The sequence below is a fragment of the Bufo gargarizans genome, chromosome 1 (assembly GCF_014858855.1).
Source record: "Bufo gargarizans isolate SCDJY-AF-19 chromosome 1, ASM1485885v1, whole genome shotgun sequence".
Taxonomy (NCBI): Eukaryota; Metazoa; Chordata; class Amphibia; order Anura; family Bufonidae; genus Bufo; species Bufo gargarizans.
In genome coordinates this window covers 685192461-685480818 of record NC_058080.1, presented here as the reverse complement: position 1 = coordinate 685480818, position 288358 = coordinate 685192461, and the positions used below count along the sequence as shown (strand labels likewise).

The 288358-nt window shown below is 44.6% G+C and overlaps 1 protein-coding gene across 1 annotated transcript; it reads left to right on the top strand.

The window, feature by feature from the left end:
* Positions 1-72600: 72600 nt before the first annotated feature.
* Positions 72601-219991, top strand: RAB3C (RAB3C, member RAS oncogene family). Its single transcript, XM_044292463.1, has 4 exons — positions 72601-72828; positions 190562-190680; positions 212825-212949; positions 219609-219991. The coding sequence occupies exons 1-4, from the start codon at positions 72601-72603 to the stop codon at positions 219794-219796; spliced, it is 660 nt and encodes a 219-aa protein (XP_044148398.1). The 3' UTR covers positions 219797-219991.
* The last annotated feature ends 68367 nt before the right edge of the window (positions 219992-288358 follow it).

Genomic DNA, 288358 nt, shown 5'->3' with positions numbered 1-288358 from the left:
TCATGATTTTGAGTATTCCTTATTTTATTTTTGTATTTTACTCAGCCCTTTCTAATAAATTTTCCCTGCATACATCCGAAGTCGATTCACATAATACTTTGTTTGAATACTGTACGGAGTGAGCGCTCCTATAAGCCGAAGTTATTAGTTTGCGAAGTCCCGCAAGACTTTGCATAATAACTTCATAAATCAATTTCTACTGTAAAAATATATTTCCTGAACTCGGGTTTGGTTCCAAGTGGTACATTCTAATGCTGTATGGAGCGCTCACTCAGTACAGTATTCAGACAAAGTATTATGCTAATCGACTTCAGATGTTTCATCCAAAGTCGATTTCCTCAACCCTAATTTGGAACATATCTCTTCCCCTCTGGTCGCCACTGCTTAATAGAATTCTATGGGGCTGTGGGAAATAGCTGAGCCAGCGCATGTTTGGTGCGCCCTCCTTCACTACTTCACTTTGCGGGCTCCGTTCTAAAGATAGGTGTGGGTCCGCCCCACCTATAAGACATTGGGGCATACCATAGCGATACAACCCTTTTAACCACTTCAACCCCCCTAGCTAAAACACCCTTAATGACCAGGCCACTTTTTACACTTCTGCACTACACTACTTTCACCGTTTATTGCTCAGTCATGCAACTTACCACCCAAATGAATTTTACCTCCTTTTCTTCTCACTAATAGAGCTTTCATTTGGTGGTATTTATTTGCTGCTGACATTTTTACTTTTTTTGTTATTAATCGAAATATAACGATTTTTTTGCAAAAAAATGACATTTTTCACTTTCAGTTGTCAAATTTTGCAAAAAAAAAACGACATCCATATATACATTTTTTGCTAAATTTATTGTTCTACATGTCTTTGATAAAAAAAAATGTTTGGGCAAAAAAAAAAAAATTGTTTGGGTAAAAGTTATAGCGTTTACAAACTATTGTACAAAAATGTGAATTTCCGCTTTTTGAAGCAGCTCTGACTTTCTGAACACCTGTCATGTTTCCTGAGGTTCTACAATGCCCAGACAGTAGAAAACCCCCACAAATGACCCCATTTCGGAAAGTAGACACCCTAAGGTATTCGCTGATGGGCATTGTGAGTTCATAGAACTTTTTATTTTTTGTCACAAGTTAGCGGAAAATGATGATTTTTTTTTTTCTTACAGTCTCATATTCCACTAACTTGTGACAAAAAATAAAAACTTCCATGAACTCACTATGCCCATCACAAAATACCTTGGGGTGTCTTCTTTCCAAAATGGGGTCACTTGTGGGGTAGTTATACTGCCCTGGCATTTTAGGGGCCCATATGCGTGAGAAGTAGTTTGCAATCAAAATCTGTAAAAAATGATCGGTGAAATCCGAAAGGTGCACTTTGGAATGTGGGTTCCTTTGCCCACCTAGGCTGCAAAAAAGTGTCACACATCTGGTATCGCCGTACTCAGGAGAAGTTGGGGAATGTGTTTTGGGGTGTCATTTTACATATACCCATGCTGGGTGAGAGAAATATCTTGGCAAAAGACAACTTTTCCCATTTTTTTATACAAAGTTGACATTTGACCGAGATATTTATCTCACCCAGCATGGGTATATGTAAAATGACACCCCAAAACACATTCCCCAACTTCTCCTGAGTACGGCGATACCACATGTGTGACACTTTTTTGCAGCCAAGGTGGGCAAAGGGGCACACATTCCAAAGAGCACCTTTTGGATTTCACAGGCCATTTTTTACACATTTTGATTGCAAACTACTTCTCACACATATAGGCCCCTAAAATGCCAGGGCAGTATAACTACCCCACAAGTGACCCCATTTTGGAAAGAAGACACCCCAAGGTATTCCGTGAGGGGCATGACGAGTTCCTAGAGTTTTTTTATTTTTTGTCACAAGTTAGCGGAAAATGATGATTTTTTTTTTTTTTTTTTCCTTACAAAGTCTCATATTCCTCTAACTTGCGACAAAAATAAATAAATTCGAGGAACTCGCCATGCCCCTCACGGAATACCTTGGGGTGTCTTCTTTCCAAAATGGGGTCACTTGTGGGGTAGTTATACTGCCCTGGCATTTTAGGGGCCCATATGCGTGAGAAGTAGTTTGCAACCAAAATCTGTAAAAAATGACCGGTGAAATCCAAAAGGTGCTCTTTGGAATGTGTGCCCCTTTGCCCACCTAGGCTGCAATAAAGTGTCACACATCTGGTATCGCCATACTCAGGAGAAGTTGGGGAATGTGTTTTGGGGTGTCATTTTACATATACCCATGCTGGGTGAGAGAAATATCTTGGCAAAAGACAACTTTTCCCATTTTTTTATACAAAGTTGACATTTGACCGAGATATTTATCTCACCCAGCATGGGTATATGTAAAATGACACCCCAAAACACATTCCCCAACTTCTCCTGAGTACGGCGATACCACATGTGTGACACTTTTTTGCAGCCTAGATGCGCAAAGGTGCCCAAATTCCTTTTAGGAGGGCATTTTTAGACATTTGAATCCCAGACTTCTTCTCACGCTTTAGGGCCCCTAAAAAGCCAGGGCAGTATAAATACCCCACATGTGACCCCACTTTGGAAAGAAGACACCCCAAGGTATTCAATGAGGGGCCTGGCAAGTTCATTGGCATAAGTTAGCAGAATTTTTTTATTTTATTTTTTCTCACAAAGTCTCACTTTCCGCTAACTTGGGACAAAAATTTCAATCTTTCATGGACTCAATAAGCCCATCGGCGAATACCTTGGGGTGTTTTCTTTCCAAAATATGGTCATTTGTGGGGTGTTTGTACTGCCCTGGCATTTGAGGGTCTCCGCAATCATTACATGTATGGCCAGCATTAGGAGTTTCTGCTATTCTCCTTATATTGAGCATACGGGTAATGAGATTATTTTTTTCCGTTCAGCCTCTAGGCTGAAAGAAAAAAATGAACGGCACAGATTTCTTTATTCGCATCGATCAATGTGGATGAAAAAATCTATGCCAAAAAAAAAAAAGGAGGGGAAAGGCGTCTGCCAGGACATAGGAGCTCCGCCCAACATCCATACCCACTTAGCTCGTATGCCCTGGCAAACCAGATTTCTCCATTCACATCAATCGATGTGGATGAATAAATCATTGCCGGGATTTTTTATTTTTTTTTTATATACAAAGTGTTTGCCAAAGCATAGGAACACCGCCACCTCCTCAGCTCATATGCCTCGGCAAACGTATCTTTTACTGCAGAGGAGAAATCTCATCTTGCAGCGCCGCATACACCGACTTGTGTGTAATCTCACAGCAGCGCAATGCTTCTGTCAGAATGCACATCAGTGCTGCAGCTAGTCGATCGGTTGGTCCACCTGGAAGGTAAAAAAGAAAAAACCAGGCCGCAACGCAATAATTTTATTAACTTTTAACAGAACATATAAACTTTAACTTTTTGAACTGAACATTAACCTTTTTGCTTACTGGTGATTTTTTTTTTTTTTTTATAGGACAAACCTCTCCTTCCCCATGGGACAATGTGCAAAGCGCAAATCGCCCAAAGATGTGGCGAAGTACATTATGCACTTTGTCCCAGGTGAAAGTTGAGGTTTGCAGCAGCTGTATGTGTCACGGACGGTGTACAGGAAACAAGACAAAGCAACATGCATATATGACTGAGTGGATCCAAAGCTAAGGAACCGAAAGGGAGACCCCTGCACAAGACCTGAGACTTTCCCTGGCTGCTCAGCCTATGCAAAGATCCCAGAGGTGGATGGTTGCATATCCACGTACCTCGACTATATAACCCCTGAACACCCTACAATAGTGAGGGGACACGACCACCGGCTCCCTACACCAGACACGGAGGGAGTCAGGGTCACCTGGGATCCAGCAAACAGAAAATAACAGATAAATGTTCAGCACTTAACTTTGTAGCAGACTGCAAAACAAGATCAGCATGCACACACACTCCAGGAAGTAGTATAAGCCGCCCAGTAATGCACCATGGGGAGGAATTTAAAGGGAAGCAATCAGTCCAACTACATGACAGCTGAGAGAGGCTAACGAGATGAGGAACTGAACAGCACAACAAAGAGAACTCAAGGAGGAGGTTCTGAAAGGCTTCTGTCAGAGCTTCTCAGCTGTCTGGTTGTGACAGTACCCCTCCCTCTACGAGTGGACTCCGGACACTCAGAGCCCACCTTCTCAGGATGGGACCTATGGAAAGCCCTGATGAGACGAGAGGCCTTAATGTCCGTCACTGGGACCCACATCCTCTCCTCAGGACCATAACCCTCCCAATGAATAAGGTACTGAAGAGAACCGCGGACAAGACGAGAATCCACAATCCTAGAGACCTGAAATTCAAGATTCCCATCAACCATAATCGGAGGAGGAGGCAAAGGTGAGGGTACAATGGGTTGAACATAAGGTTTCAATAAGGACTTATGAAAAACATTATGGATCTTCCAAGTCTGAGGAAGATCAAGACGGTAGGCAACAGGATTGATGACAGACAGGATTTTGTAAGGCCCAATAAACCTAGGACCCAACTTCCAGGAGGGAACCTTCAATTTGATATTCTTGGTAGACAACCAAACCAGATCACCAACATTCAGGTCCGGACCAAGCACACGTCTCTTATCTGCCACATGCTTATATCTCTCACTCATGCTCTTTAGATTATCCTGAATCTTTTGCCAAATAGATGACAAAGACGAGGAGAATCTGTCCTCATCAGGTAAACCAGAAGACCCCTCTCCCGAGAAAGTCCCAAACTGCGGATGAAACCCATATGCACCAAAAAATGGTGACTTATCAGAGGACTCCTGACGACGGTTATTTAAAGCAAACTCAGCAAGGGACAAAAAAGAACACCAATCCTCTTGATTCTCCGCCACAAAACAGCGCAGATATGTCTCCTGGTTCTGATTGACGCGCTCTGTCTGGCCATTCGACTGCGAGTGGAAAACAGAAGAGAATGACAACCGAACCCCCAAGCGAGAACAGAAAGCCTTCCAGAATCTGGAAACAGACTGCGTGCCCCTATCAGAGACTATGTCTGAAGGAATACCGTGCAATTTGACAATGTGATCAATAAATCGCCAGCGTCTTAGCATTGGGCAAACCAGGAAAAGGGATGAAATGCACCATTTTGCTAAAACGGTCCACCACCACCAGAATCACAGTCTTCCCCGAGGAACGAGGCAGGTCCGTTATGAAGTCCATGGACAGATGTGTCCAAGGACGGGAAGGAATTGGTAAGGGAAGGAGAGGACCTGATGGCCGTGAATGAGGGACTTTGGCACGAGTGCAAGTCTCGCAGGCTGCCACAAAACCCTCAACCGACTTACGAAGCGCAGGCCACCAGAATCTCCGAGCGATGAGATCCACTGTGGCTCTTGCCCCCGGGTGCCCAGCAAGGACCGTATCGTGATGTTCCTTAAAAATCTTGTGTCTTAAAGCGAGAGGCACAAACAACCTCCCAGGAGGACAAAGATCAGGAGCCTCTGACTGGGCTGCCTGCACCTCTGCCTCCAATTCAGAAAAAAGAGCAGAGACCACCACACCTTCAGCCAAAATGGGACCCGGGTCTTCAAAATTCCCGCCTCCCGGAAAACAACGTGACAGGGCATCTGCCTTCACATTCTTAACTCCAGGGCGGAACGTGACAACAAAATTAAACCTAGAAAAGAACAAAGACCATCTGGCCTGTCTCGGGTTCAGACGCTTGGCTGACTCCAAGTAGGCCAGATTTTTATGGTCAGTAAATACGGTAATAGGGTGTCTGGCTCCCTCTAGCCAATGGCTCCTTTCCTCAAAAGCCAACTTGATGGCCAACAATTCCCTATCTCCCACATCGTAATTTCTCTCTGCGGAGGAGAGTTTTTTCGAGAAAAAGGCACACGGTCGCCATTTGGCAGGAGAGGAACCCTGAGACAAGACCGCCCCCACACCCACCTCAGAAGCATCAACCTCAACTATGAAGGGTAAAGAAATATCAGGTTGCACCAAGATGGGAGCGGAAGCAAAACTCTCCTTGATATTAGAAAAAGCCTTACGCGCCTCTACTGACCAAGAAGAAAAATCTACCCCCTTTCTGGTCATATCAGTGAGTGGTTTAACAATAGAGGAATAATTCAAAATAAACTTCCTGTAATAATTGGCAAAGCCCAAAAAACGCATCAGCGCCTTCTGATTCTCAGGAAGCTCCCACTCAAGCACAGGCGCGGACCTTCTCGGGGTCCATGCTGAAAACCAGAAGCGGAGAGAAGAAACCCCAGAAATTGAATTTCTGGAACCGCAAACACACATTTTTCCAGTTTCACATATAATTTATTCTCCCGCAGGATGAGCAAGACCTGACGTAAATGTTCCTTATGAGTTTTGAAATCAGGAGAAAAAATCAAAATGTCATCCAAATACACTAATACAAATTTTCCCATCAAATGATAAAAAATGCTGTTCACGAAATGCTGAAAAACGGCTGGGGCATTCATCAAACCAAAAGGCATAACCAAATTCTCAAAATGGCCCTCAGGGGTATTGAAGGCCGTCTTCCATTCGTCTCCTTCTCTGACCCTGACCAGGTTGTATGCCCCTCTTAGATCTAATTTGGAAAAGACTTTAGCCCCAACAACCTGGTTAAACAGGTCCGGGATCAGAGGAAGCGGATAAGGGTCACGAATAGTGATACTGTTCAGCTCCCTGAAATCCAGACAAGGTCTTAAAGAACCATCTTTTTTCTTAACAAAGAAAAAACCAGCGGCAACAGGTGACTTCGAGGGTCGTATGTGTCCTTTTCTCAGACTCTCAGAGATATAAGCACGCATAGCGATCCTCTCAGGTTGGGAAAGATTGTATAAACGAGATTTAGGCAGTTTGGCGCCTGGGATGAGATTAATAGGGCAATCGTACTCCCTGTGCGGGGGCAAATCCTGAACTCCACTCTCAGAGAAGACATCCGAAAATTCAGAGAGAAAAGATGGTACAGTCTTAGTAGCAACCTCAGAAACAGATGTCGTGAGGCAATTCTCTCTGCAAAAGTCACTCCAACCATTTATTTGCCTCGCTTGCCAATCAATGGTGGGGTTATGTTTAGTGAGCCAGGGTAGCCCCAACACTAGAGGAGTAGGCAATCCGCTAAGGACGAAACATGACACATCCTCAACATGAGCATCACTCACAATTAAACGGATATTGTGAACTATGCCCTTTAATGATTTCTGAGAAAGTGGAGCGGAATCAATAGCAAAAACAGGAATATCCTTTCCCAAAGTGCGCACCTGGAAACCATGAGTTATTGCAAATTGATTATCAATGAGATTGACCGCTGCTCCACTATCCACAAAAATCTCACAAAAGTTTTTCTTGCTCTCTAGCGCCACAAAACGGGAACTTGCTCTCTAGCGGCAGGACAAAACGGGAACTACAAGCAAACGGAAAACCTTCAATTTCCGCCTCAACCCTGCCAATAGTAACAGACGGAAAATTTTTAAAAGATTTTTTCCTGTTTGTTTCTTTATTACTCCCAGAAAACTGCCTGAATCTCCTAGAGGGACAAATATTTGCCAAATGATTTATACCTCCACAACAAAAACAAACCCTCCCATGCGAGCTGAATCTTCTATTGTCAGAAGCAATCAACCCCAGCTGCATGGGCTCCTGCTCAGAAGGGGCTGACAGCGACTGGGACCCCTGCACACAGAATGGGACGGCTGCACTGTCCTGGGACTGAGTATGACAGGAAGGGGACATCTCTCCTCTCTCTCTAAGACGCCTGTCAATACGAACAGCCTGAGACATAGCAGAGTCCAAAGAAATAGGCCTCTCATGAAAGGCAAATGCGTCTTTCAATCCCTCTGAAAGACCATGGCAAAATTGACTTCGGAGTGCAGCATCATTCCAACCAGTATCAGCTGCCCATTTCCGAAATTCTGAGCAGTATATTTCTGCGGATTGTTTACCCTGGCACAATAGACGTAGTCTAGACTCAGCCAGAGCAATACGATCCAGATCATCATATATCTGACCCAGGGTTAAAAGAATTCATCCACTGAACGGAGAGGCCGTGCCCCCTCCGGCAGCGAAAAGGCCCAGGACTGAGCGTTACCCCTGAGCAGCGATATAATGATCCCCACCCTCCGTTCCTCATCACCAGAGGAATGGGGAAGAAGGCGAAAATGGAGTTTGCAAGCCTCTCTAAAACGCACAAAATTCTCACTACCCCCGGAAAACGTATCCGGGAGCGAGATCTTAGGCTCAGAACAAACTCCATGAACGCCAGCTGAACCGGTCACTTGAAGCTGAGAAAAAGTCCTGCGGAGATCAGCTACCTCCAATGAAAGACCCTGAAGGCGTTCAGCCAAAAGTGAAACCGGATCCATGCTTGAGACGGTTTTGGCGGCTTATAATGTCACGGACGGTGTACAGGAAACAAGACAAAGCAACATGCATATATGACTGAGTGGATCCAAAGCTAAGGAACCAAAAGGGAGACCCCTGCACAAGACCTGAGACTTTCCCTGGCTGCTCAGCCTATGCAAAGATCCCAGAGGTGGATGGTTGCATATCCACGTACCTCGACTATATAACCCCTGAACACCCTACAATAGTGAGGGGACACGACCACCGGCTCCCTACACCAGACACGGAGGGAGTCAGGGTCACCTGGGATCCAGCAAACAGAAAATAACAGATAAATGTTCAGCACTTAACTTTGTAGCAGACTGCAAAACAAGATCAGCATGCACACACACTCCAGGAAGTAGTATAAGCCGCCCAGTAATGCACCATGGGGAGGAATTTAAAGGGAAGCAATCAGTCCAACTACATGACAGCTGAGAGAGGCTAACGAGATGAGGAACTGAGCAGCACAACAAAGAGAACTCAAGGAGGAGGTTCTGAAAGGCTTCTGTCAGAGCTTCTCAGCTGTCTGGTTGTGACAGTATGTGAATGGGCCCTAATAGCCCTGTGTGCCTGTCCTGGTGAGATGTGATCCCTATGCTAGGTGTAACTGTGTGTGGTACTTCCGGAAACACTCCCCTAAGCATAGGGCAGGGTGGTCAGGGCAGTCAGGACAGAAATAGCGGGTGTCACGCCTTATTCCACTCCTGCTACAGACATAACATCTTTTTCGGGGTGACGGTTGGGTTGAGGTACCGGCAACGACATTGGGGAAATGTCGCTCGTGTAGACGGCTAACTACACTGGTGGATGGGGCCACGGAACCTCCTGGGTACAGGAGGTTCTCGATGATCTCTTCCTGAAATTTAAGGAAGGCTCGTGTTCTCCCAGGCTTACTGTAGAGAACAAAACTATTATACAGAGCCAATTGAATTAGGTATACAGACACCTTCTTATACCAGCGTCTGGTTCTGCGGGACACTAAATACGGAGACAAGAGGGGCGTGGCTAGCTAGGCATGTGAGCGGTCGCACGCAGAGAGAGCTCCCGCATCTGCCCGGCTATTTATCCTGCGATTACCCTGAAATTTGCAAAAATCTACAGCCTAAACAGTTGGGGAGCAGTGTGGTGACAGAGCCAAAGGCGCTGGAGTGCGGAGACAGCTACCATGTCAAGGAAAAGAGAAGGCAGAGGCACGGACAAGGAGTCCCAAGATGGCGCCAGGGATCGGCACGCCGAAGCGGCGGGAACGCGCTGCAGAGATACAGAAAGAAGCGGCAGTAAAGCTGAGCCAATTTGTAAGGTCCTCGCAAGCTAATAACAGGCAGGCAGTGCAGAGAGATCCAGGATAATGGGTCAGTGGACCAAGGAGATGAATCGGAACCTGAAGGTCCGGTGACTGGCATAAGCGCACATCAGAGCGCCAACAGGTACGAGGCCCTGAGAGGGAATGGTGAGGAGCTGGAGCATGAGACATGTGAATCAGACTCCGGGGAACCCACTCTTAAGGATGTACTACATGCCATTTCCAAATGTGGCAAGTCCTTGAGTGCACTAACGGTCCAGGTAGGCGCTATTAAAGAGGACATTTCTATTATTAGACATGACTTTAGAAAACTGGCGGAGCGCACTACTGCACTGGAGGATAGAGTGGGGGAGTTGGAGGACGAGGTACAACCTTAGAAAAGAGATACCGCAGAGCATACTAGAATGTTGAGTGTTTTGGCGGCAAAACAGGACGATATGGAAAACCGCTTACGCCGCAACAACGTGCGGATTGTTGGAGTGCCTGAGAAAGTAGAGGGAAGAAATCCCACTGAATATTTTGAGACATGGCTGAAAGAGCATGTGGGACAGGATACTCTAGCTCCGCTGTTCGCTGTGGAACGCGCCCATAGGGTGCCGACTAGGCCTCTACCTCCTGGAGCACCCCCGAGAACGGTCCTGGCTAAATTGCTGCATTATAGAGACCGTGACATTCTTCTACGCAAGGCTAGGGAGCTGAAGGAACTATCCATTGACGGTCATAGAATCTCGCTATTCCCGGACTATTCTATGGAAGTCCAGAAAAGGAGGGTTCGTTTTTTTAGAAATCAAGAAGAGGCTGAGAAGCCTGGAGGTTCCCTATTCTATGCTATATCCAGCTAGGTTGCGTGTTGTGGCCTTAAATACCACCAGCTTCTTTGAGGATCCAAGAGAGGCGACAAGATGGCTGGACAGAAACGAACGTCAAATTAGGATGGATCTTCAGCCTCCTGCTTGAAGAGACTCTGCCTCTGTCATATAGATGTCGGCACAAATGCCTTATTTGCATACTGTTTTGTTTTTGCAGGATATATATCTGTTTATGATTGAGTATTAAGTATCCCAGTTATGGGGGTTGCAAATGTGGGGGAATAACTGTGCTAGGTCATAGGTACTGTATAGCGCATTGAATGTACATGAATATGTATCTGTCACAGGCGTGGAAAAGGATGTTTTCAACTGTTTACAACTTGGATATAGTTCAGGATAATAAGGGTGAATTACTGGACTATCTTGAATCTCACTGAGGGTGATATATGCCTGTTATAAACATAATATATGCGCCCGGATGAGATGCGGGAAGCTAAATGGAGACTAGCTATTTCTAATAGTGTGATTGACAGTTTCCAGATTCTCTCTGAAAAGTTAGGTAGTTAGTTTAGGCTACGTCCCTCCTGCTAACATTATCTGTTAGCTGGGGAATACTGCTGTACTTACCGATTGGTGCAGTATACTCCCACAGGCCTAGTAGTTGGGCATGGTGTGGGGCCAATCGGTTAGCCCAGTGAACTGTAGTTTACTATAGAGTTTCGGCCACCTAATGGCAGGTTTACAGTTTGGGGAAGTTTTGGGACTGGGTAGGGGGCAAAGCAAGCTGTGGTATGAGTGGACATATGATGAGATGAGTGTGGAATGGATGTGGGAGTGCCGTCCTCCAGAGCATAATGTCAGAATTATCAGTGTAAGGGTTGAGGTCCTTATTTTAGGCAGGAGATTGTGCTATATTACTAATGGCTAATTGTATTAAAATCCTTAGCTGGAATGTGCGTGGGATCAAAGAAAAGACTAAAAGGAAGGCGATTCTGGAAAGCATTCGTCCGCTACATCCTCTCATATGCTGCCTTCAGGAGACACACCTGTTGCCAGAACAGGTACATTTGCTGGGATTGGCGTGGGTGGGGGCGGGATTTCACTCCACGTATTCTACATACGCTAGAGGGGTCAGTATCTTGATACATAAAAATATACAGTTTTGTTGCCTTGCCAGCAAGGTAGATGCTGACGGGTGCTATGTGTGTGTATATGGCACCCTGTATAACCAGCCCTGTGTGATATGTGGAGTGTATATTCTGCCCCCATACTCCCCGCTTGTAATTAGGAAAGTTCTAGCTTTTATGACAGACTACCCAGGAGTGCCAACAATCGTGCTGGGAGATTTTAATAATGTGATAAGTCCTGAAATTGATAGGATGAGGATGCAAATGAGGGAATCGGGAGAATGTACTGCATTTGGGAGACTCTTGAGGGAGGTTTCTTTAGTGGATATCTGAAGAGAACGGAATCCACAGGTAAGGCAATATTCATGCTGTTCTAGTACATTTAACTCACTGTCTAGAATTGATCTGGCATTAGTAAATGCAGAAATGGGAAAAGTAATACAAGAAATTGCATACCTTCCTCGGCAGCTGACGGATCACTCTCCTCTTTTAGTATCTGCTGCCTTTCGGCCAGCTAGAATAGGTAAAGGTACGTTATGGCCATTTAACCCTTTCTGGTTGTCTATTTTGCCGGAGATTGGTGATATCAAAGGACAATTGGAGGAGTTTTTTAGGATTAATTTGCCTACAACTACAAGATTAATAGTCTGGGACACCATGAAGGCCTTCTTGCGAGGGTTGCTAATAGCACAGGTGGTAGGCATAGAGAATTATGGAAGGGGGCACAGAAAGAGTTGAATGATAGGCTATTACTTAATGCTAGGAACAAACAGTTCTTGCAAAAACAAATGTATTATGAGGAAGGAGAAAGCACATGAAGGATGCTTGCTTTGATCTCAAGGGCTCAGCGTCCATCTAATTATATAGCAACTCTCAGGGATTCAGCTGGAGATCTATGTACTGCTCAGGAGCGAATACTGGAGATTATGAGGGGATTCTACTCCGATCTGTATGTGTCTCGTTTATCCGCTTCTGATGAAGACATGGACTCATTCCTTGAGGGATTGCATATGCCTACACTCACTTCAGATCAGCGTGTTAAGTTAGACTCCCCTATAACGATCACTGAGATGGAATTGGCACTGTCCAGTATGTCTAATAATAAAGCCCCGGGTGGAGATGGCTTGCCAGTGGAGATTTACAGACGTTTTGCCTCAGTGATGCTACCCCAATTATTGGAGGTTTTTAAGGAGGCAATGGCACAGAAAAGACTACCTTCTAGTATGACTGAGGCAACAATTGTGGTTCTCCCGAAGCCGGGTAAAAGTATTTTGGAGGCTGAATCATATAGGCCAATCTCATTACTTCAGGTAGACATTAAAATACTGGCAAAAGTTCTAGCGAACCGTTTGATCTCGGTTATAGCTTCTCTTATTCACCCTGATCAGGCTGGCTTTATGCCAAATATGTCTACGGCGGTCAATATCAGGCGCTTATACCTAAATATCCAAAGCCAGAGACAGGCTTCGGAGGCGGCGGTCGCATCTCTAGATGCGGCCAAAGCTTTTGATAGCGTAGAATGGAGATACTTGTGGAAGATATTAAAGAAGTTAGGGTTTGGCCAGTCATTTATAGGGTGGATCCAGCTCTTATATAATAAACCATCAGCTAGGATTAGGGTAAATGGCAATTTGTCAGATAGCTTCACACTCCATAGGGGAACGAGGCAGGGGTGTCCTCTGTCACCTCTGCTATTTGCGATCGCCATTGAGCCTCTAGCGGAAGCTATTAGATCGTCGGTGGGGATAAAAGGCTTCACATATGGTTCATTAGAGGAGAAAGTGGCACTATATGCCGATGATTTGTTATTATTTATGGATAATTGGAGGGAGTCTCTCCCGGCGGCAATGGAAGTGATCAATGGGTTTGGGAAAATGTCAGGCCTCTGCATCAACTGGACTAAGTCAGTGCTGATGCCATTGAAGGTAGATGTCACTAACACCAGTTCATGTGTGGAGGGTTTACAGGTTGTCCACTCTTTCAAATATCTGGGTATTCAGGTTTCACGCAGTGAGCTAGATTTTGAGAAATTGAACATTACCCCTCTGCTTCAGAAATTTAGACAGAAGGTTAATGCTTGGACAAAACTAACACTATCAATCATAGGCAGGACGAATCTGATAAAAATGATACTGATGCCACAACTTCTCTATGTGATACATAATGCCCCTGTATGGCTTCCTCTTAGGATCTTCTATGTAGTTAATGCAATATTCAGGGACCTTATCTGGAAGAAAGGTACCCCCCGCATTAAATTGGAAACTCTGTGCAGGCCAAAGACAGGGGGAGGTTTGGGGGTTCCTGATCCAAGGATGTATTATCTGGCGGCACAATTGCAGCATATGAGAGGATGGGAGTCGACGGATGGCTTGAGTACAGCCAGCAAAATTATTCAGTCTCTCGTGGGCTGTCAAAACCTGAAGTCTGCTCTGGAGGAGGGTACTTTTCATGCGAAGGGTAATGCATTCAAGACACTTCATTCCATTCACAACACATGGTGGAAGGCCAGAGAAATCATAGGTATTCAAGGCTACTCAGATGTCACTCCTATATGGCCAAATTTTATGTATACGGAGGTAAACAAGGTTAGTGGGGTAAAGGTGTGGAATGCTTTAGGACTGAAATATATGGGTCAATTGTTTGAAAATAATGTACTTAAAGAATTCTCTAGCCTGCAGCAGGAGTTTGGGCTGCAGAAGTCCCAATTCTATTTATATCTGCAACTTAGACACGCGTTACGTGCTCAAGACCAGGTGATAGCGGTTTGCCCTGCGCAGAAAAATTTGGTAATAGACCTGGTGAAATCTAGTGGAGGTACAAAAGGAGTGATATCTTTAAATTACTTGTGTCTTATGGAAGCGCAATTTAAGAAGCAACAATTCCAGCTGTATGATAAATGGAAGAGGGATGCCCCTGACTTAACAGAAGAACAATGGGATACTGTCCTAGAGGATTTTACTCAAGTTGCGGTTAGTGAGGCTCAAAGGGTATCTCAACTCTTGTTACTACACAGAGTATACAAAACTCCGGTCCTGATGAAAAAAAATGGGGTACAGAAGTGACGATTGCTGCCCGAGGTGCGATGTGGAATTGCCCTAGGCTGAGGAGATACTGGGTGGGGGTAGGTAAATTGGTGAAAACTGTTTTTGATGTTGAACTCAGTATGAAAGTGACGGAATGTATGTTAGGATGTGTGAATATACCAAATTCACTGCCTGAGAAAAGATTGGCTGTCATTAGGGTATTGTATCAGGCTAGGAAAGTAATAGCATTTCACTGGTTAAGTAGACAACCGCCATCAATGGAAGAATTTGAAAAAAGAATACATGTGCTGATTAGTTTGGAGAACTATGTATACCAGAAAAGGAACTGTTCAAAAAAGTTTGAGAAGATATGGTCGCTATGGATTCAACACTACAATCTACAGATGTAAAGGAATGAGAGAGGGAGTGAGTGAATGAGGGAGTGAATGGGAATGAATAGGAATAAGTGGAAAGGGGGGGGGGGCGGAGAGAATACTTTTAAGTGCGTAGGATAACTAACTTTAAGGGTCTCAGGAAAAAAGGAGGATCTTTTGTATACTTTTGTATGTCCACATACTCATCCAGAACGTAACATATTGTTCACAACTGCACGATTCTGAGTTACAGTACTGTGATATGTAAAACGAAGGCAATGATTTGTCGGATATTATGATGCAATGATGTACACTTGCTCTTGTCCCATGGGATATGTTGGGGGGAGGGGGGGGACAGTGTTCTGTCTGTTGTTAAATTGGAAAATCTTTAATAAAAAGAATCTGATAAAAAAAAAAAATACGGAGACAACATCTGGTCATTGAAGTCCACCCCTCCCATGTGAAGGTTATAGTCGTGGACTGAGAGGGGCTTTTCAATGACACGGGTTTCTCGCTCAATTTGGATTGTCGTGTCTGCGTTAATGGAGGAGAGCATGTAAACGTCACGCTTGTCTCTCTATTTCACCGCGCGCAGTTCTTGGTTACACAAGGCAGCCCTCTCCGCCGTTGAAAGACGGGTGGTAACGAGCCATTGGGGGAAGCCTGCGCGACTAGTTTGCGCGGTGCCACAGGCGCCAATCTGTTCTAGAAACAAATGCCTAAAGAGGGCCACACTTGTGTAGAAATAGTCCACATAAAGATGGTACCCCTTGCCGAATAAGGGTGACACCAAGTCCCAAACTGTCTTCCCACTGCTCCCCAGGTAGTCAGGTCAATCGACCGGCTCCAGGGTCTGATCTTTTCCCTCATAGACACAAAATTTGTGGGTATAGCCTGTGGCCCTTTCACAGAGCTTATACAATTTGACCCCATACCGGGCGCGCTTGCTTGGGATGTATTGTTTGAAGCCAAGGCGCCCGGTAAAATGTATCAGGGACTCGTCTACGCAGATGTTTTGCTCTGGGGTATACAAATCTACAATTTTCTGGTTGAAATGGTCTATGAGGGGCCGAATTTTGTGGAGCCTGTCAAAAGCTGGGTGGCCTCTGTGACGGGAGGTGGTGTTGTCGCTAAAGTGCAGGAAATGCAGGATGGTCTCAAATCGTGTCCTGGACATAGCAGCAGAGAACATGGGCATGTGATGAATTGTGTTCGTGGACCAATATGACCGCAATTCATGCTTTTTAGTTAGACCCATGCTGAGGAGAAGGCCCAGAAAAATTTTAATTTCGGAAACTTGGACTGGTTTCCACCGAAAAGGCTGGGCATAATAGCTTCCCGGGTTGGCGGATATAAATTGAGTGGCATACCGATTTGTTTCTGCCACAACTAAGTCTAAGAGCTCCGCAGTCAAGAACAGCTCAAAAAATCCCAGGGCCGAACCGATCTGAGCTGTCTCAACCCGAACTCCAGACTGGGCGGTGAAAGGGGGAACTACAGGTGCGGCTGAAGTTGGGGACTGCCAATCAGGGTTTGCCAGCACCTCAGGGATTCTAGGGGGTCTACGGGCCCGTCTTTGCGGTGGCTGCGACGGGGTAACTACTGCACGTGCCATCGTACCAGCTTCAACTGCCCTTCTGGGGCTCGCCACTTCACCAGGTTGTACGGCAGTGCTGGTACTAGGTCCAGGATGGGCTGCGCTGCTGGTGTATGCCTCACCACGTAATCTGACAGCGCCAGCCCCACTCTGCTGCCCTTGAAGCGGATCCTGCACAACCTGTGGTCTAGCGACACGGGGCTGGGTACACCTGGTGCTATCAGGGACCTCAGCCTCCTCGTCCGAACTTTGAGTCAGACTGCCACTGCTTTCTACAGGTTCATATTCTGACCCGCTAGATTCATCAGATGAGGGTTCCCATTCCTCATCCGACTGGGTCAGAAGCCTGTAGGCCTCTTCAGAAGAATACCCCCTGTTTGACATTTGGGCAACTAACTTTAGGGGTATTCCCTGAGACTACCCAAGAAAAAAAGCAAGCCTGTCTTACAAATGGGAGGCTAGCGAAGTACCGGAGGCCGCTGCGGTTGATAAAAAATATCAAAACTGATTTTGTTATTGCCGCAGCGCATGTAAAGTGAATGTGCAGTGATGAAAAAAATAAAAAATTTTGTCACTGCGGCGGGGCGGGCGTGGGTGAACGCACGTGTGGGCGACCGATCAGGCCTGATCGGGCAAACACTGCGTTTTGGGTGGAGGGCGAACTAAGGTGACACTAATACTATTATAGATCTGACTGTGATCAGTTTTGATCACTTACAGATACTATAAAAGTACAAATGCTGATTAGCGATACGCTAATCAGCGAATCAGTGACTGTGGTGCGGTGGGCGCTAACCGATCCCTAAACTACCTAACCAAGGGGCCTAAACTATCCTAAAACCTAACGGTCAATACCAGTGGAAAAAAAAATGACAGTTTACACTGATCACTTTTTTCCTTTCACTAGTGATTGACAGGGGCAATCAAAGGGGTGATCAAAGGGTTAATTGGGGTGCAGGGGGTGATCTGGGGCTAAAGTGTAGTGTTTTGGTGTACTCACTGTGAAGCCTGCTCCTCTGCTGAGACCAACCGACGAAAAGGACCAGCAGAGGAGCAGGGAAGCCATATAACACATCATATTTACTAATATGATCTGCTATGTGGCTTCTGATTGGATTTTTTAAAAATTGCCAGCCTGCCAGCCACGATCATTGGCTGGCAGGCTGGTGACGAAATGGTGCTTGTAATTTTGCCGGGCCCGGCTCAGTCCGAAATCTCGCGTCTTGCGAGATGACGCACGGATGCGTCCAGGAGGAATAAATCAACCGCCTCCCGGACGCATCCGTGCGTTACATGGTTGGGAGGCGGTTAAAGCGATATCCAGGATTTTGATGATGATTGCCTATCCTCAGGATACTGTAGGGCATTAATATCTGATTGGTGGTGTTCGACACTGGAGATCCCTGCCAATCAGCTGTTTGAAGAGGATGTGGCACTACGTTTTATGATGTCCTATCTGAGAGCTTAAACTGGTGATAAAGACCCTCATTAAAGCACTGGTTCACTTACTTGTACTGAACCAACTGCTTTCTTAAAGGAAATGTGTCACCAAAAATTGTATCTGCTAGTTAAAATGAGACAAATCTCCTTTATTTACTAATCTGTTTTTTTATTTTCCGATTGTAGATTTTTTTATTCTATATTCTTAACATGTTTAGGGGGGGCGGCCATCTTGCCTTTATAATGATCAGGAGGGAACCTCAGTGACTTCTATGGGAGAGTTTTCTCGGCATGCTCTGTGACCTGTGCGGAGGTCATTGTACAAGGAAAGAATAGATAAGGTCTGACAATCACCTATTGTGAATGGTGGATCCTGTCTTATCTGTACACAGAGGTGATATCATTACAGGCAGGATTAGAATGACTTAACTACAGTAAAGTGATCTGTACAATCCAAGAAGTGACGCCAATTATAAGACATAGTGGTCAGTGCAAAAACTGCAGGATTTTATATTTTTTGTTTAAATATAAAAAGTGACATGGAAAGTTAAAAAGAATATCATCAAAAATATTGTATGACATGTATGACTTGAACTTGTGCAACTCTTAATGCTAAACAGTAATGTACTTAATTGAGCCCATAAGCAGGCCTGCGTGCCTCTATCCTGGTACCTTGTTACCCCCTGTTTTTTGTTGAAAAAACAATAAAAACATAATTTAAAAAAAAAAATTATAAAAAATATGTTAAACATGAAAAAGTGAAACAGCAGGTCTTTTTCTGATGACACATTCCCTTTAAAGGGGATATACAGTACCCGCATGTGCCCCCTTTACAGTAGTTATCCCCAGATATTCCCCCTTCACAATAGTTATGCCCTGAGAGCGAGACATACTAGGACTGCAGGACAGCCACTGAAATCTTGGACTGTCCCCCAGATCCGGGAAGGTTGGTAGGTATGCTTAAACAGCTGATCAGCAAGGGTGCTAGGTGTCACACCTGCACCAATCAGATATTGATGACTTAACCTTTAAGTCAAAATATTTGCTAAGTACTTCATATTAATTTTCTATAGTGAATGTAGCATTAGTTCATACATTTTATGCTGTGCTGTTGCATTGGTTTTGCTATCCTTTAAGTCGGCCACCTCAGTGGTCAATCATTATATACAACACAGCTGGTTTTGTTTCCTTGCTCTGCTTTTTATATCTGATTTACATTGTGTTTAATAAAATACATAGAACGGACGCTGCCTCCCATAGTTCTTATTATTACTCCCCTGCATGTTGTAACTGCAAACAGGAATGATGCAAAGCAATGGGCTTATTATAAGAACTAGGATAAACAACCAGAAAATATGAGCACTAGGGTAGAATACCTATTCAGAGAGCCAGAAGACTTTAAGAAAAAGTAATGGTGAAATTAGTGGAAAGGCCAGAGTGACCCAGCAAATCAAATGCGTATGGAAAAGTTTTTATATGGTTGTAGCATACCAAACCACAGGGGAAAACAAGTGAGGCTCACGGTGGGCCGATGGGTGCAATATTTCATGTACTCACGGTTAGCAGATGCCTTCCTGGGCTGGCATACAGTGGATGGGAAGACAGGACGAAATCCTTCGGGGCACTCTCGGTTGAAAGGAACACCAGCCAGATGTTGGTTGAGGTGCCCTTGATGGTAATTGGTGTTAGGTGCTTTTGTGGCTGGGCCCCTGGTTTGTGACGCCAGCACCGTTAGGTGCAAATGTTGAGAGTAGTGGTAGTAAGAATGAGGATTCGGTAGTTTTAAACCAGTTGAACATTTACTGACAATCAATAGTCTCTGGACAGTTTGTACAGTTAGTTCATCAATGGAAAGCTTTCGTAATCATGAAAAATTCAATGGTAATCCTATTGTCAGGTAATGGCAGATGTCTATGGAGGAGTTGTCCTTTTAGAGTACACTCTTTACAGGCAAGGATCCTGGTGGTACAGCACATTGGCACTAAGGATGCTAATAACTATCTAGAAGTTATCCTTTAAGGGCGTTCCCCTCACGGCAGGCAAAACACGTCTGCTTCATTCTTTGGCAGGAAACTTCTAGAAAAGGTTTAGGTTTTTCACTAATACCCAGAAGGTTTGATTAGTGATAAAGACAATTCTAGGCCTTAATTGTCTAGTTGTGTCCAGGCACTCAGAAAGCTACTCCTGGTCACTTGTGCTGATGAGGTCCATAAGCCATAGTTAGCTGTTACCCTCACTAGTCTCTCTGCATCTTGGTGTATAGACTCTCACTGTTTGGTGCTTGTCTTCTGTAGATATCTTCTCTAGGCTTGATCAGGGCCCAGAGGAAAGTGAAGCAGCTACATGGTGACTTTGGCCTGTCTCCTTCCTCCATGGACTTGCTTCTTCCTCCTCCAGCTTCCTTCTCTACATTCTCTACACTACTACGCTCTAAGCTAAAAACAAATAAAATCAGAAAGGGAAAGCGAATGGAAAGTTCTGTTCCATATTTCCACTGCAAGGTCCGGTGTTCATCAGTGCTTACTGGTTTAACGATGTCCTATTCCAAAGCAGTATAAACTGGTGATAGAGACCCTGATTAAAGTACTGGTAATAACTTACTTGTATTGAACCAATTGTTCTCTTGAAGGGTTTATCCCTCGAATTAAAAACTAAATTCTACAGTATTGCAAACCATTATTTTATCTGTAATGCATAATGCAAAAAAAAACTTTTCTCTAGACTCTATGGTAACTTTTACCCTTTTTAGCTTCTTTGCTCATCCCTCTGCAGCTCTGTTTCCTTCACTTTCTGTGGCCGGACAGCAGCTCATTCCATGTGACCATCAGATAGCTGCATTTCCCAGGAGTGCATTGCAGTCTGCTCTGTTAACCCTGTCCGCACCATTGCTAAAGCTCTGTTCACTTGTCTATCATAAATATAGAGTTGGGAGCTTATGAATATCAGGTGTCCCTAGCTTGTGCACTGTATTAAGCGGACTCTAGATAGGGCAGCATAAAACGGGTGAAGGGTTACTTTCAAGTTTAGAAAATCCACTTTTAAAATATCCTGAATTATTAAAAGACGGTGGACCCTCAGCTATTAGTTCAAGTGAAGAGTATATAGAGAGTGAAGAATATATTGGACTCTACATTTTCACATATTACATAGACAGGCTCAATAGAAGGTGTGTAATGCTTCAGTTCCCCTACGGAGGCAGTGCAGGGAAAATGAACACTTCCTGCCAGATCACAGCTGGTAGTGGACAAAACAGCAGAGCAACCTGTAATCAGACTTTGGTCACTATACCCTTTCACTAAAATGGGATTGTTCAAAATGAACTAAAATGCTAATTCTAGACCTTAGGACAGTTTTTTCATAGCTTCACTGCTCACAAATGTGATGTTTTGTGTCCTTAAGCTCAGTGATAATAACTGGGGAAGTGTCATAAAATCAGGAGGAAGTGCCATAAAATCCCAAGAGAACCATTACTCAACTGTTAAATCCACCACTGCTCTGCTGCTGCCAGTCTAGTGATCCCTGCAAGTCTTTGTTGATTTTCCTGCTGTAGTGATGTGCCGTATATCTACGTGTCCACTTCAGCCACTCACTGGCCTCAGTGATCTTGTGCTGTACATGCCAGTATCAGCACAAAATAATGGTTCTTTTGCTATTCTATGGAATTTCTTCCCTTCAGACAATTTTTTTCCAATCTTGGGATACCCCTTAAAGAGGCTATGCCATAATTGATGTAGAAACATAGAGACATCACATAGCACATGTCAATACCTTTCTAAAAATGTTAGAACCAGCCCAGTACCACACATGGATGCAGAGCGCCCTCCATTCATTGCTCCAATTGATCTGCTACATTTATATCAAGCCAGCAGCTCAGGGGGTTTGTCCTTTCTGCTAAAGCTGTCTCCCGGTAACTATAGATCTGACTGATGGCAGCTGGAGGATGAACTGAGCATGTGTGACCACCTCAGTAGGTGGACACGCCCATTACTACACAGATCAAGCACCGGGCGGTGCTATCATAATGAAGTAAAGAGAATATCTCACCACTAGGGATGAGCGAACTTGTGTTTTACAAGTTTGAGTCTGAGGTTCAGGTTTCGGTTTTATTACAGTTCCGATATGGATTCCGTTACCACGGGCCATAACGGAATTCTATGACGGAATGCATAACGGAAACTAGACGGATTTGTTATGCGGCCCATAGACTTCTATTATGACAGAATTCAAAACAGAATGGCTCTTAAAGGCTTCCGTAATGCATTCCGTCATAGAATTCAGTTATGGCCCGTGGTAACGGAATCCATATCGGAATTGTACTAGAACCCTAACTCAAACTTGTAAAGCACAAGTTCGCTCATCCGTACTCACCACTAAATTATTTTTGTAACAAAAAGTAAATTACAAAAGGAACTGGTTTTTCATGCTGAATTGTATTATTATATTAAAATAGTATTTTTAGCATTTTTGAACACATTTTGTTTAGCTCTGTGCCCCCCCCCCCCCCCCCCTCCCGTCACCTAAGAGGAACCTAACAGGAGTTCATATCTTCCTCATTCAGATCATAGAGCATGAAGTTTGGATTTCAGTGTATTTAATGCATTTCTTCAGTGGAACAGAAGCCGTAACACAATTACAAAAACACAATTTAGTTCTTGAGGACACTTAACAAAATCAGCATTTTCAGAGAGCCATTACACGATGTACTAGGCCAATTCCAGACTACTTATCAAAGAAATCCTATTAATCCTCTCTTCCATCCAAGCATTACTGTTTGTTTAATACATGATGGTGAACTAAGTACCATTACAGTGTATACTTCAAACTCCTGCTCATCACTGGTAATACCCGGCACCATTGTTAAAGGGATTGTACAACACTACAAAAACATGGCTCCCTTCTTCCAGAAGCACCATTCTGTGGTGTGTTATTGCAGCTCAGGCTCCATTGAAGTGAATGGATTTGAGCTGCAATACCACACATAACCTGTTGACATGTGTGGCACTGTTTTCATTTTTTTGGGGGGGGATGTTAGTGACCTTATGTTTTGCACATGTTTCCTCAAATATGGGGCAATAAGACTCAGACACAGAACTATTTTGGACTGATAGGTGCTTTGCTTGGGCTCGAACATGGACCCTGAATTCTACGTTTTTCACTCTCTGGCAACTGGCTGGGACCCCCAAGATCACAAAAACAGGTTTCTAAGTACCCGGGATGGCATGCTGTTCATTAATTTATTCTCTATAGGACTGCTGAGTACAGAACTTGCCTGTCTCTGCCAGTCTGTCACGGCTGCGGATGGGGAACACCCTCAGCCGTACGGTGCCAGGTGATGGTAAGGTTGCTACTTGGCCAGAGCCACAGAATTAGGGAGCAGGTCACCTCCTAGCGCTTCCCTAATCTGACCCTGACTCCTAGCTGCATGAGCCGCCCTTAAAGGTAGGAGGGCCCATGCTCAGGAACCTCGGGTCCCTACTGACCCTCCGTCGTTCCCTGAACTAGGAGCTGGGTAGACATCCCGTTCCTCCTGGACACGGAGAAACAGGAGTCTAAAGTGGCCAAGCTACAAGGGGAACAGAAACAACTTATAGCAGTGACAGGCAAATGCAACCAACAAAACGCTCACCTGCCACAGACAACAAAACCTGGAACCCATGTGCAAGTGCTGCTGTTCAGAACACAAACGAACACAGCACACACCAGACATCACACAGGAACCCAGGACCATAAGCTGCAATAATAAGGAAACCCCACACACACCTTCATAACACCGTGTAACATAATTTTATGACCAGAAGGGTGGCTCCCACTGGCAGATGGTGATTACCCAGGAGGATGTCTCCAGCACTGCATGGCTGAAGAACCCCCTCTGACTACTGCTTTAAGCAGAGGCTGTATAGCCCAAAGTAGCCACACCCATACTTAGACACACCCAGTGTTCACACAGAAAGAAGGGAGTTAACCCTTCCTACGCCAGGCAGGGTAGTGAAGCCACACAAAGGGAAAAGCACACAAACACACTCACCTGTTACTGCCGGCAACGGCATGCGTGGCAACCATGTCCTGTAAAACAGCCAGCAGGCCGAGACACTGCCACCACATGCAACTGCATGCGGCTCCCAAGTGCATACATACACACACACAACAGGTGAAACCGCATGGACTTGACAGTAAGCTGTCTAGCAACAGCTCAGCCTGCTATACTGCCAAGTACCCAATCAAGTTGCCAGCGGCAACCACACGTGAGGCAACCTACAAGCAGCCCTCACCATGTCGTTGACAATAGAACCGAACCTCAGGCAACCGCATGCGGATCCAGAGTTACGACCATGACCATGGGTCGTGACACAGTCTCATAGAAAATGAATGTAACCCTCTATTTATTCAGGGAACTCGGGACCCCCATTTTCACGATCGGAATTGGTTCCAGTGGTCTGACCCCCACCAATCACATAACTCCTTTCATTTATAAAATTCTATTAACTTAAATTATATCTATCCAAAGATTTTAAATGGTTTGTAGCTAGGCTTGTCTGTCTTGAAATAAGACTATAGGGTGGATCTTGTAGACTGTGGCTGAGACCTCCAGGCAGAGAATAAATGGAGAAGTACCATTCCTGTACATACGCTGTAGATGGGAACACCCCTCTAGGATGAGGTTAAATTCACACCTTTGTCAGAGATCCACTCGGGTCCTCTGTAGAGATTCCATCCAAGATATCAACGTAAAATGTCCTGCATACTAGACCATTTTGTCCAGTAAAAATGACTAACTCCCTAATGGAAACCCAATGGATCCCATTTTAGTCAATGTTGCAACAAATCCACAAGAAAATCCTCTTCACGCTTGTCAGCTGTGCATTTATACAGACCCCAGATTAGATGCCAAACTTACACAGACCCCAGAGCAAACCCAAAATGTATACAGACCCCAGATCAGATGCTAAATTTACACAGACCCCAGATTAGACCCCCAAACTCAATAGACCTCAGATCAGACGCCAACTCTACACAGACCCCAGATCACACCCTAAATTTATACAGACCCCCAAGTTAGGCTGCTGCCACCTATAACCCCCACCCAACCTCTCCATCCCCTAAATTTAGACCTTAGAGCAGCCAAAAAATAATCACCTCCTCAGGGGACTGCCACAACTCTGGTTCTTCAGCATGCGGTGTTGGGGCTGCATGTAGCCCACGTGTTTGAGACCCCTGGCTAGGGGCAGATTAGCCATAGACCTTACAGGGAAATTTCCCGGGGGGCTGATGCCCAGGGGGCCGCCTGAGTTCCCCTCACAGCCTCCCAGTGGAAGTTTTTGGGGATGTATTTTGTGCTGCTGGCAGTATTTTGTGATAGAGTGTGGTATTTGGCTCTGTTGGGGCAGTATAATGTGCCACGATATGGTATTGCTGGCCCTGCCTTCCATCAATTTGGACCCGAGTACAAAACAGGGCCACTTTTAGTATTTTTTCCAGGGCCACTTTAAGTTTCCAGTCCACCCCTGCCCCTGGCCTAGGCCATGTGACCAATGAACTTGATGTCACATGGCCTAGGAAAAAGCAGTGATGCTCCTGGTCCACTGCAGCTTCTCAAAACAGCTGATATCCTGAGGATAGGCCATCGATATCAAAATCCCAGAGAAACCCCCTTATGTCCCATTCTGGCCCTGGGCCTAAGGCCTATGGTGGGTCAGGTCTGTCTACATAATTTTATTGTGCCTGGAAATCAGGTGGACCTTTAATGGGCAGGGCCTACCTCAGCTAGCTGCATGCATAATGCTTGCTGCATTCAGTGGCGTAGCGTGGGGGCTGTTGCCGCAGGTGCAAAATTTCAGGGGGCGCCAGGCAACAGGCAACTCAATGAGGGCCATGGGAGCCTATGACCATTCCGTTCTTCCTCATAGGCTTCATGCTAGTGGCCTGAAGCCTACGAGGCAGTAGAGCGACGCAGGAGATCGCGATTACCTCACCGTGTCCTCCTGTGCAAGGTCTCGTAAGATGATGTGATGACGCGGCCCAGGAGGGCAAGGTAATGTGTTCTTGACTGCATGCGCCGGAACGCCTTAACACAGGCTACAAGAGGCGAAGAAGAGAAGTAACAGGTAAGTATTTTATTTTATTTTTTAATAGGCAGGACATAACGGGGGCACTATGGGGGTGGGGGAATTATACAAAGGCGGCAATGATTATTACAATACTACAGAGGAGGCTATATTTATTACTATAATACAGAGGGGGGCATAATTATTATCTCCAAATGAAGACACTGAGGAAATAGTCTACATCACAGGAAAGGTCACTGGATGTAAGAGGTATGTGCTGCTGTATTACACGCTAACTTTCTCCTAATACAGCGGCTGTGAACAAGGTCCGGGAGGCAGGGCCGGCTCCAGGTTCATGTGGGCCCTTGGTCGATAAATCTCAGTGGGCCCCCTTGTGGCATTTATTAAATGTAACCAAGCATCTGAGAGTGTTAAAAAATGGACACGCCTTCCCCCAGCGGAGATCAGGAAAAGCACTCTGTTCTAAAAATGAGCAGCAACCTGTACTAGGCTTCCAGGCTCATTGTTAGTATATCCTAGTTCAGGACACTAGGTGGCAGCACTAAACTGTGATATAGTGATTTCTATAGAGAATAATGGAGCAATTTCCATTATTCTGTATAAGTTGCAATCTAAAGAAAAGTAATTAAAAAAAAAGTTTAAAAAAAGTTTTGAAAATATAAAAACAATCTTAAAACGGAAAATCACCCTACTTTCCCCAAAAATGAACAAAAAAAGAATAAAATGATGGGCCTTGTCGCGTGCGAAAACACCTATACTATTAAAATATAAAAAAAAGTTAGCCCATATGGTGAAGGATGTAGCATAAAAAAATAAAAAAGGCTGATTTGCCTTTTTTCATCACTTTATCTCCCAAGAAAATTTAATAAAAAGTGATCAAGTCATACACACCCCAAAATCTTATTGTGAAAAAAGACTAGATTTTCCTCAAATGAGCCCCCACACATCTCTGTAGACATAACTATAAAAAAGTTATGGGGGTCACCGGGGAGCAGGGGTTGTTTTAGGGTTGTCACCTTTCCCAACAAAAAATAATAGTTACACAAATTAAAAAGTTAGGTGTGTCTATTTAAGTTTTATTTAGCCTCTATTTTCAAAATGATTATGCTGGGATTCAAACTCACAGCCTTCTACATTAAAGTCAAGAACCTTAACCACTGGGCAATAAAGCTTCATGTTAACCTGCTGTACATATATTGTTGCTAAAAATCTCAGTAGTAGTTTCCCACATATTATGCATTCATATATATCAGAAGTATGATTTTATATATATATATATACAGTACAGACCAAAAGTTTGGACACACCTTCTCATTCAAAGAGTTTTCTTTATTTTCATGACTATGGAAATTGTAGATTCACACTGAAGGCATCAAAACTATGAATTAACACATGTGGAATTATATACATAACAAAAAAGTGTGAAACAACTGAAAATATGTCATATTCTAGGTTCTTCAAAGTAGACACATTTTGCTTTGATTACTGCTTTGCACACTCTTGGCATTCTCTTGATGAGCTTCAAGAGGTAGTCACCTGAAATGGTCTTCCAACAGTCTTGAAGGAGATCCCAGAGATGCTTAGCACTTGTTGGCCACTTTGCCTTCACTCTGCTGTCCAGCTCACCCCAAACCATCTCGATTGGTTTCAGGTCCGGTGACTGTGGAGGCCAGGTCAGCTGGCGCAGCACCCCATCACTCTCCTTCATGGTCAAATAGCCCTTACACAGCCTGGATGTGTGTTTGGGGTCATTGTCCTGTTCTAAAATAAATGATGGTCCAACTAAACGCAAACCAGATGGAATAGCATGCCGCTGCAAGATGCTGTGGTAGTTATGCTGGTTCAGTATGCCTTCAAATTTGAATAAATCCCCAACAGTGTCACCAGCAAAGCACCCCCACACCATCACACCTCCTCCTCCATGCTTCACGCTGGGAACCAGGCATGTAGAGTCCATCCGTTCACCTTTTCTGCGTCGCACAAAGACACGGTGGTTGGAACCAAAGATCTCAAATTTGGACTCATCAGACCAAAGCACAGATTTCCACTAGTCTAATGTCCATTCCTTGTGTTCTTTAGCCCAAACAAGTCTCTTCTGCTTGTTGGCTGTCCTTAGCAGTGGTTTCCTAGCAGATATTCTACCATGAAGGCCTGATTCACACAGTCTCCTCTTAACAGTTGTTCTAGAGATGTGTCTGCTGCTAGAACTCTGTGTGGCATTGACCTGGTCTCTAATCTGAGCTGCTGTTAACCTGCGATTTCTGAGGCTGGTGACTCGGATGAACTTATCCTCCACAGCAGAGGTGACTCTTTGTCTTCCTTTCCTGGGGCTGTCCGCATGTGAGCAAGTTTCTTTGTAGCGCTTGATGGTTTTTGTGACTGCACTTGGGGACATTTTCAAAGTTTTCCCAATTTTTCGGACTGACTGACCTTCATTTCTTAAAGTAATGATGGCCACTCATTTTTCTTTATTTAGCTGCTTTTTTCTTGCCATAATACAAATTCTAACAGTCTATTCAGTAGGACTATCAGCAGTGTATCCACCTGACTTCTCCACAACGCAACTGATGGTCCCAACCCCATTTATAAGGCAAGAAATCCCACTTATTAAACCTGACAGGGCACACCTGTGAAGTGAAAACCATTTCAGGTGACTACCTCTTGAAGCTCATCAAGAGAATGCCAAGAGTGTGCAAAGCAGTAATCAAAGCAAAAGGTGGCTACTTTGAAGAACCTAGAATATGACATATTTTCAGTTGTTTCACACTTTTTTGTTATGTATATAATATCACATGTGTTAATTCATAGTTTTGATGCCTTCAGTGTGAATCTACAATTTTTATAGTCATGAAAATAAAGAAAACTCTTTGAATGAGAAGGTGTGTCCAGACTTTTGGTCTGTACTGTATATATATATATTTTTATATATATATATATATATATATATATATATAATTTAGTAATTATACATTTATTTTGTGCCATACATTTTATAAAATTATGCTTCTGCTGTATAGGAATGCTGACGCCGGCCCTGCCAGGAGGGACTGGAGAGTTGGCCACTAATAACATATGTGTATCTAAAGGATGGAATAAAACAATTTTGTATTTTGCAAAGATAATTCTATTGAGTGCCATGATCCCTGGCATCTTGATCTGGCATTCTCCTGAAAGCTATAAGAGAATACACAAGTGCAGTGACCTGGTGGTTCACTGCTAAAGGATTAAAATTTATGGCTCATTACAAAACTTGTTAGAATGTTTAATGTGATGCTAACCGTGATCTATGCACTATGTGATCCAAAAAACCTAAGTATGGGAAGGAACTAGTTAACTGGCAGTTATCATTTTCCCTGGTTATTCAGTCTGCTATCAAAGACGCAAGAGTGTCTAGTGTGTGCTGCTGCTAAGCAGGCCAAGAAAGAATCCATATCCAGGGAAGACACCATCTCTGTGTAATTTAAAACTGCCATTGGCCACTGTGTTTGCCTGTGCACTGTACATTTTGATACTGTATTGCAATATTTATCTGTGTAAGGTTACTTTCACATCTGCGTTTTTTCAATTGGAACAAAACTGAACTGAACAGAACAGAGGGCACCAGAATGCATTCCGTTCCGTTTGGTTGCATCCCCATCGCGGACAGAATAATGCTGCAAGCAGCGTTTTTTCTTTTTCGACATGGGATGCAGAGAAAGACGGATCTGGCATTACACACAATGTAAGTCAATGGTGCCGGATCAGTTTTCTCAGACACAATAGAAAACGGATCCGGAACCAATTGAATGGTTTAGTGCCAGATCCGTTATTGCTATTTTAAAGATAATACAACCGGATACGTTCATAATAGATGCAGCCAGATGTATTATTAAAAACGGAAGTATTTTTGCTGATCCCTGCCGGATCAGGCAAAAACGCATATGTGAAAGTAGCCTACGGAGCCACTATGCCAGTGTGTGTGCAATTTATCTTGGCACTGAGTGCAATGAAATTTTTTGTTTGCTCACTATATACACTATTTATGTAGACATTGTATGTCACTTTTAACGCAGCATTGTGGGCACTGTTTCTTTGAGCTATGCGATTTCTGGGCATTGTAGAGTGATATTATTTGCACACTATATGGAGGTGTTATTTAGGTACTGTCTGACTTTTTTTTTCAGTGTTTTATAACCGCATTATTGATACACTGGCATTATCACTTCAGCAATATGTTGCGGTACTAATTGGACTAGTTCTCATTTCTTAAAAATCAACATCTCCGATAGACGACAAGTTAAGCTGAAGCTGCTTGTTATGGCGCTTAGGCTTCTTTATTCTATTGATTGCAAGGGACCACAGCTCACAGACCCCACCGCTGTTCAATAACATGTCATAAAAGGGAACATTCACCTCATTGAAGGGGATGAACTTGAAAAAAGAGAAGCCATAAATGTCAATGACTTCCCAATTAAGGCCTCTATCACACATCAGTCAAATCACGATTCATTGACTTGGTGCTCCATGGGGACACCACAGGAACATGCCCTATTTCGCCTGCGACTGCAGATCCCTCACACACATTATAGTCTCTGGGTCCGTAAAAATCACAGACGCAACACTGATAGGATCCGCATTTGGTGTCCATGGTTTTCACAGACCATTAGTAGGAGATACTCTGGAAACAAATTTTCAGCCTAACTGGAGGGCAAAAAACAGATGCGTTGACCAAACACAGATTCTTCACGGACATCTAAAGAGATGAACCATTGACTATCTTGTAACAGACGTCATCATGGAAATGGGTGCGTGAATGAGTGCTAAAAAATTTGTTAAACTTATGAGGGGGTTCCATAAATTCACCAAATGACCCCATATTCCAGGCATTTGTGAAAGTCATAGTTGAGAGCAACACCATCAAGGTAGTAAGGATCACAACCTTCTTTTTAAGACCTGTACGTTTCTCCTTACATGTCTATTTTTGTAATACTTGTTCACTTCACGTTGTTAATAGGGTGTGTCCCTACTCTATTCTAGCACTGACAGTTAGGGTGTGTTAGGACACGCCTCTTTGATAAGGTGGGTCTAAGATTCTCCCGCATTGTTATATAACTGGGGCCCCATTCTAAGTTCAATTGTGGGGCCCTATAGTTACATTCCTGGTCTGAATTAAAGGAACTCACCAGATATTTTCCTCTGATATGTGTCAGTGACAACTAATGATACAACTGTAATTCCTCTTCGACATCATATTTCCATGTTGTTGTTGCTTAGTAACATCATATCTCGTAAACCATTGACATCTCGTATTAGGCATTTGTCAGAATGAAAAGAGGCGCATCTCCTCGGATATAGCCGACAAAGTAATTAAAATAAATTAACCTATAGTTAGACTTGATGCAGCGAGGCAAGCTGAGGATTTATGGCAGACAGCTGATTTATTGAGATGGGTAATCAGCCCTCACAATGTCTACCCCTTGATTAATACTCACAATGACGACTGAATTTCAGAAGATCATTGATGGATAATAAATCTTAAATGGATGGGATCACTAATACTGCATGTCTACTGCTGACGTATGCTGTTTTCTTCTGTGGCAAGATGATTAGATGCCATGAGAGTCAAGTCATAGAAGGTTCAATATCAGATAGTATTGCATCAACTGGTATATTATTGTTATCATTATATCTATATGTATATCTATATCTATCGTCAATGCAGATTAGACCAAACTATTCCCACTATATCTGATTCACTGAAAGGGATATTCTGGTTATAACAAGATATCACCTATCCACGAGGACAAGGGTCCCATGTCTCCCAGTTCAAAGCCGCGACAGTTGTGCCTGCGCAGTGCCACTCCATTCAGAAACTATGAGACTGCTGGAGATAGCCAAGAGATGTACTCAGCTACCGTATCTCCAGCAATCCAGTAGATATGAATGGAGCAGCATGTGCAGTGGCCGGGTTTGGATTGGCCCAAAAACTATTCTGCGTCCCCTGGACACCGTCAAGATGTCACCACATGTTGCTGCTCCCCAGAAGGGATGGAAAGGTGTGGTTGCGCCCCAAAGGGAAATAATACAGATAAGGCACTGAGCCTGGGCAGGAGAATGTTTCTTGTTGAGGAAAGGCTTTAGCTAGCTCTCTTTCAGAAGGCTGGTATCCTGGCCAATGGCTGGTGGCCCAGGGTCTGTGGCTCAGTTGTCCGGCTGGAGGCCTGGTCAACTGGCTGGTAACCCAGGTCTGTGGCTCAGCATCCTCATATCCACATCTTCTCCTTGTCACTGATGCAGTCTGGCAGAGTTGCTCTTACTTAACACTGGTCCCTATCTGCAAATAATTAGAGTCTCTGACTGCTCTCCTTATATACATTTTCTAGCTGAACTAGAGCCTTCTAGTCAGAGGGGTGGAGTGGAAAAGCACAGCCTAAACAGAAACATTGTTACAATTTCTGTCTATCATGGCCCTATCATGGGAATGAATGAGCAGTATTTTGTAGACATATCAAGTCTTCAGAAATAAACAAGTAAGTTAAACGAGATAGTCATAAGGTCTGAACTCACTCAGCCAGTCACTCACAAATAGAGGTCATCTGTGCAAGAACGATTTGTGATACCCCTTTGCTGCAGCAGAATCCTAGTGTCATAGCCCCCATAACAGTAAAGGATTGGTGGCATTGTAGTCAGGAACTGTGCCAAGGGTTCATCACCAGGAGGATGTCAGGATGCAATAGATTAGAAGATAAAATAGAAGTGTCATCAGGAGACAACCAGGGGTCAGAACCAGAAGTAGAACAACTGCAGCCAAATGAGCAAGGACAAGGCAACAGTGATTTCCAGGAACAAGGCCAAAGTCAGTTTTAGGGTCAATCAGGAGTCAGAAACAGAAGCAATAGAACAAAATACAAGAGGTTGGACTGGGTGTGAAACTCAATTATTAGGCACGGCATGGCAGGAGACTCTCTTTTAAATAGGCCATCAGGCTACTTCGGGGCAGTGGATGTATTAAAAATGAACACTGATGTGCAACCAGAGAAGGAAGACCTGGCCTGATCCAGCAGACCCAGGTAAAAGACAAGGGCCAGAGCAGTGGATGAAGCGTCTAGCTGGTTGAGCTGAGCAACATCAGCAAATGGCTGAAGAGGATGATAACCTCAGAGACCCAAGACGACTGTGAGCTGGGGGTATAGTATGGAAAATGAAGGGCCCCTGTTTTGAGACCATCCATGGCCAGAGGTGACCTCTTATGGCCCTGAGTAACTTAAAGGGGTTGTCCAAGTTATATTCATTGATGACCTATCCTTTAGGTCAAGTATGGTGGACGAAGGGGGATTGGTAACGTGTTATGCCAACTGCTAAGTGAAGCACAGTAACTAAGAGCAAACAGTAGGCATTATCTTTACTGCTTTAAAAGGATGAAAATATACATTTACAAATCTTTATTACATAAGTCAATGACACTTATGTGTACATAGATAAAGTCTAGCACATGGGTTATAACCTGTTATTAGACTAGATTTCACCTAGAAGAGATAACATTCAGTCCATAGTATCCCTCCTGCCTTCATCTTCCGTGCTGCAGTTACTTCTGCAAACATGAGATATATCATACTTACAATCAGGTTGCACGATTTGATCTTTCAGACTTAAAGGGGTTGTCCTCTTTTTTTATATTGATGACCTATCCTTGGGACAGGTCATCAATATCAGCCCTAAAGGGTTTGTTTGAACTTGAAAAATAACATGGCTGTTCTGTTATTAAACAGCACCACTCTTGTCCATGGGTTGTGTCTGGTATTGCAGCTCAGATCCATTCAATGAACAGATGTGGCTGATTTAATCTCGAAACATTGCCACCAATGTCATCAGGTTGTTTGTGGTATTGCAGCTCATCGTCATTCACTTTCAATTTTTATAAATTTTTTTACACCCCTCATCTTTCAAGAAGCGTAGCCTTTTTAGTTTTCCATTTACACCGCCAGATAAGGGCTTGTATTTTGTGGGGCAAGTTGCATTTTTTATTGGCACCATTTAATTTACCATATCATCATGTATTAAAAAAAGGGGAAAAAAATAATTGTAGGATGGAAAAAAAATACAATTCTATCATTTTTGGGGGATTTTGTTTTTACGGTGTACACTGTGCACTAAAGCTGACATGTTACCTGTTCTGATGGTCGGTTCAATTATGGCAATACCAAATTTATATTTATGCTTCGCAAAAAATGTCTAACTTTGTGCCACCATGTTCTGACACCCATGACTTTTTTATATTTTGATCTAGAAGGAGCTATATGAGGGCTTTTGTTTTGCTAGTGAGCTGTAGTTTTATTGTTACTGTTTTGAGGTATATAAATTGAGGGGGCGCAGATAACTTTTTTTTCAATTACTGCAGACTAAGGGCTCATGCACACGATTGTATGTATTTTGCGGCCCGCAATAAACGGATCCGCAAAAAATACGGATGACATCCGCGTGCATTCCGTATTTTGCGTAACGAAACAGCTGACTCTTCATGGAACAGTGCTATCCTTGTATGTAATGCGGACAATAATAGGACATGTTCTATTTTTTTGCAGAACGGAAATAGGGACATACAGAAACGGAATGCACACGGAGTACCTTCGCAAAAAAAAGGAACAGACACGGAAAGAAAATACGTTTGTGTGCATGAGCCCTAAGGCCTCTTGCCCGCAAGCATTTTTCTCCGTTTACGATCCTTTTTTTGCGTTCCGTATACGGACCATATACGGAACCATTCATTTCAATAGATCCGAAAAAAAAAGGAAGGGACTCCGTATGCCTTTCGTTTCCGTTTTCCGTTCAAAGATAGAAAATTTCCTATTTTTATCCGCATAATGGACAAGGATAGTACTGTTCTATGAGGGGCCAGCTGTTCTGTTCCGCAAAAAACAGAATGCACACGGACGTCATCCGTATTTTTTGCGGACCGCAAAATACTGAAAAAGCCATACGGTCGTGTGCAAGAGGCCTAAGGCCTCTTGCACACGAACCTATTTCCTTTCCATGTCCGTTCCATTTTTTTTTTGCGGACCGTATACGGAACCATTAATTTCAATGGGTTTGCAAAACAAAGGAAGGTACTCCATGTGCATTCAGTTTCCGTATGTCTGTATTTCCGTTCCGCAAAAAAATAGAACATGTCCTATTATTGTCCGCATTACGGACAAGGATAGGACTGTTCTATCAGGGGCCAGCTGTTTTGTTTGGAATGCACATGGACGTCATCCATATTTTTTGTGGATCCATTTTTTGCGGACCGCAAAATACATACGGTCGTATGCAAGACGCCTAAGGCCTTATTCACACATCAGTGTTTAATCAGTGATTTCCATCAGTGATTGTGAGCCAAGACCAGGTGTAGGTCAAAAACAAAAAAGAGGAGCAAATCTTCCCATTATACCTTATCTCTATGTAGGCGCCACACCTGGTTTAGGCTCACAATCATTGATGAAAATCACTGACCAATACTGACTGTGTGATTAAGGCCTAAATACTTTTAGATTTTAATAGTTTGGACATTTTCAGATGCAGATATACTAGTTATGTTTATTTTTTTATTGTTTATAAGAAAGGATTAAAATTTTTACAACTTTCTTTAATAAAAATATTTTACTTTTTTTAGTCCCCCTAGTGGACTTGAACATGCGATCATTGGATCACTTATACTGTACACTGAAATACTTTATTATTGCAGTCCGTGGTGATTGTGATGTCTTCCCATTAAATTCCCTAATAGGGCTGCCACAACAACCTCAGCAATTATGCCAGGTGGGGGAGGGGGGCTGAATGGGCATTAGAGGGAGCCCTCTTCCATGCAGATGCTGAGGTATTTATTGTCCATAGCATCTGTGGGGTTATTGTGTATGTGTTTGGAGTTATCTTTGATCACAGACACTGCAGGTGTCAGATATGTAACACAGGTGTCATCAACTGGCTATGACGAGGTATTGGCTCCTGAGCCAGTGTCACATTTAAACTTATGTACATGTACAGCGGATGTCAATATCAGGTTAAAGAAAATGTCCCACAAAAAATATTCAGCTGTTTTTAAACCAGCACCAAGATCTGAATACTTTTATAATTGCATGTAATAAAAATTTAGTATAGCCACTGAGCTATTCAATAAAATGTATCTGTATAACGCCACCTGCAGTTTTTTTTTCTTATTTCTTTGACCTGCTCACTGAGATGGCCGCACATGCTCAGTTTCTTCCTTCAACTGCCTCCTGAGCTGTGATAGGGAGAGCATGGGCACGCCCACCTGAGCTGTGATAGGGAGAGCATGGACACGCCTCCTGAGCTGTGATAGGGAGAGCATGGGCACGCCCCCTGAGCTGCAGCAGAAAAGACACTCCCCTTGAGCTGTCAGCTTGATATACTGTAAATCTAGCAGAGCAATGAATGGGGAGATCTCTGGATCCATGTGAGGTGCAGGGCTGGTTCTAGCTTTGTTAGAAAGAGATTGTTGTGTCATGGGATAACCTCTTTAATGGATCAGAGCTGCAATACAAGACCCAACCTGTGGACCGGTGTGGCTTTGTGTATAGAAGAAAGTGTGGCCTGCTGGACTATTCCAGCATGATGGTGCCTTTTTATTTTACAATGGAAATAAATGAGCAGATGAAACCAAACACGTTGCAAACGTTTACCCATGTTTTACAGTGTACGTCTGGATCTGTCTTAAAAAAGGGATCAAATTGATCTGTTAGACGTGTTGTCTAAAGTATGTGGAAGAATTCATATGCTTGCATCCTGTTTACCGCTGAGTTATAAAAAAAAAAAATCTATCTGTATAGCACCACCTGCTGTGTGTTTTCTTCTGCTTATGTTCTGTCCACCTCACTATGGTTGTTGCACATATTCAGTTCCATTCTTCAACTGCCCCCCTTTAAAGGCTATGACAGTTATAGAGAGAGAGAGCTACAGAAGAAAAGACACACCCCTTGAACTGCAGCAGAAAGAAAACATCCCCTGAGCTGCAGCAGAAAGGACATGCCCCGTGAGATGCAACTGATAATATCTGCAGCTTCCTTGCCCTGTTGTGATATAATACTCTAGTACTATATTATCAATGTAGTCTGTAGCATTGGGAAATAATTTCATGATTCCTTCCCAACCTTTGCTCTACATATGTTTTTTAAAGAGGTTTTTGGCAGGGGGTTCAGAAGGTTGGGGGGTGGATGTAAAAAAATAAAAGAATATATAGTCACCACCTCTATCCCCTGCCACTCCTGTTCAACATTGCCCGAGTCTTTGCTGGTCTCTACTTTTTGGTCCCCCTGATAATGCCATCTCAGCCAATCACTGGCCGCAGCAGTGACCCGCCTCAGCTAGTGATTGGCTGAGCTGGCATTTGTCAGGACCCGGCAGTAGCCACCAGCAGTGACCCAGGTGGTGTAGGAATGGGATCAGGGGGGTTTATTGGTTCTTTGAGTTTTTGGAGCCCACTGCTACCAATTTTTTTCTCACTGACTTTTTTTCTAGACTGGCTATGAGCTGTGCACTGCGATTGGCCAGCGCTGCAGCAAGGGACACGCCTCCTACAAAAAATCAGTCCAATTCAACAGACGGAGCTGAGACATCGGAGCCTATACCGGGCGAACGGAGCGGCGCCCAGGCATACTAGTAAGTGCAGGGGGACCCCTGGGCGCCGCTCTGCCCACAGATAGAGTTAGTTTTTAGTTTGTATACGAGTGAAAGGTCCTCTTTAAGTCTTCAAATGGGTGTTCCCGTGATAAGAAGTGATGACATATCAGTAGGATGTGTTATCTCCTCATGATCAGCGAGGCCCTGACATTTGGATCAGTGAATGGAGCTGTGGTGGACTTGTAAGAGGCAGCCCTGATCATCCAGCAACATTTCCAACACATATATATATATAGCAGACTGTCATGTTTCCCTCCAGCCACCAGAGGCCACTGTGGCTGAGTAGGACAGTGTGAGGAGTTGTTTCCAGAGGGCAAGGAGTTAAGTGTTTTTCCCGGGCTGAGCAGAGAGCCTGGGCTGCAGGTGTCTGAGGACACAGGAAGAAGGACGCTGTGCACTGAGAGGGAGATCCACAGGGAAGATTAGAGTGATTTCTCCCTGCCAACCTGCTGTGACACAGTATCTGAGACATTGGAGTGTGTTTGCTCCCTGACTGAGCTGATGTTTCCTGGTGCAGAAGAGAGACTGCTGTAGTGTGAGGCACTTACCAGAGGAACTGTGAGTGAATTCCAGGCCCTGCCTGATTACACATCCAGAGCTGCTGATTATCTCTAACCAGAGTTACAGAGACCACAAAGAGAGGCCAGAGCTGAGCCACGCTGAAGCAAGCAAGCAACCAGATCGGGACCCAGACTGTACCTGCCTGCATGTGCGGACACCGAACTGTGAGTGCACTGATGCTAACCGGAGCTAGGACATAGTGGAATAGGATTTAGTTTAGTGCACCGTAGAGGTGCACCCCGGGTAGCGGGGTCAGATAGGACTACCTAGAAGAGAGTAGCCTGCTATTGTCTGTACTTGTGTTTGTGATTCATTTGTTTTCTTTATGCAAATTTCCATTATCTTTGTTGTGAATTCTCAAGCTGTTCATATTGTAAATCTGCTTCTCCGGCAGTTAGAGTTCTCCTTTAATAAAGCCGGTTTCTACTTCAGCCTCCTTGTCTGCTGCACTGTACTTGAGTCCTGCTCTACGGTCTCTTCCTCTGCTGGCCGTTACAAGTGGCGCTGCGAGCAGGGTACAGTCACAGAGATGGAGGCGGCTGAAGGCAATGTGCATGATGTTAATGTGAGTACCTCAGGCAATGGTGGAACCCTTGCAAGGGCCCTTCCTATTGGCACGTTGTTCAACTTGCTACCCAAATTTGATGGCCAGAACATGACATTGTCAGACTGGGTGACAAGGTTACAGAGTGCTGTTAGGATTTACAATGTCAGCCCAGAACTACAAGTAGAAATTGCTTTGGCCGCTCTCGAGGGTGAGGCCCGAAGAAATGTTCTCCTACAACCAGAAGCCACGCGCAATACATTGCAAGAGATGGTGAGATTCCTGGAAGAAATATATGGGGAAACAGCCAGTGCAGGGCACCTCCGGGCGAAGTTTTTTTACCGGATTCAACGGGAAGACGAAGGTGTCTCTCAGTACGCTACAGCCCTACAGGAAGTGTTGGCCGAGGTACAAAAAAAAGAGGCAGATGGGGTTACTGGCATGGGACCCATAGACCGGATACTGCGGGAACAATTTATTCTGGGGCTCTACAGCAATCCCCTGAAACAGGCTCTGCGGGAACGAGTCAGAGTAGACCCTACCCTAACCTTTCGACAAATTTTGGCAGAGGCCGTGACGCGAAACAAAGAAGACGGCTATGCTTCTGGAGTAATACGGACCCAGACCGTTACACCCCCCGGGCTTACAAGAAATGAGGAAGCCCTGGTCAGAGTGGTACAAGACTTGCAGAGCTCCCTGAGTGCCATGCACGAAAAGTTGACACACCTGGAGAAACGGATAGAGTCGCGCCATACTACTGAGGCTGCCTATCCAGCCCGACAACAAACCTATCAGGCGACTCCGTGGGTTCCTACACCCGAATGCCCTTATGCTAGTTTACCATACCATCAAGCCCCTCATTACCCTTCAGTGGGGCCATCCAGCCAAGCTCTGAGGGCACCTCCCACTCGCAGGCAAAAAGTGGGCCGTCAAGGGGCACAGTGTTGGCGGTGTGGAGATCTAGGACATTTCGCCAGAGAGTGTCGGAATAATCCAGCTGGACGCCAAGAGCCGCCGTTAAACTACCGACCCCTGCAGTAGTGGGGCGTACTGCAGGGGAGGTGGAGAGCCAAGTTACCCAGCAAAGCTCCGAACACCTGGTCGCAGGGTGCCCCACTATACGAGCTGAGTTCGAAGGTGTTCCTGTCGACTGCTTAGTGGATACTGGGTCTCAAGTGACAACTATGCCCGAGTCATTCTTCTACCGTTACTTTCAAGCGCTGGCCAAGCCAGAACGAGAGACACTGGTCCGGGTTACAGCGGCTAACCAACAACAGATTCCTGTCACAGGGGTCGTGTGGATGAATGTACGGCTATGTGGACAGGAAGTGGGGCGGAAAGGTATCTTGTTGGTCCCCGAAACGTTCAAAGAAGATGTGCCGGTGATAATGGGCATGAATATCCTGCGAGAATTGGATCAGATCATGTTCACCAAACGGGGGCCGGGTTACTGGAAACAAGCCACCCCGCACAAACCTACCCAGAAAGCATTTCAACGGCTAATCCGTTTTTGTGGAACACAGAAAAGTGTACCAGCACACCAGGCGGTGGGAACGATCCGAGCGCCAGGAAAGGCTACCTTCACCCTTCCCCCTGGTCGGGAGACCGTGCTGACGTTACCCGTGGGAACTTTCCGTAATCTTGAAGGCATGGAGGTGTTCGTTGAACCAACAGGCCTAGGAGAGCTGGGTCAGGACGTCCTGGTGGCCCGGACACTGGGAGTGGTCCAGAATGGACGAGTACCCATAAGAGCTGTGAATGTGGGATATCTAGAAGTTCCCTTGACGCCAGGGGTGGAACTGGCTCGTGTGTACCTACATCAGGGAGAAATCCTGAGTCAGAGAGAAGTGACTCTAGCTCCGGTAGGGGATGCTGGTTGGACCCTGGCAGTTACTGCCAGTGCAGAAGAGGCGCCGACCCCAGAATGGAATGGGGGAACCATCTTGGATCAAATGGAGATAGATGTTAAGGCTCTCAGTTTAGACCAACAGCGAGCAGTTGAAACCATGCTGTGGGAGAATCAGGCTGCGTTTGCCCGCCACGCCGATGACTTTGGCTGCACGAATGCTATCACACATGATATACCGACGGGGGACACTCCACCAATTCGGGAGAGATATCGACAGATTCCGCCCAAGTTGTACCAGGAAGTGAAGACGCTATTGAAACAGATGATAGATTCCGGAGTGGTGCGGGGAAGCCAGAGCCCTTGGGCAGCCCCAGTGGTGCTTGTCAAGAAGAAGGACGGCACTATTCGATTTTGTGTGGATTACCGGCGGTTGAATGCTTGCACTGCGCGAGACTCATATCCTCTGCCACGCATCGAGGAGTCTCTGACGGCTCTAGGACGAGCCAAATACTTCTCCACCCTGGATCTAGCAAGTGGGTACTGGCAAGTACCAGTGGCTGAGCAGGACAAGGCAAAGACAGCATTCATACTCCCCATGGGGTTATTTGAATTCAACAGGATGCCATTCGGACTGACTAATGCCCCTGGAACCTTCCAGCGGCTGATGGAGAGATGCCTGGGAGACCTGAATTTTGAAGCCACTCTGATATACCTAGACGATATCATCGTATACTCTGCTACTTTTCAAGAACACTTGAATCGGCTAGGGCAGGTACTCGAGCGACTGCGATCCCATGGCCTGAAGGTAAAGCCAAAGAAGTGTCATCTCTTCAAGAGGGAGATTGAGTACCTGGGCCATAGGGTGTCCCAAGACGGAGTGCTACCGTCCCAAGACAAAGTGGCTGCAATACGACAATGGATAGTGCCGAGAACACTGCGTGAGTTGAAGGCCTTCCTGGGACTGACTGGGTACTACCGGCGGTTCATCAAAGACTACGCAAAAATAGCGGGCCCTCTGAATGAGTTGTTGAGAGGAACGGCTGGGCAACCCAAGGGCCAAAGTATTCCCTGGGGACAGAAACAGGAAGAGGCCTTCCAGGCCCTGAAAGAAGCCCTGACATCGGCCCCCATCTTGGCTTATGCCGATTTTGATAAACCATTCATCTTAGCTACTGATGGCAGCCTCTACGGACTTGGGGCAGTCCTGTCGCAGGTACAAGATGGACATGAGAGAGTGATCGCTTATGCCAGTAGATCCTTGCGAGATACGGAGCGAAACCCCCATAACTACAGTTCCTTCCGGCTGGAACTCCTTGCCCTGGTGTGGGCTATGACGGAGAAATTTGCAGGATATCTGACAGGAGCTAAGATCTTCGTACGGACGGATAACAATCCCCTGGCCCATCTGGGTACTGCCAAGTTGGGAGCCCTGGAGCAACGCTGGGCGGCTCGCCTCGCAAAGTATGACTTCTCAATTCGCTACCGCTCCGCTACAGAGAACACTAATGCTGATGGTCTCTCAAGGGTTACTTTTGAAACTCCAGTAGGGGATATGGATGAACAAAAGGAAGAAGATGAAACTCCTGACTTCCGCAAGTTCGCTCCCCCAACAGTCGCGGCCCAGACAAGTGGGGAGGCCCGTAAGCTACCCAAAGCATTGGGGAGAACTAATGAAGAATGGGGCAGATTGCAAGATGAAGACATTGGACTGCAGCAAATGAAAAGCTGGGTAACCCAGTGCAGGAAACCCAACAAAGAAGAAAGGACTGATCTGGATGCCGAGATGAAGTCCGTTCTACATCAATGGGACAGACTGGAAGTGCATGGAGCTGTTTTGTTCCGTAAGTGGCAACAGCCTGCCGACCTAGAGGCGAGGTGGCAGGTAGTGATACCCAGAAGAATGGCACGGGAGATAGCCAAAGAGGCTCATGAGTTTGGAGCTCACTTCGGGCCAGTCAAGACATACCAGTGGCTGCAGCGTTATGTGTATTGTCCGCGACTGGAGGCCACAGTTGAAGAAGTTTGCCGACAGTGTCGAGTGTGTGAACTCACGAAGAGTACAGAACAGAGAGCACCCCTACAGTCCATCCAGACCACAGAACCGCTGGAAGTGTTGATGATAGACTATCTTCTTGTGGGACAATCGTCAAGAGGTCCACAGTATTGCCTGGTCATGATCGACCACTTCTCCAAGTTTGCAGTAGTCACCCCAACTCGGGACCAGACGGCCGAGTCCGCGGCACGAGCCATTTGTCAAGACTTCATTCGGGTCTATGGGTGTCCAAAGCGGATCCATTCAGATCAAGGGGCGTGCTTTCAAGGAAAAGTGATGGAAGAGCTACATCGACTGTACGGCATTGAAAAATCCAGGACAACTCCTTATCATCCCCAAGGAAACGGAGCCTGTGAGCGCTTTAACCGCACATTGCTGCAAATGCTGAGGACACTAGAGGAAGACAAGAGGGCACACTGGCCTGACTACCTGCCAGAATTAGTCTGGGCTTACAATAATCGTGTCCACACCACCACCGGTTACACCCCATACATGTTACTGTTCGGTAGGGCTGGTCGAGAGATCGTGGAATTAAACCTAGAACAGCCAGAAGACCTAATAGAGCGATCAACCACCTCATGGGTGAAAGAACACCGTCGGCGTCTCCAGACCATTCGCCGGTTGGCAGGTCAGCGGTTACAGGAGAGAGCTCATACAGACCGTCCTCCAGTTCAGGAGGTTCCATTGCAGCCTGGGGATCGGGTACTGGTACGAGAGAAACGTCCCAGAGGCAAGTTGAGTGAGCGTTGGGAAGTACAGCCGTATAAAGTGATCAAGAGAGTGTACCCTAATGGTCCGGTCTACGAAGTGCAGGTTGAGAATGAGGAATTTGCTTCACGGACTCTACATAGGAATATGTTACGGCCATGCCGGTCCAAAGATCCCGCACCTGTTCAGAGGACACCTCCTCCTGCCCCATACTCAGAACTTGTTATCTCTGATGGAGATTATGGTGAAGACTGGTGGACTGCTCCCAACACTGAAGGAGCCTCCCAGGTTACAGGTGATGAAGGCACTGTCACAGAACCATTGCCGGCCCGTAATAGAGAGGGGCCCTCGGACACACCCGAACCTCCTATTGTGGTGGATGAATCCAGACTGGCAGTTCCTAGTGGAGAGAGTCAGGTCGTAACAGATAGCCAGGACCTCCGGAGATCCAGTAGGCTTACTGCAGGGGTTCCACCAAACAGGTACGCTGCTGATGAGTTCATTTGGTCCACCTGTATGTATTGTGGACAATGTTGTACTGCTGTATAAAAAGTTACATTAACCATTATTTCTATGGACTATATAGCAAGGCCGAGGACGGCCACCTTTAAGTGGGGAGGCATGTAAGAGGCAGCCCTGATCATCCAGCAACATTTCCAACACATATATATATATAGCAGACTGTCATGTTTCCCTCCAGCCACCAGAGGCCACTGTGGCTGAGTAGGACAGTGTGAGGAGTTGTTTCCAGAGGGCAAGGAGTTAAGTGTTTTTCCCGGGCTGAGCAGAGAGCCTGGGCTGCAGGTGTCTGAGGACACAGGAAGAAGGACGCTGTGCACTGAGAGGGAGATCCACAGGGAAGATTAGAGTGATTTCTCCCTGCCAACCTGCTGTGACACAGTATCTGAGACATTGGAGTGTGTTTGCTCCCTGACTGAGCTGATGTTTCCTGGTGCAGAAGAGAGACTGCTGTAGTGTGAGGCACTTACCAGAGGAACTGTGAGTGAATTCCAGGCCCTGCCTGATTACACATCCAGAGCTGCTGATTATCTCTAACCAGAGTTACAGAGACCACAAAGAGAGGCCAGAGCTGAGCCACGCTGAAGCAAGCAAGCAACCAGATCGGGACCCAGACTGTACCTGCCTGCATGTGCGGACACCGAACTGTGAGTGCACTGATGCTAACCGGAGCTAGGACATAGTGGAATAGGATTTAGTTTAGTGCACCGTAGAGGTGCACCCCGGGTAGCGGGGTCAGATAGGACTACCTAGAAGAGAGTAGCCTGCTATTGTCTGTACTTGTGTTTGTGATTCATTTGTTTTCTTTATGCAAATTTCCATTATCTTTGTTGTGAATTCTCAAGCTGTTCATATTGTAAATCTGCTTCTCCGGCAGTTAGAGTTCTCCTTTAATAAAGCCGGTTTCTACTTCAGCCTCCTTGTCTGCTGCACTGTACTTGAGTCCTGCTCTACGGTCTCTTCCTCTGCTGGCCGTTACAGACTCACAATGCTTAAAGAAGCACTCTGGGATTTTTTTTTTCTTTGCTATACAGTGCAGTCCATGTTTTCCTATGTGATGTAGCTTGAACCTGTCTGCCCTCTCTGCCCTGTCATCTCTCTCTCCGCTGTCTCCACTTTCACACGAACGTACTTTTCTGTACACATATGTTCTGCAATTTTGCAGATCGGATGTGAACCCGTTCATTTCAACGAGGCCGCACTTCCGTTCCACGGCCCACCAAGCAAGATAGATTTGCGGACAAGAATAGGCATTTCTATCATTGGGCAGGATTGCTAACCTGCAAAATGCAGAATGCACGCGGCCTGTATGCGTTTTTTGCGGTCCACAAAAACGGATACGGTCATGTAAATGGACCCTTAACATGCAGGAGGCAAAGAGACTGGTGTGAAGCTACATCTCACAGAACTTCACTGGAGAGTCAGCACACACAGATAGTACAGGCAATGGGAGTCTTGAGGTTTATATGATTACATGGGAGACATTATATAAGAAGTAGCAGAGATATACAGAGGAACATGGAGTGAGGGGAGGGGCCTGAGAGCTGCCAGGAGAGATTTGATTGGTGGTGATGATGTCATCCTGTATTTTGTAGGAAGTCAGCCACAGCGAGAGAGTTCTGCTGGCCAGATTTGTGGTCACATGACTTGGTTCTTATAATGAAAAGGTTTAAAATGTATTGATGCAACCGTCCATGATCCGGCGGAACAGTCCCAGATTTTGGTGGTCCCGGAATGCCTGAGGTATGCCCTGCTCTCAGCTGTCTCTGCCTCCAAAGGACACAGAGACAGCTGATTGTAATGATGAAGCAGGGAGCTCAGCTATCGGCGCTCCCCAGCAGCAGTGGAGACAGGATGCGGTCAAACATCCCACTGCTGGACTGTGAAGAAGGAGCAGTGCAGGTCGGGAATCAGCCTCTGCTGTGACAGTATCCTGCCTGCAGCTGCTGGGGAGCGCAGGGTGAGCTGTGATCATCGGAGGAATTAGGTGAGTATTTACAGTTTTTCTTTTGTACTTCCTGTGAAGAGGGAACATATCTGGGCATAACTATTGTGAGGGGGCATATCTGGGCATAACTACTGTGAGAGGGCATATTTGGGCATAACTATTGTGAGGGGGCACATATCTGGGCATAACTACTGTGAAAGGGGCATTGCTACTATGAAGTGGGCACATCTGGGCATAGCAACTGTGAAGGGGCACATCTGGGCATAACTACTGTGAAGGGGGCACATATCTGGGCATAGCTACTATGAAGAGGGCACATGTGGTCATTACTACTGTGTGTTGGCACAAAGGGGGAATAATTACTATGCGGGGCATTAAGGGGACTGGGTGTGTATAGTTATTCTTTGGGCAGAGTTAGTATGAAAAAAATTGCACATATTGTCCTTATTTGCAGTTTTCATTTCATGTCAAATAAATAAATAAATAAATAAAAAATGGAGTGTTTCTTTAACTAGGACTAGAATCCCTTCGCCGTGAGGATCAATGGGAGTCTATCAGGCCCCCTCCAATCAGGAAGCCATGACCTCTCCTATCCTGAAATGTTTATGATAGCGGTCACCCTGCTTACAGCCTGCACCCCACAGCACGGCTCATCTGCCATTACAGACCTGAGCCTGTCACCTGAACCTGTTCTTTTACAATCGCTTGATTAACACTGTCAAACAGGGACGGCCACTGCGAAGTGTCAAGCGGGGGCTGGAAGATGGCTATTTCTCTTCTTCATCCTCCTCCATGATCCCAACCAGAGCTGAGAAGAGTCACATGAATCCTCTCAGCCATGACTCCTTGGAAACAGGGAAGAGACCTGTCAGGGTGAAGGACGAGGGGCGTCGGGGCTAATTTTTTTAGCCCGTTCAGTCCTTTTTAGTCATTAATAGTTCAATTATGTAGAGATGCCCTAAATCTAAGTGAAGAATAGTCTGATGGCAGCTCCCCTTTAAATGGATGTCTCCAGCATTGCGAATGGATAGGCCATTAAGACTTTCCGTCTGTAGAGTCTACAATCGGAAACATATGGACTGTGGGATTTGACAATTGCCTAGATTTGTACGCGGCCCCTTATAATGTCACCGGTTGCTCATGATATGGCCGGGGCGGGCAGTGCTGCTGAGGATGCACAGAGGCAATGTTTGCCTTGTAACCAGACACTTCCTGCGGATGATGAGAGCTGTGCTGCTGCCTTTGTCCTCCCTGCCCTCATCTGCACAGCCCTCTCCAGCTGCTTGATGAACTGCTGAGCAGACGCCACCTTCCCATTCATAGCCTGCAAATACTCCAGATCCTGAGCAGACTGCAGCCAGCCACACAGAGGCACAATTACATGGAGTTGTATGGCAAGGTAGGTACCATCGTCTACCCATTGCATTGCTAAGGGAGAGACGGCGTTGACAAATATGACCCCCATCCTCCTCACCGTCCCTGCACCTCTAGATCTTGACAGGAACAATCGCATCTTTCACTTTTCCAGGACTATTGTAGAAAGGCTGCCAGATGGAAGCTGTGCCCTGCTGCATTGTGGGAGGTGTAGTTTCCAGCCTTGACGTCCTAGGGAAGGGAGCTAGCTCCAGGACTACAATAACCAGAAGAGGCGCTGGCAGGCAGAGAGTACATGAAGCTAGTGGACAGCTCCTGGTGCTGATCTTCCAGCCGGTCAGGAGGCAGAGCAGACAGTGTGCAGGGGTGGCTGGATCTGGCTGTAAGGGACATTTCTCCAGTTGGGTCAGACCTTTTTAAGAAGGCAAAGGGAGAGCCTCGGACACCATGAGACACGAAGCTCCTATGCAGGTCAGTAGGCAATGCCATCCCCAGAGTCCTCAGTAATATATGCTGGGCTGATAATACTCTTTTGGATTAACACTTTATGTGCTGCAAATTCAACTGCCCAGATTGCAATCCTGTAGCATGCGTATACTCTTGACGGAGCACAGCGAGGTATGATCAGAGATTTTGCACATTTAGAAGAGCTATGAAATATTGCAAAGGAGGAAAGCCAGCTACAATGGTGCTCCTACTATACAGATAACTTACTTTACAGCAGGCACCTCCGTAAGGCTTGTCAATTGTTCTGTAGATCTATAGAGAACATCATGATCTCTATGAGAGATGTAGCAGAGCTGAGTTTGTGAATTTGCATAAGGCATTGTCCTATGATGATATATATGACTTTCCATGACACTGCTGGAGGTAGACCTTGCCGCACAGAAAACCAGTGGAAAAAACAGTTAGGCTCTGCTACATCTGTACTGTGTCTGTATAAGTGTTTTTTGCACTATTCCATGTAGTTAGAAAATAATTGAGCAATGAGCATTCAAAGTTAGACATTTTACATGCCAGTCACATGAATAGATGTCCTAATAGCTGTATAATGACTACATCTGATGTAGAAGGGATGGGTTCGGGATCCACAAGAAGGGTTTGTTAGTGGAGGTCATATGAGTGGAGTAGTGATCTCGTCTGGAGTGATATTACTAGTATTATTTTCTTATTGTCGGTTAGATTTGAGCAATTTGTTTTGCAGTCCATATGCCCTATTAGGGTTTATAGACATCATATAGGAGGGTCCAGCACTTGGGAAGCGCCTCTGAACCAGCGTCTCCTGCTTAGACTTGCATTGTCCATGTATGAAATGAATGATCAATCAACTGAATGTAAGACTAGAGTTCCCTGAAATATTTCACTGACCATGGCAAAATCAGAGGTTTATTGGGGTGCCAGCCGTGGGACTCTATCTATCTATCTATCTATCTATCTATCTATCTAATATCTATCTATATATCTATCTATCTATTATGTATCTAATATTAATCTATCTAGATATCTATCTATCTAATATCTATCTAATATCTATCTATCTAATATCATCTATCTAATATCTATCTAATATCTATCTATCAATCTATCTGATATCTATCCATCTATCATCTATCTAATATCTATCTATCTATTATGTATCTATCTATTATGTATCTATCTATCTATCTAAAAATAAAGCTCCTGGGCAGCACCACCAAATCGAGGTAAAGTTGGAGTGCCAGCGGTTAAGGCGGCGGCCCTACCACCCGTACATACAGCAAAAATAAAGGATACCGCGACACCTTCAATAAAGTGACATGTGCTTTATTCACCAATTAGGCGCGACATTTCTTTTTACTCCGTGGAACCTTTTTCAAGCAGGTTACCACTGCTTGAAAAAGGTTCCATGGAGTGAACCGAAACGTTGCACCTAATTGGGGAATAAAGCACATGTCACTTTATTGGAGGTGCCGCGGTATCCTTTATTTTTGCTATCTATCTGATATCTATCTATCTATTATCTATCTACCTATCTCTCTATTATCTATCTATCTCTCTATCTATATATCTGCCTATATATTTATCTATTTAATATCTATTATCTATCTATTATTTATCTATCTATTTATCTATCTATTATCTATCTATCTGATATATATCTATTGTCTATCTATTTAATATATATTGTGAGACAGTGACAGGTAGAGTGATTGATGGCAGGTACTTTTCCCCCAGAATCCTGTCAGTGTAAAGTGTAGTTCCCAGGTTAGAACAGTGCATCTGCCAGGACCTGTGATGACATCATCTTTGGCATCATAGGTTCTGCAGGATCTAGCAAAGAAACTGCACCAAAAATGGTGTAGTTCCTAGGTTTGAAAGGTACATATGCCAGGACCTGTGATGACATCATCACAGGTCCTTCAACCACTAACAGCAAGTATTAGAAGTTCACAATCAGCTCTGCATTGATTAATACAGACTGGAATGGAATGGTAAGAGGAGGTCCTCCACTTCTCATCATTTACCCCCCCCCCTCCCCCATGCCCTGTTTTTACTCATTGCTCACTCATGTATAATACTTCAGACAGATACAGTGACCACTACCTCATGTACCTCACACACACAGTGACCATAATGTATAACTGACCACATATTTCTATAAACACTGCATCTACAGTATTATACCTTGTATGTCTCACATCAATACACTGCTCTGTGTGTGTATATATACACATACATACACACACACCGCATATATTACACAGTATTATAGATGCAATATGTACAGATATATAGTATATCCAGCAGTGTACTGATATGTGAGATACGAGGTATAATATATGCAGTGTGTACAGGTATATAGTATATACAGCAGTGTACTGATATGTGAGGTACGGGGTATAATATATGCAGTGTGTACAGGTATATAGTATATACAGTAGTGTAATATGTGAGGTTCGGAGTATTGTATATCCACTGTCCTCAGATATATTGTATATACAGCAGTGTACTGAGATGTGAGGTATGAGGTATAATAGATGCAGTGTGTACAGGTATATAGTAAATACAGCAGTGTATTGATGTGAGGTATGAGGTATAAATTACAGCTCGTACCTCACATATCAGTCCATTGCTGTATATACTATATACCTGTACACACTGCATATATTATACCTCGTACCTCACATAACAGTACACTGCTATATATACTATATATCTGTACACACTGCATCTATTATACCTATTTTGTGTGCCAGGGCTGTTTTGTAATCCCAATCCGGCCCTGATGGCATAAATTATAAAACGCAGCAGCAAGCATAGTTCATGGAACATAGAGAGATGCCTGGAATGGGTAGTGGGAGGGGCTATAAATGGGCAATGGGGGCCCAATTTCGATTCTTGCTATGGGGCCCAGTGATTTCTTTGTACGCCCCTGCCCAGTATGTAGTGGAAAGCCAAGCTTTCCTGAAGTAGGCTTTGTAGAAAAGCCGGCATAGGGCCTGGAGTTTTGGATTGGCGAAGAGTTGGGCGGGTTCCCCAATCCGCATTCCACTTCTGGGAAGAGTTCTAGCCTGCTGTCTCTGATGAGCTGCACCTGCACCAGTTGCATAAAGAGAACCCAGGCAGAGAGTCTGGGCCTAAGACCTGGGTCTGATATGCTGGTGTGTGCGAGGAGCTCCCTGTGATGAACTGCAAGGCGGACAGTACCATGTTTCGGACAGTGAGTAAAATACTGTTTAACTAGTGCTCAGACAAGCAGGTTTTTATTTTGTGTTTTGCAGGGGCGTAGCTAAAGGCTCATGGGCCCTGGTCCAAGGGTTCAGCTTGGGCCCCCCCTTCCCTCAGTGTTTTGTGGCTAGGGAAGCACATAGCCTTCATGCTGCCTGAGGCAAAAAATTGAAACAGTAGACCCCCCCAACCCCCCCATGCCAAATTCTTGACCTAACCCCTTCCCTCCAGCCAGAGCTATAACTTGACCTGCATGCACTTTCTATAATACTGGTATCTTCTTATGTGGCACAAGGGTCTTTGGGCCCCCTCAGGCTCCTGGGCCCGGTAGCGACTGCTACCTCTGTACCCCCTATAGCTACGCCCCTGGTGTTTTGCTTAAAATGTAAAGGCCTTTTGTTTTTGTTATTTGAAACCACAATAAAGTAGGACTTTCTTTGGACTTCAACTCGAGAGTCACTGTCTCTGACTGTTCGCAAGCCGGTCAATCTTGCCTCTACCAGAGCTCATTCCCACACATGGTGGAGGATGCGGGCACAGTCTTAAAGAGATATACACTGAATAAAGGGACTTTAACAGCTCCAAGCTGAAAACTGTTACTAGGGGCAACCACACTAATAAAACTTCCTGAGTGCTCCAAAGTGGATGTCCTGGTTAAAAGCCGTAACAGGACTACCGAAACAGACTGTTAACATGGAGGAACTACTGAAACAGTTGCTTCAGGCGAATGTTAGCCGTTAGCAGGCCGCTGCCAACCAAATACTGGTAAGCACATCCCTGCAAGAAGCCAGCGCCACTTAGCGATGGGTGCATGAGGAAGCCATGCGTGCCCAGGCAGAAACCAATTCATTGCTAGTGGAATCCAACAGGCTGGCCTTAAAGGAACAGCAGCAGATTAACCGGCAGCTGCAAGATCAGATGCAGACTTTGGCGGAGAGAGTCTGGAGGCCTCAAGAGCCTCTTTTAAATTTTTGTGCTGCAGTACAGACCTCTTTGCAGAAGATGACCCCCCACTGATGACATCGAGGCCTACCTCATGGTATTTGAGCGAGTGGCAGAGCGTGAAAAGTTACCTGCAGACCAGTGGGCTGATGTGGTGGCTTCTTTCCTAACTGGAGAACCGCAAAAGGCGTACTTTTACCTGAGCGACCAGGATGCTAAGGACTGTGCTAAGTTAAAGGGTGAAGTCCTTGCCCGTCTGGGGGTCAACATGAATGTCTATGCACAATGGGTGCACAATTGGACTTATGCAGAGCACCTAACTGCTCGGTCGCAGATGTATGACCTTATTCATCTGGTGCGAAAGTGGCTGCAACCAGAGAGGAGTCAACCCCTGCACAGATCGTGGAGAGAGTGGTGCTAGACAAGTAAATCCGTTCCTTACCTCCTAAGATCCAGCTCTGAGTCGGTCAAGGACACCCAACAGACGCCAATCAGCTGGTCAACCTACTTGAAAGATATAGAGCGACTGAAAAAAAGTGAGAGTGTATTTTCCAGAGATTTTTCTGGCCTGGTGTGTATACTGAGGTACAAAGGTACTGTGAGTTCTGCCCTGAGTGCCAGCTGACCGCGCCTATGCCAAATTTCAGGAGTCCACTGGTTCCTCTACCTATCATAGAGGTTCCTTTTGACAGGATCACCATGGTTGGCCCTTTAGTAAAGTCTGCTAGGGGGCATCAGTATATCCTGGTGGTGTTGGATTACGCCACCCGCTATCCTGAGGCATTCCCGCTAAGAAACACCTCGTCCAAGACCATAGCACGAGAATTGTTTAACATGTTTACCCGTACTGGTATACCGAAAGAGATACTTACCGACCAGGGCACCCCCTTTATGTCCAGAGTCATGAAGGAGTTGTATAAACTGTTAAAAATTAAACCCATACGTATATCTGTGTATCACCCACAAACTGACGGTCTTGTAGAAAGATTTAATAAGACACTAAAGAGTATGTTACGGAAGGTGATCAGTAAGGATGGGAGGGATTGGGACTGTCTTTTACCATATCTTATGTTTGCCATCCATGAAGTTCCTCAATCATCCACAGGCTTTTCTCCCTTTGAACGTGTGTATGGCAGACATCCACGTGGTCTCCTTGATATAGCAAAGGAAACTTGGGAACAAGAGCCCACCCCCTACAGGAGTGCAATAGAACATATCTCCCTGATGCAAGACAGAATCGCCGCTGTCATACCAATGGTTAAGGAGCATTTAGAACAGGCTCAAGAAGCCCAAAGCAGGGTATATAACAGGTCCTCTAGAATAAGAACCTTTGACCCAGGGGACCGAGGTAGACAGTAAATTTCTTGCTAGATGACAGGGGAATTATTAGATAATTGAGCGAGTGGGTGAGGTAAACTATAGGGTGTACCACCCTGGTAAGAGAAAGCCAGAACAATTGTACCATGTGAACCTCATCAAGCCCTGGAAAGACAGAGACTCTGTCAGCCGTGAGTGTCTCGTGCAGTGGAACTCCTGAAGTGCGTGTGTCAGACTCCTTGTCAAAGTCGCAGAGAAAGGAAGCAAAGGAGTTCATGCAGAGGAACACTGTCGTCTTTTCAAAGTTGCCAGGGCGGACAAACATCATTAAAGGGAGTCTTTCACCTAAAATGACCATTATACACCACAAACATGATGATATCCATTACATTCCCCATATTATAATCTTACCTTTCATATTGCTGTCCATCGCCTATTCTCTCTTAAAAACACTTTTATTCCATATGCTAATCAGGTTCTGAAGGTGCCCAGGGGCGGCGTTTATGCGGCCGGTGCCCAGGCTCCACGGCGCTGTTCAAATCAAACCCCTCCCCTTTCACCCCTCTGGCCCGCCCTCGGTTCTTCAGATACCATCCTCCAGTCAATGACAAATCCGGCGCCTGCGCCTGCGCACTCCATTACCCACTAGGGCAGAGGCAGCAGAGCATTTAATGCGCATGCGCCGGCCCGTACATCCCGATATTTTGGCAGTTTACTTCCGCCGGCTAGATCGGGATGTATGGGCCGGCGCATGCGGATTAAACGCTCTGCTGCCTCTGCCCTAGTGAGTAATGGAGTGCGCAGGCGCAGGCGCCGGATTTGTCATTGACTGGAGGGTGGTATCTGAAGAACCGAGGGCGGGCCAGAGGGGTGAAAGGGGAGGGGTTTGATTTGAACAGCGCCGTGGAGCCTGGGCACCGGCCGCATAAACGCCGCCCCTGGGCACCTTCAGAACCTGATTAGCATATGGAATAAAAGTGTTTTTAAGAGAGAATAGGCGACGGACAGCAATATAAAAGGTAAGATTATAATATGGGGAATGTAATGGATATCATCATGTTTGTGGTATATAATGGTCATTTTAGGTGAAAGACTCTCTTTAAGCATGACATTGTCACCGATCCACATGTACAGGTCCATTTACAACCTTACAGGGTCCCTGAAGCCCGCTGACAGGCCATATCTGAAGAGGTCAAGAAAACGTTAGCCCTGGGTGTGATTGAAGAATCAAAAAGTGAGTGGTCCAGTCCCATAGTGTTAATTCCTAAACCTGATGGCACATTATTACACGGTGTCAACGTTTGATGCATATCCTATGCCACGAGTTGATGAACTCATTGAGAGACTCGGTCAGGCAAGATATTTCTCCACTCTTGACCTAACCAAAGGCTACTGACAAGTTCCTCTCACTGATAGTGCCAATGAGAAAACTGCATTTGTTACCCTAGATCGGCTCTACCATTATGTCTGCTTACCCTTTGCATTACATGGGGCTCCAGCGACCTTTCAAAGATTAATGGACATAGTCCTTAAACCCCATCGTCGGTATGCTTCAGCCTATTTGGACGACATAATTATCTTTAGTGATGATTGGGAAAGCCACTTACCGAAAGTACAAGTGGTAGTAGATTCTCTCAGAGCGGCAGGGTTAACAGCCAACCCTAAAAAGTGTACTTTGGGCCTGGAGGAAGCACGTTACCTGGGGTACATAATTGGCAGAGGAGTAGTAAAGCCTCAGATAAATAAAGTTGAGGCTATCCAGCAGTGGCCGTATCCTGTAACCAAAAAGCAGGTGAAAGCTTTTTTAGGAATTGTGGGATACTACTGCATGTTTATTCCTCACTTTGCTAGTACAGCAGCCCCGTTAACAGACCTTACTAAGGCCGTGTTCACACATAAGCGTACCCAATAAGCACTGTTTACAAGTTGGTCATCGCCCACTCTCCATTTACGTGGATGTGCCAGCAAAAAAAGAGAAATGCACGAGTGACTAGGTGGTTTTTCACTTTACAAAATTTTTACTTTTCTGTTGAGCACAAAGCAGGGAAGTTACAAGAAAATGCAGACGCTCCGTCCAGAACACATTTACTGATAGCTAAAAGTGTTCAACCCCACAGGTTCGAACAGAGGGGGAGGGTATGTGAGACAGTGACAGGTAGAGTGATTGATGGCAGGTACTTTTCCCCCAGAATCCTGTCAAATGTAGGTTAAGCTCCAGGGAATGCCCAGTATGTAGTGGAAAGCCAGGCTTTCCTGAAGTGGCTTTGTAGAAAAGCCGCTTTAGGGCCTGGAGTTTTGGATTAGGGAAGAGTTGGGCGGGTTCCCCAATCCGCAGTCCACTTCTGGGAAGAGTTCTAGCCTGCTGTCTCTGATGAGCTGCACCTGCACCAGTTGCATAAAGAGAACCCAGGCAGAGAGTCTGGGCCTAAGACCTGGGTCTGATATGCTGGTGTGTGCGAGGAGTTCCCTGTGATGAAATGCAAGGCGGACAGTACCATGATTAGGACAGTGAGTAAAATACTATTTAGTTAGTGCTCAGATGAGCAGGTTTTTATTTTGTGTTTTATAAAGGCCTTTTATTTCTGTTATTTGAAACCACAATAAAGTGGGATTTTCTTTGAACTTCAAATCGAGTGTCACTGTCTCTGAATGTTCGCAAGCCGGACAATCCTGCCTCTACCAGGGCTGATTCCCACACATGTGCTGCTGGGCTGATTTACAGCCAGGTGAGGTCAAATACTGGACCAGATTTTAAATGCCGGCCCGGGTTTTGGCAGCACCTGGCTGTCCTTAAATAGGCAGCTGGGCTCAAAAGCCAGGTCTCTGTGTTGGGATCTGGGAGCCTTGTGTCTAGATGAACCTACCTGTTTGGCATAAAAACAGGTTGGTGCTGCTATCAGCAAGGACTCTTTGAGGCAGAATTGCCGCATGGTGTGAATTACCACCAACACTGCAAAGTGACTTTTAGTTTGAATATGACTGTTTGTTTTGTCACTTGCGTAAAGTGTGAATAAAACACTGAACGGTTTGATTCAAATAACTTGTTGTTGCCTCTATACTGCGTCCGCTAATCCTGTCTACCTGAGCGTGTCCCCATAATTAGTGGAGGATGTGGGCCGGTGCAGTATGGCTGGTGTGAAGGCCAAAATATTTTTGTTTTTCCAGGCACGGTTGTATGTCTTACATCAAACCAGCAATATTACAACCCGTGTCTCTCAACAAAATGGAAGCTGTCGTAAAAGCCCTCGTGGAGGCTAACTTGCAACAGCGGGAGGCTAATAAGCAGCAGCAGGAAACCAACCACCTGCTATTGCAACATGTGATGGCTTTACAAGTGGCAGGAGCATCCCAGAGCGTCCACGATGCCAGAAAAGTGATCCGTGCGGCGATCCCTAAGATGACCCTCTCAGACGATGTTGAGACCTATCTGGCGGTGTTCGAGAAGGTGGCAATGAGGAAGAGACTACCCCGAGATCAGTTGGATGAGGTCGTCGCTCCGTTCCTGGCTTCCGGACCCCAGCAGGTGTATTTTTTTCGACTTACCAGTTGATCAGGTGGCCGATTACACGACAGGGTGAGATTCTGGCCAGACTGGGTGTGAATGTGTTGGTCCGGGCCCAGCGGGTGCATCAGTGGGAGTTTAACCCGACTGAACCCGCGAGACCTCAGTATTATGGTCTGTTACACCGGTTGCAAAAATGGCTGCAGCCTGACGTGCTGAGTTCCACTGCTATGCTGGACCATCTGTTGGCTGATTTCTGTATTCTGGAGGGCTTTGCCGTACCCTCTCCAGCACTGGATCGGCCAGGTGTCTCCTGGTAATGCCCTTGAGATGGTTGACCTGGTGGAGCGCTATGAGGCTACCAGGACTCTACAGGGGGGTTCTTTTGGGAGGGGGCGTTCAAACCCCAGAAATCTCGACACCCCTAACCCCACGACTGGTGCCAGCAAAACCCGCCAGGGATATTACCCTTACAGACCTAGCTCTGTTAGTCTGCTGGCAGTGTCAGGAGCCTGGCCATATAAGGGCCGACTGTCCCCATCGAGGCGATCCCATGGATACTAAGTATGGCTACCGCCACGCCAGGAAGCTGTGTGCAACAGGTACCCCAGAGACTATAGACAATAGCCATCTATGCCAGGTAGGAGTGGAAGACACTCTGGCGGTAGCTCTGCTGGACTCAGGGAGTCTGGTGTCCCTGGTAAGAGCTTCTCTGGTGCAGCCCGCCAAGTATACTGGCAGAAAAGGCGGGGTCGTGTGCATCCATGGAGACTTAAAGGACTATCCCACTGCCCTGGTGTTTCTGTCCACGGTGGCCGGTGGGTGGACCCATCAGGTGGGCTTCGTCACCAATTTACATTATGAACTAATAATAGGGAGAGACTTCCCGACACTGTGGCCTGCTATGAGAGCGACTGATACCCATGAGACAGTGGTAATCCTAGCAGAGTGGGCCGGCTCAGGGGGGAGACCAGAACCCTGGGAATCTGAGACCGAAGGGCCAGCATTAGGGGTGACCGTCACTTTGGTGGAAGAGGGGGAGACAACCCCACTAAGTGTGATGGTGGTAGATGTGGAGGACTTGCCGCCGGGTCCTGAATTGGCAGACCTCAGTGTCTCCGGGGATAATTTTAGTACCGCCCAACGTCAAGACCCAACCCTATCCCGCACCTGTGAAAATGTGTTAATAGTAGATGGTGAACCACAACAACCTGGGGCAGTCATTGTTTCCCCGTTTTTTGGTTCATCAAGATATGTTGTATCAGGTAAACCAACTACGAGGTGAACCTATTGAACAGTTGGTGGTCACCAAGGCTTATCGCAAGGTTGTGTTAGATCTAGCCCACCAACACATTCTCGGGGGTCACCTGGGGCTGCAGAAAACTCAGGATCGTATTCTACAGTGTTTTTACTGGCCCAGCATATTCAAAGAAATGGAAGAGTGTTCTAAGTCTTGCCCGACCTGTCAGATAACTAGCCCCAGCCACATTTCCGTAGTCCCCTAGTACCTCTAAGGATTATCGAAGTACCGTTTGACCGAATAGCTATGGACCTCATTAACCCAGTATCGAAGTGCGCCAGAGGACATCAACACATCTTAGTCATTCTAGACTATGCCACTAGGTACCCAGAGGCGGTGCCACTGCGTCATACCTCGGCCAAACTCATAGCTAAGGAGTTAATGGAGATGTTTTCCCGAGTAGGACTACCTAAAGAGGTTCTGACCGACCAAGGGTCCCCTTTTTTTGTCCAAGGTGATGAGGGAACTCTGTAAGTTGCTGCACAGAAAACAACTATGGACGTCCGTTTACCATACGCAAACGGACGGTCTGGTAGAACGGTTTAACCAAACATTAAAAAATGTTGAAAAAGGTAGTGTCTAAAGATGGGAAGGACTGGGACCTCCTTCTGCTATATTTCATGATCGCAGTGCGAGAGGTACCCCAGGCCTCTACTGGGTTCTCGCCCTTCAAACTGCTATATGGCAGACACCCTTTCGGTCTCTTGGACGTGGCCAAAGAGGCGTGGGATCAACAACCCACTCCACATAAAAGTGTCATTGAGTACGTTACCCAGATGCAAGATCAGATAGAGACAGTGTTGCCTCTTGTTAGGGAGCATATGGAGCCAGCTCAGGAAGCCCCGAGTCGGGTCTATAATCAGCAGGTTTGGGTCCGGATCTTTAACCCGGGTGATTGGGCTTTGGTTCTGGTGCCGACCGTGGACAGTAAGTTCCTGGCTAGGTATGAGGTACTCGAGAAATTGGAGATGTAAACTACCAGGTACACCAGCCAGGGCGGTGAAAGCCGGAGTAGGTTTACCATGTGAATTTACTCAAACTGTGGAAAGATAGGGAAACCTGTACAGAAGACAACCCACGGCCGAGTTTTCTAGGATAAGAGGTACTGTCTGATGCAAGAGAGGCAGCTGCCACAGTAAAAATTGCTGACAGCCTCTCCTCTAAACAGACTCAGGAGGCCAGGGAGTTCATTAGTCGGAACACGGATGTGTTCTCGGATCTCCCTAGATGCACTTCCATAATCCAGCATGACATTGTAACTGAGCCTCAGGCAAAAGTCTGATTAAAACGATACCGGGTGCCCAAGGCTCGGCAACAAGCCATATCGGAGGAGGTGCAGATAATGTTGCAGCTTGACTTCATTGAGAAGTCAAAAAGTGAGTGGGCCAGTCCTATAGTATTGGTACCCAAGCCGGACGGGACGTTGCAGTTTTGTAACGACTTTCGAATACTTAATGAGGTTTCCAAATTCGATGTGCATCCCATGCCCCGGTTGGATGAGCTCATCGAGAGGTTAGGACAAGCCCGGTATTTTTCTGTTTTGGACCTCACGAAAGGGTACTGGTCTTTGGTCTGCATGGCGCACCGCCACTTTTCAGCGACTAATGGACATTGTGCTTCGTCCACATCGTCGGTACACTTCGGCTTACCTGGACGATATTGTCATCCACAGTACCGACTGGGAAAGTCACCTGCCCAAAGTGCAGGCTGTAGTGGACTCCCTTCGGAAAGCTGGCCTAACCGCTAACCCAAAAAAATGTGTGATAGGGTTAGAAGAGACTGAATACCTGGGGTATGTCATTGGGCACAGAGTCATCAAACCCCAAGTGAACAAAATAGAGGCGATACAGAATTGGCCCGACCTGTCACCACTAGGCAAATAAAGTAATTCCTGGGAATGATGGGCTATTACATGAGGTTTGTTCCCCACTTTGCTACTCTAGCCGCGCCGTTGACAGGACTCTTGAAGGGACACAAATCAAGGATGGTTCGCTGGGATAATCAGCCGGAAAGACTTTCTCTGCTTTGAAGTTGGCCCTGTGCGTGTCCCCGGTTTTTGTGACACCTGACTTCAAAAGGGAGTTTATAGTACAGACCGATACCTCCGAAGTAGGCCTCAGTGCTGTACTGTCTCAGGAAGTCAACGGGGAGGAGCATATCGTTGTCCTCCTCAGCTATAAGCTCACCCAAGCCGAGATACTGTATAGTATAGTGGAGAGAGAGTGCCAGGCTATCAAGTGGGCACTAGAATCTCTCCGCTATTATTTATTGGGGAGAAAATTACGCCTGGTGACTGACCACTCCCTTCTCAAGTGGATGAGCCAGGCCAAGGACAGAAATGACCGGGTCACCCAATGGTTTCTCTCCCTACAAAACTTAACGTTTTCGGTGGAACACAGGGCAGGCCGGTTACAGGGAAACGCGGATGCCCTGTCCTGGGTACACTGTCTGGCGTGTGTTCCCCCCTTCAGGGTTGAACAAAGGTAGGGGGAAATGTGATACAGTGAGTGGTTTGGTCTGGGAAAACAGGTATTTTCCTCCCAGCATGTGCTGCTGGGCTGATTTACAGCCAGGTGAGGTCAAATACCAGACCAGATTTTAAATGCCGGTCTGGGTTTTGGCAGCACCTAGCTGTCCTTAAATAGGCAGCTGGGCTGAGAAGCCAGGTCTCTGTGTTGGGGTCTGGGAGCCTTGTGTCTGGATGAAAGTTTGCTACCTGTTTGGCGTAAAAACAGGCTGGTGCTGCTATGAGCAAGGACTCTTTGAGGCAGAATTGCGGCATGGTGTGAATTACCACCAACACTGCAAGGTGACCTTTTATTTGAATATGACTGTTTGTTTTGTCACTTGCCTAAAGTGTGAATAAAACACTGAACTGTTTGATCCAAAGAACTTGTTGTTGCCTCTATACTGCGTCCGCTAATCCATTCTACCAGAGCAAGTCCCCACACTATCTATCTATCTATCTACTGTTTATCTGTCTAATGTCTAATATGTACAGTGGTATGCGAAAGTTTGGGCAACCTTGTTAATCGTCATGATTTTCCTGTATAAATCGTTGGTTGTTACGATAAAAAATGTCAATTAAATATATCATATAAGAGACACACACAGTGATATTTGAGAAGTGAAATTAAGTTTATTGGATTTACAGAAAGTGTGCTATAATTGTTTAAACAAAATTAGGCAGGTGCATAAATTTGGGCACCACAAAAAATAAATGAAATCAATATTTAGTAGATCCTCCTTTTGCAGAAATTACAACCTCTAAATGCTTCCTGTAGGTTCCAATGAGAGTCTGGATTCTGGTTGAAGGTATTTTGGACCATTCCTCTTTGCAAAACATCTTTAATTCATTCTGGTTTCATGGCTTCCGAGCATGGACAGCTCTTAAGTCACACCACAGATTTTCAATTATATTCAGGCCTGAGATGGCCATTCCAGAACATTGAACATGCCTTAGTGGATTTTGAGCAGTGTTTAGGGTCGTTGTCTTGTTGAAAGATCCAGCCCCGACACAGCTTCAGCTTTGTCACTGATTCCTGGACATTGGTCTCCAGAATCTGCTGATACTGAGTGGAATCCATGCGTCCCTCAACTTTGACAAGATTCCCAGTCCCTGCACTGGCCACACAGCCCCACAGCATGATGGAACCACCACCATATTTTACTGTAGGTAGCAGGTGTTTTTCTTGGAATGCTGTGTTCTTTTTCCTCCGTACATAACGCCCCTTGTTATGGCCAAATAACTAAATTTTAGTTTCATCAGTCCACAGCACCTTATTCCAAATTGAAGCTGGCTTGTCCAAATGTGCTTTAGCCCACCTCAAGCTGCACTTTTTGTGCTGTGGGCGGAGAAAAGGCTTCCTCTGCATCACTCTCGCATACATCATCTCCTTGTGTAAAGTGCGCCGAATGGTTGAACAATGCACAGTGACTCTATCTGCAGCAAGATGATGCTGTAGGTCTTTGATGCTGGTCTGTGGGTTGACTCTGACTGTTCTCACCATTCGTCGCTTCTGTCTATCAGAGATTTTTCTTGGTCTGCCACTTCGAGCCTTAACTTGAACTGAGCCTGTGGTCTTCCATTTCCTCAATATGTTCCTAACTGTGGAAACAGACAGCTGAAATCTCTAAGACAGCTTTCTGTATCCTTCCCCTAAACCATGATGGTGAGCAATCTTTGTCTTCAGGTCATTTGAGAGTTGTTTTGAGACCCCCATGTTGCTACTCTTCAGAGAAAATTAAAAGAGGAGGGAAACTTACAATTGACCCCCTTAAAGGGATTCTGTCACCAAGTTTTGGGCTATAGAGCTGCGGAGATGCACGGCTAGATCGCCGCTAGCATGTCCGCAATATATCTGTCCTATAGGGCTGTGTGCTTTTCATTTCTTTAAAAAAGGATTTTATAGATATGTAAATTAGTCTTGTATGTGTCCAAGGGGCTGCACTAACCTTCCTGGAGCCCAGCCACGCCCGCCTGTGAAGGAGCCCAGCACCGCCTATGTCCTCCGAATCTCCTCCTTTCATCAACTATAGATTGCCGTAATCTCGCAATGCGTGAGCTTGCACATGCGCAGTGCCGGTATAGTGTTCCTTCCCTGTGCTGGCATCAGCCTCAGGGAAAGAACTGAGCATGCGCGAGCTCACGCATCGCGAGATTACGGCAATCTATAGTTGATGAAAGGAGGAGATTCGGAGGACATAGGCGGTGCTGGGCTCCTTCACAGGCGGGCGTGGCTGGGCACGGCTGGGCTCCAGGAAGGTTAGTACAGCCCCTTGGACACATACAAGACTAATTTACATATCTATAAAATCCTTTTTTAAAGAAATTAAAAGCACACAGCCCTATAGGACAGATATATTGCGGACATGCTAGCGGCGATCTAGCCGTGCATCTCCGCAGCTCTATAGCCCCAAACCTGGTGACAGAATCCCTTTAAATACTCTTTCTCATAATTGGATTCACCTGTGTATGTAGGTCAGGGGTCACTGAGCTTACCAAGCCAATTTGAGTTCCAATAATTAGTTCTAAAGGTTTTGGAATCAATAAAATGACAACAGTGCCCAAATTTATGCACCAGCCTAATTGTGTTTAAACAATTATAGCACACTTTCTTAAATCCAATAAACTTAATTTCACTTCTCAAATATCACTGTGTGTCTCCTATATGATATATTTTTAACAAGGTTGCCCAAACTTTCGCATCCCACTGTATCTATCACTCAATCTGGGCATCTATCTGTCTGTCTACTGAAAGATTCTCAAGGGCTCCTCTAAAACTTAAAAGGGTATTACCATCTGAGACACTAAAGGGGTTGTCCCAGCCTCTAGATCTAGATACTTTTGTACTTGCATGTAATTAATAATTTATTATAACCACTGAGTTTTTCAATGAAATCTATCTGTATAGCGCCACCTGCTGTTTGCATGGAGGAACATGCTCAGTCCTATCCTCTAACTGACACTATCTGCGGCATATAGGACACACCTTTAGAGAAATGACACACCTCCTGAGCTGCCAGTTTAAAATAAATCTAGTAGAGCAATTGGAGCAATGAATGAGGAGATCTCTGGATCCATGTGAGGTACAGGGCTGGTTCTAGCTTCGTTAGAAAGAGATTGTCATGTCTTATATCATGTCTGATTTTCATTTTTTACATTAATCATGGGACACCCTCTTTAATATGAAAAGTATGTGCTATGAATGTCTTATAGGTGGTGGTTCCACCTCCATGACTCCCTCCTCCTTTCACGCTCTTTGAATACATGTGGTTTTTTACCTTTGCACCTCATCTGCTCCTTTCTTGAGTGTCACACAGGGCTCAGAAGACCCCATTCTGATAATATATGAGTGCCCCAGAGATGGCCATTAATACTTACCTGTCCCTGCCTGTGCACTACATGCCGCCCTTCTTCTCTCTAACATGGAAATTACATGTGAGCAGCTGCCAGACACAAACATGTCTATGACCAGATGGTCAAGGGCCACACGGAATGGGTCACCTTAAAGTATTCATCTACTTAAAACTGAAAATGCAGCGAATGCAGCCAGTGTATACTCCATATCCCACCCTTTACACTTTCCTAACCTTCACAATAGAGAGTTGGGTTAAAGCGGGGTCCACTTTGGCCATCTTTGTTAAAAGAGTCCCCTAACACAGGCTGCCCGATCAGCAATAAAACAAGTGTTGAATTTCCCTGCAGTGCCACCACAGGGGACGTGAAGCATTACACTGTGTAAATCCATTGGCTTGCAGCTCTCTGCTTGATTACATGAGGGTAGTGAATGGAGAGGATCTTCTATAAAATGTATAAAATTGTACAACATCTTAAAATTTTTTAATCCTTAAACTATGAGGTCATGAAATCATTAGGGAGCACTCTGCAGCTATATCACAGCCCCTAGGACCCCTGTATGATTAAGGGGCGGTATACTGGGGTCAGGATGTAATACTATGCGCCATGCCGTCCTGTGTCCGGTGTCAGACACCTTGTGTGGGGATTCGCTCTGGTAGTTAGGATTAGCGGGTGCAGCACAGGGCTAAGTACAAGTTTTTGGTTCAAAACATCAGTGTTTATTCACACGTGAAAGCAAAACAAAAGCGCAAGTTGCTTGGTGATCGTTTACACACATGAAAAGTTCATATACAGAACAGTCACCTTTTCTCCTGGGTGTTACTTCACACTTTGTTGGAAGTTCTGCCTTGTCAAGTCTACAGGCAGGTGTTAGGCGGCCTGTTCGCCCTCACAGGGGTCTGAGCCCTCCAGCCCGGCTCAAGCCGCGGATCCCAAAACAGCCCTCAGATCACAGCACACAGACCTCCTGAGCTCCACTGTCAGACGGAGGTAATCCTCCTCACCTGGGATAGCTGGCTGGTTTTTATGCCTGGCAAAACCCGGCCTGGAACATGGGGAGTAGTCACCCACCCAGCACTTTGACTACTCCCAGTAAGAGCCGTCCTGGATCAGCTATTACAGCCATACTAAATATCAAGATGTCAAACAGCAACTGCTGCTGACACATAAAAACCGTCTCTTACTCCACCGAGGCCAGGAACCTTGGTGACACGTACCTATAATCCACGATGATTCCTTGTACCTTCTTACACTTGTAATCATCTATGATACAGCAACCATCGTATTCCATCCTTGATGAATATCTATATTATCAGGAGTATTTATGTGTCCAAATATAACTGTGATGTCAGGAGATTTGTCTTCTCGTCTGCTTCTTGCTTGCCCGTAGAAGTCTCCTGCCCTGCACTTGTATTTTTGCTGCTCTTGTTCTGTACGTTTTCAAAGTCATTTCGCCCTATGGGAGGCCATGTTATTAAACCAAGACGTCTTGTGTTATCTCTGGGGGAAGATCCCGCTGCGGCTGAGGACCAAATATCTGACTTCAGGCTAAGCTTTAACCTTCTTCATTGTGTCCTTAGTGGAACTATTTTTATAATGAGACTTTTCTATTATCTATCTATGTATCTATCTAACTATCTATTTCATATCTTTCTATCTGTCTCATATCTATCTATCTATCTGTCTCATATCTATCTATCTATCTATTTCATATTATCTATCTACAGTATCTATTTATCTATCTATATATCTATCTATCTCATATCTATCTATCTACAGTATCTATTTATCTATCTATTTCATATCTATCTATCTATCTATCTATCTATCCATTTATCTATCAATCTAATATCTACCTATCTATCTCATATCTATCTATGTCTATGTAATATCTATCTATCTATCTATCTATCTATCTAATATCTATCTAATTGTATCTATATATATATATCTCAACTATCTATCTTGTTAGCAGCCTTTAGCCGCGGTGATGTACGTCCGGATAACGCTCAGCCTGCCACCTTCCTTCAGTGCTAGTGTGTGGGCAGCAGTGGACTAGCACAGTGATGATCCATATAGACAGTCTAGATCAAGAATGCACAACCTTTTCTTGTCCATGGGCCACAATGTCAGAACTATTCCTAAGGACATGTACCTTCTGTGCGCGGCCGCGGCAAAATTCCACATAAAAAGCCACCATGGGAACGTTCTCTTATACAGCTATTCTCATCTTCCTTCCCTCTCTGGTGAGAGTGATAGAGAAGCTACACTGTCTGCTGTTCTTAAAGTCCAAACAAATGAGGACGTAAAAGAGTCAGGACAGAAAGAAGATCACATGGAGTGACTTAAAAAAATTAAATCCAGAAAACCATCTACCCATGTAGAAAAAAAAATATTATGTGTCTGTATATATATATGATATGTGACAAAAAATGTTGATGGTAGTGTCCCTTTAAGATGTTATGGTATGATCAGATCATTATATGTTAGGGCTTCAACCCACCACCCCCTTACTTTCAGAGGAGCCTCCAGAAGGCTGACTACATGAGATCTTCAGTGATAACCTCTTGGGTGCAGTGGAAAATAGCAGCAGAGAGACGGCATAGATCATTCAGGCCTGTCAGGAAGAATCAAGGAGTTCATGCAAAATGAGCAAGCTAAAGAAGACAAGATTGTAATCAACTGGTTGTCAGGGAACTGGCAAGAAGTCAGGAGCTGGTAGACAGAAGCAAAGCAGCGGCGGTACTATGATGTCAGTGACAACCTCTTCTGTCAATTATTGAAACGATAAATGACTATATAAACTGTATGTATACCAGACTTAGGGTAACACTCCTGAGCCTCCATGCAAAGTATGTAACATCACCTGAAATGTCACTGCACATAGTAGTGCTGCCATATTACAGTATGTACTAACCCCATCTGCACCATGGTCCTCTGCACACCTCAGTGCATGTATATGGCATGTTCATTGCTCTGCCCAGCTATAGGGCAGTTAGAGGTAGCAATGGCACTAGGCCCTGATGCCTATGGGGGCCTAAACATCCACCCACCACATAGAAGGACACCCAGGAGTATCAATTATAGGTGGACTGGGGGCGGTATACAGATTTTGGTTTTGGGCCCATGGCCCTAACATACCTCTATACCACAGGTGTCTGGCTAACAGGAGAGCCATTTAAAAGGCTCAGTCATTAAAGGACGTCTGTCAGCAGATTTGTACCTATGACACTGGCTGACCGGTTACATGTGCACTTGGCAGCTGAAGGCATCTGTGTTGGTCCCATGTTCATATGTGCCCGCACTGCTGAGAAAAATGATGTTTTATTATATGCAAATCGGTCTCTAGGAGCAATGGGGGCGTTGCCGTTACACATAGAGGCTCAGCTCTCTCTGCAACTTCTGCTTCCTCTGCACTTTGACAAGGCCAGGCAGTGAAAACGTCATCACACCCGGTCCTGTCAATCAAAGTGCAAAGAGCGCAGCAGTTGCAGAGAGAGTTGACCCTCTAGGTGTAATGGTAATGCCCCCTAGAGGCTCATTTGCATAAATTAAAACATCATATTACTCAGCAATGCGGGGACATATGAACATGGGACCAACACAGATGCCTTCAGCTGCCAAGGGCACATGTAACAGGTCAGCCAGTTTCATAGGTACAAATCTGCTGACAGATGCCCTTTAAGCATGTGCCACAGCAAATGTTTCAAATGTATGCCCAACCCTAACTCTACCATCTTATTTTCCTGGCAACACTAGTAAAATAAACCAAGAGAATGTGTGTACTCAAAGTGCCCAAACAGTAGAGCTCATAGTTGACTGACCTCAAGAGTAGGACCACTTTGGATTGTATGGTGGTGTCTGTCTGTAGTGTCAAGTGTCAGCCAGGAGCAACTCCCTTTCATGGAAATAACATAGTAACCCACTAGAAGAATACTAAAATGTATGGTATCTTGTAGTCTGTCCGTGGACTGTATACACAGTCATAAAACACATTATACATGGTCCACCTAAAGAGATTCTCAACTTATTACATTTCATTAGGAAATTTTTAGTTATTGAATTTTCTAAAAGTCTATGGAACCCTACTGTACCTTCTGCTCGCCTCTAAGTTCTTACAGAGGCTATGGAAAGTGATTGCATTTCCCAGTAGATGCTGTATTTTGGGCAAATTCTCCCCGATAAGCAATAATGGCCAGAAATAATTGTACACACCTTGTTGTTCTGCCAGCTAATTGTGATTTACTGCGCCCATATAGTACTACCACTCAATGCCAAAAGGAGATCAGCAACCATAGTGCCCACATAATGGTGACATGGATAACCCAAGCAACTGCTCACAGGATACCACAAATGTCATTTTAATAAATGTAAGAAGATCTTTTAGGAAAGGAGTTTAGAGTAGACTATTTGAGACGGTAGTAAGGTGAGAGAGATCCCTAAAAGTTGGAAGTCTAACCCCTTTTACCCATGCTATAATCCAGATCTGAGAGAGAGAAACCAAAAAGTATTCCAGAAGACATCTCCCTTCCTGCTTCCATAGCTGATTATACATTTCTCCATTACTTGTCCCTTTTGGGTTTCCTACCAGCCCTGTTTCTTCAGAGACATGTCTTGAGAAGACTCTTGGTATTAATGTTTCATTAGCAGTTAGCAGACATCTTCTCATTATGTATACTTTCTTGATTAGCATGTTTGAAATCCTGGGGAAAGTAATTATCAGGTTCTTCAATATTACTTTATCCAAAATAGTGTATTTAATGAATGCCTAAATGTCACTTTGAATAATGTTGTCATTTATTAAGAAATCCTTAGTTAATTGACTAAGGCTCGGTTCTCAGTAGTATTCTCGAAATCTGTTCTCTAAAATTAGGAAAAATCTAATCACTGTTCCAAATACTAAATATGAGTTATGTGATACAGAGTGTATCCCTCTAGAATGACCCAAAAGTCCAAGTTGTCGTTTTTTGTCAAGTTGGTAAAAATTCAATTTAACCTGTTCAAGAAATGTCCACCAGGTTTATCATCTAGCTTTTCTGGACTCCTTAAAGGACTTTTTTATCTTCTGAGGTTCTTTCGGCAGACCCCTCCCCCCTTGTGGCCAGACCTGCAGAGGGAAGCATACTTATCTGCTCCGCACCACTGTGTCCTGGCTCCTTTATCTTTCAACTGCTAATGCAACACTCAGGTCCCCTGCTGTCAGCATCCGGTTTGACACTGCTGCAGCCAATGACTGGTCTCAGCAGCGACCTTCCCCCCTTTTGTCACATGACCAATTGACATGACACATAGAGGGCAGGTTACCACTGCAGCCAGTCATTGGCTGCAGCAGCGTCAAACTGGATGCTGACAGCAGTGGACCTGAGTTCTGCAATAGCAGTTGAGAAGTGAAAATGCCAGGACCCAGTGGCAGGGAGCAGGTAAGCATGCTTCTCTCCACAGGTCTGGCCACGAGAAAATGAACAATTCCTTTAAAGGAGTTAAACCACCATTAAATGGGTTATCCCATAATGTAAAAAATGAAAATCAGACATCATACTTTACATGACAATATCCTTCTAGAACCAGCCCTGTACCTCACATGGATCCAGAGATCTCTACATTCATTGCTCTGCTAGATTTACATCAAGCTGGCAGCTCAAGGGAAGGGGAGTGTCTTTTCTGCTGCAGCTCAGGGGGCGTGCCCTCTCTACCATAGTTCTCTCCCTATTACAGCTCGAGAGGCAGTTGAAGGATGAAACTGAGCATGTGCGGCCATCTCAGTAAGCAGGACAACTAAATAAGACCAAGAACAAACAGCAGGTGGCGCTATACAGATACATTTTTACTAAATAACTCACTGGCTATACAACATTTTTAATTACATGCAATTACAAAAGTATTCAGATCCAAATGCTGTATTGAAAACTGTAGGGACAACCCGTTTAAGGCCTCATGAACATAGTTTTTGTACAGGTCCGATCTACATTTTCTGTGGATTGCACTCAGATCTATTTATGTCTATGGGTCTCCAAAAGTTGGACAGCACACAGATGTAACCTGTGTGCTGTCTGCCTCCCGGTTGCCGTTCCACAAAATATAGAACATGTCCTATTCTGATCCGTTTTGAGGAGTCCCTGGTTTGGCTGACATGAGCTAATTTAAATATTCTCCCAGGGAAATTTTCCTGAAAATAAATCTCCATACATCCCTGGGTCTTTACAATGAGAACCAGTAGCCCTCCCTTAAGCTTTATGGTAAGTATGTAAACCAGCCAACCAGTACCATGCTCTACACTGATGAGGGTCAAAAACCCTGAAACAGCAGTCTCTCCCGTTTGGAGGAGTCTGTGGTTTGGTTGTCATGATCTGTTTTACCAAAGAATGGTAAAATATCAGTTTATTTACTGTAAAAATGTAGCTAAAGCACAGGGCACAAAGCTTTTATAGAGTCCCTGTAGGGTATAAGAAACCAAACATTCAGAAACCACCCTCAGCAAATAGGCTGAATCCACTAAAATGTCTGTCCGATCCAATATGAGCAGAAATATGAGAAAAGGCAGAAAAATAAATAAAACCGAACTGCAAGCCCTGGAAGATAAATTGAACTTGTCATCTGTATTTATAAATATACAGTCAAATATCTGTGAGTCAATCACCCAAAACGGTGATAATGGTCTCTAGATGTGGTCCTCTAGAACTGAAAATCTTGTCTATGTAAAGGGCTGGTCTTCTGAAAGAGGTGGTCTAATGGAAAGGTGTTATTGTATATCAATATGGGTTGCAGAAATACATAATGTGAAATATTCTATAACTTTTTTCTGGAATAGAAGCAACAGGTATGGGTGTAAATTGTTGTCTGGTGATATGTGTGTTATACATAACATGTTAACATTTGTAGATTATTTCCTGTCTGAGCTGTGAAGCAATTTCCTGCATAAGACTTTAGCAGAAATGGAATTTAACCTATTTTAAAGATATATTTACACATAATTAACTGGGATGAATATCAGAGATTTTACTATATTTCTCGAGCCCCAGAGGAGCCGGTGCAGAGTATGGGAGTGGTAGTGGCCCTGGTGAAGGGTTGTGTCATGGTTTACAGGATCAAAAGTCTCAGAACACCCTTTTATTTCAGAAACGAAAGGGAAAATGAAATATCTGAATACCCAAGCAAGTAATGGGTGAGGGGACCTATCTTCAAGATGATGCCATTTTAGATCAAGGTCAAATTTACCAATGGGAAGGGGGTCATTTAACTTATCAGAGAAGACCAGAATTTATTCCGAAATGCAGCCTCTTCATACTGTATAGCGGCTGTGCTTGGTATTGCAGCTCAGTTGAATGAGACTGAGCTCTTCAAAGGCCATGTGACTGATGGACATGATTCCCACCTAAATACCGCGGCCCCTTTCAACAGCTTATCGGCCGAGGTGCCAGGAGTCAGACCTCTAATCATCTGATATACTGTAGATGAGGTATCCTGAGGATAGGGCATCAATATTTAACTCCTGAAAATCTCTTTAAAAATAGTTGAGGGGACAATACGCTGTTGTGAAGGAAGGGGGATTGGAGGTCATTCTCAGGGGTCTCAGAAGAGTCTGTAGATAGTAGTCCAATGCCTATCAGTGAGAGCAACTATTCTCCGTAGCAGCAGTAGGAGAACAACACTGGAAAATTTAATCCATGATCACTACCTCCTAATGTACTACTAGGCTTCATTCTCATGTGTATTGCTTTTGGCTAAAATAACCACATAATTAAGAGAATAGAGGATATATGGACAATAGACCGGATGGTGCTACTAAAAGAACCTCTGCGTAGTGGTAATGGGATCAATATTTCACTCTCCAGAGTAACGCCATGTTCCCTATCTGGCCCTGGCTTATTTTCATGTCCTCATATTTCATAATTCAGCATATAATAAAGTCTTATTACACATTATGGTAATTCTCCTCATTTCTCGTATAGTTGCGTATTTTACTGTTACTGTGCTACCGCCAACTAGTAATGAGTAACAGTGTAACTGAGAGGGACCTCCGAAGAAGTCACAGGCCGCTTACCACTAACTATAGCCATGATACACTTGGTTTGCGGTAATAAACTGTATTATCATTTAGAAGCAATTATAGGGCCATGAACCCTTGGGTACTGCCCTTAAAGGATGACTGTCATATTTTAATTTAAAAAAATCCATTTTAATATATGTTACTGCTGCAGCAGCATTATGCATAAAGCTATCTTTAGTTTCCTCACTTACCACTGTTTCCCTTGAGTTTTCCCCTTAGTTACGGCTGTTTTGAATCCTACATTACGAGGATCTTCTCAAGATGGCTCCAAAGTGGCCCAATCATGACTCCTGAACACTGGGACTGTGGACTGATGAGTCTTTTTTATTTTATTATTATTTGACATAAATACTGATCAGCCATCCTCAAGATGAGTCACTAATATATAATCTTTGGCATCTGACACCCGGCACCCCCTCCTATCAGCAGTTGAAAGGGGTCCCACTCAGACAATCTGCTGCAGCCCCTTTCTAGACATCACATCAATGCAATTACATTGTTACATATGCCTCATTGGGACCATCAAAGGGTTATAGCAAGCAAGCCAAGATACGGCATTTACAGGATGGTTCATACTGAAGGTAATATGTACAACTTTTATGATTGCAGATGGCATCTGTACAGGACTCCAGGTTTGGACAGAAGGACACATCGGATCAGAACTTTGACTACATGTTTAAATTGCTTATCATCGGAAACAGCAGCGTCGGCAAAACTTCCTTCTTGTTTCGCTATGCTGATGACTCCTTCACGTCGGCTTTCGTGAGCACGGTGGGGATTGATTTCAAGGTTAAGACTGTCTTCAAAAATGAAAAAAGGATCAAGCTGCAAATCTGGGTGAGTTATGGGCACTGTCTTCCGTGTAGAATTCGGTCATTTTTATTTACGGTAGTGGAAATTAGAAAAAAAAATCCAATAAAACGGGCAAATCGACATGAATGGGGACTGGTAAAGAAGGCAGAGGCGCACATAAATCATTTGACCAGATTACATTCAAAACTTAAAAATAAATAATGCATGCGGGTGTTCTTCATATTTCATCAGGTAATGCAGGTTTCGTAAAGGCAACGGCTGATAAGAATCCCAATTACCACTGAGGACACTTTGTCTGATGCATTCTGTGAAACAGCAACATAAAGGCATTAAGCTAGTTCAGAGTCTGCATAATAAATGCCGCGGCGTCTGGATTTATTCTGTGTATGTGAGTGGCTTACAAGGACTCTGCAGCTGGACAATAGTTTTATTAATGTTAAAAGGGGACCTGGCAACTCTCCTGACGTGTGTTTTCGTAAATAATTAAATTCCTCTGTCATTCCTCCATGCTTGGTGGGAATCTGTCACTCACTTGATAAAAAAAATTCCTTTCTTCTCCTAATCGGTTGCTGTGTTTCGGAGAAGTGTGTTTGTTTGTTTTTAATATGCAAATTAGGGCTTAAGTGCACTAAGGGTGGGCTCTAGCTACTCGGTGCACCTTAGCTCCTCCGCTTTGCAGTGTGAACTCTCCCTCTGTCACTTGATTGACATGAGTAGTGTCCCAGAGAAGCTAATGTGCACCAAATGGTTCCACCCACCTTTGGTTAACTTAAAGGGGTTGTTTCACGAAAAATTTAAATAAAATACATCCCAAAAATTGCAACCGGCCGGCCGTGAGAAGGGCTAAGGCAACCCCCTAGGTTTCGGCCCACAGGGAAGTTTCACTGTAGAGTCTATGGCCAATCCGCCATTGGACATGTTGACTGGGAAGTCTATAAATGGTGGTTTTCACATAAAGTCCTGTACAGTTTGGACATACCTTTTTTTATGTTTTATTTTTTTATTGTTATGACTTGCTTTGAAATCACCCAAACATTTCACTTATAAATACTGTGAGCATAAAATGACTTTGATAATATATTGTTGGCATTAAAGGAGTTCTCTGGGATTTAGAAATTGATGACCTATCTTCAGGATTGGTCATCAATATGAGATCAATGGGGGTCCAACTTCAAGCACCCCCACCGATCAGCTGTGAGCTCCCACGAGCGCGGTGGCCTCTTCACAGCTTACCAAGCATGCACCTCAATATAGCGGCTGTGCTTGGTGCTGCAACTCAGCTTCATTCACTTTGGTGGGTCTGATCTGCTTCTACGCCATATGACTGATGAGCGTGACTTCACATAGCCTATGAAGAGGCCTAAGCACTCATGAAGCATAGCAGCCTCTTCAAACAGCTTATCGTGGGGTTTCCAGGAGTCGGCTCCTCGCCAATCTCATATTGATGGCCGATCCTGCGGATACATCATCAATATGTAAATCCTAGAGAACCCCTTTAAAAAGACATGCAAGAAACATGGCTTTAAAGCAAAAGGAAAAGTAGACAACTGGTATGAAGGGAACTTGATGCACTTGAATGAGAGCAGCGTTACTATTACATGGAACAATCTCCTCCACAGTATGAGAAGGATCGATCACTAATGCCATCGATTGTTCCCATACTGATCATTATTTGCCTAAAATTCTGGATTTCCCGATGAACGATGAGTTAGCTCCTTCATCGGATAATCGGCAGCAGTATTACACCACCAGATCATCGCTAACAAAAGTTCCTACAAACTCTCGTTAGAGATGATCTGGCTGACCATCGGCCAGTGTAATACAGGTCATAGACTCCTGCCGAGCTAGTACTGATGACCTTTCCTTTGGCTTGGTCATTTGTACTTTATCCCTAGAGAACATCTTTAAGCTCCAACCTGATTCACCCAGGATGCCCAAAAAGCCTTCCCAAAAATGCACATTTTGAGGCCCATTTTAGAAGCTCTGCCCCATGAGACTCTTTCCCTGGACAGTTGATATAAAAATGAAAGTGATGTAATCCATGGAATAAGGAAAGAGATTGCAGTTCTCTCGGTGTTTATAGCTTATTTCTGGGATCACCAAAGATCAGCTTGTTTTAGGGAAACTGACAATCAGATTTTTTTCCAAAGTAGAAAGCAACCTCCCATTGAAATCCAAGGGAACCTATTGGAATAGCTTTTACGGTCCTTGATCACTACTTAGAATCCTTAGGTACACTCTGCATTGGAATTCTGATGATTTAGCATTTCACAAGATTAATCCCATTCCTGATCATAGAACATCTACTAGTTATCCATTCTGGCTAGAAGTGATGGCAAGTAGATGGAGACATCAGCAGGCAACATGGGATCAGCAACAGGGAAAAGGAACAAAAGTTTGACAATGAAACTAATATTTTATAGAAAGGAGACCCCCATTCATGATCTTCATCTGCTAGCATAGGGATTATCTCTGTCTGGATGACCCATCATTTCTATGCTTTACAAATATAGTCTATTAATTTCCCCTCTGGTGGCACGGCAAAGAAATTGAACACTTGCTGTCAGGTTCCATCGCAGATTTTAGATTGATGGAGGTCCCTGCAGGTGGATACCCCGGAATCAGCTTGTACTCCAGCAATGATTTTAATAAACAGGGATTCCCAAAGCTGATGCTCCATATAAAAATATGTGAAGGCCTCGGCACGGATGTAAAGTATCTTAAACAGTTTTGTGTCCTTTGCTCTTTACTTATTTATGGTCAACTTCTCCCAGAGACTCCTTTGTGGTTTCCTTTCCTTTAAATAAAATAGTCATCTATTGTTCTATTTATTAATAAGAGACATTTTGAGAGCAAAATCAATCAGGGAATAAATCAACTTCCTAGTAACGTGCACTGGGTCATATCTATAATGTTTAACCGCAGCTGCCCTTGGCTATAATTACATTTCCCTATGTGATTTCAACCAGCCCTACACACATCAGAATGCTTGCCATAATTCAGAATTTGTCTGTCGCACCTCCCTTCCCCATATTAAAGGGATTTATGAAAATTTAATTGGACCAACATCTATCAAGAAAGTGGTCTCCTTCCTCTTGTTAATGTGACCACCATGTGTATGGCGCTCTCTAATGTATTCCATTGGAGTTACATAAAGAGACATGCGCATTTTGTGGATAAACCATTAAAGGGGTTCTCCAGGAATCATTAGTTATAATGACTTGTTTTGTCTAGGGAGCAATTATTAGAGGAACTAAAATGGCCGCCATCCTAATCTCTCCTACTTGTCAGGGATTATGGTCCTGAATACAGTTTAATAAGATCTTCACCTGAATCTCTGTAGGAATGGAGTTCATGAGGAGACAGAAAGGAGTTGGGGGTAATGAGCAGCAGCACTTGTATACAGACTCCATTACTGTCTGTCCTGTCTGCGCTCTCTGTACTTCATGTCTCCTCAAGAACCCCATCCCTACAGAGATTTAGCTAAAGATCCTATGAGCTGTATTCAGGATCATAATCCCTGACAAGTAAGAGCGGAGGAAGAGGCAGCTCTTTATCTCAGTGCTCTAAAATAACTTGTCCTCTTGTGTGATTAGGACAGGTTTTGTGTGCACTAATAGGATGACGGCCATTTAATTTCTACTAATGATTGCTCCCCAGACATATATAATGATAATTAGAGATGAGCGAATCAAAGCTGATGAAGTGGAATTCGATCTGAATTTCAGGAATTATTCAATTCACACAGAATCCAAATTTTCTCAATCTTCATGGTAAGGAATTGCATTTTTTCCTAAAATGGCTGCTGCACATGTAAGGACGCCAGCCAGCCCTGTGATGTCACAGCCCTATAAATAGCCTCAGCCATCTTGGATTCAGCCATTTTCCAGTGTACTTAGTGCAGGTAGAGACATTAGCAGGCACTAGGGACAGTGCTAGGAAAGACTTGAAAACTTATATTTTGCTCAATAGAAGTTCAGGGAAAAAGTATTAGAAGTGTAAGGAAAGGGCAGGGAGGAATCATTCCACAGCATTGAAGCAGAACAGGGTTCAATAGGGAAGTATACAGCCTGGGTAATAGGAACAATCCTATTACACATTGCTGCACTGACTGGGGATCCAAATTGCCATTATACTACTGCTCATTTCAGGTTTGCAATAGATGATACCTCTGTAATTCCAGAAAACCGTTCTTGTGATTGGGGTCTTATTAGCCCTTGCACTTATGTATATGTTCTAAAGCCTTTTTTTGTCGTGTATTAGTGGGGGTAAAAAGGGGGCTTATTAGCCGTTCTGTGTTGAAGTGAGAAAATTACAGCCCTTTTTGGCGTGTATTAGTGGCAAAAAAATGTTTTTTTGCCGTTCACGACTGCAGTTATATGTTCTAAAGTCTTTTTTGGCGTGTATTAGTGGGGAAAAAGAAAAATGGCTTATTAGCCGTTGTGTGGTGAAGTGATAAAATTAAAGCCCTTTTTGGCGTGTATTGGGGGGGGGGAAGGCTTATTAGCCGTTGTGTGGTGAAGAGAGAAAATTAAAGCCCTTTTTGGCATGTAATAGTGGCAAAAAAAACTTTATTTGATGTTCACGGTTGCAGTTATATGTTCTAAAGCCTTTTTTTGTCGTGTATTAGTGGGGGAGGGGGAGGGACTTATTAACCGTTGTGTGGTGAAGTGAAAAAAATTAAAGCCCTTTTTGTCATGTATTAGTGGCAAAAAAAAAAACGCTACTTGACGTTCACGGCTGTAGTTATATGTAGCCTTTTTTGGCATGTATTAATGGGGAAAAAGAAAAAGGACTTATTAGGGCTCTTTCACACTTGCGTTCTTGTCTTCCGGCATAGAGTTCCGTCGTCGGGGCTCTATGCCGGAAGAATCCTGATCAGGATTATCCTAATGCATTCTGAATGGAGTGAAATCCGTTCAGGATGCATCAGGATGTCTTCAGTTCCGGAACGGAACGTTTTTTTGGCCGGAGAAAATACAGCAGCATGCTGCGCTTTTTGCTCCGGCCAAAAATCCTGAACACTTGCCGCAAGTGAAAGGCATTGATCCGGATCCGGCCTTAAGCTAAACGTCGTTTCGGCGCATTGCCGGATACGACGTTTAGCTTTTTCTCAATGGTTACCATGGCTGCCGGGACGCTAAAGTCCTGGCAGCCATGGTAAAGTGTAGTGGGGAGCGGGGGAGCAGCATACTTACCGTCCGTGCGGCTCCCGGGGCGCTCCAGAGTGACGTCAGGGCGCCCCAGGCGCATGGATGACGTGATCGCATGGCACGTCATCCATGCGCATGGGGCGCTCTGACGTCATTCTGGAGCGCCCCGGGAGCCGCGCGGACTGTAAGTATGCCGCTCCCCACTACTACTATGGCAACCAGGACTTTAATAGCGTCCTGGCTGCCATAGTAACACTGAAAGCATTTTGAAGACGGATCCGTCTTCAAATGCTTTCAGTACACTTGCGTTTTTCCGGATCCGGCGTGTACCTCCGGCAAGTGAAGTACACGCCGGATCCGGACAACGCAAGTGTGAAAGAGGCCTTAGCCGTTGTGTGGTGAAGTGAGAAAATTAAAGCCCTTTTTGGCATGTATTAATTTTCTTTTTATTTACTTATTTGATCCAACAGTATGTCAGACAGAGAAGTGACAGGCCCTGCACAGGGGAGCGGCACAGGCCTAAATGTTTCTGGCGCAGGCACAGGTCGCGCAGAGTAAGAGGGCGTGGCAGCAGGGGTCACTGCGAGAGGCCTGAGATCCCAGTGTAAGCTAGCGGTCGTGTCTTGACCAGCAACCCAGCAGTTCTTGAATGGTTGACTCGATCTTCGACTTCGTCGCAAGTGACATCAGACACCCCCAGCCAACAGTCGGTGGGTTTGTCAGACACAACCTTTAGGGTCCAAACACGGACACCGGAAATGTGCGTTCCGCATTTTGCGGACCGCACATTGCCGCCACTATAATAGAAAATGCCAAATCTTTTCCGGAATTGCAGACAAGAATAGGACATGTTCTATTTTTTGGGGGAACAGAATTGCGGATCTGGACAGCACATAGTGTGGCCCCATAAAAATGAATGGGTCCGCAATTCCGTTCCGCAAAATGTGGAACAGAATTGCGGACGTTTGAATGGAGCCTTAGCTGGCATTGCCTGGGAGCAGGCCCTGTGCCCTCATCTGTCCTCAACCTGCCTCTGTCCTCAACCTGCCACAGGAGAGTGGCGTGCCACAGGAGCTGGTGTTGGTCAGGCTCCTGGCTCAGAGACCGCTGAGGAGGACATCAGTGACGTGCAGACAGTACTCAATGATGATGTAGCCGATCGCAATTGGGAGCTAGGTGATGAAGGGGCTTCATCATCTTCAGGAGAAGAGGGTGGCAGCTTGCGCGTGAGGCAGCGGTGAAGTCAGCAAGTCTGGGAGTTAGTAGGGTGGCAGCAGTGGGGGGTCGGGAGCCAAACAGTGTCGCTAGTAGTCAGTCAGTGTGGAGGTAAAATCACCTACTCGGCAATGTGGCAGTTATTTGTTAAGCTGCCTGGGGAGGTGAACATGGCCATTTGTCGAATCTGTGAGCAGAAGGTGAAGTGTGGCCAGGGTGTCAATGTTGGCACCACGGCCCTGCGTCAACACATACAGCGTCACCATAAAGTGGCCTGGTAGAACCGTGGCTCCAATGTGGTGGTCCAGCCTGCCACAGCAACCGCTGCATCACCCATTGGAAAGCACCCGATTTCAGGCAGTCAAGGCTCCACCACTTCAGTCGAAGGAAGCTGTCTGTGCATCCCATCATCTGCTTGTTCTGATGCTCATTCTCCTCTTCCTCCTAGTTGGTCATTCTGTCAGCAATTGATCACCGAGGTGATTTCCAAGAGACAACAATATGCAAGCACTTATCCAACGGCGCAGAAGCTGAGTGTGCTCCTGGCCAAGTTGCTCGTACTGCAGTCCCTCCCTTTCCAAGTGGTGGACTCTGCACCTTTCAGAGAACTGATGGCTTGTGCCGAGCCAAAATGGAGAGTCCCAAGCCATCATTTCTTTGCCAAAAAGGCAGTACCAGCCCTGCACACACATGTAGAACAGAAAATGGGCCAGTCCTTGAGCCTGTCGGTGTCTGCCAAAGTGCACGGCAGTGCCGACGTGTGGAGCTGTAACTACGGTCAAGGACAATATATGTACTTTATGGCCCACTGGGTAAATGTGGTTCTTGCCCAGCCAAACCAGCAACTTGGCCAGGTGACGCCGCTTCCGCCTCCACGTTTTCACGCCGTTGTTCCTGTGAAAATGTCCGCCTCTGCCTCCTCATCCTCCAACTTGTCCTCAGCCTCCACTGCAGGGACAATTCACAGTGCCCCACCAGCATACCACATGTGCAGGGCACGGCGATGTCACGCTTTTCTGCGCCTATTTTGCCTGGGCGAACAGAGTCACAAAGGGGAGGAACTGCTCCGTGTCCTTCATCAAGAAATCAAATCCTGGCTTTCTCTGCGACAACTCAAAATCGGAACCATGGTGACCAACAACGGGAAGAACATGGTGTCGGCGTTGTATTAAGGAGGGCTGGGCCATGTGACCTGCTGGGCGCACGTGGTCAATCTGGTTGTCAAGCGGTTCCTGGAGTCTTCCACCCATCTGCAAAAATGGCCAGGAATCTTTGCATGCACTTCAGCCACTCGTACACTGCAAAGCACACACTCCTTGAGCTGCAGCGGCAGAATGGTGTCCCCCAACATAGGCATATATGCGACGTTTACACCCGTTGGAATTATACCCTCCATATGTTGGACCGACTGTACGAACAGAGAAAGGCCATAAACGATTTCTTGATGATACAGGCGGACAGAGGTACTTCCCTGTGTAAGTTTGATGTTAGCCAGTGGCAGCTCCTGAGTGACACCTGCCATTTGCTCAGGCCCTTTGAGGAGGCCACTTTATTTGTCAGTTGCTAGGACTATGGAATGAACAACGTTGCTCCACTGATTCCTATCCTGGAAAAGATGCTGGTAAATATGGTAGGTCAGGGGACTGGAGACGTGGCACCTACATCTCATGGTCACATGAGCCCTGTTGGGGCTTAACTGGAGGAGAAGGAGGGCACTGGAGCACAAGCAATGTGTAGCAAAATGGGTGGTGTTTCTACACAGGTGACAGGAGAGGAGGAGCAGGAGCAGCCGGAGGAGCAAGAGGGAAATGAGGAAGACGAGTCAGATGACCCAGACACACCATGGCAGTATGCAGTGGAGATGGAAGCAGGGAATACCTCTGAGCCACTTGCGCAAATGCATGCTCACTTGCTTGTGTAGTGACAACCAAATTGTCACCATTCGGCAGAGGGATGACTACTGGTTCTCCACCATGTTAGTCCCTCGCTACCGGTCCAAAATGGGGGCCTTTTTTGCACCCGCTGAGAGGGAGCACAAACTGAACTACTATAGAGATCCTAGGTAGTCAGTTGGCCACTGCCTATCTGCGCCATCGTCCATCCTCTGGCAGGTCTGACCAGGAGGGCCCTCTGCGCACATGTTCCATTGCCATGGCTGCTTGAGGGGGGGGGGGGGAATGGCAAGAGCAGTACCAGCTCCATCAGCAGTAGCCTGAGTCTAGAGTCGCTGATGAGCAGCTTTTTTCACCCGCATAGTGAAGAAACTACTCACCAGCAGCTAGACATAGAGCAGAATCTGAACCAGCAGGTGGTGGCATACTTGTAGAGCACCCTCCCTGCTGTCATTGAAGATCCACTGGACTACTGGGCAGCTAAACTGGATTTGTGGCCGCAACTGGCAGAGTTTGCCCTTGAAAAGCTGTCCTGCCTGGCCAGTAGTGTGGTATCAGAGTGGGTGTTTAGTGTAGCGGCGGCCAGAGTTACACCAAGGAGAACTCGTCTGTCCACCTAAAATGTGGAGAGACTGATCTTTGTCAAGATGAATCGGACGTGGATCAGCCAGGATCTCCACCCACCAATGCCTGATGCATGAGATTGGATCATCCATGCTGCCTCACCCAAATCTTGACAAAAGAGACCGGTTTCTTCTGGCTACCTTCCTCAGCTACTATTCTGATGCTGCCACCCACCTGATGCCACACATCTGATGCCAAGTGCTCCTTCTTACACCCACCATCATCAGTCGGTACTGTTACTGCCACCCACCTCCCCACTCTGTCACCCGGTCACTCTGTGGTCTCCTGATGCTGCTGCCACCTCCACACTATGTCACATTTCCACTCTGTGGTCTCCTGATGCTGCTGCCACCTCCACACTGTGTCACCTTGCCACTATGTGGTCTCCTGATGCTGCTGTTACCTCAACACTATGTCACCTTGCCACTCTGTGGCCTCCTCATGCTGCTGCTGCCACTTCCACACTCTGTCATTGTGCCACTCTGTGGTCTCCTGATGCTGCTGCCACCTCCACGCTATGTCACCTTGCCACTCTGTGGACTTCTCAAGCTGTTTCCACCCTCCCCACTTCATGACTGGGCCACTATTTTGCCTTTTTGGCCTGGTTGACATCATAATTTATTTGACCCTTCTTCTGATCTGTCAGAAGGAAGGAAAAATGAGACACACAACGGAACCTGTCTGTGTAGCAGGTGTAAGGCCTGTATGGTCCTATCAGAATTGGCTTATGATTTGGTAGCCAAAAGCAGGAATTAGTACGAAACACAGAAGACATGCAAAAATTGCATTCACGTGTCATCTCTGTTTTGGATCCACTCCTGTTTTTTTTTGGGCATTAGCAATACTGATGGATTACTGACCAAATGCTGACCGAGTGAAGGCGGATGCTCAACAGACAGGATCCGTTTTTTGGGGGGTTATTGTTCTGACGGATCAGAGGAAGGGCAAAATAATCAGTGACGTCAACACAAACTTACTGCTGACACCCTCTCAATTCTGTCAGCGGGGCTCTACTTACAGGGAGTGCAGAATTATTAGGCAAGTTGTATTTTTGAGGATTAATATTATTATTGAACAACAACCATGTTCTCAATGAACCCAAAAAACTCATTAATATCAAAGCTGAATATTTTAGTTTTAGCTATTTTAGGGGGATATCTGTGTGTGCAGGTGACTATTACTGTGCATAATTATTAGGCAACTTAACAAAAAACAAATATATACCCATTTCAATTATTTATTTTTACCAGTGAAACCAATATAACATCTCAACATTCACAAATATACATTTCTGACATTCAAAAACAAAATAAAAACAAATCAGTGACCAATATAGCCACCTTTCTTTGCAAGGACACTCAAAAGCCTGCCATCCATGGATTCTGTCAGTGTTTTGATCTGTTCACCATCAACATTGCGTGCAGCAGCAACCACAGCCTCCCAGACACTGTTCAGAGAGGTGTACTGTTTTCCTTCCTTGTAAATGTCACATTTGATGATGGACCACAGGTTCTCAATGGGGTTCAGATCAGGTGAACAAGGAGGCCATGTCATTAGATTTTCTTCTTTTATACCCTTTCTTGCCAGCCACGCTGTGGAGTACTTGGACGCATGTGATGGAGCATTGTCCTGCATGAAAATCATGTTTTTCTTGAAGGATGCAGACTTCTTCCTGTACCACTGCTTGAAGAAGGTGTCTTCCAGAAACTGGCAGTAGGACTGGGAGTTGAGCTTGACTCCATCCTCAACCCGAAAAGGCCCCACAAGCTCATCTTTGATGATACCAGCCCAAACCAGTACTCCACCTCCACCTTGCTGGCGTCTGAGTCGGACTGGAGCTCTCTGCCCTTTACCAATCCAGCCACGGGCCCATCCATCTGGCCCATCAAGACTCACTCTCATTTCATCAGTCCATAAAACCTTAGAAAAATCAGTCTTGAGATATTTCTTGGCCCAGTCTTGACGTTTCAGCTTGTGTTTCTTGTTCAGTGGTGGTCGTCTTTCAGCCTTTCTTACCTTGGCCATGTCTCTGAGTATTGCACACCTTGTGCTTTTGGGCACTCCAGTGATGTTGCAGCTCTGAAATATGGCCAAACTGGTGGCAAGTGGCATCTTGGCAGCTGCACGCTTGACTTTTCTCAGTTCATGGGCAGTTATTTTGCGCCTTGGTTTTTCCACACGCTTCTTGCGACCCTGTTGACTATTTTGAATGAAACGCTTGATTGTTCGATGATCACGCTTCAGAAGCTTTGCAATTTTAAGAGTGCTGCATCCCTCTGCAAGATATCTCACTATTTTTGACTTTTCTGAGCCTGTCAAGTCCTTCTTTTGACCCATTTTGCCAAAGGAAAGGAAGTTGCCTAATAATTATGCACACCTGATATAGGGTGTTGATGTCATTAGACCACACCCCTTCTCATTACAGAGATGCACATCACCTAATATACTTAATTGGTAGTAGGCTTTCGAGCCTATACAGCTTGGAGTAAGACAACATGCATAAAGAGGATGATGTGGTCAAAATACTCATTTGCCTAATAATTCTGCACTCCCTGTATAAGCATTTAATAGAAGAGGTTCTGTAGACATCTATGTGGAATCAGCTGACGACGGTGTACAAGAAATGCGCTCTTTTACGCTATAGTAGGATCTTGGGCCTTTGCACGGTTTTTTATACCTGACACTAACATCGACCTGTAAGGCTGAGTTCACACTCCCAGGCTACAGGGACCAGTGAAATTTCAGAGATCAAAATATCCTAAGAAACGATGACTAAAATATGGTAACAAGAAACTAGAAGGATTTAACACAAGTAGACGACTTGTATTATATTTGTGGAATAATTCTTAAATTAGAGATTTTTGCATCAGAAACATATAGGGGTTCTAATACTTGGGTTCATATCCGTTTCATATGCCATAAATGTCTCTAAAGGAAAACCCCTTTAAAGGGAATTTTCCACAATAGGTTTTACTATGCAACCAAATAGGGCCTTTCCAATCAAGTATTACAGTAATATAAAATGTACATGCAATAAAAAATATTGGGGGTCATTTATCAAACTGGTGTAAAGTAGAAGTGTCTTAGTTGCCCATAGCAACCAATCAGATTCTACCTTTCATGTTGGACAGCTCCTTTGGAAAATTAAAGAAGGAATCTGATTGGTTGTTATGGCCAACTAAGCCAGTTTTACGTTACACCAGTTTGATAAATGACCCCCATTCTTTTTTTTTTTATGTACGTTACACTTTCCTCTTTGGTTGCGCCCCCTGTTGTTTATTCTACTGGTCCACCTTCTTATTATCCATATTGCTTACTTTGCTGGCTAGACTGATTTTTCCAGCATCGGTGGCCGTGCTTGCACACTATAGAAAAAAGCACCAACTAAGCCAGTTCTACGTTACACCAGTTTGATAAATGACCCCCATATTTTTTTAATTGTACGTTACACTTTCCTCTTTGGTTGCGCCCCCTGTTCTTTATTCTACTGGTCCACCTTCTTCTGCATTCAGAGATTGACTAACATGCTCAGTAGCTGCCCTGCTTTCTCCTCTGAATGCCGGCGTAGTGATCTCACAGGGAAACAGGTGAAGCAGTCCAGACACATTTCATTTATTTGTCCCTACTTCTAAATTAATTGAAATATGTAGCCTTATCTCTCTCAAGATATTTGTGGGGGCATTCTGTGCAATATTTATCTCTGTCGGTGACTATTTTCTATGCCAGGGAGTAATAAGTTAACAAGAGTTAATTGCAATGCTTCCTGGGAAATACAGGTGCTTGATGAGCTGCTGCCCACCCACAGAAGGGGAAGAAAGTCCTCCAGATAAGTGAGTAAAAAAGAGTTTTAATTAAGGAGATAACTCCTGTAGGAGAGGCAGATTTTTCAGCAGGCAGGGAATCCCCTTCTACTACTACAGTGTTATCCCTCTACTATCACCATTAAAGGGGATGTCTCACTTCAGCAAGTGGCATTTATCGTGTAGAGAAAGTTAATACGAGGCACTTACTAATGTATTGTTATTATCCATATTGCTTACTTTGCTGGCTAGACTAATTTTTCCATCACATTATATATTTCTCATTTCCATGGTTACTACCACCCTGCAATCCAGCAGCGGTGGCTGTGCTTGCACACTATAGAAAAAAGCACCAGCCTCTTTGGTGGCTGGGACCATAGGAGCACCCATGGCCAGTGCTTTTTTTCTATAGTGTGCAAGCACGGCCACTAATGCTGGATTGAAGGGTGGGCGTAACCATGGAAACAAGAAATGTATCATGTGATGGAAAAATGAATCTAGCCAGCAAAGGAAGCAAAATGGATAATCACAATACATTAGTTAAGTGCCTTGTTTTAACTTTCTCTACATGATTAATGCCATTTGCTAAAGTGAGACAACCCCTTTAAGGCTACTTTCACATCTGCGTTTTTGCTGGATCCGTCATGGATCAGCAAAAACGCTTCCGTTATGATAATTCAACCGTCTGCATCTGTTCTGAACGGATCCGGTTGCATTATCTCTAAAATAACCATGACGGATCTGTCTCTAAAACCATTGTAAGTCAATAGGGGACCGATCCGTTTTCTTTGGTGTCACAGAAAACTGATCCATCACCATTGACTTACATTGTGAGTCATGACGGATCCATCTTGCTTTGCATCCCAGAATGCACTCAAAAACGCTGCTTGCAGCACTTTTCTGTGCGTTATGGGAACGCAATGAAAATGAATGGAATGCATTGTGGTGCCCTCCATTTCCTTCAGTTCAGTGTTGTCCCCATTGACAATGAATGGAGACAAAACTGAAGCATTTTCCTCCACTATTGAGACCCTATGATGGATCTCAATAGCGGAAAGGTGAAAGCAGCCTTAGTAATTACTGAGAAATCCACAATGCGGTGATGGGTTCCAGTCACCAGCTTACTCTTGCCCGGCAGCTAGGAGCAGCACCACTAGCACATCTACTGTATGGTGGCAGATTACAATGTTCAAATACAGTGCAGCCATATGTTTTCAACTTGTTTTTTTGTGGTGCGGACGGATCATGGACCCATTCAAGTTGAATGGGTCTCGATCCGTCCCGGCCGCCGTACGGAAGTTGCCCGTGCATTTGGGACCGCAGATTGCGGTCCCCAATGCACGGAACGGATGCACAACATTCGTGTGCAAGAGGCCTAATAGGAGCAATCCTATTACACCTTGCTGCACTGACTGGGGATCCAAATTGCAAATATACTGCTGCTTTCTGGTTTGCAGTAAATGATACCTCTGTAATTCCAGCAAACCATTCTCTTTATTGGGGTGCAAGTGCTGTTTGATACAGCCATTAATAGGGTGAATTACTAGAAAATATCTATATGTCTTATTAGCCCTTGTGCGGTGCAGTTACATGTTCTAAAGCCCTTTTTGGGGTGTATTAGTGGCAAAAAAAGTATTATTTGCCGTTCAGCAGTGCAGTTACAACATGTTTTAAAGATTTTTTGGTGTTTATTAGTGGCAAAAAAAAATTGCTGTTGTGTGGTGAAGTGAGAAAATTACAGCCCTTTTTGGAGTGTAGTAGTGGGGGCAAAAAAGTTTTATTTGCCATTCAGCGGTGCTGTTAGATGTTCTAAAGCCTTTTTTGGCATGTATTGTGTAAAAAAAAATATTATTTGCCATTCAGCAGCGCAGTTATATGTTCTATAGCCTTTTTTGGAGTGTATAAGTGGGAAAAAAGGTCTTTTTAGCCATTGTGTGGTGAAGTGAGAAAATTACAGCCCTTTTTTGGCGTATATTAGTGGCAAAAAAATGTATTATTTGCCATTGTGTGGTGAAGTGACAAAATTGCAGCCTTTTTTGGGGTGTATTAGTTTCCTTTTTATTTACTTATTTGATCTACCAGGATGTCAGACATAGAAGTGACAGGCCCTGCTCGGGGGAGGGGCAGAGGCTTAATTGTTTCTGGTGCAGGCACAGGTCGCAGCAGAGTAAGGGGGAATGGCAGCAGGGGTCACTGCGAGAGGCCTGAGCTCCCGGTGTCATCTAGCGGTCGTGTCTTGACCAGCAACCCAGCAGTTCTTGAATGGTTGAGTCTGTCATCCACTTCGTCCCAAGTGACATCAGACACCCCCAGCCAAGATTCGGTGGGTTTGTCAGACACAACACTTAGTTGGCATGGCCCGAGAGCAGGGCCTGTGCCCTCACCTGTCCTCAACCTGCCTCTGTCCTTTTCTGTTCCCTCAGCCAGAGAAGTACTATATGCTGTGGACTCAGCTCCACTATACTGCGAGGACAAGCTATTAGAGTAAAGTCAGCAGCTACTGTCCAGCCAAGATCCAAAGGAGACATCTGTCGCTTGCTCCGGTAGGTGGGCAAGTAGTGATGAGAAGAATAGCGTGGGAGCTGGTGTGGCGAGCGGTCAGGCTCCTGGCTCAGAGACCATTGAGGAGGACATCAGTGACGTGCAGACAGTACTCGATGATGATGTAGGTGATCGCAATTGGGAGACGGGAGACAAAGGGGCTTCATCATCATTAGGAGAAGAGGGTGGCAGCTTGAGCGTGAGGCAGCAGCGGAGCCAGCAAGTCAGTAATGTGGCCAGGAGTCAGCAGGGTGGCAGCAGCGTAAGGTCGGGAGCCAAACGTGCCCGGGGTAGACCACCCGCTTGCAGGAGCCTACCGGCCCGGAAAGTAGTGGTGCAGGGGTTCACAGAGGCAGTGTCAGTAGCAGTCAGTCAGTGCGGCGTGTTGGAGGTAAAGTCACCTACTCAACGGTGTGGCAGTTATTTGTTAAGCTGCCTGGGGAGGTGAACATGGCCATTTGTCGAATCTGTGAGCAGAAAGTGAAGCGTGGCCAGGGTGCCAATGTTGGCACCACGGCCCTGCGTCAACATATACAGCATCACCATAAAGTGGCCTGGTAGAACCGTGGCTCCAATGTGGTGGTCAAGCCTGCCGCAGCAACTGCTGCATCACCCAGTGGCATGTACCTGATTTCAGGCAGTAAAGGCTTCACCACCTCAGCTGAAAGGAGCTGTCTGTCCTTCCCATCATCTACCGGTCTTGATGCTCCTGCTCCTCGCCCTCCTACTCCTCGTCAGTCATTCCGTCAGCAATCGATAACTGAAGTGATTGCCAAGAGACAACTGTATACATGCACTCATCCAACGGTGCAGAAGCTGAACATGCTCCTGGGCAAGTTGCTGGTGCTGCAGTCCCTCCCTTTCCAAGTGGTGGGCTCTGCATCTTTCAGAGAACTGATGGCCTTGTGCCGAGCCGGGGTGGAGAGTCTCAAGTCGTCAATTATTTTCCAAAAAGGCAGTACCAGCCCTGCACAAATATGTAGAACAGAAGGTGGGCCAGTACTTGAGCCTGTCGGTGTCTGCCAAAGTGCATGGCAGCGCTGACGTGTGGAGCTTTAACTACAGTCAAGGACAATATATGTCCTTTACAGCCCACTGGGTAAATGTGGTTCCTGCCCAGCCAAACCAGCAACTTGGCCAGATGACGCCGCTTCCGCCTCCACTTTCTCACGTCGTTGGTCCTGCGACAATGTCCGCCTCTGCCTCCTCATCCTCAACCGTGTCCTCAGCCTCCACTGCAGGGACAATTCACAATGCTCCTCCAGCATACCACATGTGCAGGGCACGGCGGTATCACACTGTTCTACACCTCGTTTGCCTGGGCGAACTGAGTCATACATGGGAGGAACTGCTCCGTGTCCTTCATCAAGAAATAAAATCCTGGCTTTCTCTGCGACAACTCAAATTCGGAACCATGGTGACCAACAACAGGAAGAACATGGTGTCGGCGCTGCATCTATGAGGGCTGAGCCATGCGCCCTGCATGGCGCACATGTTCAATCTGGTTGTCAATCGGTTTCTGAAGTCATCTGCAAGACATCCTAAAAATGGCCAGAAAACTTTGCATGCACTTCAGCCACTCGTACACTGCCAAGCACACCCTCCTTGAGCTGCAGCGGCAGAATGGCATCCCCCAACATAGGCTGATATGCGACGTTTCCACCGTTGGAATTATACCCTCCATATGTTGGACCGACTATACGAACAGAGAAAGGTCCATAAACGATTTCTTGATGATCCAAGTGGACAGGAGTACTCCCCTGTGTAACTTCGATGTCTGCTAGTGGCAGCTCCTGCGTGACACCTGCTGTTTGCTCAGGCCCTTTGAGAATGCCACCTTATTTGTCATTCGCCAGGACTATGAGATGAACAACATAATTCCACTGCTTCATATCCTGGAACAGATGCTGGTAAATCTGGCTGGTCATGTGACTGGAGACATGGCACCTACATCTTATGGCCACATGAGGCCTGTGGGGGCTGAACTGCAGTAGGAGGAGGACAAGCAATGTGTAGCGAAATGAATGGTTTTTATACACAGGCTGACATGAGAGGAGGAGTAGGAGCAGCCAGAGGAGCTACAGGGCCATGAGGAAGACGAGGCAGAGGACCTAGACACACCATGGCAGTATGCAGTGGAGATGGAGGCAGGGAGTCCCTGCGAGTCACTTGCACAAATGGCCCGATGCATGCTCGCTTGTTTGCATAGTTACAGCTGAATTGTCAGCATTCGGCAGAAGGATGACTTCTGGCTCTTCACCTTGTTGGACCCTCGCTACCGGTCCAAAATGGGGGCCTTTTTTACACTCGCTGAGAGGGAGGAGAAACTGAACTACTACAGAGACATTCTATGTAGTCAGTTGGCTGCTGCCTATCTGTGCCATCGTCCATCTTCTCGCAGGTCTGTGCTCTCGTTCCACTGCTATGGCTGCTGTGGCAGGGTGGGGTAGAAGCAGTACCAGCTTGATCAGCAGCAGCTAGAGTTTAGAGTCAATGATGAGCAGCTTTCTTAACCCGCCTAGTGAAGAAACTACTCACCGGCAGCAGCAGCTAGACCTGGCGCAGAACCTGAACCAGCTGGTGGTGGCATACTTAAACAGCACCCTGCCACCCCACATTGAATATCCGCTGGACTACTGGGAAGCCAAACTGGATTTGTGGCTGCAACTAGCAGAGTTTGCATTTGAAAAGCTGTCCTGCCCGGCCAGTAGTGTGGTATCAGAGCGGGTGTTTCGTGCGGCGGGGGCCATAGTTACCCCAAGGAGAACTCACCTGTCCATCCAAAATGTGGGGAGACTGACCTTTGTCAAGATGAATCAGACGTGGATCAGCCAGGATTTCCACCCACCAATGGCTGATGCATCAGATTGGATCATCCATGCTGCCTCACCCAAATCTTGACAAGAGACTGGTTTCTTCTGGCTACCTTCCTCAGCTACTATTCTTATGCTGCCACCCGCCTGATGCCACACATCTGATGCCAAGTGTTCCTTATTACAGCCACCATTTTCAGTGGGTACTGTTATTGCCACCCACCTTCCCACTCTGTCACTGAGTATCTCTGTGGTCTCCTGATGCTGCTGCCACCTCACCACTCAGGTCTCCTCATGCTGCTGCCACCTCCACACTTTGTCACTGTGCCACTCTGTGGTCTCCTCATGCTGCTGCTGCCACCTGCATACTATGTCACCTTGCCAGTCTGTGGCCTCCTCATGCTGCTGCCACCTCCACACTCTGTCATTGTGCCACTCTGTGATCTCCTCATGCTGCTTCTGCCTCCACCTCCACACTATGTCACCTTGCCAAACTGTGGTCTCATGCTGCTGCTAAATCAACACTATGTCACTGGGCCACTCTGTGGCCTCCTCATGCTGCTGCCACCTCCACACTATGCCACCTTGCCACTCTGTGGCCTCCTCATGCTGCTGCTAACTCAACACTATGTCACTGGGCCACTCTGTGAACTTCTCAAGCTGTTCTCCCACTCCATGACTGGGCCACTATTTAGCATTTTTGGCCTGGTTGATATCATCATTTATGTGACCCTTCTTCTGATCTGTCAGAAGGAAAGAAAAATGAAAAGCACAATGGATCCTGTCTGTGTAGCAGCTGTAAGGCCTGTATGGTCCCATCAGAATTGGCTTATGATTTGATAGCCAAAAGCAGAAGTTAGTACGAAACACAGAAGACATGCAAATATTCCATTCACATGTCATCTCTGTTTTGGATCCACTCCTGATTTTTTGGCGTTAACGATACTGATGGATTACTGACCAAATGCTGACTGAGTGAAGGCAGATGCTCAACAGACAGGATACATTTTTTGGGGGGTTATTGTTCTGACGGATTAGAGGAAGGGCAAAATAATCAGTGATGTCGACACAAATTTACTGCTGACACCCTCTCCACTCTGTCAGGGGGGCTCTGCTTGTATAAACGTTTAATAGAACAGGTTCTGTAGACATCTACTGTATGTGGAATCAGCTGACAACGGTATATAAGGAGTGCGCTCTTTCACGCTACAGTAGGATCTTGGGCCTCTGCATGGTTCTTTATACCTGGCGCTAACATCGACCTGTAAGGCTCACACTTGAGTTATTTGGTCAGTTTTGGCCCCCTTACCTGCCCAAATAAGTAAAGTGGGCAGTGATTCTAAGAGCAACACCTGTCATGTGCATGTCATACTGACTCACAGTATTGTTTCACTACTACAGCAGACTTCCTATGCGTGTTACTGCAAGGCACAGTGTTCTACACCACTATGCAGACTCTCTGCAGCCAGGAAATAGCAGTTTTTTAACGCGATTCGCAGCGAATAAATTCGGATCTAATTTAATCTTTTCGGAAAATTCTGCGAATCGGCCGAATCAAATTTTTGAGAAGTTTTCTTATCTCTACCCAATATGATAACTGTTTGATGATGAAGGTGCAGTGTTTTAGTCTTTCAGTGAAGAATACTCTGCCACCGGTCTATGAAGACAACGCAGACTCTCGGACACCTATCACATAAAAGTATCAATGCCCAACAGCTTAAAGGCGTTGATCACTTTAGGCAATATCTTGTTTTTAGAAAGGTTCTTCAACAATAAGCTCGTCACAATGAGTCCTGCTGCTCAGAGCTGCCAGCAATGAGCTATAATCTGGGGGAATTTGGCAGCAAAAATGTGCTTTCATCATCACCACAGGAGACAATATCTTTTAAATCAGTGGGCTGCATGTTTAATTCATAGACATCCTGGGTCCTCCAGAGTGAGAAATGCTCTTTATGGGTTTCTTTGGATACATAGTAGAGTGCTGTACTTGGTTAAAGTTACGGACAGACTCTCTAAACGGGACAGACACATTTTTACCAGCAATTTAATAGCAGTCCTGACCTCTCTAGTAATAGGACTCCCCCACCCACCATGTAGTATTTATACACCTGGTGTCTTCTCATTTGAGAGAGGAACCTTTGGCCTGCCTCAGCTATCTGAGGTTGCAGCTGTTACTTTTACCCGCACTAAGTCAGCTGTGTTAAAAATAGAGTCCCTTGACAATAGGCTGATGACAATGTGTCTGCCTGCTGGGACCCCCTAGCTGTAATCTGAAGAGCCACCTGAAAATAAGTGTTCAGTTTTTCTGCAGTGCCACCTCAGGAGTAATGAAGCATTACACAATGCCTATCAAAGTTATCCGAGTATTTAATAATGATGACCTGTCCTCAGGATAGGTCATCAATATCAGATTGGTGGGGGTTTGACACCTAGGACCCCTGCCAATTTGCAGTTTAAAAAGGCTGTGGCACTCCGGTGAGTGCCATACCCTCTTCCTAGGCCAGTGATGTCACTTTCAGTGGTCACATGGCCTAGGTGCAGCTCAGTCCGATTCAAGTGAATGGGTCTGAAATGTGATACCAAGCACAGCCGCTATACAATGGACCGCGCTGTTCTTGGTAATCTGCTACTTGGACACGGGACTCACTAGTGGGCCACAGGCTCTTTAAACAGCTTATCGATTGGGTTGCCGGGTGTTGGGCGCCCACTGAACAGATACTAATGACCTATCCAGAGGATAGGTGTCAAGGAACCATGAACCAGACGTACAACAAGAGATACGTGGAAATAGGAAGGCTTTATTGCAAATCAAGCTGTAAGCAAAAGTCCAAATGGATGGCTAAACCGGAGCAGGGTCTTGCGAAGCCAGAGGTCAGGAACCAGAAGGGTAGTCAGACGAAGCCAGGATCAGGAACCAGAAGGGTAGTCAGACGAAGCCAGGATCAGGAACCAGCGGGGTAGTCAGACGAGGCCAGGATCAGGAACCAGAAGCAGCAGCAGTCTTAGAAGCATGTGCACACAGGAGGACCAAGCAAGGAACTGAAGCCACAGACCTCCTATATATATGAGCTAGGCATCCAGCTCCTCCCAGTGGGAAGGAGAAGCCGCAGGGTGGGAGGCTACAAGAAACCCAGAAACCAAGATGGCCGCCAGCACATGTCAAACGAAGGAGACAGCAAGAAGGTAAGACCATGACAGTACCTCCCCCTCAAGGGCCCCTCCTCCGCGGAGTAAGGAACGGTTTCTGAGGGAAGCGTGCGTGGAAGGCTCGGAGCAAGGCAGGAGCATGGACATCTGCGGAGGGAACCCAGGAACGCTCCTCTGGACCATAACCACGCCAATGGACCAAAAACTGCAACCGACCGCGGACCAGGCGTGAGTCCAGGATATTGCTCACCTCATACTCCTCACGATTGCCCACTTGGACCGGACGAGGCCGAGGAACCGAGGAAGTGAAACGATTACACACCAATGGCTTCAACAGGGAGACATGAAACACGTTGGAGATCCGCATGCCAGGAGGAAGCGCAAGGGCATAGGCTACCGGGTTTACCCTGCGAAGCACTCGGAAGGGACCAACAAAGCGAGGCGCCAGCTTGGGAGTGGGCACTCGAAGGTTGAGGTTGCGGGTGGACAACCATACACGGTCTCCGACCTGGTAGGAAGGAGCGGGCGCTCGTCTGCGATCAGCCTGGAGTCTCTGGCGCTGCGCAGAGACCTCAAGGGACCTCTGGATCTGTACCCAAGAAGCACGTAGGACGGAAAGGTGATCCTCCACAGCCGGAATATCCTGGGGAGAGAATACCTCCGGTAACACGGCAGGTTGGAACCCATAATTGGCCATGAAGGGAGACGTCCCAGAGGAAGAGTTCACCGCCGTGTTCCTGGCAAACTCAGCCCAAGGCAGGAGGTCAACCCAATTGTCTTGGTGATCGGAGACATAGCAACGAAGGAATTGCTCCAAGGCCTGATTGGATCGTTCTGCGGCCCCATTGGACTGAGGGTGGTAGGCCGAGGAGAAAGAGAGATGAATCCCCAACTGGGAGCAAAAGGCGCGCCAGAACCTGGACACAAACTGACTCCCCCGATCCGACACAATCTCCTTGGGCAAACCGTGCAACCGGAAGACCTCCCTGGCGAAAATCGTGGCCAACTCTTGTGCAGAGGGTAACTTCTTGAGAGGAACACAGTGGCACATTTTGGAAAACCGATCCACAATCATGAGAATGACCGTATGGCCTCGGGATGCAGGGAGGTCCACAATGAAATCCATCCCCAGGTGTGACCATGGGCGCTCCCCGGTGGCTATGGGTTGCAAAAGGCCCAACGGAAGGTGCCGAGGGGACTTACTCTGGGCACAAACGGAGCATGCCGCTACATATGCGGCGATGTCGGAACGTAGAGAAGGCCACCAGAACAGACGTGAAACAGCCCAGGACAGCTGATTCTTTCCAGGATGCCCCGCGGCCTTGGAGTTATGGTAGGTTCGCAACAACCGAGTGCGCAACTCCTCAGGCACAAAACATCTGCCGTTGGGTCTCCCAGAGGGAGCACCAGATTGAGCCGCCAAAATCTGCTCACCCAGGGGAGAGGTCAGGCTGGTGCGAATGGCGGCCAGGATCTGATTCGGAGGTATGACCGAAGTCGGAATCGACTCCTCCCCGGACAGCTCGGAGTACTGCCGTGATAAGGCATCCGCTCTGATGTTCTTGGAACCGGGTAGGTAGGAGACCACGTAATTAAAACGTGACAAGAACAGAGCCCATCTGGCCTGACGTGGTGTCAATCTCTTGGCCTCAGAAAGGTAGGTCAGATTCTTGTGGTCCGTCAGGATGAGAACCGGAACCACCGAACCCTCGAGCAAGTGCCTCCATTCTTTAAGGGCCTGCACGATGGCCAATAACTCCCTATCACCAATCTGATAGTTGCACTCCGCGGAAGACAGTTTCCGGGAGTAAAACCCACAAGGAAGCAGAGGACCCTCTGGTGTTCTACGCTGAGACAGAAGGGCGCCTACTCCCGTCTCAGACGCGTCCACCTCGAGGACAAAGGGCAACCCAGGGTTGGGATGCGACAGAATCGGAGCCGACACAAAGGCGGACTTTAGAGCCTCAAAAGCTCGGATGGCCTCGAGCGGCCAGACCTGGAAATTACTGCCCTTCCTGGTCAGATCCGTGAGAGGCTTGGCTAGCATAGAAAAGTCCCTGATGAACTTCCGATAATAATTGGCGAAGCCCAAAAAGCGCTGCAGGGCACGAAGACCACTGGGCTGGGGCCACTGTAAGACAGCCGAAACCTTCTCAGGATCCATGGAGAACCCCTCAGCGGAAATGATGTAACCTAAGAAGGTTACCTGGGATCGGAGAAATTCGCATTTCTCAAGCTTACCGAACAGCCTGTTCTCTCGTAACCGTTGCAACACTCGTCTGACATCCATAATGTGGGCCTCCATGGATTCAGAATATACCAAGATGTCATCCAAATAGACCACCACACACTGCTGCAACAGGTCACGGAAAACATCGTTGATGAATTCCTGGAAGACTGCGGGCGCATTGCACAACCCAAAGGGCATAACCAAGGATTCATAATGACCGGTCCTGGTGTTAAACGCGGTCTTCCACTCATCGCCCGCCTTGATCCTTACCAGGTTATATGCCGCCCTCAGGTCGAGTTTGGTAAAGACCGTGGCCCCTTTGAGGCGATCGAACAGCTCGGAAATCAAGGGTATCGGGTAAGCGTTCTTGATCGTGATGCGATTGAGACCCCTGTAATCGATGCAAGGCCTCAACTCACCGCCCTTCTTTTTCACAAAGAAAAATCCAGCCCCTGCCGGGGACGAGGATTTGCGGATGTGTCCGCGTGAAAGCGCCTCCCTCACGTACTCCTCCATGGCCTCATTCTCCGCTACCGACAGTGGATAGACCTTGCCACGAGGAGGAACGGCACCAGATTGTAACTCTATGGCACAATCGTATGGGCGGTGCGGAGGTAGGGCAACCGCGCGCACCTTATCGAATACATCCCGGTACTCTTCGTATTCAGGAGGCAACAGAGAGTCCGAGGAAGTACACAGCAACTTGACAGGCCCATGGATGCAACTAGCCCCACACTGCGGTGACCACGAGAGGATCTCGGCCGATCTCCAATCGAAAGTCGGATTATGCTTCTGGAGCCAGGGGTACCCCAAGACCACCGAGTAGTGTGGAGACGAAATAACCTGGAGACAGACCGACTCTCTGTGAACGGCACCAATGGCTATCCCCACTGGAAGGGTCTCATGAGTCACGTGTGGCGGCAGAAGGGGTCTGCCGTCTATCGCCTCAAGAGCCAGTGGGGAACCTCGAGGCTGCAGAGGAATGGAATTGGCGGCAGCGAACACACTATCAATGAACAAACCACCAGCACCAGAGTCCACCAACGCCTGGGTCGTCACCGAGCCCCCGACCCAGGAGAGGACAACAGTGATCAGTGGTTTGTCAACACGGGAAACCGGGGACGAGGAGACTCCACCCAAGATCTGCCCCCGACAGGATCTCAGGTGCGAGCGTTTCCCGGACGGTTCGGACATGCCAACCGAAAATGCCCACCGAGACCACAGTACATGCATCGGCCCTCGCGTCTCCGGAGTACCCTCTCCCCCTCGGACAGGCGAGCAAACCCCAGCTGCATGGGTTCACCCCCAGACAAGTCATCCCCAGGAGGCGTGGGAGGAGAGGGAGGCACGGGTGGGACAGCAAACGTAGGCGCCAATCTGTTAGAAGACCTCCGCAGGCTCTCCTTAAAGGAAGGTCTCTCCCTGAGTCTGGTGTCAATCAAAATCAGGAAAGAAATAAGAGACTCGAGCTCCACTGGTAGGTCCTTAGCTGCAACCTCATCCTTCAAGGCATCCGAGAGACCATGAGAGAAAGCAGCGACCAGAGCCTCATTATTCCAGCCCACCTCTGCTGCCAGGGTACGAAACTCAATGGCGTATTCAGCTACGGATCGTGAACCCTGTCTGATGGACATAAGGAGCTTCGCAGCAGAGGCAGCACGAGCCGGCACATCGAATACCTTCCGAAGAGAAGCAACAAAACCGGAAAACTCGGCAACCACCGGATTGTTGTTCTCCCATAAAGGGCTGGCCCAGGCCAAGGCCTTGTCCGAGAGCAGCGAGATCAAGAAGCCCACCTTTGATCTCTCAGTAGGAAAGGCATGTGGCAGCAACTCGAAATAAATGCCCACCTGGTAAAGGAAACCTCGGCACTGAGTTGGCTCTCCCCCAAAGCGCTGTGGAAGGGGGGCAGAACCGGTCATACCCCGAGACACCGCAGGCGCAGCAACAGGTGTCGGGGTAGACTCTGGCGCAACAACCGGAGCGGCAGTAGGAGCGGGCCCAGGAGCGACAACCGACCCATCGGCAACGGAAGCGAAATGAGCCGTGCGTTCAAGCAGGGTTTGCAACGCCACAGCGAACCGACCCAACAGGTGATCCTGCTGATCAAGTCTGGCAACCAGCGTAGGTAGCGAGGATGGCCCTGTACCGTCAGAATTCATGGCTTGGTCCTAATGTCAAGGAACCATGAACCAGACGTACAACAAGAGATACGTGGAAATAGGAAGGCTTTATTGCAAATCAAGCTGTAAGCAAAAGTCCAAATGGATGGCTAAACCGGAGCAGGGTCTTGCGAAGCCAGAGGTCAGGAACCAGAAGGGTAGTCAGATGAAGCCAGGATCAGGAACCAGAAGGGTAGTCAGACGAAGCCAGGATCAGGAACCAGCGGGGTAGTCAGACGAGGCCAGGATCAGGAACCAGAAGCAGCAGCAGTCTTAGAAGCATGTGCACACAGGAGGACCAAGCAAGGAACTGAAGCCACAGACCTCCTATATATATGAGCTAGGCATCCAGCTCCTCCCAGTGGGAAGGAGAAGCCGCAGGGTGGGAGGCTACAAGAAACCCAGAAACCAAGATGGCCGCCAGCACATGTCAAACGAAGGAGACAGCAAGAAGGTAAGACCATGACAATAGGTCATTAATACTAAACACTTGGAAAACCCCTTTAATTGATTCAAATCAGTGGTCTATGAAATGCAGGACGGAACAGGTCCTTCAGAGTGAGAGTTGCTCTTTGTAGCCGCTCTCCACTTTGGCCAAGAGGTGAGGATCCTGAACAGAGGACCCCCTCACAATTACATAATAAAATATATGAAAATAGGCTGTCTAAACTGGACAATCCCTTTAACTACTGAGCCACTGTAATATTTTTTAATATGTTTTTATTGATGCTTTCAAATAAAATGACAGAAAACAACATTCACAGATTGGAGAAAATGGCAACTAGGGACAATGGGTCGATCCCTATAGCAATAGATATATAACATGTAATGCAGCAGATCAATACAGTCTACAAATTGAAGAAGAAAGTTCCTAAAAGAATAATATGGTCCATCATAGAAGTCCAATTAATTGAAGACTATGCATAGGCGTAATCTTGTCCACACATGCTTGGGGATGGGTAAAAGGGGAAGAGGGGTAGGGAAACTAAACATTATATTAGATGGGAGTGGTTACTTGAGGACAGAAGTACTATAAATAAAACATGACAGGAAAGAGTCCATGGAAGATATTTCACATTGAGGCCCAGGAACCTGAGGTTTTCCCTGTGGATGGTTAATTATTATGGGCGGAAATTCTAGGTTGCTCCTGTAGAATGGGTATAACTACACAAAATAAGAAATGTTTCTACATCTACAAGATTCTACATTATACGACTTCTCTGTTTGTCAAGTCCCCTTTACTATATTATTATGATATTATTTTCAGTCATTTAGTTCCCGTTATTGTTTATTTTCATTTTTAAAGTGAAAATAAATAAATAAAATGATCATGAAATTATGTAAATGAGCCTGACAGGAAAAATAAGCTGCATGTTACAGTCTGTACTGGGTCAACGCAAGCTTTAGAAGTACAATCAGAGTAACGTGTTTGGGACAGATTCCAGGCCTGTTGTGAGAGAGAGATTCAATTACACAGTGACAAACTATCTACCTAATAAATCTGGATAAGAGAGAATATAAGGAGATTGATGGTGGTTATATACAGAGGCCAGGAGAAGGGAGTGGCTCTATAATACATAAATGAGTCATTGTTTCAATCAGTAGGATATTTGAAGTGTATGAAGGTGGAAGTGATGACGGATGGATTGGTTGGTGGCTATTAATTCACATTTCTGAGCCTGCTGGAATATACGATATTAGTAGACAATGAGAAAATAAGACAATAGTTTAAAGGGATTTTCAGGTTTTCTAATAAATTTTTATCTATTTATTTACTGCTATTCTTTACACTTACTGGAATTGTTTTTTATTTGGGAGAATGACTAGCTTACTGGTTCTCCTGTTGCATAATGATTTTGTTTTATCTGTCCAGAGTAACCCCAAACACTGCATATTTTTGCCCTATATACCTATTTTTCATGTCAGCATTTTCCTTCACCTGTTCTCAGCATTACTGCATCCTGGCAGGATGTTTACATACAGAACTTCCTGTTTCCATCTTCTTCCTGCTGGGTTTACTAACCAAACCCTTCATGCTTTGCTCTGTAATGTTTCTCAGGGCTTTCTTTATCTAACTAACTTGGAGAGGGGAGGTGTAAGGGGCAAGACTACTGCAGAGACGAACAAGTTCTGAGAAACATTACAGAGCAAAGCAAGATGGGTTTGGTTAGAAAACTCAACCAGAAGCTAATGATAATAGGAAGTTCTGCATGTAAACATCCTGCCAGGATGCACTTATGCTGAGAATAGGCGATGGAAAGTGCTGACATAAAAAATGAGTATGTGGGGCAAAAATATTCACTTATTGAAAGAGCCAGTAAGCTAGTCATCAGGGTCAGACTGGGAATTATTTCGGCCCTCCAGAGGAAATTATTCTCAGGGCCCAACCCTCAATAAAGTCTAATGGGATTTAATTCAAAGAAATAGACCCTAGTGGACCTGTTTTGTCTCCAAAGACTGGTACTCTGGTGGGCCAGGCCGACACTGCTGGTCATTATCCAGATTCTTAAGATTTGTTTCGGTATGTAGGTCTTGGCATTAGCTAGAAGGTTGGCCACCAATTATAAAGATGTATCAGTCCCTTCAAAGCTTCACAATGCTAATGCACCATACAAGCTACCTAATGTTTCTTTTTTGTGCCTGCATAGCTTACCCTTTGCTTCCATTGGGCTCTTGGACCTCGAAGAGTTTTAGGCCCCTTTCACACGGGCGAGATTTCCACTCGGGTGCAATGATTGGGTGAACGCATTGCACCCGCACTGAATCTGGACCCATTCATTTCTATGGGGCTGTGCACATGAGCGGTGATTTTCACGCATGACTTGTGCGTTGCGTGAAAATCGCAGCATGCTCCTCTCTGTGCATTTTTCACGTAACGCAGGCCCCATAGAAATGAATAGGGTTGCGTAAAAATCGCAAGCATCCGCAAGCAAGTGCGGATGCGGTGCGATTTTCACACACGGTTGCTAGGTGACGATCGGGATAAAAAAATAAATAAAATTTAACTCACCTTAATCCACTTGTTCGCGCAGCCGGCATCTCTTCTGTCTTCTTTTGTGAGGAATAGGACCTTTGATGACGTCACTACGTCATCACATGGTCCGTCACATGATCCATCACCATGGTGATGGATCATGTGATGAGCGTAGTGACGTCATCAAAGGTCCTATTCCTTACAAAAGAAGACAGAAGAGATGTCGGCTGCGCGAACAAGTGGATTAAGGTGAGTTAAATTATTTATATATTTTTTTTAACTCCTCCAGCCCTATTATACTATGCATTCTGTATTCAGAATGCTATTATTTTCCCTTATAACCATGTTATAAGGGAAAATAATACAATCTACACAACCTTGAACCTAAACCTGAACTTCTGTGAAGAAGTTCGGGTCTGGGTACCACATTCAGTTAATTATCACGCGCGTGCAAAATGCATTGCATCCGCGTGATAAAAACTGAACAAAGGAACGCAATCGCAGTCAAAACTGACTGCAATTGCGTACCTACTCGCGCAGGTTTGCCGCAATGCACCGGGACGCATCCGGACCTAACTCGGACACGCTTGTCTGCAAGGCGCCTTACTTTTCTATAGATCCTAATGAGTTTAAAAGCTGCTGTTAATATATGGTTGAAAGCATGCAGAGTTTATAGAATATACGATAGTAATGCAGTTTTCTCTGTTGCATGGCGTGATATGTAAACAGGTTGCTAAGCTGTTGCCTAGCAACCTGTAATCTCTCGGGGAACGACAATACAGGAAAATAATTGTTTATTTACTGTACTCATTCCTCTTTAATATTTGTGTCAATGTAGTCGAATGGAATAAGTTGCATCGACCCGTGCAGCCATAACACTTTGGTTTAAATGAAATTAACTCTCGAAGACATGAAATAAAGTAGATTTAAAGCTTAATGGAAGCAGGCAGAAAATATAATGGTGGAGTATTTATGAAGCTGTCTAAAAGACAAATTGTCTTTGTCGCTCATGGGAACTGATCACAGCATAGCTTTTATTTCCTACAATGCTCTTGTAAAAGATTAGCTGTGATTGGTTGCTATGGAAAAAATAGTGATTGGTTGCTATGGACAATCATACCTTCTACCTTCTAAAAGACTGGTGAGCATTGAAAGGGAAAGTGTCATCAGAAAATGGCATATTGTTTAAGGCTACTTTCACACTAGCGGCAGCCTACTACGGCAGGCTGTTCCGGCGGGTGAAGTAGCCTAAACCATGTTTTTATGTTTTAATAGTTTTTTCAAGTTTTTTATTTTTAAAGTATTTTAGACAGTTAATTTTAATTTTCTGTGTCATTTATCAATTATATCATATTACTATTGTGATACCAATGCTGGATTGGTAGTAGAAGGGAGGTATATTTCCCCAAGATTCCTCTCCTATGTGACGTAGCAGGGGAAAGACTCACCTGGGAGGTAATTAATGAAGCAGCACTGAGGGTGGGCAATATAACAGAGCCAGGAGGTCTCTCTCCCTCTCTCTGCCTGGGGACATAGAGTACTGTCTGTGTGAGCAAACCATGAGTACTAGGTTGCTGAAGCCTTGTTTTGTGAGCTGGCCAAGTGGCCGGGAGAAGCCCTCCAGCGGATAGATAGGAACCTTTAATGTTTAGTAAGTGCCAGACAGGCAAGATTTTCTTTTGTTGTTCTATTTTATTTATGCAACCTGCTCAATAAACCTGGCTCCAGGCCAGCTGAAAACGTATACCTTGGTGGCTGGTCGGAATTGTGTGAAACAGACAAGTGTCCTTTGACCCCAGCAAAGGCAATCCCAAGCTTATTCCCCCACACTGCATACCAGTCGCTTACAGGCCAGGTACAACCGTAGCTGTAAGGCGGAGAACAGTACTATTTGAGAAATAGGTGGTATGCTCTGCATGGAGGCATGCATTAATAGGCTAGATTTGGGGATATTTTTGTCTAATTTAGAAAATTTATTTATAAACATGCTAAAAAAAAACTTAAATAGCCAGGCATAAAAAGGCCTTAAAGGGTTTGTGCACTTTTTTTTGGGGGGGGGGGGGGGGGGGGTTGGCAAACCCCCCCTCTTGGGAACACCTCGCTCCTTCTCTCCCAGGCCTCAGCTGCCCTGATGCTCTCCCAGGATGTCAACTTCCTTGTTGACGCCACTGCAGTCAATTGCTGGCTGCAGCAGTGACCTTTGTATTTATTACCATTTGACATGATGTAAGCGGAGCGGGTCACCGCTAAGTAGGCTTCCCTTCGCAGGTCTGCCACCCCCCTCCCTATGAAAGTGCAGAACCCCTTTACTGACAAACACTTTTTAGTGATTTAGCACACATGGTGGTTTTAGCAGTCCTAACTTTTTTATTTGTTTGATGACCAAAATAATTTTTGCTATGGTTTTTATGTGACACCTAGGACTTTTTGTAAATGTTTGTAGAGAATTGTTTTTCTTTTTTAGTTTTATGTGAGGAAAACATCAAAGAACGTAAAAAGAAGTCTTTTTTTCAAACTACGGTATATCCCTTTATTTTTTTAAATATACAAAGTAAGGGTCCATTCACACGTCCGTTGTTTCTTTCCGGATATGTTCAGTTTTTTGCAGAACAGATCCGGACCAGTTGCGTACCCATTCATTTTCAATGGGTCCTGAAAAAAATCGGAAAGCACAATGTGTGCTGTCCGTTTCCGTTGTTCCGTTCAGCGTTTCCGAGAAAATATAAAACCTGTCCTATTATTATCCGCAAAATCGGATCCTGGTACAATACAAATTCAATGGATCCGCAAAAAACCGACCGAAATTCGGGATATAGAAAAATACTGACGTGTGAATGGACCCTAAATGTTTAAAATAGGTTCCCTATTTTGATATCTAGGATGTACTGTATAGTTTTGCATGCACAGGGTGACTATGGTGATGGTTTTAGTTGGAGTGGACTTTTGTTTTTGTATTTTATTATATTTTTTACTGAATTTTTTATATAATTTGGGTTCATAATATGTCCTCCAAAAGGTCATTAAAAGTCACTGACACTTGGGGGACACCAACCCTTTTTTGTATTTTACATCTAAAATCGAAAACGAAACAACTTTGCAGGTAACTCCTGTGTAGACTTGTGTGTCACATGTGTGGTTTGAACATACATATTGAGATAAGCTCTACTTACATATATACCTGGAGAAGTTAGGTTACTTGAAGTCTGCAGGGGTACAATGATCAATGATTCATGGCAGGTAAATCAAACATTATTCATCTCATTACTGCTGTATCTCATTTTATGGCAAGTCTCACATGGAGTATTTCCTGGAGTTTACAGAAACATCTGACAGTGGTTCCCATTAGGCTTTTAGTAATACTGACGTGTATGTGAGTCAGAGGAAAGTGAAGCTTCATTCATATTTAACAACCATTGGGAAAAGCACACGGTGTAATTATGCATTTGTAGCAGTGTGTGTTCACAGGGATACAGATGTAGCAAACATTAACTTGACACAACAAATACGCAATTGCAGCAAGCTTTAAATTAAAATGACCCAACAAGAGTCTTTGAAAGAAACTGAAGAAAACTTCCAGCTCAGGATGAGGACACACACCGTGCTCGGATGGTCTGGACCAAGACCGATATGCAAAATGCATATGCATTAACTATTTTAGTTCCATCATGTGCTTTGATCCAGTCAATTTGTTTGTGTTTTAAATCCCTAGCGTTATGTCGACCCAAGTAGTCAGGTTTCATGATTTCATAATCAACGCTGGCACTCCCCTCCCCCACTTGATGGCTGGTTTTTTTTGTTAGACAGATATACATATTGGGTCTACATACCACAATTCTCCAGTTATAACTAAGGACGTGTAAACGTCTGAAACGCGTTAACAGGAGTCAGAGTTGCTGTTTCCCACACCATGATGATTTGAAACCTATAATAAAGAATATTTGGATTTTCTAATTTACCTCATTTGCAGTTTTCTCTTATCCCCCATGCTTGAATCCTATTTCCTGGTTTGTCATGTGACTGCTGTCCCATCATGCCTTAGGGCAGTGAGATGTGTCCTGACATCAGCAGACCATGTGACACTAACCAGTTCATTTTCTACTTCCACATATTCAAAATGTCCTGTGTGACTGGATATATAACACACAACATCATTTGTAAGAGCAAAATTCTTCCTTCTGCTTATTTGTCTGTCCGTCTATTATTTCTCTGTCTATTGTCTGTCTGTCTATCCATGAATAACTGATACTGCACGTAGAGGAGTGGTTATTGAAGGGAAGGACAAGAAGCGCTGTGAGCATGTGCGTCCTGTATTACAAGGCTCCACTACAGGACTTAACCAACAGCAGCAATGGATGCAATCGTAGGCTACTACATTTAGAATAAATAGAGGTATCTGGGAAGGTGATATAACAGTGATATCAGTTGGGCAGGATACACTTATATTAGTGGCACAACCCCTTTAACACATTAAGTGTCAAGTCAGCATGTGCTACATCTGTATCTTACGAGAAGCTGTACATACTCTACATTTCCTGTAGCCTGAAAACCCTTTGTCTAGAGATCTTACTTATCCTGTCAAGGAGAAACCAAAATATCCTAATGTGCCAACATTATTGAGGGGCCGATACTATAAATTTTTTTAAATAATATATAATGACCATGAAAGCGATATATAGTGCCTAGATTATAATTCCATACAATGCACTAATTATACCTACTGCCTAAAAAACTGTGCTACACCAGGCCCATAGATTAGCCTGCATGTGCAATGTTTCCAAGCCAAACCCAATAAACGTCCTGAGGAGAGGCTACGTAAGGTTACATCCACATCTATGAATATTTACAGCTTGTTTTATAAGCTGCACATTTATAAGCTTTCTGTATCCGTGTTATTGGCCCTTTGGAAGCAGCTGGGGAGAAGTAGACCTTCGAGAATTCTCCTCCCCCGTCCCATGTTCTGCGCTAATTATCAACGTAAGAACATTGAACGTAATGAATATGCTAAATTTTTGTAACTGCTTCAATGGTCGGGACGTGTGGCCAAATCGACTCTATTGCAATAGCAAACTTGTAGTATAGGTACATAGTACTTCTATATGAAAGATAAGCACCTGGAACAAACATCTTCTTTAAACTTCAGCAGCCTATGGACCTATTACATGGTTTAGGCCTCTTGAACACGACCGAATGACTTTTTCAGTATTTTGTGGTCCGCAAAAAATACGGATGACGTCCGTGTACATTCTGGTTTTTTGCGGAATGGAACAGCTGGCCCCTGATAGAACAGTACTATCCTTGTCAGTTATGCAGACATTAATAGGACATGTCCTATCTTTGTCCTATACAGAACAGAAAAACAGAAATACGGAAACGGAAGGCATGCAGAGTACCTTCCGTTTTTTTTTGTGGATCCATTGAAATAAATGGTTCTGTATACGGTCCGTATACGTAATGCAAAAAACATAATGGAAACGGAAGAAAAAAAACGTTTGTGTGCAAGAGGCCTTAGGGTGAGGACAAAAGGTCAAGCCAGGCCCACCAGCTTCAACCAAAGGTTGCACTTAAAAGAATTGTCTCGTCCCAGAGTCCAAGTCCACCCACTGTTAAAAGGGTTTTCTCATGTTAGCCATTGGTGGCATATTGCTAGGATATGCGCCCAATAACAGATAGGGGGGACCTACACCTATCTCTAGAACGGGCCCCTGAAAGTGAAGGAGAGCGCACCATGCATGTCTGTGGTGCTCTTCATTAATTTCTATGGGAGTTCAGAAAATAGCTGAGCAAGCGCACTCGGCTACTTTTGAATGTCCAATAGAAATAAATGGAGAGTGCATTGTGCAAACGTGTCCAAGGCTCTGTTCACTTCTATGGGACTGGCAGAGGTAGACGAGCCAGCACTCAGCTTTTTTTGGCAGTCCCATAGCAGAGATGGAGGGCGGCCGTACATGCGCTGCTGCTCTCTTTTAACTTCAGGGCTCCCATTTTGGAGATAAGTGCAGGTCCCAGAGGTGGGATCCACCCCTGTCTGACATTGGTGGCATATCCTAGTAATACGCCACCAACTTAAAAAAAAAAAACTTTTAACAATGGGTGGACTTGGCTTTCCGCAAATATCTGGTCCATTTGGGTCTGTACTTAGACTATGCTGTCCTATATAAGAGTGGCATAGTATAGAGACAAGTCTGCTCTTCTACAAAAAAAAAAAATTGTGCCGTTTTGCTAATAGGGCCCATCAAAGAATACACCAGACATTCAGCTTATGCATCTATGTATTTGACGGGTGACTATGTATAGTATGCAGACACCGAGCAGCCAGCCATCAGACACTGTGAGAAGGGTGGTGAGCGGCTGGAGAGCACTCTCCTCATGAGTACATCTTCGTATTCTTTGATCATTTCTATTAGCCAAGCAGTACAATATTTTTGTTCCATTTTGGCTAATAGGAGAGCGGACCTGTGCCGATACTAATTTTGGTTCCCTTAATTAAGTGAAAGTCTGTAGAAGAGAAATTATGTGTTACTTGTTTTTTTTACTGTTTACTGTCATTAATATTATTTTTTTAACTTCCCTGGGGCAGCCATATTGGAAATATACACTTCCTTCCTGTATGTTCTGTATAGACAGCAGGATATTTGTGCTTTATGGCAGCTAAAACAAATGGGAGTCAGTGGACAGAAAAAAAATTTCATAGATCATTGCAGTCTCCAGGAAGTGATGAAGTACAGCTGCCTCCCCCCAAAACGTGGCTATAACTGAATACAGAGCCTTATCTGTGTGTATAATGTATACTGTTACTATTCTTCCTTATCTGGCCCCTACTAGTACAACAGAGCTTTAATTAAACAATTGATTTCTAGTGATAATAAGAAGACACTGCTAATTCTGCCCCAATCTGTACAGTAAAGCTGAAAAGTGAGCAAGGAAAACAATTGTCAAGTGGTCAGTAAAAACTGGAGCATTTTCTTTTATTTGGATAGTCACAAAAAGCAGCACAATTAAAAAATATAAATATAGAAAATATGGAATTATATTTCTGTTGCCATGTTCCTTTTGAAGGAGTTGTAGCCTCTAGGGCTTCCTACTGAAGTGATTTTGTGAGGGTAAAATACATTGTCAGTACTTTATACTTTAAATCAAAGAGAAGTCAAATTGGTGTTCTGAAGAAGATTTTAAATGGGCTTGTAAAGCTTCGCTTTCAAGTCTCCTTTCCAATGTAAGAAATTAATAAAAAAAAACACAACTGTTTATGTTGTATAGAACAGACTCAGTATCACAAAAACCACTTAGGAACGAGCATAGTCTCCAGGATGGTGAAGCTTGGATGACATTCTGCAGTTAGTGAACTGTAATACTTTGCATTGGTTGGCTCTGAACTGTGATGAATCCTTATCTGCAGGAACTAAGCAGCTTATCCTTAATTCACTTCAAAAACAAAATGTTGGAAAATCCCCTGGCAAGTACATTGTCAGTTCCTCGCTAGAGAATGCAGTGCCCTCACCTTCTGTAATTGTGAGAGTGGCATCAATCTTTATATACTTAAAGGGGCACTGTCAACAAAAATGATTATGGAATATTTGTACTGTTTGTATAAACTGCATATGTAGAACCATATAGCCAACATACTGTAGAGGCAGACCATGGGGCTGCTATGGACGCACCTAGTCCCCATCACCTTTACTACTAAGCAGCAGATCTGTCACTTATTCATTTCTATGGGAGTTCAGGAAATAGCTAAGTGAGCATGCTCGGCTATTAGAGGTGGACAATTTGGCTTTAGAGTCATGGAAAGAGCATGGAGGGGGAACAAACACTAGACCCTTTTGTCTTAACTGACAAAACCTCCGATGACCTCATTCCCTTTCACTGTCTTGTAGATATGCAAAGACTTATCTCACACTCAGGTGAACCATGGAGCATTGCCAATAAGTCTCAATATCATGGAGTACTTCCAGTAAGTCTCCATACAGGACTGGTCTCTTTAAGGAGATTCCACACCCTGCCTAAACTGTCTTGTGGAGGAAGGGAAATGAAAAATAGGATCAGGGCATTTTCCCCCCACTGGGCATAGTAATCACTAACTTACCCCTTGGCTTTCCCCTTTGTGGGGAGCCAGACCTTGACTTAGGCTCTTGGCCAAGATCTGGGGTGGCAGCTCAAGTGGAAACCAGAGCTTAGGCTGAGGATGGCCACTAGTCCGCGACCCTTGCAAGAGCCTACTGGTCCAGAACGTTGGGGAATGGTTTACAGGGGACCCTTCTGTTATGGAGAGGGCCTACGATTGACTGCATCCTAGTACACCTTTTTTGAATGGCACACGGCAATTTATGTTCGTGTGCTTTAAATTTAAAAAAATCACTAACCGCTATGACCCACCCAGGATGAAGCCACACAAGCACCAAGTATTTTATTAGTTTGTGTATGTAAAAAGAGTGATAGGTAGACTTTTTCTATATGTTTGTAGATGTGGATTTTGTTAAACTGAATCAAGATGGGTTGCAACTTATTGACATGAAACTCCATCTTGATGACTCTCCACTCAGCAATCATAAGATTAATACTAGTTACAGTTGTAGAAGATCATATCATTGAGTTCTCACCCAGGACACACTAACCTGTGTACAAAATTGCATGTGTTTGCATTTAGGAGAATTCTCCTTGAATGAGGCACCTAGAATGTTCTCCTACATCAATAAGGAAAGTCAAAAACAGTCTAAATTATGGAAGTTCCTGTAATGGAGCCTGAAATGGATTGCCAGTGTCACATATTGTACAGTGAAGAAAAATCTACGAGTCAGATTCACACATGCAGTCAATATTTCTTGAGGATCTTTTTACTGGATATTGTCATGTAGAAATTTTTATGTTCCTCAATGCAAAATCTCAAACTTTTTTTTTTTTTCATCTAATTGTGCATTCTGCTTTTGTAGCTTGTGTGAGTTTTCTAGTCTGTTACAACCTCCACATCTTAACTCGTCAATACTTTATTCGCCAAGACCCCTAGCAGATAACCAGGGGGGGGGTATCATCACGTCTCCTCCTCAGACTTTTGAAGGGATGATTTTTTCATTAAGCAGCCCCTTAGAGGCTTCAGTAGAAATCGTGACTCCATTCTCATATTTTTCTTTATTATTGTAACTGAGGTTTTCTGCCTAAGGACAGCTCATAAAATATTAACTCATAGATGCTTTACCTTTGAATGATAACAGGCTCGAGCTTTTATGAGCATAAACCGGAGGGGGAAAGGCAGAGGGAAAGTTTTTGTTTATAGAGCAGTTTGTTTCATTGCAATGGCGCCATCTTTCATAGCCTATTATGTAAAGGCTGTTTTCATTCCCCATAATCCTGAACTTGCTGTTGCCGATGACAAAGCCTTATCTATTGTAAGCTGACAATTCATGGGCTATGTCAAAGCATTTGGCTTTGCTGCTTTTAAGAGTCACAGGGTCGTTTTCATTGCTTTTTAATGTTCTTTATGCATTTTTATTTCATATGCGTTAGTTTAATGTGCTTTGTGTATGCCAGATGCTACAAATCCACAGACATTTCATTTCATTTCAATGCCCTTTAAAGTGCTGATTCCAACTTTGGTATTCTCAAATATATGTTGAGATCTATGTGCTAAGCCTGACTTTATGTTGGCAATGTACTGTATGCTCCTCTCTGAATATTGTTTGGTACTACATGGGTACAATGTAGGCACCGCTGAACTCTTCGGAGGCACAAGAAAGCACCTGTGTGTGAGCACTAAATGGCTTTAGTATAAAATAAAAAACGATACTGTTCCATTGGTCTATATATATATATATTTATATATATATATATATATATATACATAGTGGTGCTTGAAAGTTTGTGAACCCTTCAGAATTTTCTCTATTTCTGCATAAATGTGATCTACCACTCACACCTGATTTTTATCCCATCGATTGAAAACAACTGACTCAAATTTTACCTTTAAATCATCTGGTAATCCCTAAGGTTTGCATACTTTTGCCATTCACAGACGTGATATTGGATAATTTTCCTCAATAAATAAGCAGCCAAGTCTAATATTTTTGACTCATTTGTTTGATTTGGTTACCTTTATCTACTTTTAGGGCTTGTAAAAATCTGATTTATGCAGAAGTATAGAAAATCCTGAAGGGTTAATAAAGCACCACTGTGTATATATATATATATATATATATATATATGTTAAAATTTTCAAATGTATTAAAAATGTGAAATAAAAATATGAAACAAAGGATAGCCTTGTCCTATCTATCCCACATATAATTTATATCACATTTCGTGTGCCTACTAATTTTTCTCCTAACATTTTGCCGGCTCAACCTCTGCTGATTATTCAGAAGCCGCCAGTGTGTGATCAGCTTTGTCAAACTACTGACATCAGTGAGCTCATTATGTTGATGGTGCAAGAAAAGTGGATTTTAAAAACCTGCTTTTCACATATATTTAATATCAGTGAAAGTAGCAAAGTAAGAAGAGTTTTTTGCAATTGCAATTGCAATTGTCTTCAGGTTAAAGAATACCTTTGTGACAAAGTATTTGCATAGGTCATCAATATACTGTACTGTAACCCAGTGGTCCCCAACGACTACACAGAGGAGAGGAGATGGCTCACATGCACGGCGGGGCACACTTCCCGCTGTGATGCAGGTCAGCCACTGCCACCAATGAAAAGGCTGATGAACAGGTTGTCAGGGAGGGACTGTAAGGATTTCAGCCACTGCCCCAGTAATGAAAGTCAAGATGAGGAACCAGGGGAGTGTCCTGGAGGGAGGAGAGAGGAGAGGAATATGGGAGTTCAGTTTCTCTTCCTACCACATTCGTGGCCTGATAAGTGTCACAGAGAGTAGTCAGACATCCAGTCCAGCAGGGCAGCAGAGCCAGTGACCACCAGTCCCTTCCCTAAATTACACCAGCCCTTAGTGTTCTGCAACCAATTCAGGTACAGTTACTATGTCATCCTGAAATAAAGGCAGGCAGATATGAATGTAATTTGAAAGGCTTGTTTCACAGAGAGCAGCCTGCTGGAGCTATCTGGTTCCGGCATTGCCAGAATGCCCGCCAGCCCCGTTGACTATAATGGGGTTGGCGGCAATTTGCCTGCCACCTGGCAAATATACCGGAATTTGTCTGGACAAATACCCCTGCATATTCAATGCAGCCGGCGGGAACAAAACCCAGCAGCCTGCTCCGGCAGGCTGTTCTCTGCCAGAGCAGCTTGATGGAACTATGACGGGAGTGTGAAACAAGCCTTTACAAGCCATTAGTCATTTCAAATTTAATAATTATATAGTGTTATATATTTTAATATGCACTTTGTGTTTTGTTACAGTATGTGCATGATTCAGTCAACCCCACTCGCTAGCTAGACTTTTTGTTGTCCTACTGATTGATAGAATACAAGCTGCAGTTCCCAAGATTTCATGCAACTGAGGGTACTCTTTTGGACTGCAGGTGTAGTTCAGTGGTTAAAAAGAAACTGTAAGTGTGATGCACGGCAGTCTGCAGGGGAGGAGTGAGGTGGAGAGGATAGGAGTGGTGGCAGCGGTGAGGATGGAGGTGGTAGTAGTTACAATGGCAATCCCGCTCCATTGTTCCCTGAGCCATGCACACACAGAGAAGGGAGGGGGCAGACCCTTTCTTCCCCTCAGGGCACACACTGGCTTGGGGTTTCCTGTCTGGTGGTGGTTGGGATGCCCTTGGTGTTGATGGGTTTTGGCGTGCAAGGGAATGGTCCCTGATGGAGGATGTGATAATGTGGTGGCAGTGCAAGTGAAAACTGACCTTGTGAATAAAGAATATGGATAAGTTTACTAGAAACCTTGGCAGTTCATGGGAACATGTTGCAAGTATAGTCACAGTCTTTGCATGTTGCATTGGGCAGTTTTTCCGAAGGCCACATATATGGAGGATTAGGCAGCATGGTGGTTGTCTCTGAGTCTCTCTCCAGCTAAATCGTACAATCTTCCCAGTTTGGCCAAGGGTGCAATTTGTCTCTCTCCTACTCTCGATATTCCCCAGCTTAATCAGTATTTCTACAGTAACTTACCAGATGACCAATCTGTCTCCTTTGCATGGTAGGTGATCTGGAAACTTCAAACCCCAACCAAATGTAGTGAAGTCCACAGCCAAAATAAATAAATTCAGGCGTTACCTTCACTGGCTTTAGTTTTCCAGCACTCATCCTTGTAAGGCTACTAAACCTTCTGCTTAGCTCAATGCTCTTCTCTCCCAGAGGCTAGCACTTGTAACAACCACGTTTCCAGTTTGACTGCCTGCTTTCTCCCAGCTTTCTTGCTCTCTCAACAACTTCTCGTTACACACGACCAGTGTCGGATTGGGGTGCCTAGGGCCCACCAGTAAAATTTATTTTGGGGGCCCATCGTACGGATACATTCAGATATTACCTGCTCACACAGCAGCAAGATGCTACCAGATGATTGAATGTGGGGGTCCCTGCAGCAACTTTGAGAAGGTAGCTCCTGGGGAGAAGAAGATACCAGCAGCTTTCCTCTCTACCTAGAAGTCATCTCAGCTCTGATCGTGTCTACAATGATAAACTTGGGACATTCTTTAATATTCTAGCAAGTTTCTATATGAACATAGGCTGGTTGAGATGCTGTACATTGAATATATGTATGTAGTGCAGTAAGTCTACTGTGTTATGTGCCACTTGTGCAGAGAGTGGGAGACTAGGGGCCCATCTTGCTCAGGGGCCCAGTCTGAACCTGCAGACAATTACAGCCCCAGATAAGAAGGTTGGGACCAGTCAACACATAGCAATGGTCTCTGAGGTTGACTAATTAACCCTATTTCCTCCATATACACAGCCTGCGGGATAGAAAGTGCAAAGAGTGCAACTTATCCCATATAGCAGTGATCCAAAGGGTCTGATTGACAAGAATGCCCATCTATATTCTGGCCAATTCCATAGAAAAAAGGTACTTTGAACTCAAGTCACGCTGTACTATAATAAACTGTAAGGAGTCATGGAGCTGCTCCTCAGAAGAGTCACGCTGGATTTTCAGCATCACGATTGACGTCCCATAGGCTGGGAACAACATGACAAACTCTAGCTGGGTTTTCTGCCACAAAAACCAGCCCATTCAGACAGTTTTTCTGGTGGCTGATTTCAACCAGGTCTTGCATATATTTTCCGCCATTGAAAATCTATAGAGGGCCCACCATATCTGGGCAGTACCCTAAGCGGGGTTCAGCTTGATGGGTATGCATCATCTTCACAGTTACGTTGTGTGGCATGTTTCAGATATAGTCCAGTTCATTGGTCTTTGATAGTAGCATCATGTCTATTAATTAGGTCTTGTACCTAAGGCTGGGTTTAGGGTTCCTTCACATTTTGTTGCAGAAAATCTTTGAGATGGAAAATAAGTTCTATTCATCTGATTGAGGCTTACGGAAATCCATGTGCTTCCTACCAAAATAACCCCATTCAGTGGAAAAGAACTGATTTTCAGTCACAGAAATTTTCTGCAATAAAGTCACATGTAAAGGCACCCTTATATGCTTTGGCTGCCGCATGCCAAAACTCAACCCCCCCCCCCCGTGTTGATCAATAGCTGCGCCGTATTGTTGACAAGGTCCTACCTTGAAAATTAAGAAGCCCATTAACTGCCAGGGATGGGCGGAGTTTCGTCCTGATGCGACAGCCGGAGCATGTGAACAGTTGTGATTTTGGACTTCTTTGTGCCTAATTTTCTTTACTTTAGATAATTAGTGAGACAAACAACATAACCAAATCTACATCTATTTCCCCGGCTTAAGTGCTGTTTAAAATCTAATTAAAGGTATCTGTGAAATCTCAGCATTGTGCCTGCTGCCTTCTGTGTGAAACATGAGACGGTAATGCAATGAGCACACCTTCAATAAGTCCATTAAAATGGAAAACGAACAAACAAGGTCCTGCTTCCTAATTACCATTCGGTCATGTGACTTTAAATAATTACAAGGACAAATCTCAAAAAGAAGAACAAAAATATAAGGAACCAGCAGAAGCCAGAAAAATATTACCACTAACAGAGAATTTAAAACTAGTAGGTGTATGAACCTGTTATCCAGAAGCAAATATTGCCCACAAGCTAGAGATGAATGTATTTTCCAAGATTAATTTTCGGTTCGATTTAGTTGAAACATCAGATTCAATAATGTCCGAATAAATGCGATCTAAATTGACAGTGCCCCAATTGCCCAGAAAAGTCACTTATGACACTCCTAGGGCTGTATCCAACCCCTTCCAAGCTCTTTAACGCCGATACAGCATTAGTATTGTGAAAGTGACAGTGACATATCTGGCTATGGGTAGACGGATGGGAGCCGGTGGTAACAAACAGCCTATTTAATAACATATTGCACTGTAGATTTTTTTTAAATTAAAATGTAACCCAAAAATTATCAGTTTTTAGTGGCCGATACAAGCAATCCAAGAAATAGTCCGAGGTCAGGGCAGGCAGTGAAGTATCAAAACAATAATCAGACACAAGTGGTGTCAGGTAGCGGAGAATCAAAGTCCGGAATCAGGCAGAAATTGGTACACGAGCAGACAAACAGAACAGCACACCTTTGCAGGAACTAGCAAGCTAGAATAACCTATTGCTCAGGCACCTTCTTACAGGGCAAGGTGCCTTAAATACCCAGAAGTGGCCAGCCACAAGCTGCGGAAGAATTAGGGTGCATGCACTGTCCCATTAAGAGAAAGTTGTGTTGTTCCATTCCTCTATTACTCCTCTTGGAAAAAGATGAAAAAAATTGACGACTAGGTGTTACCTTTCACCTTGTTAAGGGGGTCTGTTCCTATGCAGTCTTACACTGTCAATTGTGACTAAATAAAGATTATACTGAAATTACTGTGAATTGGTTGACGCTGATGCCCCTGATGTTGCATTGACACCCCCATGGACATAACATCACAGGAAACAAGAGCTGCATGGACACGGTCATGTGACCACAGCCCAGAACAGAAGATAGGAGCAACAAAGGTAAATAAAATACATTACAAAATTACAGCTATCCTCATAAAAAATATTTCAAAGGATGTTGATGGAAACTGGAAAGCCCCATGAAGCTCAGCAGTTGTCTTTTTCTTCACATACCGTAAACCCACTTTCTGCACTTTGCAAGGTTTTCCCAGAGCTCCTGAATGACTGATGTGTGTTGTTAATCCACTGGAAAGTATTCTGGAGAAAAGTAGGTCAAGAAATAAATACAAGATAAAATCTTCTCTGTTAATTAACACCTTTTTGTCTTGACGCCAACAATCTGCCAAAAGCATTCAAGCTTGCCTTCTCATTCACAGGTTACAGTGAATAATTTGTCGGAGCTGTGGGAAATGTTCCCAGGGAATCATACATTCCACTTACACATATATATTGTCAAGTTTTCTGTTTGCTCAAGTGACTGTAGACACGGAAGTAAATACTTCTTATCTTGTAATTGTCATTTTTCAGGATCTTCACCTCTGCAGAATATTTATGCAACTTTGCAAATAGTGCATTAGGTGTCACATTAATTTAAAGGGGGTTTCCCATATTAATATAAAATATAGAAATCATACAGTACATGACATCTCTTTCTAACAAAGCTAGAACCAGCCCTGTACCTCACATGGATCCAGAGATCTCCCCATTCATTGCTCTGCTAGATTTAAATGAAGCTGACAGCTCAAGGGGAGTGTCTTTTCTGCTGCAGTCTAGGAGGCGTGCCCATGTTCTCCCTATCACAGCTCAGGAGGCGTGCCCATGCTCTCCCTATCACAGCTCAGGAGGCAGTTGAAGAATAAAACTGAGCATGTGCGACCATCTCAGTGGGTCGGACAAAGAAATAAGAAAAAAAAACAACAGGTGGCACTATACAGATACATTTAATTGAATAACTCAGTGGCTATGCTAAGTTTTTAATTACAGGCAATTACAAAAGTATTCAGATCCAAGTTCTAGTATCAAAACTGTAGAATATTTTTTGTGGGACAACCCCTTTAAAAGTGACCAAAGGGGATATGAATATCAGCCGTGTGCATTCTGCATTTTGCGAAACTGAAGTCCGGCCATTTGTAGAACAGTTCTATAGAACATGTTCTATTATTTTTGTCGGGCCACAGAACGGACATACAGATGTGGACAGCACAGGGATGTGGTGTCCGCATCTTTTGCATCCCCATTTAAGTGAATAGGTCCGCATCCGACCCGTGAAAAATGCAGATCAGATGCAGCCCTAAGACTAAGGTGTGTATTGTAAAGAATCAAATGATTTTTTTTTTAGTAAGAACAGGTCAGCTACAACAGATTTATAGTTGAGTCATAACACAAAAAGGATAGATGTGAAGCATAATCCTAGCTAGCCTACAGAAATAGATATCGGAAGGCAGAAAGGAATCATAGAGGGACTTAGATCAGGGTGGGCAGCACAAGATCATACAATGAAGGTATAGATCTGAAGATGCAGGCCAGAGGCATAGTTAGCAATAGCAGAAGCGAAGAAATGTTTGTAAGAAAAAGAAAAGTTATTAAACAGACAGGAGAGAATAAAAAAAAAAAGATGTAGACAAACGAAAGCAAAGGAAAAGCATTATAAGCTTAGTCTGCATCATTATCTGCTTAAGGCTTCTCTTTAAAGGGGTTGCCCAGCTTTGGCAGACTTTCTGGCCAAAACACAGCACAGAGGGAAGCATACTTACCTGCTTACTGCCGTTGGGTATTTTGTCCCCAAGCGGCACGTGACCCAGTGGCGTACCACTTAGGGGACACATCACTACTTTGACCAGTCATTAGCCGCAGCTGCACAAGCGACTCCCTTCGACCCTGGAAGTTGCCTAAACCACAGCGGGGAACTGAAGGAACTGGAACCCAGTTACAGGGAGCAGGTAAATATGCTTCTCTCCGCCGGTCTGGCAAGGTGGGTAACCCCTTTAAAATGGTTATCTCACCAAGACAGAGTCTTTTAAAAATGAAGCTTATAACATAGGAGTTAGAGAGGCTGAATCCACGATAATCATCTGATTGGTGGTTATTTGGCTTCTCTAACTCCCATGAGTTATCTGTTATTATGAAAGGAAGCCATGGCTAGCCATTCACTTCTCTGGCAGTGACAACTACAAGGAAAATTTACCATCCATGTCATGCATGGGCCTGCTAGTCCTGCCAAAGCAGTAGCCACTCTTATTCCCTTTATTCGGGGTCCTAGATAGGGTTACTGGACAAAGAACAACCTTCTGTGACATCCTATATTACATTTTCAGACAAGTTATATGAAGGTTGAAAGGGGCAAAGACCCCAGGTTCTCCTTCCATCATGATCCTCCACCATCTTATTCAGGATAATTAATAGTTGGACATTGTTTAAAAGAAATATTTAGACAATAACCAATACTTTATTAACAATTCATTAGTGATATATGTTTTTTTTTAAATGAATTCCCCAGAAGAAGCTACTTGTGAAACATGAGTCGGGACGCAAGAGTGAACTGGTTGGTAATTGTATTCATTTTCCTATGTACAAAGTTTTAGACTCCAGTCTTAATAAGCTCCTGCGCTGGCGGTGGATCGATGAAGTTATGTAGACATGCGGGCCTCTACATAACTTTGGCGGATCCACAGCTTCCTTCCTGCTGGCCCATCCCCTTCCCCTCCCATGCCACGTCTTCTTCTTTAGACCTTGTGTGAGCGGAAAAGAATTTGCAAATTCTGTCGCAACATGGAGTTCGACAGAATCTGTGCCAGATATACACCACAAAAGGGGCATATATTTGTATATGACCCCTTTAGTTTGGTTCAGGTTCACAAAATTTTTGAAAAAGTTCAGTTCGGACCCGAATCGATTCAGACCCAACCAAAGTTGCTCCAATTGCCCTGAAAGTTGGTATAAAACACTCTCTAGTCTCATAGGAATTTTTTTATTTCCTCCTCCCCAAGCTCTGGAATGTAATGACAGCATTAGTAAATGATGTATTAGTGACACTGACATACATAGCTATGGGTAAACGCACTACACCATGCTGTATGCTGATGGAAACGGATTTTGCCCTAAATTCGTTATGACTCACAGATAATATTTTACGCTAATCTGTGTATTGAATTAATAATCACCTACATGCTGGTTTGATTAAATTCAATAACCCCCCAAAAATGGAACCGTGTGGAGATAATAAATGGATTAAGCCCTAATATTATCAATCACTTATCTTTTGTCCACTATCCTGCGTATTTTATACTTTTTTTAAATTGAAACAAAAAAAAAGTAAATTAACTATGTGAGCTGTCTTTACATGGAGTTCAGACTTGTATTTCAGGTGTTTTCAAAGATTTAAATGCTACATTGATGGTAGAACATGTGTTGTACAGTTTTGCACTTATTCTATGTACGCACACACTCCCATCCCAAAAAGGGACTGTTAAAATGGGGGAAAAATATACAATAATGTCCTTGCAAGTAACTGCTTTTGAGGATTGCAGTAACTGCAGTTGTGCTAGGATGCACAGCCAGCCTCAGCTTCTCGCTTCTCACTTCCTGGCTGACAGCTTTCCCTGCCTGTCCCTATTCTACATGCACATTTCTTCTTCATTGTAATTTTAGCCATTCCCTTTACTGTCCCTGGCAGTAGAACTGTCCCTAATTGTTTTATCACTCTCCCTTACTCCCTAAGATCGTTTTCCTGGCAGACACTGTAAGACTCAATCCACCTTATTCACAGCCCAGCACTGAATGGCGTTCTGCTCATTCTGCTAGGGCATCTCCCTGTCTGTCACCCTGGGAGCCAATCAGGGCAAGCCCTCCACCCAACTTCCTCTCAAAGTCATGTGAGAACCCTTCGTCATCCCAAAAAATGCAAAGTTCCCAACGAGCTGGTTCACTCATCTTTAGTACTGTAATTTCTGCATTATATGGTGGTTTTGGCTAACTATTGTTATTGCTACTGTTTGTAACCTTATGTCTGAAACCCTATAGGTCTCTGATGCTACTTAAGAGGAGAGCAATAATTTGTCACAATGAGTTCAAATGTGGATTGGACAGTGATATAATAAACTAAGTACACTGCCAGTCCAAAAAAAAAGTCGCCACCAAAAATAAAAGGTCACACACTCTAATATTTTGTTGGACCGCCTTTATCTTTGATTACGGCACACATTCGCTGTGGCATTGTTTCGATAAGCTTCTGCAGTGTCACAAGATTTATTTCTATCCAGTGTTGCATTCATTTGTCACCAAGATAGTAGAGTCTGGCTGCGCAAAGCCTTCTCCAGCACATCCCAAAGATTCTCAATGGGGTTAAGGTCTGGACTCTGTGGTGGCCAATCCATGTGTGAAAATGATGTCTCATGCTCCATGAACCACTCTTTCACATTTTGAGCCCGATGAATCCTGGCATTGTTATCTTGGAATATGCCCGTGCCATCAGGGAAGAAAAAATCCATTGATGGAATAACCTGGTCATTCAGTATGTTCAGGTAGTCAGCTGACCTCATTCTTGGAGCACATGACCAGACCTGACCAACTGCAGCAACCCCAGATCATAGAACTGCCCCCATAGGATTGTACAGTAGGCACGAGGCATGAAGGATGCATCACTTCATCTGCCTCTCTTCTTACCCTGATGCGCCCATCACTCTGGAACAGGGTAAATCTTGACTCATCAGAACACATGACCTTCTATTGCTCCAGAGTCCAATCTTTATGCTCCCTAGCAAATTGAAGTCTTTTTTCTGGTTTGCCTCACTGATTAGTGGTTTTCTTGCGGCTACACAGCTGTTCAGTCCCAATCCCTTGAGTTCCCTTCGCATTGTGCGTGTGGAAATATTCTTACTTTCACTATTAAACATAGCCCTGAGTTCTACTGTTGTTTTTCTTCGATTTGATTTCATCAAACGTTTAAGTGATCGCCGATCACGATCATTCAGGATTCTTTTCCAGCCACATTTCTTCCTCGAATACGATGGGTCCCGACTATCCTTCCAGTTTTTAATAATAAATTGGACAGTTCTTAACCCAATTTTAGCAGTTTCTGCAATCTCCTTAGATGTTTTCTCTGCTTGATGCATGCCAATGATTTGACCCTTCTCAAACAGACTAACATCTTTTCCACGACCACGAGATGTGTCTTCCGACATGGTTGCTTAAGAAATGAGAAGCAACTCATTGCACCAGTTGGGGTTAAATAACTTATTGCCAGCTGAAAGATAATCGCCCCTGCAGTAATTATCCAATAGGAGGCTCATAACTATTTGCTTAGTTAAAGAGGACCTTTCACTAGAATAAAACATGTAAACTAACTATACAGACATGGAGAGCGGCGCCCAGGGATCTCCCTGCACTTACTGTTATACCTGGGCGCCACTCCGTTCTCCCGGTATAGCCTCCGGTATCTTCATAGTTAGAGAACGGAGTGGTGCCAAGGTATAACAGTAAGTTCAGGGAGATCCCTGGGCGCCGCTCTCCATGTCTGTATAGTTAGCTTAGATGTTTTATTCTAGTGAAAGGTCCTCTTTAAATCCAGGTGGCGACTATTTTTTGGACAGGCAGTGTATAACATCAATATACAAATGGATACACAGTCTCTAGACAGTATATACTAATGCCTGGATTAATATATACTAGGTCAGTGATGGCGAACCTTTTAAAGGCCGAGTGCCAAAACTGCAACCCAAAACCCACTTATTTATTGCAAAGTGCCAACAAAGCAATTTAACCTGAATACTTCAGTCCAATATAGTATATCCTCTATGTACTTTATCATTTAGCTATAATATCCTGCCTACATTCAGTGCGCTCCCTGTGCTGTTCATAGTGCGCCTGCGCTGATGAATGTCAGGAAAAGTCTAAGGCATATTGGTACACCATAAACTTTTTCCAGAGTGCGGGTGCCCACAGAGAGGGCTCTGAGTGCCGCCTTTGGCACCCGTGCCATAGGTTCGCCATCACTGTACTAGGTGATTTATACTATTTTGGAGCAGTGATTTAGTAGAATTGACAATAAAATATTGCTGTAGTAACATTTCCTGATATTAATAACAGCTACATAAAATACTATGAAATCACATCCATTCTTCGGCTAAAGATGAGGTTTATGACAGCAATATTTCATTATCTTTTTTCCTGTCGGTTCTGAGGATTACAGCATAAGTACTATGTGATTAGTGAGGCCCAGGATGATGTCATGCAAAATGCATTGTATTCATCATCAATTTTCTAGCAATGGACAATTGACTTGCATAGTTCTATACACAGCCGCTCTGGTGTGTCCTAGCTGTGCTATCCAGAATGTGATTGTCCATTTACTCTGGATCATTAGGCTGATGAGGATGGTAATGCTAGAAATAATTAAGGAATTGACAGGAGAGATAATTAATGCAAGGCTTGATGTTCAGTGTGAAAATTGGTTACAGGTATTCAGATATCTCTTGTAATTCAGTCCAGAAAAAAAAAATAAGTATTTAATTGGCTTTCATTTCTACATTTGTTCAGAAACCAATGTCATAGACCACATTTTACCTGTGCTATATGTACCAAATGAGGTATTTCAGTAATAAATCCAATGGTTAGGGGAAAACTGCTACCACTGGGATCTCCGGCAATTGCCAGAATGTTGATCCCATGTTGCCTGTGTTCTTCCTTACATTTCCTCTTGGATGGACATGTCCTGGTTGCCGGCTGTTCAGACATGATTTTTCGATATTGTGTCATGAGATCTTTATTCTATGTGTGTCTGTATATGTGTGGCCACTCAGTGGTTGTCTTGTGAATTGCAGCCTGTTTTGCTAACATGTCTTGATATTCTATTGGTTTCATTAGAAATTAGCATTCTTAACCACCTCATTCAATTCCCACTTGATGTTTTCTTGCTGTAGGAGTTAACAAGGGACATGGAACCCCCCTTTCCAGTGAGCAGTTTGGTTCCCAACAGTCAAATCCTTACTGATATAGCAGTGAACCCCATTCAATGTTATACCCCTACTTGAATATCCTATTTAAGCTATGGGCCCCTACTGTACCTCCGTGTGCTGTTTAACACAAGTATTCTCCACTTGAAGGATACCGTGGCTCACAAAAGGCCAATGGGTCCTTCATAGATGTATAGACTCAATTTCAAGAGGGTGGGACCCCCACCCAGGATCCCCTCTATGAGACAGAGCTGCACAATGGTAAATAAGAACAACTCCCGCTCTGGTGGACTTGGCTAGTCTTACATGGTCATGGGAGGAGAATTATATGATCATCTGGAGAGATGCAAAGAACTGGACCCATGATGTAAGGCAGTTCAATGAGGTCCATTCAACAGAACATAATAATTGTATAAAAATAATGCAAAATGAGCTTGGTTTGTTAGCCTCTATTATATTATTTACATTATTTTGACATCTACATTGGGTCATAAAATATTTAATCTCCCTTGGGTTGAAGAAGTGGTGGCACATTGGTGGCCACACTTCAGACAACAGCATTTTCCATGAGTCATTGCATATGCATCCCATTTGGCTATGAGTTGGCTGTGACTTCCTGGGGTCAGAATTCTGACCCCCAACAATTGCTTCGGCTGTGCGACAGGCTTTGCAAGATGCTTTAAAGGGGTTATCCCACAAATTTAAAACTATTTTTAAATCACATTTCTGGAAGATTGACTTTTCTTCTTATCTTGAGGACTTTCTTTCCCTTTAAGCCATATTTATATCAGTTTTCTAAGAGTTTAGCTATAATGAGTGTTTATGAGGTGAGGAGATCAGAGATAAGGTCTCACATGAGCCGTCAGCCTCAGAACTCAAGAGGAGCAGTCTGCAAATAGACTGATTTTTAACCACATATGTTACTAAAACTTTTTAATAAACACCAATTGAAAAAATATATATTTTAGCCCAAAAGGAGTAAAATACAATCATAAAGAAAATTGCCCTGAAGGTGTCTATAGACTTTAAGCAGCATTTATTTTTCATCACCATTTTCACAAGGGTTAATATTCACAGTTACATTAATATTATGTAAGAATTTGATGTTGCGCACTACAATATCTTGCAACATTCAGCAACACAGATGAAAAAATAACATTTGGCATCATCTGGATCAATGAACTTGCTAATAGCAAAAAAAAAAAATGCAGATGGTGTAAAAAATGTTTCGCTGCGATTCTGCTGTTGTTGGGCATATCCTGTTTTGGCCTATTATTTTCTTTACAGTTCAGTTGAATGGAACAGCTAAAGTAAAGGCCGCGGCTCCTGCAATCACAGCATAGCAGCACTCCAGCAACAAAAGTCCTTCCGATGACCTGAATCCTGTGTTTACTCATTAAAGGAACACTGTAGGAAAAAACTGCTACCCTGGGGGAGATTTATTAATCCTGTCTAATATTTAGACATCATAAACTTAGATTGAACAGTCTAAAAATACACAAAATGTATCATAATGGCGAATGCTGTACGATACATTTGGTTCATCTTGCTAGACAGTAAGGACGCTTCTATTTCTATCTTTACACCATCTATTGGTTGGTTTACTTTTGGTGCATGTTGTTTTTAGTTATTTTACGTTGCGCTTCCTTACCACTGAGCCACGTCCCATGTACAACTAATCCATGGCCCTTTGTCTACTGAGGTGCAAAAAGTGTCTAAAACGCATCATAAATGTGATTACAGGCAGGTACACCAGTTTTTAGATGCACAAAGATTTTGGTACATATAGCGTAGTAAATCTCCTGCATTATGCTACGCCTAGTGAGGTGCATGCCTTATCTCTGTGTTAAGCGCCCTGGACTCTGACAGTAGTTTTTTTGGGGTGTTCCATTAAGAATGAAGACTGAAAGTAAGGGTACTTTCACACTAGCGTTATTCTTTTCCGGCATCCTAGGGGCTCAATACCGGAAAAGAACTGACCAGTTTTATCCTAATGCATTCTGAATGGAGAGCAATCCGTTCAGGCTGCATCAGGATATCTTCAGCCTTTTTAGGACGGAGATAAAACCGCAGCATGGTGTGGTTTTATCTCCATCCAAAATTCTGGAACACTTGCGGGAATGCTGGATTTGGCATTTTTTCCCATTGACATACATTAATGCCGGATCCAGTCCCAAGTGTTTCGGCATAACAGATCCGGCATTGCGGTCTGCGCATGCTCAGACCTCTAAAAATTTGAAAAACATAAATGCCGGATCCGTTTTTCTGGATGACACCGGAGAGACGGATCCAGCATTTTTAATGCATTTGTCATATGGATCAGGATCTGCCTGCCGGAATCCTCTGCCGCAAGTGTGAAAGTACCCTAATTAGGCCTCATGCACACGACCGTTGTTATGGTCCGCATCCGAGCCGCAGTTTTTGCAGCTTGGATGCGGACCTTTTCACTCCGTGTGCTGTCCACATCCGATGCTCCGTTCTGTAGCCCCACCAAAAAAACATAACATGTCCTATTCTTGTCCGTTTTGCGTCCATTTTGAATTCGAAATTATTTTCTTGAAAGTGAAAAATCGGCAATGTAATATCCGCGTAATGCGCGCGACATACAGGCATGGGTCACTTTTGCTACATTTTCCAAGCTGCTAGAAGTTTACTGAGACTGGAAAAAATGGTTGGCACGGCAGAACATAAAAAATGGCTTTATATGCAGTTAGAGTTCTCCAGTATATTCACAATTGCGCTAATCGGCACTTATGATGCAAATATTTTGGCGCAATACGTGAAACTTTACATTCTAGCAGGTCTGCATGTATGTATGGACAGCAGAACCTATCACACTACCTAACACCCTGCTGCAACAGCTGCACTATATCAGGATATAACCTACACTGACTATATCCCTCTAACTATCTGTATTATATATATAAGCTAACTAACTAATGTAATGACACAGCAAAGCAGAGAGCACAGCAATAACACTACTGTCTCTCTCAGATCTGCCAAATACTGCATACAAGGGCTACTGGGGAGGTTCTTATATAGTAAGGGGTAGGCAACTTTTAGGGATGTTGCTAAGCTCTGACAAAGACATTGCATCCTTCTCATTGGCCCACAAGCAAGAAAGGAGGTCACTGATCTAGAATATTCAAAATTACAAATATATCACTATATTCTAAATATTAGTGAATTCTCGAAGTGCCAATATTCACGATTAATCTTCGTGATTCAAATATTCGCGCCCAACACTATTGATCACACAGAGCTTGGTGGATCATAACTGTAACGGTAGGGCCACACGGTCAGGTTTCTGCATGCAGTTTTGACAAAATATGAAAGATAGATACAATGTCTCCCCTTTTTTAATTCACTGCTGGAATTTGGCTTCCAAAACTGCATCAGGAAACCTGACCGCGTGGCCGTTCCCTAATGAAGAACCACAGGGACGTCAGTAAAGGGGTTGTCCACAAAAGCAAAGAAAAAACAAACCTTCACCTCTTCCAAGCAGCTTTGTCCCATGACCAGAAGTGTGACATCTCATCTGTCATCACGTGAACTGGTTTGGGACATGTCACAGTCGAGGCCAATAAATGACTGCAGCGGTAGATGTGACACAGGGACAGGGCTGTTTGTACAGAAATTAAGCTGCTTGGAAGAGGTGAGTAGTTTACGGTTTAGGTGTACATATATTCTGGCTATTATTTCACTTTAAGTTAGGAGTTGGACAGCTCCTTTAAAGGGGTTGTCTCTCTTCAGCAAATGGCATTTATCATGTACTGAAAGTTACTTACTAATGTATTGTGATTGTCCATATTGCCTCCTTTGCTGGCTGGATTAATTTTTCCATCACGTTATACACTGCTTGTGTCCAGGGGTTATGACCACCCTGTAATCCATCAGTGGTGGTCGTGCCTTAGAAAGGTCCAGTCATAGGACTGAAATGTGCCATGGATATGGGTGAATAAAGTCTCCTTTTCTTTCACTTGATGCTGCGGAGTGCCGTGGCGACTGGCCTTTTAGCCACGACTGCTTGTTATTATTTGCCATGTGAGAAATGCTATTTTCAGGGTAGAACTTCAAATTGGATTTCACCGAGCACAAGGTTTAGATGCGGAGCATTGGGATTCTGATGCATTGAGGCCAAGTGTGACTAACTGAAAGTGACAAAGATAAAGTGACTGCATAGTGTGTGATATTACAGCAATTTCTAGGTGGTTGCCTTGTGTTTTTTAAAATGGCCCAGTAGAAGACCAGATGGTCCTATAATGTGTCCCACCAACAGCAGGAGGTTTTACTATTATTTTTATTTGGTTAATGCTCAAGCAAACTATTGATGCTGTTACGTTGTTTCATAGGTCAGCCTGTTACTTTGACTTTCTCCCCTTCCATGAGACCTTCACACTAATAATTCTGCCCATAAGTGCAGCCTGGATCATTAATGAGATCTCAGATCTCTTACAGCGGAGAGCGAGACTGAAAAACAAACTCTATACCTACTTATACGCCCATACTGAAGGGACATTTTGAACTAATACGGTAACATTCATTTAGTTCTTAGGCTTCGTTCACATTACCGTTCAGCCTTTCCGTTCTCCTGCTCCGTTTAGGGGCAGGAGAACGGAAAGGATGGATAAGCACATAACTGACGCACTGAGTCAAACGGAGCCCTTAGGACCCCATAGACTATAATGGGGTCCGTTATCTTTCCGTTCAGAAGATGATTTTTAAGCGGAGACAAAAGTTGTGCAGCAAGGAGTTTTGTCTCCGCTTAAAAATCATCTTCTGAGCGGAAACATAACGGACCCCATTATAGTCTATGGGGTCCTAAGGGCTCCGTTTGACTCAGTTTGGCGTCAGTTATGTGCTTATCCGTCCTTTCCATTCTCCGTTCTCCTGCAGGAGAACGGAAAGGCTGAACGGTGATGTGAATGAAGCCTTAATTATATTTATTTTTCTAAAATGAACCGCTGTCCGAGTATAAATGAAAAGGTCCACTCTTATAAACAATTCTTTTTATTATTATTATTACTGTTATTATGTATCATGTTTTTATTATATAAATTCTTCTATTATTTTTTTTATTATTACTATTATTATTTTATTAATATTTTAATTATTACATTATTTTTATATTATTACTATTATTATGTCATTATTAATATGTTATTACTATTGTTATTACTGTTATAATGTATTATTTTATTACTAAAGGGGTTGTCTCACTTCAGTAAATGGCATTTATCATGTAGAGAAAGTTATTGGTTGCGAAGGCAGAACTTCAATTTCATGGATGTTTGTTGCTTTTATATATCTATATATATCTATATATATATATATATATATTTGTTTTGCAGAGAACAGCAAGGTTTTTTTTATTTCTTTTTTTTATATATTTTTTTTATTTGTCATGGTCAGAGCAGGTGCATTATCTGTGGAGATTTATTTTCATACTGTTTATCCGTTTCGTCCCTGGCTGCTCATCCCATACTGATGAATAAGGCAATCCACAGAGGGTGTTCACTGCATTTAAGTTACACTGGAGTGTCCTGAACTGATAATGGGAATCAATAGCCAGCCTTCACTCTGCTGTTTTTCACTTTCTTTCTTTTTTTATAATTACCTGTTGTATTGACTTCTGCATTGTATTTAGCCTTCAGAAAGTCGTTTTAGTATTCAGAGCCAGCTAAAGAAATATGACAACTGGTTCTTTCAACACTTGAATTGGGAAGTTCTTTCAAGTGTGATTTTCAATACAGTTGGGCCACAGGAAGCCATAATACTGGCCAGGACTATGCCAATAGGACCCTCTTTTGTAGGCAATTGGTCACTTAAAGGGAACCTGACAGCTCCCTTATGCTGCCCTCTCTGAGCTGGTTTCAGAGGTCTGTCATTTATGTGGATTTACAGTACGTAGTGGTTTTTTAGGATCTTACATTTTATACTCCACAGCACATGGCGAACCCTGCATAGGAGGAAGTTTGGTAGACAGAGTTTCGAATCCAAAACATCAATCCCAATTTCAGGATAAATTTGATTCGCTGCAAAGCCAAATTTCCTTGTGCTTCGTGGTAGCGAATCAATTCACCCTGAAATAGTGTAAAAAACAAAAAATCATACTTCCCTGCTCCATTTGCTCAGGACGGGCTGGCTGCCGCCATCTTGCTTGAAGATCTCGGACGAAATCCCGTGCGCAGTGACGTATGATGTCACAACGCCAGCCAGCGTGATGACGTCATTTCGGACTGCGCGCAATTTAATGCCAGATCTTCAAGCAAGGTGGCGACGGCCAGCCCGTCGTGAGCAAATAGAGCAGGGAAGTATGATTTTTTTATTTTATTTAACACAGGGTTATTGTTATCAGATGCCGCAATTATGTATGAACGCGGCATCTGAGGGGTACAATGACGGGGGGCAGCGCAATTGCCACTCCCTGTCATTGCACCCACTACTTACAAAGGAATGCACTTTGCGACAAAGTAATTCATCAGAAAGCAAATTTTTGGAGTAAAATTCAAATACTTCACTCATCTCCGAAAATAATGCACATGGGGAGAAGGAACCTTCTATCTGACTATCATATTGGAAGTTCTGTGTTAGAGATAAGAAGTGTCCTGATATAGGATAGCATTTATGTTAGCCAATTAGAGATAGTAGCAGGGTGTACGAATGGTAACACTACTCCATGTTGTTAAAATATGTGTATGCAGTGACCCGTCACTGCTAAAGATTTCAAGCTAAATAGTCAGGTTCACTACTTTAAAATGTTTAGTGTGATGCTTATTGTGACTTATGTACCATGAACTCCAAAAGGCCATGTATGGGAGAAAACAGTCTTGGTTTATAGTTGGCAGTCTTGGTTATAGTTGCCAAGTTGTGGGCTGGTCCCATCTTAACCTGGCTAGCTTTAGAGAGTGTTCTGCTCTGAAAGAACTGTTCTCCAGAAAAAACACCAGTACCTGAGAGTAAAATATACCAGAAAAAGTAATGATTGGTTTACATGGCCCAAGGAGCAGCCATTTATAGAGAACAAAGTGTTCCTTCCCGACAACTGGCTGCTCATTCAGTGGAGGTGAAGCACTGCATTTACATGCAGCGATCGCCTCCACAGTATGAGAACGAGCGATTGCTCTTGGAATCGCTCCTCTTCATACTGCTGCATTGTTCCTGCGCAGCACAGTGCTGCTGCTTATATTTGTACTGCAACTCTCATCCTCTATTCAGTAAAGGGAGACTTTATTTGTGCCAACCAAGTGGGTCTAGTCACTGCCTCTATCTGCTGACCCCTTGCTCCAGTTCTCTAATCTTTCCCCCTATCAAACATCCAGCATGAAGGGCATCCCAGCCATTACCAGGTAGGAGCCCTGAGTGCAGGGTGTGCCCTGAGGGGAAGAAGGGATGTGCCCCTCCATCCATGGCCCGGGGAAGAGTTAGACCTCTTTCACACGGGCATCGCGTGTGAGGGCCGGATAGGATGCGGGTGCGTTGCGGGAAAATGCGCGATTTTTCCGCACGAGTGCAAAGCGTTTTAATGCATTTTGCACATGCTTGAGAAAAATCACCAAGTTTAGGACCCAGACCCGGACTTATTCATAGAAGTTCGGGTTTGGGATCGGTGTTGTGTAGATTTTATTATTTTCCCTTATAACATGGTTATAAGGAAAAATAATAGCATTCTGAATACATAATGCTTAGTAAAATAGGGATGGAGGGGTTAAAAAAATAAAGTTAAATTTAAACTCACCTCATCCACTTGTTCGCGCTGCCCGGCTCATCTTCTTTCTTCTGGTGATGGACCATGTGATGAGCGCAGTGACGTCACCAAAGGTCCTTTTCCTCCCAGGTCATCAAAGAAGAAGAAAGAAGACGAGCCCGCAGCGCGAACAAGTGAATGAGGTGAGTTTAATTTTTATTTTATTTTTTAACTCCTCCATCCCTAATTTACTAAGCATTATGTATTAAGAATGCTATTATTTTCCTTTACAACCATGTTATAAGGCAAAATAATAAAGATAGGGTCCCCATCCCAATCGCCACCTAGAAAGCATGCGTGAAAATTGCGCAGCATCCGCACTTGCTTGCGATTTTCAGGCAGCCCCATTAATTTCTATGGGGCTTGCATTGCATGAAAAACGCACAATATAGAGCATGCTGCAATTTTCACTAAACTCACAAGTGATGCGTGAAAATCACCGCTCATGTGCATAGCCCCATAGAAATGAATGGGTACGGATTCAGTGCGGGTGCAATGTGTTCACCTCACGCATTGCATCCGTGCGGAAAACTCACCCATGTGAAAGGGGCCTTAGAGTCAGTCTGTCTTCAGTTCCTGCTTGTTCTTGGGGCATTTTCCCTTCAGTTTTGTCTTCAGCAAGTGAAATGCAGCTCAATCGGATGCAGGTCAGTTGATTGACTTGGCCATTGCATAACATTCCACTTCTTTTCCTTAAAAAACTCACTGGTTGCTTTTGCAGTATGCTTTGGGTCATTGTCCATCTGCACTGTAAAGCGCCATCCAATGAGTTCTGAAGCATTTGGCTGAATATGAGCAGATAATATTGCCTGAAACACTTCAGAATTCATCCTGCTGCTTTTGTCAGCAGTGACATCATCAATAAATACAAGAGAACCAGTTCCATTGGCAGCCATACATGCCCACGCCATGACACTACTACCAACACGCTTCACTGATGAGGTGGTATGCTTAGGATCATGAGCAGTTCCTTTCCTTCTCCATACTCTTCTCTTCCCATCACTCTGGTACAAGTTGATCTTGGTCTCATCTGTCCATAGGATGTTGTTCCAGAACTGTGAAGGCTTTTTTAGATGTCGTTTGGAAAACTCTAATCTGGCCTTCCTGTTTGAGGCTCACCAATGGTTTACATCTTGTGGTGAACCCTCTGTATTCACTCTGGTGAAGTCTTCTCTTGATTGTTGACTTTGACACACTTACACCTACCTCCTGGAGAGTGTTCTTGATCTGGCCAACTGTTGTGAAGGGTGTTTTCTTCACCAGGGAAAGAATTCTTCGGTCATCCACCACAGTTGTTTTCTGTGGTCTTCCTGGTCTTTTGGTGTTGCTGAGCTCATCGGTGCGTTCCTTCTTTTTAAGAATGTTCCAAACAGTTTTGGCCATGCCTAATGTTTTTGCTATCTCTCTGATGGGTTTGTTTTGTTTTTTCAGCCTAATGATGGCTTGCTTCACTGATAGTGACAGCTCTTTGGATCTCATCTTGAGAGTTGAGAGCAACAGATTCCAAATGCAAATAGCACACTTGAAATAAACTCTGGACCTTTTATCTGCTCATTGTAATTGGGATAATGAGGGAATAACACACACCTGGCCATGGAACAGCTGAGAAGTCAATTGTCCCATTACTTTTGGTCCCTTAACAAGTGGGAGGCACATATGCAAACAGTTGTAATTCCTACACCGTTCACCCGATTTGTATGTAAATACCCTCAAATTAAAGCTGACAGTCTGCAGGTAAAGCACATCTTGCTTGTTTCATTTCAAATCCATTGTGGTGGTGTATAGATCCAAAAATGTTAGAATTGTGTTGATGTCCCAATGTTTATGGACCTGACTGTATATCCTTAGATAAATAAGAAATAATATAAGGGCAGACTAGATGGACATTGTTGTCCTTTTCTGCCATCAGTCTTCTATGTTTCTAAGCTTTGGCATAAGGCTACTTTCCCACTAGCGTTTTTTCCAGCAGGGTTCAGCAAAAACGCTTCCGTTACTGATAATACAACCATCTGCATCTGTTATGAACTGATCCAGTTGTATTATCTTTAAAGTGGTATTCCCATCTTGGACAATGGGGGCATATCGCTAGGATATGCCCCCATTGTCTGATAGGTGTGGGTCCCACCGCTTGGACCCGCACCTATATTAAGAACGGAGCGGGGATTTCCCGGGGTCCGTCCACCACCAAGTGCTAATCCCCGCCTCTCCCATACAAGTGAATGGGAGCATGCCGCGCATGCGTGGCCCATGCTCCCATTTATTTCTATGGGGCAGACGGCTGGCTCGGCTATTTTTGGCGGCCCCATAGAAATGAATGGAGGGTGGTTGCGCATGCGCAGTGCGCTCTCCTTCACTTTCGGGGCTCCGTTCTCGATATAGGTGCGGGTCCCAGTGGTGGGACCCGCACTAATAAGACAATGGGGGCATATCCTAGTGATATGCCCCCATTGTCTAAGATGAGAAAACCCCTTTAACATAGCCAAGACGGATCCGTCATGAACTCCATTGAAAGTCATGGATCCGTTTTTTATTGTGTCAGATTGTGTCAGAGAAAACAGATTCGTCCCCATTGACTTGCATTGTGGGACATGCCGGATCCATTTTGCTCCGCATCCAAGGACGGAAAGCAAACCGCAGCATGCTGCGGTTTGCTCTCCGGTATGAGAACGGAATAGGATGCATTTTGGAGCATTCCAGTCTGTTCAGTTACTTTTGTCCCCATTGACAATGAATAGGGACAAAACGCAAGCGTTTTTTTTCTGGTATTGAGACCCTATGACGGATCTCAATTCTGGAAAATATTACCGCTAGTGTGAAAGTAGCCTAACACATAAACACAGCATACGTGTCCACTTAGCTTCAGTGGTGTATCAATGGTGCACAGCAACCGATCTGCCACCCCCGCAGGTTTTCATGGGTCACTGCTTTTTGAGCATTTAAATTTATTGGAGAGCATGTGGGGGGATAATGACATGAGAAATAAGATTTGGGTTTGGGACTTTATTCCTTATAAAATAATCACTATTTTTATAAACAGGGGTCCTGTAATGAGGGTCTGTTTCTGCCCACGAGCACAGATCGTCATATAACGCGCTAAATGGCGCTCGTTTAAATGGCCTTTTGGACCAGCCGATGCAAACTGTATGGGGGACAAACGATTACTAGTATCACCTTTCGGTCCCTATATAGTTTGCATATTGTCCGCAGCCCATCCGTGTACACAGGGAAATGGGCCTGCGTAAAAGATGCAATTAGTAGTAAGGAGCGAAATGTTAAAAAATTCTATTCGGCTGCTTCACAAAATTAAAAAAAAATTACTTCGTAACGAATCGAATTCCATTGTACGTAGTTGGCGCAATGATGAAGAACGACGCTCAATACACCCCCGTCATTTAACTCCTCAGATTCCGCATTCAACGCTGATCACAGCATCTGAGAGTCACATTCTTCCTATCAGAGGCTTAGTCAGGGGTTAAAACAAAAAAACACATACTCACCTCATCCATTAGACCGCGGCCACCTTGATTGAAGAAAAAGCGCCCATTCTCTGTGATGACGTCACGGCGCCCGCCCAGCCTGATGACACCACAAGTCAGCGTGCGAGAATTGGCGCATTTTCTTCTATCAAGATGGCCGCAACGGCCTCTCCGCGATCAAACGGATGAGGTGACTATGCAATTTTTTGTTTTTTTACCACCATTTCATAAAAAATTGATTCGTTACCACAAAATTTGGATTCGCTGCGAATTGAATTTTTCCTGAAATTCGGATCTTATTCTCCTTTGTTAACTTCTATTTGATCGCACTAGCAATCAGCCAACAACTATATTTATCTCTTCCCTGCTGCCCCTATTCTGAACGCTAGCTCCTGGGTGTCTACCTTCTGGTCCTCTGCTTATTTACTTCCTCCCCGGCATGGACATGGTCACCTGCTCCACTTCAGCCAATGACTGGCTTCAGAGGTGAAGCGTTTCTTGTGGACATGTCACTGCTGAAGCCAGTGGTTGGCTGGAGCGGAGTAGGTGACCATATCCATGCCGGGGAGGAAGTAAACAAGCTGGACTGGAAGATGGACACGTGGGAACCAGAGCGGAGGCAGGCCGTGGGCATCCAGAAAAAAATGATTTCCAGACAACCCCTTTAAGGTTGCGATTTGATAACTGGTATCTGGACTAGCCAGCACATCGATCACACAGGTGGAAAGATACCAAGAAGTCTCACCCATTTAATGCTTTTACTGAGAGAGAATGAAATTTTTTTGTCAGTGTCAGTCTTTTTTTAACTGCTGACTCGTCACAGGGGAACTGTCCGGCTGCCATTAAACTATTTAGGAATGAAGCTTCATTTTTGTAAAAACCTAAATTGCTGAACGTACAATACCTGTTTACACTGCCTCCAGTAATTCATTAGCTCTTGCCAATTTTTAACAGATAACTAATGTACCGGCCGCCACCAGATAGGGAATAATCAATTCTAAACCGTGTTATTGCTGCATTAACCCTTTCTAGGACTGAGACCATAAGACACCCAGTTTAGCCCCTTCCTCAAAGGTAGAGAAAAACAACTACTAGTGGAAGGGCCCACATCTAAAGCCTCATTCACACATCCGCGTCAAAAGGTGCTCAGTGATGCCTCTGTGAAGATGTCCGTGAAGGATTCATGTAGGGTCCATTTTTTGCTGTCCATGTGCCATCCGTGTTTCACTGGCATCGTACAGCTGACATTTTTTCAAGGTATCTCCTTCTAAAGATCCATGAAGCACGGATGGCATCCATGTTGCGTCGGTGGTTTTCACAGACCCATAAACTATAATGGGATGGATGGACACAATAGGGCATGACGGACACAATAGGGCATGCTTCCGTGCTAAAAACACGGACCCACGGATCGTGGTAATAAACTGTTTGTGGAACACTGTGTGAATGAGGCAAAATTTTCACATTTTAGCTTCTCCCTTATAAATCCTGAGCTCCTAATTATTTATACTCAGAGCTTAAAGGGAATGTGTCATCAGACAATGACCTATTGTTTACATCAACCATTTAGAGAATTTTTGGTGGTTATATTTAAATTCCACATCACTATATTTAAATAAAAAAAATCTTTAAATCCTGCACTTTTCTCACTAAGCCTAATAATAATCTGTACAGATCACTTTTCAACGGTCATTTCATTATCATCACAGGCAGGATTAGAATGCACAGCGCCTTATATAGTATAGTGGCAGTGCTTGGCATTGCAGCTTCAACTAGGTCAGGTGACATGTACAGTGACGTCACATGGCAAGAAAGAGGCAGCAGTGCGGTGGTTCCATCAATAGTAATTCCGTTCTTCGTCTGTCAACTTCCAACACAGACGGGATCATATACGCTGCTGAAGCCAATGACTGGCCTCAGCGGTAATATGTCCCCAATTTAGATCTCCATAGGGCTCTACAATAATATCCAGACATAGGCGGACATACCATATATGTGCTGTTTTACAATGGTCTTGATGCCCCTTTTGTCACTTTTAAAAATAGCGCCCCCTACTGCCTGATTGCTTGCAAGGGAACGTGATACTGATTAAATGTCACGTTTTTCAACCATTTTTTGCATCCATTTTCTGGGCATGTGGTCCTTTTTAATGGCAGTTTTGCAAAAAATTGAGGATTTTAATTTTTTTTTTTCTGTAAATCCCAACCCCTGCAGTATAAATAATGTCCCCCAGAGTGGCCCCCAGGATAAATGTCCCCCATAGAGGCTAAAGCAGTAATAATGTCTCCCTGGAGTGGCCCCCAGCAGTAATAATGTCTCCCATAGTGGCCCCCAGCAGTAATAATGTCTCACATAGTGACCCCCAGCAGTAATGATGTCCCCCAGAGTGGCCCCCAGTAGTAATAATGTCTCACATAGTGACCCCCAGCAGTAATGATGTCCCCCAGAGTGGCCCCCAGTAGTAATAATGTCTCCTATAGTGGCCCCCAGCAGTAATAATTTCCACCATAGTGGCCACCAGCAGTAATAATGTCCCCAATATTTCCCCAAGCAGTACTAATGTCCCCCATAGTGACCCCCAGCAGTACTAATGTCCCCCAGAGTGGCCCCCAGCAGTAATAATGTCTCCCATAGTGACCCCCAGCAGTAATAATGTCCCCCAGAGTGGATCCCAGCAGTAATAATGTCCCCCAGAGTTGCCCCCAGCATTAATAATGTCCCCCATAGTGGCCCCAGCAGTAATAAAGTCTCTCAGAGTGGACCCTAGCATTAATAATGTCCCCCATAGTGGCCCCTAGTAGTACATCCGAAGTCGATTTGCATAAAACTTCGTTCCAATACTGTACGAAGAAGGATTAGAATGTATTGGCTCCTATGAGGCGAAGTTATTACTTCGCGAAGTCTCACGAGACTTCGCATAAAAACTTCATAAATTAATTTATACTGTAAAAAACAATTTCCCGGTTCCACGTGGTACTGCTTCTTACAGTATTAGAACAAAGTTTTATGCAAATCGACTTCGGATGTCTCTGAAGTACCTTCACAAACACAGAGAGAACATAGAAATTCTATGCAGATGTTGTCATGATTAAATTCAAACCCAGGACCCAAGCCAGGGGCGGACACAGGCAGCGAAGGGCCCCTGTGCAAAGGATGTACCTGCCCCCCCCCCCCCCCCCAAACCACACATACAAATATAAACATATGTTTACAGTATTTATATATTCTTTTCATACTAGGCCATGCCTCTAATAATTATTCCCCCTTTGTGCCAGTACATAGTAGTTATAGTAGATATGTGCCCCCTCACAGTAGTAACGGTCAGATATGTGCCCCCTTCACAGGAAGTTAAAAAATATATACTCACCTAGTTCCTCAGGATCACAGTTCAGCCGCTGGCGCTCCACAGCAGTAGCAGGATGTAGGGTCACATGTTGCTCTGCTGTGTAGGAGGAGGAGCACAGCAGATTCCCGGCCGCTCCTCCTCCTACACAGACCAGCAGTGTGATGTCTGACACTACATCCTGCTACTGCTGTGGAGCCAGGTCCATATTTAGATTTGATGCTGCCCTAGGCACTTTAGTGCCAGCTTTCTCCCCCAATGAAGACCATAGCTGATGTAAAATGCTGCCTAGGTCTTCAGCTATACCTCAGGACTCCCTCATACACTTGGACAATTAAAGGACTGACCTGTTACGTGTGCGCTTGGCAGCTGAAGACATCTGTGTTGGTCCCATGTTCTTATGTGCCCGCATTGCTAAGAAAAATGATGTTTTATTATATACAAACAGGGGCGTTACCATTACACCTAGAGGCTCCGCTCTCTCTGTAACTGCGCCCTCTGCACTTTAACATGGCCCGGGGGATGACATTTTCACTGCCAGGCCCTGTCAAAGTAGACAGGGAGTGGCAGTTGCAGAGACTCTAGGTGTAATGGTAACGCCCCCGTTGCTCCTAGAGGATAATTTACATATATTCAAATATTCTTTTTTTTTTTTCAATAATGCAAGCACATATGAACATGGGCCCAACACAGACCAGCACTGATGGGTGACTTTAGTGCTGCCCTAGCCATATTACAGGCTAAGTCAGCGCTAAAGCATGTCCATTAGTGCCAGTGACATCACCGGGCTCACTGCCAGGCGGAAGCCACCTCCAAATAGTATTCCAGTAGTAATAAGGCCTCACTATAGGGCACCTCTTTTAATCTATAAGGCACTTCTATAGAGTCCTAAGTAGTAGTAATGCCTTCCACCACTGCCCACAGGATTTATAATGTTCCCTGCAGTGCCCCATGTGATTATAATACCTCCTGCCGTTCCCCCCGGAGTTATCTCTGTAGTGCCCCCATAAATGATAATGCCCGTCCTCTCCCTCCAGTCTTCTATACCATGCAGTCCCATGTAAATAACACCAGTCGTCTCCCACCAGTCTTCTACATGATACAGTCCCATGTAAATAACCTATCTTCCTTACAGTCTTCTATACCATGCAGTCCCATGTAAATAACTTCACTCCTCTCCCTTCAGTCTTCTATACCATGAAGTACCTGTGTAAATAACCCCAATCCTCTCCCTACAGTCCCATGAAAATAACTTATCTTCCTTACAGTTCTCTATAACATACAGTCCCATGTAAATAACTTAAATCCCCACCTTCACCCCCCCCCCCCAACACATAGTTCCATATAAATAACATCACTCCTTACCCTCCAGTCCTCTAAAATATCCAGTCCCTGGTAAATAACACCAGTCATTTGCCTTCAATCTTCTATAACATATAGTCCCATGTTAAAAAAACATATCTTTCTTATAGTCTTCTATAACATACAGTCCTATGTAACTGACACCGCTCCCCTCCCTTCAGCCCCTCTAACATACAGTCCCAGTTAAATAACATATTTCCCTCCCACTAAGCAGGGAGGAGGTATAATCAGGAGAACCACATCTCCCAGCACTTCTCTGACACTTACATTCATTCCATGGCATCACAGGTCTCCACTGCTGAGCGCTGCCTGTTTCTGTACTGGTCACATGAGGGTGAGCTCATCACAGGTCCTACCTCTACTTCCACTGCTGAAAAGATCACATGACTATGATGTCATCAAAGGTCCTTCAGCTATGGAGTGTAGACACAGACGGGCAGCAGATTACAGTAAGTGCTAATCAGGCCCCACCCCCAAAACTCTGCCGCCTCCCGACCTCCACACCAAGGTTACCCTGTTGGCAGAGGTAGGGAAGGAAAAATATGATAAGATAAAAAAATAAACGCCTCTGCTGGCACTGGGATGGGCCCCTTCCCTTGCTGGGCCCCTGTGCAGCGGAACCAGCTGCATAGGCAGTATGTCCGCCCCTGACCCAAGCAATACTAGGCAACAATGTTAACCACTGAGCCGCCGTACCATGTTTAAATTCACTGAGCAACCACTATTGGTAGTCTATGGCTGTCGCATGTCTGTGTGCTTGATTTTATGCACTTCTATGCAATTCTTGTGACTGAAACATCTGAAGTCTATAATTTTGAGGGAAGTCCACAGACATTTAGCCATTTATGTAGGTAGAACCTTTAGCACATTAGATGTAAAACACAGTGTAAGCGATTTAGACTAATTTTCTACATTATCATTGAGATTTATAGCAGATTAACAAAATCAGAATTTACCTGATGTTGTTATCATCTTCTCTGGGAAACCTTAGACTTGCATAATGATGTATGAAGTGGCTACATGTTACAGAAGACTTTTCAGTATTACTGATCATAGGAGTTGTATCTTGCAGAAATACTAATCTACATATAAATGACGTTTCATGTGAAGCCGTTCAGAGAAAATGCCCTATCAAATGGAATATCATTGTGTTCAAAGGAAATGTACATCCTTAAAAAGTTTATTTATTTATTTATGTTAATCTGAATATGACCAATAATCTGTGCTGATTTATTATCATTATAGTGGTTACAGCTTTAAATAAAGTGCCCCGAGCTCCATCTTGCTAGTCCTCTCCACCACAGGAATGAGAGATGAGAAGTTCTCTTTGTAGCGGGGGTCGAGAAGAGTGAACAACCAATAATCGGTGTTGGCCAAAATGCGTATAACTTGAGGGTCACGGGAAAGGCAGCATAGCATGAAGTCAGCCATGTGTGCCAGAGTCCCAACAGACAAAACTTCGCTGTTCCTCATCAGGAGGATGACTCTCAATCTCCTCATCCTCTTCCTCCTCTTCGGCCCATCCATGCTGAACAGATGGAATAAACCTGCTATGGGCACTACCCTCTGTAGCAGAGGCAACCTTCTCCTGCTCCTTCTCCTCCTCATTATCATCATCCAATCCGCACTTCCACATGCAAAGCGTCCTCCTTCATTGTGAGCAGCGAGCGTTTCAGTAGACACTGCTGCAGCGTTGTCAGACCCTGTAGATGACTTTTGGAAATGGGCACACATGCGGCGCACCTTCACAAGTAGCTCAGGCATATTAGGGTAGGTTTTGAGAAACCGCTGAACCACTAAGTTGAACACGTGGGCTAGGCATGGTATGTGTGTGAGCTTGCTGAGCTCCAAAGCCGCCACCAAGTTACGGCCATTATCAAACACAACCATGCCTGGTTGTAGGTTGAGTGGCGAGTGCCACAGCTCAGTCTGGTCCCTTATACCCTGCCACACCTAAGCAAATTAGTTTCAGCACGGCCTGGTGCCGCTTCCGCACTGCAGTGCTACACTGCTTCTAGCTACTGAGTGATGGCTGACTGGTGCTGCAAGATGAGAAATTAGAGGTGGAAGTGCCATCCCAGGCTACGACTCCCTCCCTGCCTCCACAACGTTCACCCAGTGTGCCGTCAGGGGAATGTAGCATCCCTGTCCAAAAGCACTTGTCGTTAAGTGGACCTTCCCAATAACTGCGTTGGTCAGGGCACGGGTGATGTTACGGGACACATGCTGGTGTAAGGCGGGGACTGCACACCGGGAAAGATAGTGTCGGCTAGGGACTTAGTACCGAGGGATGGCTGCCGCAATCAGGCTGCAGAAAGCCTCAGTGTCCAAAAGGCCTAAATGGCAACATTTCCAGGGCCAGCAATTTGGAAAGGTGCGCATTTAGTGCTATGGCCTGTGGGTGGGTGGCTGGGTATTTGCACTTTCGTTCAAAGTCCTGGGTTATGGACATCTGTACACTGCGCTGGGACACAGAAGTAGATGTGCTAGCTGATAGTGCTTGCGAAGGTCCAGGTGCAGGGTGGGAGGCATCCGGGCCTGTGTCTTGGACAGGGGGTTGGCCAGTACGTAGCACAGGGGAAGAGGAGGCAGTGGTGTGACCCACAGACACTGATTGTTTACCCAGGCGTTCGGCCCACCTATTAGGGTGCTTTGATGCCATGTGGCGGATCATGCTGGTGGTGGTGAGGTTGCTAGTGTTCACGCCCCTGTTCATTTTGGTATGGCACAGGTTGCAAATGACAATTCTTTTATCGTCCGCACTTTCGTCAAAAAAGTGCCAGACTGCGGAACATTACCCCTTGGCAAAGGAGATTGCTGCAAGGGGGTGCTCCGGGGAACAGTTGCGGGCCTGTTTGGTGTGGTCCACCTTCTCCCTTTTGCCACCCCACTGCCTCTTCCAGCCTATTGCGGTGCTGCGGATCCCTCCCCCTCTGTACTGCTGTCCTCACTCGGCTTGTCACCTTCCCAGGTTGGTTCAGTGATTTCATCGTCCACCATCTCCTCTTCCACTTCCTCACTCTGGTCATACTCCTGACTTGTTGTCCTAACAAGAACCTCACTTATTGACAACTGTGTCTCATCCTCATCATCAACCTCTTGAGACACTAATTGCCGTTGACTTATTGGCAACTGTGTTCACTAAATAATATTAAACATGGTAGGCGACTACCTGGCAGATAACGTTTCACTATAATAACTGTGGTTGCTAAAATGTAACTTTTATTAAATTATCTAAAAAAGACGTGGAGAGTCTCAAATACATGTACAGACTAAACATATAAACTGTCCTGGGTGGCACCCAGTTCAGGTTCAAGTGTGATACCGGCCAGACCCAGAACTGTGTATGTAGCCAGGGGGCAGACCAGTGACCAAATATAGGGGGGATGGACTTATTGTAGTGTATACTCCTCCATCAACCCCACATAATAAATCATCCAGCCACAAACGTTGGTCTGCACTCCCTCTTATGGCTATAATAATCGGTTACCTAACTGTGTCTCATATAACCTTGAGGCTCTCCCCTCTATAGTTCAGGGTGATCAGCCTTGCCCACTCGACGCGTTTCTCTCGTGACTTTTAATACTGCCACCAATTCATCAGGAGCACTGTAGACACACACACACACACACACACACAAAAATGTGCTGACACGCTCTAGCATGCAGCATGTAGCCTGCGGCACAGGGACAGCCGTAACGCGGCCGCCCTACACTGCCGCTGAAAAAGAGAAGGCCACGCCCCCTAGGCCGCACAACATCTAACGGGAACCAATAGATCCGGGGCATCGATAAGCACAAGCGCGCCCCTGTCCCCCTGTCCCGCCTCTATACAGTATTCTCGGAGGCATAGGAGGTAGGAAATAATAATGAAGTGACTAATAGGTGGTTGTACTTCATACTAGGTATGGCAATGCTCAATAGATATACTAGCAAGGGACCCTATTAGGAAAACAGAACCAGCATAAACGCTACAGCTGGTATGTGTGAATGGTTACCAGGCGTATAAACGATTGGATACACATCAAGATGTAAACTAATATCCATATGGCACCCATAACAGTCACATGGGTAATATGCATAACAGCAAGTATATACAAAAATTCACCAGTACCGAGACAGCAAATATGTATCATGGCTATACACCTGTAAGCCATTATATGTCATCCAAATTACAGGTGATGCTGGCCTATTCATACTTCAACAAGAACAATATCACTGAATGAAACTAGTATATGAGATAAAATCATTCAGTCCAGGGGGTTTCACCGTCTGTATTGTGAAAATCCATTGAGTCTCTTTACGAAGGAGGAGATTAGCCACATCTCCACCTCGCACAGATGTTCTGACATGCTCGATTCTTTGAAACCTAATGCGATCGATTGTATCAGGATGTTGTCTCAGGATGTGATGAGCAATTGGTGAATCGGCTTTGTTAGAGATATCCCGTAGATGTTCACCGATACAGCATCTAAATTCGCGCTTCGTTTTTCCCACATATTGCAATTTGCAGATATATGTTGCTACATATATCACTCCAGATGTTCTGCAATTAATGAAGGATCGGATCTCATATCTTCTGCCCGTGGTCATGCTCACCACCTCCTTTCCCTTTTTAATAACCTTGCACGCCACACATCCACTGCAATTGAAGGTGCCTTATGGTCTATTGGGCAACCACGTTTCTGACACTGGAGTGGAGAAAGAACTGCCACCTCTGCGAAATGTTATGAGAGGGTAGTCTCCCACTAAATGCCCCACTATCGGATCAGACTGCAGGGAACCTTACGTACTTCCCTATGCGCTATATCAAATGTACCAATAATTCTAGCTCTAGGGTCATCACTGATGGCCATTTTCAGATGCAGCAGACTCTCTCTGTTGCATCCAGCTGCATGATATGCCTTTTTCAACGGTTCTGTTGGGTAGCCCCTCCGACTAAATCTAGTCCTTAGATCATTCGCCGCAGTCCTAAAATTGGCCCACTCAGAACAACTCTGCCTTGCCTGCAGATATTGTCCTTTCGGGATGCCACGCTTCAGCGGGAGCTGGTGACTACTCTCCGATTTGAGTAGCGTGTATGTGGCTGTCTGCTGAACATATTGGTAGTGATTGTCCTATCCGGACCAATCTTAATGCACAAATCAAGGAATGTCAGTTCAGTGTCATTGATCTCACTGGTGAAGTATAATCCTAGATCATTCTTGTTGAGGATGGAAACAAACTCTTTGAACGCTGAGGCGGTGTTATCCCAGAGAATGAACACGTCATCGATGAACCTCAGCCACAGTGTGATGGATGAGGCTTATCGACCCATGTTCTCCCCAAATACGACTTGTCTCTCCCACCAGCCCAGGTATAGGTTGGCGAAGGTTGGGGCACAGATAGTACCCATCGACACCCCCCTGAGCTGGTGGAAGACCTGTCAAAAAGGAAAATGTTATTCTTCAGGACAAAATCCAGCAACTTGATGACAAACTCCTTGTGTGACGCTAGATGAGCCCCTCTTTCTACCAGGAATGCCCTCACAGCCTCACATACTCTCTCATGCAGGATGGAGCTGTAGAGGGCTTCCACGTCCAAACTGGCAAGGAGTGTGCCGCTCTCACATGTCACATCATTTAAACGCCTCAGCACATCCATTGAGTCCCTTTCATATGAGGGAAGACTCAATATGAAGGGGCGCAAGATCACACAAGGTCAGTGTTAAGGGGTGGGGTGCTGTATAGGTCACTGTTACATTAAATAAAATAGATGAAATATACCCGTGTGAAGCCCGGTACTTCTGATAGTCTCTTATATATATATATAAAAATGAGTTTCTGTCTGTCTGTCTAGACGTCTGTCTGGACTTCTTTATTAGCGACCAAACTACTGGACCGATCTTCACCAAATTTGGCACATAGGTACATCAGGTGTCCGGGTCTCAGCTCTTTAGGACTTACCGTTCCTGAGATATTCCCAAAAAATGACCTGCGTTAGCCAATACAAGCCAGCAAGCCTTTTACTTAAATCCGAACTGCCATTTACACGGTCACATGTCCCTTATTAGCTAATAGAAGCTCTCAGGTTCTACTCCAGGTTGCCATAACAACTGATCACAGGTTTTAGCAGTTCACAGGTCCTTTAATATTCAGTCATATGACGTGTGACGGCACAACTACACTGCTCCATGCATGGGGGGCAGGGGCCACTATTAAACGGATGGGTGCTGTGGAGTTCATTGTTAAAGGGGCAGGCACTGCGGAGGTCAATGTTAAAGGGGCGGGCACTGTGGAAGTCACTGTTAAAGGGGCAGGTACTGTAAAGGTCACTGTTAAAGGGGCAGCCACTATGAAGGTCACTGTTAAAGGGGTGGTCAATGTTAAACGGGCAGGCACTGTGGAAGTCACTGTTAAAGGGGCGGGCACTGTGTAGGTCACTGTTAAAGGGGCAGGCACTGTGGAGGTCACTGTTAACCACTTCAACCCCGCTAGCTGAAACCCCCTTAATGACCAGGCCACTTTTTACACTTCTGCACTACACTACTTTCACTGTTTATTGCTCGGTCATGCAACTTACCACCCAAATGAATTTTACCTCCTTTTCTTCTCACTAATAGAGCTTTCATTTGGTGGTATTTCATTGCTGCTGACATTTTAACTTTTTTTGTTATTAATCGAAATTTAACGATTTTTTTTGCAAAAAAATGACATTTTTCACTTTCAGTTGTAAAATTTTGCAAAAAAATGACATCCATATATAAATTTTTTTTGTTCTACATGTCTTTGATTAAAAAAAAATGTTTGGGTAAAAAAATATGGTTTGGGTAAAAGTTATAGCATTTACAAACTATGGTACAAAAATGTGAATTTCCGCTTTTTGAAGCAGCTCTGACTTTCTGAGCACCTGTTATGTTTCCTGAGGTTCTACAATGCCCAGACAGTACAAACACCCCACAAATGACCCCATTTCTGAAAGAAGACACCCTAAGGTATTCACTGATGGGCATAGTGAGTTCATAGAACTTTTTATTTTTTGTCACAAGTTAGCGGAAAATTATAATATTTTTTTTTTCTTACAAAGTCTTATATTCCACTAACTTGTGACAAAACATAAAAACTTCCATGAACCCACTATGCCCATCACAATATACCTTGGGGTGTCTTCTTTCCAAAATGGGGTCACTTGTGGGGTATTTATACTGCCCTGGCATTCTAGGGGCCCAGATGTGTGAGAAGAAGTTTGCAATCAAAATCTGTAAAAAATTACCGGTGAAATCCAAAAGGTGCACTTTGGAATGTGTGCCCCTTTGCCCACCTAGGCTGCAAAAAAGTGTCACACATCTGGTATCGCCGTACTCAGGAGAAGTTGGGCAATGTGTTTTGGGGTGTCATTTTACATATACCCATGCTGGGTGAGAGAAATATCTTGGCAAAAGACAACTTTTCCCATTTTTTTTATACAAAGTTGGCATTTGACCAAGATATTTATCTCACCCAGCATAGGTATATGTAAAATGACACCCCAAAACACATTGCCCAACTTCTCCTGAGTACAGCGATACCAGATGTGTGACACTTTTCTGCAGCCTAGGTGGGCAAAGGGGCACACATTCCAAAGAGCACCTTTCGGATTTCCCGGTCATTTTTTACAGATTTTGATTTCAAACTACTTCGCACACATTAGGGCCCCTAAATTGCCAGGGCAGTATAACTACCCCACAAGTGACCCCATTTTGGAAAGAAGACACCCCATGGTATTCCGTGAGGGGCATGGCGAGTTCCTAGAATTTTTAATTTTTTGTCACAAGTTAGTGGAATATGAGACTTTGTTAGAAAAAATAAAAAAAATTAAATCATCATTTTCCGCTAACTTGTGACAAAAAATTAAAAATTCTAATTTTAATTCTAAAAAAAAAACATTTCTAGGAACTCGCCATGCCCCTCACGGAATACCTTGGGGTGTCTTCTTTCCAAAATGGGGTCACTTGTGGGGTAGTTATACTGCCCTGGCATTCTAGGGACCCTAATGTGTGCAAAGTAGTTTGAAATCAAAATGTGTAAAAAATGACCTGTGAAATCCTAAAGGTGCTCTTTGGAATGTGTGCCCCTTTGCCCACCTAGGCGGCAAAAAAGTGTCACACATCTGGTATCGCCGTACTCAGGAGAAGTTGGGGAATGTGTTTTGGGGTGTCATTTTACATATGCCCATGCTGGGTGAGAGAAATATCTTGGTCAAAAGACAACTTTTCCCATTTTTTTATACAAAGTTGGCATTTGACCAAGATATTTATCTCACCCAGCATGGGTATATGTAAAATGACACCCCAAAACACATTCCCCAACATCTCCTGAGTACGGCGATACCACATGTGTGACACTTTTTTGCAGCCTAGATGCGCAAAGCGGCCCAAATTCCTTTTAGGAGGGCATTTTTTGACATTTGGATCCCAGACTTCTTCTCACGCTTTCGGGCCCCTAAAATGCCAGGGCAGTATAAATACCCCACATGTGACCCCATTTTGGAAAGAAGACACCCCAAGGTATTCCGTGAGGGGCATAGCGAGTTCCTAGAATTTTTTATTTTTTTTGGCACAAGTTAGCGGAAATAGATTTTTTTTGTATTTTCTCACAAAGTCTCCCTTTCCGCTAACTTGGGACAAAAAAGTCAATCTTTCATGGACTCATTATGCCCCTCACGGAATACCTTGGGGTGTCTTCTTTCCGAAATGGGGTCACATGTAGGGGTATTTATACTGCCCTGGCATTTTAGGGGCCCTAAAGCGTGAGAAGAAGTCTGGAATATAAATGTCTAAAAAATTTTACGCATTTGGATTCCATGAGGGGTATGGTGAGTTCATGTAAGATTTTATTTTTTGACACAAGTTAGTGGAATATGAGACTTAGTAAGAAAAAAATAAAAATTTCCACTAACTTGGGCCCAAAAAAATGTCTGAATGGAGCCTTACAGGGGGTGATCAATGACAGGGGGGTGATCAGGGAGTCTATATGGGGTGATCACCCCCCTGTCATTGATCACCCCCCTGTAAGGCTCCATTCAGACGTCTGTATGATTTTTACGGATCCACGGATACATGGATCAGATCCGCAAAACGCATACGGACGTCTGAAAGGAGCCTTACAGGGGGGTGATCAATTACAGGGGGGTGATCAGGGAATCTATATGGGTGATCACCCCCCTGTAAGGCTCCATTCAGACGTCCGTATGTGTTTTGCGGATCCGATCCATGTATCCGTGGATCTGTAAAAATCATACGGACGTCTGAATGGAGCCTTACAGGGGGGTGATCAATGACAGGGGGGTGATCAATGACAGGGAAGTGATCAGGAAGTCTATATGCGTGATCACCCCCTTGTCATTGATCACCCCCCTGTAAGGCTCCATTCAGACGTCCGTATGTGTTTTGCGGATCCGATCCATGTATCCGTGGATCCGTAAAAATCATACGGACGTCTGAATGGAGCCTTACAGGGGGGTGATCAATGACAGGGAAGTGATCAGGAAGTCTATATGCGTGATCACCCCCTTGTCATTGATCACCCCCCTGTAAGGCTCCATTCAGACGTCCGTATGTGTTTTGCGGATCCGATCCATGTATCCGTGGATCCGTAAAAATCATACGGACATCTGAATGGAGCCTTACAGGGGGGTGATCAATGACAGGGGGGTGATCAATGACAGGGAAGTGATCAGGAAGTCTATATGCGTGATCACCCCCTTGTCATTGATCACCCCCCTGTAAGGCTCCATTCAGACGTCCGTATGTGTTTTGCGGATCCGATCCGTGGATCCGTAAAAATCATACGGACGTCTGAATGGAGCCTTACAGGGGGGTGATCAATGACAGGGGGGTGATCAATGACAGGGAAGTGATCAGGAAGTCTATATGCGTGATCACCCCCTTGTCATTGATCACCCCCATGTAAGGCTCCATTCAGACGTCCGTATGTGTTTTGCGGATCCGATCCATGTATCCGTGGATCCGTAAAAATCATACCGACGTCTGAATGGAGCCTTACAGGGGGGTGATCAATGACAGTGGGGTGATCAATGACAGGGGGGTGATCAGGGAGTCTATATGGGGTGATCATGGGTGATCAGGGGTTCATAAGGGGTTAATAATAAGTGACGGGGGGTGTAGTGTAGTGTAGTGGTGTTTTCTGGTACTTTACTGAGCTGCCTGTGTCCTCTGGTGGTCGATCCAAACAAAAGGGACCACCAGAGGACCAGGTAGCAGGTATATTAGATGCTGTTATCAAAACAGCGTCTAATATACCTGTTAGAGGTTAAAAAAATCACATCTCCAGCCTGCCAGCAAGCGATCGCCGCTGGCAGGCTGGAGATCCACTCGCTTACCTTCCGATCCTGTGAAAGCGCGCGCCTGTGTGCGCGCGTTCACAGGAAATCACGGCTCTCGCGAGATGACGCATATATGCGTGACTCTGCGCAGGGCTGCCACCTCCGGAACGCGAATCTGCGTTAGGCGGTCCGGAGGTGGTTAAAGGGGCGGTCACTGTTAAAGGGGAGGGCATTGTAGAAGTCACTGTTAAAGAAGCGAACACTGTGGAGTTCACTATTAAAGGGGCGGGCACTGTGGAAGTCACTGTTAAAGGGGCGGGCACTGTGAAGGTCACTGTTAAAGGGGCAGCCACTATGAAGGTCACTGTTAAAGGGGTGGTCAATGTTAAAGGGGCGGGCACTGTGGAGGTCGCTTTTAAAGGGGCGGGCACTGTGGAGGTCACTGTTAAAAGGGCGGGCACTGTGGAGGTCACTGTTAAAATGGCAGACATTGTGGAGGTCACTGTTAAAGGGGCAGCCACTATGAAGGTCACTGTTAAAGGGGTGGTCAATGTTAAAGGGGCGGGCACTGTGGAGGTCACTTTTAAAGGGGCGGGCACTGTGGAGGTCACTGTTAAAAGGGCGGGCACTGTGGAGGTCACTGTTAAAATGGCAGACATTGTGGAGGTCACTGTTAAATGGCTGGTCACTGTTAAAGGGACGGGCACTGTTGAGGTCACTGTTAAAGGGGCAGGCACTGTGCAGGTCACTGTTAAAGATGCGGGCACTGTGGGTGGAGGTCACTGTTAAAAGGGCAGGCACTGTGAAGGTCAATGTTAAAGGGGAGGCCACTGTGGAGGTCACTGTTTAAGGGGCGACCACTGTGGAGGTCACTGTTTAAGGGGCGACCACTGTGGAGGTCACTGTTAAAGGGGCGGGCACTGTGGAGATCACTGTTAAAGGGGCGGGCACTGTGGAGATCACTGTTAAAGGGGCGGGCACTGTGGAGGTCATTGTTAAAGGGGCGTGTACTGTAGAGGTCACTGTTATGGGGGAAGCTGTTGATATCTTTTTATGACACACGGAAACATATAAGGAAATTGATTAAATATATCTGTGCAAAGCCGGGTCCTTCTGCTAGTCTCTTATATATATAAAAATGAGTTTCTGTCTATCTGTCTGTCCGTTCGTCTGTCTGTTCTTTATGCGTGACCATACGACTGGACCAATCTTCACCAAATTTGGCACACAGGTACATCAGGTGTCCGGGAAAGTGTTAGACCGGGTCTCAGCTCTCAAGGGCGTACCCTTCCTGAGATATTCCCAAAAAATGACCTGCATTAGCCAATAGAAGCCTGCAAATCTTTCACTCGTATTCCAACTGCCATACACACGGTCACATGTCCCTTATCAGCCAATAGAAGCTCGCAGGCGCTTAGTCTCCACATACACACAGTTTTACTCCAGGTTTCCATAACAACCCAGCCATTTTTCTTCACTGCTGTAGGTGAGCTTTAGGCTAGGGCTACACAACGACAATAAGTCACACGACACATAGGGCACAACTACACTGCTATACATGCATTCATCTTGGATGGATTTTTTGCGACTGTTGTGTTGCAGTGCGACACCATAGCCTATCATTATAAAAATTGTTGCGTGACATTGGTATGACAAAATGTTGCGTGACACAAGTAGCCCCTTAAAGGGGCAGGGCGCTGTGGAGGTCACTGGTAAGGGGGAAGGGGCCCTGTATGTGAAAGATAGCAGAAAATCAAATTTTATACAAGTTAGCGAGAACAATTTAGAGTCAGTTTGGATTACCTTGCAGCTTGATAATCATAAGGTAACTCGTGTAGGTGTGATATATAGACCACCTAGCCAAGTCAAAGAATTTGATGATCTACTAGTTGAGGAAATAGCTAAAATGACATTGAAGGGGGAAGTTATCATTATGGGAGACGTCAATCTTCCTGATATAAACTAAAAAACCAAAATAGCTAGTTCTGCCAGGAGTACAGATATTCTAAATTCCCTACTGGGATTATCTCTACAGCAAGTAGTTGAGGAGCCAACCCGGAAGGAGGCCATTTTCAATTTAGTATTCACAAATGGGAATTTGGTATCTAATATTACTGTAGGGGAAAGCTTGGGATCTAGTGATCACCAGTCAGTGTGGTTTACTATAGGTACAGTGACACACCACATAAAAACTAAAGTTTTAGATTTTAGAAAAACGGACTTTTCTCAAATTAGATTAGTGGTATACGAGTCCCTATCAGATTGGAACAGTTTCATTGGAGTCCAGGAGAAATGGGACTACTTAAAAGTGGCACTATTGAAGGCAACAGAAAATTGCATTAGGCTTGTCAGTAAAAGCAAAAAAAGGAAGAGACCACTGTGGTACTCAGCAGAAGTGGCCAAAATCATTAAAAACAAAAATATAGCATTTAGGAATTATAAAAAAAAATAAAAAACGAGGATGACAGGCAAATTTATAAGATAATGCAGAGAGAGGCAAAACAAATTATAAGAGCTTCTAAAGCACAGGCAGAAGAGAAATTAGCTCAGTCAGTGAATAAAGGCGACAAAGCACTCTTCAGATACATAAATGAAAAAGGGAAACTAAAACAAGGAATTTCAAAATTAAAAACAAAAGAAGGAAGGTATATGGAAGAAGATAAAGAACTAGCTGACTGCCTCAATGAATACTTCTGTTCAGTTTTTACAAAGGAAAATAAAGGAAAAGGACCTCAGTTAGGAAAGAAGACTAATGAATCTTTTGATGCATGTGTCTTTACAGAGGAAGAGGTCACAGGGGCCTGATGGGATACACCCAAAGCTATTAAAAGAGCTCAGCGGTGAACTAGCAAAACCATTAACAGATTTGTTTAACCAATCACTGGCAACAGGAGTCATCCCAGAAGATTGGAAATTAGCAAATGTTGTGCCCATTTACAAGAAAGGTAGTAGGGAGGAATCGGACAACTATAGGCCAGTAAGCCTGACATCAATAGTAGGGAAATTAATGGAAACCATACTTAAGGAGAGGATTGTGGAACATCTAAAATCCCATGGATTGAAAGATGAAAAACAGCATGGGTTTACTTCAGGGAGATCATGTCAAACTAATCTTATTGATTTTTTTGATTGGGTGACTAAAATAATAGATGGCGGAGGTGCAGTAGATATCGCTTATCTAGACTTTAGTAAGGCTTTTGATACTGTCCCACATAGAAGGCTTATCAATAAAGTGCAGTCTTTGGGCTTGGACTCCCATATTGTTGAATGGATTAGGCAGTGGCTGAGGGACAGACAACAGAGGGTTGTAGTCAATGGAGTATATTCAGACCATGGTCTTGTTACCAGTGGGGTACCTCAGGGATCTGTTCTGGGACCCATATTGTTTAATATCTTTATCAGCGAAATTGCAGAAGGTCTCGATGGTAAGGTGTGTCTTTTTGCTGATGACACAAAGATTTGTAACAGGGTTGATGTTCCTGGAGGGATACACCAAATAGAAAAGGATTTAGGAAAACTAGAGGAATGGTCAAAAATCTGGCAACTAAAATGTAATGTTGATAAGTGCAAGATAATGCACCTGGGGCATAAAAACCCAAGAGCAGAATATAAAATCAGTGATACAGTCCTAACCTCAGTATCTGAGGAAAGGGATTTAGGAGTCATTATTTCAGAAGACTTAAAGGTAGGCAGACAATGTCATAGAGCAGCAAGAAATGCTAGAAGAATGCTTGGGTGTATAGGGAGAGGCATTACCAGTAGAAAGAGGGAGGTGCTCATGCCGCTCTACAGAGCACTAGTGAGACCTCATTTGGAGTATTGTGCTCAGTACTGGAGACCATATCTCCAGAAGGACATTGATACTTTGGAGAGAGTTCAGAGAAGAGCTACTGAACTAGTACATGGATTGCAGGATAAAACTTACCAGGAAAGATTAAAGGACCTTAACATGTATAGCTTGGAAGAAAGACGAGACAGAGGGGATATGATAGAAACTTTTAAATACATAAAGGGAATCAACAAGGTAAAAGAGGAGAGAATATTTAAAAGAAGAGAAACTGCTACAAGAGGACATAGATTTAAATTAGAGGGGCAAAGGTTTAAAAGTAATATCAGGAAGTATTACTTTACTGAGAGAGTAGTGGATGCATGGAACAGCCTTCCTGCAGAAGTGGTAGCTGCAAATACAGTGAAGGAGTTTAAGCATGCAAGGGATAGGCATAAGGCCATCCTTCATATAAGATAGGGCTATTCATAGTATTCAGTATATTGGGCAGACTAGATGGGCCAAATGGTTCTTATCTGCCGACACATTCTGTTTCTATGTATTTTGTGCTGCACTGTGTTATTTGATTCTTCTAGAGACATATTTGTGCTGCACTACGGTATTTGGTTCTGCTGGGGCCTTATTTTGTGCTGCACTATAGTATTACTGATCCCACCTTCTTGTGTTGCCATGCCTTCTGTCAGTTTGGATCCCCCCTACAACAAGGGGCCACTTTTAGTTTTAGTTTTTTTCCAGGGCCACTTTAAGTTCCCAGTCCGCCCCTAGTGACATCCATTTTACAGATCAGAAGACAGACAATAAGCCATCTGCCACCCAAAATAAATTTGGGTTATTTTCTCATCTCTACCTCTACCATCCGCAGATTGAGATTAGCCCTTTTTGCGTTCCCTCCGAGGCCTGTTGTGCAGCACTGCTCTTTGCCTGCCATGTCCTTCTCTAACTATATTGGAAAAACATTTTGTTCATTTTACCTGGGTGCAATTTGATGAACGTCTGCAGCTCTTGCGGTACATGCGGAGCGATAAGCATTTTTTCTCTGTAATGTAATTACAATGTTCCTCAATTTGGTTGCCGTTCTCCCTTGAAGTTTGAGGTTATTGTTTCTGCTCTTATCTCTCTAATTGGGTCTGCAGAATTTACCGCCACTTACTGAACGTCTAGCACTGTAGTCTATTACCTGCCGCACAGGTCTGATAATAAAACTGAAATGTGCTCTAGATTTTATCATCCATCCTACGGTCAATAAATGGATAAATTAGCCGGCTCATACTGTTTGTAGAGGACGGGTACTTTATCACCCCTCCAAAGGGAACATGCAGTGACCAGGAACGGGTTAGCTGACGCCACTTTAATGCAGTGGCCGGATCAGGTGGATAATATATCCTGTATTTGTCGTGATGCCAATTGCAGCGTGCACAGGGTACTATCCCAGGGCCCTTCCAAGGTGTATTATAACGTCCCAGATTAGGAATGCCAGAGTGGTGTAATGGCCTATATTGTCTCTGTAGTTTTGTGGTAATGGTGTCACGGTGTCTCCTACCTGGGTACGGCCGGCTCCTTGCTCACTTGCAATAAATTTGAGTGTAGTGATAGTAGGAGTAATAGAGGAATTTTGCAAAAGAAATGATGTTCAGACCTTTAGATTAAGTTAAAACATTTCTTTACTTGAAATAACTTTGATCCGAGCAGTATACATCTTTGGTCTCTTGGTCCCAGCAGGTTTTGGCAATCATTGGCAGGAATGAGTACTTCTGCTTTAAATGTGGAGCTTGCAGGATAAAACGTCTGCTTGGTAGCTCTGTAATTGTGGCAGGGTTAGCTTCTGCACTTATCTGTAACTTCTGCTGTGTGGGGACAGACTAGCTGAGAAGGAAATTGCTTCTCCTAGGTCTCTGGACTTCTCTCACAGATGGATTCTCAGGGGATGCTTTCTTCCTGGAACTCTGGAGGTTGTCTGTAGTTTCAGCTTTTTTCATCCAGCAGAGCTGAAGGTGCTCAAGTTGGGTATCTGGCCAAGTCTCAGCCGAGACTAGGTCCTTGCTGTCTTCCCTATGCAAGGGAGCTCCACACGCACACCCTACCCCTAGCAGGGGGTGGGCTACACTCCTCTCTAACTTCCTTCTCCACCCATGCTGTAGGATGTGGGACCAGCCCACTTCTCCACAGAGGGGGAGCTAAGCTGGAATAATCCATTCCAACCCAGATTCGCTAAAAATTAAACTATACTTGCCAATGGGTTGCTGCCACCTACTGGTAACCAGGCAAATTACATGAACAATTGCATTTAACATGGTTTTATATGCACATTTGTGGAAGACATAATGTAAATTATATCAGATGACAGTATAAAGGCTCCTAGGAGATAGTAGCTGGGTAGAGGCATGTAGTAACACAACTCTGGGGTGTTACAAACACAATTCACCCCGTTCGCACAGACTGAGGGATGCAAACTGAAAGGAGTTTTCCTGCCACAAGAAGTAAAGGCGTATTGGTTTTGGTGACTTACTGGGTAGTTGCCCAAGGTCCCCAGTGACTATGGGTCCTCCTGAGTGGAAAATCTCTAGGAGAAAACTAAAGGTACCCCATATTAATTAGAGTTACATGGTAGTATTACATGGTAGTATTATTTGGGAATTGATTTGCAATATTATGTGGGAGCTATATTACAATATTATTTGAGCACTACATATGTGGCAATACACTATGTGGCAGAATGACAGTGCTATAAGGTGGAATGACGTATTATGTAGGCTGCATATTGCAATATACTATATGGCAGAATGGCAGTACTATAAGGTGGAATGGCAATATTATGTAGGCTGGATATGGCAATACATTATGTGGCAGAATGGCCGTGCTATAAGGTGGAATGACGTATTATGTAGGCTGTATATGGCAATACACTATATGGCAGAATGGCAGTATTATTAAGCTAGATATAGCAGTGCACTATAAGGTGAAATGGCAGTATTATGTAGGCTGTATATAACAAAACACTATGGGCCAGATTTATCATTAGCTCAAGTCAAAATAATGGAGTGAAAAAGTCCCAAAAATTTGCTCAATTGCTAAAACTGCGCAAAGATTTGCGACTTTTATTGGCTCTGCGCATTGCTCGCCAGTTTTCTGAAAGTGGGCGTGTTTTCTTATGTAAATGAATCTCTAGACAGATTTACTATTGCGCAATTTCACTCCAGTGAGGACCATGCTTATCTTATGTGATTTTTTAATAGAACATGCGACTTTTTAATAGAACATGCGACTTTTTCGTAAAGACGTGCGACTTTTGTAAAGCCGCTTACTGAAGGATAAACTGCTACCGTCAAACCACATTTATCATAGTATTAAAGGACCATTAATAAATCTGACTTGGCCAAAAGTGACTTTGGACATATGTAAGATGTGTGTGTAATGATAAATCTGGCCCTATATGGCAAAATGGCAGTATTATCATAGCAGTGCACTATATGGCAAAATGGCAGTATTATCATAGCAGTGCACTATATGGCAAAATGGCAGTATTATTATAGCAGTGCACTATAAGGTGAAATGGCAGTATTATGTAGGCTGTATATGACAAAACACTATATGTCAGAATGGCAGTGTAATGAAGACTGTATGTAAGTAATGACCGTATGTGAAGGCAACTCTAATTTCTCTCCTATTTTGACCTAGTAATTCTCTGCCGACGGTATAGTAAGTGCAGAGTAGTGCAATGAGGTACATTAGATGGGTCATTATCTGCATGGCGCCATCACTACACCTAAAACTCTAAGAAATTGGACATTTTAATGTAAAGTTATTTGATTTCAAAAGGAGAAATGTCCAATAAAACAGAAGTACATAATCTACCACTGATAGAATAATTCCAGGACCTGTTTAACACAAATTGTCTCTCTGTATATATATTGCTTAAAGGGGGTTTCCATAATCCATACTTCCCTGCTCCCTGAGGCTCCATTCCAACCCACTGTCTTCACCAGTCTTCAAGTCCCCTCCTGTAAACTTCGGGGGTCACATGTGCTGCTGCAGCCAATTGGGGGATATTTATCAAACTGGTGTATAAGAAAACATAGCAACCAATCAGATTCCACCTTTCATTTTTTTAGATCTTCTCTGGAAAAAGAAAGGTGGAATCTGATTGGTTGCTACGCGCAACTTAGGCTACTTTCACACTTGCGCTTGATCGGATCCGTTCTGAACGGATCCGATCATATTAATGCAGACGGAGGCTCCGTTCAGTACGGATCCGTCTGCATTAATAACTTAGAAAAATTTCTAAGTGCGCAAGTGCGCAAGTAGCCTGCGCGGATCCGTTCAGACTTTCAATGTAAAGTCAATGGGGGACGGATCCGCTTGAAGATTGAGCCATATGGTGTCATCTTCAAGCGGATCCGTTCCCATTGATTTACATTGTAAGTCTGAACGGATCCGCTCGCCTGGCCGTGCGGAGGCGAGCGGAGCGGAGGCTGAACGCCGCCAGACTGATGCAGTCTGAGCGGATCCGCTCCATTCAGACTGCATCAGGGCTGGACGGAGGCATTCGGGTCCGCTCGTGAGCCCTTTCAAACGGAGCTCACGAGCGGACCGACAAACGCTAGTGTGAAAGGAGCCTTAGGGTACTTTCACACTAGCATTGTTAGATTCCGGCAGGCAGTTCCATTGCCGGGACTGCCTGCCGGATCCGTAAATCCGTATGCAAACGGATATCTTTTTTTCCAGATACGGATCCGTTAGATTTAAAATACCGGATCTGTCTTTCCGGTATCATCCGGAATAACTGATCCGGTATTTAATTTCTTCAAAGCTAGAAAGAACTGAGCATGTGCAGACCTGAAAACCGGATGCGGCAATGCGGCAATTTCCATATCCATATATACCGGATTCGGCATTAATACATCTCAATGGAAATTAATGCAGGTGCGGCAGTGTTCCGGGATTTTGGCTGGGAAAAAAAACGCAGCATGCTGCTGTATTTTGTCCTGTCAAATACCGTACAAGTAACGGAACGGATGACATCCTGATAAATACTGAATTGCTGGATGGCTTTCTATTCAGAATGCATTAGGACAAAACTGCTGCATTTTGTTTCGGTATTGAGACCCTTTACCGGATTTCAATACCGGAAAAGAATAACGCTAGTGTGAAGCCAGTTTTTCTTTACACTAGTTTTGATAAATCTCCCCCAATGAATGGCCTTAGCAGTGACATCTGCAAGCAGCACTTTACTGCTGGGTCCCGAGCCACTTGGAGACACAGTCATTGACTGTAGTGACGCACGTGCCATACATGTACAAGTAGTATTAGCAGGTTAAGGCCTCCTGCACGCGACTGCATATATTTTTTTGGTCTGCAAACCAGTGAAACGCAGAATACGGATGCATTCCCACAATTTTCCTCGGCCCCATTGTAAAATCGCATCGCCTTGTCTGCGAAACAGACAAGAATAGGACATGTTCTATTTAATTTTTTGCAGGATGGACATGCGGAGATGCGGAAGCAGAAAGCACAAGGTGTGCAGTCTACATTTTTTTGGGGCCTCATTAAAATGAATCCATGAGTCCACATGCAATCCACAAAATAATGTGGATCAGATGCGGAAAAAAAATATATAGTTTGGGTCATTACTGAAGCAGTGATACTAATGTTATAAAGTTTTTTTATTGTTTAAATTTTAATATAAAAAAGCAGGATATTTTAAAAAATAAAATAAAGCTGAGGCCATGCTAATACTGTATTGTACATGTACAGCAAGATTGCGGAAACTCCTTCCGGACAGTGCCGTATATGTACAGCAGAGGTCTGTTTTAGTAACTACTTGCATTCCCCATGTAATAATTATTCTGGGGAATGTATTCATAAAACTGTAGGTTGTACAATTTGTTTATTATTCCTACTAGAAGTTATAAATGAATTACCAGCAGTTTGCAATGACGCTCTAGATAGGAGTTACCAGTTTGCTGGGTGTCCCTGCCAATCTGACACTGGCAGCACTGATTGGATAGTGTCAGACTGTGCAAGGACACACCCCAACTGGTAACACCCATCTGGATTATTGCAATCTGCTATTTATTCATTCAAAGCCGCTAGCAGTAAAAAAAATTATAAATATAAATAAATATTAAAAAGTGTACAACCTACAGTTTTATGAATAGATGCTCCAGAATTGTTATTAAATGGAAGATGCAAGTAGTTCCCAAAACAGACATGTCTGGACAGGTGTCAGGGTTGGAATCTACATAGGTTGCTGGAACTAGCTGCACTTACCCTAATTAGACTCTAAGGTTGGCTGCACATGTTGTGGATTATGCGCAGATTTTGTGCGGAAAAAATGCAGTGTAAGGCCTCATGCACACAACCGTTCCGTTTTTGCTGTCCGCAAAAAACGGAAGCCGCCCGTATGCCTTCCGCAATTTGCGGAACGGGCGGCCCATTGTATAAATGCCTATTCTTGTCCGCAAAACGGACAAGAATAGGACATGTTCTATTTTTTAGCGGGGCCACGGAACAGAGCAACGGATGCGGACAGCACATATTGCGGCCACATTGAAGTGAATGGGTCCCAAAACAACGGCCGTGTGCATGAGGCCTAAGGGCCCGTTGCCATATTGAGGACCGGATCCGCAATACACGGGCATCGTTCTGTTTTGCATTCCGCATCACGGATGCGGACCCATTCCCTTCAATAGGTTCGCAAATCCGGAGATGCAAAGCGGTTCGGAATGGAACACTACGGAAGCACTACGGAGTGCTTTCTGGGGTTCCGTACCTCCGCACCGCAAAAAGATAGAACATGCTCAAGTGAATTGGTCTACGATCCCCATGCAGCTGGGCCACGGTCGGTGCCCGTGCATTGCGGGCCGGACTTCACACGTGTGAACGAGCCCTTAGGGTTTATGCACACAGACGTATTATTGTTCCACATCCGATCTGCATTTTATGCGGGTCGGATACGGACCCATTTACTTCAATGGGGCCGCAAAAGATGAAGACAGCACACCGTGTGCTGTCCGCATCCATATGTCCGTTCCGCACCTCCCCCCCCCCAAAAAAAATCCGTATTACGGACAAGTATGGGACAGTTCTACAGAGGGCAAGATGTTCCGTTCTGAAATGCAGAACACACATGGCCGGTATCCGTGTTTGCGGATCTGTAAGTTACATAGTAACATAGTATACAAGTTGATCCAGAGGAAGGCAAAAAACCCTGTGAGGTTGCAGAACGCAAAACCGCAATAACTTGTGCGGCTTTATGTGCAGTTTTGTACAGTTTTTCTGCAGATTTTCTGCACACAAATCTGCAGTGTGTGAAGGTAAACTTAAATTGTTTGCAGATTTACAAATCAAACAGCAACTGATTGGGTCCAAATTGGGTTTTCTTTTGCTAGACCTTTGAGTACCAGTACTGTGTGACAGGGGCAGATTGGCCATAGACCTTACAGGGAAATTTCCCCTGTGGGCCGATACCCAGGGGGCCAACCAAGCCCTCCGCGCTGCCGCTGGCCGGGTACATAATGAGCTATCAGTGGTGATTAACTCTGTGAGAATTCATTGTCCCGCATCTCACCTCCTAAGCCCCCTGCTCCATATCTTAATCAGAAACAACTGGAAGAGGAGGAGAAAGAATGGCAGCTATTGATGGCCACCTCACAGGGACAGCTTTTGGGGCCATATGTTGTGCAGCACTGTGGTATGTGGTATTTTGCGCTATGGTATTGCTGACCCCCCTACTTTTGTTGCCCCGCCTCCTGTCATTTTAGACCCTTCTACAACATGGGGCCACTTTTAGGTATCTTTTCCAGGGCCACTTTAGGTTCCCAAACCGCCCCTGCTGTGTGAGAACCTGAGCAGGACATCGGAGCATCTACTGGTACTCTGGTGGGTCTGTTCCGTCCTCTATACTACATTTCTATTGCATATAGATAGTCATTAAAGATGAGCGAAGTATTGAAAAATTCGATTTGGCTGCTTTGCCAAATTTTACAAAAATTTTTGCTTTGTGGCGAATTAGTTCGTCACAAAGTGCATTTCTTTGTAAGTAGTGTGTGCAATGACAGGGAGCGGCAATTACAACCCCTCCCCCCCCCCCCCCCCCCGTCATTATACCCCTTTAGTTGCCACGTTCATAGCTGATCGTGGCATCTGACATTAACATTAAAGTGTAAAATAAAAATAAAAATAAAAAATCATACCTCCTCCATTTGATCGGAAGATCCGTCTGCCGCCATCTAGTGCAAAATCTTGTGCAGCACGTGATGACATCTTCATGTAGGCTGGCGTGGTGATGTCATGCATACGTAACGGCGCACAGGATTTTGTGCGAGATCTTCAATCAAGATGGCAGTGTCTGGTTGTCGTTCAAACGGATGAGGTAAGCATGATTTTCTTTATTTTTTAATACCATTCAGGGAAAATTGGTTCGCTACCACAAAGCACAAGAAAATTCGGCTTTGTGGCAAATTGAATTTTCCCTGAAGTTCGTATCAAAGTCCACTTCACTCAACATAGTCATAATAACAGTTACAATATTACTATGCTACAGAAAGTTGTCCTCGGATACCTCAGTAAAGTAATTGATTTTTCGGCCAAATAATATAATATTGCTCTCTGTGACTGGCAATGAGGATACGGTATAAATTGCTGCAGCCACTAACTGCATACAGAATTGCGCAGCATTTCCACCTGAAGCGATTATATACTGTATGTTCTTTTAGAAGAGTTCTGCATTTCATCCCCTTTATGCAATGTTGTAACAAAGAGACATTATAATGCCCATCCATCAGTGTAATGGACGCTTTCAATTAATCTTTCCTCGGAACATGGATTACTAGGGTCCAGTCATTTCTGCTGCATCATCATACACTCATTCAAGTTTGTGATGGATCATTGCGTCAAGACAGAGGCAAAATAATTCATACCGTACAGTATTTTAGCATGGGGGAGAGTAGAATCGCAGTTTAGATGATATCCACAGTATAGAGATTTGTATTAATATTCTGAGATGTTCCCAGGACCCTCAATTGATGCACAATAATAATTTACAGTACGTTTTGCCTGCAGTCCATAGATAAACCATTGATTTACTTACTCAACAAATGTAGCTCTGCTACATCAGCTGGTTTCTATTAATATGCCTCCAATATATCTCATATAAAATTGAGTAGATTATCATAGGAGACATGGAACATTTCCAACTGTAATTTGTTTTTGTTGTTTTGGTCGAAAAAAGTTTCCTACTTTTTTCCTTCCTAATGTTTTTTTCCTTCCTAATGTTTCTTTCCGTATAAGATGTTTGAGGTTTTCTGTATGTCCCCTGTGCAGAGGGCTTCAGGGGTGATGTGGAGGGCACAGGAAATAATGAGGCCAAGTTGACAGCAGAATGGCCCTTTACTGATGAATCAAATTCAGGTACATTAGTCACAGTTTTCATCAAACATCGACTGGCCGTTCTGAAAGAAGTGCACTTTCCACAGATCTCACAGGTTACACAGCTGCAGTAAAAGTTAATAGGCTAAGATGTCTCTTTAAAGCAATTTTCCCCACACTGAACATTTCTAGCTTCCTTTTGCATCAGCATCCAGAAATAGGGGTTCAACAGTTCTCATTTTGTCTATGCAACCACGGGGTGAACCTCAAAGTCATTTCACAGCTTGCTATACTCACAGTTAATGTTCCTACAGGTTTCCTCCGCAGGAGGTAGTATTGTAGGCATATCCGGATTCTGCCTTTTTTAAGCTAATCTCGTGCCAGAAGCCTTTCACTTTCCAGCCAGTGTCTGCTATAGAGTCCATAAGCTTCTCTTTAAGGCAGTTTATCTCCACAGAGCTTCTACATGCACCTCCTCTCTACACTGTAATGCTTTTCAATGTTTTCTTTCTCCACTTTGTCTGGTGTTAAGCTTTCTTCAAGGTTATGTTCTGCTGCCTCACCAAACCACACTGTCTAGACATCGACAGTCTCTACACAGTCTTCTCGGCTATGTCAAAAGAAAAGTATACAAGTATCACGGACGTACCGAGATATACAGACATTCCCACGACAGGTGGCATGAGATCTGTGAGATTGGCAACACGTGGTTTGATATGACATGTTTTCCTTTTGGATCAAATGATGTCTGTGTTGTTTCTGGTGCTTGCCACAACTTCTTTCCCCATTGTGGTCATTTTACCTTCTCTATTTATTGTTGTTTCCCCCACTATGCTTTGCGGTTCATAGTTTCTGTTGGAGTTTTGGTTAGATTGTGTTTGGTTCTCGGCTGAGTCTCTGGTGCTACCAAAGCTTCATTAATGATAAGTGTTTCCTTTCCCTTTTGTATTTTGTTTATTTATATGTGTGTGTTGCCTTTCCCTGTTGTTTGTCATTAAGCCTGAGGGAGACTCCTGTTCGTCCTTGCATTTGGAGGAACAGGTAGACTCAGCCCTGACATTAGTTCCAGGGTCCTATAGGGTGAGATAGGATTCTAGGTATCCGGTGTATGAACTTGCCTACCTTTAGGGCTTGTTCATACTGGTAGTCTGTCAGGACTGGAGTTAGAGTTTTCTCTAGGAGGTGTCCATTTTCCTTCTCTAGTTCCCAGGCCTTATTGCGGTATCTCCTTTTCTCTCCTATGCTCGGTGTTATGTTTTCCTCCCACACACGAGCGTGATAACAAGTTATGGTTCTTGAAAGGCAAGGAAGAAAAATTTTAATTGTCGTTACCAAATAATGTCCTGGGTCTGCAGATATTAGGAAATGAAAGCTGGGCTCTGATTGGTTGTTATGGACAAGAAGGACAGTCTTAGGCGGCTACTTTCACACTCGCGTTTGGTGCGGATCCGTCATGGATCTGCCCAAACGCTTCCGTTCGGATGATACAACCGCCTGCATCCGTTCAGAATGGATCCGTTTGTATTATCTGTAATATAGCCAAAACTGATCTGTATTGAACACCATTGAAAGTCAATGGGGATGGATCCATTTTATATTGTGCCATATTGTGTCAGTGAAAATGGATCCATCCCTATTGACTTACACTGTGTGTCACTAAGGATCCGTTTGCCTCTGCAAGCAGCGTTTTGGTGTCCGCCTTCAGAGCGGAATGGAGGCGGAACGGAGGCAAACTGATGCATTCTGAGCGGATCCTTTTCCATTCAGAATGCATAACGGCAAAACTAATCCCTTTTGGACCGCTGGTGAGAGCCCTGAACGGATCTCACAAACGGGAACCAAAATGCCAGTGTGAAAGTAGCCTTACTATTAGACAGTTTTGATAAATGAGGCCTGTAATATCTGTTAATTGGTATAAAACATCTGTCCATTTTTTTTAACTTTTTTCCCCATTATTTTATTACTTGGTCAGAGTCTTGTACAATAGCGATGAACATTGCATAGATTTATTTTTAGGAATATATGATATCTGATTGGCCAGGTTTTATGATATCATTATTGGAACGGAGGAGAGCATTGTGGGCACTTTCCTGTGTAGTTGCCATAGAAACACTTCTGTTCCTCTTGGTAAAGGTCAGACTCGAAGTTTCTCCTTTTGTTGCTGATGTCTCTTCAAAACACTTGCTCGAAAATTACGGATTATGTTCCTAGAATAGAAAGAAAAACGAAACAATTACATCGACCTTTACAATGTCTAATGCGCATGGAATAAAACGTTACACGACCTTTTACAAAGCAAATCTAAGCTTAGGAAACAATCATAGTGTTTAAAGAGATTTTCCAAGACATTTATACTGATGACCCATGACCTATCCAGTGGCGTAGCGTGCATTGCTGGCGCCCTGGGCAAGCCAAGTATTTCGCCCCCTAACCTGCAGACACGCTCCTTTTTTTTGACCCACGCCCCACATGCTCCAGCCACGTATGGTGTGGGATCAGCGGATGATGCCTCTATATACACTTATTGCACTCTGCTGACATACTATTGCACCAGGGGTCACAAAGGAATTCCATTCCTAATCCCCATTTAGGCTCCATGCACCCGACCAGCCCCACTGAGAGTAGTAGAAATGAGAGGCTATCTATACCTTTGGAGTCAATTTTTTTTTAATGATTGCATTCAACTTATTTTGGGCTAAAAATCATATTTTTAATTGGCCTTTATTAAAAATATTGAGCTGTTCAGTCACAAAGGGTTAACAGTTTTTCTAACTGTGTGATTAGTACTTTCACTTTTATTTTGTGCTCTAATTACCCTTATTTCTAAACTACTGAGAGGCCATAAACACTTATCTAAGCCACATTCTTAGGCCTCATGCACACGACCGTTCAGTTTTTTTTTGCGATCCGCAAAACACGGAAGCCGCCCGTGTGCCTTCCGCAATTTGCGGAATGAAACGGGCGGCCTATTGTAGAAATGCCTATTCTTGTCTGCGAATTGGACAAGAATAGGACATGTTATATATTTTTTGCGGGGCAACGGAACGAAGCAACGGATGCGGACAGCACACAGAGTGAATGGGTCTGCACCGGAGCCGCAAAAACTGCAGCTCGGATGTGGACCAGAACAACGGTCGGTCGTGTGCATGAGGCCTTATCAGTAAGATAAGGCTTGAGCTTCAATGAGTGTTTATAAGGTGAGAGAGCAGAGATAAGAAGTCCGTCTGCTCCTCAGATGACGGAAAGGACAAAAACTCCACAGGCAGCTAGTAGAGCATGTCGGCTCTATACACAAAAAAGGATTCCATATTGTTAATAAAGACCAATTGAAAAAATTATTTTTAGCTCAAAATAAGTGCCGTATTTTTTGCTTTTTACATATGCACTTTTTTTTACCCCAAAATGTGTGTGTGTGTGGGAGGGGGGTTGCCGTGCGTCTATGCTGCATAGGCATAGCGGCCTGCTATGTGCCAATGACATGTAAACAGGGGCATTATCAGGGTAGTAGCGGGGCCCGGCGCAGTCACTGAACTTCATTAAGCCGGGGCCCAGTCAGAGCAGCAATCACATATAAAGTGGATCAGCCCCTAGCAGTGCTGCTTTGCTAAAGTAGCTGTAATTGCTTCTCTGCAGTATTCACTATGCACGCAGCGGGCAGTGACTGAGTGAGTGACCGGCATTGTGTGAATGGCATTGTATTTAACAGCTGGACAACCCCTGCAGTTCAGCGCCCGGGGCAACCTCCCCATTGCCAGGCCCCCTTCCCCCCACGCTTCTCCACTGGACCTATTCTCTGCATATGTCATCAGTATCTGATCGGTGAGGACACCCAGGACCCCCACCGATCAGCTGTTTAAGAGAAGTACTGACGCTCACTGTGCCCTTCTCTCCGCTCACCAAGCACAGTACCATACATTGTATAGTGGCTGAGCTTGGTATTGCAGCTCAACCCTATTTGCTTCAATGGGGCTGAGCCATGCCTAGGCCATGTGACCGATAAACATGACTTCACATGTCCTAAGCTAACCTGAAAGATGACTGCGGCGCTACCGCAAGTGTCGCTGCCTTCTCAAACAGCTGATCGGCAGGGGTCCCAGGTGTCAGACTCCCACCGATCAGATACCGATGACCTATCAAGAGGATAGGTCATCAGTATAAGGGTCCATTCACATGACCATAAGTGTTTTGCAGTCCACAAATTGAGTATCTGGTACCACACACACAGGTACCGGTGTGCTGTCCGCATCTTTTGAGGCCCCATTGAAATTAATTGCTCCGCACCCGTTCCGCAAAATTGCGGAACGGATGCGGACCCAGAAATACGGTCATGTGAATGGACCCTAAAAGTCTTGGAAAACCCCTTCAATACATAATTTCAATTAATTTGGAATGTAGAATATATGTAACCACTTCCGGTCTGCCCATAGATTTTAAACATCCAACAACTAATTGTGCAGTTGCGGGAGCAGGGAGCCTGCTGTCAGTAATAGCAGGGCCCCCATAGAGAAGGCAGGAATAGGCAATGCAGCCACTCTCGCGCCGGTCATAGTGATAATGTGATCATTGCGTTGGGTGTTAGCTACCATGGAAGCAGGCGAAGCGGCTGCTACAGGGCCTGAACTCAGGAAGGGGCCCAGGCAGAGGACAAATAGATTTTTTTTCAGGGCCCAGGGAGCGCAGAGTACAGTGCTCCTAGTCCTCTTCTCTGGGCACCTGCACTTGCGATGGCAAGTCACAGGAAAGTGTGTGCCTAGACACAGTGCTGCACAAAGAACGGAGAAGAGGGGTGAGTATTTTATATTTTTTTGTCTATTCTGAGGTTTTCATGCTGTGGGCCCAGTCAGTTATGGTTACGCCACTGACCTCTGGGTAATGTATTCCACTAGCCCATCCTCCGCTGATCATAATCCATATATAACCATTATCAACAGGACTGTTATGGAAATAGGACATAATTTTAAAAAGTATACCAGTTGCAAAAAAATAGGAAACATTTTTTTAAGAAGATTACGTCTTTGTGTGGCCTCTGAGTGTTTTTTTCATGTGTTTTGCTAGCAATCGGGCAATTATGTATTGAATTTGTTCATTTAGAAATTGGAGTCCTCAATAAAATTTCCCAGGAGGGTAAAGGTGGACTGTAGCCTAGGCCCCTAGAAATGTTGATACCCATGAATGTAAACATTCAAAATCCATGCCCATTCCACATAACTTTCTAGGCATTAACTTGCAGATGGAAGACATTGCAGAAATGGCACATCCAGATCAGGCACCATTTTGTTGAACACTGGGATTCATTAACTACTTTTTACTAAGGTAATATCCAGAAAGATTATTTAGCAGTTTTTGCCTGAGGTTCTCATAGTCCGATGTCTAATTACAAAGCCTCCTTATTCTCGTAGTTATAATTCTAATTAATTAGCAGCGCACACCAGAATCATTACTCACTGGGTGCAATCATCATTTTCTCAAGAGCCTTGGTTGGCAGATTTCATTACACATTTATGTCCAACTTCATTGCGGGATCAATATCTTCTGGTATTTAGAGATCTGTTGCATGGAAAGTCATTTGAATATAATAGGATACCTACTTACTATGTATCAGAGTGGTACTTACCTTGACACGGACTACAACTCTGAATTATTTCTTTAGGGTCACATTTGTAAGTATATTAATATCATTGAAATACCTTAGAGAAGTGTGGGGATTGGAAGTCCGTCCAAAGCCACAGCAATGCATATTTCACTACATCCCAATGCCGATTTCTCGAATATAGTGGGAACAAAAGGGAATACACTTGTTTTCTATAGTAGTCAAGAAATGTATATTGAGGCACTGCCTGCAACCTACTGTTACGACCTTAGAGGAAGATATTGGCAGTATGAAATACCTTCTCTATATGGACAGATAGAAAGACATAAAGAAACAGCCACTGAGTAGGTTGGTGACTGCAGGGATCGGGGGCTCCCTGGGAGGCAGACACGAGACTTGAGATAACATAGGGGAGGTTATACAACTTGGAGCATGTTGGTTTTTGGTGTTAGTTGGGGACAGTTGAGGAAGGGGGGGAGATAGAAATAGGAGAGCAAGAGGAAGCTGAATGTGGAATCTGTGGTCCTAGATGTGCAACGTGCCGCCTCCCAGGGCCAATTGTGTCCCAGGTTTCTAGGAATGCCGAGTGGTGTGGTGCAGCAGTTTTCTGTGTGTGTCACGGTGCTCCTACCTGGATACCATCGCTCCCCAGGGCTTGGCTCTGAAGCAATAAAGGGGATGAGTAATGGTGGAAGTGGAGAATAAATCGAGTCCAGACCTTGATAAAGTTCAAGAGCTTTACTTGCATCAACTTGTATTCAGACAATATTCAGGCTTTCTCTTGGTTCCAGCAGGTTTCAGCATAAACTGGCAGGCTAATTTGATAACTCTGCTTTCTCTCTCTGCTGTGCTAAACTCGTCTTTAGCCTGGTAGATGGACTTTAGAACTGTTCTGATATCTCTGGAGTGGGGTGCTTTTGACTGTTGACCCCGTCGTAGTACATCTGCAAGGAGTCATGGTGCTCTATGAGCTACTTCCCTCTGGAGAGACTCCTGCTGCAGCAGGGGAACCTACCCTTCGTTGCTACATCATGGGCACGTCTGCATCTCACGCTGCCCTAGCTCACTCTGACCAAACTCTTTCTGTTGCCCCTCCCTTGGGTAGGAAATAGTCTCCATTAGAGGGATTGTGCAGTGAAAAGATACTGATGACCTATCCTCAGGTCATCAATCTGGTCAGTTGAACTCATGGCACCCCTGCAGATCCACTGTTTGAAGAGGCTGCAGCACTCCTTGAGCACTGAGAACTCTTCCTAGGCCAGTGACATCACATGCATCGGTTACATGGCCTAGGCACAGCTCAGTCCATCAAATGTTGCAATACCAAGCCCAGCCATTATCCAATGGATGGCGCTGTGCTTGGTAAGCTGTATGGAGCCTTGCGGCCTCTTCAAACAGCAGATGAGCAGAGGTTCCAGGTGTCGAATTGCCCTGATCAGATATTGGTGACCTATCTTTTGACTAGGTCATCAATATTAAACACCTGGAAAACCCCATTTAACTGTTGGGATTAGCAGTTTCTCCAATCCCTGTGACTATGTATTATAAGCCGTCCTCCTGCCAGTGGCTTGTGGTACCAACTCGATCACCTTGACATAATAATACAACAAGGTGCACTAACTACCTAAGGAACTTGACATATTATTACGTCAATGTGCAGGAAAGAGTTATGGATTTGACCCCCCCTCCCCGTATTGTATATCTAAATTGTATGTATACAAAATATATTTTATACTGTATATATTATATATTTTATACCGGCATATTGGAGAGTCCCATATTTACTCGACACTCAACTTCCATCTTAATCCAAGGTCATATTTATCTGTGTATTTAATAACTCCATCAATGAGAAATGTTGCCCCCTCAATTCCCTCACCGATTTCATTTCTTCCATGCCTACGAGATTTATGTTACCATGGCAATAACCATTTTGGCTTATTGTGTTGCCCTGTATCTTGGCTACTTATCATGGCTGTGTGTCTCGCTGCTATCAGTCGGCCTCCTGTCTGAATTACTTTTCTTCATAGATAAAGTAAATTAATATTGCTACAAAGCTCGGAGATCACAATCAGTTCAGCCAGCGACATTAAGTTCTTCATTATAAAAGGGGGATCAGGCTGGTTTTAAGCGTGTTTTCTTTATTTTAATTGAAAGAAAAAAGATATTGTTTTCATTATTATTAAATTTTCTACATTTTTGAGCAGTTTCAAAATATAATAAAACAATTAAATTGCACAATATTTCATTCCAAGTACTTACAAGTATACTTCTAGTCCTCTTGTAGATCAATTGTCCACTGTTCTGATTTGTTATAAATGCAGAAAAATGAAAATAAGAAAGCGTCAGTTCCGTCACAGGACCGAGAGGATGGATCCCATTGACTATAATGGAGTCGGCTGGGTTTCTATTAGGACAGAACAGCACATTTACGAAGGAATCTATTGCCTTGAAACCCCTGACTCTAATGTGAACACAGCCCTGTGTAAAGAGGTAATAATGGTTAAGGCCCCTTTCACACGGGCGAGTATTCCGCGCAGGTGCAATGCGTGAGTTGAACTCATTGCACCCACACCTAATCCATTCATTTCTATGGGGCTGTTCACATGAGCGGTGATTTTCACGCATCACTTGTGCGTTGCGTGAAAATCGCAGCATGCTCTATATTGTGCGTTTTTCACGCAACGCAGGCCCCATAGAAGTGAATGGGGCTGCGTGAAAATCACAAGCATACGCAAGCAAGTGCGGATGCGGTGCAATTTTTACACATGGTTGCTAGGTGACGATCGGGATGGGGACGCGATCATTATTATTTTTTCCTTATAACATGGTTATAAGGGAAAATAATAGCATTCTTAATACAGAATGCTTGGTAAATTAGGGATGGAGGGGTTAAAAAAAAAGAAATTTAACTCACCTCATCCACTTGTTTGCGCAGCCTGCCTTGTCTTTTTCTTCTTCTTTGAGGACCTGGGAGAAAAGGACCTTTGGTGACATCACTGCGCTCATCACATGGACCATCACACGGTGATGGATGATGTGATGGACCATGTGATGAGCGTAGTGACATCACCAAAGGTCCTTTTCTCCCAGGTCCTCAAAGAAGAAGAAAGAAGACAAGCCGGGCTGCGCGAACAAGTGGATGAGGTGAGTTTAATTATATATATATTATTTTTTTTAACCCCTCCATCTTTAATTTACTAAGCATTCTGTATTAAGAATGCTATTATTTTCCCTTATAACCATGTTATAAGGGAAAATAATAAAATTTACACAACACCGATGCCAAACCCGAACTTCTGTGAAGAAGTTCTGCAATTTTCCAGTATACCTTCTGCATCAATTCCTTGTGATTCCCACGCTCTCCGCTTGCAGTTATTCAGTCAAATACTCATGGTTTACCTCCACTGGATAATAATCTGTCCTGATCATGTGATGGACACAAAGGAGCATGCCCCCTTACAGGACACAAATCCAATAACTGTACTGTATACATCTGCCATGCACATGTGTGTCCATCACTAGGGATAAGCGAATCAACTTCGGATGAAACATCCAAAGTCGATTCGCATAAAACTTTGTTCCAATACTTTACGGAGCAGGAGCTCCGTACAGTATTAGAATGTATTGGCTCTGATGAGCCGAAGTTATTGCTTCGGGTAATAACTTCATAAATTAATTTGTACTGTAAAAAACCATTTCATGAACTTGAACCGAACCAGAGTTCGGGAAATGTTTTTTTACAGTACAAATTAATTTATGAAGTTATTACCCAAAGTCTCGAGACAATAACTTCGGCTCATCGGAGCCAATACAAGGAGCTCTGTACAGTATTGGAACAAAGTTTTATGCAAATCGACTTCTGATGTTTCATCCGAAGTCGATTCGCTCATCTATATCCATCACATGACCAGGACTGATATTGAGAAGGATAGGTCATCAATATCGACACTTCAAAAATCCTTTAATAAAGTGACTCGACTTTTATTACTGACTATGCCATAAGTCAGCCCGCAAGGGGAAGGCAAGGGGAGTGGAGAGGATAGAAGTGGTGGCTGCACCAATGAGGGTGGTCAGTAATAAGAATGGACGTCTATCGCTTATTGACACTATTTGATGTCCCCCCCACATCCAAAAGTGAAATAATGTTTAGGTCAACATGAATTATTTCGGGGGGGGGGGGGGGGGGGGGTCGGAAAGTCTATTGGTGGGAACTCATAAGCAAACATTTTAGTCCTAATCAGTGGCAACTCCTGAGCAACATACTTCTAATCAGGGTAAACTAACGAATCGGCAAGGTAGTGCCTATGGTTGAAGGGAACAACTACTCCAATTTATGATTGTAGCCCTCAAGGTTGTTAATCCTGCTCTAGCGCACCCTGGGCCTTCTTTCCCTCTGGGCACACTGTGGACTTTTGGGACCTCCTGTCAGGTGGTGGCTGGAGTGCCCTTGATGTAAGAATGAGCAGTGTAGTGAAAGGCAGGAGAACAGGTGCAGGGACTGACAGATGGTGGAGGCAATGACCAGGGCCGTTTGGTTGAAATAAACAGACTATCTTTACTGAACAGATCGTGGCAGTAACTGTGTAAATGCAAGCAACAAGCACACATCTCAGATATTGCACAAAGTAAGCTTTTCCCAAAAGAGTGTATATAGAAGGTGGCAATGTTGGTAGTGGGACTTCCTTAGTCTCTTTCTATAGGTACTAGCAATCTTCCCAAATTGACCACAGGCATGCAGTCACTCCTAATATACTTTCTGCAGTGCCCAGTTGCAGGGTGCACTCCTAGATGGGATGACCAGTCCATCTCAGAGGAGTCATGTGCAGAAGAAAAATAAACCCAGACCACCAGAAATGGCTTTTGACATAAACGTGTGTTTACCTTACTGTCTCTGTCCAGCACTGCCTTAAAGTGGGCCTCAAACATCTGTAAATAGTCAGTGCTTCTTTCTTTCAGGAAATAATCCTTAGTAAAGTTGTTTTCTGGCACTTTTCGACTCTCAGAAATTGTGTTTTCCTGGATTGTTCTGTTTGGCCTACTTTTGCAGCAGTACACAGCAAGCATGTCTTCACTCAACTGGCAACCAACTAAGTACTACTAATTTAACTGTTTCCTACCCATGTATAACCATTTGGGATACATAGTGCACAGATAATCTCAGTAAACATTTTAACAACTTTTAAAGTGTGAAACATAGCATTCAAACGTTTAGTAGTAAACTTGACATTAACCATTTAGCAGCGAAGGGTGAATTATTAACTCCCCCAATGAACAGCTCAACAAGCCCCACACCTTGAAGGGGTTGTCCAAGATCTTTTTTTTTTTTTTTTTTTTTTTTTTAGAATCCCCCCCACACAGCAGTACCTGTGAAGAAAGCTATACCTACCTGCTCTCTGCCACTGTGTTCCAGCTCTATGGCTCCTGGACTATCTTCCCTGTCATCCCATCTCCGTCCATCAATTTCTGCACTGATGGGGTCATATGCACTTCTACTGCCAATGACAAGCCTCAGCTGTGACGTATTCCCGTGGTATGGGACCCAGCAGTGATGTGTCGCAGCGGCGCACGTGACTCCCATCTGTGCAGAAGGTGACAAACAAGGACCAGAAGTACAATGAGGACAGCCTGTAAGCTATGGAGCCAGAATGGAGGAACTGGGAATGGGCAAGTTTAGCTTTCGTTACAGGTACCAATTGGTGATGGAATAATAAAAAATAACTACAAACCCTTGGGGACAAACTACAAACCCTTTAAAGTTCGGCAATCGAATCGATGCTAGAAGGAACTCCCTGTATACAGACCCATATAGCTCCCACTGAACTCAGCAATGGCCTTATAAATCTTATGTAAGGTCCCCCTCATAGTAGTGGCCCCTGTTTCCGTGTTCAGTGGGGCCCCCGCCAATCTAATAGTTATTCCCATATTGTAAGAGATTTTCTGAAACGTGACCGTCTCTCGTTTGGTCCCAGAAATTTCTAGACTTATAGCAGCTCTTACAAAGAGCAACCGGATAATTGGAAGCGACTATGCTCCTGCCATACCCAATACAAGTGTCAGATATCCCTATAAATAGAAAGTGCACAGCAAGCTTGTGAAGACTACTGTGAATGTCATAACGATCCTGAAAGCCCCCCGCCGTCACCTCGACTTATATAATCACATGGAGGATAACTCACACAGTCGACCAATATAACTTTCACCTGCAGCTTTTGGGCCAATTACCCTGAGAGTCCTGAATGGGCAGTGTGAACGTGGCCTTACATTCATCATTCATCCTGTATCCCTGAATAGTTTTTAAAAATGTTTTTAGAGGATTTATGTGATTTAAAGCAAGTAAAGCATATTAAATTATTTTTATACAGCATTGCACATAGAGGTTAAAGTGACATTACATTAATCGCTAGAAAATAAAATAATGATAATATAATGGCTCAATACCTTATCGTGCAGGATTAGAAGCAAACATTTCTGAGGGTCAAGGCTGCCTCTAAGGGGATCAAACTGAATACAGATTTTTTACAGGCCCATAAAATTCAATACTAGCTGTATAAACCCGATCTCCAGTTTGCTGCCCCTAGTGGTATACTTCTCCTGCAGCATTGAGGATGTCAAAAATAGAAGCATTTCCCAAACTTGTTGGATCAGGTAAGAGAAGTCAATAATAAGAATGGATGCTCATTGCTCATAAACACTATTTGGCATCCTCTACCACCTCCATCCAAAAGGGAAACAGGTGGCATTTGCTCCTTCCCCCCAAAAAGGGGAAGAGGGAGGGTATCGGGGGGAAGGGGGGGGGGACTTGTTAGCAAACACTTTAGTGCTAATCAAGGTAATGCCCAAAGGTTAAAGGGAAAAATTTTAAACTACTCCAATATGGTATTATAGTTGGTATGGGTAATGCCCAGGGTTCTGTGCCAATCTCCATCTGACCCTGCACCTAACCCTGGGTTCACACCTGAGCGTTCTGAAAGGAACGCTCTGTATGCGCGATTGTAGCGGCGTTTACAATCACGCATACAGAGACAGGCGAACGCCCATTGTCGCGCGTTCCCGAAAGTCTATGTACGGGAACGCGCGACAAAACGCCCCAAAGAAGCTCAAGAACTTTTTTGAGCGTAGGGCGTTTTTCAGCGCGTTCAAACGTGCTGTAAAACGCTCAAGTGTGAACCAGGGCCATAGGGAAGCATTGGTTTTCATGTGTTGAGCGTTTTACAGCGCGTTTGAACGCGCTGTAAAACGCTCAGGTGTGAACCATGGGTAACTGTCTAAAAAAGAGTAACAAGGTAAAGATAGATAGATAGATAGATAGATAGAATATGGAAGCTGAAGTCCAGAGTAGTTAGGAAGTGTTTAGAATGTTTTCCTACTAGTAAGTGAGAGGTGTGTGCGCCGCATTGCTTAAGGATCTGTCACTTACCAGTAGGAGGAGCTAAGTAACCATGGCAACCGGGACGGCAGTAGCGTCCTAGTTGCCATGGTTACTGATCGGAGCCCCAGCGATTAAACTGGGACTCCGATCGGTACTCTCCGCTGCCGCCAATGATAGGGGGGGAGATTTTAATTAGGAGGGGGAGGGAGGGGGGCCCCCTGGCCACCAATGAGTTAACTACAGGGGAGGGAGGGGAGGCCGGCTGCACTGGCCAACAATGAGTTAACTACAGGGGAGGGAGGGGGGCCGGCCGCACTGACCACCAATGAGTTAACTACAGGGGAGAGAGGGGGGGGGGCCGGCCGCACTGGCCACCAATGAGTTAACTACAGGGGAGGGAGGGGGGGGGCCGGCCGCACTGGCCACCAATGAGTTAACTACAGGGGAGGGAGGGGTGGCCGGCCGCACTGGCCACCAATGTGTTAACTCCAGGCGGGGGGGGCAGGGGGCAGTCATGTACACAGTTCTTTTAGTATATTCTAACCTGAAGCGTCCCCATCACCATGGGAACGCCTCTGTGTTAGAATATATTGTCGGATCTGAGTTTCACGATCTAACTCAAATCCGATGGTATATTCTAACATAGAGGCGTTCCCATGGTGATGGGGACGCTTCAAGTTAAACTCCGATCCGATGGTATAAAAGGGACTCCTGACTTTACATTGAAAGTCAATGGGGGACGGATCCGTTTGCAATTGCACCATATTGTGTCAACGTCAAACGGATCCGTCCCCATTGACTTGCATTGTAATTCAGGACAGATCCGTTTGGCTCCGCATGGCCAGGCGGACACCAAAACGACTTTTTTTCATGTCCGTGGATCCTCCAAAAATCAAGGAAGACCCACGGATGAAAAAACGGTCACGGATCACGGACCTATGGACCCTGTTTTTGCGGACCTTAAAAAAAAAACATCAGTTGGCATACGTTTTGCATGATCCAGCAGGCAGAACTGCTTGCCGGATCTCTCTGCCGCAAGTGTAAAAGTAGCCTAACCTACCGAATGTACATTGGCAAGAAGAAGGAGGCGGATTGAATAGAATATGATCAGATGCATTGGGATAATTATTTCTTTGAAGTCCCCATAAGAAGAATGGTGTTTCTTATCTATAATAAAAACACTTCGCCCAAGACGGAACAAGTAATTGTCTATATGTGAAGCGTAATGGATGGTGTTATCAGTGATGGTATATTCCTGCCAGAAAGATAAATTACCTATCTACTGGAATTCCCACCAAATGCCAGAACAGGGGATACCCGTCCCTTCTCCTAGTGGATGTGAGACTGCAGCCAGGAGTGTGGATGGACCTGCAGTTTTACTTTCCACCTCCTGAAATTTTACAATAAATCATTTACCTTCTTTACACATCACCAGGGCACCAGTGTAACATTTTATTCAGTAGAATAATTCTAAGTATCAGCACATTGTCATAAAATGTTGAAAATAGTCGATGTCCCATGTGGTGTGACCTAAAATGTGTGAGGAATCTGCATTGTGCTGTAGGTATCAGTGCAGAATGGGTGTGAATGTAATGGGAGACAGCTCAATGTGAGGCTCAATAGCCCTTGAGCTTTGTGTTTGTTCATGTTCTCGTGTACTATTCTGTGTAAATGTCACCTCAATGCCCCTTAATCTCCACAAGCCACTAGATTGACGGGTAGTATACAAAAGATGTACAGTAGATGCTCACACATTTCATCAGCTCAAGAGCAGCCTCAACTGAATGCATTGGCCATATGAATTTCTGGATGTTATTCTTGTCTAATATGGAATAGAAACATAGAATATTAGGAGAAACTAGGTGTTTAATGGATATGTTAATCTCCATATAGCAATATAAGAGAACAGTGACCATTCCCGCGTGGCGAGGGTGGGTTATATGTTGCACGTCTTTTTGGGGCTGCATTGTTTATGCTTTGCACAGAGACACAAATTAAAGGAGTTTTCCGGTTTTATCAAGATATACAGCAGCACTTACCTGTCACATCCAGGGCCTCCAGGTGACGTCTCCTCTCTGTCATCATCTTCTCTGTAGATATTCTCCACTCGGTCCGGACACTTCTCTCAGCCGCCTCGTCTCTGCAGAGTGTGACACACAGACATCTTAGCTTCCTCACGTTCTATCATTATCCCCCAACTGGAGTCCCCACAGTCTTATCCTGCTGCTTGCTGTGCCCCCCCCCCACAGGAGTGTAGCTATATGGGGTGCAGAGCTAGCAGTCGCTACTGGGCCCAGGAGTCTGAAGGGGCCCAAAGACACTTGTGCCGCAAAAGAAGACACACAAAGCACTGAGGGAAGGGGAGCCCAAGCTCAACTCTTGCACCCGGGCCCATGAGCCTTTAGTTACGCCCCTGCCCCCCCAATACCCCAAATACTATCCTGAAGAAACATTACTGCCCCCCCATAGTAATAGTGCTCCTCATAGTCCCACCAATAGTAATTCCCTTCTAGAATGCCTTCATTAGTAACACTGCCCCAACCGTGATAATGCTCCTCAACAATGCCCCCATTATTAGAAGAGCCCTCCCATATTAATAATACCCTCACAGAGTCCCCAGTAGAAATAAGGCCCCCTATTGTTCCCCCAGTGTTAATAAAGCTCCCTACAGACCCCTCAGTAGTAATCAGGCCACCATAGTGCAGTTAGTAGAAATAAGGCGGATCTATACCTCCTATAGAGCCCCCAGTAGTAATAAGACCGCCTATAATGTCCCCTGGATCTGCAGTGCCCCCTGCAGTTATAATCCTCCCTCCACCATACAGTCCCATGTAAATAACATCACCTTCTCCCCAGCCGCCTCCAACGCACAATCCAATGTAAACATCACCTCCTAAGGCTACTTTCACACTTGCGTTCGTGCGGATCTGTCCTGTACTTTTACACCGCACCGATAATACAAACGAATGCATCCGTTCAGGACCGATTCGTTTGTATTCGATTTGAATTTCTAAGTCTCAATACGGATCCGTCCTAACTTACATTAAAAGTCAATGGGGGACGGAGCCGTTTACAATTGCACCATTTTTTGTCAATGCAAAGGGATCCGTCCCCATTGACTTACATTATAAGTCAGGACGGATACGTTTGGCCCTGCAAGGCCATGTGGACACAAAAACACTGCGTGCAGCCGTTTTGGAGGCGGACCCCAAAATGCTGCACGCAGCGTTTTTGTGTCCGCATGGCCTTTCAGGGCCAAATGTATCCGTCCTGACTTATAATGTAAGTCAATGGGGACGGATCCCTTTGCATTCACACAAAATGGTGCAATTGTAAACGGTTCCATCCCCTATTAACTTTCAATGTAAGTCAGGACGGATCCGTATTGAGACTTAGAAATTCAAATCTAATCCAAACGAATCGGTCCTGAACGGATGCATTCTGAATGGATCCGCATCCATTCAGAATGCATTGGGGTTAAACTGATGCATTTGGGGCTGCTTGTGAGAGCCTTGAAACGGATCTCACAAGCGGATCCCCAAACGCAAGTGTGAACGTAGCCTAAACAATAATTCCCATGTACATAAACATCATTCTCCCCCACCATCCACTTTCAACATACAGTCCTATGTAAATAACATCACTCCCTTCCCCAGCCAGCTCAAGCACACAGTTCCATGTCAATAACATCCCTCCCTTCAGCCCTAACATACATCCCAGTTAAATAACGCCCAGCATCTGCCTCTCCCTTAACTTACCTCTCCTCATGTACAGATATCACATCACCATTAGGCTCCTTCTCCTCTTCATTCCGGTCCAATCCTGCACTGGTCACATGATGGTGACATCATCCAGGTCATCCAATCAGGTCATTCTATCACAGCCTGTTTTGCTGATCACATGACCTGTGATGTCACCACAGGTCCTTCGCCTCTTCCCAGTGTAAGATTCAATTGTATTGCCGTTCTGTGTACGGCAATACAGTTGTATCTCGCAGGCAGGCAGGACATTCGGGGCATGGGACAAAACATCCGGGGCCCAGGCCCCGAATGTTTTAACCTAGCGACGCCCCTGTCTGGATCTAATAGTTATCCCCTGTGAATAGTGAATAACTTGATATAGTAAAAAAGTACCCCTTTAAAAGGATCTGTCACCACATACCTCCATGGTTATCCAAGCCAAGTGTCAGATGTGTCTGGCCCTGTGTTCTCACTTATGCCCTCGTGCTTCAGGGATCAGTACAGCCCTGCGACTTGCAAGGGTTGTATAGTACAGATGATTTCAACTCTGGAAAGTGCCAGGGCTATATTACCTGTGTACCAACACATGTGCGAGAACACAAGGTGTAACAGAGGCTGCCGTGCGCCGCTGTTCCCCTGCTTACCGCCGCGGTCCCGGGTGCCGGGTTCAGCGGTGATCTGCTGCCAGTGTTTCCTTTCAGCCCTGGTCACAGGATGCTTGCTACTTGTTTCCTGCAGCATTTCCTTAAAGGGAACCTGTCTTGTGGATATTTGATTATCAAAAATGTAAAAATCAGCGGCTCACCCTAATACTGAATGGACAGGGTGCACACCTCTCGGTCCACCCAGACCGTACAGGAAAAGAATAATATAGTAAAAGAATGAGGGGCACTCCGTATAAGGGAACAGGAGACAGTGGTTCACAATTTAAATTTATTATACTACCACATAAATTCACTGCACATAAAAACAATAAAATCCAATAAATGATATAACAAATTAGATGAGGATCCTTATCATTCATAAAGTGTCCAGAAAGTCCATGGGACAACACACATCCGGTATTCAATCGCCACAGATGGTATGGGCAAATTACCGTATTGAAAAGTCTTTTTCAAGTATATCACTTGGGGATATAAAACTTCCACAAAGTCCCATATATAACATCCGATTTCGGACAGATCAGGTCAGGCATAAAACACAAGAGTTCACTTTTATAATAAGACAGCCAGAATATCTTACCCTCCGTATGTCCGCACCACTTGTATAGGGACTCGAGGTAATGGCTGGATGATGTTAACGCGGCGTCCCACGTGGTACGAGTCTGACGTGACGTCTCACGTGACTCACCAACTTAGATCGTAGTAGCGTATGCCTGTAGCGTCACCGGCTCTGTGTTTAAGCTTGCTGTATAGATGGCCCCGACCGAAGCTGTCGCTCAACGGTTCACTTATAGTGTTCAGGGGAGAGAGAAGGCTAACTGTCTTGACTTGCCCAAACGCGTTTCGAGGTATACACCTCTTCCTCAGTGGTGAAGACAGTGAGCTCTGAGCAGCCTTTTGTATCCTCCCAGAAAGCCAGCTCAGGTGGAGCTGCTTTGATTGTAACATCCAAAAAACATGGTATCGGAACCTGATCAGATTCTATATTGGATCCTGCTACTTTCATAATATAAACATCAAATATCGCAACATCTTATTATCTGTATCAGAACAGAAGATGGCAGAATGGTATCATCACATAATCTATTCAATATTTGACATGTGCAGTATCAAAAGAAAAATCGCAGCTGTATAAGGGATATTTCCATGGACTAGCTCATCACATTGACATAAACCTATTTCATTCCAATGAAATAACATAACACTAACAGAAACATAAAATTCTGGCCTAATAGCATTGTTAATGACACTATCATATAATTTTCAAATAAAACGCACCGAAAACGCATATGCGTTTTCAGTGCATTTTTGATGCGTTTTTTATAAAAAATCCATTAAAACTTAAAATAATGATAAAATACCTTCAAATACAATAAAATAGACTTCTTACAACATATATGAAGCATCATACAGTTAGTTTTTTCAAAGATGGAGACCTGGGGAGACTCCCCTCAAAGCGACATAATATCTATACCAGAAGAGAGGGTAGAGATATATATTCATATACTTGTGTGTAGATAGGGGAGGGGAGCTGGGCAGGGAGGCAGGAACAGGGCACTGTGAAACAAGCAGAACCCTGAATCTACATCTCCACCCAACTCCACCCCCGATACTCAAAGGAATCCAAATAGTTCCCATTCCGCATTCAAACCCCTGGGAATAAGGGATTCAAACTCAAAAATACGGCGTGATTCTTGTCTGGACATGGCAGCCACATGATTGCCACCTCTCCACGGTTTTTTCACTTGTTCTAATGCAATGAATATCAAGGATGAGGGGTCACAATTATGAACATCTTTGAAGTGTTTTGAGAGGGAATGTAGCAAATAACCCTTTTTGATATTTGCCAGATGTTCTGCCACTCTCTTTTTTAAAGTCCTCTTAGTCCTTCCTATATACTGTTTTTGACAGCTACATTGAAGAAGGTAGATAATATCAGTCGAGTCACAGGTCAGACATTCCTTGATGTCTAACCTGAAGGAATTTTGAGTCGACATGACACTTGTGGTTTTCCTAGCAAAATTGGTGACCTTGCAGTTCCCACACCGTCCACATCTATGGAAACCACCCCTTGTCAACCAATTTTGTCCTTCAATGGGACCTTTATTCATCTTTTTCAATGTAGGTGCTATCTTAGATGCTAATGTGACCGCTTTAGTATATGTGATCCTCGGGTCTCTAGTAAGAGATGAACCTATGATCTTATCGTCCAGAAGAAAATGCCAATATTTTCTAATTATTTTTTCTACCTGCCGATATTGGGAATTATAAGGCAGGATCATTCTCAAAGTCTCATCTGTAGGGATCCTAACTTTTGGGACAAAAAAATCTTGTCTGTGCATATTCCTGACCTTCTCTAAAGCTTTATTAACTGTTTGATTGGGATATTCCCTCTTTTGGAATTGTTGACTCAGAATGGTGGCTTCTTCCTCAAATTGTTCCTGGTCGGTACAGTTTCGCTTTAGTCGTCTAAATTGGCTAACTGGTATGTTGAGTAGCCATCTTGGCAAGTGGCAGCTGGAAAAGCGGATATAGCTGTTCCTAGCTACCTCTTTCACGAAAGTACAACATTTGATCATCTTTCCTTTTATCGCCACCTTGATATCCAGAAACTCGATCTCTTCATGGCTAATCTTTGGAGTGAACACTAAATTCCTATCATTTTCATTGATCTCTATCAAAAATTTATCAAGGGTTTCCCTCGTGCCTTCCCAAATGAATAGCACGTCATCAATGTACCTACGCCATAGGACCAGATTCCCCCCAGTCTATGCCTGATGGTCTCACTCTCCCACTGGGCTAGGAAGAGATTGGCATAGCTGGGGGCGAATCTGGTACCCATGGCGGTACCTGTAAGCTGAAGAAAAAAGTCCTGCTCAAAAGCGAAAAAATTGTGTGAAAGAATATATCTTACTCCCTCCAAAATGAACATTAATTGGTCATCTTTGAGGGTATTCGCCTTCTGAAATTGTTTCAGCAATGCATCAATTCCCATCCTGTGTTCAATCACGGTATAGAGAGAGCTGACATCAAGTGTGCCAAGCAGCCATCCCTCCTTACATTCTAAGGATTCCAATAATTTGACAATATCTGTCGTATCTTTAATATAGGAGGCTGTGTTCTTAACTAAGGGTTGAAGCCAGCGATCAATATACCGCGACAGATTTGACGAAATAGAGTCAATTCCCGATACTATTGGTCTCCCTGGTAGACATTTCAAATCTTTATGGATTTTAGGGAGACAATAGAAAACGGGGATCCTCTTCTGTGTATCCATAATGTATCTAGCCTCATGGTCCTGAAGAAATCCCGCCTTAAGTCCCTTATCACACAAATTCTTTAGCTCTTTGTAATATTTATCAGTCGGATCTCCCTTCAGTTTCTGGTAAGTAGTCCCATCTTCTAACTGTCTTAAACATTCTCTTCTGTAAGCTTCCGTATCTAAAATAACCACTGCTCCTCCTTTGTCAGCAGGTCTAATGGTGATCTCCCTAGTATTTTGTAATTCTTGGATCGCATCTCGTTCCTTTTTCGTCAAATTCAGATTCTGAGTGCAACCTTTTAATGTTCTTAGTTCTTTTTCTACACTGGTTTTAAACGTAATCATTTCCCCACTAATTTCCTGTCTAGGATATTTTTTGGATTTAACTTTGCAGTCAGTAAACATCATCCAGCCATTACCTCGAGTCCCCATACAAGTGGTGCGGACATACGGAGGGTAAGATATTCTGGCTGTCTTATTATAAAAGTGAACTCTTGTGTTTTATGCCTGACCTGATCTGTCCGAAATCGGATGTTATATATGGGACTTTGTGGAAGTTTTATATCCCCAAGTGATATACTTGAAAAAGACTTTTCAATACGGTAATTTGCCCATACCATCTGTGGCGATTGAATACCGGATGTGTGTTGTCCCATGGACTTTCTGGACACTTTATGAATGATAAGGATCCTCATCTAATTTGTTATATCATTTATTGGATTTTATTGTTTTTATTTGCAGTGAATTTATGTGGTAGTATAATAAATTTAAATTGTGAACCACTGTCTCCTGTTCCCTTATACGGAGTGCCCCTCATTCTTTTACGATATTTGATTATAATCTAACTAATTATATACAATCATCAACTACTAAAAAGTACCTTAGATGTATTCACTTACTGGTGTGACAGATGGTTACCTCATAATATACACACAAACATGCCGCATGCTAATGAGCTGATTTGAGTCTGGCGTGATGTCATTGAGTGCCCTGCCCACCTGCTACTGATTCATATGGAAAATAACTGTCATTCAGCAGCAGGTGGGCGGGGAGAGTCAGGAGCTCATGAATATTCATGACTCATCATTATCAGCTGGAGCTTTTCAATACAAGATGTTGGCAGATTGACTGGTTCAATTAAAGAAAGTGACCCAGCATTTTGCTAAGCGAATCAGTCACTTATTTATGTTGCCCTTAGTTAGGACACCATAAAACTGGTGACAGGTTCCCTTTAAGGGCCGGCGCACGTCACTTCCTGTGCTTTATGGATTGGATCATGTGACCTCGCTGACCAATCCTAACTCTCCTGTACATATATAAGTGGCTCAGCCCCCTTCCCAGATGCCTCAGTGTCAAGGTGTCCAGTTAAGGTTCCTGATATCTGCTTGTGTTCCTGACTCGTACTTGTATTCCTGGCCTGCTTGCCTTGACTCTCCTGTTGCCGACTCGGATTGCCTGACCTGTACCTGTGTAGCCTGCCCTGACCTGTTGCCTGTTTGTCTTCACCTCTGCCTCATCCTTCGGTCCTGTACTGTTGCTCCTGGTTACAACTCAGTCTGCTGACAACGCCTGTACCTCTGGTACCTTGCTCAGGTCCGCCTGGACCAGCTGCCTCGTGTGCCAATCCTCCTCAAGAGGTAGTGACCTGGTGTTCCCCTCGGGAAAGTCTATCCCCACCATCAGGGGTACTGTGAAGATCGAGGGGTTTACTTAGACAAGGCCCTGAGAGGAGGTAGGAGACGTGGCACAGTGGGTTCACACCTGCTGGTTCGTGACAACAGGGCCAGGCCAGATTGCGTCTCCCCTGCCTAGTCTTGTCATTCAAAGCTTGGGGGAAGGCTGGACAAAATAAAGTCTGGAGCTTTTGGTGCAATGAAGTGCAACTGTGATGCCCTCGTTATACCAAACAAAGTTTATTAACTCTGGCCTTGCCTGGCTTAACATTTCCCCCAAAAAATATTTGAATCCCACTATCAACCTCCTGTCTGTGGGATCATGTGGGGACAAGACTTAATCATATACACCAAATCAAATAAATGCTCTCCCCACTAATAAATGACTAACAAATACTAGATATCTCACAATAACAGGTATGGGGAAGATCCTGTGTGTATCAGCAGTGTCATTGTACAGCTGGGACTTGTAGTCGTACACACACAACATGCTGCAGAGTCTCCCAGCAGGCAGACATGTCACTCAGGGCAGTTCTTGTATCCACTCCCTTTGCAGAGCAGGGGGAGGGGCAGAGATTTTTGTTATTGCAGGTAAACAAAGGACCAGAAGAGAACCAGGGAAATTAGGAAATATATATATATTTTGCCTAAAACTTGCTTAGCTTAGTTATATATTGCTGCTCATCAGATTTAAAGTGCTATATAAATATAAATATATATATTTTTTTTTTTTTTTCATAACTCGAACAACCCCTTTAAGTATCTCTCTATGTTTTATGGTTGTATGTGGCGTGCTGCTAATAACATTCCAGGTTAGTATTGAAAGTTTGATCTTGCGCTTCTTACCGATCCCTTGGTGTGCCTGCCTTATCACACGGTCTGCTACTGCCAATGTATAAGTTGGTACATATGTCGCTTTGTCCGTATATACTGCTTGAGCCTCTCTATTGCTTCAGGATCGCTGAGACCTGCAGTCCGTCTCTGCCGTATATTTCAAACCTGTTGGATCGCTAGCATGGTATAACTTAAAATGATGTGACAAAGTGTGTTTTTCATATGACTTTTTATTTTATTAATGTGCTCAGTTACTCTGGTTTTAAACGCCCTTCCTGTACAACATACCATACATACTGATTGGCACATGGGCACTCCAGGACGTATATGACCGCCTCACTGTTACATAATGTTTCTTTAATTTCCCATTCAAATGTGTTTACTTTAGATGTTACTCTAATTGTCCTTCTATCAAATTTAGTTATTCTACAGTTACTGCTTACACCACATCTATAAAACCCGTTTAGCTTAATACATGGTGTCATTATAGATTTTTCCTTTTGTCTTCTTATGGTTGGGGCTACTTGTAGTCCTAAATTTGGGGCTTTTGTGTACATAATAGGTGGTTTTCTTGGGAGAGTTGTTGCTAAGACCTTATCTTCTTGTAACAAGTGTCAATATTTTTTAATGATGGCTGATATTTATTTGTATTTCACATTAAAAAGTAATATTAATTTAGATGTCTCCTCCACTCTACTGTACCCTTGTTCTTTTTCTTTAAAAATTATTTGTCTATCTAATCTTCTCACTTTATTTAATGAATCATCTAGTAGGGCTGGTGAATGTTTTTTTTTTCAAGAAATTGAGCTTTCATAGATTCCGCTTCGATTTCAAATTGATGTGCGGTTTTGCTTTAGGCGATGGAACTGACTAAATGGTACATTCAATAGCCATCGGGGTAAATGGCATCTAGTATTTAAGATAAAGCTATTTTTTGCTACAGATTTCTTATAGGTACTACATAGGAAGGTGGAATCCTTAATTTCTATATTAAGATCAAGGAATTGTACTGCTTGAATGCTAATGTTTGGTGTGAATCACAGATTTAACAGATTATCATTCAACTTTTCTATTAATTCCCCATATGGCTTATCCTATACTAAAATAATATCATCAATGTATCGCCGCCAGAGCACCAGAGCCCGATCCCAATCATCACGTCATCTGTAGATAATATTTTGAATTATAATAAAAATAATTATGAGTCAAAACATAATTAATGCTATCTAGTATGAATTGTAATTGTTCTATTTCTAGATCTTTTTTTGGGGTTATTATTTTCGATACCGCTTGTACACCCTGTTCGTGATTGATACAAGTGTATAATGAACTTACGTCTAATGTTGCCATAATCCAGCCAGGTTGATATATCAAATTTTCAAACATCTTTACCACCATTGTAGTATCTTTTAGATAAAAAGGAATGTCTCTTACATATGGTTGTAAGAGATGATCTAGATACTGCGATAGATTAGATGTTAATGAGCCTATCCCAGAAACTATAGGTCTACCTGGCGGATTGGTTGGGTCTTTGTGTTCCTCCGGAATACAAAAGAACACCGGCAACCTTTTCGGAGTACCCAGTATAAAGTCATACTCCCCAAGACTGGGGTACTGCACAACCAAAGATAAGACATTGTGATTTCAGAATGAATGGTGCCAAATGTCGATCTCTACTCAGCTACATATTTACATTCATAAGGACATTATATGCAGACCTTTTTTTTTTAAAGAAATGCATACTTACAGAGAACAGACAATCGTAGAAATCCGCACTTAGGGATATAGTTTTAACATGTAATTTTTTTTAACTGTTATGCTATTTTTAACTTTATTTACTAAACAGATCCAATGGTGTTTTGATGTAACAAGCAGAAGGGGAAATGATGGAGGAAAGGGGGGGATCAGGAGTCAAAGATGCATATGAGAATTTTTTTATTATTATTAATAATATTGGGCTTTTTGCTGTCATTTACTTTTAACAGCATAGCTGAAAAGTGTTTGCCAGTGATGTCTATACTGAAAGTCAAGGCTGGATAGTTTTGACAAAACCAAAATGACGCCCCTCTAAAATCAAGCCCAGTTCGAGGTGAGGTGTGACTTCAGCCAATCCTACCCTAATATTACTGGGTGATCACAGTTCAGTTCATGTCATAGGCAGTACAAGCACAGGCCAACTATCTGTAATGTGTATGGACCCCACCAAGATAATTTTAATACCTAATCATTTTGCATCTCTAGTCATTTATGGATTAACTATATTCACAACATTCTAATCAGGGTTGTCATGTTTTGAAGAGAGGTGCTGTAAGAAGGGGTAAATGTATTTGAAGGGGTAAATTCAGCACTGTGGCTATACTTGTATATGCTGCATATACAGTGGAGGAAATAATTATTTGACCCCTCACTGATTTTGTAAGTTTGTCCAATGACAAAGAAATGAAAAGTCTCAGAACAGTATCATTTCAATGGTAGGTTTATTGTAACAGTGGCAGATAGCACATCAAAAGAAAAATCGAAAAAATAACTTTAAATAAAAGATAGCAACTGATTTGCATTTCATTGAGTGAAATAAGTATTTGAACCCTCTAACAAAAAAAGACTTAATACTTGGTGGAAAACCCCTTGTTTGCAAGCACAGAGGTCAAACGTTTCTTGTAATTGATGACCAAGTTTGCGCACATTTTAGGAGGAATGTTGGTCCACTCCTCTTTGCAGATCATCTCTAAATCCCTAAGGTTTCGAGGCTGTCTCTGTGCAACTCTGAGCTTGAGCTCCCTCCATAGGTTTTCGATTGGATTAAGGTCCGGAGACTGACTAGGCCACTCCATGACCTTAATGTGCTTCTTCTTGAGCCACTCCTTTGTTGCCTTTGCTGTATGTTTTGGGTCATTGTCGTGCTGGAACACCCATCCACGACCCATTTTCAGTTTCCTGGCAGAGGGAAGGAGGTTGTCGCTCAGGATTTCACGATACATGGCTCCGTCCATTTTCCCGTTTATGCGAATAAGTTGTCCTGTGCCCTTAGCAGAAAAACACCCCCAAAGCAAAATGTTTCCACCCCCATGCTTGACGGTGGGGACGGTGTTTTGGGGGTCATAGGCAGCATTTTTCTTCCTCCAAACACAGCGAGTTGAGTTAATGCCAAAGAGCTCTATTTTGGTCTCATCAGACCACAGCACCTTCTCCCAGTCACTCTCTGAATCATTCAGGTGTTCATTGGCAAACTTCAGACGGGCCTGCACATGTGCCTTCCTGAGCAGGGGGACCTTGCGAGCCCTGCAGGATTTTAATCCATTGCGGTGTAATGTGTTTCCAATGGTTTTCTTGGTGACTGTGGTCCCTGCTAATTTGAGGTCATTAACTAACTCCTCCCGTGTAGTTCTAGGATGCTTTTTCACCTTTCTCAGAACCATTGACACCCCACGAGGTGAGATCTTGCGTGGAGCCCCAGAGCGAGGTCGATTGATGGTCATTTTGTGCTCCTTCCATTTTCGAACAATCGCACCAACAGTTGTCACCTTCTCTCCCAGCTTCTTGCTAATGGTTTTGTAGCCCATTCCAGCCTTGTGCAGGTCTACAATTTTGTCTCTGACATCCTTGGACAGCTCTTTGGTCTTTCCCATGTTGGAGAGTTTGGAGTCTGCTTGATTGATTGATTCTGTGGACAGGTGTCTTTTATACAGGTGACTAGTTAAGACAGGTGTCCTTAATGAGGGTGACTAATTGAGTAGAAGTGTCTAACCACTCTGTGGGAGCCAGAACTCTTAATGGTTGGTAGGGGTTCAAATACTTATTTCACTCAATGAAATGCAAATCAGTTGCTATCTTTTATTTAAAGTTATTTTTTCGATTTTCCTTTTGATGTGCTATCTGCCACTGTTACAATAAACCTACCATTGAAATGATACTGTTCTGAGACTTTTCATTTCTTTGTCATTGGACAAACTTACAAAATCAGTGAGGGGTCAAATAATTATTTCCGCCACTGTATGTGGCATATGCATTACCCCAGAGCATGGAGGTATCTGCAAATTGTTTATTTCATTATGTAATGTAATGTCATGTGATGTCATGCTATGTATTGCACCCAGTATACAGGTATGGATGTCACAGGCGGGGTTAACAATCCTGGGTCAGCCCTTGTAGGAGGTTAAGTAAGGGCTGGTCCCGCCCCTATTTTTAAAGCAGTCTAGACAAGAGTCTAGAAGAGAAAGGAAGCTGTGACTTGTGCTCCCTCTTCATAGGCCCAAAAATCGACAGAGATTGATGGCCATCAATAACAGATTGGTGAGGTCTGACCCACAGCAGCACCATGGGTCAGTTTGAAGGAGCTATAGCACTCACATTGCAGGCTCTTCGTGGTTTACATGGGTCTGTGTGCCTGTAGGCTGTTTACTTAGTAACGTTGGTGCTGGATATTGGACTAAGGTAAACAAAGAAGAGGCCGGGCGCTTGCAGTAGTGCCACAGCCCCCAAATAGTTGATCGATGGGAGTTCCAAGCGTTGGACCCCCATGGATCACTTGATAGGACATAAACCTCCTGAACCCAGAAAACCCTTTTAATGGATGTGATAAGAAACAAAATTATGACTATGGAGAAATACTCTGTGCTTTACATGAAGAAGGACCAGGGTTCAATATCTCTGGGTTTCTGATATTGACCTGGTCGGATATCAATCCTTTGACATTAGGGTTTGTACTTCAGACCAAATTGTCATTTTTTTAATTTGTTTTGTTTATTTTTTTAATAAAAGAGATAAAATATTAATATGGCTCCGCATGTTTGTTATTTCAGGACACAGCCGGACAGGAGAGATACCGAACCATTACTACAGCCTATTACCGAGGTGCAATGGGTTTTATCTTAATGTATGACATCACGAATGAGGAGTCGTTCAATGCAGTGCAGGACTGGTGAGTGCTTCTTGTTTCATGTGGCACCTGTGTTGTGACACTATTTCCTGGCACACCGTGTGCATCCAGCATATGCCAAAATGTCTGGTGGGAAATGTTTTTATTTGCTCGGTCTCTGAGTGACAAGTGATAAAACACAGCGCCTGTCGTGTGCTTCTCTTCATATTAGCACAGTGAGATGGCGGCACGTTATGTCTATAGATAGATGCTGAGTGACATGATCATCACAGCTATGTCATTGTCGTTTTATAGGCTGAATTTAGCAAACTAGGAAATGATGTTGTCAATTTACCCGGAATAGAACAGCAAGGGTCCCGACACACACAAATTTGCTGTGGCATTTTTTTTGCCACCAAGCAATCGCCATACCACATGTGTTTTTTATGGCATTTTTAGTTCAGGTGTTTTCGTGTAAATAAAATCCAAAAATGTATTGCAGTAAATCAATTAAAAAACACATCCCCTCCTGTAAATCGCTGACATGTTTCAACCGACTGTAGCTGTCTTAATCATAGCACCTGCTCCTTATAAACGTTGCTAGCTGAGGAATATCCACAGAAATCCAAAATGGCTTGTAAACCCATTTAAATGCTATGAGTTCTTTTAGATGTAAACGTGCGTTACCCTCACAGACTAAATCCTGGCCTTCCCTCTTTCAACTGCACACTCTCAGGAGTTCCTTGGGGACAAACTAGCTGATGCTGAGTGACAGGATTGGAAATTGCTTCTTTAGCAGCCTTGTCTCAACGCACTCAGGCTCTGACTCGTTTAAGACAACTGTATCTGTTTTGCAGTCCGCATGCATTCCACAGTTTGCAGAACAGAACGGCCAGCCGTATGATAGAAATGCCTATTCTTGGCTGCAATTGTGGACAAGAATAGGACATGTTCTATCTTTTTTTGCGGGGCCACGGAACAGAAGTACAGAAGTGGACAGCACTTGGTGCTGGATATTGGACTAAGGTAATCATCAAGGTAAAGCCCGTAATCTAAAGAGTCAGATCCCACTAGCTGCACCAATAGCAATACACATTAAGTGGAGAAACTACCGGTAATCTATAAGTCAGGCTAAATAGGCTATTGGAATGACATACTTGTAACCTCCACTCTCTACTGACAATAATAGACGTAGACGTAAGTGCAATAAGAAAAGACTTCCCATACATTAAGTAGCTCACCGTTAGATGAAACGCTGTATGTTTGGTCACCTCGACGCATGTTTCGCGTAAGCTTTGTCAGGAGGGAAGGGGAAGAAATAAAGGGACCTCAAACCAATCCAATTGGTCCTATCTATTGCATGTACATGTATAAAATATGGTGGCGTATTTCTTGGCGCATGCTCATTGTCAAATTCCCCATATGTTTCCTTCCTTCGGTCGTGGTCGTGCTGCTTGCCATGTGACGTCCCAGTAGTGTCCATCGCTGCCCAAAACACCCACATTATACAATGCATAGCCTCAGCAGCAGTGTTCCCTCAACTCCAGTGCCCCTGCCCAAAATGTACATGTCATAACATCTGGATGCTAGTCTAGCAACAGGGCATTCTGTGTGGGGCTCACTGTGTTATCAGTGGTCTTACATAGGACTGACTGCAGGTGACATCTACTACATTATCTATACTCAGAGAGCTATCACTATGTTATCTGTGGTGTTACATAGTACTGCAGGTTACATCTACTTCATTAATTTTACTCAGAGTTATCATTGTGTTATCTGTGATGTTACATAGGACTGCACGTGACATCTACTACATTGTCTGTACTGAAGAGTTACCACTGTGTTATCTGTGGTGTTACATAGGACTGCAGGTAACATCTACTACATTATCTGTTCTCAGAGAATTTGCACTGTTATCTGTGGTGTTACATAGGACTGCAGGTGACATCTACTGCATTATCTGTACTGAAAGAGTTACCACTGTGTTATCAGTGGTTTTACATAGGGCTGTGAATAATATCTACTACATTATCTGTACTTAGAGAGTTATCACTATGTTATCTGTGTTGTTACATAGGACTGCAGGTGACATCTACTACATTATCTATACTCAGAAAGTTATCACTGTGTTACCTGTGGTGTTACATGGGACTGCAAGTAACAACTCCTACATTATCTGTACTTAGAGAGTTATCATTGAGTTATCTGAGGTGTGACTTGGATATGGTTAGGGAACGGTTGTGATGTGGCTGTGTTAAAAAAAATAATAATAACTATGGGGTGGAACACAGAAGAGGGATGGTCAGGGGAAAATGGAGGTATTGAGCCCAAGTTTGGTAAACAGCCCAGGTCCTATGATGCATTTAATACGTCCCTGCGGCAAAGTCCCTTTAAAACCTAATTAAATTTAGGCCTTGGTCACATCACATTAATGGCCTCAGTGTGACACATATGAAGGGACATACTTCCGAAGTGTGGCTGTGCTGGAGGCCTCCAGAGGCAGGTAGCCAACCACCAGCACTACAGTGTAAGATTTTGTGTTCCCTGCCAAACGGTTTCCTGTAATTCAGCTTCCGAAGTGGAATTGGGCTAGTGTCACATCTGTGGCAGAGCCTGCTGGAATTCTCTGCATTCAGCACTGCTGGATGCAAATGGAATGCCTGCTGGGCCCATTAAGTATATTTAACATTGACTGTATTCCTGGATCTGCCTCCGTCCTGATTCCCGGCAAAAATGCAGAGAATCGGACAAACACAATCCACTGCACGCTGCTGTTGGTCTCCAGCCAATTCCCATCATTCTCTGCCAGATCAGGCTGCCGGATCTCCGTGCCGCACATGTGAAACTAGCCTTATCATTGCAGAGCCAGGAATACAGTCAATGCTAAATGTTGCTGCTGATGAAACTTATTAAACTAAATACTTTAACCCCTTAAGGACTCAGTCCTATTTCACCTTAAGGACTTGGCCATTTTTTGCAAATCTGACCAGTGTCACTTTAAGTGCTGATAACTTTACAACGCTTTGACTTATCCAGGCCATTCTTAGACCAGTTCATGTCTGAAGTCACTTTGTGAGGCTTACATAATATAAACCACCCAAAAATGACCCCATTCTAGAAACTACACCCCTCAAGGTATTCAAAACTGATTTTACAAACTTTGTTAACCCTTTAGGTGTTGCACAAGAGTTATTGGCAAATAGAGATAAAATGTGAGAATTTCAATTTTTTGGCAAATTTTCCATTTTAATAAATTTTTTCCAGTAACAAAGCAAGGGTTAACAGCCAAACAAAATGCTATATTTATTGCCCCGATTCTGTAGTTTGCAGAAACATCCCATATGTGGTCGTAAACCGCTGTACGGGCACACAGTAGGGCGTAGAGGGAAAGGTGCGCCATATGGTTTTTGGAAGGCAGATTTTGCTGGACTGTTTTTTTTTTTACACCATGTCCCATTTGAAGCCCCCTGATGCACCCCTAGAGTAGAAAGTCCATAAAAGTGACCCCATCTAAGAAACTACACCCCTCAAGGTATTCAAAACTGATTTTTGCAAACTTTTTTAACCCTTTAGGTGTTGCACAAGATTTAATGGAAAATAGAGATACAATTTCAAAAGTTCACTTTTTTGGCAGATTTTCCTTTTTTTTTTCAGTTACAAAGCAAGGGTTAACAGCCAAACAAAACTCATAATTTATGGCCCTGATTCTGTAGTTTATAGAAACACCCCATATGTGGTCGTAAATGTATGTGGTCTGTACGGGCACACGGCAGGGCGCAGAAGGAAAGGAATGCCATACGGTTTTTGGAAGGCAGATTTTGCTAGACAGTTTTTTTGGACACCATGTCCCATTTGAAGCCCCCCTGATGCACCCCTAGAGTAGAAACTCCAAAAAAGTGACCCCATTTTAGAAACTACGGGATAGGCTGGAAGTTTTATTGGTACTCTTTTAGGGCACATATGATTTTTGGTTGCTCTATATTACACTTTTTGTGAGGCAAGGTAACAAGAAATTGCTTTTTTGGCACCGTTTTTTTGTTATTTACAACATTCATCTGACAAGTTAGATCATGTGGTATTTTTATAGAGCAGGTTGTCACGGATGCGGTGATACCTAATATGTATACATTTTTTTTATTTATGTAAGTTTTATACAATGACTTCATTTTTGAAACAAAAAAAAAATCATGTTTTAATGTCTCCATAGTCTGAGAGCCATAGTTTTTTCAGTTTTTGGGTGATTATCTTAGGTAGGGTCTCATTTTTTGTGGGATGAGATGACGGTTTGATTGGCACTATGGGGTGCATATGACTTTTTGATCGCTTGCTATTACACTTGGCTTTTTTTACACAGTTTTTATTTTTATTTTTTTACGGTGTTCACCTGAGGGGTTAGGTCATGTGATATTTTTATAGAGCCGGTCGATACGGACGCGGAGATACCTAATATGTATACTTTTTTTTATTTATGTAAGTTTTACACAATGATTTATTTAAAAAAAAAAAAAAAAAAATATCATATTTTAGTGTTTCCATAGTCTAAGAGCCATAGTATTTTCCGTTTTTGGGTGATTATCTTGGGTAGGGTATGATTTTTGCGGGATGAGATGACAGTTTGATTGGTACTATTTTGGCGTACATGCGACTTTTTTGATCACTTTTATTACCTTTTTTGGGAAGTAAGGTGGGCAAAATTTCAATTTTCTCATAGTTTTTTTTTTTTATGGCGTTCACCGTGCAGGGAAAGTAACATGACCGTTTTATAGATCAGGTCGTTACGGACGCAGTGATACCTAATATGTGTAGTGTATTTTATTTTTTTAATCTTAACTTTTTTCACTTAAAAAAAAAAAATTTGACCTAGACCCACTTAGTTCTTGAAGATCCAGTGGTGGGTCTGATGTCTGTATAATACAGTACAGTACACTATATAGTGTACTGTACTGTATTTTACTTACACTTTGTCTGAATAGATCTATGCCTTTAGCACAGATCTGTTCAACACCATGGACAGCAGGATGCCTGAGAAGACACAACTGAGCAGACGGGGAAGGGGAAGGAGGGGAGCTCTCTCCCTCTGTCACCCCATCCTGTCTGGGGGCTGCAAAGGCACAGCAGCCCCCCGATGGGAGAGGAAGGGAGCTCCCGACGATTTGGAAAGGGTTAAACGGCTGACATCGCATCACAGATGTCAGCCGTTTATACCAGAGTGTCAGCAATGTGCTGACACTCTGGTATACCACTGGACGCCAAAAAATATTCAAGAGGAGGCGGGCGGGGGATCGCGATCCCGCCTGCCGCACCGCCGCCTCCCGCACTGCCTGCAACACCTCCCTTGCACCTCCCACCGGCATAAAATCATTCAGGAGTGCAGGGGGGGTGAAAAAAACTTTATTTGGGGCATTTTAAAGTTTGATCCCCGCGGTCAGGGACCCTCCCCGGCGTTGTGACAGGATGCCCGCTGAATGATTTCAGCGGGCATCCTGTTCCGATTAATCCTCGCAGCTCCGCAATCTCGTTTAAAACTCATGACGTACCGGTACGTCATGGGTCCTTAAGGACTCGGGAAACATGCCGTACCGGTACGTCATGCGTCCCTAGGGGGTTAAACTATTTCTAAGGCTACATGCAAACGAACGTTGTTTGTTTCCGAGTCTGTTCAGTTTCTTTTGGCGGATAGGATGCGGACCCATTTATTTCAATGGGTCCACAAAAAATGCGGACAGCACACCTTGTGCTGTCCGCATCAGTATGTCCATTCCGTAGCTCCGCAAAATGAATAGAACATGTCCTGTTCTTGGCCATTTTAGGCATTGTTACAATGGATCCGCAAAAAAACAAAAACGGATGGCATCAGTTTTTTTTTTTGCATATGCGAAATTTGCGGACCGCAAAACACATACGGTTGTGTGCATGTAGCCTAAAAATTTATTTTGGTCATTGTCCAAGATCTAGTAAAACTTTGCCTAAACAAATGTGCCAGTATACATGGAAGGTGTGAATGCAAAATAGGCAATTATAGGGATGAGAGAGGGATTCTCCCAGCATTTGAAGGGAAGCTTTGCTGATCCAATATTTTGCAACACAAAGTAAATACACAGGTCAGTGTGCAGCATCGTCCTCTTTGATGAAATGGAGAAAGACAGTTTCCATGGGAACCAGCGCTTGTCTTTCCCAGAATCTAATGTCTTTGTGTCTGTGTCTGCTTCTCGTCGAAGACTGGTTACACATTAATGCATCCAAATCTGTGTATACACACTTCATAAACGTTATTAACATAAAATACATATTGTGGGGATTCGCTCTGGTAGTTGGGATAAGAGGGTGCAGTACAGAGGCAAAGTACAAGTTGGTAATTCAAATGTCCGTGTTTATTCACACATAAGGTCAAACAAAAACACTCTTTGCAAGGTTGGTATTTGTTCACACCGACTAGAAAGTTAGAGCATAACAAAAACGTCACCTTGTCGGCAGTTCTGCCTCCAGCAGTCCAAATGTAGGCTTTAGGTGGCCTGCTCTCCCAACACACAGGTCTCAAGTTTTCAGCCCAGCACAGAGCTTAGTTCCCACACCAGCGATTGCCAGAGCTCCTCTGTCAGAGAGAGGTAAACACTCTCAGCTGACACTGCCGGCTGGGTTTTACATAGGCCATTTAAGACCCGGCCTAGAACGGGGGGAGTAGTCACCCACCCAGCAATTTTGACTATTCCCAGTAAGAGCCAAACCGGATCAGCTATACAGCCATACTAAAATAGCAAAGTGTCAATCAGCATTAGCTGCCGCTGACAACTTAAAATACCGGCTCTTACTTCACCGAGGCCAGGAACCTCGGTGACACATACCTTCCGTCAACGACGGACCCTTGCACCTTCCTACATACCTCCCCCCTTTGTTCAACTCTGAGGGGGTGAAGACTTACCAGACAGTGCACCCGGGACAGGGCATCTGCACTTCCCTGTAAGCGGCCTACGCTGTGTTCCACTGAGAACTTAAAGTTCTGTAATGACAAGAACCATCTCGTGACCCGAGCATTCCTCTCTTTGGCCTGGCTCATCCGCTTGAGAGGGGAGTGGTCGGTCACCAGACAGAACTTTCTCCTCAACAGAAAATAGCAGAGCGACTCGAGTGCCCATTTGATGGCCAGGCACTCTCTCTCCACTATACTGTACCTAGTCTCGGCTGGGGTGAGTTTGCGGCTCAGGAAAACAATGGGATGTTCTTCCCCATCGATTTCCTGAGAGAGTACAGCTCTCAGGAGCCTGAACCTTTTCTCCTACAAAACCTGGCTGCGGGCTGCCTACTTCAGTGGCATCGGTCTGTACCTCAAACTCCTTCTTGAAGTCTTGCATCACCAAAACCGGTGACCCGCACAAGACTGACTTCAACATGGAAAAAGTTTTTTTCTGCCTGGTCATTCCAGCGGACCATCACAGACTTCCATTCCTTCAAGAGCCCAGTCAACGGAGCCGCTAAAGTGGCAAAATGGGGACCGAACCTCATATAATAGCCCACCATTCCCAGGACCGACTTTACTTGCCTAGTGGTGACAGGTCGTGGCTAATTCCGAATCGCCTCTATTTTATTCACTTGGGGTTTGATAACTCCACGTCCAATGATGTACCCCAGGTACTTAGTCTTCTCTAACCCTATCATGCATTTCTTTGGTTTAGCGGTCAGTCCAGCCTCCCTAAGGGAGTCCACTACAGCCTGCACTTTGGGTAGATGACTTTCCCAGTCGGTACTGTGGATGACGATATCGTCCAGGTAAGCCAACGCGTACCTACGATGTGGACGAAGTACAATTTCCATGAGTCGTTGGAACGTGGCAGGGGCACCATGCAGACTAAAGGGTAACACTTTATACTGATACAGCCCCTCAGGGGTGACAAATGCAGTTTTCTTTTTGGCAGCCTCTGTTAAGGGCACCTACCAGGAGCCCTTCGTGAGGTCTAAAACAGAAAAATATCGGGTTTGTCCTAACCTCTCGATATGCTCATCTACCCAGGGCATGGGATACGCATCGAACTTGGAGATTTCGTTCAGTTTGCGAAAATCGTTACAGAACCATAATGTCCCATCCGGCTTGAGTATTAAGACTATCAGACTGGCCCACTCACTTTTGGACTCCTCAATGACGTTTAGTTGCAGCATTAGCTGCACTTCCTCTGTGATGACTTGTCGCCGAGTCTCAGGTACCTGGTATGGTTTTAACCAGACTTTTGCCTGAGGCTCAGTGACATTGTCCTGCTGGATTATGGAAGTGCGTCCAGCGAGGTCCGAGAACACATCCATGTTCCGACTAATAAACTCCTTGGCTTCCTGAGCCTGTTTAGAGGAGAGTCTCTCAGCAATTTTTACTGTGGCAACTGCTTCTCTTGATTCAGACCGAGGAGCCTGAACCTTTTCTCCTACAAAACCTCGCCATGGGCTGTCTTCAGTAGAGGACTCCCTATCTTTCCATGGTTTTAGTAAATTCACATGGTACACCTGCTCTGGCCCCGGCTGGTGTACCTTGTAATTTACCTCTCCCACTTTCTCGAGTACCTCATAGGGCCCCTGCCACCTAGCTAGGAACTTACTGTCTACGGTTGGTACTAGAACCAAAACCTGATCACCCAGTTTAAAGTTCCGGACCCGAGCCTAGCGATTATAGCTCCTACTCTGGGCTCGCTGCACTGCCTCCATATGCTCCCTGACCAGAATCAACACTCTCTCCACCCGTCCTTGCATCTGGGTGACATACTCAATAACACTTTTGTGCAGTGTGGGTTGTTGCTCCCATGCTTCTTTGGCTATGTGCAACAGACCGCGAGGGTGTCTGCCATATAGCAGTTCGAAGGGAGAGAACCCAGTAGAGGCCTGGAGCACCTCTCGCACTGTGAACATGAGATAGGGCAGGAGAAGGTCTCTCATCCTTAGACACCACTCTTTTTAACATGTTTTTTAATGTTTTATTAAATCTCTCTACCAGGCCATCCGTTTGCGGATGATACACGGACGTCTGTAGCTGTTTTATGTGGAGCAACTTACAGAGTTCCCTCATGACCTTGGACATAAAAGGGGTCCCTTGGACAGTCAGAACCTCTTTAGGTAGACCCACTCGGGAAAACATCTCCATTAACTCCTTAGCTATAAGATTGGCGGATGTATGTCGTAGTGGCACCACCTCCGTGTACCGAGTGGTGTAGTCGAGGACGACCAAGATGTGTTGGTGCCCTTTAACGGACTTTCTTACTGGGCCTATGAGATCCATAGCGATTCGCTCGAACGGGACCTCGATAATCGGGAGAGGCACCAGGGGGCTCCGGCAATGTGGCTGGGGGCTATTTACCTGGCCGGTTGGGCAAGACTTACAAAACTCTCCTACCTCTCTGAACACACAGGGCCAGTAAAACCACTGTAGTATCCGGTCCTGCATTTTCTGCCACCCCAAGTGACCCACAAGAACATGTTGGTGGGCAAGCTTAAATACGAGCTTGCAATATGCCTTGGGCACCACCAGCTGTTCAATATGCTCACCCCGTAGTTGGTTTACCCGATACAGCATTTCCAGGTTTTTGTGGTTCACCATCAATTATTACAACATTCTCCCATGCCCAGGATAAGGTTGGGTCCCGGTGTGTTGTGGTTCTGAAATTTTTACCGGAGACATTGAGATCTGCCAATTCAGGACCCAGTGGCAAGTCCTCAACGTCTCCTACCAACACACTCAGTGGGGTTGTCTCCCCTTCTTCCACCCTGGCGGACACCCCTACTGCTGGCCCTTCGGCCTCGGGTTCCCGCCCGAGCCAGGCCACTCTGCTGAAGTAACCCCTGACTCAGGGGCATCAACAACTCTCACAGCCAGCCAGGGGCGTACCTAGAGCATTTGGCACCCGGGGCGAACCCTTTGTTTGGCACCCCCCCCCCCCCCCCCCCAAGAAAGTTAAGAAAACATGCACAAACTTTTTTCAATGTTTTCAATAATATTTATTACAAAACATTCAGACATCCGCATGTGTTTTGCGGATCCGATCCATGTATCAGTGGATCTGTAAAAATCATACGGACGTCTGAATGGAGCCTTACAGGGGGGTGATCAATGACGGAGGTGATCAGGGAGTCTATATGGGTGATCACCCCTCTGTCATTGATCACCCCCCTGTAAGGCTCCATTCAGACATCCGCATGTGTTTTGCGGATCCGATCCATGTATCAGTGGATCCGTAAAAATCATACGGACCTCTGAATGGAGCCTTACAGGGGGGTGATCAATGACAGGGGGGTGATCAGGGAGTGTATATGGGGTGATCAGTGGTTCATAAGGGGCATCTCCTCTCCTACATAGCGCCACATACCTCTTACATCCAGTGATGTCACCTTTGATGTAGACGTTCTCTTTCCTCATCTTCTCCATTCAAACCAGACCGCCATTATGATTTTTCTGCCATCTCCCGTCTCTGCAGAGATTGAGAAACAGACATTAGTTTCCTGCCACCCCCTCATAGCCCCCAGTAGTAGTATAGCTCCCCATGATACCCCCTAGTAGTACTAATTTTCCCTATAATATGACAGTACATGAAATACCCCCGCTTAGTGCCCGCAGTTGAGCTAATGTCCCCATAATGTATGCCAGTATAAAATACCCCTATATAGTGCCCCAGTAAATGCCCTCATACTGCTCCTCTCCCCCTTCCCCATAGTGTCCCCCATAATATGCCAGTAAAAAAATGCCCCTTAGTGCCCCAGCAGATGCCCCTATAGTGCTCCTCCCCCACAATGTGTCAGTAAAAAAATGCCCCTTCTTAGTGCCACCATATGCCCCAATAGTGCTCCACTCCCCCATAGTGCCGCTCTCCCCTATAGTGCCTCCCATAATGTGCCAGTAAAAAAATGCCCCCTTAGTGCCACCAAATGCCAGTTCCCCCCATAATGTTCCAATACAAAAGACCACTTTAGAGCCCCCACTTCCCCATAGTGCCCCCAAATAATGCCCCTATAGTAACACCAGATGCCCCATAGTGCTGCTCTCCCCTATAGTGCCCCCCAGAATGTGCCAATAATTAAAAAAAAGCCCACAGATACCCCCATGGTGCCCCCCCATAATGTGCCAGTAAGAAATGTCCCCATAGTGCCAGCTCCCCCCCCCCCCTATAGTGCCAGCTCCCCCCCCCATAGTGTCAGCTCCCCCTATAGTGCCAGCTCCCCCTATAGTGCCAGCTCCCCCTATAGTGCCCCCCCATAGTGCTAGTTCCCCCATAGTGCCAGATCTCCCCCCATAGTGCCAGATCTCCCCCCTATAGTGCCAGATCTCCCCCCTATAGTGCCAGATCTCCCCCCTATAGTGCCAGATGATCTCCCCCTATCGTGCCAGATGACCTCCCCCCTATCGTGCCAGATGATCTCCCCCCTATCGTGCCAGATCTCCCCCCTATAGTGCCAGATCTCCCCCCTATAGTGCCAGATCTCCCCCTATAGTGCCAGATGATCTCCCCCCTATCGTGCCAGATCTCCCCCCTATCGTGCCAGATCTCCCCCCTATAGTGCCAGATCTCCCCCCTATAGTGCCAGATCTCCCCCCTATAGTGCCAGATCTCCCCCTATAGTGACCCCCCATAGTGCCCCTCCATAGTGCTAGTTCCCCCATAGTGCCAGCTCCCCCCCCCCCCATAGTGCCAGATCTCCCCCGCAAAGAGGAAAAAAAAAAAACAACGAATACTTACCTCCATCAGCTCAGCAGTGATGCAAGCCCTTTCCGGCCTGTGTCCCTGCTGTGTGCTGCCGGTCTCAGGCGTCGCGATGATAATGACATCATCGCGCTGCCTGAGCCGGCCTCTGATAGGCTGCAGGCATTAGTGCCTGCGGCCTATCAGAAGAACAGGGGAGGGACACGCCTCTCCCTCCCCTGCCCCACAGCACACAGCGGCCGCAATTACATCCAGGGCCGCGCCGCCTGTGGCGATCGGCGGTGCGGCCCTGAAGAATAAAAAATATAATTATTTTTTTTTAAAGACAGGCGGCCTGGCTGGCACCCCCCTTGTGAGTGGCACCCGGGGCGGCCCGCCCCCCCCCCCCCCCTCCGCCCCCCCCTTGGTACGCCACTGCAGCCAGCCACATGGCCAGGAAACCCAGAAAGTCTCTCCCTATTATTAGTTCATAAGGTAAAATGGTGGCAATGGCCACCTCATGGGTCCACTTTCCGCCTTCCGTGGATAGAGACACCAGGGCGGTGGGATAGTCCTTTAAATCTCCATGTATGCACACGACCCCGATTTTTCGACCAGTATACTCGTCAGGCTGCACCTGGGTAGCTCTTACCAGGGACACCAGACTCCCTGAGTCCAACAAAGCCACTGCCAGTGTGTCTCCCACTTCTACCTGGCACAGGTGGTTATTGTCTATAGTCTCTTCGATACCTGATGCCCCGATGGGGACAGTTGGCCCTTACGTGGCCAGACTCCTGACACCACCAGCATACTATTGGAGCCGGATCTACGGGGGGCACACCCCAGGCGGGCTTGGTTGGCACAAGTCTCTGGTTCTGGGATGGAGATTGCTGGGGTTTGGTTGCCCCCTCCCAAATGAACCCCCTTTCAAATTCCTGGTAGCCTTATAGCGTTCCACCAGGTCCACCATCTCAAGGACATTACCAGGAGACACTTGGCCTATCCAGTGCTGGAGGGGGTACAGCAAAGCCCTCCAGAACACATCAGCCAACAGATGGTCCAACATAGCAGTGGGAGTCAGCACATCAGGTTGCAGCCATTTTTGCAACAGGTGTAATAGGGTATAATACTGGGGCCTTGTGGGCTCAGCCGGGTAAAGTCCCACTGATGCACCCGCTGGGCCTGGACTAATACATTCACCCCCAGTCTCGCAATGATCTCACCCTTTACTGTTGGGTAATGAGACGCTTGATCATGCGGTAGGTCAAAATACACCTGCTGGGGTCCAGACGCCAGGAACGGAGCGATGACCTCAGCCCATTGCTCCCGGGGTAGCTTCTTTCTCACGGCTACCTTTTCGAGGATCGCCAAATAGGTCTCGATGTTGTCTGCGGGGGTCATCTTGCATTGGGTGGACTAGGACTATAAAGTAGACCTGGAAAAAAAAAACTAAAAGTGGCCTATGTTTTAGGTGGGTCGAAATTGACTGAAGGCGGGGCAACACAAGTAGGTGGGGTCAGCAATACCATAGAGCAAGATACCATTCTTGCAGAACCAAAGAGCAGCACAATATCTTGCCTCAAAAGCTGTCCCTCTATGGCGGCCATCAATAGATGCCATTTTCTGTCCTTCTCCTCCACCTGTCTCTGATTAAGATGGGGAACAGGAGGCTTAGGAGGTGAGATACGGGGTCACAGCAGCTAAATTCAGGAGTGCATGTGCAATCACTGGCTGGGTACATGAGTACCTGATTCTCACATAATGAATTGCTGCTTAGAGCTCATTATGTAACTGGCCAGTGGCAGAGTGGAGGGATTTGACAGCCCCCTTGGCTGGGTAATTTCCCTATAGGGTCTATGGACAGTCTACCCCTTCTGGTTCCTATCTGTAGACAACTAAGGGCTGTTACTGCTCTCTTTATATACAGTTGCTAGCTGAGCTAGAACCTTCTAGTGGGAGGGGTTGAGAGGGAGAAGCATAGACTAAACAGAAACAATGTTACAATTTTAGTCTGTCATAGACTTGTACAGAGTTTCAGTGCAAGTCTATGTGAATGACTAAGCAGTTTTTTCAGACATAAACAAGTCTTCAGACATCAAAAATAGCTAAACCAGACATTCAGAAGGTCAGTGTGTCTGTTATTTTCCCTTCAAAACTTTGCATAGGGAGAAAGTCATATAGTCTCACAGTATTAGTTGGCTGAGCATTAACTCTTTTTACAGTGCAGTGTAGATACAGTGCAATAACCTTGCAAATGAACAGGATATCTTTTACAATAAACATACAAAATGCAGTTAAACAATACGAAACAGTTTCGGTCATCAGTATCTGATCGGTTGGGAGTCCGACACCCAGGACCTCCACCCATCAGCTGTATGAGAAGGAACCGGCGCTTCTGTGAGTGCTGCGACCTTCTCGCAGCTTACCAACCACAGCGCCGTACGTTGTATAGCAGCTGTGCTTGGTATCGGGCTCACCCCCATGCACTTCAGTGGGGCTGAGCTGCTCCTAGGCCACGTGACTGATGAATGTGTCGTCACTGGCCTAGGAAAATCTGAGAGAAGGCCGCTGTGCTCACAGGAGCACCAGTGCCTTCTCAAACAGCTGATCGACAGGGGTGTCGGACATCAGATACTGACTACTCCCATGGAGGATAGGTCATGAAAGTCTCGGGAAAACCCCTTTATCCATTCAAACTGCAATAAAGTAGTGAGTTGATAGGGGCAAATGTCCAGAAACATCCATAGTCCAAAGTACCCTTGCTCAAGGGCACTACACATTCTACAATAAACATTTTAAATTTATGTTCTACCATGACCCCCACCAGCTCTTATCTTAGCTATGCCTCCACCATCAATCCTAATTATATCCTCAAGAGTCTAGACAATCCTATTTTCTTAGCCTGAGTGCCTAGAGCTAGTAACTCAAAGAGCACTCCTGATTTGTACCAAATACTAATGCTGATCACAATGCTTACAGTCATAGCGTTTACTGCTGCCACAAGGGGGAGCTTAATGCAAGCAGTTCACTACTAGGTGTATACATCTATACGGAGTGTGCTCCCCAAGGGGTGGCTGCAAGCAGCTAGAATTTTATCATTTAAAGGGAATATGTCACCAGAATGGCCTTATAGAGCTAATCGCATGTGCACACTGATCACGCTGCCATGGTTCCTAAACTGTTGTTCTTTAAGTTCATAATCAATATATTTGTGTAAAAAAACAACATATAAAATGTACTTAACATCATGAATTATTTCTTAGTATAGTCACTGGGGTGTGTCCACCACTGAGCTACGTAAGTCACTGAATAATGCCGGCAAGCCCACCTGCCTCGCTGCTGTAGCCCACCCGTACTATCCTGTTATTTTTTCTTAATTTTTTTCTTTAATAGCTGTCCTCTTTAAAAGTGAAATAACTCAGAATTGAAAAAAAAAATCTATTAGTCAATGACATGACAGAAAATTGGGACAGTATATCACAGGCAGACAAACGAGTCCTGATAAATGAATCCTCAAAGTCCTTTTCAGGAGAGATACCGCAGTGCTTTTACAAGAGAAGAATATTTCTTCTATTTTGACAAGCCTTCGGGACAGTACAATAGGGAGATAAAGGATAAGTGTTTCTGTCCTCCGCTCCTTAAATACTCGTCTGACTGCTGTGATATTTCCTTTTGCCGTAATGAACTATTTGCATAACAGCTTTTCGCAAATAATCTATCATTTCTCGCAATGAGGTTTATGTACAGAGCTGTCACAATTCCAAGAAGATACTGAGATCCCTCTGTAGGTCGTAATGTATGATTTCATTCTTATAATTAGTGAGCCTTGAAGAAAAAAAACTGTCTTTTAGATCGGCGTCTGCAGAATGGCCCTCCTTTCCGAGATTTTAATGCCCTATTATCCATTAGTGTTTAATGGATGGAGACTTTTATGTTCTCAAAGGAGACTATTCTGTTGGTTAGGGGGTCACTAATGCAGAGAGGAGTAATTGGGTGCCAGTGCTCGGTAGGGTGCCGTGAGTGACTGCGCCCACTCATAATATGAAATTTACAAGAAACTGAAATATCTTCTAGGGATCCACAAGAACTTAAGAGTGATTTGAAAATGTTCCTGATAGAAGATGATAGACAGACATAGTTCATTTTTGTTGAAATACATGTAGTTCCTGTGATCTGGTGTGGAGGGTAAGGTTAGATACTTGGTGTCTGCTGGAGACTGGGAGTAGGTGGGTTACATGTTGTGTGCAGTGGGTGTGGGATAACATATCACTTGGCATCTAGAGCAGAAGGAGATGTACAGATGTGTCCATTTTTACTCTTGGCTGGACATGTCCTGATATGTGTGATGACCAGCTTTTTAGAACAACATGAATTCAGGATATTGTGTCACGAGATGCCTATCATGTCTCTATGTGTGGTAATTTTTCTACTGTTTTTACGAGTTGTGCACACATTTATTGCAATCCTATGATTATTGCCCATGTGATCAACAATTTCCTAATTAAATATGTTTGTAATTAACACATTTTACACACTCCGCTGTCCTGCAGTAGCTCCGGCACTGGAACCGCACAGGTAGGTCTATTGTGTAGTTGACAGAGCTGGTAACTGCAGCACTGCTTCCATTCACTTCAACCCTACACAGTGGTCGGAGTTGTATAACTCTAGCACTGGTTTTCAGCACCAGAGCTACCCGTGAACAGCTGATAGGTGGGTCTGTGGAATGTTGGACTCCACTGATCAGATATTGATGCCTATCCGGAGGAAAAGCCATTAATATTAAAATCCTGGAGAACCCCTTTAATTATTGTGCATTCGCAGTTGATGAAGGGAATTTGTCTATTGGAAATGAGAGCTTTAGGCCTCTTTCAGATGGGCGGTGCGGGAAAAGGTGCGGGTGCGTTGCGGGAACATGCGCGATTTTTCCGCACGAGTGCAAAACATTGTAATGCGTTTTGCACGCGCGTGAGAAAAATCTGCATGGTTGGTACCCAAACCCAAACCTCTTCACAGAAGTTCGGGCTTGGGATCGATGTTCTGTAGATTGTATTATTTTCCCTTATAACATGGTTATAAAGGGAAAATAATAGCATTCTGAATACAGAATGCATAGTACAATAGCGCTGGAGGGGTTAAAAAAAGATAAAAAATTATTAAACTCACCTTAATCCACTTGATCGCGCAGCCCGGCATCTCTTCTGTCTTCTTTTTTGCTGTGTGCAGGAAAAGGACCTGTGGTGACGTCACTCCGGTCATCACATGGGCCATCACATGATCCATCACCATGGTAAAAGATCATGTGACGGACCATGTGATGACCGGAGTGACGTCACCACAGGTCCTTTTCCTGCACACAGCAAAAAAGAAGACAGAAGAGAAGACGGGCTGCGGGATCAAGTGGATTAAGGTGAGTTTAATTATCATTATTATTATTATTTTTTTAACCCCTCCAGCGCTATTGTACTATGCATTCTGTATTCAGAATGCTATTATTTTCTCTTATAACCATATTATAAGGGAAAATAATAATGATCAGGTCTCCATCCCGATCGTCTCCTAGCAACCGTGCGTGAAAATCGCACTGCATCCGCACTTGCTTGCGGATGCTTGCGATTTTCACGCAACCTCATTCATATTTCTATGGGGCCTGCGTTACGTGAAAAATGCACAAAGAGGAGCATGCTGCGATTTTCACGCAACGCACAAGTGATGCGTGAAAATCACCGCTCGTGTGCACAGCCCCATAGAAATGAATAGGTCAGGAGTCAGTGCGGGTGCAATGCGTTCAACTCACGCATCGCATCCGCGTGGAATACTCGCCCGTGTGAAAAGGGGCCTTATAGCGCTCTCTGTATTCCGTCCCATTATTCTGTTACACCCCCTCCACTCCTTTATATGCCCCAGGAGTAACATACCCTTTACAAATACTGATATATAAAAAATACAGGGGAAAGGGGACAAAGTAATAGACAATACATGAAGATACAGATGCAAGACATTACATAGAGGACACCACCACACACAGTGGCCTCCTTTCCTGCCCTCCCTGGACACTAAGTATATGTGGCCAGTAATGTGTATGTAATATTTCCAGATCCCAAATATATACAGTCTACTGGATCTACTTCAACTTACATCCAGTACCTGATAATTAGTACATGTACATATAGAGATTCATGCATCTACAAATATCTATACATGCACAGGAAGCACACATCTAATATAACCTGATTCTGAGGGAAGTGCTGTTTGGCCAGGGGTGGCAGGGAGAGAGTCCCAGAGCTTCACATGGCCTATAGGTTCCTGTGTCTCAGCCCTCTCCATGGACTCCACCCCATGACCATCCAGCTACCTTCCAATCTGCTGGCCAAGAAAACGTGGTCCATTTGCTTCTCTAACCGCTTTACGATATGTCCCTTCTGTCCTTGAAATGCTAACAAGGGACACAATGGCCTCTGGGACTACTGGGTGAATATCACTGAATAATATCAGTATATGCTATATCCATTTAGTAGGTATCTGGTCATAGGACTGAGGCTTTGGCTGGGAACCATATTGTCCTGTAACAGCAGTTATTTCACTATCTTCTTATGTTTTCGAGTTCAGTCTTAGGGTTCTTATGGAATTCCGTATTGGATTCCGTTATCAGGGGAAATAACGGAATTCTATGACGGAATGCAATTGAACTGGCATAATAGAAGTCTATGGGCAGCATAAGGGATCCGTCTGGTTTCCGTTATGTTGGAGTCCTGTCTTGCATAAACGGAAACCAGATGGATCTGTTATGCTGCCCATAGACTTCTATTATGACGACATGCAAAACGGAATGCCTCTTAAAGTCTTCCGTGGTGCATTCCGGCATAGAATTCCGTTATATTCCGTGATAACGGAATCCAATACGGAATTCCACAAGAACCCGAAGACTGAACCTGAAAACCTCTAGGAGGTCCCCAAGGTGTTAGGACCTGGCTGCGGGTGCTCTTTTCACCGTAACTATTTAGTTCAGCTGAAATTTGGCCGGCCTCGTTATATATGCAAGTGATATTACTGAGCATAAAGGGCTAGAAGATTTATGCTTATTAGAGCTTGTAAAACATTTGACATGGTTTTAGTAGCTGTAAAATTGCCAGTAAAGCACCATATGGTCCCTGCAATCATTTCAACCCTCAGGCAGCACTAAAATATTCAGAGGTGAAACACACACTAACTGTACCAAGCACCGGCCCTTTCTATCCACCTTTTATTGTCCATTAGTTCGGTAGTTTTAACATTAAGCCCAGCATTTAATTACAGATGTGTCAATGGAGAAATAGGTGTCATTTGTTAGAGGCATCAGTACCACACCGAGCAGCACAATTACTGCCCCCTCTTACCACATACACAACTTCTCTATGGCGGTTTACAATATTCCGCTGTGTCGAATGTACCTTGCTTCTAGCTCATTAATAATTCACTTTGTTGCAGATGTCATGTCCTCACTATTCCTATTCGGGAGAATTTAAACCGACCAAAACAATTCAGCTGCCATCGAAAAACTGTAGTGAGCGTCCCCCGATGGGCAGAATATCAAAACATATCATTAAAGAATTACTACCGAGGGAAAGGGACAGATTTAAAATAAATTATATGTTATTTCAATGTCTTTGCCCATAGACCGTCGTTATGAAAAAAGCCAATTTCCACTAATTGTCAGGAAAGGGGTTTATAAAATGAAAGTCCATTGAAATGCCTGAGCTTAGATAAGCAGGTTGTCACACTGACAATAGCAAAAGGAAGCATGCAGTTTAAAAAAAAATCTGGAAAAGTATTCACTTATAAAGTTGGACATTTTATTCACCCAGTAAAAGGACTGTTCATGAAAATTGTACCAAGCAAGTAGATTAGAATTTATTAATCACCATTGCAGAATAGGAACAACATTTTTGTAATCAAATTTTCATTTATTTCTTTCCATCGCTGACATATTCCTCAGCACCTTACAGATACGATCATTACTTGCTGTCCTTAGTGGAGCTCATAATCTAAATCCCTTATCAATATGTCTTTGGATTCCGAGAAGAAACCCATGCAAATACAGGGAGAACATACAGACTCCATGCAGATGTTGTGCTTGATTAGATTTGAACCTAGGACCCCAGCGCTGCAAGGTGACAGTGCTACCCACTGAGCCACCAAGCTTGCCATGGTAATGCAGTATTGCTGTGTGTTCTTCCAGAACATTCATTCTCATGATGACTAAGGGTACTTTCACACTTGCGTTGTGAGGATTCGGCAGGCAATTTTGTTGCCGGAACTGCCTGCTGGATCCGGAAATCTGTATGCAAATGGATATCATTTGTGCACGGATCCAAATGCAGATCCGTCTGGCAAATGCATTGAAATTCCGTCTCCGTCTCCCCGGTGTCATCCGGAAAAACGGATCCGGTATTTTTTTTCTTACATTTTTAAATGTCTGCGCATGCGCAGACCAGGAAACAGGATCCGGAACACAATGGAAATTAATGCCGGAGAAATTACCGCAGCAAGAGGGACTGAACTGAAGACATCCTGATGCATACTGAACGGATTGCTCTCCATTCAGAATGCATGGGGATAAAACTAAGGCGTTAATACCTTACCAGCTCTAAATATATAGCCTTTGAGAGAACCCTGCCATGTTATATACTTCAGAATTGTGCCTACTGCTTGTGTATATGCTACAACCTCCATCAACTATTTACTAAGGCTATTTTGACACTAGCGTTTACCATCTCCGTAGGCTGTTGTGGCAGGGAGTAGCCTGTCGACGATGTCTGGATCTGGCATTGCCAGATGCTACCTGACACCCGGCGGAGATCTGGCCGTAACCTGGCAAAGATGTTGAGAATCAGCCAGGCAAAAAAATCTGTGTGCGTCCAGGTCTCCGTAGGTCCTCATTACAGTCAATGGGGCAGAACGGCACTGCAGTAACTTCTACCAGAACAGCCTGACAGTGAGAGGGACTTTATTTATCATAACCAAACGGGCCTGGTCATAGCCTTCACCATCCGCCAGCCCCTCAGTCTCCTGCACTCCTGGTTTGCACCTTGCTGTCTATCCATCCAGACACTCCAGCCAACACAAGGCAGGAGACCCGAAATCCAGGGTGTGCCCCGAGGGGAAGAAGGGTTGCATCTTTCAAACCACTACATGGGCATCCTGTGGAGTGCCAGAGAGGGATTCACCACTGTGAGGACTGTGACTAGTGTTGATCACGAATATTCGAATTGCGAATTTTATTCGCGAATATCGGCACTTCGAGAATTCGCGAATATTTCAAATATTGCTAAATATATTCGTAATTGCGAATATTCGATTTTTGTGAAAATACCAGTTCATGCGAATTTTTGTATGCAAATTTTATGCGAATTTTTGCAATCAAGAAAACAATGCCTGGACATAATGAATTCGCGAATTCTCGAATATATGGCGAATATTCGCCCAAATATTCGCGAAATATTGCGAATTCGAATATTGCCCCTGCCGCTCATCACTAACTGTGACCACCCTCAGCGCCATCGCCACCACTCCCATCCTCTCCAATGACGGTCCACCATGCAGAAGAATCAGGCATGCTGGATTTTTACTGCTTTTGTTTTCAGGAGATAAGCTGCTATCGGAGGAGTCTGGCAGCAGCTTTTCCCCTCCCCTAAGTCACTACATATGCATGCTTGACTGAGCAAAGCATACATATGTATGAGAGGATCATCTGGGATAGCTTTCATATATGGCCAGCTTAACATCTGTAAACATGGTCTTTATAAGTATTCTGTGTGCGTGAGATTTTTTATCTTCATATAGAAATTTATATATTCACACATATTTCATGACTGCCTCATTCATCAACAAAAATCCATACATTTGCTGCAGAATAAACCCCATTCAAATATATGGAACAGATTTTCGCAGACATTTCTAAAACAAATCGGCCACTTGTGGTCTGTGATTACCACTGCTTACTCCTTTGCATAAGCTCTTTTATTGTAGCGTTTATAATCCATGAAAAATGCATGCAGCAATGCCGTGATGCAGTACTTTACGTAATATGAGCGGTTTTTAATTTGGTGAAATCATTTGGAACAACGGGAATATACTTTCCAGAATCCCAGATGCAAAAGATAATAACATTGTACTCTTTACAGACCTGGAGATTAAGGGCTCATGCACATGACAGTATTGTGCCTCCATCTCATAGCCACAATTTTTGTGGATTGCACACGGACCATTTCATTTCTATTGGCAAAAAAAGTATGTCTGTTCCGCACATTAAAGAACCTGTCCTCTATATCGTCATTTCTAGTGATGGGAGTAAGAAAAATGTGGATTGAACATGAATGTTGTCCATATTTTGTGCATCCGTGGTTTGCGGACAGCAACAGGGACACAGTCATATGGATGAGGCCTAAGAGACATGCTGAACATGCTGTGCTGTTCGTGTACAGACGTTCTCTATTGTCTGTGTCCCCCGAATTAAGAATTCATGTGTCTGGGAAAACAATATACCTGGATTTAAGAAGATAAGTAACACAATTTTGTTATTTCAGGTCAACGCAAATCAAAACCTACTCATGGGACAACGCGCAAGTGATATTGGTTGGTAATAAATGTGACATGGAAGATGAACGAGTGGTTTCGGCAGAGAGGGGGAAGCATCTAGCAGAGCAACTGGGTGAGTAGCAGAGTCTAACATTTATATTAGATTTCAAACCACCTTCATTTAATCAAGAAAAATACTGTATTTACCCACTATGGACCTTTTAATGACTTATTCAAATGATGATTGAAACTCTCAAAATTAGGTTTGATTTGGCCGAATCGGTTTACATCCTTTTTGGGTCCAAATTGATTATACCTCAATCGACTGGCCTGCAAATTTGGACTATTTTTGCTTTCTAGTCTTTTTTTTTCATCTTCTGTGTGTGTCTCTCTCTCCAAAATATGCCCAAATCAAACCACCAAAAATTCGGATTCGGGTGCAACAATTTTTTTTGCTAAATTCGTGTTGAATCTGATTTGATTAGAATTGATTTGCTCATCTCTATTTAACAGCATAAAACAGAAGCAATCAGAATGGACCATGAGTCCACAAACACATGTACAAAAACATAATTGATGACAAGCACCATGGAGTAAGCTGATAAATAGTGCCATACAGTGCCCAGATCATACAGTATATTGAACAAATAACCTGTCTACACAGCAGTTATCATCAGTTCTGTCTCGCTGGGCTGGCCTGTTGGTGTCATGTGCAGAGGCTTTCCACTTCTTATGCTAACTCCTGGGAGCCACCAATAATAAAAATAATAATGATTTTTATATAGCGCCATCATATTCTGCAGCGCTTTACAAATTCATAGGGTTCATGTACAAAACAAAAGTAACTGGCTAATACTGAAACACTAGAAGTCAGAGCACATAAGGTAGTTGATTGTGATAAGTAGGATTCAAGCCATTATTGAACTGAAAGGAGTAGTGCCGAACGATTTGCTTCGGGTTTGGGACTGTTAGAGGATCGAGTTCAGGCCAGAGGAGTTGGTGGGGGTGAGGTTTACTCGAGGAATAGTAGTTTTATGTAGCTTGATAAGCCTGCCTGAAAAGATATGTTTTTAAGTTGCATTTGAAGGTGGAGAAGTTGTGAATTGACCTCATATTCCGGGGCAGAGTATTCCAGAGACTAGGTGCAGCTCGAGAAAAGTCTTGAAGACGAGAGTGAGAGGTACGAATTATGGAGGATATTAATCCTGAAGAAAAATGAGAAAATTTTCCCCATAGTAATAGTGCTTTTCATAGTCCCACCAATAATTCCCTTCAAGAATGCCCCCATTAGTAATAGTGCCCCTACAGTGCCCCCAAAAGTGACAGTGCTCCCCAAGAGTGTCTCTATTAGTAGAAGAGCCCTCCAGTATTAATAATGCCCTTACAGAGCCCCCAGTAGAAATAAGGCCCCCCTATTGTTCCCCCAGTGGTAATAAAGCTCTCTACAGACCCCTCAATAGTAGTAAGGCCCCCATAGTGCTCTTAGTAGAAATAATGTGGATCTATAATTCGCTCTTATAGAGCCCCCAGTAGTAATAAGAATGCCTATAATGTCCCCTAGATTTAAAATGCCCATACAGTCCCTCAGTATTTATAATGCCCCCTACTATTATAATGCTCACCCTGAAGTTCCCCAAGTATTTATATTGCACTCTACTGTTATAATGCCTGTACAGTGCCCCCAGTATTTATATCGCCTCCTACTGTTATAATGCTCGCCCTGAATTACCCCCAGTATTTATATTGCCCTCTACTGTTATAATGCTTGCCCTGAAGTGCCCCCAGTATTTATATTACCCCCTACTGTTATAATTCTCCCCCTGAAGTTCCCCCAGTATTTATAATGCCCCCTGCAGTGCCCCCTGTAGTTATATTCCTCCGTTTAGTGTCCTCAGAAATTACAATTCCTCAGCCCCTCCACCATACAGTTCCATGTAATAACATAACATTATTTGCCTCCCTCCGTCAGAGACCCATGTATATACTATCACACCATCTCTCCAGCCCCCTCCAAAATACAGTCCCTTGTAAATAACATTCCTCTATATCTACAGCCCCCTCCAAAATACAGTTCCATGTAAATAACATCACTCCCTCCCCAGCTGCCCCCTTTAATATACAGTCCCACATAAATAACATCACCCCCTCCCCAGCTGCCTTCAACATACAGTCCCATGTAAAGAACATCACCCCCTTCCCAGCTGCCTTCAACATACAGTCCCTTGTAAATAACATCACTCGCTCAATATTCAGTCCCATGTAAATAACATCACTCCCTTCCCCAGACACCTTAAACATACAGTCCCATATAAATACAATCACCCCCTCCCCAGCCACCTCCAACATGCAGTCCCATGTAAATAACATTACCCCTTAACATTCAGTCCCATGTAAATGATATCACTCCCTCCCAGACCGCCTTCAACATATAGTCCCATGTAAATAACATCACCCCCTCAACTTTCAGTCCCATGTAAATAACATCACTCCACCCCACTGTCCCAAGTAAATAACTTCTCTCCCTTCAGCCCTAACATATAGTCCCAGTTAAATAACTACAGCTCCCAACATTGCTCTGCCTCTCACACTGAGTAATCTACCACATCACCTACCTCTCCTCATGTACAGACCTCACCACAGCTTCTTCCTAGGAATTCTCTTCACTGCTCAGCCGTCCTCTCCTGCACTGGCCACATGATGGTGACATCATTGCAGGTCCTTTTCAGCTACTGCATTTAGAACTGATCACATGACCTGTGATGTCATCACAAGTCCTTCAGCTCTTGCAGGACATTAGATGCAATTGTATTGCCGTCCTGAGGACAGCACTACAGTTGTATCTAGCTTACAGGCAGTACATTCGGGGCCTGGGACAAAACATCAGGGGCCGAGGCCCGAATGTTTTATCCCAGCAACTCCCCTGGGTGCACCAATGAGGACCTATGGAAATTGTGAAAGAATTACAGTCTTTTAAAGCTGGGAGAGACTGTGCATCCAATTGTTTATTTTTGCCTGCGGGTATATGGGAGAGTTACAAAGAAAAGGTCAGTGCTGAAAAATCCTAAATGACATTTACAGCTTGCCTAAAGGCATATGCGAGAGAAGCCAAGATAAGAAAGGTTAAACTGCATATTAAAGGGGTATTCCCATATTATAAAGTGCTAGCATATCGCTAGGATATGCATTAACTGTTTGATCTGGGGGACCAACTACATTACCTTTTCTGATTTACTCTGCACAGCAGTGCCCCAACCACCCATTTTGCAGGGAAGGGTAGTACAGCTTCATACCTCCCAACCAATGGGACAGTCCCAGATTTCAGTGGCTCTACCGTGGTCCCCAGAGGTATGTCCCGCTTTCTGGCAGCTGTCCCTGCTTCCTGTAATGATGAAGCAAGAGCCATTCATCGGCTCCCTGCTCTATCATTCCTCCCGGGGAATAATTCTGTGAGGGGCACAGCTGGGCATAAATCCTGTGAAGGGGGCACAAGCTGGGCATATTACTGTAAGGGAGCACAGCTGGGCATAATGTGGGCATAAATTCTGTGCGGTGACATAAAGGAGGAATAATTACTATGTGGTGGCATATAAGGGACTGGATGGGATTAGGTGTTTTAGTTATGTTTTGGGTGGAGACAGAGGCGTGGCTCTTTTCCACAAACTCATATATCATTTCACTCAGCTCCTCCTGCTCTATATCATGCTGCCGCCACATCAGACTGCATGTTCAGTCTGACAGGCTCCCTTTAAGACAAAACCTAAAATAATAAAACATTTTAGGCCAAGTTTTTATATAACTCTGACAACCCCTTTAAATGAACCAGACACTTAGGTGTATAGCAGGCATCCTCAAACTGCGGCCCTCCAGCTGTTGTAAAACTATAACTCCCACAATGCCCTGCTGTAGGCTGATACCTGTAGGCTGTTCGGGCATGCTGGGAGTTGTAGTTTTGCAACAGCTGGAGGGCCGCAGTTTGAGGATGCCTGGTGTATAGCATGCATGGTTAATGTTAAAAACATTGTCAGGGGCTAAAACATTGTCAGCACATCTTTATCCTTGTGGTAATTCTTGGTAAGGGGTCAATCCTAGACAACTGCCGATATGCAGAATGAACGGGCTGAGATACTGTGTGAGGCACATGAAATAAGCTATCAGGGTAGCACATGAAAGAACTGTGACGTTTCAGCGAGCCAATCAGCCCTACTATTTGAATGGTTAGTGAAGGTTCGAAAATTTATATATTTAGTTTTTTTTTTACAAACATCTTTTTTGAAATTTTAAATATTTTATATACGTAAGAGCCAACAGAGAATATGACAAAGTAAACTAGTAATATATGGTAAGAACAATTCTATCCATCAGAGTATAACTATGAGGAAAGAAAATTTGTGAGCACTAACGTCCCTTCACACTACATGGCCAGTCAAAGATGGTATTATGGCCAACTAAGGAAGGATAATGAAAAGAAACATGGATAACCGTCAAACATGGCGAACAGGGGGAGTAGACTAAAGACAAACTAAGGGAGAGGGGGCTTCCGTCAGATGGCAGGTACCATGAGTTGTGTTTGGTTGATTGTAAGTTACAGTTCGTATTGTTCCATCATACAGCCAATGAACTAATAGCAAAACAGAAGTGAGGTAGTAGAAATGAAATTTGGCATAAAGCATTACAGTATTTTAAGGTCAGTATCCTGTCGTTACCACTATTTAATCATATTGGGGTGGTGCTAGAGAAGCCACAGGGGGAGGGAAGGGGAATGCGTTTTCCCGTGGGGTGGCAGACTCAAGGTAGGCACACCAGAAGATTCTTAAATAGACAGCAAAGGTCTGTTAGGAGGAGCAGGAAGGGAGTATTCCACCCAAGGTGCCCATATTTTAAGAATTGATTATGATGGTCTGCCAAAATGGAGGTAAATATTTTGTTGACCATGTAAAAATCTAGTCTACGCCTCACTTCAGAGAAGTCCAGAGAGTTTTTTTTCCAGGCCGCTGAAATCATTTGTTCAGTGGCCAAGTAAAAGAAACCTATTAACCATCAGGAGAGTGAGGGAATTCTTGGGATTCTATCAACAGTAGCCACGGGGGGAGGGAAGGGGAATGGGATCTCCCAAAGGGATCTCCCGACTCAAGGTAGGCACACCAGAAGATTCTTAAATAGACAGCAGAGGTCTGTAAGTAGGAGCAGGAAGGGAGTATTCCACCCAAAGTGCCCATATTTTAAGAACCATCGGGAGAGTGGGGGGATTATTGGGATTCTCTTGTCAAGTAATGCCTCCCACAGGTCCTTTCTGATATTATAACCCATTACTGAGTACTGAGTTAATGAGGTTATTGACTCTTATCCAAAGTCTTTTCACCTGAGGGCAGGCCCACCAATTATGCAGTACGTCACCTACAGTTTGACAACCCCTGAAACAGTTGGGAGAAGAGCCCAGCACTGTGTGGGCTATTCTAGATGGAACAAAATACCAGTGGAATAACACTTTTACAACATCTCTAACATTAATGTTTTTTGGGCACTGTGGCCACTTTTAAGACAATTGGGTTCTATAAGAGATATGTATTAGGGTGATATAAATTTGATGATGAGACCTCTAGCATGTGGATGACACAGGCAGTAAGTTTTGAAAGCAGTCAAAGATAGTGGGGTTGTTGTATTTTTGAGAAGGGATTCAATAAAATCTTAGTTTGAGTTAATGAAAGGTTTCTGCGGATGGTAGCTCAAATCTGCATGTGAATGTAGCCACACTATCTAGGGAAAGTAAGTGATAAAACCTAGTGAGTCCTTCGAAACCAAGGGTCAGCAACCTCCGGCACTCCAGCTGTTGTGAAACTACAACCCCCAGCACACTCAATTCACTTCTATGCGAGTTCCGGGAACAGCCAACCAAGTGTGCATACTGGGAGTCATAGTTTCACCACTCCTGGAGTGCCGAAGGTTGCTGATCCCTGGTCTAAATGATCCTGGGGAATCCTGTCCTGGGGGAAGTAACAGTTTCTTTAAAAGTGGTAGAAAAGGCAGATGGAGGGAAAGTAACCGAACCAAATATTTGACCGAGTCCCATATTTTGAGAGAATTTTTAAGGAGGGGATTAGTAATAGTGGGTTGAGAGGCTGGCGGAGTCCATAGCACTGAGTTAATGGACAGGGGAGCTGTCTTCAAGGGAAAGCCAAAGAGGGACATCTCTGATAGCGTGAAGCAGGGCTAATAGAGCTATTTGAGCTGCTTGGTAATATTTTTGATAATTCAGTACCCCGAGTCCTCCTTTGAGTCTATGTCCATATAAAGTGGAGCTCGCCACTCTAGGAATAGAATTATTCCAAACAAATCGAAGAGACATCAATTGTATGGTTTGGGCAAGATAGACATGTTTAGAGAGTTAACTCTCCCAAAGATATGTGGTAGCGGCTCCAGCTTTCTAAAAGTAATCTCAACTTTCTGAGCAAAGATGTGTAATTGTGTGAGTAAAGTGTATCGTAGGAGGCAGTTAAATGGACTCCTAGATATTCCAGGTATCCAGATGACCAGCGGAGAGTGAAATTAGAGCAAAATCGTAAAACTTCAGACAATGGGAGCAAGATATTAAATGCTAGAGGGCCGAAGTTTTTTTGACAACATAGAGTATGTGATGTCATATCCTTCGTTAGATTTACAGATTACAAAGTATAATATACACCCTAACATTTTCCAGTGATTTATAGACAGATGAACTTCTCTTTATGTATCCCCTGAGGTGGAGACTTACCTTACACTTCTGCAGTACCTTCATGAATTGTTCTTCTGTTTCAGGTTTTGAGTTTTTTGAAACAAGTGCTAAAGATAACATCAATGTGAAGCAGACCTTCGAGCGCCTTGTGGATATCATTTGTGACAAAATGTCGGAGAACTTAGAGACGGATCCAGCCATCACGGCTTCAAAGCAGAGCTCAAGACTGACAGACAAGCCCCCTCCACAGCAGCCCAACTGTGGATGTTAATGTCACCATCCCAGCATCTTCAGTATGTTCTATTGCCAATAAGTATTTAAGAAAAAAGTGGTCCGTACACTTCACATTTCTACTGTCTAATATCTGTGTAGAAAGAAAAGAAATATGGCTTGTTTTGTATGGTCAGCTGATGAATGGTGGCCTAGAGGCTAAGACCTAATAAATGTTCCTGCTGTTTGCAAGTTCCATGGCTTTGTATGCTCTGATACATTTCATGTTCTTCACTGTTCTTGTTGAGTTGATACATCTATGACATTTGCGCTTTTCTAAAACTATTATATCCAGAGTGAATGGCACTTTCTCCTGAATGTTACCCTAGTGTCCTGTTCTCCTTGAGACTTTTGATATTTTAATTTTATATGTATATTATACTGGTATATGCTAAAGGAATCCAAATTATATTGTATTTTATTTCATTACCATTGATGTACCGTTAAATTGAAGAAGTCAGTATCCATATTTGTTTCAAGGGTTGTAGTCTCCTTTCATTATTGCCACTTTTATGGGTGCCACAGATTGAGGGAAGATTCTGGTTAGCTAGCTCCCTTCTGGAAATTTCTGGAAACAAGGTGTAAAAGACAGGATTTAGAAATTGTGAAAAAAAACATTAGGCAAGAGGAATTTATAGATGTATAATAAAAAAAAAATTAAAATGTGTCTCAATCCTGGTGCCACCATATTTGCAACCATCATGTGGCAGAAGGGTCAGGCTCTGGTTCCCAACTATTCGCTTCTTATGTTATGTCAGCACTGCATCTACAGTATATGTGGTCTTAGATTACAACTTGTACATATGCTGATGGACCTCGTTGATTGGCAACTGCACTGGTGAACCCAGTACATCCATATACCACATGGTCAGCCATTGATTTGAAGAACCGCCAAGTGTATGGTCAGCCCAGTCTTCTGGGACAGTTTTTTTTAAAAGAGAGCTTGAATGCTTGAGCCTAACTTAACATATTCTACATGCCATTATAATAAAGAAATTACATCTTCATAAATCTTTGGAAAATATAATTTTACAGTGAAAACAAGAATAGCTAGCAGCTCCTTGACCCTTACAATATGGGTTCATCAGATACGACAGTCTTCATTAATCCTTCAGCTTTTAGCCAATTTACAATTTGTAGATGTTCCAGCACATTCTTTATATGAACTTCACATCCAAACTCCAAAGAGGAGCAGGTAGGTAGAAGCTTGCTGTGTTCGGATTTTAATGTGCAGTTTAAAATAAAAATGCACTGAACTGCTGATGGATTTTTATTTTAGATGAGAGCATCCTTTCAAGTATACTTATGTAAAATATGAACTTTCTAACAGAGTAGATGACTTATGCATCTTGTGTCTGAAGTTTGTAACAGTAATAGAATATGAACCAGTGGTTCAGAACCACTATAAATTTCAGAAGATGTAGCATCTTATAGCTCTGGAATAATCACGCTTGGTTAATTTGCACCATACTGATGTCATCTGAATAAGTTTAGGTTAACATAGCATTCGTTTTTAATATACAAAATGATGTTGCAAACACAACTTATATCATAGATATTGTGTGTCTGATAAATGAAACAGCAATTACTGTATAAAGTGACCAGAGACTATGAAATTGTTCAATAACATAGTTTATTTTGTATGATAAATATGTAAACACTATATTAATTATAATATATTGTACTCAGTAGATCTACCGGTATATATTTAGCACAGAATCCATGATGAAGCTCATGCTATAGAAGTAAAGAAAATAGGGAAACCTATACTTAAAAGGTATCAATTATTTGAATGAAATGCATCTGTTTTTGCAATGATTAAAGATAAGGATTATTACAGCCATCTATGCCTTACCATGATACGAAAATGTGATAGGACCAGCAAGTAATATACAAAACGACCAATGAACGCAATTTTTATTACAATGGTCAAAAAAAGACAAAGTTCAACTTTAAATCGCTAAATAAATAGCTTTATCTTTACTTCCTTATGAATTACATAGTGGGTAAATATAATGGTATAATGAGTCCCTGTTATTCACTAGATGATCCTTCAAAACCCAGAAAAAAAAAACAGAGGAGAAAGTTGCCATGAAGCCAACGTCAAATCATGAGAGCCATGGCTTTATTTTCTGTTATCAATGTGACAGCTGCTTATCTTGACTCAAGTAGCGGACAATTGAGCTACCATTCTGTCATGAACCTTCTAATGATGATGAGGTAAAACCATTGAAAACCTCTGTTATTGTAAATTGAGGTTTACCCATAAAAACTGTGCAGTCATAATCAATTGACAATGAATCTCTAAATTGAAAACCAAGCAGACTCGTGCTTCTGTGTGGCTTTCAGCTGCTTCACCACGGGACTTGGCCGGGTAGCAGCTGGTAAATAAAACTATATCCTGTATTTCCCTGTAGGTTGTACAATTATGCTTTCTTTTGCTGGACAATTAGATATTATCTTTTCTAAATAGATATTTTCTTTATCTTTCTTGGATAAACATGCCAAAAATAAAAAATAAACCAACAATGTTAAATGTACAATGTAAATCTATTGTAATATTGCCCATTTTGATTCCCCTTCTTCTGCAGGGAGTTAGATTTTTATGTCTGCACTGTGGCCCTAATATGTTCAGGCAGTTGCTTAGCAATTGATGCCTTGGGTGAATGTAACCCATCTGGATCACTGATTCAGTGGAGATGCAGATGGGTGCTGTTATGGACGATCGCCACCAAAATCCAGAGGCTTAGATTTAATTTTTTTTCTTATTCAGTTTTATATAAAGTGGTTTAAAAAAATAAATTGAGGGTGTAAAAACCATAGAGGATCTTATGTTTCCCACCAGTAGTCCATTTTTAGATAGTGTTACTGACACTGACATCTCTTGCTCTATACCCTCAAGGAACTTAAAGTTTTTGGGTTCAGAAAATATGCTATTCTTAGGATCTAATGGCCAGATCCAATAAATTTCAATCATTCTTAACGAATAAAGAACTCTGATGACAGACGTCATTCGGAAGCTAAAAAGCCAAAGTGTTGCAGCTCATTTCTATAGTTTCATTGCCCACGGCTCTACACTCCTACTTCCTCTATTCTTCCATTATAATAGACCATGACTTTCATTATGTGTTACATTGTACTCCCGCCTTTCAATAACATCCCTTTATCTGGATTCCAGTTCTCCTAATGATGCAACACCAAAAGAATAATAGAAGAATACCCCATATGACATATAGGACGGTAGTTTGCATAATGAGGATCAAAGGGAGTCATTGTTTTCTTCATGTTCCTGATGGCAGGAGAAGCTACAGATTTCTGGCCGGATACATTTCCATATTGATTACAAATCCATAACAGGGTCCCTTACCCATCATGAGTTATTTATAATACTAGTGTATTCTGTTGCGGCAGAGCGACCATTGAGCTCCCTTAGGCACCATAGCTTAAGTGTGACTGTGGCACATCCCTGAAGATTCTGGAAGAAATTATTCAGAAATGTGTTTTACAAAGAAGATATTGGGCTAATTACAATACATTGTTTGCCTACAATGTAGCATTTACTAACATAGAACTTTCAATCAGTTTTAGTAGTTTTTTATATTATGCAAAGGGTTTAGTCCTGGTTCTAATCTAAGTAATTTCAGTGTAATTAATGAACTCGTTGCATCTATATAGTATATTTCTAATTAAAATGTACACTTGCATGTGCAGATATATATATGGTAAATGTGTTAGAAACACTTGACCTGAGAGACATATGCTTGAAAAAATATGTGTCATTTTGTTTCCTGTATTCAGAATCTTGTTTTGATGTATTTGATGTGGGTTGCTTCTATCTATATTTATGTATGTTGCTCTTTTCGTACAATTATCCTATAATAGATACACATTAGACATTTAGATTCCATAAGGAAATATGTATGTAACATTGACATTCAATAATTAATTATTTTCTCTTACCATTCTCTTATGCTGCTAAAAATGTTGAATTCTAGGTTGCAATGATTATATGATTTCATTTTATGTGCACATGGCTGATTTTTCCATAATTAGAAATCCAAAGACTGACCTTCAGGTTGGTTCTTTTTGCATTTAGGAACTGTTTCAGGTAGGAGCTAATCCATGTTTGGCCACTCAGTGCATCAAAAGGGGACATTTATTTTTTGTTGTTTTTTTTTTTTTTTGCCTGACATTGATAGCATATCCTAGTGATATGCCATCAGCATCCCACATGGGCCAACCCATTTAACTTCTCTCAGAAAGGAATATAAGTGATGACTGGTAATATTTCCTCTTCCTTTACTTAGAGAGGATGTGGAGATGTGAGCTTCAAAAATATATGTAGATCAAGACCAATAAGTGATGCTCACCTGCTGCTGGCCTGTTTCTTAGCTCAGTTCCATTAGGGCAGAGGTTAGCCTCAAAGTCTACAGGGAGTTTAAGGTAGTCTGAGACACAGTTCCTCTCTCATCAATGGTTCAGGCTGCTGCTTTCTTCCCACCTTCCTCCAGCTCTGCCTGCTCAGATAGAATGCTATGTAGAAATACGTCAGGTCCACCAGTAAATGAGTACATGGAGAATTGATTCTATTACATTATGATAGTTAGGTACAGATTACAAAACCAGCAGTGAGGAAAAAGATTATCAGGTAACTGCTACACATGTATTGGGGTAAATGAGCCTTAGGAACCGCATTAATAAATTACTTTGATTTAGGTACAAAATGGTGGTTAAAGGTCTTTTTTTACATCCAGGTAGAAGAATATAAGCTATTAGTATATAGAGATAAATATATTAACCTACTGTGCCAATAAGAAGCTGTTTTATCAGGGCACGAGAACCTCAGTGGAAATCTCAAGTGCACTTACTTGGAAAGAGATTTGACCGGGACATTGCATTGAAAGTGCCCCCACCCATATTTACATGTAATGCTAGAAGGGTTTGGGAAAGTCTGCCCTGCTTTTATTATTTTTTTTTATTTAAAAATATAAGTTTAAACTTTTATGTTCAATCAATATATGCACGTATGCCTCTATAGCGGTTTTCCCCAACCAGTAGCTCGTGAGGGCTGAAAACACATACCCATCTATTATATTGGATTGCAAGAATTTTGATAGCATCTGCTGAGAATCCAATGGGCTCAACTTTTCCTCAACTTCTTGGGGAAGGGGGTTGGATGGGTAGTATTTAAATTTTTTTCAATATGTCTCCTTGGGGAAAATCTAGGCCAGAGGTGTCTTGCAGTCATTTCACTTCCTCATTGCAATCAAGCCAACCTAATGTGCATATTGATGGGGATTCAGCGGAGATTAATTTTCTCTCAATTCTTAGAACTTTTTATCCACACATACAGATGTGTCCTTCCTTGGGCTACATTCACACCAATGTTTTGAAATCTGGCCGGCTGCTCGAGCAGAGGGACAGAATTCTCAATTTCACCATATCCAGCATAGCAGGATAATGCTGGAAAGTGCCGCATCCTCATTTACTACAATGGGCTTCGAAGTAAATGGGGATCCAGCGCTTCCCAGCATTATCTGGCTATGCTGGATATGGTGAACTCAGGAAGGCTGTTCCTCTACTGGAACAGCCTGCCAGATTTCAAAATGCTCTTGACTCAACATATTTCATGGTGTGTACTACAAAATGGGAAGCTTTAAAAAAAAAAATATGATACTCTGTCACAAGATATTTATCCATGTAGAGCCACTCAGTGGTTGTGTAGTGAGTCACAGTTTGTTACAGATTTTTCTAGTATTTCTCAACATTGTATTGAATTTGTTCTGTGTGAAATTGGATTTCGTAACCAAATTTGAGCTAAGATAAGGGTAGACACATCTGTATATGAGGAATACCAAGGGTGGGCCCATACTGTAGCTGTTTTCTTATTTTTTTGTGCTTATGAAACTGTAACTCTATTGTGTCATATGAACCTGTAGTGTCGTGATCCTCCTTGTGTAATGTTTAATGAAAAGTTGTGAGCTTCAGTGTATTTAATGTTGCATGAGTAAATGTTTGAGACCTATAAATATACACATATATTTTTATATTATCAAGAAAAAAAACAGCTCTCGTCTGAGAGTCCATGGGCCATGAAGTGCAATATTTGATGACCTCTGTGGTGTACATAATATCAGTGTGAAAGTGTCTTAGGTGGCTGTATGCAATATTCAGTGTCCGTGAATTAAGCCGTGCTTTGTTAGAATATACAAGTAATATTGTATCCTCGGAGACATGGTCGAAACCTTTGATTGCTTGGAGTGATTTGAAGTATTTTATTAAATGAGATGTTGTATTTGATGTAAAATAAAATGTCTAAATTTATGATTATATTTCTATGTTATGAATATCCAATTGTGCGTGCTGCAGAAATTGTAATTGCATTGGAAGCAAATTTACTTTACTTTCGCAAAAAAAAAATGATAATTCAAAAATACTTTTTGGAGTTTCGGCACCAAGAAAAAAAAAATACCAATGCATGTCTTATGTTGTATCACATCATCATTTACTATTGGCTATCTAAAAAAAAAAGTCTAAGAAATCTATAACCCCGATTTGTATTCTTGCCTTTTCTTGCTTTTACTTGAGGGAGCCATTTGGATTCTAAATGTGGAATAAAAGGATTTCTCAACCTTTATCTTGTACTCTCTTTTCTCAGCCCCATTTTCCCATATTTCTCGAAAGGATTGGATGTAAAAAATGTATGCTGTATGACCTCCATTTTCTCCTAGAAAAGGGCCTTTCTGGCTCCATAGGTAATAGATTGTCAAAGGCAGGTGATGCCAACAAACTGTACTGTAATATAGATGCAAAGCATCAAACAAAATTCTGGAACTACAAAGCCCTCCTGCCCCTTTAAAATAGTTTCCTGCATTCAAGCTGGGCACCAGAATGGAGGTAAGAAGTACAAGCTAATGACATTACTGTAGCCTATCTGAAATTATTTTTCCTCAGCCACCACCCCAGGCCACCTGTCCACCATCTTATTTGTGGAGAAGAAAATATCGGGTACATTTTTGAAACTTCCTCCCCCCAAAATGCAAACAAAATGCCCTACAAAATTGCCTCCAGAAATACAATGATACTTGATATTACTTGCACCTGTAGCTAAGGACTCTAAGAATGCTGGGTAAGGCTAGGTTTTACATTTTCGTTTTGTAAATCTGGTAGTCTGTTCCCGCAGAGGAGCATAGCTGGACAGGATAAATCTGGTAGTCTGCTCCTCTGCTGGAACAGACTACCAGATTTACCGAACAAAGATGTGAACCTAGCCTAACAAATACATTGGGAAATTGTATGGTGAACAGTTTGGTTATCACATAGTGGAACGCATGGGCAAGATTTTTTTTTCCAATAAATTCTCAGTAAACTTTATGATATACTGCATTATATCAGGGGTGTTTCATTAGGCATGCAACGGTAGTGCATGGTTACAGATGAGAAGTAGCCTTAAGACTATATATGGCCAACTGATAGAATAAGGAGGTTAGAAAAACATAGCTGATTTCTTCATCCCCGTGCCTGTCTACAGGTTGTGTTAGGTTTTGCAGCTCATCTTCTTTTTAACATCCTCAATGTAAGGGCTCATGCACACAAACGCGTGACTGCCGGGCACGTGCTTCGGAGCGCAAATTACAGTCCGCAATGCATGGGTACCAACCGTAGGATCGCCATACAAGGACGCAGAACCCATTCACTTGAATAGAGTCCGCAATCCGCATCCGACAGTCTGCACCGCAATGCACTACTTTTTTGTGGTGCGAAGGCACGGACAGAGAACCCCCGGAAACACTCCGCAGTACTTCCGTGGGCTTCTGTGCCTCCGTTCCGAACCTTCTGGATTCCATGATGAGTTGCAAAAATGACCGGGGCCGGTATATTGCAGACCTGCTGCTTGCGGGCCACAATACGGGCCCGGCCGGCACACGGTCGTGTGCATGAGCAGTAACTGAGCTGCAATATCAGATACAAGTTATGGGCAGGTGTGGCTCAAAGCAGACAAAAATACTAATAATATTATTTATTCGTAGAATGTCTCATTATGTAAAATCTCCCAAAATATTGTATACATATTTTTTTTCTATACTTTAATTTAACAGATAATGTGTATAATGCTAGCTTATTTTTATTTTATAAAGGTTTTTATACAATGTACAGTGCTTCTGATATGGTAAATGTATACTTTTTTTTTTTTTTTTTACATACGTAGGTGTCTATATTTAGAAGCTCTAATTAAATGGGGCACCATTTTTCTTCAGTATTTGCCATTAAAGGGCACATTCAGTTTCGGTAGAGACCAAAAATGAGGAAAATAGAATTACCAACTACTGCCCTACCTCACCTTAATTTGAGTCATGTATTACAGAAGGCATTTGGGCACTGAAGCAAGAATTGTCCCAAAATTTCCAGTTCCACAACTTGCCATGTCGTTTAACTGAAGTAATTTAAAATACCATACAGTAGGTAATGGCACATTTCGAGCCTATAGTTGGGCCCTTAGTCATAACATACCACATTACAAAGATACTAATTAAATGTAGCACCAATTAAGGCAAACAAGAACTAGAAATTAACCTAATATAGTCCAATCAAGGGAAAATATATTTTATCCATATCTTTATCCATTATAATTGTATCAAGTATACATGTTATACCAATGGTCGAGTCACATTATTATGACCACCAGCTAATATCCAGAGTAACCGCTCTGTGCAGCATGAACAGTAACTAGATGGGCTGTGTAGGGATTTGCTCTGGTAGGCAGAGTAAGCTAACGCAATACAGAGGCAAGACCACGGTTGAAAAGCAAAAGTTCAGTGGTTATTCGCACAAAAAGGCAGAAAAGAAAAACAATACTTTGCAGGGTCCTGGTGTTAATTCACACAGCAAGAGTCCACAGACCAAAACATGTCACCTGGCAGTCCACAGCAGGCTTTAGGGCGCCTGACTCCCAGCAGGCGGCTCTCATGCGGCTCTCAGCCTTGCAGCATGCCGGAACTCCTCAGCTCCCAAACACAGAGCTTCCACAGCTCCACTATCACCTGGAGGATCATTGCACACCCGGCTGAGCTGCTGGCTGGGTCTTTAAATCCCAGCCCAAAACCTGGCCTGGACGTGGGGAACAGCTACTCACCCTGCTCTGTGGCTGCTCCCAATAAGAACCGACCTGGATTGGCTTTACAGCCACACTAAGTAAAAACTGTGTCAGCGAGCACTAGCTGCCGCTGACACACAGAATTACCGGTTCCTATCTCACCGAGGCCAGGAACCTCGGTGACACGTACCTTCCGTCAATGACAGACCTTTGCGCCTTCCTACATACTCCCCCCAGACAGTGTACTTGGGACAGGGCATCCGCGTTTCCCTGTAAACGGCTTGCCCTGTGTTCTACTGTAAACCTAAAGTTTTGTAGAGACAAGAACCACCTGGTGACCCGAGCATTCCTCTCCTTGGCCTGGCTAATCCACTTGAGAGGGGAGTGTTCGGTCATCAGACGGAACTTCCTCCCCAACAGATAATAGCGACTCGAGTGCCCACTTGATGGCCAGGCACTCTCTACTATACTGTACCGGGTCTCCGCTGGAGTGAGCTTACGGCTGAGGAAGGCAACGGGATGCTCCTCCCCGTTGACTTCCTGAGACAGTACCGCATCGAGGCCTACTTTGGAGGCATCGGTCTGTACCAAAAATTCCCTCTTGAAGTCGGGCGTCACCAAAACCGGGGACCCACACAGGGCCGACTTCAAAGCGGACAAAGCCTCTTACGCCTGGTCATTGCAGCTGACTATCGCGGACGTCCGTCCCTTTAAGAGCCCTGTCAACGAAGCCGCTAAAGTGGCAAAATGGGGGACAAACCTCATATAATAGCCCACCATTCCCAGGAATGACTTTACTTGTCTAGAGGTGGCAGGTCAGGGCCAATTCCGTATCGCCTCTATTTTGTTTACTTGGGGTTTGATGACTCCGCGCCCAATGACATACCCAAGGTATTTAGTCTCCTCTGTTAGTCCCGCCTTTCAAAGGGAGTCCACTACAGCCTGTACTTTGGGCAGGTGACTTTCCCAGTCGGTACTGTGAATGATAATATTGTCCAGGTAAGCCGAGGCCTACCGCCGATATGGACGAAGTACAATATCCATTAGACGTTGAAAAGTGTCGGGGGCGCCATGCAGGCCAAAGGGTAACACTTTATATTGGTACAGCCCCTCTGGTGGGATGAAGGCAGTTTTCTCTTTGGCAGCCTCCGTCAAGGGTACCTGCCAGTACCCTTTGGTGAGGTCCAAAACAGAAAAATACCTTTCTCAATTAGTTCATCTACCCGAGGCATGGGATATGCATCGAACTTAGATATTTCATTTAATTTCTGAAAATCGTTACAAAATTGTAATGTCCCGCCTGGCTTGGGAATTAAGACTATTGGACTGGCCCACTCATTTTTAGACTCCTCAATGACATTTAGCCGCAACATAAGCTGCACTTCCTCCAAGATGGCTTTTCACCAAGCCTCAGGTACCCGGTATGGCTTTAACTAGACTTTTGCCTGAGGCTGAGTGACAATGTCATATTGGATTATGGAAGTGTGTCCAGGGAGGTCTGAGAACACATCCGTGTTCCGACTAACGAACTCCCTGGTTTCCTGAGCCTGTTTAGAGGACAAGCTGTCAGCAATTTTTATTGTGGCAACCGCTTCCTTTGCATCAGACAGAGGCTGGCTCTTCCATACAGTTTTCCCTATCCTTTCAAGGTTTTTGTAAATTAACATGGTAAACCTGCTCCGGCTTTCGCCTCCCGGCCGTGTACCTTGTAATTTACCTCTCCAATTTTTTCATGTACCTCGTAGGGCCCCTGCCACCTGGCTAGGAACTTACTGTCCACGGTCGGCACCAGAACCAAAACCCTGTCACCGGGGTTAAAGATCCGGACCCGAGCCTGCCGATTATAGATCTGACTCTGGGCTCTCTGAGCAGCCTACATATGCTCCCTGACAAGAGGCAAAATGGTCTCTATCCGCTGTTGCATCCTAGTAACATATTCAAGGATGCTTTTATGCGGACTGGGTTGTTGTTCCCACGCCTCTTTGGCTACGTCCAACAAGCCACAAGGATGTCTGCCATATTACAATTCGAAGGGAGAGAACCCAGTAGAGGCCTGGGGCACCTCTCACACTGCGAACATGAGATAGGGCAGAAGAAGGTCCCAATCCTTTCCATCTTTGGACTCCACCCTTTTTAACATGTTTTTTAGAGTTTTGTGAAACCTTTCAACCAGTCCGTCCATTTGGGGATGGTACACGGACGTCCGTGACTGTTTAATACGCAGCAACTTAGAGTTCCCTCATGACCTTGGACATAAAATGGGTCCCCTGGTCAGTCAGGACCTCTTTAGGTAGCCCCACTCGGGATAACATCTTCATTAGCTCTTTAGCTATAAGTCTTGCCGATGGATGTCGCAGTGGCACTGCCTCCGGGTACCGAGTGGCTTAATCAAAGACAACCAAGATGTGTTGGTGTCCCCTAGCGGACTTCGGTACTGGGGCTACTAGGTCCATAGCGATTGGCTTAAACGGTACCTTACTGATCAGGAGAGGTACCAAGGGACTGGAGAAAAATGTGCTGGGGACTAGTTGCCTGGCAGGTCGGGCAAGACTTACAGAACCTCGTGGGTCCACCTGCTGGAAACCGTGGACAGAGACACCATAGCAGTAGGGTAGTCTTTTAAGTCCCCATGTATACACATGACTCCGACCTTACTGCCGATGTACTCAGCGGAGCGTACTAGGGTCACCAGACTCCCTGAGTCCAAGAGAGCCTCCGCTGGAGTGTCTCCCACCTCCACCTGGCACAGGTGGTTTAGAGACTCCGGAGCACCCACTGCACACAGTTTCCTGGCATACAATGATTGACGGAAGCCATAGTTCGTGTCCATGGGTTTCCCCCTGATGTGGACAGTCAGCTCGAACATGGCCAGGCTCCCGACCCCGCCAGCAGATTATTGGAGCAGGGTCCACAGGGGTTACATCCCAGGTGGGTTTGGTGTGCACAGGTCGCAGGATCCGGGGTGGAGAGTTACGGGATTTGACTGCCCCCTCCCAAAAGAACCCCCCTGTAAGTTCCGGGTAGCCTCATAGCACTCATAGATCCTCCAGGTCGACCATCTCCAGCGCATTACCTGGAGAGACCTGGCCAATCCATTGCTGGAGAGGAGGTGGCAGAGCCCTCCAAAACCTGTCTGCTAACACCCGGTCCAGCATAGTAGTGGGGCTCAGCACGTCAGGTTGTAGCCACTTTTGCAACAGGTTGAGCAGGTTATAATACTGGGGTCTCACGGGCTCAGCTGGGTTGAACCCCTGAAGACGCCATGTATATGGCAAAACATGTCGGGGGGCAGCGTTTAGATTTTTAGACCTCAGTGCCTCCAAAGTGTACAAATCTATCTGGCCAGTTAACAGGCAGCTAGGGAAGCCAAGGAGCCGCAATAATAAATGACAGAAGCCATGAAGACAAGCGGTAGCTGACCGAACTCAGGCAGCAAGCGCAGTAGATGAACCGCTGCCAGTTACAGCCAGCAGAAACGGCAACAATGTTACAGTATCAGTGGTAGGCAATGAATTGCTAATAGGTAGCAGATTAAAGAATTGCAGATCCACATTAAGAGTAGCAGCACATACAAAGATATGTAACCATAGAGTTATAAGAAATAAAGTGTGACAACTATATGGCCACAGCTTAAGAAGTCTAACAACTAGCAGGGAACAGGTAGCTGAATAAGTAAATTAAACTGCATCAGGACTTCAATACTAGTCCTGCAAATATCAACAGCTTACAGCAAAAAGTCAAAAATGCAGCACTTATAGAACCATCAAAAATAGATATCAATAGCTAGCCATAAGAAAGGGCCTGCAATCTATACACTGCTACAGCAATAATAGTGTTAAAAAGCAAAAAATAAAAAAATAAAAATACAATAAAGAATTGCACACACTGGAGCACTGGAGATAGTTTTAATTTAGTAGGTTAGAAAAATGTTCACTATTTATTATTAAAAAAAGCTATTAATAAAAGTTAAATTTTAAATAAACCAAATACATAATTTGCACTTGTCAAGAGTAGGCAATTAGTAGTCTAAGACTATATGTAAATATAAGAACCCCCACTAATGCACCCGCTGGGCCCAGACCAGCACATTCACCCCCAGTCTTGCCAAAATCTCACCCTTTACCTTTGGGTAGTCGGCCGCTTGATCGTCCGGCAAGTGAAAATACACCCGCTGGGACTCTGATGCCAGAAAAGGAGCAACGACCTTAGCCTACTGGTCTTGAGGCAGCTTTTCCCTGGTGGCCACTTTCTCATACATCGCCAGGTAGGTCTCAACGTCGTCTGCGGGGGTCATTTTAGGGATCGCTGCACGGACTGCTTTCCGGGCATCGTAGACGCTTGGGGTTGCTCCTGCTGTCTGCAAAGCCATCACGTGTTGTAGCAACAACTGGTTGGTCTCTTGCTGCTGCTTATTAGCCTCACGTTGCTGCAGGTTGGTCTCTCGCTGCTGCAGATTAGCCTCCATTAGGGCCTTCACAACAGCCTCCATTTTGTCACGTGACACAGGTTTGAATCTAGCCAGTTTGATAAATGACATACAACCGTGTTCAAACCCAAAAATATTTTGACGTTCACGGCAGCCTCACTGCACCTGCACGCATCCTCCACCAATTGTAGGGATTTGCTCTGGTAAACAGGGTAAGCAGATGCAATGCAGAGACAAGACCACAGTTGAAAAGCAAAAGTTCAGTGTTTATTCACACAAAAAGGCAGAAAATAAAAACAATACTTTGAGGGTCCTGGCGTTAATTCACACAGCAAGAGTCCTGGTGTTAATTCACACAGCAAGAGTCCACAGAACAAAACATGTCACCTGGCAGTCCACAGCAGGCGGCTCTCAGCCTTGCAGCATGCTGGAACTCCTCAGCTCCCAAACACAGAGCTTCCACAGCTCCACTATCACCTGGAGAATCATTCCACACCCAGCTGAGCTGCTGGCTGGGTTTTAAAATCTGGCCTGGAACGTGGGGGAACAGCCACCCACCCTGCTCTTTGGCTGCTCCCAATAAGAACTGGCCCGGATCGGCTTTACAGCCACACTAAGTAAAAACAGTGTCAGCGAGCACTAGCTGCCGCTGACACACAGAATTACCGGTTCCTATGTCACCGAGGCCAGGAATCTCGGTGACACGTACCTTCCGTCAATGACGGACCCTTGCGCCTTCCTACAGCCAGGGCCGGCGCCACCAGTAAGGCCACTTAGGCAGTCGCCTAGGGCGCCATTTAGCAGGGGGCGCCCGTTGAGATAAAAAAAAAATATTGGTTATGTAGGTTCGGGCGGCCGGCCGGTGGCGCCCCTCATGCTGCGCCTCCTGAGCGGCCGACTCAGTGCTGCGCAGCCTGCCTGAGCCTGCTCACTGCTGTGTTGTTAATGTAGCGTGGCCGAGCTCTGTTCGGTCCGGGGTACAGGAGCATTTGTTTCCTGTACCCGGCCGGACTGAAAGGAAGTGCACACTAAGTGAGCACTTCCTGTCAGTCCGGCCGGGTACAGGAAACAAAAGCTCCTGTACCGCGGACCGAACAGAGCTCGGCCACGCTCCATTAGAGGTGACAAGGGGGAGGAAATGAGAGTGACAGGGGGAGGAGTAGAATGAGAGTGACAGGGGGGAGTAGAATGAGAGTGACAAGGGAGGGGGGAGTAGAATGAGAGTGACAAGGGAGGGGGGAGTAGAATGAGAGTGACAAGGGGGGAGTAGAATGAGAGTGACAAGGGAGGGGGGAGAAGAGAGTGACAAGGGAGGGGGGAAGTGAGTGACAAGGGAGGGGGGGTAGAATGAGAGTGACAAGGGAGGGAGGGAGAAGAGAGTGACAAGGGAGGGGGGAGAGAGTGACAAGGGAGGGGGGGAGAGTGACAAGGGAGGGGGGGTAGAATGAGAGTGACAAGGGAGGGAGGGAGAAGAGAGTGACAAGGGAGGGAGGGAGAAGAGAGTGACAAGGGAGGGGGGGAGAGAGTGACAAGGGAGGGGGGGGGGGAGTGACAAGGGAGGGGGGAGAGAGTGAAAAGGGAGTCCCCAGAGCCAGACTGCAGCCAGAGACCAGATGATCTTATTGTCCTGGTGGTAAGTAGACAATGCAATATGTTTATTATTTAATTGTTTCATTATTAATACTACATTGGAAACTAATTTACCTCACATTTAGGGTCCATTCACACATCCGTGTGTGTTTTGCAGATCCACAAAACACGGACAGCGGCAATGTGCGTTCCGCATTTTGCGGACCGCACATTGCCGGCACTAAGAGAATATGCCTATTCTTGTCCGCTATTGGGGACAAGAATAGGACACGTACTATTTTTTTCAGGATCAGAATTGCGGATCCAGGGTCCGCAATTCCGGATCTGATAAGGGGGGGGGCGTCTATTTTTATCTTGCCTAGGGCGGCAAAAATCCTTGCACCAGCCCTGCCTACAGCTGGAAGGGACTGAATAAGGTCTTGGTAGGTTGCCAGGTAGAACATTAATTGCTGGACCTCCAAAAGGATTTTTTAAAGCAGTTCTGGAAGAATTCTTATTAAACTGCACCAAATGAAACAGACGATTCTGCTGTGTGTTCTGATTGCCTGACAGGGGTGTATTATACTTGTTTTCTGCTGTGTGAGATTCAGTATGAATACCATAAGATCTATCAAATGCTTTCCTTGTTGTCACTGGTTCCAATGGCCATCATACTAGTGGTATGGTGAATGCAGCACTTCTTCTCCAGATCATCTCTTCTTCTCCAAAGATACTGCTCTGGGACTATGGATGGTGGACAATCCTGTTAGCAGTGCCTACAGTATGTCACTAGGAATGTTTTTTCTAGGTTTATTATATATCACTTGTAAGATCAATACCATCTACACTTGTAATCAAGAGGCTGTTTTTTTAGCCACATATTTCTGAACCACTTAGTCTGTTCATGATTTCTGTGCAAAGAGCCAATTGTGTCTCCAGCAGGATATCTAAGATATCAAAATCCTTTTTAGCTTCAGGTCCCATTAGGTCGGAACAATCACACCCAAGCCGATCTTTTAGACTTCTTCTTATTCTTTTATTCAATAGAAAATCATATGGTCAAATGCAATTTCAGCAGTCAGTGCTTCAACTAAAGACTGTGGAATCAAGAGCAGACCGATAATGCAGTTTATCATTATTAGGCACTTTTTTCTTGGAATCTCTAAGCAGTGCTTGTAAGAAGAGACTTATTTTTATCAGAATAGAGGACAATTCCTTAGTAGAACAAAAGGCTATCAGGGTTGCCATCTTTCCTATTTCACCTTTATTTTCAACTTCTCCTGTCTGCTGCATGCAAAACAGAAACAGAGGAAGTTTAGTTCACAGGAAGATCAAACATTACAAAGTCTTTCCTAAAGGACTCTTTCCATGCACAGCACAGCGTTATTTTATTATATTATTGTGTACAGTATTTTATTGTGTACGTGTGGCCATAATTTCCAGCAAGGATTTGGTTGGTAAAGGTTGGCAGGAAGAGGACTAATCACCCTGTTCCTTCTCTATTCCTTACTGCTCCTGTTACAGATTATCCAGGAGGAACCTCTCAAACCTGCCTCAAGGCAAGTCTTGAGAAGCTAGACAGCAGAGTGAACTGCTATAACCAGCATCAAAGACACTGCTGCAAGTTGAGGGATTGTGGCTAAGACACCCACCACCCCATTACTAAGCCAGTACCAACTAAGTTCTAAATTGTCACCAACCAAACTGCCTCCATAATCTTTGTTGGTGCCAGAGAAGATTTGCACTTAAAGTCAGTTGCTACTGAATGTATTTAAAGTTGCACGTAGTAAAAGAACTTTATTATGTGTAATTCTGGTCTAATTTTTTAATACTACATTTGCACTGCACTGATCCCCAGGGAGCAAAGGCCTGAGCGAGAACACCATGGCACGACACTTCATCCAGCCACGACCACTCCTATCCTCCACACCAGCTCGCTTCATGAACTTGCCATCACGAAAAGGATTGTGCCTCCGTGTTGTACTATCATTGTGTGTGGACCCTAAAATACTTTATACTCAAAATGACCTTCAGGGCTATTAAAGGCCATCTTCCATTCGTCCCCCTCCTTGATCCTTACCAGATTATATGCCCCCCTCAAATCCAACTTAGAGAACACCTTGGCAGTTGGCACCGACAATCTGATTGAACAAATCCAGGATCAAAGGAAGGGGATAAGGATCACAGATAGTAATGCAATTAAGCTCACAAAAGTCCAAACATGGCCTAAAAGCTGTGGCGTAGTGTGGGGGGGCCATTGCCCTGGGTGCAAAATTTTAGGGGGGCACAAGTGGGGGGCGGCGGCAGGTCACAGGGAGATGAGCGCTTCCATTGTGGAAGCGCTCATCCCCATAGTCATCTGTATCGCCGTCCTCAGGACAGCGATACAGATGGATGTGCTTAGTGCCTGCAGCCTATCAGAGGCTGGTGCAGGCGTCACGATGATGTAATTGTGCTGCCTGAGCCGTACAGGGCGGGACACAGCCCAGAAGAGGCTTGTATCGCATTGCTGCCATGGAGGTAAGTATAAGTGTTTATTTATTTATTTATTTTTTATAATAAATTAAGTTTGTGAGAATCCATACAATTGTGCATCCAATTACACATGTCAAGCAATTTGGAGTCATTACATTTTCCTCCATTCAGCATTGAGGCAAACTTAAACTCTCCTTCCACCTTTCTTTTCCCTTTGTTCTCGAAACTTCCTTTTTTCTGAGCTGTCAGGACCTTCCCACCCCTCACCTCTGATTTCTCTTTGATTGCTATAATATCATAGTACATCTCCTTCTTTGTGGTGATAACAGCCCCTACAACCCCGTCAAATGCTATAACTAAGCACATTAAGAACATGTTAGTGCCCGTAATAATAGTGATAACAATAATAACTGCGCCCTTTGCATTGCATCTATCAGCCGTGTTTGGGCATGCATAACATTTTAAATAACCACTTCATGCTAAAATTGAGTCCTTAGCTGATACGAGATGAACGGCCTCTTCCAGGGGGTTGTTCTCCTCCTCTGCAGACTCTTTCTCTCTGAGGTGAATATTTCACATCAGGGCTGGTTTGTCTCCCCCTCAGCTTAAATCGCCCCCCGCCTCGGTCAGTCAGATCGCGCACGTCGTCCTCGGTCAGTAGGTCCTGCAAAGACTCCATCGCTACAGAGGGGTCACCGAACACCGCTGATGTTCCATCTGGCATGGCCACTCTCAGGATAGCCGGATATTGTAGTTGAAACTTGATTTGACGGCGATATAGAGCCGAACAAAGTCCGCTGAATTCCCTCCTCTGTTTTGCTACTAGAGCAGAGTAATCTGCAAATAACAGTATGACCTGTCCCTTGATCTTTAAGGGGCCTCTCCTGGTTCTGTAGGCCCTAAGTATTGCCTCCTTATCACAGTAGTCCAGGTACCGCATGATGACTGGTCAGAGCCTCTGTTGTATATTACTATTGGTCTGGTTAGATGAGCCATGTAAATCCGGTGGCGGTCCGACCCGATGTGCACGTTCAACCTTGTGCTTGCCATCTAGCCCCAGGGCCCGTGGTAGATCAAGTTCACAGATCTCCTTAAGGGTTTGCGCCTTAACCCCCTCAGGTAGTCCTAGAAGCCTCAAGTTGTTCCGCCTGGAACGATTCTCTAGATCCTCAAGGCGATCTCTCAAAATAATATTATGGTTCTGCAACTCCTGGATCGCTTGGTTGGATTTGGAGTTCTCCTCTTCCAGCGAGGTACATCTCTGTTCTAAATCTACTAGGCATGTTTCGTGCTGCGCCACCGTCTCATGTAGCTGCTGTAGGGACATCGCCAGCGTTTTAGAGAGCGTCTCCTTTATATCTGGCGCCAAATGTCTGGCGACTTCTATGGCCAGTGATTTGTAATTTATTGTGGCCAGATCTGACGAGGCATCAGGCTGCGAGTGTGGCAGGGCATCAATTACACTTTCCACTGCGCTCGACGGGGACACTGGGCTCAGGTCCTCCATCTTGTCAGGCATGCTGGTATTGGCCTGTGTAGCGCCGCTGCGTACTTGCTTTTTGCCACTCCGGAGCAGGTATCTGTCCATGGACCTCGTGCCAGGACGGTATGGAGTGGTCAGGGTGTTGTCTCGACCCTCACACTGCCGGTATACAGCGTCCGGAGCTCGTTGTAGGTGAGGGATGGTCGGAGCTCACTTACTCCGCGTCCTCCATCTCAGCGCCGGAACCGGAAGTATTTTTTTATATGGTACAATACTGGCTGCTGGCACATAATTGGGGGGCCATCTATGGGGGGCACTTGCTACTGGCACACGATTGGTGGGTATCTATGGGGGCACATCTTACTGGCACATTATTGGTGGGCACTGTGGGGGCATCTATGGGGGCACTTTTTACTGGCACATTATTAGGGGCATCTACAGTAGGGACATGTTGGGGGCACTGTAGGAGCACTATTACTACAATGGGTGCTCTAGCAGAGAATTATTCCTATTGGTGGGACTTTTGGGAGCACTATTACTGTGGGGGCACCTTGGTACAGTATCAGCTTACCACAATTATTTTTGGGGGACCTTATGTTTACACTTTTAGTGTCAGGGGCACTATTTCCTGTGCGCAGTTATTTTAGGGCACTGCATGCCAATAATTATTAAAGGTCACTATCTGCATGGTACTACTATTATCAGGGGGTTTATCTGTTTCTGCAGTATAGTATTGGGGAGCTCGGCAGGCAGAGTATTGGGGATGGTAGGATGATTTGTCCAGAAGATAGGAGTAGGATGGAAAAGTAGTAAACTAAGATTTATTTTGTCAAACTGCAGTTTACGAGAAATGACTTAAAAATGGTGGTCTGGTCTGAAAGGAGAAGACGAGGAAAGAGAACATCTACATCAAAGGAGACATCACTGGATGTAACATAGTAACATAGTAACATAGTACATAAGGCCGAAAAAAGACACTTGTCCATCCAGTTCGGCTTGTTATCCTGCAAGTTGATCCAGAGGAAGGCAAGAAAAAAAACCTGTGAGGTAGAAGCTAATTTTCTCCACTTTAGGGGAATAAAAAATTCCTTCCCGACTCCAATCAGGCAATCAGAATAACTCCCCGGATCAACGACCCCTCTCTAGTAGCTATAGCCTGTAATATTATTAAGCTCCAGAAATACATCCAGGCCCCTCTTGAATTCCTTTATTGTACTCACCATCACCACCAATGTAAGAGGTATGTGGACCTGTATTACCCTGTATGTTCTGTAGTGATGGGAGGGTGGATATAGAATTTGGCCCACACTGTAGCAGCCTGGCCCTAGAATTCAGGTCACACTGTGCGTGTTCTGAATTCTGGGGGCTTACACCCATCTACTGTACTACATTATCTGTACACAGGGAGTTATCACCGTGTTATCTGTGGTGTTACATAGGACTGCAGGTGATATCTACTACATTATCTGTAAAAGGGGCGTGGCCACATGTTGGGGGAGGGGAGCAATACTTGGCTTGCCCCAGGTGCTGGCAACCCACTCTACGCCACTGCCTAAGAGTTCCGTCCTTTTCTTAACAAAGAAGAACCCTGCAGCTACTGGGGATTTGTATGGTCTAATTTGATCTTCAGCCAAACTTTCGGTGATATATTATCGCATGGCTGCTCTTTTGGGTTCAGAAAGATTATACAACCAAGACTTGGGAAATTGACGGGTCAATCATACTCCCGATGTGGCGGTAACTCCTGGTCTCCACTTTCAGAGAATACATCAGAAAAATCAAAAATAAACAAAGGTACAACTTTAGTGGTTACAACAGAAAGCGACGTGCAAAGACAGTTGTCTATGGAATAATCACTCCAATCAAGTATCTGTCTCGCTTGCCAATCGATGGTAGGATTATGTTTGCTTAACCATGGTAAACCTAGCACCAAGGGAGCAGACAGACCCTCTAGCACAAAACAGGAAATGGATTCTTGATAAAAATCACCCACCTTTTAATGAATGTCCTGTACCATTTGTGACAAACGTTTCTGTGTGAGTGGAGTGGAATCAATTGCAAACACAGTAATATTTTTGTCTAATGCACTTGTTGTCAACCCATGCATACGGACAAACTGACCATCAACTAGGTTAACCTCTGCCCCACTGTCAATAAACACTTCAATTCCCACATTTTTGGAATCTAACGCCACCTCGGGTACTACCGGCAAATGAAAAAAGTAAATGTTCTGATTCCCCACCCACACCACCAAGAGGGAGATGAGGACTAAACATATTTTTTTCTTTTTCACCTTGATGCTGAACATAAGGACATACGTTAACAAAATGTCCCCCTTTTCTACAGAAAAAGCAGAGTGTCACCGCCAGTTCTGTGAGAAGGTCTGTTAGACGTTCTTCTCTACCTCTTGCATGACGTTCTTTGTTTTGGTTTCACTTTGTCATCTCCTTTCCTTCTCCCAGCTGTCACCTATTTACACAAATTGTCTCCCTTTATATTCCCTCCCATACTGCCTCACTTTGCGGTTTATACTTCTTCCTGGATTGTGTTCACTGCTGGAGGCTGCTTCCTCAGATAAGTCTGCTTCCTTTATTTGTGTTTCCTTGCTGGCTTGATTCTAGGTGACCCTGACTCCGTCTGTATTAAGTGCAGGGAGCCGGTGGTCGTGTCTCCTCACTATTATAGGGTTTTCAGGTGTCACATAGTATGAGGTACATGGACATGCAATCGTCTACCATAAAGATCTTTGCATGGGCATAGCAGTCAGGGAGAGCTCTAGGGGTTTTATAGGGCTCACCCATATGCTCCTTAGTTTGGGATCAAGCCAGTCGGATGTTTATTTATAAGTTCCAGCTTTCTGCAACACCATCCGTGACAATGGGATGATGTCGCTGATGGTGCCTTCAGTGCGACTGACTAGGTTTGTCACCTCCTTAAAAGGACGTATGAGCCTATAGGCATTGCGCATGAGCGTCCAGTAACATGGCAAAAAAATTCCCAGCTCCACAGAGGCTGTCCTAGCACCCCGGTCATACAAATACTCGTTGACGGCTTTTTCTGGCTGGAGCAGGCAGTCGAACATTAGGAGGGTTGAATTCCAACGTGTCGGGCTGTTGCAAATCAAGCGCCTCACTGGCATGTTGTTTCGCCGCTGGAAATCTGAAAAGTTCGCCATGGCCGTGTAGGAACGCCTGAAATGGCTGCACACTTTCCTGGCCTGCTTGAGAACGTCCTGTATGCCTGGGTACTTATGCACAAAGCATTGTACAATCAGATTACACACATGTGCCATGCATGGCACATGTGTCAACTTGCCCAAATTCAATGCCACCAACAAATTGCTTCCGTTGTCACACACCACTTTGCCGATCTCCAGTTGGTGCGGAGTCAGCCACTGATCCACCTGTGCGTTCAGGGCGGACAGGAGTGCTGGTCCGGTGTGACTCTCTGTTTTCAGGCAAGTCAACCCCAAGACGGCGTGACACTGTCGTATCCGGGATGTGGAATAGCCCCTGGGGAGCTGGGGGGGGGGTGCAGTTGATGTGGAGCAAGACGCAGCAACAGAAGAGGACTCAGCCAAGGAGGACTCACCAACTCCTCTGCAGAGCCACGCATTCTATGCTTGGCAGCTGTGAGCAGGTTTACCCAATGCGCACTGTAGGTGATATACCTGCCCTGACCGTGCTTTGCAGACCAGGTATCAGTGGTCAGATGGACCCTTGCCCCAACACTGTGTGCCAGACATGCCATGACTTCCTTTTGCACATTAGAGTACAGGTTGGGGATTGCCTTTTGTGAAAAGAAATTTCGGCCTGGTACCTTCCACTGCGGTGTCCCAATAGCTACAAATTTTTTGAAGGCCTCAGACTCCACCAGCTTGTATGGTAAAAGCTGGCGGGCTAAGGAGGACAGCAGTGGTTGACGTGGCTGAAGATGCTGGACCAGGAGGAGGATGGTGGCTTTGAGCTTGTGTGCTGCTTCTACTCGTCATCATGTGTTGATCCCATAGGCGTTTGTGATGTGTGATCATGTGCCTTCGCAAAGCAGTTGTACCTAGGTGGGTGTTGGATTTCACACGACTCAGTTTCTTTTGGCACAGGTTGCAAATGGCATCGCTGTTGTCAGAGGCAGACACATCAAAAAAAAATGCCACACTGCTGAGCTTTGCAATGACGGCATTCTGGTGGTGGCAACAGCATGCGTTGATTGGCGTGCTGTCTGGCTGACCCCGGGTGCCGATACATGCTGTCTGACTGTCCACTAGCTCCTTGCGATGACCTCCCCCTGCTTCCAACTTGTCTCCTCCTCTCTGTCTCCCCATCTGAACTTCCCCCTGTTCTTCTTCTCTTCGAGCGGACACCCACGTGACATCCACGGACACATCGTCATCATCAACCGATTCACTTGTATCTGACAACTCAGCAAAGGAAGCAGCAGCGGGTACAACATCATCATCATCATCACACTGTACGTCCATGTGTGTAATGCTGCCTGACTGAGACATATCCCTGTTATCTACATCCTCTTGCAATAATCTTTGCGCATCATTTTTTTCTTCCAACTGATGTGTAAATAACTCCTCTGACAGATCAAGTGAAGAGGCTGTGGTGCTAGTGTTGGTGGTGGTGGCAGGCGGGCGAGTGGTAACTTGAGAGGTGCCTGAAGCTGAGCTGGAGGAGGATGGTGTGTCAAGGTTCCGAGCGGAAGCTGTAGAAGATTGGGTGTCCTGTGTTAGCCAGTCAACTATGTCCTCAGAACTTTTTCGAGTTCAGGGTACGTGGCCTCTGAACACTGGGCATTATTCTAGGGCCAGAGGGAATCACAGCACCACGACCACGACGGCCCCTCTGCCTCTGCCTGTCATTTTTTTTTAGATTAGTTTACTTGTACTATGCGTGAAAGCTACTGCGACACCAGATTGCAGGGCCTGAAACACACACGCTTGCAGGCAACTGACTGCTATTCTATTACAGTCAAAATTGTTTTGTTTTTTTTAAATGTAATATACTCTGACACCAGATAGGAGTTGCACTGGTGACACTCTGCACTTGCAGGGCCTGAAACACACACGCTTGCAGGCAACTGACTGCTATTCTATTACAGTCAAAAAAGAATATTTTTTTTTAAATGCAAGCTACTGTGACACCAGATATTAGTGCTGGCACTGGGCAAGTGGGCACAGTATACGCTGTGAGCCTGACACACACGCTGGCAGGCAACTGCAATTAGATTACACAGAAGAAGAAGAAAAAAGCAGACTGATGTACTAGCCCTAAAAAGAGCTTTTTGGGGTGCTGTCAGGACGCTGTCCTTACAGCAGATCAGAAGAGTCTTTCAGGACTGCAGTGGACACTGAATACACTGCCCTAGCTATCGATTTCCCTATTAAATCAGCAGCAGCTACCATAGGCGTGCGCAGCCTATTACATTAGGGTGTGCACCCTAAAGCACAAACACACACGACGCGCGCGCGTGTATGTATGTATGTATGTGTATATATATATGTTATATCCACAGATCCTCCATAACAGTGTGTCAATTTTTATTGTACTAACCTACTACTGGTACTTAAAAGACAAGCTTTCAAGAGTTTTCCTTTCTTCCTCGCTACACTTGAGTATTGAGAAACAATCTATTCCTAAGGGTGGGTTTACATCTGCGTTATGCCATTCCGTTATAGGTTCCGTTCCAAACGGAATATATAATGGAATGGCCAGATGGAATGCAAAACGGAAACCTTTAAGAGGCATTCCGTTTTGCTCTGTCCTAATAGAAGTTTATGAGAAAGCATAACCAATCCGTCTGGGTCCCGTTATGCTGTTATCCTGTCGACAGGACTTTGTTTTCCGTCTTGCATAACGGGAACCAGATGGATCCGTTTTGATTCCCATAGACTTCTATTAGGACGGAGAGCAAATGGAATGCCTCCTGCAGAGTCTGCACTGTACGAGAGAGACTGCTATAGTGGCTGTAAAGGGAATAGTTGCAGAGCACACAATGACAGCCCCAGAGCCTTTCTGCTGCCTGACCAACCGTATGCTGCCACAGCGCCAGCCCAGCCTGCAGGACATCAGAGAGGCCTGGGGTCCACATTACAGCACCAATACATTTATTTATCAAAAAGCATCATACATAGCTAAAAACAAAACAAAAAACATTTTTTTTACTGTCCCTTTAAACAAAAGCCAGAATATAATAAAAGACAAAAAAAAAACAATTTACTTACAAAAGAAGATGTTCAGTCGTCTGCTGTGCCGTCCTCTGCTTGCTTCCGCAGATTCTTTCCCCTCCTTTCTGTCTCTCCTCAGTGCGCAGGCGCACTGTTATGGGAGATCTGTGGATGACACACTGTTATGGGAGATCTGTGGATGACACACTGTTATGGGAGATCTGTGGATGACACACTGTTATGGGGGATCTGTGGTTGACACACTGTTATGGGGGATCTGTGGATGACACACTGTTATGGGGGATCTGTGGATGACACACTGTTATGAGGGATCTGTGGATGACACACTGTTATGGGAGATCTGTGGATGACGCACTGTTATGGGGGATCTGTGGATGACGCACTGTTATGGGGGATCTGTGGATGACACACTGTTATGGGGGATCTGTGGTTGACACACTGTTATGGGGGACCTGTGGATGACACACTGTTATGAGGGATCTGTGGATGACACACTGTTATGGGGGACCTGCGGATGACACACTGTTATGGCGGCATCTGCGGATGACGCACTGTTATGGCGGCATCTGCGGATGACGCACTGTTATGGGGGCATCTGTGGATGTTGCACTGTTATGGGGGCATCTGTGGATAACGCACTATTAAGAGGATATCGATGGATGGCACTGTCATGGGGGCATCTGTGGATGACGCACTTTTATCAACAGTGCATGATCCACAGATCCCCCCATAACAGTATCATCCACAGATCCCCCCATAACAGTGTCATCCACAAATCCCCCCGTAACAGTGTCATATTCCACACAGATGCCCCCATAACAGTGTCATCCACAGACCACAGATATCCCCTTAACAGTCTATTAAGAAGATATTTGTGGAAGGCACTGTTATGGGGGTATCTATGAGGAATCTGACACAGATGCGGGGGGGGGGGGGGTCTGTGGTCTGTGGATGACACTGTTATGTGGGGCCAGGGGGATCTGTGGATGACACATATATAGCAGCATCTTGTGCTATATATGTGTCATCATCCACAGATCTCCCCCCCCCCCCCCATAACAGTGTCCCTGACAGTGACCCCCCAGGGGTGGAGGCCGCCGGGGTCTTATGCAAGCAAAGTGTTGTAATAAACTACTTACTGGGAGACTCCAGCTAGTAATCCACAATCATTGGGCAGGCGGCAGCGTAACATGACATCACTCCGTCACGCCGCACGCGCCTGCTCCTCCCACTTTATTAATGAAGCAGGCGCGTGGCGTCGGAGTGAGTGACGTTACGCAGCCAGCCGCTGGGACACGGAGCATGGGAGCAGTCTGAAGATATCATTGTGGCTGTGCGGGACAGCCGGGGCTCAAGCGGCAGTGCAGAAGGCTGAGCACGGAGGTGTGATTAGGGTGTGCCCAGGCACACCCGGCACACCCCGTGCGCACGCCTATGGCAGCTACACTGTCCCTCCTCTCACTAAGAATGCAGCTGCCGAACGAATCTAAAATGGATGCTGTCTAGGAGGTGGGAGGGTCTGGGAGGGAGGGTCTGCTGCTGATTGGCTGGAATGTGTCTGCTGACTGTGAGGTACAGAGTCAAAGTTTACACAATGCTATGTTCGCCGGGAACTATTCGCCGGCGAATAGTTCAGGACATCTCTATTTATGACAAATTTGTGCAGAAATCCATATCATTCCAAAGGGTTCACATACAACTGTATAAGCATTAAAAAAAAAAATTGCACTCAGCTTCTTCTGTTGTGATAGTCACAACAGCTATACAAGCGTCACATATTTATGCTGTGTAATGGCTGATGCTCCTTGCTGCTACCATGTTCTTACCATGCAGTGGCGTACCCCGGGCACGCCCCTTTTAGCAGATACTGTAGTAGATCACCAGCAGTCCTATGTAACACCACAGATAGCACAGTGATAACTCTCTGAGTACAGATAATGTAGTAGATGGGTGTGAGGCCCCAGAATTCAGAACACGCACAGTGTGACCTGAAGTCTGGGGTCAGGATGCGGCAGGGTGGGACAAATTCTATATCCATCCTCCAACCCTACTGTGAAACAGATATGTGGATGGACATTATTATATACAGTAGAATACAGCACCAAACCTCATCCATCCAGTGACATCTCCTGGGATGTAGTCTTTCCTTAACGTCTTCATTCAGAAATAAGACCGCCATGATACCTTCTTTCAGCTGCGTCTTGTCTCTGCAGAGTTTCACAGAAAAAAATGTAGGTTCCTCACTTTACTACTATCCTCTTCTTCCTGGTGTCTCAACAACTCATCCTGCTGCCCCCAATGCTGTGCTAGAGCCAGACAGAGAGTCCCCCATTCCCCATAATATTATTCCCCCTGTGTAGTATAATGGCCCCCTCTTTATTATTAATGTAATGGCCCCTCTTTATTATTAATGTAATGGCCCCTCTTTATTATTAATGTAATGGCCCCTCTTTATTATTAATGTAATGGCCCCTCTTTATTAATATAATGGCCCCTCGTTATTATTAATGTAATGGCCCCTCTTTATTATTAATGTAATGGCCCCCTCTTTATTAATATAATGGCCCCCTCTTTATTATTAATATAATGGCCCCCTCTTTATTATTAATATAATGTCCTCCTCTTTATTATTAATATAATGTCCTCCTCTTTATTATTAATGTGATGGCCCCTCTTTAATAAAAGAGAAGGGGCAATTATATTAATAATAAAGAGGGGGCCATTATATTAAAAATAAAGAGGGGGCCATTATATTAAAAATAAAGAGGGGGCCATTATATTAATAATAAATAGGGGGCAATTATATTAATAACAAAGAGGGGCCATTATATTAATAATAAAGAGGGGGCCATTATATTAATAATAAAGAGGGGGCCATTATATTAATAATAATGTAATGGCCCCTCTTTGTTATTAATATAATGGCCGCCTCTCCACTCTTATTACTATGCCATTCAGTACTGTCAGTGGTCCTCCTCTTTCTGTTCCTCCCCCACCCCCATAGTGCCCCCAGTGCCTCTGCAATTAGGTTAGGGTACATAAAAAAAAATAAAAATACTTACCTGTCTCCATCACAGCTTGTGGTGTCCCGGCGCAGGCAGTCACGAACGCCTCACTGTGCCTTCCCACGCCGCGTCATCTCGCGAGATATGACGCAGGAGGTCACAGTGAGGTAATCGATTTGTGACCGAGTCCTGCGTTGCTCTACTGCCTTATAGGATTCAGGCCTAGTGGTCTGAAGCCTATGAGGCATAACGGAGGGGACAGAAGCCATAGGCTTCCGTGGCCCTCAATGAAAATTCAGCTGCCTGGTGCCCCCTGCAATTTGGCACCCGAGGCAATGGCCCCCCAGCCCCCACGCTACGCCCCTGTTACCATGTGGTTCCAGTTACTATCTATTTGTATTAGTTGCAGCTGCTCTTTATTTTTCTACTAACACTCCATTTCACCATATCAATGTTAGAGGCAGAGCTTGTTAAGAGCTCATTTGCATCCTTTCCCACCCAGAATTCCAGAGGAGCATGTATGGCCTATAAGTCTCCTCACACTATTTAAGGTGCTCTCTCCCCAAGGAGAGTTAGTTCCCCCCTTACCATATCAATGTGTTCTTATACAAATTATCCTTTAAATTAACTCTGCACTAGCCCATTCATTGGTAAATGTGAGTGCAGCAGGCCGCTCCCTGGGGCCCTAAAGGAATTTAAGTCCCGAATACCCACTTGAAGAAATTGCCGAGGGGAATAGGGTGGCCTAAAATGTCCCTTAATGTTTGTGTCCCGGTGCTCGGAACTCCTACCTGGATATCTTGTCTCTGAAGCAGACAAATAGGGGGTAGTAATAGAGGGATGAAAGAAATAACTTGCGTCCAGACCTTGTGATAAAGTTAAATAGCAGCTTTACTTAAATAAATATTCTTCAAAAAAATCTTCAAGCTTTATCTTGGTCCCAGCAGGCTTTAGCATTAAAACTGGCAGGAAAACTTGACTCTGCTACATCTGTTTCTCTGTGGCTCTGCTGTACTGACAGGCTGACTGTATAATTTTGCTTCTTCTTTATGCTGCAACTTCTTTCTTTGTAGTCTGTCTTAATTATGCCAGGGAACTCCCCTCCTGGCTCCTGAGGCTCCAAACTGTTGCCTCAATATCCAGCAGAGCTGAAGGTGCACTGGCTGGCTTGGGTTTGCTTGGCTTGGACACATCCAGCAGAGACATGCCCAGCACTTGCTTCCTTCCCCTAGCTGGGGTAAGCTAGACTGCCTTCTAACTGGGACCCACCCTTCCTGCACTCCTCCACAGAGGGGAATTAGAATGGAATGGAGAGCTCCATTCTACCTAACTGTAGCTCTGCCATGTTTTCTGCCACCTCCTGGTGAACCAGGCACATTACACGTGAATATAACAGTTGCAAAATAGGAAATGCACAGTGTTTGGACCTGGAATCAATACAAATTATGACATGAGGTTACCAAGTAGACAGTAGCGAGGTGCAAAGGTGGTAATGCCACTCTGGGGCGTTACATGAGTATGGGTCAATTAATCTATATATATCTTAAGATAAGCACTAGATTTATCACAACTTTATGTATAACTCTATATTAACTATTGGTTGACTTACTCTGAAACAATATGCCAGTTATGTGGCACAATTTTGTTGCAAAATTTTGCATCTTTGGTCACACCCTTTCCTCCAAGGCCAATCCTCTTTATGTTAAGGTGCACCTATTTTTTGGACTAGGCAAGGAAAAGGAAACACATTCTCTAAACCTACATGCACCAAACTGCACCACTTTTTGGCCCAATTTACACCAAAATCTAGGTGCACTTACAATAGTAAATCTAGTCCACTGACCCTTGCTTCTAGTGTGCTTGGGCATGCAGCACTTTTACTCACAGCTGCATTTTTGATCTCTCAGGTTTTCATATTGAGAAAGCGCCAGTGTCTTTTAGTGAAAATCTTGGAAATTCACTACAATTGTTGTGGAAAACTGTATTGTATTGCCACCTGGTGGTTATATTGCAGATGACAGTACCAAATACAACTATATGAATAGACAGTACCAAGATCTTTCTAAATAACTTTTTATACATACAGCTGTAACCATGACAAGGGGGCATCCTTTGAATCTAGTGGAAAAAAGGTTTCACCATTATCATAGACAGGAATTCTTTACTGTTACAGCAGTGAGACTATGAAACTCTCTGCCAGAGGGAGTTGTGATCAGGGGCGTAGCTATAGGGAAGCGGCTGCTTTGCGGCCCGAAGGGCCCACCTAGGAGGACGACTAAAAGATTTTATTGTCAGGGCCCCCTCAACAGTATTATAAAATTACATTATATACAGAGACACTGTAGGAAACGGACAAAGTGGCTGCCGGGCATCGTCTGAGAGAGCAATCTTGAATACCAATAGGAGTGGGGCTTTAACGGGAAGAGGGAATTGCAAAGATGTTGCCTATGTGGTGGTGGTGGGCTGTTAAAAAATTTGCTGTGGGGCCCAGTCATTTCTAGTTACACCTCTGGTTGTGATAGATGATTCATTGTACAAGTGCAAAGAAATAGAGATAAGGAAGATTACAGGTTCAACACCTGGGACCACTACCAGCAAACTCTAAATCTTCTACCTATTGTGTCTTCCTTAACCACTCCAGTTAATAGATCTAAGGCTACCCTCAAGGTGTTCACAAGAGCCCATCTTGAGGCCGGTAGGACATGGCTGCTAGAGACCCAGGTTACGTTTGCCAGAAAATAGGTGCAAGATAACAGATATCATATCCATCAGATAGGAAAGAGAAGCGAAGTGAAGTACAGTCCCCCCCCCCCCTTCCCCGTACCAGTCTGTTTATAATATATATATATATATATATATATATATATATATCCCATCTTGATGTACAACACCATGGAATTAATAATGCTTTCAAATAAATACTAAAAAAAAATACAAGCCAAATTCCGTTCACAGGAGAGACAATTGCAGCCAAATCAGTAGACAAGGAGTAAATCCTGAGACAAGCCAGTACACAGGAAGGTCCAACAGAAACACAGCTCAGTTCTGAGCACACAGAACTAATAGGAACCAGTAACAAAATCACAGGCAAAGACAAACAGCAAATTCCCGTATTACATCCCTTGCATAGCTCTGCGATTGGACACTGAGCCAGAAAACATGGCTTAGCTGGTCAGCATAGCAACCCTAAAACAGCTAAATGTCTTTCTTGAAAGTAATGACATTAAACATTATATGTAGTAGATTCTGGAGATGGGATGTAGATCCAGGCCGTGTTACACAGCTGACCTCAGCGATCGTGTCCGTGATAGAAGGCAACTCTGATCATAGACTCTTACTCTCAGATGCCACAGTCAATAGCAACTGCGCCATGGCTTCTGAGCAGTTAGTCAGTAGGATATACAGTTAGACAAAACAGCGTTAGGCAAAAGTGTCTGTCTCTTGTTATGGCAGCCTGGGACATTGTGCAGGCTCCCAGGCCTGACACCGTTATCTTACTATAAAGAAATCTTCTTATGACGCCCTGCCTGTGACATATTTGGTATATATATCCTAAATTGTCTGAACTACTAAATTATAAAAGTTTATTTATAAGGATGTCCTGTTATGTCCTGTTAAGACTGAAGATTACATGTGGGGATGTATCTGGAAAGCAGGTCAGAGACGTGAAGACGGGACATGGTGGCATATGTCCTATAAACTTTTGATAAATTGATGAGGTGAGTAAATAACATTACCAACAATGGAAAGGGGTTCTCCCAAGACTAATAAAAAAAAAAAATTAAAAAATCGGACATCATATAGTTCATGCCAACATCTTTCTAACAAAGCTAGAACCAGCCCTGTACCTCACATGGATCCAGAGATCTGCCCATTCATTGCTCTGCTAGATTTATATCAAGCTGGCAGCTCAAGGGGAGTGTCTTTTCTGCTGCAGCTCAGGAGGTGTGTCTCAGCTCTCCCTATCACAGCTCAGGAGGCGTGTCCATGCTCTCCCTATCACAGCTCAGGAGGCAGTTGAAGGATGAAACTGAGCATGTGCGGCCATCTCAGTGAGCAGGTCAAAGAAATAAGAAAAAAAAACTGCAGGGGGCGCTATACAGATACATTTTATTGAATACCTCAGTGGCTATGCAAAATTTTTAAGTACATGCAATTACAAAAGTATTCAAATCCAGGTCCTGGTATGAAAACACTGAGTAACTAGTCCAGTCAATACCTTGAGTGGTATAACCCCACCGAGGGTGGGTTCAATTGCACTTACGTGAATGTGCATCTAAAGTTATTTTCCCTTCCCTTATAGGTTCTTCACTTCTGTCTCCTTCAAGACCAGAAGACTCTTTGGACCTCAGCAAGGTCATCTGTTACCAGGTAAGATTATAATTATTATTTAATTGGAAATGCAATGACAGAGACCATGAGCTCCCCTCATTGTATTTCGTAATGAATAGGTCCTTTCAGATTGTGGACGGCCTCAGATGTAGTTGTGAGTATTTTAAACTGAATTTGCTGGGTAATGGGGAGCCAGTGAAGGGACTGTCAGAGGGGAGACGAAGGGAGAGGCGGATTAACCTAGAAGTAGAGTTGAGAATAGATTTGAGGGGTGGACAGTGCTGCTTCTCAGGGCTCATCTGGCAGCTATGGTGTCTGACAACTTTGGGGGTGTTGGAAGATGGTGAGCCTGCATATGATTGCTGGGGGATGGGGAGCAAGCTTCGAGCTTCTGACAACTTTTGGGGAGTCAGAGAATGTTGTGCCTGTATGTGACTGCTGGGAGTAATGGAGGGTCAATGTGGCCAAGCTTCTGACAACTTTTGGGGGTGGGAGAATGGTGAGCCTGCTTGTAACTACTGGGGAAAAAGAGGAGACAATGTGGAACAAGCTTCTGACAACTTTAGGGGGTGTGAACGATAGTGAGCCTATATGTGACTGCCAGAGAGACCTAAAAGTCTCCTCATATGAACCAAAGCTTGATTGCCTTTGCAAAGAAAGTCAGGAACAAGGGTCGCATTCAGTGGTAAGTTGAACAGATTTTTTTAAATTATTTTTTTTGTCACATACAGTTTGTGTTATATGACTTTTCTGTAATGCCCAGCACGCCGAGCACTTCAACTTAGTTTTTTTTCTTAAATTGGCACTCCGTCTGAAAAAGGTTGCCGACCCCTGTCCTAGAGGCGCATTTACATATGTTGAAACATTTTTCTCAGCAGTGCGGACACATATGAACATGAGACCAACACAAATGTCTTCCGCTGCCAAGTGCACATGTAACAGGTCAGCCAGTGTCATAGGTACAAACCTGCTGACTTTAAATCCCCTGACTTGGTGCTGCAGTTGACAAAAATAAAAGATAAGGATACATCAGAGCAGTCAGATGAGGAGAAAGAGGAAGCCAGTATATGACCCACATCACCCATATGTACATTGCCAACCAGCAGAGAACATTGACCATTCTATAATCCACACACTGACACTAAAGTAGGAAAGCTCTTCAGTATAACAAAAAAAAAAAAAGCTGCCACAAAGTAAGGGTGGCCATACACCTAGCAACAGATGGGGTTTGTTCAGATAAGTGATGTTAAACTAGTTGCTGCTTCGCATGTGAACATGGATGCATTTCTATACAGACCACTCACAGATGATGTCCCCACCCTGTTTTTTTTTGCAGACCCATTTACTTGAGTGAATGAATATTGAGAGAAAATCAGAGCTGGGTGGTGCATGCACCCTTCATTGATGGAGATGCCTTTGAACTTGTGCATTAGTGTCACGGTGCGCTCTGTGCGGAGGCAGGGACGGCTGGGGGGCGCTCGCCTCATCAGCGTGCCCGATGTCACCCGTTCCCATGGTAACCCCAATGGGGCTGAGTGCCGAGTTGCTGACTGTATTAGAACTCAGGAGTCATGTGATTCTGACTCCACCAGCACCCTATTTAAACAGGCAATCTGCTGGCCACAGATTGCCTGTTATTGAGGTCCTTCCTGAGATTACTTACCTGGTTTGCTGTTTTCCTGCTTGTGTTAGACTTCCGTCTGTCTCATCCCTTGGTCTTGGTGTTCCCTCCTGGTTCTGACTTTGGCTTCCTCCTGACGATCCTCTGCTTGCTCCTCTGGTACTTTGCTGCTCTCCAGGTTTTGACTCGGCTTGTTTCACTGCTCTGTTATGTGTTTTGTCCGTCTTCCCTGCACTTATCCTAGTTGAGGGTTTGTCGACCAGTTGTCCCTTGTCACTAGGACTTGCGAGGCAAGTAGGCAGGGACAGTGGTGCGGGTTGAGCTCAGTGGTCACTTCCCCACTCCCTGTGTGTGTGACAGTTACGTTTAGATTTTACTGGCAATTGTGCAAGGCTCGTTTCACATTTGTATTAGGCATCTCATTCAGGGAGCAGCCTGCTGGAGATGTCGAGAACTGTCACTGCCGGACGCCACCTGAAACCCTCCGGTCCTGGAGGCTGTTTTGGAAGCGGGTACTATGCAAAGTAGTGATGTCACTGGGCTCACTGCTAGGCAGAAGTCTCTGCCTAGCATAGTGAGGGGAAGCCCGATATGTCACCAGCAGTAAACAAACAGACCTTGTGCTGCGAGATGCAGTGCAAGGCAAAGGGGAGCATCGGAGCAAGGAAATGCTCCGATGCTCCACTCATACAGTGTATGTAGTAAAGAATAAAATTCATCCCTGACTCTGTACAATCCCTTTAAGAACAGTTCAGAAAACAGTCTTAGCTCAATCAGTTTGTACCAGTATCAGGCCATAGCACCCCACTACTGTGATACTCTGTCACAGTCTCTACTTTTTTCCTTCTGTACAGCCACTCAGGCCTGGTTGGACCCCATCTTTCTTTAGCTTTGAACTCACTCTAACAATGTAAATAGGTGTTCTTTATCCCCAGGCATGTCATAGCCTTGTCACACTCTTCAAGGCCTCCTGTGCAGCTGAAACAACCACCTCCTCTCAGTCTCCAGAGTGATTCCCTCCTACTTCCACAATCTTTAGCATCTCTGCAATCTCAGCAGCTCTTCCACACTCTTCTCCTGCTGTTCTTCTATCTTTTTGCTATGTTCTGCCTAACATCTGGGCCCCACTCAGTGCAGTGGCCCCCTGGGCCCCCAGTGGTCACGTGCTCAGCCGCACTCTTCTCTATGTTCTGTTGTAAGTCATTATATTGTAATGTAGCAGTGACACCTAGTGTTGACAGTGATCACTACAACATTAGCAAAGCATATGTATGCTGTGAGCTAAAGGGTGAATATTAGGGAAGTGCTAGAATAACACCCTTAGGGTTAGCCCTGCACCAAACTGGTTAGTTGGCACAGTGGGTCTGCCCTCACTGATTCGCAACAAGAGGCCCCAGTTAGGCTCCAGTCTTGCTAAGTGGTTGGCACTTGTTACAGTCACTTTTCTGGCTGCTCTTGGCTCACAGGACTGATGAATTTCTGGCTGCTGCCTATCCCCTCTGGCTGCTTCTCCACACAGATGCCAACTACACACTTCCCAGCAGCTTCTAACTAGGGGGGTGGAACCAACCCACACCTGGTAACTGTCTTAACCCTATCTCCTTGAGAAGACTCCTCTTTGAGTCCTCCCCATTATGTGCCCGAGCACGGGAGTCCTCTCAATACATTCTACTGCTGGTTTGTGGGACCAAAGCGTCGGAATGCAAGTGAGTATGAAGATAAAAGACTATACACCGCTTATTCTAATTTGGGGAGTGTTTTGGGGCTGACAGATTCCCTTTACAAAATGCCACAATAGAAAATAGTGCACAATTTCAACAATTTGCCCAGGGCTCACCTTACATTGCCATGTCACCTCATAAATAACACTACTTTTTGTGCGCTAAATCATGTAAATAATATATTACAAGTGCACAGATTTTGGTGACACAATACCACAATTTTATTCAGTTCAGCCAAATTGATCTGATAAATTGATGCAAAATCTAGGGAAAGCCACTGAGGCTTACTGGTCTAAGCCTACACCTTGATCCATTCATCATAACAGCATTTCATTTCAAATTCATGGGACATTTTCCGCCTCATTGTGCCCGGGAACATCCCCAAATATGACACTGGGGGAGGGGGAATCTGAGGCTGGCTCACCATTAAGGGTTCCTCAGTGTGTCAGCCACACTGCAACCTCAGAAGTATTCAGTTCAGGGCAGTGAATACTAATGAAGCTGGGTGGCCCCTATGCGGTGGGGAGGGGCCTTCTCCCAGCACATAGACCTTTACTAAATATATTATTTCATAGGTCTTTGTTGGATTTGAACCCCAGACCTTCCATATGACATGAAGTAGATTTCTCTTTACACCTTCCCTATTGGAGGGACTGGAAGTTTAGGTGCTTAAAGCGAATTTGTCATCCCAATTTTGGACTATTATTTACAGTAATACATGTGTAGTACTGCAGATAAGAAGTCCAGATTTCTATTTCTTTATTTTCCTACTACCCTCGGTTCCCCCGCTGTCAGCACTCAAAGCTGCAGTGAAATACAGTGTAAGGGCTGCTGTGCTGTTCTAACATAATGGAGAGGGCACAACAGAGTGCTGACAGTGGAGGAATGGGGGAGAGTAGGAAAATAAAAAAATAGTGATCTAGACTCCATGTGCAGGACTACTCATGTATCACTGTAGATAATTGTCCAAAATTCCATGCAAGGACTTTTTAGTCTGCCTAAAATAACGCATCTCAGATGGAAATGGCTAAAACGGATGCAAAGTGAGCATAACTGAGCATAACGGATGTTCAAAATAAAGGATCAGTTTTTTTCCCTGTTCTGATGGATCAGAAGAATGGAAAACGAAATGGTGATGTAGACCTACCCTAACCATTACTGTCCATACAAGGCACACTGCGAAGGTATGTTGAGAGTGCAATGGAGGCCACACCAGAGTACAGCAGAACTGAAGAACTTTACTGAAGAACTTTTTGCAGCAATTATGTTTGGTACAGATTAGGGTGGGTTCACATCAGCGTTATGGATCATTATGGCTTTCTGTTATAACATGGTTATAACTGAAAGCAACAGAATCCATAAGATGGAAGTAAAGAAGGAAGCCTTTAAGTGGCATTCCGTTTTGATCCATCATAATAGAAGTCTATGGGAATCATAACGGATCCGTCTGGATCCTGTTATGCAAGACGGAAAACAAAGTCCTGGCGACAGGACTTTTTTTGTCTGTTCTGCATAACGGAAACGGGACAGATCCATTTTGATTCCCTCTAAAAGGCTTCCGTTTTGACTTCCGTCTTATGGATTCCGTTACTTTCCGTTATAACCATGTTATAACGGAAAGCAATAACGGAATCCATAACGCTCATGTGAACCCACTGTTAGAGGTGAGCTAATAAATTCTATTGATTAGGAGTTTGTACAGAATTTGTAAAAAAAAATTGATTCTAACAAAACCGAATTTCTTGAGATTACTATTTCTCTTTATCATGCTTTATAAGTATTATAGGCCAGACAATGCTCTTCTGGGTTTCTGGGAAAGATACATGCAAATTAGCACATCTTGCATCTGCTGGCATCAGACAGGCCTTCCTTGCCTTACATTTAGGAAAGAAAGCCAACTTGCATATCTTTGGGACAGTCGGTTTTCTTTTCCTTTTGGAAGGAAGACCAAGTCTGTTTCCAGAGAAGCATTACACGTTAGTCTCTTTCTCTTGTGTAGAAGTGAGTTTTTAAAAAAAATAATCAGCAAAAGTAATTTCAAGAAACTAGTCAAAGAAATACTGGGCACTCTCGCAATATATGTAACCACACGATTTATTAATAACAGTGTATATATACTTTAAGAACAATACGAATACATAACTGACATATCTGAACACATCCTAATACCATAAAAATCCGGATTGAACTATATACGAATAAAATATCTAAAACTGTGAAGATAAAAAAGTTCTGTGCATCGACACTGATATCCTAAGGGTTCGGCAAGTAAGTCCTCCTGCTCAATTTATATCCCCATCAATACAGTCAGATTGGGGAGGGACTGAACGTTGGAAAATAAGCCCCACTGTTAGAATTCTTATCCAATGTGATCGCAGTAAAGACACAGCTTCGGATACAGTGGTTTACTAGTGCGGCGTCCCGCTGTACTCACTGTTCTGCTGTGATAGGATGACTGTATCTTCGGAAATCTCCACTTGGATTAATACGCTTGTTTGTCCAATTTGGACCTTTAGTGCACTTGTCCCGTTCCCCTCACTCTTGTGCGCCGCTCCGTAGATGTAAGAGCCGGCGCTTACTGAGTCTGCAGGATCCCCTCTTTTCGCGCTGGACCTCGTTTGTAAATGGGTGCACGTGTTGCACTCCAGCTGTAGTCCTGTTTGCAATGCGCGTGGGGTCCTGGATTGATTGGGGTAAATTCCGGGTCTCTGTAGTGCTTTAGCGTAAATTTCCAATGTCCATTTGGGGGATCTTGGCACCAAGAAACTGTCTTAATATAGTCTCTTTACACAGGTGAGATGAATAGAAACACTTGCAAACTGGTAGTTCCCTGTAGATGCTCTTAACAGTAACAGTCTTTTGTGAACGTAACTCATCCGCAGTGGAGGCACTCAGTATTATCAGCTAGTGCCCAATTACAGCACCCGTTTATGCACAGCCACACAGTACCTAACTTCAGGCACCACCCTTGCAGTCACTAGGCAGAGGTGTTCTTTCCTACAGCAATGCTTCTTCAGTGTGCAGCGTCACTCAGCCCCAGGCAGGCCCTACCCAGAAACCAATCTCTCTCTCTGCGCACTGCCTGCGGTCAACTGAGAAATGCTACCCCCTAGGGCACTCCAACCAACTATCTGGTGATAACCATGCCAGTCACGCAACTTCTTAGAGTCAGGGGTGCAGTTAACAATCCTTCTCATTTGCAGAACTGTGCGCTCACTGCCCTGGAGGACCTGCCAAACTCGACAGGAAGTGACATCATCAAAGGTCTTTCTTCAGAGCAACAATAATTACATTAGTATGCACAAGAAAATGTGATAGCAGCTTTGCAGCATAAACATAACATAAATGGTAAAAGATGAAAGTTAGGTAGTTGTCTTGTAGGGGGTCTGCCCATATTCAACTTATACCCCTTAGGCGCATTTCACATATATAAGTTATGTCCAACCAGCTATTTTAGTAGGGTGGCCACTTGCAGAACCCCAAAAAAGGAGGACATCATACCCCGATAAGGAGGACATCGTACCGGGGACAGTGGTGCACAATAGTTCAATACTACAGCATACACAATACTACATTATACAGATACTATTATGAACAGAATGTAAACATTCTACCAGCATGCTCCATATCACTATATACACGAAGAAGTATAACTTATACCAGCTGTACATATATAATTATATACAGGAGATGCCCAGGTTATACCACCATGCTCCATATCACTGTATACACGAAGATGTATAACTTATACCAGCTGTACATATATTATTATATACAGCAGATGCCCAGGTTATACCAGCATGGTCCATATCACTATATACAAGAAGCTGTATAACTTATACCAGCTGTACATATATAATTATATATAGGAGATACCCAGGTTATACCAGCATGGTTCATATCACTATATACAAGAAGATGTATAACTGATACCAGCTATATATATATCATTATATACAGGAGATGCCCAGGTTATACCAGCATGGTCCATATCACTATATACAAGAAGATGTATAACCTATACCAGCTGTACATATATCATTATACACAGGAGATGCCCAGGTTATACCAGCATGGTCCATATCACTATACACAAGAAGATGTATAACTTATACCAGCTGTACATATATAATTATATATAGGAGATGCTTAGGTTATACCAGCATGCTCTATATCACTATATACAAGAAGATGTATAACTTATACCAGCTGTACATATATAATTATATACAGGAGATGCTCAGGTTATACCAGCTTGCTCCATATCACTATATTCAAGAATATTTTATACGGTATAACATCTACTTGTATATAGTGATATGGACCATGCTGGTATAACCTAAGCATCTCCTGTATATAATTATATATGTACAGTTGGTATAACCTGGGTATCTCCTGTATATAATTATATATGTACAGCTGGTATAAGTTATTATCTTCTTGAATATAGTGATATGCACCATGCTGTTATAACCTTGGTATCTTCTGTATATCATTGTATATGAGCTGGTATAAGTTATAATTCTGTCCTCTTCTGGTACCATAAGATTAATAACTTACAGTTGCAAGAAAAAGTATGTGAACCCTTTGGAATTATATGGATTTCTGCACAAATTGGTCATAAAATGTGATCTGATCTTCATCTAAGTCACAGCAATAGACAATCACAGTCTGCTTAATCTGACACACAAAGAATTAAATGTTACCATGTTTTTATTGAACACACCATGTAAACATTCACAGTGCAGGTGGAAAAAGTATGTGAACCCCTAGACTAATGACATCTCCAAGAGCTAATTGGAGTGAGGTGTCAGCCAACCGGAGTCCAATCAATGAGATGAGATTGGAGGTGTTGGTTGCAGCTGCCCTGCGCTATAAAAAACACACACCAGTTCTGGGTTTGCTTTTCACAAGAATCATTGCCTGTGAATGATGCCTTGCACAAAAGAGCTCTCAGAAGACCTACGATTAAGAATTGTTGACTTGCATAAAGCTGCAAAGGGTTATGAAAGTATCTCCAAAGCCTTGCTGTTCATCAGTCCACGGTAAGACAAATTGTCTATAAATGAAGAAAGTTCAGCACTGCTGCTACTCTCCCTAGGACTGGCTGTCCTGTAAAGATGACTGCAAGAGCACAGCGCAGACTGCTCAATGAGGTGAAGAAGAATCCTAGAGTGTCAGCTAAAGACTTACAAAAGTCTCTGGCATATCCTAACATCCCTGTTAGCGAATCTATGATATGTAAAACACTAAACAAGAATGGATTTCATGAGAGGATACCACAGAGGAAGCCACTGCTGCACGTTTACAGTTTGCACAAGAGCACCTGGATGTTGAAATCAACATCCAGGGCACCTCGCCTACCATCAGGCCTGGTCCCTAAACACAGAGAGTGCCCCAGAGGACCCCTGTGCCAGCCTCTCCATCACTGCTATACGTCTGCCCAGGGTATATAAAAGACTGTGAGTACTATAACCACCCTCGGTTAGTAACTACCCCTGTGAGCTCACCATTCGCCTCACCCTGCAGGGCGGCGTACTGCATTTGCTGCGTCAGGGCCTGGACGGATTGCTATCATCAAAGGAAAAACAGAAGAAAATACGCCTTCTGGAGTGGCCCAGTCAGAGTCCTGACCTCAACCCGATTGAGATGCTGTGGCATGACCTCAAGAAAGCGATTCACACCAGACATCCCAAGAATATTGCTGAACTGAAACAGTTCTGTAAAGAGGAATGGTCAAGAATTACTCCTGACCGCTGTGCACGTCTGATCTGCAACTACAGGAAACGTTTGGTTGAAGTTATTGCTGCCAAAGGAGGTTCAACCAGTTCTTAAATCCAAGGGTTCACATACTTTTTCCACCTGCACTGTGAATCTTTACATGCTGCATTCAATAAAAACATAGTAACATTTAATTCTTTGTGTGTTATTAGATTAAGCAGACTGTGATTGTCTATTGTTGTGACTTAGATGAAGATCAGATCACATTTTATGACCAATTTGTGCAGAAATCCATATCATTTCAAAGGGTTCACATACTTTTTCTAGCAACTGTAAGTTATATATCTTCTGGTACCAGAAGAGGACAGATGTATAACTTATTCCAGCTCATATACATAATCATATAAAGAAGATACCAAGGCCAGGTGGTAACTAGTAGTAATACCTGGTACTGATTCCTAGTGGACTGTCTGTGTGGGTTGGCTGCTGTGCTGGCTCAGGCTGAATCGACTTGCTGAAATCCGCCTGAAAGCTGGGGGCAGGCTGGGCTCAGTGTGGGCTGGCTACTGGCTGAGCTGAGTGCCTGAGAGTGCTGCTGCTGCTGCCTGAGTGCCTGAGTGTGTGTACACTGTACTGTACAGACTCTGTAGATAGAGACTGGGCAAGTGTGGCAGTGGCGGCACCCGCGGTCTCTCCACGTCCTGCGCTCCTCTGTTCCCGCCTGTAAAAAACAGAATTGGCCGATGCTGCATGCAGCAGCTGCAGCGCTGATGACGTTGTGACGTCACGATACAACGCACTGTGATCTGGACATGCTGCCAGGCCTGCCTCCTGTCGGGAATACTTAAAGTGACCATGTCTGAGCCGGAGGCTGCCGGCTGTCAGCTTAACCACAAAAAAGGAGGAGTTCTGGCCTTGCTCCAGACCGAGGACCAGAAGTCTAAAATCCGGACTGTCCGGCCTAAAACCAGACGTCTGGCCACCCTAAATTGTAGGCTGAACACAACTGATATATGTGACCTGCACTACACTAATAGCGCCGGACCTAAAAAACCAGGCATGCAGTGTTCGATCCAGCGCTATTTGGCATCTACTTACGCACAACTTATGCTCTGGATATATGAGAACGATCCCATAGAAAACTGTGGGATCAGTTCTGGCATCAGTTCCTCTATGGTGTGTTTTACTTCATACCAGGAGGCACTGAACTAGATTGCCGGACAAATGTGAAGGGGGCATTACAGGTTCTTTTACTATATGGCATTTTTCATTATTTCTATATTATTGATGATTCTGTGTCTTTCTTCGACCAATGTAACTATATGAATGTGTGGCCTCAATGAGATACTGCAACCAACATGCTATGTGTCCTCTTCAAGAGACTGTACATGAAGCAGGCATTGGCTAATCGTTCAGTCCTATAAGCCTACCCATCCCATAACCTCCACCCCTCACCCTAACCCATATAAATAAACACACCACACCACTGCTTGGATTTAATCGGCCACAGCAGCCGTTTATTAAATAAATACAACATAAATATAACATGAGTTAACCCCTGACGAGGGAGGTCCTAGAAGCCCCAATAACTTTATAAACACTGGAACACCTGCGTCTCCATCTTGCCCCCAGCCGTTGAACCGAGCTCGGAGGCAGCAACTGATGGACGCGTAATTAGTTCCTATCAGCTCCTCAATGAGAGTCCAGCCCCTCCCGCGGGGCCCTCCCATCCTCAGGTACCACCATATTTCACCACTTCAAGGACCTCCCCCACCTCCAAGAACGCGCAGCTTGACTACCTCAACCCTGCGCGTCCCTCCACATCCGCAAAGCTATCTCCACTCCACTCTGGAGCCCCAGAGCCCACAAATCCGTACCCACCGCATTTAGGTGCACTCCATCTGCTCTCCAAAACGCACCCTCACCCTTCTCCAATACCTCATGCCGCACTACCACACCACCATTCCTTGCCATAAAACGGCCCACCGCCCTGTTTACCTTTATCCTAGCCTTATTCAGGCTCTCTACTGACCTCGCACCTCTCCACACCTTCCGCGGCACAATGTCAGACCAGACAACGATCACCCCCGGAAACAACGCCCAAATCCTGAGTAAGTCAAACTTGACATCCCGAACCAATTCCCTAAACGGACGCTTTCCTAAATCATTCCCCCCCACGTGCAACACCAACACGTCAGGAGGACGATCTAAACTAACGAAATGATGCACCTCCCTCAACACTCCGCCCCACAACATCCCTCTGACGCCTAACCACCTGACCGTAGCCAACTCCGGACTCACACCCAACTGCCGCCCACTCGGCCTCACATCCGCTCTGATCGCGCCCCAGAACACATAGGAGTGCCCCAAAATCCACACCAACGCCGCCATCATCCGACCTGTGAACACAAAAGAACAAAATCAACATCACCTCCCACATCCTTACCTTACAACAATGCAGGCCGCACATACGATTTAAAGCGAACCGACTCCCAACGCCCAATCCTCCTAATCACCTCCTCACTGGCGCCCAACCTGGCTGCCTCAGTTGCCGCACCAATTCTGAATGAATGCCCCGAATAATCTCTGACCGGAACCCCCAAAACCTTCAAACATTTTCTAAAGACCGCCAGAAACTGAAACCTAGACAAAAAGGAACCGTCCTCATGCCTCAAAAACGGGACCTCGTCCCTCTGCAGCCTCGCGCCATACGATCCCGCACACCTCACCGGGCACATACTACACCCCGGCACTGCAAACAACGTAAAACGCAGCCCCCTACCCTCCTGATCCGTTTTTGACCTGCGAATCCGAATATGCAACCTATCCCCCACCCACTCAACATCCTCACTCCTAAGGCCCCCCGCTCTCCTAACACTATCACACACCAACTCCCCCAAGCAGAAAGCCCCAAAAAACGCCAAAGCAAAAGCCGCCTTAAACAGCCCTAGCTCCCACCCCGAACTACAAACACCACTCAACCGATCCCCCATTCGCACCAACAACTCAAAAGACACTGGCCTCCGACCATCCGGCACCCTGCCTGCACCCCGACGCCAACCCTTCAAAACCTGTCGCACCAAAAAACACTTAGTCAAATCAGGTAGCCCCCGCCACTTAAAACCAAACGCTATACCTGAAACAAGATGATTCACCTTGGACACCGACCACCCCTCACTCTTCAACTGCCCCAACAACATCAACAACCGCACCTCACCATCCACTCCGCCAGCTCCCCAAGTCCCATTCCACGCCTCCCAGGTCGTCCACGCCTTACCATACTCCCTCCAAGTACCCGGACTCAACGAATCCCTCAACAACCCCATCACTTCTCCTCCAGGATCGCCCACAGCCACGCCGGACACTCCAGACCCTCCACCTCCACTTCTGGCGCAAGAAGCCGGAACCGCTCCCACTGCAAACGAGAAAGAGAATCCGCCACTGAATTAGCCACTCCAGCCACATGTTCTGCCACCAACCACACGTTAATCGACAAACACCGCAATACCAAAAACTGTAACAGCCTAACCACCGGCGGGGAAGATGCGGACAAACTGTTGATAGCCTGAACCACCCCCAAATTGTCACAATGAAAGCGCACCTTCCTGTTTTCCAATTTCTCGCCCCACAACACCACCGCCATCACAATGGGAAAAAGTTCCAACAAGGCCATGTTTCTTACCCACCCACGACTTACCCACGACTCTGGCCACACGCCCGCACACCATTGTCCCTGGCAATAGGCACCAAAACCCACCCCCCCGGACGCGTCAGTATATAACTCCAACTCCACGCTATCACACAACTCCGCCATCACCAAAGACCTACCATTGTACTGACCCAAAAACTCCGCCCACACCCTCAGATCCCCTTTTAACTCTTTACGTAACCTGATAAAATGATACGGCACCGACACCCCCGCCGTAGCCGCAGCCAATCTTCTACAAAAAATTCTACCCATAGGCATAATTTGACACGCAAAATTCAATTTACCTAACAATGACTGCAACTCTCGCAACCTAATCTTCTCCCTCCCAATGGCCCTATCAATCTCCTGACGCAAATCCACCAACTTATCCTGGGGAAGCCTACACTCCATCCGTTCCGTATCTATCACAATCCCCAAAAAACACAATTCCGTCACCGGACCCAACGTCTTCTCCTGCGCCAACGGTACCCCAAAGCGCGCAAAAACCGACTGCACTGTATGCAGCAACAAAGAACAAACCCGCGAATTCGCCTGCCCTAAACATAAAAAATCGTCTAAATAATGGATAACGGATGAACACCCGGAAACTTCCACCACTACCCATTCCCAAAAAAGAGCTAAAGGTCTCAAAATATGCACACGAAAGCGAGCAGCCTATCGGCAAGCACCTATCCACAAAATATTCCCCATCCCAAAAACAACCCAACAATCCCATGCTCTCCACGTGTACCGGAAGCAAGCGAAAAGCCGCCTCCACATCAACCTTAGCCATCAATGCCCCCCGCCCCAACCGCCTCACCCACTTTACAGCCGCATCAAATGAGGTGTAGACCACCGAACAAAGATCAGGATCTATACCATCATTGACCGACGCACCTTTCGGGTAAGACAAATGATGAATGAGCCGAAACTTGTTCGGCTCTTTCTTCGGCACTACCCCCAGCGGAGACACCCTCAACCCCCCAATCGGCGGCTCTTTAAACGGACCCGCCATCCGCCCCAGCTCCACTTCCTTCCTCAACTTCTCCGTCACCACATCCGCATGAACAAGCGCAGACCTAAGATTCTTATGAACCACAGGCCCCGCCGTAACAACCGATGGAATCCGAAAACCAAACCTAAAACCATCCCCCAACAAACCAGCCGCAACCCGATCCGGGTACCTATCTAGGAACACCTGCATCTCTTCCACCCGCACCGGCGTCCGTCCCTTTTCCAGAACCATCACCCCCCTTATTCCGTCCCCCTTTGAAACAACGGTTAGCTCCATGAGCTCCCCCACATCCCGTGCACTCGTGCTTAAACTTGCACTTGGCCCCAAATCTGCAATTCCCTTCGTTGAAAAGGAAACACAACCCTTTTGCCGATGCCGCTGCCAACGCCCCCGGGGAAGATCCCCCGGACTCCCCCCGAAAGGACTGCCCAGCCCTAAGAGGCGCCGTCACCCTCAACCACAACCCAATATCCTTATGATCCCACCGGATATCAGGCCTCACCGCCTTACGCTGCCGGAACTGCTCATCGTACCTGAGCCAGCCCACCCCCCCATAAACCCTATAAGCCTCCCCAATAGCGTCCTGGTAGCAAAAAAGCGCCGAACAACATTCCGGAGCCCTTTCCCCAATGACACTTGCTAATATGGCAAACGCCTGAAGCCAATTAGCAAAAGTCCGTGGGATCAAACGGTGCCGCCGCTTCTCCTCCTCCTCCTTTTTCCCCTCGTCCTTCTTACCCCTATCCAAATTAAACCTTTCTAATGGGAGCAGCGAGAATATCTCCACGTACTCACCTTTCCAAATCTTTTCCCTCACCTCTTGCTTCAAATGAGCCCCCAGCGGCCCCTCAAAGCACACATACACCTCACCACGAGCCCTATCATCTAACCTCTGCCCCTCCCCTTCTCCACCAGCCTGCGTCTCCACTGACACCGACCCCAACCCCGCCGCAACCCCCTGCGCACCAGCCCCCGACCCCGGCACCACTCCCCCCCCAGGCACCGGAAACCCCCCACCAGCTCCCATACCTGACAACCATCCCGCCAATCCCCCCAAAAACTGCCCCAAACCCTTACCAAAATCCCCCATGGTCCCCCCCCCACCCACCGGGAGACCCTGCCCTAACATGGAGCCCCAAGCAATCTCACCAGGCACCACGGGCGCTGTGACTCCCGCTGCCGAAGGTCCTGACTCCTGCCGCACGGACACTGCCCCATCATAGCTCCTGGACGTCGACGGCTGCTCCTCCTGGACCACTTGCACGACCCTCTGCACCACACTGGCCGGACCCCGGGACGAGACCGCGGCCTCCGCCACTGCAAGGGGACCTTCTTCCACGCTGCTCAAATCTTCTCTGGACCTGCGCCGGTATTCGTCCTCCACCATCGCAGTCCGAGGGACCCGATCCTCATCAAACAGCCGAGTGGACCGCCCGCTGAAGGAGGGACTGGGCCGGTCCACCGTACCCGGTCCCGAATCCTGCTGCACCGCCGCAGGGAGCGGGGGAAGGGGCGTCCCACTCCTCACAGGGCCCCGCCGCGTATCGGGATTCCTCCCACGGCGGGAGCGGCTCGCGGAAGGCCGAGCGGCCGCTCCCCGCGGCCGAGGGTCCACAGGGGGGCTCCCTACTCGGCGCCGGGCCCGGGGGGGGACTTCAGGGCTTAGGCGCGCCGGCGGGATACCACGCCGCGGCCGGGCAGCCCGAACATTAGGGGAAGCCACAGGAGCAGGCGAAACTATGCAGGCACCAACCTGCTCCTGCAGCCAGCCAGGCCCCCTCACCTCCGCTTCTCTCCTCAACCTCTCCAACATCTCCTCAACTAACATCACCGGCGCCGACATGCTGCCGTCCATCCGATTCAGTCTCCTGGCCAGCACTGCTTACACTTCCGCCTTCTTCCTCCGTCTCACCTCCGGCCACGCCCCCCGTCGCCCCAGCAACTCGCGCCTCACCTTCGCTCCTGCCCCCACTCCCCACTGACTCTTTCCTCACCAGTCCTGCCCAGCCAAGCCTCTTCATGGACGTCCTCCCCCACCGCTGCGCTCCTTGTCCGGACTAACTTCACCAAGCTCGATGTCTTATGGTACACCACTTGTCACTAGTCTCCCTTCAGAATGCACAACATTAAAGGGGTTAGAGGTTCAATATTGATGGCTTATCCTCAGAATATGTAATCAATACCTCCCCCCCCCCCCCCCGATCAGCTGTTTGAAGAGGCCGCAGTGTGTTCCAGTGAGTCCTGTGGCCTCCTTGCAGCAAACCAAGTACAATGGATAGTCATGATCTGCCATGCTATTTTGGGTCCAACAAGCCAATGGTTTTTCAGATATTTAACTATATTCCTTTTCAGAAGAGTGTCTACTATTTTTACTACTACAGATCAGGGGGACAAAAAGATTTTATTGTCAGGGCCCCCTCAGCAGTATTATACAATTACATTATACAGTATACAGTGACATGACATACATTACATATGTGCAGAAAACAGACAGAGGGTTGCACTGGAGGAGGGGGTTGCCGTGGGGGGTAAGAGTTCAAAAATTTGCTGTGGGGCCTAGTCAGTTCTAATTACTTCACTGATACAGATGTCATACTAACTTATCTGGCAATAAAAATGTCTACAAAAAAGAGCTTATGGGCAATGATAAAAAGAAGAAAAAGTTTAGATTTCATTTCTCATTCCTTCATTGAATGCCAAAAGGTGAACGTCACAACAAAATCAGTAAAAAGGTAAAAGCACGAAGAAAAAAAAAACTTTATAAAACCCTAACACTTATTCAAATCTACCACTAGATGTCGCAATTATAGTGAAGCTGTGCATACTAAGTTTTTGACAGTTTCAGACTGCCAGCTGCTAGAGGACTACAAGGATCAGCAGGTTTTACTGTGACTTTAGCTTTTGAATAACTGAATAAGCTAAGCAAGTTTGCATTGTTAGCAATGTTGCTCATACTTATAGGATCTATGGTAAGTGGGTGACAAACATGGAGTCGCTGTGGCATGCACTATTGGGAGCAGTGTGGTTGTCTCTGCTAAAGAGGGGCTGACATAGACAGTAGAGGTGCCATGCACCAGCCAGCAGGGGGATGCGTGAGGGTGGAGAGAATAGGAGTTGTAGCTGAGGCAATGAGGATGGTTGCAGTCCTCAAGGTGGCTTATCCCAAATGCAGCGCCCTCCAGGGCCACGCAGGCAGTGAATGTGTAATACCACAGAATGGTATTACCATTCCTACACCCTGCTCCTGCCTCTAATAGGATAACCATAATGTCATCTGTGTATTAATTCCAAGAGAAACACCACTTCTTGTACGGACGCAAGTTAATTCAAGTAAAGCTGTTTAACTTTATAAAAGTCTGGACTCGGCTATTTCTCCACCTCCACAATTACTCTCCCCTTTATTGCTTCAGGGCCTAACCCTGGGGTGCGACAGTATCCATGTAGGCGCACCGTGACACACAGAGACTATTAAGGTCCATACCACATCATTCTGCATTCCTAAGGGACATGATCTGATCCATCAGAACAATAACCCCCAAAAAACTGATCCTGTCTGTTGAGCATCAGCCTTCACTTGGTCAGCATTTTGTCAGTAATCCATCAGTATTGCTAAAGCCCCCCAAAAAAACAGGAGTGGATCCAAAACAAAGATGACACATGAATAGAATATTTGCTTGTCTTCTGTGTTTTGTACCCACTCCTGCTTTTAGCTACCAAATCATAAGCCAATTCTGATGGGACCATACAGGTCTTACAGCTGCTACATAGACAGGATCCGTTGTGCGTCTCATTTTTCCTTCCTTCTGCCAGATGAGAAGACGGGTCAAATAAATGATGATGTTAACCAGGCCAAAAAGTCAAAATAGTGGCCAAGTCATGAAGTGGGGAGGGTGGGAACAGCATGAGAAGTCCACAGAGTGGCCCAATGACATAGTGATGAGGTGGCAGCAGCATGAGGAGACCACAGAGTGGTGATGTGGCAGCAGCATGAGGAGACAACAGAGTGGTAATGTGGCAGCAGCATGAGGAGACCACAGAGTGGTGATGTGGCAGCAGCATGAGTAGATCAAAGAGTGGTGACATGGCACCAGCATGAGGAGACCATAGAGTGGCCCAGTCACATAGTGGTGATGTGGCTCAGAGACATAGTGTTGAGGTGGCAGCAGCATGAGAAGACCACAGAGTGGTGAAGTGGCAGCAGCATGAGGAGTCCACAGTGGTGAAGTGGCAGCAGCATGAGGAGACCACAGAGTGGTGAAGTGGCAGCAGCATGAGGAGACCACAGAGTGGTGAAGTGGCAGCAGCATGAGGAGACCACAGAGTGGTGAAGTGGCAGCAGCATGAGGAGACCACAGAGTGGCTCAGAGACATAGTGAGGTGGTAGCAGCATGAGGAGTCAACAGAGTGGTGAAGTGGCAGCAGCATGATGAGACCACAGAGTGGTGAAGTGGCAGCAGCATGAGGAAATCACAGAGTGGCTCAGAGACATAATGTTGAGGTGGCAGCAGCATGAGGAGACCACAGAGTAGTGGCGTGGCAGCAGCATGAGGAGACCACAGTGTGGCAAAGTGGCAGCAGCATGAGGAGACTACAGAGTGGTAAAGTGGCAGCAGCATGAGGAGACCACAGAGTGGCCCAGTGACATAGTGGTGATATGGCAGCAGCATGAGGAGACCACAGATTGGTGATGTAGCAGCAGCATGAGGAGACCACAGAGTGGCCCAGAGACGTAGTGTTCAGGTTGCAGCAGCATGAGGAGACCACATAGTGGCCCAGAGACATAGTGTTGAGGTGGCAGCAGCAGCATGATGAGACCATAGAGTGGTGAGGTGGAAGCAGCATGAGGAGACCACAGAGTGGCCAGGTGGGGGCAATACCAGTACCAGCTGAAGAGCACCTGAAGAAACAGGTCTCTTTTGTCAAAGTGTTCGTGTGGCACCATGGATGATGTAGTCTGATGCATCAGGCATTGGTGTTTGGCAGCCCGCGAACACATGCGAGCTGCCATCTTTATTCACAAGTCCGGCGATGCACAGGTAAGGACTCCGGGTGCAGGCCGATGAAGGCCTCTGGAGGCTGTTCTCGGAACTGCCTGCTCCCGGTGACCTCATTTCATTTCAGACCGGCTCGCGCACAGGCACAGGTAATGACTTACCTGTGCATCACCGGACTTGTGAATAAAGATGGCAGCTCGCATGTGTTCGCGGGCGAACACGGCGAACTGGCCATCACTGTTCATTAGCTGCAGTGGCGCACTTGACACCATCCTCTGGAAGTTTACAGGACAGAACTAGAAGACCAAAAAAAAGGCCCAGAAAGCTGGAACAGAGTGTCTTGGAGCACGTGAGTATATGTTTTTTTCAACAGATACGACATGCTGAGGTTGAAAGTCCAAAAAGTCCAAAAAGCTGGACAACCTGTTCAATCTGGCAGAATACAAGTTCATATTCTCACCACTCCTGATGATTAAACCTTCACAAAAGGTATGCTTGTTCTGCTCTCCCCTGCCCCTACCTATCGCTGTCAGTTTACGATTTTGACAGATTCCAAGAACCATAATGTTTTTTAGTTTTTTTTTAACGTAGGGCTTGTTTTTTGCAGTAGGCATTGCATTTTTCAATGGTATGATTTTGGGGCATATATTGTATAATGTTCTGATTAAGTTATATTACTCTTTCTTGGAGGAATGTAATTTTTTTTTCCAGTTATCTTGCAGAATAAATGATGTGATATCTTTTTTCCATGGGAAGGTACCATCAAGGCCGAATTAACAGTTTCAACAGTACGAAGCAGTAAATGTATCAGGGGACACAACTAAGGGCTCTTTCACACTTGCGTTGTTCTGTTCCGGCATAGAGTTCCGTCGTCGGGGCTCTATGCCGGAAGAATCCTGATCAGGATTATCCCAATGCATTCTGAATGGAGAAAAATCCGTTCAGGATGCATTAGGATGTCTTCAGTTCCGGACCGGAACGTTTTTTGGCCGGAGACAATAGTGCAGCATGCTGCGCTTTTTGCTCCGGCCAAAAATCCTGAACATTTGCCGCAAGGCCGGATCCGGAATTAATGCCCATTTAAAGGCATTAATCCGGATCCGGCCTTAAGCTAAACGTCGTTTCGGCGCATTACCGGATCCGACGTTTAGCTTTTTCTGAATGGTTACCATGGCTGCCAGGACGCTAAAGTCCTGTTTGCCATGGTAAAGTGTAGTGGGGAGCGGGGGAGCAGTATACTTACCATCCGTGCGGCTCCCGGGGCGCTTCAGAGTAACGTCAGGGCGCCCCACGCGCATGGATGACGTGATCGCATGGACACATCAACCATGTGCATGGGGCGCTCTGACGTCATTCTGGAGCACCCCGGGAGCCGCACGGACGGTAAGTATACTGCTCCCCCGCTCCCCACTACTACTATGGCAACCAGGACTTTAATAGCGTCCTGGGTGCCATAGTAACACTGAACGCATTTTAAAGACTGATCCGTCTTCAAATGCTTTCAGTTCACTTGCGTTTTTCCGGATCCAGCGTGTAATTCCGGCAAATGGAGTACACGACGGATCCGGACAACGCAAGTGTGAAAGAGGTACTTTCACACTTGCGTTTTTCTTTTCTGGCATAGAGTTCCGTCCTAGGGGCTCTATACTGGAAAATAACTGATCAGGTATATCCTAATGCATTCTGAATGGAGAGTAATCCGTTCAGGATGCATCAGGATGTCTTCAGTTCAGTCTTTTTGACTGATCAGGACAAAGATAAAACCGCAGCATGCTACGAACAAGAATAAGCATTTCTACAATGGGCCGCCCGTTCCGTTCCGCAAATTGTGGAAGGCACACGGACGGCTTCCGTTTTTTGCGGATCTGCGGTCCGCAAAAAAAGGGACGGTTGTGTGCATGAGGCGTTACACCAAGGAATGCTAGGAGATTTCAGCTATGAAGTCTACATAGACATTAAACATTAAGAGAATGCAATATCTCTTGGGTTTACTTTTTCTTAACAGATGACTGATGTCTACATATTTTTGCTATAAACTGAAGCTGTTAGAAAAACTAGAGTATTGCAAAGCAGAAACTCATATAGCAGCTAAGAGATGATATACCAAGTGTGCTGCATATAGCAGTTGTTCCACTAGGGGGAGCTTGGGATGGAATGTTACTGCTTATTGTTATAGATTCATACAAGTGGCCTTACTTTTGTGTATGTATTTGTTACTTATTTTTTGCTATTTGTATTGCACAGTATTATACTAATATCTGCCTTATTATTCTTTACCCAGTATAAAGGGTACAACTTTTTTATACTGATGACCTGTCCTCAGGATAGGTCATCAGTAATGAACTATGGGAGTCCGACACCCGGGACCCCTCACGATCAGCTATTTATGCACCGTGGCTTGGATCCTTAGATGACATAAACATATCCAAGACTGCTATTCGCACAGCTGGGACCCGGAGACCTAATGATATCAATAATCAGGGCCGTTTCTAGGGCCGGACAAGGGGTGCCATCGCACGGGGCGCAAGTCAAAGGGTGGCGCTCGTCACACTGTCGGTGCAGGGGGGAGGCACCCCCCCCCCGACAATATAATTAGAGTCAGGGCGGAGAGTGGATCGGGGGATGGAAGCGCTCATTTCCATAGTCATCTGTATCGCCGTCCTCAGGACAGCGATACAGATGCCTGTGCTGCGGCAGGGGAGGGAGACGCGTGTCTAAGCCGGCAGCCTATTAGCACGGGACACAGGCCGGAAGAGGCCTGTATCGCATCGCTGACATAGAGGTAAGTATAAGTGTTTATTTTTTTATACGGGACAATACTTGTGGCACATGATTGGGGGGCATGGAGAGGCACTTCTAACTGGCACATTATTGGGGGGCATCTATGGAGGCACTTCCTACTGGCTCATTATTGGGGGGCATCTATGGGGCACTTACTGGCACATTATTGGGGGGCATCTATGGGGGCACTTCTTACTGTCACATTATTGGGGGGCACTATGGGGGCTTCTACTGAGGGGTATTTTATATGGGGGGTCTGCATGGTACTACTACTATAAGGGGGTTTATCTGTTTCTGCAGTATAGTATTGGGGAGCACAGCGGCACAGTATTGGGGGTAGTAGGATGATTTGTCCAGAAGATGGGAGGATGATGGAAAAGTAGTAAACTAAGATTTGTTTTGTCAAACTGCAGAGATGAAAAATGGCAGAAAAATGATGGTTTGGTCTGAAGGTCTGAAAGGAGAAGATGAGGAAGAGTGAAGGAACATCTACATCAAAGGAGACGTCACTGGATGTAAGAGGTATGTGTAAATAAACTGAAAAGAAAAGGAAAGTGACCAAACTGAGATCTGTGGAGACTTTAAAGAGGACCTTTCATGGGTGCCAACATTGCAAGATAACTATCTGGCCATGTAGCGCGGCGCCCAGGGATCTCACTGCGCTTACTATTATCCCTGGGCGCCGCTCCATTCGCTCGCTATGTCCTCCGGTATCGTCACTGAATTGGTTCTACTAGATGGAGTCTGCCCTGTTTCTCCCTGGGCGTTCCTTCTCCCAGGCTGTAGCGCTGTCCAATCGCAGCGCAGATCTCATAGCCTGGGAGAAGGAACGCCCTGGAGAGAAGCTGATGTCTCCTCCCGGTTGCGAAGTTAGCAGCAATTACCATACAGCGCATGGAATATACCGGGGGCTAGAGCGGGCGAACAGAGCGGCGCCCAGGGATAATAGTAAGTGCAGTGAGGTGAGATCCCTGGGCACCGTGATACATATACAGATAGGTATCTTGCAATGTTGGGACCCATGAAAGGTCCTTTTTAAATGTGAATGGTGGGGGGGGGGGGGGGCGCTTTTGTATTGTTTGCCCTGTTGGCAAAATTCCTTAGAAACTGCCCTGATAATAATAATAATAATATTTATTTATATAGAATGGGAAGCACAGTGGCAAACTGGCTAATATACAACTGAAACACTAGGACTCAGGGCCCCGCTTGCAAGAGCTTAAAATCTATGAAATATACATAAATTAAAGAGGACTCATCACCTCTTCTGACATGTCTGTTTTAGTAAAACCTGTCTTGAACATCTGATGTAATAACAATTCTGGATCTATTCTTTTAGGTCTATGTTGTGCCATTCTCCTATTATTTCTTCTAGATGTTTATGAATGAATTGTCAGCAGTCTGCAATAAAGGAACGTCTAGATGCTACCAGTTTGGGGGAGGGGGGGGGGGGTGTCCCTGCACCATCTGAGACTCAGATCAGTGCTGCCAGCATAGGTGTGCGCAGCCTATTGCATTAGGGTGTGCACCCTAAAGCACAAACACAGACGCAGCGCACGCACCTGTGTATGTATGTATATATATATATTATATACACATACACACTCATATATATACACAAATACACTCTGTATACATACAGACCTGCACTATCAATATAATGAAGGGAGAAGAAATCATTTTTAAACTTACCGTATTTTTCACCCTATAAGACGCTCTATTCGCCCTATAAGGTTTTAGAGAGGGACAATAAGAAAAAAAAAAATCATTACACCTCAGGTCAGACCACCAATCAGACCTCAGATAAGAGCCCCAGTGCCTCATATCAGCCCCCAGAAAAACACTTTCCTGCTCCGGACGCTGCCGCTCCTCACCGCTCGCGCTCGGTAATCCTCTTGTACAGTATGCTGTGTGGGCACGCACAGTGTGAGGTCACAGCACGGCCTCACACTGTGCGCAGCCTTCACAGTGGAGCGCATGAGGACCAGGAAGAGGTGAGTATAGCGCTTCCTGGCCCTCTGGTACTAATAACTTGATTAGTATTCGCCCCATAAGACGCAGGGGCATTTTCCCCCCACTTTTGGGGGAAAAAATGCATCTTATGGGGCGAAAAAGTGCAGCACGGGGGTGACAGAACCAGTGTTTCCTCTAAGCCTTGGCAGCTGCTGAGCGGGATCGGCTCAGAGCTGGGCACAGCGCCATCAAAGGTGGGCGATAGGAAAACCTAAGATAATTGTCACATCAAAGAGCATAAAAACCACTGCGCCATCCCGTACAATACAGTATAACCCCTGCACCATCCCGTACAATATACAATATAACCCCTGCACCATCCCGTACAATATACAGTATAGTCCTCTCTGTTATCACTGGACATTGCTCTCCATATATAAACCATACGGGGGAAAAAATCTCATTGATCCAGAGAACTTACATAGAAAAACTAATAACCAAGAGGCTAAACAAAACCCTGTTTCTGACCCTTATGTTAAAACATAACTTTCATTTGATTGCTCTAATACCTAAAGGAAAAATTTTTTTTTTTTTTAAAGCTGCTGTTTCTCTAGATGACCTTATGTTGATAGTAGTGGTAATAGAGTCTCAAGGGTCTATAAGGCTGGGTTCACACTTGAGCGTTTTACAGCGCATACAAACGCCCTACGCTCAAAAAAGTTCTTGAGCTTCTTTGGGGCTTCTTTGGGGCGTTTTGACGCGCGTTTGTGGCCATAGGACACTGCAGTCAATCACACAAACGCACGTCAAACGCGCGTTTACTATTGCAAAAAACGCGCGTAAAAACGCGCGACAAAAACGCGCGTTAAACGCGCATATAAAATGCGCTCAAGTGTGAACCCAGCCTAAAAGCAGCTACACTATTTTTGCAAACCTTTGAGACTCTATTAACACTACTATCAACATAAGGTCATCTAAAGAAACAGTAGGTTTAAAAAAAAAAAATCCTTTAGGTGTTAAAACATAACTTTCATTAGATTGCTCTAACATCTAAACGGAAAAAAAAAAAAGAATAAAAAAAAATGCTTTTTCTCTAGATGACCTTATGTTGATAGTAGTGTTAATAGACTCTCAAAGGTCTGTAAAAATAGTGTAGTTGCTTTTATAGACCCCTGAGACTCTATTACCACTACTATAAGGTCATCTAGAGAAACAGCAGCTTTTTAAAATGATTTTTTTCCCATTAGGTGTTAAAGCAATCAAATGAAAGTTATGTTTTAACATAAGGGTCAGAAGCAGGTTTCTTTTAGCCTCTGTCTTGGCTATTAGTTTTTCAATTCATAAAGCTCCACATGGAGCTCCCACCCAGCAGTAGATAGAAGCCTGCAGGACACTTCACCTGGGCACATGGTGATGGCTCCATTCCTAATGCTGTCCCTGGCACTTCATCAGCAGCAGGGGTGGCGCGCTTCCTGTCTTCATAATAACTGAAAAGGAAGCTACTGCTGCTGTGTTCAGCTCCCGAGAGGAGGGGGTGTGAGAGGATCAGCCAATAGCAGGGCAGCCAGCTGATACTGGCCAATCAGCAGCCTCCTCCCTTATAACAGAGCTCTGTAATGTACAGAGCTCTGTTATTGGAGATTTCAGGCATCAGCTGTATTGCTCTGCTGCCTGCAGTGCCGCACATTGTAAACCTCAAGTCGGCTTGATTAGGGTGTGCCCAGGCACACCTGGCACACCCCGTGCGCACGCCTATGGCTGCCAGTGTGAGATTCTGCAGGAACACACCCCCAACTGGTAACACCCAGGTGGGCCATTATGGAAATTTAAAGATAAACTTCTAGTAGGAATAATAGTGGCACACCACAATATAGGGTCATACGAATAGATCTAGAATTGGGGAATGCAAGTAGTTACTAAAACAGACAATTCAGGCTCGGACTGGCCCACAGGGGAGCAGGTGAATCCCCGGTGGGCCCCCAGCACGGCATCTCAACCAGCCTGCATCCATATAAAAAACTTGGTACATTATTTAACAAACTACCCAGTTTATTATTATACTGTAGATGCATCGGGTAGCTGAAATTACTTCTTTCCCCAGGGACTCACCTTCTTGAAGTTATTGCAGGCACCCCCATGATCAGTCGTCTTGTGGTTCTTATTGCTACCTGTCGCTCTGTGAGCAGGTAGTACATATCTGCATGTAGCTGTACAGTGGGTACCCAGAATGAATTTACTGACATTGGTGACAGGTCCTCTTTAACCCCTTCTTGATGCAGCCATTTTACCTTTTTTCCTTTTTTTACTCCCTGCCTTTCAGTAGCCATAATTGTTTTATTTTTCTGTTTGCAAAGCCAACCCTGACTTTTCTTTGCCAGACCAAAAACTGTAATGGCTGCAGTTTATATTCCATATGAAGTAGCGGGAAGCTGGAAAAAAAAATATCGAAGTGGCGTGGAATTGGGAAAAAAACGCAACCACCATTGTTTTATGGGTTTTGTTTTTACAGCATTCTGCTGGCTAGTACGATTACAGAGATACCACATTTATATAGTTTTTCTTATGTTGTAATACTTTAAAACATATAAAAAAACTTTACATCGCCATATTCTGACCTCCGTACCTTTTTTATATTTACGTCTACAGAGCTGTGTGAAGGCTTATTTTTTGCCATGCAGATTTATTGACACCATTTTGGGTGTGTGTGTCAATTTTTTACATTTTTGGGGAAGGTGAAGGAACCAAACAACAGCAATTTGTCCATTTTGGTTTCTTTTCTGCTACACTGTTCACCATATGGGATACATACTTTCAGACGCAACGATACAAAGGATCTTGATTTTATGGTATATTTATTTTTATTTGTAAAATAGGGAAAGTATGTGATTTAAATTATTAATTCTTTGATTACAGCGATGACCTGCTCCCCTTGCATCATGTCAAACGGTCACGTGATGCAAGCGGAGCAGGTCACCTCTGTAGACGGCGATTGGCTGCAGCTGCGTCAAAGCAGAACTTTACATCCTGGGAGCCAAGAGAAGATGCGGAGACCGAGTAAAGAAGTTGGTGGGAGCCAATGGCAGGAAAGTATGCTTTCTTTCATAGGTCTGCCAAAGGCGGGGGAAGGGGAGGATTGCAAAAACCCTCCAAAGGTGCACAACCCCTTAGGATTTTTACAACATAGTAAATGACCACTAGAGGGAGTCTACAGATTATAAAAGGTTTACTATGTGAATTGCATACTCATGATAACATATTCCATCAGCAACCAGATAAAGCATACGGAAACATTACAGAAGAACCGTTCTAACCAAACCTTAATTATATAGAAATGCTTCTGCTGCTTCCACCATCCCCTTGAAATTGTTTTAAAATGTATTGATGGGAAGTACATTTACATATTGTGGGTCTCGGAACAGAATATAACATGGAATGATGTCAGGAACATGGTTTGCCTGTGTTTATTGTAGCATCTAGAAAAGAAGAAGCCTTTACAGTTCTGGCAAAAAAGCAGATCCACTATAGGGGAAGGGCCACAACGCAGCCGAAAACAGCACGAGCATGTGATCCGCAGCTGTTAAAAATGGATTGCCAATAGCTGATCACTAATTGCGGATAAACCTCCCTTCCTGCCATTAACAGTAAGGAAGTAAGTGACAGTCAATTTGTGCCAATGTATAGAAAACAGCTGCTGTTTGCATGGTCGTGTGGTTTTTTGTCACACTGCGCCGACATCTTGAACGGCCACTAGGGATGAGCGAATCGACTTCGGATGAAACATCCGAAGTCAATTCGCATAAAACTTCATTCTCGCGAGGCTTCGCAAAGCAATAGCTTCGGCTCATCGGAGCTAATACATTCTAATACTGTATGGAGCTTCTGCTCTGTACAGTATTGGAACGAAGTTTTATGCAAATCGACTTTGGATGTTTCATCCGAAATCAATTCGCTCATTACTACCAACCACCAAGTCTGGTCCTACACTAAATGGCACTGAAGGCACACTCACAATCTAAACAGCCTGTTACTCCATGTCCCCTTGCGGATACATCAGCAGAGATCAGACAGTGTGAATGCATCTTGTTATGGTGCCCGCAGATCCGCTAATTGCCGGGCTGCACTGGTATTTGCTGAACTGCGCCTGTACTTCAAATGGCAGGTATAGTATAGATGCAGCATGCAGCCCAGCAATTAGCAGTACCCTAATCCTAATAAACTAGGTGGGCTAGGTGTGTTTACTTTTCATTTACACAGTAGAATGACCCCCTAGTGTCCCTACACAGTAGAATGACCCCCTAGTGTCCCTACACAGTAGAATGACCCCCTAGTGTCCCTACACAGTAGAATAACCCTCTAGTTCCCCCACACAGTAAAATGAACCCCTAGTGCCCCTACACAGTAGAATGGCCCCCTAGTACCTCCACACAGTAGAATGGCACCTAGTGCCCCTACACAGTAGAATGGCCCCTAGTGCCCCTACACAGTAGAATGGCACCTAGTGCCCCTACACAGTAGAATGGCCCCTAGTGCCCCTACACAGTAGAATGGCCCCTAGTGACCCCACACAATAGAATGACCCCTTAGTGCCTTCACACAGTACTTTTTCCCCTAGCGCCTCCTGACAGTAGTTTCGCCCCGACTGTAGAATTTCACCCTAGTGTCCCCACACAGTAGTTTTACCCTCTAAGTGCCCCCTCACTATACCAATGATCCTTAGTGCTCCCCTCACAATAGTGCTGCCCCCTTTAGTTCCCCCTTACAATAGTCCCAGAAGTTTTAATAAAATTAAAAAGTAATGCCCACCAAGCCCTGTTCCCCTGTATAATATATCTCCAAATGTAAAATAAATGTGTATGAAAAATATCAAACTGATTTGGTAATCCTCTCCAAATATAATGTATGCTTATTTGGAGTAAAGAACACCCGGAGGACTCATTCACCAAGATTCAACAAGAGTTATATAAAAAATGAATAATGCAATTTATTTTCAGTCTTCATAAAAGTTGATTACTTACAAAAAATAGTTTAGGAAAAGTCTTAATCTATTGTCCATGTGTGAATATGAAAGTCCATAAAGCCATAAAGTATCATTGTTGAAGGTCAGGAATCCTCTTCCAAGGCTCCACGTGTCTTCATCTTCTTCAGCAACAACAACCCCCAACAGACATGCGAGTGAGAAGACGACCCCTTGTCTGTCCCTGTCAGTCATTTATACCATAGATACAGGCATGTCTTACTAATGTATGGGCTTATACATTGTCATATATGGTAGACTTCAAATATAGGTCTTGATGTCCTCATACAGACCTCCCGTTGCCAAGAGTATTACTATAGATCAGGTATCCTCAAACTGCGGCCCTCCAGCTGTTGTAAAACTACAACTCCCACAATGCCCTACTGTAGGCTGATACCTGTAGGCTGTTCAGGCATGCTGGGAGTTGTAGTTTTGCAACAGCTGGAGGGCCGCAGTTTGAGGATGCCTGCTATAGATGGTGTCAGTGTGTAGTGTAATAAAGCCAATTAATTTTATTTAACACCCTGATGAGGGGAGCACATCATCCCCCAGCCTGTGCTGTCTCCTGCTCTGCTAAGCAGGCGCTATATTGTCATTGCACTGCTCCAAACTGTCCTGCCAGATCCAGGAAGACTTGGAGCACGAGTCTTAAGACCTGCTCCTGGTGGCCGGCTGTAATGGCACCATTTGCCCAATAGTTTGCCCAAAGCATCCCTGGACACTGTTAGTAAGGAGGGAAACCCTGCCATATATTTTGCTCAGGGGCCTCCACCAACCTTGATCCAGCTCTGCCTGCAGAACACATTTGATGGGAATGTGTCACCTATATATTGTTTTTATGAATTAAAACCACATACCAATTTTTGACATGATTACAGGGGTAGCCATCTTGCCTGAGCATCTGTTCAGTGAACAGCAGTTTCCAAATTTGCTTTACAGCAGGGAACCTCAGTCAGAACATTACATATTGACTTCTGTTGGACAGTGGTGGGGGCATGCTCTGTGACAGGGAGAAGAGGGTAAGCTGTCCCTCCTATCAATTATTAATGGGGAATCTTGTAATAGCTGCCTCCAGTTGTATAATAGACATGTGATGTTACCTTTCATTGTAATCCTGCCTATAATGATAATGAGATGATGACGATACAGAATAGGAAGCGTACTGTTCAGGAAACAGTGTGAAATCTGCAAGATTTGGGAATTTATTTTGAATATAAATGTGGCAAATTAGAAATGCAGCAACAAAAGAAATGTAAGAAATATAATTATATATATTTATGTTAAGCAATAGGTCATTTCTGATGACACATTTCCTTAAATAACATAATTATTTGTCTTTACAGGGTATTTTACTAATAGTCATGCAGGCAACCCCTATTCATTTACCTATTGGTGCACATGGATGTAATGGGGGGATCCCCCATCACAATGCGGAGTCACGCTGCAGGAGCGTTTCCTGTACTAGCAGACTTGCCCTCCGCAGGGGAAATGCCTGGCTGGCCGTGGCTTCCCTAGCTAGCAGTGGGATCTAGGGCTGATCGTCCGATGCTGGCATTCTGAAAGGGGTTTGTCCTTGAATCAACAACCCGTTTATTGTCAAGTGGTAAGGGGAAGGACAATGGGAGAAAAGTGACACACCCAATATTTTGGTGGGTTGCAACAAACTGCTTTCTTCTCAGGGGATGGGGGGAGTTATACTTCAACAGTACATACAACGACGGGGTGGCACTGGCTGGTGTGAAGCTTCTGAACCTTTGCACCTAATCCGCTACTCAAATATACCCAAACAATGGCTGCCCAGACACAGATCTGCACTGTTGCCAACAGCAGTGTTGGATTGGCCAGTCCAGAACTCCTGGTGCCCAGCGTCCACCTGCCAACAGAACTGGCAGAAAAATCTTACCCTGTCAGATCTAGGGTTGCCCGCCCAAGTTAAGTCACACACCAAAGGAGGTGTGGTTGTGGGGACGTGGCTTAACACTGGGTGTTAAGTCGCTATATCATAAAGTGGCTCCCAGTATTAATAGTGCCCCCATTAGTGCCCCCCAGTAATATAAATGCCTCCATTAGTGCCCCCCAGAATTGATAATGCCCATAAAGGCTGTACTATAGATACCTAGTCAGATCCCACCCTAGTCCTCACGGATTGCACCATGCACCTCCACATTGGTTACTAAAGCAGAACAGGGCCTAGCCACCAACTGTGGCTCTTAGGGCAGAACAGTCCCAAATATGAGGCGGCACGTACTCCTCAGCACGGGTTACATTTTGTAAAGTATCTCCAAATCTTCATGGCTCCACTGTATCTACCAGTGTGTATGATGGTGACGTGAAATAGATATAACATATGCCCACTTTCAATCATTTGCCTGTAGACGTGTAAATAGTTGCGTTCGGGAATTGTTCTGCGCAGGGCAGCGGTACACAACCCATACAGCACAGCTACGTATGAACATAGTACCGAGATAATGCAGCCTACGTGTAAACAGATCATACAAAATGCTGTTTATGTCGGCTATGAATGATCTTTTCCGTGAGCTGAGCGAACTTACCAAAGTGTGAAATAAGTCATGCAGCTCCAGTCACATTAATAGAACGAGGAATCATTCAGTGCAACTCACGTGCTGTTTTCTTTCCTCTCAGACGTCAGTATTGCTCTGTAATTTGAATTAAAATGCTGCTGTTCTGCTTCGTACATTCATTGCTGTCATAATAACCACATGAAAGAAATGAAACCTGCAGCAATGTGACTACTTCCCTCTATGAAAGGGTTAATGGGCAGCCAGCTGGATTAGATTGTGGTCAATTCAAAAAGTATGTTACACTTCCCCCACACGATGAGACCCCTGCAGCAGGATTCACATGCAGCTCATTGCTAATTGCCAGGGGCACCTACAGCAAGCCCCTGGGGAGCTGGAGCAGAGGATGGGTGTGGTAGTGGCCCTGATGTTGATGTGTCACAGTGTACTCCCTCAGGCCATTGCTCCCCGGGGTCGGTGCGGAGAAGAAGGGGCACCCTGTGTTCCCTCAGGACTTGCAGTGGTGCAATGGTCAGAGTGTGGTGTTAGTCAGTAATCAGGCCAGTTTAAAACTTAACAAAAGTCTCTCTTTACTGTGCTTCAAATGGGAGTTGTTGTACATCCAGCAATTATCTGTACAGAGTGCAAATTCCACCCAGATGTCCAAACATGAGCTAAGCAAGAAGTAAGAAAAAGTGGCCTTCAGATTGCTCTTTCTCTTGCTACAGTCTCTAAAACTGGGATATCTGGCTAGCAACAGTAATCTGTCACAATGTCTGCAATTCGCACGGCGGCGTGAGGTTCCAATAATAAAACTGCCCAAATCATACCTGAAATTTGAAGAGTGTTATAACTCATTATCCCTCTACTACAGCAGGGTCTGATAATGCTATGCGCTAATCACCTTGCTGACTAAAATGTTGTAACCTTTGAATCTATTAATCTGGGGTACATTGGGTGTCTTAACTTGTTTACCCAAAACAACAGCAAAGTCTGTAATGCTCCATGCTGGTTACCTTGCTGACTCTCACGCTGTAGCCCTGAAAATTCTCTCAAATCTTCTTTCTTTCTCTTATGGTAGTGGAGGACACACAGGGATCTGTTAGTCTCCAGAAGAATTGAAGGCGAAGGCCTGAGAAGAGGAGTACACACTGTCTGCTCCCTGCCTCCCCCCAGGCCTGTCCCCACACTGCCTACTCCTAGCACAAGTAGAATCTACTTGGCGGGCCACGCTTGTACAGTTCATGCTATTTAAAAACAAACAACATGTACAGGTGTCAGCTGAGAATTACAGATAGGGCCTGGCAATTAGCAGTGAGCCATATGTGAGTACCACTGCTGAGGCTGCATTATGTATGGGCAGCATTTGAGTGTTGCCATACATTCAGGTTTTTTAAGACAGAACCAGGAGTGGATAAAAAAAAAAAAAAGAGAAGTAGTATCTAGGCCCAGATTAACCATGCTGCACGTGGAGCAAGTGCTCCATGCCCCACAGTGCACCATTACTAGGGGGCCCCAGGTGAATTCACCTGGTCTCTGGCAGTCCCTGCACTCAATTGTATCTGCATCCACTGGATGCAGACTACAATGGAGCATCTGGTACTGACAGTGGAAAAAAGGAACCATTGGTTCCCTGCGTCTCCATTTCCAGAACTTCTTTGTGACTTAGGCAGCATGATTATGTCACCTGCGAAGTTCCAGAGGAGCAGACCTGCCAGAAGAGGCCAAATCTGCATCACTGCATCGTGGGACCACGTAAAGACTGTCCTCCATTTTTCTGTTCATGTGCCCTAACACTGACCCCTGACCCTAATACTGGCTCCTAGCACTGACTGCTGAACCTAATACTAATGCTAAATGTCCATTTACATGTCTGTAAGTGTTTTGCGGATACGCAAATTGTGGATGCGTATCAGGCCAGTTTAAAACTTAATAAAAGTCTATCTTTATTGTGGTCCAAATAGTTATTGTATATCCAGCAATTATCTGTACAGAGTGCAAATTCCACCCAGATGTCCAAACATGAGCTAAGCAAGAAAAAGTGGCCTTCAGATTGCTCTTTCTCTTGCTACAGTCTCTAATACTGGGATATCTGGCTAGAAACAGTAATCTGTCACAATGTCTGCAATTCGCACGGCGCGTGAGGTTCCAATAATAAAACTGCCCAAATCATACCTGAAATTTGTGTTATAACTCATTATCCCTCTACTACAGCAGGGTCTGATAATGCTATGCGCTAATAACCTTGCTGACTAAAATGTTGTAACCCTTGAATCTATTAATCTGGGGTACATTGGCTGTCTTAACTTGTTTATCCAAAACAACAGCAAAGTCTGTAATGCTCCATGCTGGTTACCTATTCCTTAGCCTTTTTCTTGCTCCATGCTGGTTACCTTTTTCTTACCTGCTGGTGACAGCGACATTACCTGCGCTATATCTCCTGTATAACGTTTGCGCATCCTAAATATCTGTGACATTCAGTGTGATGCGGATCCCGAAAATGCGGATGCGGATCCCGGAAATGCGGATTCGCATCCGTTCCAGCCCCATTAAAAGTGAATGGGTCCGCAAACTTTGGAACGAATTCAGACCTGAATTATGGACATGTGAATGAACCCTAACCCTGACCCCTAATACTGACCCTAAGGCCTCATGCACATGACCGTATGTGTTTTGCGGTCCGCATATTGCGGAACCGCAAAAAAATACGGATGACATTCCGTATGGCGTCAGTTTTATTTGCGGATCCGTTATTTTTGCGGTGGGTACAGATAGTATATACGCAGTGTACTAATATGCGAGATACAAGGTGTAATTTATACCGCGTACCTCACATATCAGTACACTGCTGTATATACTATATATACCCACTGCATCTATTATACCTCTTACCACATGACTATCGGCAACATGTTACCTGTGACGTCACTCGTTACACCTTCTGTTGCCCACTCCATTCTAGCTTCTACCGAGTATTATAATACAGTGTGTGTGCACTGTATTCAGATGGCAAAGCAAAGATGCGTAAGGGGGCACATATGAGAGGCACTATACATTAAGGGGGCACATATAAGAGGCTCCATACATAAAGGGGGCACACACTGTATAAGAGGCGCTATACATAACGGGGGCACATATGGGGTTCTGTACATAAAGGAGCACATGTAAGAGGCTACGATATATATATATATATCGATATATATATATATATATATATATATATACACACACACACACACACTCGCACATACACACACACACTCGGATTACATAGCATGAGATGCTATACATGGGTTTCACAGAGTGTGTGCCACTATTTATAAGCGGCACCAGGCATGTGGCACTAAATACAGGGGTCACAGATTGTGTGACGCTATCATTAGGGTCACTGTGTGTGGCAATATATAAAGAGGGCACAGAGCATGTGGCACTAGATACAGGGGGCACAGAGCATGTGGCACAATATACAGAGGGCACAGAGCATGTGGCACTATATACACAGATCACAGAGCATGTGGCACTATATACAGAGGGCACAGAGCATGTGGCACTAGATTCAGGGGGCACAGAGAACATTGCACTAGATAGAGGGGGCACAGAGCACGTGGAACCACCATTAGGGGAACTTTGTGTGGCACTATATACAGAGGGCACAGATTGTGTGGCACTATTTACATAGGGAAAAGAGAGTGTGACACTTCCATTGCGGGCACTGTGTGTGGCACTTTATTTCTGGGGACATAATATGTGACATGACTATATTCAGGGGCACAGTGTATGCTGCTATTATATATTTGGCCATATGTGTGGCACTAAGAGGAGTTTGTCATAGTGTACAGGATATCAATGTGTTGGTAAAGCGAGAAGCTGAAGACATCTTTTCGGCAAAATCTGCAGAGACGAGTCGTGGGCGGAAGATGTCATCAGGGTGGTCTGGATAAAGAGGAAGTCTGGAGGAGATGCAGTGTCCCACTCGTGTACGTGGGTACTGCAAAGTTGTTATATTATATGTTGTATCATGCTGTATTGCACTCTTATGTAAATTCCTTGTTAACAGACTGATAGGTGTAATTCACACATTCCACCACTAGATGGGGATAGCACTTTTTTATATATATATATATATATATATATATATATATATATATATATATATAGCTCAGTACAGGCCTAGTTGTGGTGGCGAGAGAGAGGAGTAGTAGCTGTAGGAGTGAGAGAGCAGCTGTTGGCAGTGTTAGTAGAAGTCAGCTCAAGTGAGAAGGAATGGATAAAGTTACAAAGGACAATAGCCATTTTACCAGGCCTTTAAGGACCTTTGGATTCAAGGTGAAGGATTTATTAGCTTCCAGTAACCTCACCATTAATAAGCTGGGAAAAGGACCAGATTCAGGACTAAATACCAGTGAGTACACAACCTCCTACCAACTAGCCTGAGAAATAGCCGCATATAAAGCCTGTTATAAGGGATTTACAGCATGCAACCTCCATATACATGAGACTGCTTATACCTGGATGTAAATTGCTGTCAAGACCCTGCTTACAGTAAAGTTCTGAGTTGCATTTGAACCCTGTCTCATTCTCCCATCTCCACACTACTACCACTCTCATCACTTTGCACCACCAAGGTGCTGGCATCACGATTTTACCTAATTCAGGGGCCCAGCCGCACAATCACCCAGAAAATCCAATCACCATCAAGGGCACCTCGATCACCACCTGGCCAGTGTCCCCTGTAATAGAGCGTGCCCCGGAGAATTTGGTGCTGTTCTCCCCTTTACTGCAGCCCGGCCCAGGGAGTGTCAAAATTGTGAGTAAAGAACTATCTGTTATTATTCCTCGGTACACCGTCGACCTCACAAGTTATCCCCCTGCGGTCCCGCCTCGCTGCATTAAATTGGCGTCACGAACAGGATAGGAAAAAGTATGTAAAAAACCAGAACTGTGGGAAAAACCATTAGTGCT

Coding starts and splice junctions, on each gene's coding strand:
- RAB3C (XM_044292463.1), top strand. CDS start 72,601: ATGGCATCTGTACAGGACTCCAGGTTTGGACAGAAGGACACATCGGAT. Junction 190,681..212,824: donor TTCAATGCAGTGCAGGACTG/GTGAGTGCTTCT, acceptor TTGTTATTTCAG/GTCAACGCAAATCAAAACCT. Junction 212,950..219,608: donor GCATCTAGCAGAGCAACTGG/GTGAGTAGCAGA, acceptor CTTCTGTTTCAG/GTTTTGAGTTTTTTGAAACA.